The 286,231-nt window shown below is 53.3% G+C and overlaps 2 protein-coding genes, 2 long non-coding RNA genes and 1 pseudogene across 18 annotated transcripts; all 5 read right to left on the bottom strand.

The window, feature by feature from the left end:
• Positions 1-6,038: 6,038 nt before the first annotated feature.
• LOC129051461 (uncharacterized) lies at positions 6,039-9,819 on the bottom strand. Of its 3 annotated transcripts, none has more exons than XR_008515746.1 (4): positions 9,762-9,819; positions 8,268-8,866; positions 7,420-7,466; positions 6,039-6,700 (listed from the first exon to the last, which is right to left on the bottom strand). It is a non-coding gene; the product is annotated as an uncharacterized LOC129051461 (long non-coding RNA). The 3 variants fall into 3 exon arrangements; XR_008515745.1 differs by having other exon boundaries at positions 6,039-7,466; positions 8,268-8,472; positions 8,679-8,866; XR_008515744.1 differs by having other exon boundaries at positions 6,039-7,466.
• Positions 9,820-20,213: 10,394 nt separating this feature from the next.
• LOC100936856 (uncharacterized) lies at positions 20,214-29,822 on the bottom strand. Its single transcript, XR_002912069.1, has 3 exons — positions 29,663-29,822; positions 22,105-22,337; positions 20,214-20,572 (listed from the first exon to the last, which is right to left on the bottom strand). It is a non-coding gene; the product is annotated as an uncharacterized LOC100936856 (long non-coding RNA).
• Positions 29,823-57,347: 27,525 nt separating this feature from the next.
• Positions 57,348-59,033, bottom strand: LOC103889587 (basic salivary proline-rich protein 1-like; annotated as a pseudogene).
• Positions 57,348-275,076, bottom strand: SEPTIN9 (septin 9). Of its 13 annotated transcripts, XM_024235324.3 has the most exons (12): positions 274,967-275,068; positions 249,270-249,326; positions 155,447-156,094; positions 76,478-76,669; positions 70,242-70,370; positions 69,770-69,851; positions 69,229-69,366; positions 67,255-67,372; positions 65,372-65,467; positions 65,015-65,111; positions 60,596-60,647; positions 57,348-59,415 (listed from the first exon to the last, which is right to left on the bottom strand). In XM_024235324.3, exons 1-12 carry the CDS (start codon positions 274,983-274,985, stop codon positions 59,280-59,282), a joined length of 1,764 nt encoding a protein of 587 aa, XP_024091092.2. In that variant the 5' UTR covers positions 274,986-275,068; the 3' UTR covers positions 57,348-59,279. The 13 variants fall into 13 exon arrangements, with proteins under 13 accessions (XP_024091092.2, XP_024091095.2, XP_024091094.2 ...); XM_024235327.3 differs by lacking the exon at positions 249,270-249,326 and having other exon boundaries at positions 274,967-275,076; XM_024235326.3 differs by lacking the exons at positions 249,270-249,326; positions 274,967-275,068 and adding an exon at positions 236,121-237,041.
• Positions 109,396-135,673, bottom strand: LOC100441518 (uncharacterized). Its single transcript, XM_054535779.2, has one exon. It carries the CDS (start codon positions 113,168-113,170, stop codon positions 112,664-112,666), a length of 507 nt encoding a protein of 168 aa, XP_054391754.2. The 5' UTR covers positions 113,171-135,673; the 3' UTR covers positions 109,396-112,663.
• Positions 275,077-286,231: the final 11,155 nt, after the last annotated feature.

Below are 286,231 nucleotides of genomic sequence, written 5' to 3'. Positions count from 1 at the left end.
GAACCTGGTCCTGTTGACAGTGCTCAGCACATAGCAGCTGTTTAAAGGATTATGGAAGAAGGGATGGAAGTAAGGAAGGTCATGGTTAGCTGAAGGACACTGGGGAGCTGAGTCGGAGATGGAGATCCGTGTGCAGGAGTTTGGAGACATCCAGCTGCAATGCAGCTGCAACAAAGCCTCAGTCATCCTAACAGGCAGCTCTGGAGCTGGGGAGGAGGTGGGGAAAGTTGCTCCAGTTGACTCTTGGCATCCCAGCCTTTATCTCCTGCACCAGCCAGCATGGGTGGCAAGCTGCCTGGGGAGGGCAGCATGAATTTGGGAAGCCCACTGTCTCTGGCTGAAGGCAAGTCCAGGAGAAGGACTCAGCTGGAGCTGAGCAGGAAGAATCAGCTTCCCAGGACTGGAGCGGGTGCTGGTGGACATCCCCCAATCAGGGCGAGCACAGCCTTTTCCCAAGTGTTTCCTGCTACAACGTTTTCTACCTGGGGTGTGCAAAGCAGCAAGGGAAGGTGGGAAGGGAGGAGAGAGCCGGCTGAGAGGTGGGCAGGGACGCAGCAGCTGCAGAGGCCCTTCCTGCACAGCCCACCTCACCCCCAGGGACACGGATCTGGACCAAAGCCCCCTCCGAGGATGTTGGGAGGCTTCCAGAGCCCCACCCTCGTTTCATGAGCTGGCTGCTCTCCTCACACCCTCAGGAGCCATTTTCCCATCTAAGTGCCCATAAACATCCTGCTCAATCTGCTACCTCAGCAGACGCCGGCTCTTCTAGGAGACGCTTCATCTCCCTTCCCCAGAGGGGGGCACTTCCAACCATCCCCCTGTGGGGTCTCAGCCTGGGTTTAGGGATGCCTGGCAGGGGCACAGGCGCTCCAGGGGAAAGGGGTGGAGGGCAAATGAGATGACAGCTCCCGTAGCACTTGATTTTCTCATGGGGCACACGTGTGCATGAGAGAGTGTGTGTGTGTGTCCGTGGAATGCTGCCAAAGCAATTTGGTTTCCAAGGAAACGGTGTGAAGGTGCGCAGCGGCTGCCTGCACTCAGCAAGTGAGAAATGTGTGTCAACCCTAACCCAGGCTCCCGGCTGGAGCCCAGCCAATTACTGCCCACTTGGAGGAGCCAAAAAGGAGAGGCTGGCTCGGGACAGAGTGGAGGGGGCTCGAGGGCTACAGGAGACCCACACCATGCCCGGGAGAGGGCCTGGCTGGCCAGTCAGGCTAAGGGAGTGGCTGGGTGGCAGGGTGAGTATTAGTCGTAAGTCACCAACTCTCCCAGTGAAAACCACATCAAGCCCTGGCGCCCACCCACCCCTCCCTCTCGGCTGCAGGGGAGAGCCAGGCAGGCAGGCAGCAGGCCATCCCAGCCCCACTCCACTGCTAATTATTTTCCATGATGAACATGTTATTATGTCTTACACTCGAAATAATCAATTTGGAATCACCACTTTGATGAGTTAATGGGCACTTGGTGGGTGTCATTTGAGAATCTCTCTGCAAAGCACAGTTCTATTTTTAACAGCGGCTGCACTGGGTACGCAGAGGACATGCTAAGTGTGCATGCGCCCAGGCACGGGCACCCAGCGCCCAGGCACCCAGCTCCCGGGCGTGCTCACTCTCACTCTCTTTCTCTCTTCCCCTGCAGAGGATCTTGGGCACAAGGAGGGCTGAACATTCAGACTTGGGCAAGACTGGTGTGCTCGGACAAAACAGCCATCCCAGGCCTGGTTGAGGGGCCATGAAAGTGACACCTCTCCTGCCCTCTGGGCCATGGTCTGTGGACTGGAGGTCAGCCAGGGATCAGCTCCACCCCACGGGCCCAAATCGTGGGTCTCCACCTGACTGAGCCCTTGATGTGCCTTGGCCACGGAATCCTCCAAACATCCCTAGGTGGTAGATTTGATTGTTAGTTTCTTTTCACAGAGGAGAAAACAGAGGCCCTAGGATTTGAAACCAGAGAGTCTGACCCTGGCTCCCAGTGGCAGTCTGCACGATGTATTCCAGTAGATGACCTAATGTTGATGAAATAAGTAGAATAAAGAATTTCTTTTCTTTTTTTGAGAGGGAGTCTCGCTCTGTCACCCAGGCTGGAGTGCAATGGCTCAATCTTGGCTCACTGCAACCTCCACCTCCCGGGTTCCAGCAATTCTCCTACCTCAGCCTCCTGAGTAGCTGGGACTACAGGTGTGTGCCACCATGCCCAGCTAATTTTTGTATTTTTAGTACAGATGGGGTTTTGCCATGTTGGCCAGGCTGGTCTCGAACTCCTGACCTCAGGTGATCTGCCTGCCTCAGCCTCCCAAAGTGAAGAATTTCTAACAATAGATTTTTCTTAATTGCAAAGACAGACAATAAAACAATTAGATGGTAACAATTAGATGTCAAGCATTACAAAGGACCATGGTCAGAGTGGGCTAGAAACTCACGTCCACAGTCGGGTCAGCGATGCTATTTAAAGCTAAGCATTTGATTTAGAAATATAAGGGTAGACACTCAACAGCCGTGGTTTGCCATCATGGGCTCCCCTGTGCTGGAACTTGTTCCCACGTGCAAGAATTGCCTTGATTAAAAGCAACATTCTGCCATCCTGGCTGACACGGTGAAACCCCGTCTCTACTAAAAATACAAAAAAAAAATGGGCCGGGCGTGGTAGCAGGTGCCTGTAGTCCCAGCTACTTGGGAGGCTGAGGCAGGAGAATGGCATGAACCCGGGAGGTGGAGCTTGCAGTGAGCCGAGACTGCGCCACTGCACTCTAGCCTGGGTGACAGAGTGAGACATCGTCTCAAAAAAAAAAAAAAAAAGCAACACTCTGGGTGTAGAAGGATGGGATGGAGCTAGAAACAACATTGGTAAGGGGAAGAACTGTGGAGGGGGGCTCTTTATTGAAGAGGATCCAGGAAACTGAGAGAAAGGAAGCCTGTCTCCCACCAGGGCACCCTAGCTGAGCTCCCCAGAGACAAGGGCTGGCTTCCGTCTTTGTGTTCGCCCTCGGCCCCACCCACATGGTCACTGAGTCGAGGCCATCTTCCTGCTGGTGTTGAGTGTAAGAGGCACCAACAGTCCCTAGGCCAACACACCACCTCCCCTGCACACTGCACACTCCCCAGTGTGGGCACCACCCCTGCACACTACACACTCACTCCCCAGTGTGGGCCTCTACCTGCACACTGCACAATCCTCTTGTGAGCATCTACCTCAAAGGATGTGGCCACCTGCCCTTGACCTTCCCAACCTTCATGAGACAATACCTGTTGATCTCCTCTCTAGCATCCATGCCCTTTATGCCCTTTTCCCAACAGCCTGTTTCTCTTGTTTTTTTTTTTGAGACAGGGTCTCGCTCTGTTGCCCAGGCTGAAGTGCAGTGGCACAATATGACTCACTGCAGCCTTGACCTCCTGGGCTCAAGTCAACCTCCCACCTCAGCTTTCCAACTAGCTGGGACCACAGGTGTGCGCCACCATGCTTTGCTTTTTAACTTTTTGTACAGACAAGGGGCAGAGGTCTCACTACGTTGCCCAGGCTGGTCTTGAACTCCTGAGCTAAAGCAATCTGACTGCCTTGGCCTCCCAAAGTGCTGGGATTACAGGTATGAGCCACCAAGCCCAGCTTAGCCTCTATTTCTAAATTGGGATCTGTGTGGGTCTCAGAAGCCTGACTCCGTCCCTGGGTCCAGGGATACAGCACAAGACCCAGGCTAAGCCAGTCAGTGAATTTCCCATCCCTTTGCCACAGGGAATGGGGTTCAAAGGTAGGCACATCAACCAACCCACACTAATTAGTGTGAAGCTAGGAACCTTTGCCTGAAACGTTGGAAAAGAGAAGCTCTCTGTTACTAGACATGACCCAAAATAGCAGGGAGCCCCATGGAGCTGCCAGCAGCCACCTGAGACTTGCCATAGGCAGATTTTAGAGATGAGCGCACACACGCACGCACACACAGACACACACACACTAGCTGCCTTGGTTCTCATGCATCAGAAGGCCCTGGTTCCAGAACACACAGGCCCCTTTGAGGAAAGTGACCAGAAGGTAGCTCCACTCCATCCTGGTCTTCAAAAGGTAGGCAGCACCAAAATCTGCTTTTTCCACCTGAGAACAGCAGAAAACATCCAAACAGGCCAAAGCACAGAGGCTGCCTATTGTAACCAACTTCTTAAGAAGCCAGAGGCTCCACTCCCAGCATGGAGATGCCAAGGGCTGCCCCTCTCCAAAGCAAATCCCAGCTCCTCGATGGTTCCAAGGGTAGAGAACTGAGTTCTCTTTATTCGTTGATAGGTTTCTGTGTTCTCTGGCCACATCCCATCCAAGAGGAAGGAGGAGCATGGAAATGCTTTCCTAGTGCCTCTCTCCAGGACTTCTAAGCTGTTCATCTGGCAGAGCTCACAAAAGTCATGCTCATGGGCTTGCTGGGCACTGAGGAGCTCACAGGGTTTGCAGAACCCATCAAAGCTAAAGAACAGCAGAACCTCCAGGGCACCTTTTCAAAAACTGAGGTGCTCTTCAGGGGGGGAAAAAAGGACCCTGGGACCCACAGAAAATCAGGTTTGCACTCATCGATGTTACAAATTCTAGTGGCAGCAAAGGTGGGAGACCTTGAGTGCAATGGCGCAATCTTGGCTCCCTCCAACCTCCGCCTCCCAGGTTTAAGCGATTCTCCTGCCTCAGTCTCCCGACTATTTGGGATTACAGGCACGCGCCACCACGCCTGGCTAATTTTTGTATTTTTAGTAGAGACAGGGTTTCACCATGTTGGCCAGGCTGTTCTCGAACTCCCGACCTCAGGTAATCTGCCTTCCTTGGCCTCCCAAAGTGCTGGGATTACAGGCATAAGCCACCATGCCCTGCCTTAGAATTTTTTAAAAATCTGATACTATTAAGTATTGGCCAAGATATGGAATTCTCATTCATTGCTGCTGGGAATGCAAGATGGTACAGCCATTTCTTACAAAGTTAAGCATACATGTACTACACATCCCAAGAGTCCATAGTGGGCCCATATGTTCCCATGAAAGCCGGTATGTCAACAGTCACAGCAGCCTTATTCATTTTAAAAACCAGAAGCAGGTTGGGCACAGTGGTTCACGCCTGTAATCCTAGCACTTTGGGAGGCCAAGGCAAAAGAAACTTAATCCCAGGAATTCGAGCCCAGCCTGGGCAACAGAGTGAGACCCCGGCTCTACCCAAAATGTTAAAATTAGCCAAGCATGGTGGCACATGCCTGTAGTCCCAGCTACTTGGGAGGCTGAGGCAGGAGGATCACTTGAGCCCAGGAGTTTGAGGCTGCAGTGAGCTATGATCGCACCACCGCAATGCAGCCTGGGCAACAGAGCAAGATCCTGTCTCAAAAAAACAAAAAAAAAAGAAACGGAAACATTCTAAACATCATTCACTTGGTAAACAGATAGACTGTGTAATCCATACAATGGGATGCTACTCAGTAATAAAAACAAACAAACTACTGTTATACACACCAGCATGAATGAGTCTCAAATGCGTTATGCTAAGGAAAAAAACCCAGACTCAAAGGGCTACCTACCATATGATTCCATTTCTATGACATTCTGGAAAAGGCGAAACTAGAGGGAAAGATCACAGATGATTAGTTTCCAGGGACTATGGAGAGAGGGAGTTTTGACTACAAAGGAACATGTTTTGGGAGGAGCAAATGAACTGTTCACATCTTGATTAAAGTGCTGGTTGAACGACTGCCTGCATTTATCAAAACGCACAGAACTGTGTGCCAAAATGCATAAATTTTATTGTATGCAAATTATACCTCGATCACCCTGACTGACAAAAAAATGTATGGAAGTCGGTTCAGATTGAACTCATTAAAATATAGACTTGTCAGGGCAGGTGCAGCGGCTCACGCCTGTAATCCCAGCACTTTGGGAGGCCAACGTGGGAGGATTGCTTGAGTCCAGGAGTTCCAGACCAGCCTGGGAAACATAGTGAGACCCCATCTCTTTTAAAAATGTTTAAAAGAAAAAATATATACATTTGTCATAGCAGTATAACTTATTTATTATCAACAAACAGGACATGTGGATCAAGTGTGTTAATGTCAAGTAAAATAATTAACATTAAGTCATACGCAAGTTATTTTTTAAATGATTTATTCCGTAGATGTAGTGTTTAGACTTTCTATGCAGCCCCATTGCCCTTTCCCCTCCTAATGTAAAAAAATGTTGCTGAGCCGGATGCAGTGGCTCATGCCTGTAATCCCAGCACTTTGGGAGGCCGAGGCGGGTGGATCACCTGAGGTCAGGAGTTTGAGACCAGCCTGGCCAACATAGGGAAACCCCATCTCTACTAAAAATACAAAAATTAGCCAGGCGTGGTGGCGGTCTTCTGTAATCTCAGCTACTTGGGAGGCTGAGGCAGGAGAATCACTTGAACCCGGGAGGCTAAGGTTGCAGTGAGCCGAGATCACGCCATTGCACTCCAGCCTGGGCAATAAGAGTGAAACTCCATCTCAAAAGAAAAAAAAAAATGTTGCTGGCAGGTTGAAGCTCTGCATTTGGAGGCTGGGGTCCCTGTTCTTTCCTGCCTAGAGGTTTGGGGCCATCACTGAGACGGCAGGAACTGAGGTTGGAAGGAGATGCCATCTCCACATGCCCACAGCCTCTGGTCATTCATGAGGGCTGATAAATGCTCATGGTGGGGTGGGCGGGAATCGTGATTGACAACAGCTACGGTGGAAAGGCTGGGGGGGAAGAAAAAAGGAGTCAAGCCAAGGGAAAAAGGGGGAGAAACAGAGAAACAGTAAGCGGAGTGGTGTGCTGAGTGGAGGACAGTGTTGAGGCCACCTAAGTGGTGCCAGGTGCCACTTAGTGGCAGCCATCATGGGCCGTCTACTCTGTCTGGATTATGTGAACAGACAGGCAAAGGGCTCAGCCCTCCCCTCTGGGGCTCTTCCAGACTCATGAGAAAATAACCTAGCCATCCCTGCACTGCAAATTAAAAGGGGTCGCCAGCCCTTTGACATCTATACAGCTTGACCGAAGATAAATAAATTCTCCAGTTCGTTTAAGGAAAGGCCTGCAAAGCCCAGAGCCCTTGGAAGAGTGCTTCTTCCTTCCACTTAGAGAAATGGACTCTCCCTCTGTGCCCCTTGGTGCCTGGCCCGGGGGACAGGCTGAGGGCAATGCCCAGACTACTCCTGTCCATGTGCGGGACCCATACCCTCCTCGCCACTGTGCTGTCTGTGCTCCAAATATTAAGAGGATGCCCCATCACCTGGGAGGACATGCCTCTGCCCTCCAGCTCCGCGTGGCACCATTCTGCACAGAGCTCACGGCTCCTCAGTACAACAGACGCTTGCAGGGAAACCCCAGTCCCCGCACTGTACAGGAGGCCTCTGTGCACAGGTGAAGGACCAGGAGCCAGCAGAGGCCCTACCTTGGGAACTTGGAACAGACATACCTGGAGGTTGGTCTTTCCCTGGGTGCCCAGTCTATGAATTGATGGGCCTAGAAGGCAGAGGAAGGAGACACCTAGAGTCCAGCATCCAGTTGAACTCAAGGGTCCTGTGGCCCTAGGGAACCCCACATTTTTACAATCAACATTTTTTCTGCTTAATTAATTAAGCAACCTCAGACAGGCTCTGCTACGGAGGAACTCCTTCCGTTTCACTGGTAAGGACTCTGAGGCCCAGAAAGAGGAAGTCTTGGTCTAAAGTCACAGGGTCATTAAGGGAAGAGCCAAGGCTCAAACCCAGAGAGGTCTGAGTCTGAAACCCACGTTCCCAAAACAGCACTCCTGCCAGGCCAGGTTCCAGAGAAGGCTTCCCGTCTGTGAGCTGGGCTAACTCTTTCCAGAAGCCTTGCCTGGGGGTCTCGGCCCAGGCTGTCCATCAGAGTCAACTGCAGAGCTTTGGAAATTCAGATGCCCAGGCCCCATCCCTATGGAACTGCCCTCCCAGGGAGCAGGCGTAGCTCCCACACCTGATTCTTAGCCAAAGGGGGAGCCTCAGGCAGTCCAGCCCCAACAGGTCACCAGTGAGCAAGCTTAAGATCCAGCCCCCCTACCCACCCACTGTATGTTTTTGCAAAGGGTTACTCCACAGGTGCAACACCCCTGCAGGGCCCTCCCCTTTCCCCAGCACCAGCCAACTAGACACACCTGCTCGGCCCAGCCAAACTCCTCCACCTTGAAATTGGCTGACTGGCCTCCATCTCTTCAAGGACCCTAGAACCCAAAGCCCGGTGAGGAAAGGGACCAGGAGAGAGACCAGGCCGGCCAGGAGAGGAGGAGCTGGGCATTGCACATACCTGGGAGAGAAGAGGCTAATTCCAGGGTGGGCCGTCCGCTCAGGAAGGGAGACGCTGAGGCCGGAGGATGTCCATGCCGCATGCGCCAGAGCTGGTGGGCGGGGCCTGCCTTAGACCGCCCACCTGGGGAGGGGGTGGGGCACACGGTCAGGCTCACAGGTGTTGCTGGCAGCCGGGCAGCAGGTGCAGAGGCTGCAGGTGGATACTGCCAGGTAAGGCAGGGTCAGGAAGATCCGACTGCTTCCATCTGAACTCACACCCTGCCCCCCAATATCTGTCAGAGGTCCTTAGCCTTGCAGTCAGAGGCCTGGCGGTCACCAGGCCATCAGTTTCTTCTCTGGTGGCCAGCACAGGGCTAACATTCCTGCCCTGGAACAGGCATCACATAGGAAATAACCTCCAGGCACTCACCTGGGGCCGTGTCTTCTTTGAGCCAAGATGAGGTCAACAAGTCACCAGTAAGCAAGCTTAAGATCCAGCTTGGCCGGGTGCAGTGGCTCACGCCTGTTAATCCTAGCACTTTGGGAGGCCAAGGCGGGCAGATCACGAGGTCAGGAGATCCAGACCATCCCGGCTAAGACGGTGAAACCCCGTCTCTACTAAAAAAATACAAAAAAATTAGCCGGTCGTGGTGGCGGGCACCTGTAGTCCCAGCTACTCGGGAGACCCCATCTCTACCACACATTTTAAAATTAGCCGAGCATGGTGGCGCATGCCTATAGTCCCAGCTACTTGGGAGGCTGAGGCAAGAGGATCACTTGAGCTCAGGAGTTTGAGGCTGCCGTGAGCTATGATCGCACCACTGCAATGCAGCCTGGGCAACAGAGCAAGATCCTGTCCCAAAAAACAAAACGAGGCTGGGCATGGTAGCTCACGCCTGTAATCCCAGCACTTTGGGAGGCCGAGGAGGGTGGATCACGAGGTCAGGAGATCGAGACCATCCTGGCTAACACGGTGAAACCCCATCTCTACTAAAAAAAATACAAAAAAATTAGCCGGGCGTGGCGGCCGGCGCCTGTAGTCCCAGCTACTGGGGAGGCTGAGGCAGGAGAGTGGCATGAACCCGGGAGGCGGAGCTTGCAGTGAGCCCAGATTGCACCACTGCACTCCAGCCTGGGCGACAGACCAAGACTCCATCTCAAAAAAAAAAAAAAAAAAAAAGATCCAGCTCCCCCACCCGCTGTAGGATTTTGCAAAGGGTCACCGCACTGGCCCAACACCCCTACAAGGCCCTCCCCTGCCCCTAGCACCAGGAAACCACCCATGCTGGGGTGGCACAAACACTCCTGTACCTCAAAACTTGCTATAGGAAAACTTACAGAAGCAAAAATGGAAGCCTTGAGACAAGGAAAGAAATAAGAGGAACCATCTAGAAAGCCGGCAGGTTTCTTGGTGCCTTCATCAGCACAGCCACCCTGCCACTCATACCCAGAGAGCCCCTCCCCTCCAGCCGGCTCCACCGGCATTCTCAGCCGGAGCTGAAAGAGCTCCTACCTTTCTCATAGCAGAGACTCACTCTGCACACAAGGAGGGAAGCCCTCCAGAATCGTCCTCCCCCTCCCGCTGGGGAAGCCCCCACTCTCCAGCTGCCACCCCCCACCCCCAAGAACGCAGCTCGTTCCAGTCTCCAGGCCTTTGTTCTGCCCCGCTGTGGCCTCTGCTCAGCCCCTCCCAGTGCTGTTTCCAGCCCCACCCCACTGCACTGCACAAGCCCAAGGGAAACTCCCCCATCCTCATTAAATCCCAGCTCTCCCTGGAGGATTCCTGCGTTTAAGGCCCAGCCTCCTTCCTCCAGTGAAAGCTCCCAGTCACCCCTGGTGGGTGCATGCGCTGTTTGAAGTTGAACTCCTCAGCTTTGTCATTAAGTTTTCATGCCCTAGGCTGCACGCAGTGGTTCACGCCTGTAATCCCAGCACTTTGGGAGGCCGAGGCAGGAGGATCACTTGAGGTCAGGAGTTTGAGACCAGCCTGGTCAACATGGTGAAACCCCATCTCTACTAAAAATACAAAAATTAGCCGGGCACGGTGGTGGGCACTGTAGTCCCAGCTACTCGGGGAGGCTGAGGTGGGAGGATCGCTTGAACCTGGGGGCGGAGGTTGCAGTGAGCCTAGATGGTGCCCCTGCATTCCAGCCTGGAATGCAGGCTCTGGGTGACAGAGCGAGACTCTGTCTCAAAATAAATAAATAAGTTTTTGTGCCCTAGAAATTGTTAATATTTCTCTTCTATTTGTGTCTGTCTTGACTTCCCAAGTGAAATGCAAACTCTTCGGGGGCAGGATCCATGTCTTACACAGTTCGGTTTGGTCCACAGTGTGCAGTGCATTGACTGATGGTCAGTCAGTCGTTCTGAATTGCCTGTTTGGATTCCTGGTCAGTTTTTCTCACAACAATGCCAACATGTAAACAGGTGTGTGGATTCCTTTTCTACTGCTGCCGTAACAAATGGCCACAGATCCAGTGGCTTAAACTAAAACACATTTATTATCTTACAAATTCTTTTGGCCAGAAATCTGGCTTGGGGCTCACTGCACTCAAGTCAAGGCATCAGCAGAGCTGTGCTCCTTCTGGAGGGTCTAGGGGAGAATTCACTTCCTTGCTGTTTCCAGCTTCTAGAGGTCACTCACATTCCCTGGTTCACGGCCCCTTCCTCTGTCTTCAAAGCCAGCAACATTGCTTCTTTCTGACTCTTCTTTTGTGGTCACATCCCTAACCACAGACAGGAATTGTCTACTTTTAAGGATTCATGAGTAGGTTAGGTAGCAGGATAATCCAAAACCATCTCCTATCTCAAGATCCTTAACTTCGTCACATCTGCAAAGTCCCTCTTGCCATGTCAGGGGACACAGTCACAGGTTCTAGGCACTGGAATATGGACACCTTTGTGGAACCCTTACTCTGCCCACCACAGTGTTCTATGAACACACAAAAATGGGGTAGGTGGGCTCAGTGATCGTACAAATGTGAGAGTCACTCCATTAAGCAAATTTTAAACACAATTTCACATGGCAGGACTGCTCAGAGCCTGCATTATGCTAATAAGCATGGTGAATTTTCAAGACAGGCTTATAGTGAGCAGCCTTTTGCAAAAGTTTGGCTGCACACATGTGGCCCCAGAACCCCTTTTTGTTTAGATAACTATTGGCACCTCCATAAGAGAGCTTTGCAGGCCACCGGGTTAGGAAATATGGTGCTGGAGCTTCCCACCCGTTCTGTCTTCCCTATTCCCTCCCCATCCCAGCCTTCCCAGGCCCCATAAGATCTCCCCCAAGGCCATATCATGTCTGAGCTCTGGAACTCCTTGGACGGAACCATGGCTTGGGTGAAAATAGTCACTTGAACCTTTCATTCTAACTGCCAATCAAATTTCATTTGGAAGTTGTGAAAATGCCCTGTGTTGAAGGCTCTGGCTGACCCAGATATGATGGGCTCCCCATGACAAGCCAAGATCCCAGTGCCTCTCTGCGTTAGTGACTTTGACACAGGGACTGCTGGTCCCCGGGGATTAAGTTAAGCTGCTGTTAAGTCCCTGACCTTCCAGATAACATCATCCAAACCAAACTCACAGGACATCTGTGGTTCTCCTCTCAACACAAATGTGTCTCAGACCTGCCGAGATAGCCCTCAGAACAACTTCCTCATCTGCTTCCAGCCACCCTTCCTCTAAGGATCGGTGGGGGCCAGAGTTTGGGGACACCTTTATGCACACACACATGTGAAACACTAAAGCCAGGGCAGCTGCCTCTCTGAATCACCAGCCTTTTGTGCTAAACCAACCATCTCCAATCTGGAGGATAATAAAGGCTGTGTTTTGTAACCTCTCCATGGCCAGATTCTTGCCTCTATGGGGCACTAGAAGAGATCTTCTAGAGTGTTCCAGAAGCCATACATCTGCCTATATATGATGTCAGGATCAACTGGGACTGTGTCTACTGCAACTGACATCCCATCCTTTCGAGCTCTTGATTGGCTCAGGCAGTTGTCCATAACCAGCTCCAGGGGGCCAATAGAGTGATGTTCTGTGGCCCACGTGGGGCGGCTCTGGCTGATGGCTATTCAAGCAAGTGCCCAGGACTGTGCACAGGCATGGCGTCCACACACCTAGAGACACATCGGAGTTGCAGCATTTCCTGCTGGAAGGCAAGTGCATTGCCCCTGACCTTGTTCTTCTTTGCCAAGGAAGGGAGTGTGTGACTTGAATCCTGCAAGGTAATGATCGTTGCAAGGCTGTGGGATGCTTGGGGGTGTTGTTGCAGACCCCAGTCATTGGCCAGGGGTCTGGTTCACTGATTGACGAAGCCTCCCTCCTTGAAGGGGCACTGGGCAAGACGCGTCCTATTTGTCAGGAGTTTGCATTCACAAAGAAGGACTAAAGCAGCTTCTCTAGGGCAAGCTCCTTCCGGGGCTGAGGCCAGCCGAGACCATGTGGGGAAGACCCCAGACTGTCTGCATGGTGAAGAGAGACGTCTGCTCCGATTTGCACAGGGAGTTTTAGCATCGGGAACAAAAGCAGCGTTTCTATTCCCCAGTCTTCACAGCAGCAGCTTACCATTCCTGGCACATCTTCGTCCTCTGCTTCCTGCATTTTAAAACCTGGGCGAGGCAGTTAACAGAAACTCCACTGACCGGGGGTCAGGGCCACGCTCCACCCTGACTCTGTTCCAACAAGCCCTATGAACTTGGGCAAATCTGTACATCTTCCTGCGCCTCGTTTCCTCTTCTATAAAGTGAGCGGGATCGGGCTACAGATTTCCGCGGTCTCTCCCGGCTCCGAGGTCTGTGCTTTCATTGCTAATACCACCCTACCTATTCTCCCCGAGTCCAAATCCGGAAGAGAATAATATGCTGCTTATAAAAGTGCTGGTGTTTGCCAAAGGGACTCTCTCGTTCCCTGGCATCCTTTCATGGCGCTATTTTCTACCTGGGTCTCAAAGCGCCTGGGGAAAGAATTGTTTAATCTCATTGTATGGCATCGTGATTATTAGCTGCACTTTGGCCGTTGAAGAAATTCAAGCCATAAATAATAATGATGATTATAAAAATAATAATAGGCACAATCCCCTCCCCACGTCAAAGCGCTGGCTTTTTTTTTTTTTTTTTAAAGCCACTCTGTGCCAGAGGCCTTCAGAAAAAGAGTTAATTAATATCCCTTGCTGTGGACTAATTCTCATTTCAACATGTGGCTGTCATTTCCCTGTCATCATGGCTGATTTACAACAGGGTTTAATTAAATTCTCTGTACATTATTCAGCATTCTCCAAAGACAACACCAGAGAGGCCCGGGGTATTTAAAATGTCACCTGCTGAGACATATCACCTCTTCCTAAATAAATATGACAGTGATCAAACTTTGGCTAATTACAGTGACTTAGTTATTTGTTTGTATGTTTTAATATTTAATTGCTTTCATGTTCATCCAATTACTGAGCCACAGCAAATAGAAATTAACTTTTTATCAGCGTGACTCAGCCCAGCTCATAAGCACTCCAAAGCCTCAATACAATAGAAACGGCCCAAGCTGAGGATCACAGCCATGTTCTCAGCTCAGTGGACGGAGCCATTAAATTAAGGGAGAGCCCTCGCCGCTCTATCCTCGTTCCCAGCATGCATGGGGCTGCGGGCCCAGCTTCCAGGAGCATCTAACTCAAAGCCAAGCAGCTGATCGAAGGAACACAGGCAGGGCTTCTAATTCCACACTGACACCCGATGGCCACTCTGTGCAACTGCCCCGGGTCCTTCAGATACTTATGGGAGATGAAAAGGAGAACTCCTGGGTACACAGAAGCGAGAGTTTTTGAGTTCCCACATCAGTAACCTAAGTTCTCCTCATCAGGGAGGCTCTTTCTTGATGGTCCTCCAGCTTTGAGGGCCATCTGCTCCTTGTGAGACGTCCTGGCTCCTTCTGCCAAGCTTCCTGGGACAAAGGGGACACCTGAGAGCTGGTTGAGTGCCTGCTGTTTTTAGAAACGGGAGGCAGGATAGGAACACAGCCCATCACCACCCGTCTTCTGATCAAATGCATTAGCCAGTCCTCAAAATCGTCCACCAAGCCCTTGAAAGCCAATTCCTCTGATGTTATCTTAAAAGCTCCCCCTGGCTCTCTTTCCCACCCATCGTTCCAATACATCATTGACATTTTGACATCCACTCTTCTCCCAAGGCTAGCCTGGGCATGAAAGAATTTCTGCAGAATTTTAGAAATAAAAAAAGAGGAAGAAGTAAGCCTTTCTGGGAAGCTTCAGCAATTCCAAATGGGATAAGCAAGTTCTACCTCCGGCCTAATCCCACAGCCTCATGGGATGTTGGCTTAAAATGTTCAACTTTCCAAAAATAAAAAATAATCTTTCCACGCATTTACATCTTATCTCTCCTGCTCAGCTGTAAGCTCCTTAAGTGGGGGTGGGGAGGCTCAGAAACCAGAAGAGAGGCAGCTGGGGTAAGAGCTGGAGAAAATGCTGGCTGACCAGCTCTCTGCAGAAGGGGCCATGCCTGGCCTTTGTTGTTGTTGTTGTTGTTGTTGTTTTTAATAAGTACTTAAAACAAGTTAATAATATTTATATAAAGTAATATTTCTTCTATGATTCGCTTTCCATTTATTTTAGAAAAAAGTATATAAGTGTACCCAAAATTCCAAATCAATTTAAAGTAAGAACTCTCAGTTTTTGTCTAATACATCTCATTTTATTTTATTTTATTTTGAGACAGAGTCTTGCTCTGTCGCCCAGGCTGGAGTGCAGTGGCTCAATCTCGGCTCACTGCAACCTCCCCTTCCCGGGTTCAAGCGATTCTCCTTCTCAGCCTCCCAAGTAGTTGGGACTACAGGCACGAGCCACCATGCCCGGCTAATTTTTGTATTTTTAGTAGAGACAGGGTTTCACCATGTTGGCCAGGCTGGTCTCAAACTCCTGATCTCAAGTGATTCACCCGCCTCAGCCTCCCCAAGTGCTGGAATTACAGGCGTGAACCACCACACCCGACCTAATAAATACTTTAATGTCCAAAAAAAATTAAAAATGGTTGGAAGAGTGTTTCTTGATAAATATAAACATTTCTTCCACGTAGTTGCCTGGTCTTGTAAGGAGTGTGGCTCACTCGGGGCAGCCGGGCGTCCTACAAGGAAATGCATTCATTCATTGAGCAAACAACCTCTACCGTGCACTAGGTATGGATTTAGTGATAATAAAAACAACCACCACAGGAAGAGACAAGGTCCCTGTCCTTGTGGCGCTGGAGCTGGAAGGAAACTCACAGATAATTCCGAGAGGGTGAGCTGAGGAGTGGGGAAGAGACGCAGAGACCGCAGGGGTGACCTGCCTGGTCTGAGGAGCCTGTAAAATCTTGCCTGGGGAGGCCACATGTGAGCTGACAGCTGAAAACAGACAAAGAGCCTTTTTCAATTAACAAAGAAGAAGAGGCCTGGCGGAAGATTTTTCCTGGGGGCCCAGAGTTTATGCAAATTAACCCAGCTCAGAACGAGGAATTCTAATTGGCCCCAGCAGGTGGCTCCTCGGCAGGGTCGTCCTGCAGTTGGGCACCTGTGTGAACATCTCCATCAGGGTCCCCGAGGCCAGCACTGGCTGTCAGACCCAGTCTCCTCAGACCCGGAGATTTTTACCTGAAATTCACATTGAGTCTTCACTCCCCGTTCCCCTCGAACTAACTGCCCCTGACAGGCAAGTCCTTAGAGAAAGCAACAAAGCTTCCAGTCCTGTGGCTTGGCTGAGAACGACTGAGAAACCAGGACGGGAAGAGGCCGAAAAGGACACAGTGGACTGAGCTGGGCTGGGCGTCGGGGAAGGCTGGACCTCAGGGTCGTCAGGTCCCGGCAACGCGGGGCTGGCTCCGACGGTCCCTCTGGAAGGCGGAAGCACTGCTGCACTAGTGAATTCATCCAGTGCACCCTCACAGAGCCCACCAGAGCAAGGCGGTGGCAGGACTGGGGTCAGGGCTTCCCTTAGGTGTCACACGTTGTCACTGCCAGGATGAGGCATGGAAGCTCTGGCTGTGCCCACTTAAGCCCATCTGGAGGAGCAGGAAGTGCCACACCTAGAAGGTGGCAGGTGTGTTGAGGGTGTGAATAAAGGTCAGCAGAGTGCCACAGGGAAAGTCAGCCGCTGGCGGTGGGGACAGGGGTCCGGGTGGAAGGAGCCATTGGACATGGCTCATGGCAAAGCCAGCCTGGTGCTTCCGAGAAACTAGAGCGCAAAATACACAACAGGAAGGGGCAAGAGAGGAGCTGCCCTGGCCCTGCAGGTAAGGATGAGCCTTTAAGCCAGATTAAGGAGTCAGGCTGTATCCTGAGGGCAAAGGAGAGCCACCGCAGGCTTTCCATGGAGGAGTGAGGAAACTGAGCACAAAGTAGATGCTCTTTAAACACCTTTGAGGCTGGGTGTGGGGGCTCGTAATCCCAACACTTTGAGAGGCCAAGGCAGGAGGATCATTTGAGGCAGGAGTTCAAGACCAGCATGGGCAACATAGTCAGACCCCCGTCTCTACAAAAATATTTTTTTAAATTAGCCGGGCATGCTGGCATGCACCTGTGGTCCCAGCTACTCTGGAGGCTGAGGCGGGAGAATTGCTTGAGCCCAGGAGGTTGAGGCTGCAGTGAGTCAAGACTGTACCATGGCACTCCAGCTTGGTGGACAGGGCAAGACCCTGTCTTGCTACCTAGGACGGGCCCACCAAGATTCACCTCCTTAGCAGAAACACAGGTAAGGTTGAAAGGGGCTTATTAAGACTAACAAGACCCTCACCCCTATCACTCAGGAAACTCTAAAAGTTTTAGAAGCTCTTCTACCAGGAACAAAGTCCAAATATATATTGCTTATTATGTCACAGTATCACGTTATAATCCCTAAGTTAGCCACTATTCAAAATGCAAAAGTACAGCTAAAATGCCAATAAACTCATTAAAATGGGATACCAAAAAATATGATTAACCTAAAAGAAGTCAGGAAAAGAGAAACAGGGAAACAAAACAAAACAAAAAAACAGACGGGACAAAAAGAGAACAAATGTCATAATGGCAGATCTAAATACAGTTACATCTATAATCACGCTTAACAGAAATGCACTGAACATCCCACTTAAAAGGCAGAGACAATCTGGCTGAATAACACTGCAAGATCCAGCTATGTGTCATCTCCAAGAAACACATTTTATTTTTTGTTTTGTTTTGTTTTTTGAGACGGAGTCTCTCTGTCGCCCAGGCTGGAGCGCAGTGGCACAATCTCGGCTCACTGCAAGCTCCGCCTCTCCTGCCTCAGCCTCCCAAGCAGCTGGGAATACAGGCACCCACCACCACACCCGGCTAATTTTTTGTATTTTCAGTAGAGACAAGGTTTCACCGTGTTAGTCAGGATGGTCTCAATCTCCTGACCTCATGATCTGCCCACCTTGGCCTCCCAAAGTGCTGGGATTACAGGCATGAGCCACCGTGCCTGGCCGAGATATATTTTAAATATAAAGACACAGACAGACTAAAAATAAAAGGATTTAAAAAGGTATAACAGGCAAACAATGAGTGCAAAAAACAGGTATGGCTATGTTAATATAATAGGCTCAAGACAAAGAGTATTGCCAAAGAGATAGAGGGAGACTGCATAATGACGAAAGGATATGTTTATTGGGAAATCATAACAATCTTAAATGTATATGCACCTAATAACAGTTTCAAAATAAATAAAGCAAAACCTGTCAGAATTAAAAGGAGAAATAGACAAATCCAAAAATTATAGTTGGAGATTTTAATACCTTTCTTTCAGCAACTGACAGAGTCAGTAAACAAAAAAATAAAAAAATCAGTAAGGACACTGAACATTCTAACAACTATTGTGACCTAATTGATATTTAAGGTCCACTACACCCAGTGATTACAGAATACATGTTCTTTACAAAGGCACATGGAGCCCTCACCAAGACAGTCCATATGCTGAGACATAAAATAAGTCTGGACCAATTTTGAAGATCAAAATCTCACAGAGTATGACCTCAGACACAAAGGAATTATATAAAAGGAAGACATCTGTCTTAAGCCAAACCATCTGAAACATGCCCATCCAAATTTAGGGAAACTCATACAGCCAGATAAATAGACACAAATGTAATTTTATTAAGATCTTCCATTAATATTCGTTCAGATTAACGTACACTGCCTCTCCCCAGTTGCTCTGAATCTCCGCAGTTTTGCCAGCCCCACCAGCCAAGTCTGCACTGAACCTAAAGCTCATTATCATTGTGACAACCTCCCATCACCTGCTGCTAGCACGTCTCTTGTGACACTCATTATTCTTTCTCTTGTTTTGTGATGGGGCAAGACAGCATATTCCTGGTCCTTTCCCCCCGACTGTCAGCTCCTCAAGGGCAGCATCAGGACCTGAAACACAGTAGGCACTCAAAGGGCATGCTGTCGGCTGGGCGCAGTGACTCACACCTGTAATCCCAGCAATTTGGAAGGCTGAGGCGGGTGGATCACCTGAGGTCAGGAGTTTGAGACCAGCCTGGCCAACATGGTGAAACCCGTCTCTACTAAAAATGCAAAGATTAGCTGGGCGTGGTGGTGGACGCCTGTAGTCCCAGCTACTCAGGAAGCTGAGGCAGGAGACTCGCTTGAACCCAGTAGGCGGAGGTTGCAGTGAGCCGACATTGTGCCACTGCACTCCAGCCTGGGTGACAGAGAGAGACTTGTTCTCAAAAAAAAAAGGAGAAGAAGGAGGAGGAGGAGGAGGAGCGGAAGAAGAAGAAGAAGAGGAGGAAAAGGAGGAGGAGGAAGAAAGTGATTGTCGTCATCATCACTGCCACTGTCACCATCATCATAGGATGACACCAAAGATCCCATCTCACTTACTGCTCCAGTCACTCAACCAGGGCAATCCCCACCACTCCTGAAGCACACAGCTCCAGTGTTCCTAAGCTTTATTTCACATTCAGTAAGAAGCAACGCATCACCCCACCATAGACCCACACAACTGTCCTTCATCGTGGGAAGTCACTGGCACATGTTTGTGAGCACTTTGTTAGAGCTCAAGGTCAAATGAGGGCTCTAAGAACCTAGAAATTGGAGACTGGCCTCCAGACTCTGTATGACCCAGATTGCAACTTCCACTGACTCAGGGGTGCTTGACTTTTTGGAGGGCAATATAGGATCTGGGATGGGATCTGCTACCCAATGGCTGGGGCTCGAATCCTAGTTCTACCACTTCCTAGCTATGTGACCTTGGGCACTTACTTGAAATAAACCTCAATTTCCCCATCTGTAAAACAGGAATAATACTAGGACCTAACCTCATGGATTACCTCATTCAGTGCTCCTGCAACCCTATGAGGTTAGGTCCTAGAATTATTCCTGTAGTACTAACACTTTTAATCGTTCCCAATACCCTTGTATGGTGGCTATTATTCCTATTTTAAAGTGATGAGTCTGGGCGCAGTGGCTCATGCCTGTAATCCCAGCACTTTGGGAGGCTGAGGCAGGTGGATCACTTGTGGTCAGGAGTTTGAGACCAGCCTGGCCAACATGGTGAAACCCCGTCTCTACTAAAAATACAAAAAAAAATTAGCCAGGCATGGTGGTTCGTGCCTGTAGTCCCAGCTACTCAGGAGGCTGAGGGAGAAGAATTGCTTGAACCCAGAAGGCAGAGGTTGCAGTGAGCTGAGATTGCACCACTGCACTCCAGTCTGGGTGACAGAGCAAGACTCCATCCCAAGAAAAATAATAATAATAATAAAGTGATGGATCAGGGCACACCTTGTGCAGCTATGAGATGGGAGACTAGGATTTGAACACAAACACAACTTTCATACCAACCTCAGATGCTTTAGTCTACACCAGCAGATCTTAATCATGGCTCTGCCATGGACACCTCTGACATCTGCGGAAGCCCTTCTCAAAATAATATTTTTAAATGCCTAAAATGGAATACAGAGAGTTACAAAGGAAACCAATAAAGTTAAAATCCAGTTCTTAAAATATTTTTAATTGAGATATGATAGTATACACACTTCTTTCTTAATGCATTAAACAAAGAATAGTTGCTGGTTTAATTACCACCCAAATTTCTAAGTTATGATAAATGTAAATAATATTTTGAGATATCTGCAGCCACTTTGATGTTGTGGAGAAGTAACTGTGCATACTATTGGGTTGTACTGATTCCATTTATAATGAAAGAAAATACTAAACTTCAGTAAAACTTTCCTGAAAATAAAGATGCAAATTTATCCCATCCAAGCTCCCGGACCCCCTGAATTCTCTCCATAGACCCGTGAATGCCAGGTTATCATGATGTTCTGAAGAATACACAGTTTTCTGAAAGAAACAAACAACAACAGTGAGCAAAATTGACTATTCAAGAATGGAAAACCTCTTTCTTAGCCATCAAAATCAGCAGGCAGTCTCCACCCACCATATGCCATTGACAATTCTGATGACTTCATCGAATCCAGTTCCCGACAAGACCAGGGGGTGGGGCCCAGGGAGGGCTGGGGATAGGAGGGGAAGTATTACGGATGATGCTATTTGATTATACTAATTGCAAATAATGGCCCAAACCAAGAACCCAACCACAAGTCGATTCATTTCGAAAGCTATGTAATAATGTTTAGGATAAGGAATTAATTTTTATAGCCGCTGGAGCAGTTGGACTTCCACCATAATACAGATTTATTACAAATTAAAACTTCCCCTCAGGTGGTTAATGTAAAGATACCACAGACAACAGGAAGGACCCCTGAGTCACACACCCCCTTAGGTATGCAGGAAACCAAGGGTGGGTATTTGAGGAGCCACCACCCTCTGCCTGGACTGCACTCCCCATGCCACATGTGGCTGCGTCAGTCTCATTTCCTTCCCTCCCAGGAGGAGAGCAGTACCCCCATACAAGGACATTGCTTCCTTGTTTTCTACCAAAGAGACTAAGGGCACCTTGAAGGCCCAGCACTCCGAACGCCACTTTTCAGGGCTGTCTGGTTCAGACCCTGGAAGAGGAGCCATCGGGCAGGGAGGGGGATGACGTTAGCACCCACGGCTCCCAGCACAACGGCTTTCAGCCTGGCACTCTCAACCAGTTTTGTGTTCAGAGAATACATTTTGGTTTACTCTTTGCTGATAAAACTCTGTGCCTGGCTAGGTGCGGTGGCTCATGCCTGTAATCCCAGCACTTTGGGAGGCCGAGGTGGGCGGATCACGAGGTCAGGAGATCAAGACCATCCTGGCTAACACGGTGAAACCCCGTCTCTACTAAAAATACAAAAAATTAGCTGGACGTGGTGGTGGACGCTTGTAGTCCCAGCTACTTGGGAGGCTGAGGCAGGAGAATGGCGTGAACCATGGAGGCGGAGCTTGCAGTGAGCCAAGATCCCGCCACTGCACTCCAGCCTGGGTGACAGAGCAAGGCTCCATCTCAAAAAAAAAAAAAACCAAAAAAAAAACCAAAAAAAACAAAACTCTGTGCCTTTGTCCTATGAGAAAAGCATAGAAACTCCAGGGTTCCCAGGCAGGCCAGACCTCCCGACCCCTCCTTCCAAGACTGTCAAGCCAGAAAGGCACTTCGCCTCTCGGGTGGGTCTCAGGCAAGGCTTGGTGTCAGTATCTCCCCCTCCTGCCGTAACGTTCTGGCAATCAGCTGTGACTCTCACCCAAGCTGTGCATCAGAGACAAGAGGAAATTTTAGAAACAGCTTCCCAGGCCTCACCTTGGCAGTCCTACCCGGGAATCACCTTGGCAGAGCCCAGGAACCTGCATGTTAAAGCACCCTCTGGTTCTGATGATCAACCTGTTGGCATCTGCATGACACCCTTCTTTTTGAAAGGATCCGAGAGCGGCCCTTCATACATGCTGACCTGCTCCCTCTCCTAAGTGAGGAGGCAATCACCTGCCAAGCACCAGGCTGGGGGTGCTCAGCTGCAGGGACTCTTGGGCTTCTGAAACCACAGGGTGCCTTTCTTCCAAAAGCTGCAGGTTCTTAGGGGCAGAGCTACCTGACTACTGCCAACAGGGTGGTGGGCTCTTGTCCAGATCCAGACAGGGCAGGAGTGAGTCCATTTTCACACTGCTGATAAAGACATACCCGAGACTGGGAAGAAAAAGAGGTTTGATGGACCTATAGTTCCACATGGCTGGGGAGGCCTCACAGTCATGGTGGAAGGCAAGGAGGAGCAAGTCATGTCTTACATGGATGGCTCAGGCAACGAGAGAGCTTATGCAGGGAAACTCGCCCTTATAAGACCATCAGATCTCATGATACTTATTCACTATCATGAGAACAGCATGGGAAAGACCCACCCCCATGATTCAATTACCTCCCACCGGGTCCCTCCCACAACACATGGGAATTCAAGATGAGATTTGGGTGGGGACACAGCCAAACCATATCACACGTCTATGTCCAATGACGGAGGGCCAGCAAGTGCAGGGTATACACAGAGTGGATGGGTATGTTTCTTGGTACACAACTCTGACTCTTTATATATAGCATTTCCTGGACCCTTTTTGAGGACCTCAGATCATCCCTGGCATTTTGGGCCCATTGTCTGGCTTCATGTCTTTTTTTTTTTTTTTTTTTTTTGAGATGGAGTCTAACTCTTGTTGCCCAGGCTGCAGTCCAGTGGTGCAATCTCCACTCACCACAACCTCCGTCTCCCAGGTTCAAGCGATTCTTCTGCCTCAGCCTCCTGGGTAATCCCAGCACTTTGGGAGGCCAAGGCAGGTGGACCACCTGAGGTCGAGTTTGAGACCAACATGATGAAACCCTCATCTCTACTAAAAATACAAACATTAGCCGGGCATGGTGGCGGGCACCTGTAATCCTAGCTACTCAGGAGGCTGAGGCAGGAGAATTGCTTGAACCTGGGAGGCAAAAGTTTCAGTCAGCCAAGATCGTGCCACTGCACTCCAGCCTGGGCAACAGAGTGAGACTCCATCTCAAAACATAAATATAAATAAATAAATAAATAAATAAATAAATTTAAAAGTCTAATTAAGAAGTAAAACTTCTTTTACTTCTAAAATTTCTTTTCTGCCTGCTTTTGCTAGTAGGAAATTTTTTTCCATTTCCTCCGAGTTCAGGAGAGGAAACCCTGTTCTTCTCACAATTACTCTGCATGAGAAAACCCAGGTAAAAAGAACCTACAGCACCACCCCTGAGCCCCTCCCTTACCCACTCCCCCAGCTGAGCTTGCAAAGGAGGAAAGCATGTTGTGTGTGGCTGCAGCCATTTAAAATGCAGGTGGGGTTGAGTGCAGCAGCTCACACCTGTAATCACAGCACTTTGAGAGGCTGAGGTGGGCGGATCACCTTGAGTTCAAGACCAGCCTGGCCAATATGGTGAAATCCCATCTCCGCTAAAAATACAAAAATTAGCCGGATGTGGTGGTGCACGCCTGTAGTCCCAGCTACTCAGGAGGCTGAGGCCGGAGAATCACTTAAACCCGGGAGGTAGAGGTTGCAGTGAACTGAGATTGAGCCACTGCACCCCAGCCTGGGTGACAGAGCAGGACCCTGTCTCAAAAATCAATCAATCAATCAATAAAATGCAGGAGGGAGTCACTGTTTCAAGGTGTCCTGTGGATATCCTGGCCTACTTGAGAAGGAGAATTGGTCTGGACATTTTTCTGGAGCAAAACTTTTTGACACCTATAGCAATAGTGTCTCCCTAGACATATGACCCTATTGGTAAATGGCTTCATGTCCCAAAGTTTCCAACGTGGAATTTTTTCAGAAGGGCACCAGGCAATGTGTAAGACATAAAAATCACAAGCAAAAAAAATAAAAAATAAAAATCACAAGCATTCGACCTGAGCCACGTTGCTGAACTTCTCTGTGCCCATCTCCTCATCCATAAAATGGGACGGTAAGACCTGTTTGGCTTCTTTCCTTCCCTACGATAAGTGTTGATGGGGGGCGGCTATGCTGGGGATAGTCACACGCTCCCCAAAGCCCCTCTCCAGAGCTCTATCAGCAAGGGTGTGGAGGGAGGACCCCATGATAAACTCTAAGGGCAGAAGATTCCTGACTGCTTTGGCAATTTGAAGGAAGGCAAGGGCAGCCCTGGTTGTTGGCATCATCACAAAACCTTCTGTGAGTAAAGGAAGAGAGGACCCATTCAGGACCCATTAAGTCCTGACTCTGCCATGGAAGAGGCGTCTTCTGGGCAGACACTGATGCTCAGTGGCCTCCAGGGGACTTGGCGGGTCCCCTTGACACACTGGAGGCTCCCTGGTACAGTCCCCTCCCAGACACCCTCATTCCTGTATCTCCAGGACTGGAGAGGCCTACTGGCCGTCCAGGAGGATGTTTCTGTTGTCAGGCAGAGAGAAGTGAATTTTAGACCTTGCCTCCTGCCCACCTCCAGCCCACAGCTCAAGAATATGACAATTTCCAGGACCGTGAGGACCAACTGAGACCACGTGATTTTGCAAGACATGGACGCAGCTGTGAGGTCGAGTTACTATCCCAACTATCGTCACCACCATTGTCTCTGCCGTCACCCTGTGAATGTGCCAAGGTCACTACCAGCACCTGGGTCCCCTCCAAGCTCCTGCAGGGGCAGTTTCTGGTGATGAAGATGATGTGAACTCCACACCATCTCTGCTCTGACAACAGACAGTGTCTGTAAGCTTGCTGGCCACAATGGATCTGTGCTGCCCGACACGGCCATCCTTGGCACTAACACAGTGAGTTACTAAATGGACTCCTTGTTGAGATACCTACCAACCGTGGCAGGTGAAGCTTTCCCATCCCCTGCATGGGGCCAACCATCTGCCCGACAACAGAAACATCCTCCTGGATGGCCAGTAGGCCTCTCCAGTCCTGGAGACACAGGAATGAGGGTGTCTGGGAGGGGACTCTAGCCAGGGAGCCTCCAGTGTGTCAAGGGGACCCGCCAAGTCCCCTGGAGGCCACTGAGCATCAGTGTCCGCCCAGAAGACGTCTCTTCCATGGCAGAGTCAGGACTTAGTGACCACAACTGCCCAGGCCCCCAGGAGCAGTTAGGCTGGGGTGTGGCACACAGGCCTGTACCCTCCCTAGTGACCACAAGGATGGCAGGGGCCACATCCTTTGACCCCACACAGGGAGACCTTATCGGCAAGTGGGTTACAGTTGAAAAAAGCTGCCGTAGGCCAGGGCATCCACGGCTTCCAAATGCTCAAAACTGCTTCCGATGATCTTGGAAAATTGTCCAATTTTTGAACAATGGGGGTGGGGACAGGCAGGAAACAGGGTCTGAAATTTATTTCTCTGTCTTTTATTGGAATAACTTAATCCCTGCTAGTAGTTAAATATGAGAGTGATGTGACATTATCATAAAAGTAAACACACAATTACAGTAGGGGGTAGGCGTAAAACAAAACAACACCTGAGCTGATTATTTACCCAACCAACTGGAAACACATAAGCAAAACCATCCTGTCCTGACAGGTGAGCACATTCATAATTACTTTTAAACATGTACTTAAATGTTGATCTGTTGTGTAAATACCTTTTTAAATGAGTATGTTTTAAGAAAATGTAACTGTTATGGGGGCAGGGGGTATGGGGCAGGAGAATGACTAACAAGACCAACTTGAATTCCAACACTCACATCTGTCGTTCACGTCCCCTCGTATCAGAGCAGGTGTTTTCATAGACCTGGCAGCTATCTTTGGGCATACATTTTGGATTCATTTTGTTCAACAGACTCTGTATTCGTTGTTGAGGGCTGCCACGGCAAGGCACTGCGGTTGGAGTGCCTTCAACAGGAACGCATCACCACGCAGTTCTGGAGGCTGGAAGTCTGAGATCAAGGTGTCTCGGCAGGGTTGGTTTCTTCTGAGGCCTCTCTCCCGACCTTATAGAACAGGGGTCCTCAACCCCTGGGCCAAGGACCAGTACCGGTCTGTGGCCCTTTAGGAACCATTAGATTTGCACAAGAGCATGAACCCTGTTGTGAACTGCACACGTGAGGCATCTAGGTTTCGTGCTTCTTATGAGAATCCAAGGTCTGATGATCTGTCACTGTCTCCCATCACCCCCAGATGGGACCATCTAGTTGCAGGAAAACAAGCTCAGGGCTCCCTCTGATTCTACATTATGGTGAAATGTATAATTATTTCATTATATATTACAGTGTAATAACAATAGAAATAAAGTGCAATGTAACGCACTTTCATCATCTCGAAACCATCCCCCACCCCACCCGGGTCTGTGGAAAAATTGCCTTCCACGAAACCAGTCCCTGGTGCCAAAAAGGTTGGGGACTGCGGTTATAGAAGGTTATAGAAGGCTGTATCTCCAAATACGATCATATCCTGAGATACTGGGGCTTCGGGATTTATTTTATTTTTATTTTATTTATTTATTTTTTTGAGACAGAGTTCCGCTGTTGTCCCCCAAGTTGGAATGCAATGGCGTGATCTCAGCTCACCGCAACCTCTGCTTCCCCGGTTCAAGTGATTCTCCAGCCTCAGCTTCCGGAGTAGCTGGGATTACAGGCGGTCGCCACCACGCCTGGCTGATTTTTGTATTTTTAGTAGAGACGGGGTTTCACCATGTTGGCCAGGCTGGTCTCGAAATTCTGACCTCAGGTGATCGCCCCCAACTCGGCCTCCCAAAGTGCTGAGATTACAGGCGCTCGCCACCACACCCAGCCAGGGGCTTAGGGATTTAATATATGGATTTGAGGAGGACACAATTTAGACCATAACAGATTACTTCCGCAAAAGCCAAAACCCACGTTACACAGGGAAGGAAAGGGTTGCCTGAGAACCCAAGTCAGGCAGGGCCTAAAGCCTTGCAGGAAGGACACCTGGTTCTAGGTACTGGCTTTATCTTTAAGGATAAATACCCTAGAGGTGATTTTAAAGTAATAGATAAACACTTCCAAGGCAAAGAGAACATCCCAGAAAGTTCCAGACATGTAGGACTATCCTGATAAGAGAAGCAAGAAAGTGATTTCCAGGGTCAATGTTGGAGACACTAGGAGCGGGGCAGAAGGCGTTGGGGGAGGAGGCGGCCCCTCTGCAGGGCCTGTCAAGCAGGGGATATGCCCACTTCTCCTGCCTGTGCACCCGGCGGGCAGCCCCTCGGCGGGCTCATTAGCTGCCATCCTTAGCACTGAGGGACCCGTTCCCGGTCAGGCAGCAGAACCGGCTCTTCCCCAGGGAGATGCAGGCAGGAGGCCAGAGCTTACCTGACTGACAGGTGTCAGGTCAAATCACCAGGTCTCCTGAAAATATCAGCCTCGCCTCCTGCCGGGCCACGCCAGCCGGGGACAGAGAGACAGACAGCCCCCCTAATGATGCCAGACAGACCTCCTGACAGCTCTGCCCTCCCGGGCCCCCGGAACAGCCAGCGCGGAGTGCTCTGCTCCAGGAGGGGTGGGGACCCTGGCTTTCCCGCCCTGCCCAGCCCAGCCAAGCGGCAGAGAGAACAGGACGAAGGCTCCCATTTCCCAGGGACTGCAGCGCCTCCAAACCGCCCATCTGCGACGGCCCCGCGAGCGTGCGCAACCCAGCCCCTCCCGGACGTCCTTGCCCCTGCCTGGGCACATTGTGCTCCGCACCCAGGCAGAGAGGGGCACGCGGATCCCAGCCCCTGCGAGCCCCTCTGCCCGCCGCCGCTTCACACCCCGCATTGCCTCAGCTGCCGTTCCAGAAGATGCATCTTCTGGCGCGCAAAGCGGTGCTCGGTCCCCAGCCCGCGCGCAGCAGCCTGGAGGGGCGCCAGAGTCCCCGTCCCACTTCCTGGCGGCCCAGCCCCCGGGCAGCTCCCTCCTCCCCTCTCTCCCTCCATGCCCCCACCCCCTCTTGGGATGCTTCCAGGACCGAAGAGGCAGGAGGGGGATCGCGAGGGGAAGGCGCGGAGCTGGGGAAGGAGGAGCAGCGCCGGGCGCAGCAGCTCAGGGCGGTCCGGGAGGCTGCGCGGCGCTCACGGACCCACGCGCTGGGATGGAGGGCGCAGCCCCGAGCATCGCACGTGGTTTCCAGATTCCTCCCACCCCCACCCCGGCGAGCACGAGAGGGGGTCGGGGGCATCTCCTTCCCAGCCCCAGCTGGACAGAAAGCCTTGCAAAAGGGAAGAAATTAAAAAGCAGGGGGAGGGAAGGTGAGGAGGGGAGGGGTGGGGGGAGGAGGAAAAAGTCCCCTCCAGCCATAATGGGTCCCACAGAGGAACAGAAGGGTGAGCACAGGCAGGGTCCTCGGGTTCCCTCCCCACCTGCCTCCTCCCAGGGTATGTGCAGCGGCCTGGCCCATACGCCTCTGGGGCGACCACGGGACACACCGCATGGCCACTGTCACTGAGTCCCCACCTGCCACACACACATCCGCGACTTCTGGCTCTTTGATCTTCCTTTTACAAAATAGTCGTGCTTTGTTCACGACAGGGCGAGGGCCCCAGGGACGCGTTCTGCATGGAGGATGGCAAGGGGGAGGTTTGGTTGAATCAAGAACCCTTGATCGGCCCCTTGGGTTTCCAGTCCCCAAGAGGGCGCACACAGCCCATGTGTTATGTCCCAGCTCCGAGCAAAACAGCCTGCCAGTGTGGATGCCCCGTACTCAGACGCGGCCCCCTGGACACAGATGGGACTTTCTGTCCAGAAACAACCCAGCCCCCACAACAGCCTGGACATTACACTGAGTTCGTTTCGTTCCAATCAGAGAGCAAAATATATACCGTGAAGGGCCCACCTTTCCTTTTCTCCTTGTTCTATAGGGCGATTAGCATGGAGGAGCCCTCACACTGTAGTGGAGGGGAGAGGGTGGCTTAAAAATAAATGGGCTCTGGGAGGGAAGGAGTAACTTGCAATGCCACTCTTGGCATTCTGCAGCAAGCCCAACCCTCAGCTCCCACCCACACAGAACCCCAGCATCTGCTGGGCCTCTGCCACTGCTGAAAGTACCCCCGGGAAGTGCTCCGAGCCTCTGCCCTGCTGAATGCATCCCCGGGAAGGGCGCCGAGCCTCTGCCTTGCTGAGTGCACTCCTAGGAGGAGCTCCAGAGAGGCCCCCAGCCTGGCTACCCCGGCAGAAAAGCAGGCCGTGGTGTTTCTGAACACAGAGGTGGCTTACCACAGTAAACATGCCAGTGCCCTGAGGTGTGAGGACTGCGGGAAGCGATTCAATATTTTCATGGTAGCTCATTATATTTGCTCCCAGACCAGAAAAGCCGGAGCCTATTACTGCTCTCTTGGTAGGATTTTTTTTTTTTAATCCTTGTATATTACAAGAACATGAATTAAGCTCTGATGAACGCGATATTAATTAATTACATGAAGATCCACGAGGGAGACAGGAGGGGGTGGAGGGAGAGGTTGTGCTATGCAAATGACCGGGAGGAGAGATGCTGCCGGAAATGTGCTTCTCATTGTTTCTGGCTCCAGAACGTGGAGGCGTGCGCAGTGGGCTCAGCCAGGGAGGTTTACCTGCAGGCAGCAGATGTGGCTTCCGCAAGATTTAAAGCCTCTGGCACCATTACAGACGGGAAACGTGGTGATGGTGGGGCGGGGGGGGGGCCTGGGCATTGCAGCAGTGGAGAGGGAGGAGGGGAAGGAGGACTCCGGCTCAGGCCGCCATCTTCTCGAACTGCAAAGAGGGAATTTGAAATCCGTTTCACATGTTCCAAAATGGCTGCTGTCAGCCCGAGCCCAGGAAGGTTGCAAAGGGCCTTGTGCGGCTCAGAGAGCCTCCTGGACTCTTTCTGTCCATAAAACAGAGCCTGAGTGTTGCAAGAGTCCTTGACTACTAAAGGCAGATCATTCTCCTCCAAAATACTTTGCAGAAACCACTTAAAACTCCCTCTCCAGCTCTGAGCCCCAGGGGGAGGGGCTGCTGCCACTGAAAGCTGGCAAAACAAAAATGACAAGGAAAAATGGGAGACTGAACTTGAAAATCAAGAGAAGGGTCCTATAGCCTGAGCCCAGATTCAGTGGCCACTTCCCAGGTGGCTCTTGTATGCTGCTGAGAGGTGACAGCGTGCTGGCAGCCCTCACTCTCAGTGCCTCCTTGGCCTCGGTGCCCTCTGGCTGCACTTGAGGAGCCCTTCAGCCCGCCGCTGCACTGTGGGAGCCCCTCTCTGGGCTGGCCGAGGCTGGAGCCGGCTCCCTCTGCTTGCGGGGAGGTGTGGAGGGGGAGGTGTGGGCGGGAACTGGGGCTGCGCAGGGCACTCCCGGGCCAGCGTGATTTCCGGGTGGGTGTGGGCTTGGCGGGCCCCGCACTCGGATCGGCTGGCCAGCGCCGCCGGCCCCAGGTAGTGAGGAGTGAGGGTCTTAGCACCTGGACCAGTAGCTGCGGGGGTGGGGGGGCGCCGGGTCCCCCAGCACTGCCGGCCTGCCCAAGCCACGCTCGAATTGTCACTGGCCCCAGCTGCCTCCCCGTGGGGCAGGGCTCGGGACCTGCAGCCCGCCCTGCCTGAGCCACCCCTCCCCCGCAGTGGGCTTCCGCTTGGCCTGAGCCTCCTCAACGGGGCGCTGCCTCCTGCTCGGCAGCGCCCAGTCCCATGACCGCCCAAGGGTTGAGGAGTGCAGGTGCCTGACGCGGCCCTGGGGCAAAATCCACTAGGTGAAGCCAGCTAGGCTCCTGAGTCGGACGGAGACTTGGATAACTTTTATGTCTGGCTAAAGGATTATAAATACACCAATCAGCACTCCGTGTCTAGCCCAAGGTTTGTAAACATACCAATCAGCACCCTGTGTCTAGCTCAAGGTTTGTAAATGCACCAGTCAGTGCTCTGTGTCTAGCTAATCTAGTGGGGACTTGGAGAACTTTTGTGTCTAGCTAAAGGTTTGTGAATGTGCCAATCCACACCCTGTCAAAACGGACCAATCAGTTCTCTGTAAAACGGACCAATCAGCTTGCTGTAAAATGGACCAATCAGCAGGATGTGGGTGGGGCCAGATAAGGGAATAAAAGCAGGCTGCCCAAGCCCGCGGGGCAACTTGTTGGGGTTCTCGTCTGAGCTGTGGTGGGTTTGTTCTTTTGCTTTGCAATAAATGTTGTTCACTGTTTGGGACTGCACTGCTTTTATGAGCTGTAACACTTATCGTGAGGGTCTACGGCTGCACTCTGTAGCGAGACCACGAACCCACCAGGAGGAACAGAGCAAATAACTCCAGAGGCACTGCCTTAAAAGCTGTAACACTTACGGTGAAGGTCTGCAGTTTCACTCCTGAAGCCAGAGAGACCATGAACCCCCCAGAAGGAGGAAACTCTGAAAACGTCCAAATATCAGAAGGAACGAACTCCAGACACACCACCTTTAAGAACTGTAACACTCACTGCTAGGGTCCGTGGCTTCATTCTTTAAGTTAGTGAGACCAAGAACCCACCAATTCCGGAGACACTGCTACCGCCCCCCACCCACCCTCAGCGTGAAGCAGGATGAGCCCTAGATACATAGCACCTTTCTCTCCAGGACTGGAGACCGGTGTTCCCAGAGCACGGGGTCGATTTCCGGGTGCCACCAGGCGGGGTCTGGCTCAAATGAGAAGATGATTGGCAGGTACAGTGACATGAGCTAGGGGTCATCTGGAGATCCCTAAAGGCATGAGGTGTGGGTCTAGGCAGCAGAGAATTAGGTCCATGTGAAGGCAGGACCCAGCGTGGAAGGCCCGGAGCAAAAAGGCCAAAGACATGAGGTTTGGGAAGGAGCCAGAGCAACTAACTGGAGCTGGAAGCCAGCAGCAAGAGTGGCTTTTGATATGGCTGGATAGGCTCAGGGACTCCGGAACTTTGGCTCTAAAGCCACAACCATCAGTCAGTGAGACAGGTATGGGGCTGCAGATAGAAGAAGCCAGAGTCACCAGGCTGGGGGAGGGGAGTGAGAGGGAGGAGCAGAGGAAGGAGGCTCCCATCATGCCTCCTCCTGTTCGTGAAGTGTCCAAGTTCTTTTCTCCTCTTGATGTGAACGTTGGTCAGAATGCCAGAGTTGAACATCGTGCTTAGCTATAAGGTGTTGTTTATTAGGGATTCTGTCTGCCAGATCTAGAACATCTCAAAGCACCAGTCATAAAAGGCCAGACATTTCACAAATGCTGTGATGGTTAATTTTATGTGTCAACCGGATTGGGCCACGGGGTGTCCAGAAATTTCATCAAACATTAGAGTGTTTCTGTGAGGGTGTTTTGGAGGAGATTAACATTTATTTATGACAGAGTCTTGCTCTGTCACCCAGGCTGGAGTGCAGTGATGCAATCATGGTTCACTGCAGCCTCGACCTCCTGGGCTCAAGTGATCCTCCTGCATCAGCCTCCTGGGTAGCTGGGATTAGAGGTGTGTGGCACCACGCCCGGCTAATTTTTCTGTGTGTTTTAGTAGAGACAGGGTTTCACCATGTTGGTGAGGCTGGTTTGGAACTCCTGACCTCAGGTAATCTTCCCACCTAGGCCTCCCAAAGTGCTGGGATTACCGGCATGAGCCACCGAGGCAGGCTGAGGTTAACATTTAAATCAGTGGACAGAATAAAGCAGTTTGTCCTCCCTAGTATGGAGGGGGGTCCTCATCATCAGTTGAAGGCCTGCATAGAACAAAAGGCTGACCCTCCTCCAAGCAAGAATGGATTTCTCCTCCCTGACGGTCTTCAAGCTGGAACAACAGCTTTGTCCTGCCTTCGGACTTGACCTGACATTGGCTCTCCTGTGTCCCGAGACTGCCAGCTTTCAGACTAGAACGTACACCATGGGCTGTCCTGGTTCTCAGGCCTTTGGATTCAGACTGGAATTCCACTATCAGCTCTTCCTGGTCTCCAGCTTGCCCACTGCAGATCACGGGACTTTCCAATCTCCATAATCACGTGAGCCAATTCCTAATAATAGATCTCTTTATATAAACAGGACCAACAGGAGAGGCAGAGATATAGACAGAGGGGAGAACCCTGACTAATGCGAATATTCACCAGCGATTTCCCCTGCTTCATCTGGGCTGGGGACATAAATTCAAGATGGGTTTGGAGCTAAAGTAGATCCTGGCTGGGAGCAGTGGCTCAGGTCTGTAATCCCAGCACTTTGGAAGGCTGAGGCGGGTGGGTCACCTGAGGTTAGGAGTTCAAGACCAGCCTGGCCAACATGGCAAAACCCCTTTCTACTAAAAATACAAAAATTAGCCAGGTGCAGTGGCGTGCACCTGTAGTCCCAGCTACTTGGGAGGCTGAGACAGAAGAATTGCTTGAACCCAGGAGGTGGAGCTTGCAGTGAGCTGAGATCGCGCCACTGCACTCCAGCCTGGGTGACAAAGCGAGACTCCATCTCAAAAGAAAAAAACAAAAAAAATTTAAAAATAAAATAGATCCTGTTTTTATCTTGAAAGACCAGAAGAGAATTTTTCTACATGTCTGTGCTAGATACTCTCTATGGCAGTCAGCATCCAGTTCCACCACCTGGTAGCATGGGAGCTAGAAGGCTAAATGCTACATTTCCCAGACCACCTTGATTTTATAGGATACCAGCTATAAACCAAAAAGCATCTGAGACAAGTCTCAATTAATTTAGAAAGTTTGTTTTGCCAAGGTTGAGGATGTGCCTGTGACACAGCCTCAGGAGGTCCTGACGACATGTGCGCCAGGTGGTTGGGGCACAGCTTGGTTTTATACGTCTTAGGGAGACATGAGACATCAATCAATATATGTATGCTGGGTCGGGCACGGTGGCTCACACCTGTAATCCCAGCACTTTGGGAGTCCAAGGCAGGCAGATCACGAGGTCAGGAGATCGAGACCATCCTGGTTAACATGGTGAAACCCCATCTCTACTAAAAATACAAAAAAATTAGCTGGGCGTCGTGGCGGGCACCTATAGTCCCAGCTACTCAGGAGGCTGAGGCAGGAGAACGGCGTGAAACCGGGAGGCGGAGCTTGCAGTAAGCTGAGATCACGCCACTGCACTCCAGCCTGGGCGACAGAGCAAGACTCTGTCTCAAAAAAAAAAAAAAAAAAAAAAAAAAAAAAATATATATATATATATATATATATATATATATATATATATATATATATATATGTAAGCTGTACATTGGTTTGGTCCGGAAAGGTGGGACAGCTCGAAGTGGGGAGGGACCTTTCAGGTCATAGGTAGATAATGGTTGCATTCTTTTGAGTTTCTGATTAGCTTTCACTGAGTACACAATTGACAGGAATAGTCACTCATGCCTTGGTCTGGCTCAGTGAAACAGTAGGGCAGAGGAAGCCATCAGATCTGCACTGGTCTCGGGTGAGCAGAGGGATGACTTTGAGTTTTATCTGTCTTTTGTCCACAAGGAATTTCCTTGTGGGCAAATTGTGAGGGAGGTCTGTAGCTTTTTTTTTTTTTTTTTTTTTTTTTTTTTGAGACAGAGTCTCACTCTGTTGCCCAGGCTGGAGTGCAGTGGCCGGATCTCGGCTCACTGCAAGCTCTGCCTCCTGAGTTCATGCCATTCTCCTGCCTCAGCCTCCCAAGTAACTGGGACTACAGGCGCCCACCACCACGCCCGGCTCATTTTTTGTATTTTTTAGTAGAGACGGGGTTTCACCATGTTAGCCAGGATGGTCTCGATCTCCTGACCTCGTGATCCGCCTGCCTCGGCCTCCCAAAGTGCTGGGATTACAGGCATGAGCCATCGCACCCGGCCTGGCTTTTTTTACCTTTGTAACTGTCTTCTTAAGGAATAGAATGGGAGGCAGGTTTGCCAAGCTGCAGTTCCCAGCTTGACTTTCCCCTTTGGCTTGGTGATTTGGGGGTCCTGAGATTTATTTTCCATTCACACAGCTGTAATTTAGAGTCTGCCCATAGATACGTTTATGCAGTATTTAGAAGGTGAAGGGACACAGCAGTCCTAACTCTTTCCTGCAGCGGGGGTGGTTCCTGAGCGAGCCCCAGCATATCTAGCTCCTGATCCCCCCTCACGGTCTAGTCTCCAGCTTCACGGGGACAACAGCTTCATCCCACCTTCAGACCTGAACTGACATTGGCTCTCTTGTGTCTTGAGACTGCCAGTTTTCAGACTCAGACTTACACTGTGGGCTGTCCTGGTTCTGAGGCCTTTGGATTCAGGCTGGAATTCCATCATGGCTCTCCTTGATCACCAGCCTGCCCAGTGCAGATCCTGGGACCGGGAGGTGGGAAGCAGTGATGATACTAGTCAGGATTTTCTTCTCAGTCACTTTGGAAGCCAGGGACCTCTGGCTGGCGATGCTCCACCCTGGGCCGAGTCTGGCTTGTGCACTAGTTCCCGAGTTCTTGTCCCACGCTCAAAAAGAATGAGGATGCTCTGACAATCTCAGAGTGAGCAATGCAGGGAGTTTTAGTGAGTGATGAAACAGCTTTCCGCAGAGAGGGGACAGAGGGTGGTCCCCTTACTGGAAGGCGGGGATGTGGGAGTAATCCCCTTACCCAAAGGCGGGGACATGGGGTTGGTTCCCTTACCCGAAGGCAGGAAAGTTCCCCTAATATGGCTCAGTCCAGGGCTTGTTATGGGCTCAGAGGCTGGGAGGGCAGGCCGTAGGTAGTATTGAAAAAGGCAACATTTGATTGGTTGAAAGGCATTATTCAGAAAGAATCAATCGGGGAAGGGCGGGCAAACAGGAACAGAAGTTCTCACTCTGCGTCTCGGTTTCATCTGGCACCAGCGGTCCAGTCTTTCAGCCTTCAGGCTGTTTTTGGCTTGAAGGTGGGTTTCACCAGGCACCCATCTCTGTCTGCCTACGCAGGTGGCTGCCTCCTGTTGCGTCGCTAGCAGTCATTTTAGGAGCTCCCTCTCATAGCCACAGTGCCGTGACCCTGAAGCTAGTGATGGACCTTAATGTCTTCTGTGTTAGCTTTCCATTAACTCTGAAAGCACCTAATTTCTTACATTAAATCCCTTTTGAGGCCAGGCATGGTGACTCACGCCTGTAATCCCAACACTTTGGGAGGCCGAGGTAGGTGGATCACTTGAGGCCAGGAGTTCAAAACCAGCCTGGCCAACATGGCGAAACCGCGACTCTAGTAAAAAAATACAAAAATTAGTGAGGTGTGGTGGTGCGCACCTGTAATCCCAGCTACTTGGGAGGCTGAGGCACAAGAATCACTTGAATCCAGGAGGCAGAAGCAGCAATGAGCCAAGATCCCACCACTGCATTCCAGCCTGGGTGACAGAGTGAGACCCTGTCAAAAAAAAAAAAAAAAAAAGCCCTTGTGGCTTGGGACACCCAGAGTGTGCTTCCTGATCTTGTTTCTGACTTTAAAGAGACAATCTTTATCGTTTCATCACTAAGTACGATGGTTGCTATGAGTTTTTGGTAGACAACCATGATTACTAGATTAAGTTATTATTATTATTCACAAGTGACCATTCAATTTTATCCTGTACCTTTTCCATGTGTGTTGAGATTGTCCAGTCACCAGTCATCTGGTTTTTAACCTTAATCTTTTGGAGGTACTTCTGACTATGTTGGCATGAAAAGGTTGGTGAATTCTCTCCACAAAAAAAAACAAGTACAAAATGGACAAAATTAAAAATCAACCACCTTTGGGGGCCAGTCAACCAAAGACAGACAATGAGTTGAGAAGCTTCCATTATTGAGAAGCTGCAGAGCTTTTGGCAAGAGTAGTAAAGGTCTGTGGTCTTCTTGTTTAGGGATGCTCTATCCTCCCCAAGCTGATCAGCAAGAACAGTTATGGTAGCCAGAGGGGGGCTGACTTGGGACAAAGGAAAAAATCTGCAGTTTTCCCAACTAAAAGTGATGAATTCAGTAGAGTACAAATTGGAAAAACCCAGTTTCATAATCTCAAGCTTGGATTCCAAGTTGGGGTAAGCAGCAAACCAGTCAGGAATTTCATGGCTGGGCATGGTGGCTCACGCCTGTAATCCCAGCACTTTGGGAGGCCGAGGTGGGTGGATCACAAGGTCAGGAGTTTGAGACCAGCTTGGCCAACATGGTGAAAACCTGTCTCTACTAAAAACAAACAAAAATTAGCTGGGCATGGTGGCGTGCACCCATAATCCCAGCTACTCGGGAGGCTAAGGCAGGAGAATCACTTGAACCTGGGAGGCGGAGCTTGCGGTGAGCCGAGATCGGGCCACTGCACTCCAGCCTGGGCGACAGAGCAAGACTCCATCTCAAAGAAAAAAAAAAAAGAAATTTCACAGGGAGATCCTAGGAATAAGAGAGCACTGGAAAGGCTGAAACAAACTTTCCACAAACACTGGGCTGACTGGGAAACTATGAACCTGCTCGGGGCAGGCCTGTTTCCACAAACACTGGGCTGGCTGGGAAACTATGAACCTGCTCGGGGCAGGCCTGTTTCCACAAACACTGGGCTGGCTGGGAAACTATGAACCTGCTCGGGGCAGGCCTGAACCAGCCCGGCACAGAGTGGAAGCCAAGGGATTCTCGGCTTCAAATGCACTCCCAAATCCACGCACACCCAGAGCAGCGAGGAAACAAGGCTTAGGTAGGGCCTAGGCGTTTGGGCACAAACTTTGCCCGAATTATTGGCTGATCATTAGGCAATGCAGACTCAAGGATGATTCCTGGGAAGGCAGGCTGAAAGATAAAAAATCTGAGCAAAGCTATCAGCAGACACATACCACAAGGGAGACATCCCACAGTGTAAGTCCAGGCAAGGGAAAAAAAAAAAAAAAACTCAGAAAAATAAATGGAATCCAGGCCAGGCGCAGTGGCTCATGCCTATAATCCCAACACTTTGGGAGGCTGAGGTGTATGGATCACTTGAGGTCAGGAGATCAAGACCAGCCTGGCCAACATAGGGAAACTCCATCTCTACTAAAAATACAAAAAAAATGGCTGGGCGTGGTGGTGCACACCTGTAGTCCCAGTGGCTTGGGAGGCTGAGGCTAGAGACTTGCTTAAGCCCAGGAGGTGGAGGTTGCAGTGAGCTGAGATCATGCCATTGCACCCCAGCCTGGGCAAAAAAGTGAAAACCTGTCTCAAAAAAATAAATAAAAATACATGGAATCCAGAGCTACTGCATTATAATATTTAAAATGTCTAGTTTTTGACCAAAAAGTATGAGATATGAAAATAAACAGGGACATGTAACCCATATCTGGAAGAAAAAAAAAGCAGTCAATAGAAATGGACTCTCTGAGTGAGCCCTGATGTTGGATTTAGCAAAGATTTTAAAGTAGGTACTAGAAATATGTTCAAAGAACTAAAGAACTTAGATGCTGTTAAAATGACAAGTTGGGCCAGGCACGGTGGCTCACACCTGTAATCCCAGAACTTTGGGAGGCTGAGGTGGTCAGATCATTTGAGCCCAGGAGTCAAGACCCAGTCTCTAGCGACATGGCAAAACCTCGTGTCTACAAATACAAAAAATTTGGCCAGGTGTGGTGACCCATTCCTGTAGTCCCAGCTACTCAGGATGCAGAGGTGAAAGAATCACTTCAGCCCAAGAGGTCAAGGCTGCAGTGAGCCAAGATCACACCACTGTGCTCCAACCTAGGTAACAGGGTGAGACCTTGTCTCAAAAAAAAAAAAGAAAAAAAGAAAAAATATATATATATATATATTCCCCCCACATATACATATATAAAAATGAGTTATTTAAATTTTCTTATTAAAAATCAGATAGAAGCGTATGTTGTTTACAAGAGACACACCTGAAAGAAATTGAGTATTAAAGAGATACGCAAATGAGGCAATGATGGTTAAAGGGTACAAAATCTCAGTTAGACAGAAAGGATATGGGGGAGGGCTTTTTGAGATCTATTGCATAGCATGGTGAATATAGTTAATAATGGCATATTATACATTTCAACATTGCTAAGAGAGTAAATTTTAAATGTGCTCACCACAAAAAATATTAAGTATTTGAAGTGATTGGTATGTTAACTAACATGATTTAATTATTCCACATGGCATTCATGAATTATTTTGTATAGAAATCTTTACCCCATAATATACAAAATTATCAATTTATAATTTAAAAATATTAGAGTTTAAAAATTAAAACGCCAGCAAAAATTATTAGGTAAATGCAAGAAAACAGAAAACAGAGATAAAAATCTTATTAAGCATCACAGAATCAAAAGCAGAAGATATCAAAATGAATGGAGTTATTTTATATTAAGGGCAGAATCCACAATGAAAACGTAACATAAAATATAATTTGTCTCAAAAGATATTTTTAAATGGTCAAAATGCAAAGAAAATTAACAGCATTACATCTGCAGCACAACAGTAACAGTCACTCTCAGTCTTTGATAGTCAAGTGGACAAAAAATAGACAAATTATTTTAATAATATAATTCATAAGGTTGAACAACTTTCTACCTGTATCTATAAACAGATAAAAAGGTAGGTTGTGATAGCCGGCCTCCAGGATGATCCCCAGTGACCTTCACCTCTTAGTATTCACGCACCTGTGTAGTCTGCTCCCACGCTGTACTGGGGTTGGTCTGTGTAACCAATAGAATATGCAGGAATGATGGTATGTCACTTCCAAGGTTAGGTTATAAAAGACATTGCAGCTTCTCTTTCTTTCTTTCTCTTGGATCATTCATTCTTGAAGAAGCCAGTTATGATGTGAAGAGAGGCTCACATGGCAAGGACTGAAGCCTCCTGCCAACAGCCACACGTATGAACCACCTTGGAAGCAGGTCTTCCTGCAACAGTCAAACCTTCAAATGACTGCAGCCCAGATACACCTTGACCACCTCGTGAGAGATGCTGAGTCAGAACCATCCAGTTAAGCTGCTTCTGAGCTCCTGACCCACATCAACTGTGAGATTAGAAATGTCTGTTGTTAATCAAAACCACAATGAGATACCATCTTACACCAGTTAGAATGGCTATTACTAAAAAGTCGAAAAACAGCTGATGCTCGTGAGGTTGCAGAGAAAAGGGAACACTTAGACACTGTTGGTGGGAGTGTAAATTAATTCAACCATTGTAGAAAGCAGTGTGGTGATTCCTCAAAGGGCTAAAACAGAACTACCATTCAACCCAGCAATCCCATTACAAGGTATATACCCAAAGGAATATAAATCATTGTACCCTAAAGACACACGCATGCAAATGTTCATTACAGCACTATTCACAGTAGCAAAGACATGGAATCAAGCTAAATGTTCATCAATGACAGACTGGATGAAGAAAATGTGGTACATATACACCATGGAATACTATGCAGCCATAAAAAAGAATGCGATCGTGTCTTTTATGGGAGCATGAATGTAGCTGGAGGCCATTATCCTTAGCAAACTAATGTAGGAACAGAAAACCAAATATCTCTTGTTGTCACTTATAAGTGGGAGCTAAATGATGAGAACTCATGGACACAAAGAGGGGAATAACAGACACTGGAACCTACTTGAGGATGAAGGGTGGGAGGAGGGAGAGGAGCAGAAAAAAGTGACTATTGGGTAGTAGGCTTAGTACCTGGGTGATGAAATAATCTGTACAACAACCCCCCGTGACATGAGTTTACTTATATAACAAACCTGCACACATAACCCTGAACCTAAAATAAAAGTTAAGAAAAAACAAAGAAATGTTTGTTGTTTTGGCTGTTATGTGCTGAATGCAGCAATAGGTAACTAATATATAGATAGATGGATAGAAAGATTTTACACTTACATCTACAGCTATAATAGCTATAATATGCCATCTCTTCAAACATCAATGGAACAGTTACAAAACTGATTATGCATTGAATCACAGCTTCTTTCTTTGTTCCTTTCTTTCTTTCTTTCTTTCTGTCTTCTTTCTTTCTTTCTTTTTCTTTCTCTTTCTTCTTCTTCTTTTTTTTTAGAGGGAGTTTTGTTCTTGTTACCCAGGCTGGAGTGCAGTGGCACGATCTCAGCTCACTGCAACCTCCACGTCCCGAGTCAAGCAATTCTCCTGCCTCAGCCTCCCGAGTAGCTGGGATTACAGGCATGCACCACCACGCCAGGCTAATTTTGTATTTTTGGTAGAGATGGGGTTTCTCCATGTTGGTCAGGCTGGTCTCGAACTCCCGACCTCAGGTGATCCACCCACCTTGGCCTCCCAAAGTGCTGGGGTTACAGGCGTGAGCCACTGTGCCCAGCCAGCATTTTTATTTCTAACCACCTTCTTTTCTATCTGTACACAGGTAAAATTTGATAACTGTCTAGACCCAGGTCAAAAAATGAAAATTACTGGGCAGAACCTGAGATGTAGGCCTTAGGGTCTGTCTAAAAGTCAGAATCATAACATCTGGCTCTAATACCTGATAGTGGTTTTATGGATTTTTTTCCCTCATTAAATATATCTATTTTTATGCTTGACTTTGTATTACTGCTGACATGGCCTAAATACATTGAACACATAAAATCCTTTAACACTTTTCATTCTTGCTGCATTTGGGTTTCCCACACAAGAAACAAGGACACAAATAAGAGATCATTATATTTGCCTTAGTCTGACAGTGGCAAAGTAGAGTGGTAGGGGCTGTCTTTGCTTGCTGAAGCAAGGAATATGTATTTAAAGATACATGGGACCCAGGCACCAAGCTCTTTCCAGGAAGAGAGGCAAGTACGCCTCTCTTTTGTGTTCGTGCGGTCCAGGAACACAAAACAGAGTCAAGCTTTTGGTAGCAAAAGTTATTTGGCTGTATGAATGTTTGACAATTAAATACCCATTACACGCAAGTTGCTGGCCTTGTGATGTGGTTTGGCTGTGTCCCCACCCAAATCTCGTCTTGAATTGTAGCTCCCATAATCCCCATGTGTTGTAGGAGGGACCCGGTGGGAGGTAATTGAATCATGGGGGTGGGATTTTCCTGTGCTGGTCTCATGATAGTAAGTCTCATGATATCAGATATCATGATATCTGCACACACTGTCTTGCCTGCTGCCATGTATGATGTGCCTTTGCTCCTCCTTTGCCTTCTTCCATGATTGTGAGGCCTCCCCAGCCATGTGGAACTGTGAGTCCATTAAACCTCTTTGTCTTTCTAAATTACCCAGTTTTGGGTATTTCTTCATAGCAGTATGAAAATGGACTAATATACCTTCATATTAAAAGGCTTATATGTAATGATTTTTAAAAATCCTCTCACCAGCAGAGGACAGTTTGAGGCCATCTGAATAAACCAAAACAACACATCTGTTAATCCAAGAACAGTCTGTTTTCTGTCTTGTTCTATAAAGCAGTGAGAGCACAGTCTACATTTCCTAACCACAATTGTTTAAAATATGAAAAACAGAAATTAATGGTCAAGTTTTAACAAAGCCTAACAGAAACACTCAGTGGTTTGGAAATTTTAAAACCATCTTTTAATAATGATTAGGTCAACAAATAAATCAAAACCTATTGTAGATTATTTAGAAAATAATAAGATACAGTCACAGTTGAATTTAGACGTGAATTCAAAACTTTAAGTATTATTATTAAGGAAAATAAGAAATAACAAGAAAGTATGTTAAATATAGTTTTAAAAATAAAGCAAGTTAGCAGAAATAAGTCCTAACATCAATCTCAATACTCACAGATAATGTGAATGGATTAAAAGCCTCTGTAAAAAGATAGAGACATTCAGATTCTTTTTTCTTCTTTTACTCGTTAGTTTTTATCGAGGCAAAATTTACCTGCAGTGAAATACACAGATCTTAAGTGTAAAATTCAATGAGTTGGTAAATGTGTAAATACATGCTACCAGAAATCCAATAGCCTATTTACATCATCCCAAGCCGTTCACATTGAGTCTCCACCTCCCCATAGGCAACCAGAGTTCTGGTTTTTATCACTATGGATTAATTTTACCTCTTCTTTTTTTTATTTTTTATTTTATTTATTTATTTATTTATTTATTTATTTATTTACTTATTTTGAGACGGAGTCTTGCTCTGTTGCCCAGACCGGGGGAGTGCAATGGCACAGTTGCGGCTCACTGCAACCCCCATCTCCGGGGTTTGAGCAATTCTCCTGCCTCAGCCACCTGAGTAGCTGGGATTACAGGCACATGCCACCACACCTGGCTAATTTTTGTATTTTTAGTAGAGACGGGGTTTTACCATGTTGGCCAGGCTGGTCTTGAACTCCTGACCTCAAGTGATCCGCCCGCCTGGGCCTCTCAAAATGCTGGGATTACAGGCATGAGCCACTGCACCTGGCCAGTTTTGCCTCTTCTTGCATTTCATTCTCCGTGGAATTAAATACCATGTGCCCTTTGCAATAGGCTTTTCTGTTCAACATAACATTTTAAAGAATGAAGCATGTTGTTACATATACCAGCAGTTCATTTTTAATTGCTAAGTCAAATTCCATTGTATACATATATCAAAATTCTTCTATTGATGAACATCTGTGTGTTTTCCGGTTTGTCTCTATTTTAAATCCAGCTTTTATGAATAGAAGCATTCCAGCACAAGTCTCTGTGTGCTTTGTGGACTGTTCCTTCCCACGCTTTGCCTCTCTCACCTCTTTTTACCATCATAGCCTGGCTTCCAAATAGCTACTTCTCACAGCTCAGTCTGAGTTAGGTGCCACGCCCTGGCTTCCATCACCCTCTGTCATCACACCTAATATCCTAAGTGTAGTTATGATAGAGTCATCTGTCTTTCCACACTACAAACTCCTGGACAGAGGTGGTCCTGTCCTTTATGACTTAGATTCCTGGTAGTGAGCCTAAATCTAGCACATAGAGGTTCTCAAAAAAAGAAAAAAAAAGTCTTAAACAAACAAACAGGTAACTGCACAAATAAAGATAGATGAGCAAAATTAACACTAGCACATTCAGGAAGCAGTGAGGAGACTGGCCTAACAGTAGAATGTAGAAAGGTGGGTAGATTACACCTCTCAGCAGATTTTAATCCATACTGATGACCAACCTAGAAGAGGAATTCAGAGCTTTGAAGACATGCACGATTACAAGGAGCAAGTTCAGTTTCCTTTCGGAGATGCTGAGCATTAAATTAAACTTTCTAATCCCTGAAAAGCAGCCTCAACACGATCTGCACACTTCTTTGTGCTCTGCAGCTGACAGGGGATGGGGAGTGGCAAATATCGGCCTTTGGAACAGTAAAGAGGAAGCTATTAAGGCTGCATATTTTTTCAGAAAGAAAGAGTACAAAGAATTACAAGAAACCCCCTAAATTACAAGTGTGGGTTACAGTAATTGCTAAATTACAGAGCTCCAACTTTATTAGATACACACCCCCTCAGATTCTACAGTTTTCAAGGGCTGTCTTGAGCTGACAAAAGCTAGAAAGCTCTGTGGGAAGTGTGGTGGGGAGCTGAGCAGGTTAGCTAATGGGAGCCCCCTTTATGGGCGAGGCCAGGACACAGAAATCTGGACCAGGACCAATGATGTTTTTGTTTTCTGGTGTTAAATTACCCTGGGGGACAACAGAGCCTGTGCTGGGGTTAGGAAGTAGGACTGGGATGTTAGCATTTTTTTAATATGTGGAAGCAGCAGTGGCCTATGGCCAATTGCTCTGGAGTCCTGAGAATTCTTTCAGGGTCTTTGAAGTGATTGGGTTCAGGCAGAGAATGCCCTTAATCAGGATAGTATCTGTTATTATTTTTACCATTCCCAGCTGTAACATCTAAAGCTTCAAGAATAAGATCTTTCATCCTCCGAAAGTTACCAACCATCTCTGCATTGTTACAATATCCTGTTTAATAACACTCACCTTTATACACCATGTTTACATCCTCAAAGCCCTCTGACCTTTCTAATACAGGCACACATTACGTTTTTCATACTGTCTTCTTCTCTCTCAAACACTTACTTAAGGGAAAGACCTGATCCTACTTTCAAAACATTTGAAGTGAGTGGTGAAGTGACTTTAACTGAAGCTTCATTAAAGCCCAGATCCAAGTCAACTTCATATTAGATTGACTCATTCCCTCCCACTAATGGCCCAATAGAAGAAGGGGTACATTCTTTTTCTAGAAGATATATACTTACTATAGGCACTACTTTTTAAAAAATATACCACATTTCAGACTAAAAAAAATTGCAAGACATGCAAAGAAGCAGGGCAATGAGACTAATAATCAGGGGAAAAATTACCAATAGAAGTAGACCCACAGATGACTGAGTGTTGGAATTATTAGACAAGGACCTTAAATAAACTAAAATAAAGATGTTAAAAGATCTAGTGGGAAAGGTAGACAGTATGTGTGAACAGATGGGAAATTTCAGCACAGAAATGGAAACTATAAAATAACCAAATGGAAATTCTAGAGATGAAAACTGTAATATTAGATACAAAGAGTTTGTTTGATGGGTTTAACAGCAGATTGAACACAGTAGAAGAAAAGATCAATAAAACTGAAAGGATCTTAAAGACTAGTCAATAGAAATTATCCAAACTAAAATTCAAAGAGAAAAAGAATTAACAAAATAAAAATTTAAAAAAGAACAGAGTGTTGAAGAACTGTGGAAAAATATTAACATACATGAAATTGGAGCACCAGAAAGGAAGAAAAGGAGCATGAGGCAGAGTAAATATTTGAGGAATAGTTGTTGAGAATTTTCCAAAATCTAAAGAGATCAGCCAATAGATCCAAGAAACTCAATGAATGCATACTGTATTAATCCATTTTCACACTACTATAAAGAAGTATCTGAGGCCGGGCACGGTGGCTCACACCTGTAATCCCAGCACTTTGGGAGGCCGAGGTGGGTGGATCACGAGGTCAGGAGTTCAAGACCAGACCAACATGGTGAAACCCCATCTCTACTAAAAACTACAAAAATTAGCCAGGCGGGGTGGCATGTGCCTGTAATCCCAGCTACTCAGGAGGCCAAGGCAGGAGAATTGCTTGAACCCAGGAGGCGGAGGTTGCAGTGAGGTGAGATTGTGCCATTGCACTCCAGCCTGGACAACAGCGCGAGACTCTGTCTCAAAAAAAAAAAAAAAAAAAAATCTGAGATTGTGTAATTTATAAAGAATATAAAGGGCGTAACTGACCCTCAGCACTGGCCCTGCCAACAAGGGTAGGTGCCTCTCCTCTGGGAACCTTCCCCGGTGGCCCCCGTGTACCTCTGTCATGACACTGGCTTCATTGTGTTATGATGCTCTGTGTACGTGTCTGTCCTCCCCACCCAACTGGCCGCCCCCAGGTTCAGAGTCCTGACTTATTTGCCCGCTTTGTTCCTCCAGGGACCAGCATGGTGCTGCCTCCGTGAATAGGTGCTCCACATTTAAAAATAGATGCTGCGGTTCATGGCCCAGGAGAGAGGTCCCAGTACACAGAGCCAGCCTTGAGCACTTCTTCAGTCTGAGGCAACAGGGAGCCTGCCACCCCCACCCCTACCCCTACCGTGGGCAGTGAAGTGCAGTGGATGCCACTGGACCACAGATCAGACAGCGTTTTACATCCTGACTCAGTCCCTCACCAGCTGTGCACCCAGGCCAAGCTCCTTGACCTCTCTGTACCTCAACTTCACCATGATGGCACCTGCCCCGTGGGACTATTGTGAACATTCAGAGAGAAGCAGCGCAGGGAAGCCTCATACTGAGGACATGCTCAGAAAGCTGCTACATCCCAGGAGGAGGGGTGCCAGCCAGGCCTGGGCAGCAAACAGCCCAGCTTCTCCTTTGCTGTCAGCTCTGCTCTCCACTTGGCTGGTTTTTACTCCTTCTGATTCCAGAGCAGAGGAGCAAGATGAGGCCACAGCAGGGCCTTTTTCTTTATTTCAGTTTCAGGGTGTTGTTGATGGTGATGATGGAGAAAATGACGATGATATTGATGGTTGTGGTGATAATCGTGATGATGATGGTGATGGTGATGATAATAATTATGGTGACATTGATGGTGCTAGATAAGGCAGTAGGTACATTACATTGATGGTAAGGTAGTAGTAGTGATAATGATGGTAATGGTGGTGATGGTGATGTTCATGGAGATGATAGTGATGGTGGTGATGATGGTGATGATTGTGATGCTAATGATGGTGGTGATGATGGTGATAGTGGTGATGATGATGGTGATGAAGATGGTCGTGGTGATAATGATGGTGATAGAAATCATGATGGGATGATGGTGGTGATGGTGATGGTGATGATGATAATGATGGTGATGGTGATAATGATGGTGATGATGATAATGATGGTGATGATGATAATGATGGTGATGATGATAATGATGGTGATGGTGATAATGATGGGATGATGGTGATAATGATGGGATGATGGTGATAATGATGGTGATGATAATAATGATGGTGATGGTGATAATGATGGGATGGTGATAATGATGGGATGATGATGATAATGATGGTGATGATGATAATGATGGTGATGATGATAATGATGGTGATGGTGATAATGATGGGATGATGGTGACAATGATGGGATGATGGTGATAATGATGGTGATGGTGATAATGATGGTGATGGTGATAATGATGGTGATGGTGATAATGATGGGATGATGGTGACAATGATGGGATGATGGTGATAATGATGGTGATGGTGATAATGATGGTGATGATGATAATGATGGTGATGGTGATAATGATGGGATGATGGTGATAATGATGGGATGATGATGATAATGATGGTGATGATGATAATGATGGGATGATGGTGATAATGATGGTGATGATAATAATGATGGTGATGGTGATAATGATGGGATGGTGATAATGATGGGATGATGATGATAATGATGGTGATGATGATAATGATGGTGATGATGATAATGATGGTGATGGTGATAATGATGGTGATGATGATAATGATGGTGATGGTGATAATGATGGGATGATGGTGGTGATGATGATAATGATGGTGATGATGATAATGATGGTGATGGTGATAATGATGGGATGATGGTGATAATGATGGGATGATGGTGATAATGATGGTGATGATAATAATGATGGTGATGGTGATAATGATGGGATGGTGATAATGATGGGATGATGATGATAATGATGGTGATGATGATAATGATGGTGATGATGATAATGATGGTGATGGTGATAATGATGGTGATGATGATAATGATGGTGATGGTGATAATGATGGGATGATGGTGACAATGATGGGATGATGGTGATAATGATGGTGATGGTGATAATGATGGTGATGGTGATAATGATGGTGATGGTGATAATGATGGGATGATGGTGGTGGTGATGGTGATCATAGTAGTGATGATACTGACGATGTGATGATAATGATAATGATGATAATGATGGAGATGGTGATGATGGTAATGGTGATGAAGATGGTGATGGTGATGATGATGATAATGGTAATAATAGTGATGGTGATGGTAATGGTAATGATGATGATGGTGATGGTGATGATGATGGTGATGAGATGATAATGATGGTAGTGGTGATGATAGTGATAATGAAAATGATAATGATGGGATAATGGTGGTGGTGATGGTGATCACAGTAGTAATGATATTGATGATGGTGATGGTGATTATGATAATGATAGTGATGCTGATAATGATGGTGATGATGATGGGATGATGGTAGTAATGATGGTGATCATAGTAGTGATGATACTGATGATGTGATGATGATGATAATGATGGAGAAGGTGATGATGATGGTCATGGTGATGATGTACTGATGGTGACGATGGTAGTGATGGTGATGATGATAGTGATGATAGTGATAGTGAGGGTGATGATGGTAATGTTGATAGTGATTATAGTGATGATGATGATGGTGACGATGGTGGTGGTGGTGGTGATGTCAATGGTGATAATGATGGCTCACATCTATTGAACACTCATTGGCTAGACACTATTGTAAGTGCTTCACATGAACTAACTCATTTAATCATAACAATCCTATGAATTGGGTACTGTTGTTACCATTTTATAGATGGGGAAACTGAGGCATGGACCCAGGTTAAGTCACCCATCTGAAGTCACTCAGCTGGTAAGTAGAAGAACCAGGATTCAAAACCACCTCCAGAGAAAACTGCCCTTTGATGACCTTTGCAGATGAACATAGTCTAAGAGCTTACAAAGAAAATATGATGGAGAGAGGAGGATGTGCATTACCTAAAAGAAATCAGCCTTTAGGAAAGTACAGCGGAGATAAGAAAAACCCAGAGAGCCTGGAGCTGAAATTTTCTCCCCTGCCAATGCCACCTTGAAGGGTTGACTCACTGAGGGCTTAACTGCAGGCAGTTTGCAGATGGACAGCGCATTTGTTTTCCCCCTTTAACCATTTTGATGTGTGTAGAAGGATGTCCCTGGTTCCCATTCCTGAGTTTTGCAATGCCGATTTTGTAATTCTGCCTGTGTCAGCAGAGGGGTCATCTCACAGCTCGATGCCATGCAGTGGCAGTGGCAGCACCTCTCCATCCTCATCCAAGAGTGCAGCTAATCTCAACACCTCCCCACTCAGGGCTAAACCCACAAACACAAGGCACAGCCTGGTGGGCTGTTTTGGACCCTGTGTCTTTCCCCACATTTTGTGCTGTGAGGGTGTGTGCGTTTATCGGAATTCGCAGATGCGCACTCATAAACACACTCATGCACACACACACACACACACCTCACTCTAAGACCCTACATGTCCCAGCATGATGCATTGTGAGGTGGCCGTGCTTCAGCCCTGGCTGCCTTCCAGAGAAGGTGGAAGCACAGGAAGAGCTGTCCCCAGGCAGCACCCGAACATAAAGCTCCCGAAGGAGGAAGTCTGAAGACCAGGTCACCTCCACACTCTCCACTGCATGACTTTGAACCTTCTTGACCTCTCTTTCCTCACCTGCGAAGTGGAGCAGCAGCCCCTGATGGGCCCTCTTCAGAGGGAACACAAGGATGAGAATCTGTGCCAAGCAAATGTCAGGGTTCATTGTTACAGGACAGGGTCTTTCTGCCCCCTGACCCCACCCTGCCCCACTCCCAGGCTGCTGTGCAGGGGCTGATGGTCCAGGCAAGTCTCCAAGGAAGAGGAATAGGGAAGGGCATGGGTGGGGGCTGGATGAGGAGAGGGGCTTCCTGCAGGATTCCTCAACTCCCGTGCAGGGCAGAATATAACTATTATTATTATATTATTGAAATGTCCGTCTTTTGAGCAATTTTCCCATGTAGACTGGACAGGGTCAGCCTGTTGCCCAGGCTGGAGTGCAGTGGTGTGACCATAGCTCACTGCAGCCTCGAACTCCTGGGCTCAAGTGATCCTCCTGCCTCAGCCCTCTGAGTGGCTGGGCACAGTTGCGAGCCACCACGCCTGGTGATTCTTCTTGCAGAAGAATCAGAGCAGAGATCCAATTCCCTCCTTCCAGGGACATGGTGATGGGTGTATGCGGAGAGTGCCTTGGACCCTTAGGTAAAGAGTAAAGATCCTTAGGTCCTGCTGAGCCCCGGTAATGGGTCATCCGTTGGGTTGAATCTGGGGCTCCACTAACCTGCCTGAGACTGGGTCCACACCTCCCAGCTCATCTGCTGGGAGAGACTGCTGCTGGCTCCTCCGTGCGGCCGTTTCCTTCAGAGGACTTACATTTCCTTCTGGTCCCGGGCTTTGATGAAGTTATTAATCAGGGAGACGGAGGAGGCCGTGGCAGTGCTCTACGTGCCAGGACTGGCTGATCAGGCCGATGCCGCCACCCCTGGTGCCCGAAGAGGAGGCGGTGAGCGTCCTGAGGAGCGTGCACGGCTCCCGTGCAGCGACCAGTCTCCGAGTAATTAGTTTTTAAATCAGGCAGATGGTTCAAGAACCACTCACTCTGGGCCGCTTTAATTATTTATACGTCCTTTTTATTCTGATTATGCATAGCTGTCCTCTTTGAAAGGGAAGGAAGATGTTTTCTCCGATGGGCTCTCAGCATTGATTCAGCTGCAACTTCTCCGAATCCCAGTGGAATCTGAGGCTTGCCCGGAAGCAGCAGTGGGCGCCGCGGGGCAGGGCCCTGGACAAGACGCATGGATAGCTGGCTGGGGGTGTAGAGGACTTTCTGCATCACATGTCTGTGGGAGCCGCCTCACCCTGCTAAAACCGGACGATGCTGCAGCGCCCTGCTGGGAGCACAAGGCAGAGGGTGCAGCGAGGAGAGCCTAGGCTAAACACACACCCACACCCGGGCTCCAGGGCCGCTCAGTGGACCCGGAAAAGGAGCAGGCACGGCCCACCCTTCAGGGCTCTCGGGGGAGCTAATGTGATGACGGATATAGAACCTGGTGCAGGTGGGCGCTGGCCCCACGGTGGCTCTTGGCTTGGGTCAGAATTCATCCCGCCCAGGGCTCCTTCTTGCCTCTCTCCCCCACAGTGTTGAATGATGACTATATGGTGGTCCTCATCCCCATTTGTCAGACGAGCTCACTGAGGCTCCAACCATTAACCCCAGGCCCAAGCACACACAGCAAAGCAGGCCTCTAGCCCAGCCCCTGGGCCCCGATCCCACATTCTCTCCACCTGGCTGTGTCCCCAGGCCTGGGACTGACACCATCCCAGGGGCCCCTTGCATCTGCCTTCAGCCCCTCTCTCCCCTCACCTACCCACACTCTGACCTCTGGGGTGTTCCTCAATAAGCGATCTGTGAGGAATGACCTCCTGGACTCTTTCACATGGACCCAAATTCAAGAAATGCCAAGCTGAGCCAGGTGCAGTGGCTCACGCCTAGAGTCCCAGCACTTTGGAAGGCCGAGGTGGGAGGATCACTTGAGGCCAGGAGTTTGAGACCAGCCTGAGCAACACAGAGAGACCCTACCTCTACTTTTAAAATTTATTTATTTTTATTTTTTGAGACAGAGTTTTGCTCTTGTCGCCCAGGCTGGAGTGCAGTAGCGTGATCTTGGCTCACTAAAACCACTACCTTCTGGGTTCAAGTGATTCTCCTGTCTCAGCCTCCTGAGTAGCTGGGATTACCTGGGATTGCAGGCATACACCACCATGCCTAGCTAATTTTTTATTTTTTTTAGTAGAGACGGGGTTTCACCATGTTGGCCAGGCTGGTCTCGAACTCCTGACCTCAGGTGATCCATCTGCCTCCGCCTCCAAAGTGCTGGGATTACAGGCATGAGCCACTGTGCCCAGCCTACATTTTTTTTTTTTTTTTTTTAATTAGCCAGGCGTAGTGTCTTACACATGTGGTCCCAGCTACTCAGAGATGGAGGCAGGAGGATTGCTCGAGCCCAGGAGTTCGAGGCTGCAGTGAGCCATGATCGCACCACTGCACTCCACCCTAGGCAACAGAGGGAGACCCTGTTCAGTCTACACGGGAAAAGTGCTCAAAAAAATGGATATTTCAATAAATAGGGTCAAGGAGTGACTTTGTGCCTGACCTTCCGAGCTCCAGGAGACCTTCGTGTATGTGACTCTGAGGGTTGGCAGGCAAGCTCTCGAAAGATGCTTTGCCCATCCATGAGCCTGAAGGCAGAGACCAGAGACTCGATGGGAAAGAGGGGAGGGGTGGGGGCGAGAAGGAGAAGGGGAAACCAGTCCTCGACCTCCTCTTGTCTCTTCGTTTACAAGAGACTATTCCACCATGGGCTTCTGAGCCATCCCAGTTGCTTCTTGCTCCTTCTAAGTGAGTTTGCCAAGCACCAGGCACGTCTGTCATCTGGCAGGAGGGACAGGGAAGGCCCAGCCAGTCGCCGCATGGACCCCCACCAGGCCTCCAACTGCAGCCCAGGTGACAAGAGTAAGAATTTAGAAATCATCGTTTCATTTCATATGTTGATATGATGGAGTACTGTATAGCTATTAAAATTATGTTTTCAAAAAATAATTTCCATTATCAAGTGATATGCACAATTGGAGCTTAATTTTGGAAAAACAAAAAAAAAACAAATGTTTGCAGAAGCGTTTTGTTTTAACTCCCACGCACAGGCAGGCTGACCGGCAGGGGTGGAGTTCCGTGCCTGTTGTTGCTCTTACTCTTCTCTATTTTCCCAACATTCTACAATGGACACGCATTGCTTCTATTATCAGAGAAAAACCAGAGCATTTAACTTTTTGCACTTTACTGAAGACCAGGGCCTTCAGGAGGAGCAGGGAGCCTAGTGGTGCGGGGTTGGGTGGGCAGTTCCCAGAGGTCTGCAGCCCAGCCCCTCCTGGCCCAGCCTGGAATCAGCCCAAGGAACGCAGCTTACCTGGGACTCTCCAAGGAGGAGGACCCAAAGATTTAGGCTCCTTACAAGTCACATTTAACCAATGACTGTTCCATGTGCAGGCACCAGCCCAGCATCCCCTATGCAGCTGGTTCTGCTTCTCTGGCCCCTCCTGGCCATGCCTTGAGGCAGCTCCCACATCTATAAAGCATTCCTACTCCAGGGCAGGAAATGCACCTGGGCCCTGCACAGATTCCCACCACTCAGGACACCTGAGCTGGGCCCAACCTCGGTGGAAGCCTCTCCCCTCCTTGCTTCCAAAAGGGTGGGAGGGGAGGGGAGGAGAGGGGAGGAGAGGGAGTAGGAGGGCGATGGGAGGAAGCCGGGGCACTCTGCTGGGTTCTGCTCTTGAAGCCTGCTCCACCTACCTTTCCACCTACCTAGAGAACCTCACCTGGGCTCCCTGCTGGAGCAGAAAAACACCAGCCACTTTCTGGGAGCACAAAGGGGTGGGATCCTCACAGCACAGAGTGCTTTTGAAGTCCTCAGGGGCACACACCTTCCTCCCCTTCCAGTCACCTGGGCAGCAGCCCAGCACCCCCAAAACCAGATCCAGCGGGATTTAGAGCAATGCATGGGGACCGTTTCCTCCCAGTTACTGCAGTGGTAAAAGGATGCCACACCAGGAGGGAGACCCGAGGCCAACATCCCAGGACCAGGGCTGGGGGGCCATCACAGGGGCTTTTGAGTGTCTTTCTGGGGTATTTATTTCTGACATTTCCCATCGTACACGCCACTTTTGTAGCAGAAAGTAGTGTTTTAAAATGTGAGAGAGTTGGCCAGGCGCGGTGGCTTACGCCTGTAATCCCAGCACTTTGGGAGGCTGAGGTGGGCAGATCGCTTGAGACCAGGAGTTCAAGACCAGCCTGGCCAACATGGTGAAACCCTGTCTCTACTAAAAATACAAAAATTAGCTGGGTGTGGTGGTGGGTGCCTGTAATCCCAGCTACTTGGGAGGCTGAGGCAGGAGAATCACTTGAACCTGGGAGGCGGAGGTTGCAGTGAGCCGAGATTGCGCCACTGTACTCCAGCCTGGGCAACGGGGTGAGACTCTGCCTGAAAAAAATTAATAAAATAAAACAGGAGAAAGGACATGCACATCTAAGAGGAGGTGCCAAGCACAGCCCCTGCCCAGTGGGCTCACTGGGTTCCCATCCGGCTTTCTCCCAGGCGCATCCAGGTGGAGCTGAGTGGAGCCCACCTGCCAGCATCCTCACCGGGCCCTGAGCTCCAGGGGATGCAGGGACTCCTACAAGGCTGGGTCCGGAAAAGCCCAAAGCCTGCTTGTTGATTTTACTTTCTTTCCTGGCGTCAAACTTTGCGGCCTGGAGCGGGGGAGGAAGCAGGGACAGAAGGTCTCCGCAGCCCCCACGAGATTCCCCACTTCCCACGCAGGAGCTGAGAGCCAGTGTGAGAATGGGGCCTGTTCTTGGGGCCTTCCTGCTTTCCCTGGGTCCCTCCTTGGGGACAGCCTGGTCCGTGCAGCTCCTTCAGAACCTCTGGGGTTGAACAAGTGTAGAGGCCAGGGCTCCCAGAGGCAGGAGAAGGGGCGGGGTGGCACGGGGATCCCACCCAGGGTGGCCAACTTGTCCACTTTGCCCAGGACTTCCCTGATTTTAGCACTGAATGTCCTGTGTGCTTGGAAAGCCCTCATTTTCGGGCAAATTGGAACAGTGGTTATTCTGGTTCTACAGCAGGAGACTTGCTCGGTTGGGTGGCAGGAGGGCCTCCCTGACAGCATCGCTGGATGGGCAGCGCAGGGTGGCTGGGTACCGTGGATGGTCTGGTCAATGAGAGGACCATGGTGTAGGGGGCAGGGGGCTGGCTGGGTGGGCTTAGGGGCATGAGATGCCTGGGAGGATCATGCTGGCCAAGTGGGGAGGAGCTGGAGTTCTGAGGCCAGGACTTGGAGAGGATGGTCAGTCCCAAAGAGGGCAGCTGCTGGACAGGCTCCCTGTGTGCGAGGATGGACATTGGGGGTGAAAATGGAGACACTTCAGTCTGTAGGAAGAGGGCTTCAAGGCAGAGGGACTGCCAGAAACTTCAGATGGGGGATGGACAAAGCCATCACAGCTGGAAGGGCCTTAGTGATTATTTAGATCCTTACCTTAATGACATCTGCGAAGACCCTCCTTTGGAATCAGGCTGCAGGCTGGCAGCCATCCACAGGGGCTGACCTGACTCTCAACCTGCCTGTGCTCATAGCAGACACCGGCCCATGGCGCAGAGGCTCCACCGGGCCAACACCCATCAGTTCATTCAGAGAGGAACCTGTCTGCTTTCTCCAAAACATGCAGAAGTCAGGTGCCTGGCAGAAGAGCCAGGGGGTGCCCAGAGAGGCTGAGGCAACCCCAAGTTTTGGTGGCAGAGTCAGCCTGGAACCCAGAACTTCCGAGTCCCAAATTAGGGCTTTCCCACTCACCACTCTGCTGCCCGCGTTGTCCTGGAGGCCCTGAAACAGGGGGGCGGAAGGCGATGTAGGGGGCCCAACTGTGTCTCCCACCTCACCAAATTCACATCCATTCAGATCTCAGAATGTGACCTGATTTCAAAAGAGCGTCTTTGCAGGTGTCATGAAGGTGAGGATCTAAATGAGATCCAATTGAATCAAGGTGGGCCCTAAGTCCTGGAAGAGTGCCCTCTTGGCCCTCTTCACCCCTCTCCAGGACAAAGAGAGAGAAGGCTGTGTGAAGACACAGGCAGAGATGGGAGTGAAGCGGCCACCAGGAGCTGGGGGAGGAGAAAGGAACCTCCTCTAGAGCCTTTGGAGGGAGCGAGGCCCTGGGACACCTGGATCTCAGACCTCTGGCCTCTAGAACTGTGAGAATAAATTTCTGCTGTTTTCAGCCCCGCTGCATGGTCGTCTGTTAAGGCAGCTGCAGGGCACTAATACACGTGGGAGAAGGGATCCGGGTGAGGCCCCTTCTGCACACGCCAAGGGCATACGGACCAGAGCTCCCTGAACCTTACTTCCGAAGCTCACCTGCAAAGACAAGCTCACTCAGCCAAGGCTCTGAGTTCTAATCTATTTGGAGTCAAGTTCTCTTGGAATGAGTTAGGTTGGCATAAAACAACTGTCAAATAGTGACCAGTCTGGAGTTCAATCTAATATAAATTTCTAAAAGAAAAACTTATTGTCAGCCAGGCATAGTGGCTCACGCCTATAATCCCAGCACTTCGGGAGGCCAAGGCAGGAGGATCACCTGAGGCCAGGAATTTGAGATCAGCCTGGGCAACATAGTGAGATCCCATCTTTACAAAAAATGAAAAAGCCAGGTGTGGTGGTGCACACCTGTGGTCCCAGCTACTCAGGAGGATTACTTGAGCCTGGAAGGTAGAGGCTGCAGTGAGCTGTGATTGTGCCACCGCACTCCAGCCTGGGTTACAGAGCAAGACCCTGTCTCAAAAAATAAAACAGAAAAACTTATTTTCAAGGATACACTAACTAGAAGCAGCTCACAGCACGCCCTGTGGACGCCCCTCAGATCCCTCACTTTAATGAAAGCGTTCAGATCTGCCATTCACTTTTCAGTCATCTCCGCTGAGTGCTTCTCAAGCCCTGGGAACCTTTACCCCAAGTAGATTAATCAACCCCCCAGCAATCGCCTTTATGCTATTCTCACTCTTCACAGTGCTCTGGAATTATAAGTTCTCAGGGAGTTTGTTAGTTTTAAATCTTGGGAGTCTGAATTCAAGATCTAACCTGGCCTTACTTTTCTTTCCTTTTTTTTTTTTTTTTGTTTGAGACGGTGTCTTGCTCTGTTGCCCAGGCTGGAGTGCAGTGGCATGATCTTGGCTCACCGCAACCTCTACCTCCGGGGTTCAAGCCAATTCTTCTGCCTCAGCCTCCCGAATAGCTGGGAGTACAGGTGCACACCACCATGCCCAGCTAATTTTTGTATTTTTAGTAGAATGGGGTTTCACAATATTGGCCAGGTTGCTCTCAAACTCCTCACCTTGCGATCCACCTGCCTCAGTCTCCCAAAGTGCTGGGATTACAGGCGTGAGCCACCGCGCCCGGCCTACCTTTTCTTGTCCACGCTTCTCGCCCACCTGCTGCTGACCCCAGCCTGTCCCAAGGCCCAAAGAACTGCACTTCAGGGGCAGAAAAAACATTCTCACTCAGGAGCCTTCTGGGTTTCTGCATTTGAAACATTTATTTCAGGAAATACATTTTCAACACTTTGTCATTTATACAAAAAGAGACAAATTTCTCGGGAGGCACGTAGCAAAAGGCCATTGAGGAACAGAGCCTGATGAAACGAACAATTTTTCGAAGTCTGGTTACAGAGAAGGAAAGTGAAGCATCTCAAGGCTGGGATGCTGCTGCCCACCCCCCACCCCACCCCACCACCAAGTGACATTGAGGCTGGGCGGGCCACATGGCCTGGGCCCTGGAGCTGGCCACTCATTTCCTTCAAAATCTTGGTTTTGGCAAAAACATGGCAAGTTGGCAAAGTAAACTGTCTCGCCAGTGCAGGTGGTGAGGGGTCCTTCCTCTCTTGGGTGGGGAGGGAGTCAGACACCTAGTGCCCCAACTTCCATGCACACACACTCACACTCATACACTCCCTCTCGCTGACCTTCTCCTGGCTGCAAGCAGCCAGCCGGTGCCTGCAGATGCACCCGGTGATGTGTGCACCTGAGTGGAGTCTCATCCGGCCCCTCTTTCTCCCCCGGAGCAAGACAGGGAACAGGAAGCAGGAAGGGACTTTGGTCATCTGTGCCCTGCAAAGACAGCCCCCACGGGTCCCCTCATAGGGACAGAGGGTGAGGGGCTGGGCCGTGCTGCCATGAAACCTCGCTCTTCAGCTCACTGTGGACCGTGCACCCCAGACGCCTGGTCTCTCCTTTCTAGGGGTTCGTTACCATGGGCTCTGAGGGGAGGGGCCCAGGCACGGGTAGGACAACAGAGTCAGGCTCGCCTGGCCTCCCACCTCCCCAGGTCAGAAAGTAGCAAGGCCTAAGCCAGGAGGGGTGAGTGGCCGGGGAGGCTGGCTGGGCATTAATGTAACCACAGCCCAGTCTTGGGCCAAACCCAGACACTAGACAGACGGACACGCATACACATGGACACACACACACTTCCCTGGTCACTTGGGCGGGGCAGGCGCCGGGCAGCTCAGGCCACTCTGACCAGCCCAAGCCACAGCCCACATGTGCCCCTGCCAGCCTTCCTTCTGGCACCTTCCATGGCTCCCTCCCTCAGCTCCTCCACTAGACTCACTTGCTTGGACCTTTTCAAAACTGGGGGATGAGGGGGTAGGGGTCATCTCTCCTTCCTTTTTATCCTCAGTCAGATCCCAGCGCATCAGCAGCACCTGCAGCCCGTTGGGAGGGGGTGGTGTGAGGGGGGATGGCAGGGAGATGAAGACGCCTCCCTCATTCCAGCCTGTCCCCGCATCTGGCCGAGCAGCCTGCGGATGGCTGAGATAAAGGCACTTTCTGCTCCAGGAGGGGCGGCTGCCAGGGGGCTTGGAGTGGCTGGGCAGTCGGTGGCAGGGGACCCTGGAATTTTCTACCCTTAGGAGCAGGGCAGGGGTGGGGGCTGAGTGATGGCCACGCCATGTGGCGGGCAGGGGGTCCAGGTGCCCCTGGTGGGCTCCATTCTCCCCTGGGCTCTGACACACTCCAGGGAACAGGGCCGATGGGGATGGAGGGGAGCATGCAGCCCACTGGGCCCCTCTGCACGTGCGAGGCCTGGCCCCCACCCCGAGGCCTCCGGCACTGAGAACCCCACACGGACGGATGATCTGCACACCGAAGCTGCTCTTCTGAGCCCTCAGGGAGCCAGGCCTGGGGACGGAGGGTCACGTCAATTCAGTGGGTGCTCTCACCCCTGCTTCTGGCTCCAGCGCAGCCTCCCCACAACCTCGGGGAGGCTGCGGGCTCATCACTGACTCACTCGGAGGGAGGCCCCTTCCCTAGTTTCCTGGCAGCATGTCGAAGGGGTGGGGAACGATGACAAATGGAGAAAATCATATAAAATAAAACGGGGCAGTGGGAGGGCCTGGGGGGGACAGAAAAGACTTGGGGGCAGGATCCCGGGGGTGGGCAGGGCGGCGTCTACATCTCCGGAGCTTCTGGCTCCTTCTCCTCCACGCCGTTGGCCATGGCGCTGCTGCCCTCATTGAGGCGCTTCACACGGTAGGCCTCAAAGTGGATGCTGCTGGTGATGTCCTTGATGTTCTGCATGTGCGTCCTGTGGGGGTGGCGGGCGGGCGGGCGGGTGAGTGAGGTGGGGGCAGCGAGTTGGGGGCAGTGGGGGCAGTGGGGCCGGGGCAGCGGGGCAGGGGCCCTGCTCAGCCTGCCTGGGACTCAGGCCCACCTGCCCCCACCCCCATGCCCCATCCCGACTGCTTGGCTCCCCATGGGGTCCCCCAGGCCCTCCATGTTGGACCAGATCTGGTGCACGTTTTGGGGGAAGGGTCAGTCCCCCTGGTAAGCCCAGACTCGGTCAGAACACACGTATTCCAGTGCATGTGTCTCCCTCTGGGTCCACCCTATGGCTGGTCCAGAGCCCAGGGACAGTGCACAGACTCAGAGGAACAGGGCTGGAGCATTCTTGCTCCAGGCCAGTGTCCAGGGAGCTGGCAGAGAGGAGGCAGTGGGTGACCACCGGCCTCCAGGACTATGGCCTGTGGCAGGCAGGTGGCCTGGGGCAAAGGGCTGGGTTGCCATTGTCCCCAGGAAAAAAAAAGTCCTGGGCTCAGATTTTCATTCCTCTGCAGCTAAGAAGGAATAATCTGGAGGGAGGTTGGAAAGCCCAGTCTCCCCACGATGGCAGAACGGCTCCCGGAATCCCCCCACCCCTGCCCCCGCCAACCTGGAGGCCCCTCCTCTTGATAACATTCCCATCATCTGTGCCAGCTGCTTGCTGAGGAAGAACCTGCCCAGGCCAGGGCCCACACTCCAGGGACCACCCACGCAGTACCCTCTCCAACGGGGCTTCCCCTCCTTGCCTGGGCTCAAGGGAAACAAGGAGAAGTCTCAGTCAGGTGATAGAGGTAGGGGTCAGAGGCCACTGGGATCGGAGCTGGAGACACCCCATGCTGCCGGCAGGGCCTGCACATGAGGCTTCACTGAGCCCTTAGTGGCCTCCGGGCAGCTCTAACGAGCCAGGCCACAGTGGATCAAAGCTCAGCCTTCCCATCCAGCCAACTTCGCAGGGGTTAAAAAGGATCTTCACTGCTTGCTTCATTTCCCAGTGGGTTTTCTTTTTAGAAGGTGGACTTCCAAGATCTTCCCGAGGGCAGGGCAGGCAGGTGGCAGGGTGCGCCCACTCTGCCCAGGGCTTCAGCCCCACACCCACTGCCCCCACCTGCTGTAGGGCCCTATTAGGGGTGAAGCCATCAGCCCCACCCAAGCACCCTGTCTCTCACCTGATGAGAAGGTCCCGCAGGTAGGCAAACTCACAGTGTGTGGTGTTTTCAACTAGGAGAGGAGACAAGAGAGGCTTTAATGTCCCAGTAGAGAAGCTCTGCCCGGACCCCACCTCTCTCCCCCTGCCCAGCAATGCTGGTGCCAAAAGCAGAGTCTGAGGGCAGCCCCATGAGCAGGAGGGCAGGGGAACCACCTTCTCTGCAGCTGAGTATAGGACACCTGGCACTGCTCTCAGTCTGGGGGATACTGAGGTGACCAGTACCAGCTCCTGCTCCTGGACAGCTCAGCTCCTGCTCTCCAGAAAGTTCCTGGCTAATGGGAGATGGCACAGTGACCCGGCCAAATAGGAGCATGGAAGGAAGCCACAGTGGAGAAGCCAGGACAGTGGGCCCCTGCACCACTGGGGTGACCAGGGAGAGCAGGACGTCCCAGCAGAGGCCTGAAGACAGGCAGGGGGCTGGGCTGCTGGGAATGGGATGAAGCAGGAATCGGAGCTGGGATTTTAAAGAAAACCTGTGGCCCACAGGGTATTACCCCCACAGCCCCATCCACCTTGTGTGCGCTCAGAGCACACACACACAGGGACACACACAGGGGCTACGTACTGTGGATGACCATTCCCAAGCTCAAGAATCAGCAATGCTAAACACTGCTCAGGGACACGTGCACTTCATACAACACACACAAGCCCAAGCTCGGGACAGTGGTCACTTCTCAGGGGGACTGGGCAGGAGAACACGGGCACCCACAAGTGCCCTCGCGCTCGAGTTGGTGGCCATCTCAGAATGGTCATTTTATTGCTGTGCTTCATAACTCCTATATGAACACACGGCGCCTGGCATGTGTAACTGTTATATAAGAGAAGGCCTTTTAACGAGGAGGGCAGTGGACGGCATCACTGGAGGTGGGGAGCCGGGCAGAGAAGGCAAATAAGGACACCCGGTGCCCTCCCGTGTGATGAATTTCATCTTCACACACCTGCAAGTGTCTCTCGTGATTCTTTTATCCCCATTATCTTACGAAAATGGGGCATAGAGGCTGGGCGCCATGGCTCACGTCTGCAATCCCAGCACTTTGGGAGGCCGAGGTGGGTGGATCACGAGGTCAGGAGTTCGAGACCAGCCTGGCCAACATGATGAACCCTTGTCTCTGCTAAAAATACAAAAATTAGCCGGGCCTGGTAGCAGGCGCCTGTAATCCCAGCTACTCAGGAGGCTGAGGCAAGAGAATCACTGGAACCCAGGAGGTGGAGGCTGTGGTGAGCCAAGATCGCGCCACGGCACTCCAGCCTGGGCAAAACAGCGAAACTTCGTCTCAAAAAAAAAGAAAAAGAAAAAGAAAAGAAAAGAAAATGGGGCATAGAGAACGCAAGAACTGTGTCTGTCATTCCTCACAGCTCAGGAGGAATAATCTGGAGGGAGGCTGGAAAGCCCAGTCTCCCCATGATGGCAGAACGGCTCCTGGAATCCCCCCACCCCTGTCCCCTCCAACCTGGAGGCCCCTCCTGTTGATAACATTCCCATCATCCATGCCACCTGCTTGCTGAGGAAGAACCTAAGAGCCCCTGGCACCCCAGCAGGAGCCCCCCCACCCCGTTCACCTGCCCAGGCCAGGGCCCACACTCCAGGGACCACCCACCCAGCACCTTCTCCAACGGGGCTTCCCCTCCTTGCCTGGACTCAAGGGAAACAAGGAGAAGCCTCAGCCAGGTGAAAGGGATAGGGGTCAGAGGCTACTGGGACCATTCCCCACAGCTCATAAGGCTGGAGCAGGATTCAGAACCCATACACCTGGCTCCAGGCTGCCCCATCGCAGAGCCACATGGCTTTTCCCCAAGTTAAAAATGTCTGGTTTTTACTTGGTAGGCCAGCAGGCAGTGCCGGGGCCTCCCCCTTGCCTCCGCCTTGCCCAGCCCTCAAGTGCTCTCAGTGCTAGGCCGGTTGCCTTTGCCTAGGCCCTCCTGCCATGGCCCTGTGTAGGGAGGTGTCCACACTAGAACCTCCTGCAGACTGACCAGCAGCACTCTCATCTAACACTGACGGGCAGCGAGAGCCGGCAGGAAGAATGGGGCTCTCAGGCTGGAGTTGGAGTGTGTGATCGCTGCTCCCTGGCTCGGGCAAGTTACTCTCATTCCTTCGGTTTCCTCATCCATAAAGTGTGGATAATAACGTCACCCGCCTCTCAGGGACATGAGTTCATGGCGTGATCAATTACACCTCACATTTCTATTGACAATACTTGGGGTGTTTTCTAAGGATGGGAAAGATACCTCAAGATGCTGTTCACCAAGTGGGAAGCAAGAACGAGGCGGAGCCCTTACTAGCCTGGGTGTCAGGTCAGCTATGAACTCATGGGGCCCCTGATATAAAAACCCATCAGTGTTGAAGGCACATTTCCAGGGTCCTCATATAAGACTACTGGAATGTGGGCCTCACCACCTCACAACTGTCCTGACAGGTTCCAGACTCTTCCTCAGCTGGAGCCAGTGGTGCTCAACAATGCACAGGTCAGAGAGGTGCGGGGACCTCTCTTAGGCATTTCCTGACAGTTTCTGTCACCGGCCACCTGCAGTACTCAAGGTTGGCCACCAGGGTGCAGCAGAGGCACGCCCATAGCAAAGCTGCCGGCCCGTCCCAGGCCGATCCACTCCTAACTCTCCTAAACCTGCCTTTCATAAAAAGGTTCCTAAACAGTAAGAATTCTTTGGGCAGAGAGGAAAAGAGGAACTGCAGGCAGATGGGCCAAGGGGAGGCAAGCCAGCCTGACACCACAGGCGGATACTGGAAAACACCCAGGCTGCACCCAGCTGGGCAGCTCCCGCAGGGTGGGCCCGGCAGGGGCGGTGGTAGGGGAGGAGTGCAGACAGGGGAAAGGCCCGCGTGCCTCTCCACACCCTCCTCCAGGCATGAACTCCCATCTCAAGAGAGTCTGATGCAGGGCTGGAGCTGTAGATTCTAGAGCTGCCTCCCGTTCTGGGTCCCTTGGCAGGTTTTCTGCTCACAGCACCTCTTCAACTGCAAGGAGGGTGGGTGCGGGGAGCTTTGGACATGAAATGAGATAACCCATGTCAAGCCAGCGGCACAGGAGCGTTTGATGCCTCCCGGTAATTGTCATTATGACCATTTTCTTAGAGCAACAGCTTCCCAAAAAGCTCTCGTGGTCTTTGGGACAGTCTCTCAACTCACTAAAATCTTGGCACACTGCACCCACTTTGCGGATGATGAAAACTGAGGCCCTGGAAGATTAAGAGACTTGTGCTTCCTGCTCTACTAGGCCTTTCAGCCAAGAGTTCTCCCAGAACAAAGTGGCTTTTCCTGATCCACTTCCCTCTGCACCTTCCCCTCTTCCATTCTAATGAGAAAGGAAGGGACAGAGAAAGGAAGGGGAAGGAAACGTTCGGGCCCATCCCTCCCGGGCTGTCACCGCCAGGAGTGGGTTGAACTGTGGCCCCCCAGGGGCTCCCATCCATTCAAAGACATGGTCAAGGTCCGGCCTTGGTACCCATGACTCTGACCTTACTTGGAAAACGTCTTTCTTTAAAAGATTCATTAAGGACCTCCAGATGGGATCATCCACTTAGGGTAGGCCCTAAGTCCAAAGACAGGAGGCTGAGGCAGGGGAATTACTTCAACCCAGGAGGCAGAGGTTGCAATGAGCTGAGATCGCACCACTGCACTCTAGCCTGGGTGACAGAGCGAGACCTCGTCTCAAAAAAAAAAAAAAAAAGAGGAGAAGGAGGGACAGGACAGAGACACAGGCAAGAAGGCCCTGTGATAATGGGGCAGAGATGAGAGCGTGTGATGCCTTTACAAAACAACCAGGATTGCCAAGCACCACCAGAAGGAGGAAGGCATGGAAGAGGCTGGTCCTCAGGGCCTCAGAAGGAAACAGCCCCTGATTTCGGACCTCTGGCCTCTGGAACTGTGAAAATACATTTGTGTTGTTTTAAGCCCCCTTGTTTGTGCTAATTGGTTACAACAGCCACAAGAGACTAAGGTGTGAGAGTCCCAGGAACTTCAGCAGCGCGAGGATCTGAGGGTCCATCTGGCTCACAGAGCTACAGTCTACTCCTTTTCTAGGCCCAGAGAGGTTGGGCGATTTGTCCAGGGCCACACAGGTGCCTATGAAAGAGCCTGCACCAGGACCCAGAACTTGGCGGCCCCCATCCCAGCTCCTGTCTCCCTAAATCTTTCCCTGCCTGAGGGGAGGTCCGGGGTGGAGGCACCTGCACAGGCCACTTGCCCTCTCACTTTCCCACGGGTTGAGTGGGGACAAGGAGACCCCTCCTCCCTCTGGGTGGGGCAAGGCAGTGGATGAGGTTCCACGAGTCCCCGGCTCAGGCGTGGCCCACGGGCTCTGGGTCAGCAGAAGAGACTGTCCTCCCATCTGTCTGGAGCCCCGGCACCTGCGGCGAGTACCTTCGATGGTGCCCCACTTGGTCTTCCTCCCAAGGATCCTCTTGCCGTTGACCTGGTACTCGTGGTCACTGCCCACCACAGCAAATGGGATCATCTCCTGGGGAACGGGCAGACGGCATTGGTTACACATGTGCGGGAAGGCAATTCCCTCCCCTGGGCCCCTGGGAGGAGCTGCCCTGAGCCTGGGGTCCCCCAAAAACGAGAGCCTCAGCCTGACAGCACTGGGTACAGACACCTGGGCTCAGTGCCCTCTGGCCCCAAGAATATAATTTTATGGCTTAAGGTCTCCCAAACCCCCACCCCACCCTTCAGCAGGAACTGGGGGTCTGGGAACAACATCCTGGTGGATCCACTCACCCGGAACTTCTCGTTCACCAGCCGGTCCTCCGAGTCCTCATCAAATTCCTTCTGGGGGTACACGTCGATGCCGTTGGACAGCAGGTCTGCGGTGATCTGGGATAAGGAGGGAGAGAGATGGGCACATCCCTGTGGCAAGCTCTGCCCGCCCGCCGGTGTTTGCCACATGACCTCCACACTGTGAGCTGCCCCAGGCTTGGGTTCAAGGGCAGGCTCTGGGGGGCTGTGACCCCAATCACCTCCAACTCCTGTGCCTCCTGCAGGGAAGAGGGGCAGCTGCAGGTGCACCTGCTGTCCTGAGCGACGCTGCAGCTCCCCAGGGGCTTAAGGTCATCGTCCTGAGCACCTCCCACCTCTCTTCTCCTGCTCATCACACCCCCAAGAAAGTACTCAGGGTTACCGAGACCTCCCCTCCTGAAACCCTTCCTAAAAAACCCTCATCACAGCCCCCAATTCCAGCAGGGGCCCCTCCTGCAGCCCAGCCAGCCCCTACCTGCAGTAACCCCTCAGCTCCCTGCCAGCAGCCCGACACAGGTACGTGCAACAGAAACATCCCAGTGAACGGCCGCTCGCCTGCCCAAGCACAGACCACAGCCCATGTGTAGCCTCCGGCAGACACACCCACTTTGTGTGGACTGTCTTCCCCTGCACATGCTGGGAAGGTCCCTGACACCTGGCCCCAGGACGAAGTAGGTTACAGGCCCCACCCACACCCACTGAGGCAGATGCGGTGCCGGAGCCCAGGCACCTTGGTTTCATTTTGAAAGGCTCCCCATGTGGCTCTGATGTGCTGCCCTGTCAGGAGGAAGAGCCCAGGGCTGCCCTCTTGCTTGGATGCCCCTCCCCATCCCACAGCAGGGGCCTCGGACGGTGGCGGAGAACAAGGCAGCAGAGACCATCTCTCTTGCAACTTCTTCTTTTTTTTTGAGATGGAGTCTTGCTCTGTCACCCAGGCTGGAGTGCAGTGGCGCAATCTCAGCTCACTGAAGCCTCCGCCTCCCGGGTTCAACTGATTCTCCTGCCTCAGCCTCCCAAGTAGCTGGGATTATAGGCGTCCGCCACCATGCCCAGCTAATATTTTTGTATTTTTAGTAGAGATGGGGTTTCACCATGTTGGCCAGGCTGGTCTCAAACTCCTGACCTCAAGTGATCTGCCCGCCTCGGCCTCCCAAAGTGCTGGGATTACAGGCGTGAGCCACCGCGCCTGGCCCAACTTCTCTTCCATCTAATAAAAACCAGGCAGGGCCGGGTGAGGTGGCTCATGCCTGTAATCCCAGCACTTTGGGAGGCTGAGGCAGGAGGATCCCTTGAGCCCAAGGGTTAGAGACCAGCCTGGGCAACATGGCAAAACCTTGTCTCTACTAAAAATACAAAAATTAGCCAGACGTGGTGGTGTGCATCTGTAATTCCAGCTACTCGGGGACTGAGCCTGGGAGGTGGAGGCTGCAGTGAGCCATGATTGCGCCACTACGTTGCAACTGAGCCAGACCCCTTCTCAAATAAAAAAAAAAAAAAAAAAAAAAGGGCATAAAACAAGGTGGGCCATGTCTCACGGCCCCTCCTCGGCCTTACTCCCTGGAAGAGAGATTCACCATCCACCTGGTCCAGGTCTTCTCCAAAACCCCCCTCAGAGACTCTGCTGGAGAATTGGCCCTCCCACAGAGCTGCTTTTGAGCTATCGGGGAGCTGGAGAGGCCATCTCAGGGACGGCCCCCAGCACCCACCTGGGCCAAGGACCACCAGGCCAGCCACCCGCTGGGAAGAGTGACCAGCGGTTCAGTCTCCCTGACAGTGTGACTCCTTTAGACTGGGTGGCCCCTGCCAGGCCTGCAGCGTCTCCAGGTTGCCCAGAAGGGCTGGGGCAAGTAGAGATGGAACCCTACCCGCTGTTTGAAGTGGACCCTCTCCTCCAGGGTGAGTGTGTCAGCCTTGGCGATGACAGGGACGATGTTGACCACCTTGCTCAGGCGTTTCATAAACTCGATGTCCAGGGGCCTGAGGCTGAAGCAGAAGGATGTACGTGAGGCTCATCTGGGGGAGCGGGGCGGGGGTGGGGGCACCCACCTCCAAGCAGGTGTCGACACTCTCAGGTGCTGGCTTAGGGCTTACGGGGGTCCCTGCTGGCAAGGATGGAGCCCCGGGCCAAGTCAGCCACGCTGTGAGTGTGGGGCAGAGGAAGGATAAGGGTGTGTCCCAGACACAGGTGACACCACTGCACAGGCCAGGCGGGCCAGGGCCAGCTCCCAGCACCCTCGTGCATGAGTTCCGGGGTCCCGACCACACCCCTACATGTCCACACAGAAGTGCTGCCGTTGGCTCAGCAGCCGTCTTGCTGTGGGGCTTTGGCTGGGAGGGGAGAGGCAAGAGAAATAGAAGCTAGCACCAGCGTGCGGTGCCCCTGCCCCAGGCGGGCTGCTCCCCGTGCCTGCTTGGCCCCAGTGAGCCTGGGGTCTGATGCGGGGAAAGCGGTGGGTGGCAGGGGCTGGCAGGGCCCTGGGACTGGGGCACCATCTTCCTCAGTTCTGGAGCAGAGCTTTTCCCACAGTGAGAATAAGTCGGTCACACACATGGCTGGGGAGAATCCGGCTCCGGGCAGAAGTTTAAGCAGAGATGGCCAAGGCCCGCCCCTGCCCCATGGGACTGGGCGCCTTGGGCGGGACCAGGCAACATGCCCAGCTGGAGTCCCAGCCAAAGGGTCAGTGCTGGGGAGTGGCAGAAGTGCCAGAGACCTCCCGCCCGCCCTTGGCTTGCCCAGCTGGCATCAGGAGAGGCTTCTGCCTCCTGCCATCAGCCTCAGCTGAGGCAAAGCTTGGAGCAGCTGGAACAGCTGCCACAGGACCCCAGATGAGCCGTTCTGCCTGGGAGGGCAGATGTTCAGTTCAGGAGAGGCCCATGGACAGCGAGCTGGCCCCCTGCCCCTGACTCCTGCTGGCCCACAGAGGATGATGCCAGAGGGTGGACTCGAAAACTCCGGCTTGGGTTTTCCCACAGACTCTGGGTGAGGCTCGCTGCCCACCAGCCAGGCTCCTTCCTGCACCCGGTGCCCACAGAGTAGGGGTTTCCCCAAACCCCTGGACTTCCTCCGCCCAGGGAAGTGCATCTGGGCCAGCAGGTGCGAAGGACCTTCTCTACCCACCCATGTAGACAAGCCACCCATGGCTGCCTCCACCAGCCGCTCCTGCTGGCCTCGGGTCCACCTCCTCCCAGCCCTGGCTCAGGGTGAGCCACAGGTGTCTGGCAGGGGGTGCACAGGCAGCCGAGGACAGAGGGTCTGTGAGGCCACGAAGAGTCCACCTGCCAGGGTACATGCAGCCTCCTGCCCTTGCTGACCTCTAGGGGTGATGTCAGGTGCGGACAGAGCCGGCGGGAGGAAAGGGCTCTCACCAAGACCAACAGCAGCCCCGTCCAGCCCTGGAAGGGGCCGGCACTGATCTCTGTGCTTCCCGTCTAAGAATGCACCAAACCCTCTGAGGGGTCCCATGAGGCAGGGCCCGGACGAGAAGGTCAGTCACCGCTACGGGTGCTTGGCTGGGGGCTCCCACTCCACCTGCCAGAGCCTGGCCTGAGAAGGCAGGACACAGACCACCAGGCTCCAGAACAGCCCAGGGCCTGCCTGACCCTCAGCTCCCCAAGACACAGCTGAAGGATGGGGGCTGGGCAGGACACTGCATAGGTGTCAGTGTGAGGCTTTGGAGGTGCAGACATGGCACACCCCCAACTTCACAGCTGGCGGCCACGGCCCCTGACTCAGCCCCTCTGCGCCCAGCAGCAGGGCAGACAGCACTGTCCGGCAGTCTCAGGGGACAGAGGGAACCCAGGGCACCCGGCATGAGGACGCCGACACCGCAGGGACGTACGAGTGGCCGGTGGCGGGGATGAAGTAGAGGCAGCAGTGGACGCGGGTGTCTGGGATGCGCTTCTTGCGGTTGATGTTGACCTCTTCCTGCAGGTATTTCTCGTACTGGTCGTTGATGAACTTCATGATGGGCTGCCAGCTGTGTGGGGGATGGGGACGAGTCAGCGGGCACATGTGATGCCCTCCCCAAGCAGGTCACGCATTCCCAGGACTCAGAGCCCAACACCCCACCTTCCTGAAATGCACGCCCTGGGAGGTCTGGCTTGCTGAGCAGAGACGCCACAGCCTTACCCTCGGCCTCCCAAACCAGCCTCCCCGGGCTGGCCTCAGGCGGTGAGTTGGGGACAGCAAGATTTCCCAGGTAATTCTGCTTTGGTCCAGAATTTTCAGGCCCCTGAGACATGCGGCTTTAGCAGCACGTCAGGCCCCAGGAGGTGGGCCCTGCACCCCCGCGGGCCGGGAAGCCTCTAGGACTGACTCTGGGTGGGGTCCAGGGAGCCCTGAAGCCCCCACTAGTGCTCCTTCCCCCGGAGGGGCCTCACCAGTTCTCGTTGTTGATGTGGTCCCCGAACCCTGGTGTGTCAATCACTGTCAGCTTCATCCGGACGCCTTTCTCCTCAATATCTGCACAGAGCCACGCACGCAGAGTCAGAGGGGAGACGGAGGACCCTCACAGACACCCCACACCTGACTGAGCGGGGGCAACCCCAGGTAGGCAACGATGACAACCAAGGAGACACCGGGAAATTAATGGCCTTCCTCAGCCAACTCAGGCACAGGCCGGTGACGGTTCCCCTGGGAGCCCCTTGCCTGTGACTTTTGGTGGAAAATTCAGTTGTCTGCGGGGAGCTCAGTGTGACGGGGCCCACAGGGGTCCAGGACACTGACCCATCGCAGCCAGAGCCCCAACATGCTCAATATGCCGCTGACCGTGTGTGATGGATTTGACCCCCCACTCTGTGCTACAGGGAGGCAGAGGAGTCCTGCACCCCCAGCCCGCCCCCGGCCACTGACCGTGCGTGATGGACTTGATCTCGATGGTCTTGGGGATGCGCTCCTCCGAGGTGGGCTGCACCGACTTCCGGCTGATTTTGGATTTGAAGAGGGTGTTGATTAAGGTGGATTTACCCAAGCCGCTCTGCCCTGGGGAGAGGATGGGAGGCCAGTCAGGGGTCTCTCCGGAGAGGCCAGCAGGGTCTGCACGTGGGACCCCTCCCACCCAGGCACGAGGCTCTCCAGCTTGAGATTCAGCAGTGCCTGGGCTACCTCCCGGCAATACCCCTGCCAAACAGCACCCGAGGACTTCACCCTCGAGCTGGGTGTCCAGTGATTGTGTAAACCCACACAGCCGGGCTCTGGTGCCAGCACAACCCAGGCCACGGTCCTCTCCTGAGAGGTGAGCCGGGCCTGGGAGAGTCGGCATCTCTTGTGCCCCTTGCGCTTTCTGGACAGGAGGTCTCCTGGTGGCTCAGATTTTGGACAGGACAGAGGCCGGGCTGGCGGAGGAGCCCAGGGCTGCCCGGGGTGCAGCAGGTGGCCGGGATTCCTGCAGCTCACCAGGGTGGTTGGAACAATAACCCAGGTATTCAAACTGCTCCTCCCTGACTGGCTGCTCCCTGGACAAGTCACCTGACCTCACCGTGCCTCAGTTTCCTGATGTGCAAAATGGGATAAACAATCCTTTCCCCCATGGAGCTGGTGTGAGCATCAGGCAGGCTCACGCATGTCCCATGGGGTCCGTGGGGCCATGTGCTGGGGGGTGCTGGCCTGCAGCGTGGTGCCACTCGAGGGACAGTGCCCGTGTGTGCGGACAGCCAGTCCACAGGTGACTGAGACAAACAAGGATGAGGAAGTAGCATTCATATGCAACACAACACACACAACTCACATACCCCTCTCATACACACACACCTCACAACACACACACACCTCACAACACACACTTCACATGCACAACTCACAGCACACACACAACTCACCTCAAACATACCTCTCACACACACACACAACTCTCACAACACACACGAACAATTCACATATAACACACACACACACACACACACCCCTCCAGACTTGGAGCCCCATTGCTTTACCCTGCACAGGGCTGCCTTGGGCTACGCTAGCAGCACACCAAAAAAAATACCCTAGGCCAGGTGCGGTGGCTCACGCCTGTAGTCCCAGCACTTTGGGAGGCCGAGGCAGGAGGATTGCTTGAGCCCAAGAGTTCAAGACCAGCCTGGGCCACACAGCGAGACCCTGTCTCTACATCAAAATGTAAACATTGGCTAGGTGTAGTGGCGAGCGCCTATAGTCCCAGCTACACAGGAGGCTGAAGTAGGAGAATTGCTCAAGCCCAGGAGTGTGAGGCTGCAGTGAGCTAGGATCATTGCCACTCCAGAGTGACAGAGATCCTGTCTTTTAAAAAACAAAAATCGGCCGGGCGAGATGGCTCACACCTGTAATCCCAGCACTTTGGGAGGCCGAGGAGCGTGGATTACTTGAGGTCAGGAGTTTGAGACCAGCCTGGACAACATGGTGAAACCCTGTCTCTACCAAAAAACACAAAAATTAGCCAGGTGTGGTGGCGCATGCCTGAGGCGCGAGAATCACTTGAACCCGGGAGGTGGAGGCTGCAGTGAGCCAAGATCATGCCACTGCACTCCAGCCTGGGCAACAGTGAGACCCTGTCTCAAAAAAACACAACACAAAAAACACCTAAATTACACTGATGTTCTGACTTTGATAACACCTTTCTAGGAAAAGTGTGGGCTCCCAGGAGGACAGAGGCTGGTGCTGGGAATCCCTGGCCTGAACTGTTTAGTAGCCCAAGGACAGACACTCCTCGCCCACCTCTCTCAGTCCACCAGGTCTGTGTCCTGGCCAAGCTCAGGTCAGGAGTTATGTCAGTGTTCCAGCCATGACACCTTAGATCTAGGAGATGCCAACTGGGATACTGTAAGGTATATCCGTTTATTATTGCTACTTTTATTATTATCATCACCATCATCACCACCCTTATCATCACCACCATCCCCATCAGATCCATCATCACAATACCATCACTGCTACTACCATCATCCCATCACTCCTGTCATCATCACCACTTCCATCACCCTCATCACCACCACCACTGGCATCACAATCACCATCACCAGCACCACCATCAACCACATCACCACTACCATCCCACCACTATCACCATCAACACCACCATCATCCCCATCACTATCACCACCACTACTAACATCACCCCCATCAACACCACCATCACCCACATCACCACCATCACAATCACCATCACCACCACCACCATCACAATCATCACCATCACCACCACCACCATCACTATCACCCACATCACCATCACAATCATCACCATCACCACCACCACCATCACTATCACCCACATCACCATCACAATCATCACCATCACCACCACCACCATCACCCACATCACCATCACAATCATCACCATCACCACCACCACCATCACTATCACCCACATCACCATCACAATCATCACCATCACCACCACCACCATCACTATCACCCACATCACCATCACAATCATCACCATCACCACCACCACCATCACCCACATCACCATCACAATCATCACCATCACCACCACCACCATCACCCACATCACCATCACAATCATCACCATCACCACCATCACCCACATCACCACCATCACAATCACCATCACCCCCATCACCACCATCACAATCATCACCATCACCATCACCACCATCACCACCACCACAATCACCACCATCATCACCCCCATCACCACCACCACAATCACCACCATCACCCACATCACCACCATCACCCACATCACCACCATCACCCCCATCACCACCATCACCCACATCACCACCATCATAATCATCACCATCACCACCACTGCCACCCCCCACCCTCATCACCACCATCACAATCACCATCACCCACATCACCACCATCACCCACATCACCACCATCACCACAATCACCACCATCACAATCACCACCATCACAATCACCACCATCACCACAATCACAATCACCACCATCACCCCCATCACCACCATCATCACCCCCATCACCATTATCATCTCCACCATCACCACCACCACCACCATCACCCACATCACCACCATCATAATCATCACCATCACCACCACTGCCACCCCCCGCCCACATCACCACCATCACAATCACCATCACCCACATCACCACCATCATCACAATCACCACCATCACCCCCATCACCACCACCATCACCACCATCACCATTATCATCTCCACCATCACCACCACCATCACCCACATCACCACCATCACAATCACCACCATCACAATCACCACCATCATCACCACCATCACCCACATCACCATCACCACCATCACCCACATCACCACCATCACAATCATCACCATCAGCACCACCACCACCATCACCACCACCACAATCACCACCATCATCACCACCATCACCCACATCACCATCACCACCATCACCCACATCACCACCATCACAATCATCACCATCAGCACCACCACCACCATCACCACCATCACAATCATCACCATCACCACCATCACAATCACCACCATCATCACCACCACCACAATCACCACCATCATTACCACCATCACCACCACCACAATCACCATCACCCACATCACCATCATTACCACCATCACCACCACCAATCACCACCATCACCCACATCACCACCATCACCCACATCACCACCATCACCACCATCACCACAATCACCACCATCACCCACATCACCACCATCACCACCATCACAATCATCACCATCACCACCATCACAATCACCACCATCATCACCACCACCACAATCACCACCATCATTACCACCATCACCACCACCACAATCACCATCACCCACATCACCATCATTACCACCATCACCACCACCAATCACCACCATCACCCACATCACCACCATCACCCACATCACCACCATCACCACCATCACCACAATCACCACCATCACCCACATCACCACCATCACCCACATCACCACCATCACCATCACCACCATCACCACCATCACCACCACCACCCACATCACCACCATCATCCACATCACAATCACCCACATCACCACCATCACCACCATCACCACCATCACCCACATCACCACCATCACCACAATCACCACCATCACCCACATCACCACCATCACCACAATCACCACCATCACCCACATCACCACCATCACCATCACAATTACCATCATCACCACCACAATCACCACCATCACCACTACCATCCCACCACTATCACCATCACCACCATCATCATCCCTATCACCCTCATGGTCATTATCACCACCACTATCACCATCACCACCACCACCACCATCACAATCACCATCACCCACATCACCACTACCATCCACCATCACCATTGCTGCAACTTCTCGAACAACCACAACCTGTTGGGGACCCTGCCCAGGGCCTGCTTGCTTGATCTCACTTTACAGGATGATCCCATTTTATGGACGAGCAAGCTAAGGCTCACAGAGGAGGAGCCCAGGGGAAGACACACAAGCCTCACCCCGCTGAGTTAGGACAGAGCCGGGATTCTTCCCGGGGTCTGTGGATCTCCAAACAGGCGCCCCTCCACCTTGCCTGCACCTCTGCGGGTGGGCACGGCTGCCATGGGAGGGAGGGAGGAGGGAGGAGAGCAGAGCTGCCCCACGTCGTGCTCCTCACTCGGCATCCCTGGGAGGGAGTGACTTTGTGGGGAATCAGGACCACTGCTCTTCTCAGGGTTGAAAGGGCAGAGGCCCAGACAGGTGAAGTGGCCTCCTGTGCACTATTCCCAGAGGGCAAGGCTGTCACAGTGGCAGCCGCGGGAGGCAGCGAGGGCTGCTGGGCTGCCTCTCCCTCTCCTTGGGGCCAAAGCTCCAGAAGAAGGCCTGTGCCATGGCCGGGACCCAAAGGTTCCCAGGTCCTTCTCACCCTGTCCCTGGCTAGGGAGCAGGGCAGCCCCTCCCTAGCCCACAGAGGTGAGTCCCAGCCTGGCCACTGCCTTTGGGCCTCTCCCCTCTCTTTCTCTCCAGCCGTCTTCCCGGGAGGCAGCCCTGAATCCTCAGGGTACAAGCATGTCCCCCACAACAGGCAGAACAGGGTGGGTGGGCCATAGGAGGAGACCCCACACCTCCGCCCTCCCTTGCAGCAGGCTGCCAGCTTCCAGGCAGCTGGGAGCAAAGCGGGGCCATGAGCAGCCGGGTCCCATGAGGCCACAGGAAGCAGAGGGGAGCCAGGGCCCAGATCAGTGCAGAAGAGGAAAGAAAGGTGTCAGGCTGGCAGGTGTGGGTTTGCGTCCACAGAGCTGGGCAGGAAGGACGTGCATGGCTGGCAAAGGTAGGAGAAACAGGCCCGGCCTGAGAGGTGCCCAGACACCTTGCAGAAACCCCGCAAGCTCACCTTTGTTTAGGGTGTGACCTGGCGGGGGCACTTCCCCAGACCCCTCCCCCGACCCCGTGGAGTGGGCAGAACACAGTTCTGGAAGTCAAAACGGTGGCTGCGGTTCTCTGGCCTATGAGTTAAGGAACCTCAGCAGCCTTCCCTGCGCCTCGTTTCTGCCTGGAAAACGGGACGCCCCCTTCACACGGTCACTGTGAGGTTTGAATGGGACCTGGGGGGCTTTGGAAACAACAGGCAGCCCACTGTAGACTCCAGCCCGGCCCCCTCACCCTGCCCAGGTTGTACTGATCGACGACCTCCCGTGGTGACCTCCAGCTCCAGGGCCACCAGGGGGTGTGGAAGCCATGAGGCCCCAATTCCAGGGCAGAGCTGAAGCTGAGCTGCTGGGAAGCCTCTGGCCAGGCTGTGGTGGGGTGCGGTGGGGAGCCTGGGGGGCCAGGCTGGAGCAACAGTGAGTGGACAGCTGCCACAGAAACCCTCTGCACAAGCTGATGTCATTGCTCAGAGGCAGCGACCACTCATGATCACCTGCTCCAGGCCGGCCTGGGCTCCCCAAAGTCATCTCAGGGGCCCTGCATGTGCAGGACAGGCCCCTCTGAGGAACCGCTGGAGGCTGTGGGCTCCTCCCAGGCGCATGCATGCACACGCAATGTCACTGGCAATCCGTCCTTGAGGTCAGGGTTGCTGCCCCATTTTACAGAAGGGAAGACCAAGCCCAAAGGCTTGTGGACCCGCCCTGGGGGCTGAGGCTGGTTTCTGGTATGGGTGGAGTGGCAGGCAGTGTGAGGACTCACCGACCACCATGATGTTGAACTCGAAGCCCTGCTTCATGGCCTTCCGGCGCATCTGCTCCAGGATGGAGTCAATCCCCACGTAGCCGAAGTCCACCGGGGCCTTCTCATTCCGTGGTGCAGGCACCTGCTTGAGCCCAGCATCTCTGGGGGTGTCGGCCATGTCGCCAACGCAGCTGGGAGCCGCCTCAGTGGCTGGGGAAGGAACAGCAGAGGAGTTAGAGTGAGACAGGGGCTCACACACAGGCGCCTGCCAGGTGGATGTCTCACCCATCCTTGGATGGGGAAACTGAGGCACTGAGGCTCAGAAAGGCTAAGCGACTTGCCCAGGTGACCCCTGAGAATTCCCCCAGGTAGATGCCTCTGGCCGTGGTGTCCTCTAAAAAGCTGCCATCCTGCAGCCACACTGCCTCCCCAGCAAAGCTCCATCCCCAGACTCCCAAGGCCAGGCTTTTTCATCTCCTCTTCTAGGAGCTGTACCAACCTGGGGGCCCCTTCCGCTCCAAGGCAGGGCTGACCCTGAACTCCTGTCTCCGTATCCTGGAGGGCTGCTCAGACAAGGGTGGAGGGCGCTCTCCTCTCCCGGCCCTCCACACTGCCTCGGGCCACGCAGGTGGACCTGGCCCTCTCCTTCACCTCCACTCAGATAAGCTGCACCGCCTGCTGCCGCTCAAAGGCCTTAGAGGCCGACCCAGGAGCCAAGACACAGGATGGACGGTCTTGTAAGAAAGGGGGATAGAACCAGCGTGTGTCCCCGCCTCCCACATCCCCATGGACGGTCTTGTAAGAAAGGGGGATAGAACCAGCGTCAGTCCCCATGGAGTTGTGTGTTCAATCCCATACAAGGAGCCAGCAGTCCTGGGGAAAGGAAAAGTGCTGGGTGCAGGGTGGGTGCCTGGATGCAGAGCTGCCCCTGGGCGCATGGAGGGGAGGGGGCGCCCGCACCACATCTGCCTCCCCTTGGACTGACCCAGGCGGCTGTCTTGTCTGCCTGGCCAGCACCCGCGGGCTGCACACCCACAGGCCAGGACCAAGTTTTACTCTTGGGTATGTGGGGCACGTGGGGCTAAACTTCCCGAAATCACTCAAGCCTCTTCTGTCTGTAGGTCCCTTCGATGGCCCTGCTCCTGGCTGCTGTTAAGACACCACACATGGGTCAGAGGCCTGGGGCTGGGGGCGGACGCCCGGAAGACACCTGCTGAGGACCCAGGTGTTCCCACGCAGCGGAGTTCCAGGGGCACCCAGGATGGGGCTGGTTCCCATCAGGGCTGGCTGGCACACGGGTCACATCCCAGCACACCCTAGACTCGCCACACTCACTGGTGCACGCGCACGCGGGTGCAAACTCGCTGGTCACAGAGGCGGTGCCTCTGCTAGTCCCCACAGGCTGGAGCTGCCCTTGATGGCCCTCAGCTCCCAAGCAGGCTGGGCGGCTGCTGTTCTGGGCCCCCCTCCCTGCTTGGGCCCATCCAGGCCCTGCCCTGCCTGCGGGGAGACTTTTGCCCCATCCTGCCTCCCAGAGAGGATCTGGCCTCAGGCATCCTGTGCTAAGACAGGGACCACACAGCGTGTTCCCAGGCAGGGCCCCTCCCGCCAGCCCTCGGGGAGGGGACTGGCTTTTCCCTGGGATGGGTGGGCACCCAGCAGGGGCAGCCAGAGGAGTGGAGCCGGTGTGGGAAGCCAGAGCCACAGCACGGGAGGCTGCAGGGGGCACATCCCCCGTGACAGGCAGGTGAGCAGCCCTCCCAGACAGGAGGCAGCCCTCCCGGCCCATGTCCACTCCTCACTCTGCCCAGAAGGCGGGAGGCAGGCTTCCAGGCCAGGAGGGGCAGGGGGAGACTTCGGTTCAACTGCCCTGCCACTTGCTGGGCAAGAACCGAACTCAGGAAATGCCCACTGAGCCCCCCAGCTGCACCCCACGTCCCCAGTCGGCTCAAGCCATCCCTTTCGGCCAATTACACTGGAGCGGTCAGAGGGTGTCAAAGGGAGGCTCCCCAGGCCTGAGGCATCAGAGGTGAGAGAGGAAAAGACTCTGGAAGCCAGAAACTGGGGGCTGGTTTATCCTCACAGGCACCTCCCCATCTTCTCAGCCTCCACAGGGCACAGGAATTCCTATCTGATGGAATTGGGGGAACAAAGGAACAATATAATTCCTTGTTGGGAAAGGCCAAGGGGGGTCCACACATCTCCATCGCTGACAGCAATACCCACAGGCGGACCTGGAGGCCAGGGCTCCTCTCTCTGTGCCCCCACGTGGCCCCCACCCAGGCCACGCAGCCTGGAAGCCTTCAGGGCTTTGCTCCTTCTCCTGCTCCCCTTTCAGAAATACTCTCCCCTGGGCTTCCAGAACCTTTAAATAAACAAAGACACAGCGCTGCATCTGGCCGTGGACCACGTGGCTTTGGGGCCGCTTCCTGGAGCCAGACATGGGGCCTTGCCTTGCGGGGCAGCAGTTCAGCCCCGACCCACGTGACTGAAAATTGCTTCCATCTGCCTGTGGGTCTGAGAGCCATTTTGCCTGGGACTGGAACTGGGACCGGAACTGGGACCAGCCCCTACCCGCCCCCACCTCCACCCAGCATCCCTCAACCCTCCCCAGCAGGACCTGGGGGGAGGCGCTGCCCCCTGAACTCTCCTTTCTCGCCCCCAACGCCCCTGGAGCCCAGAGCGAGGGAGGGGCCGGCGTCGGCTGCAGCTGGGCCCCTCCACAGGCACCAGCACTCACTGCAGAAACTCAAGTCAAACCAAACATCCTGCCCATCAGGGGCCCCGCTTGAGAAATAATAATACAACACAGCCGAGCCCCATCTTTGCCATTGACGTAGGGCAGTGGCTGGCCTTCTGCACAGGTGAGAACCATTCCTGCAACCCCTCCCTCGAGAGGCGGCCTCGCAGGCACCGGCTGGCCCGCAGGCAGGCACGGAGAGAGCAATGCGAGAGCCCTCCTCCCTCTCCTACCTGGCCAGGTGAGCTCTGGGGTCTGCCTTCAGGACCCCCGAGTGGGAAAAGCAGAGACCCCACACCCAGAGACACTTTCGTCCTGGCCCCAGGACACCGTGGTGCTCAGGCAGCTGGAAACAATGGTAAAGATCACCCACTCCATTGTCTGTGACCATGACACTGTCCAAGGCCTGCGCTGCTCAGCGTGGTAGCCACTGGCCACGTGACTTTTCCTTTTAATTGTCATAATTAAAAGGAATTACCATGGTCACTATTTTGAAGTGTGGAGTCCAGTGGTGCTAAGTACATTCACATTGCTGTGTAACAAATCTCCAGAACTTTTTCATCTTGTAACACAAACTGTCCTCATTAAACAACTCCCCAGCCCCATCCCCCAAGCCTCTGGCAACCTCCATTCTGCTGTTTTTCTGAATCTGACTACTCTAGGGACCTGGTGTAAGTGGACTCCTACAGGATTGTCCTTTTGTGACCAAATTATTTCACTTAGCATAATATCCTAAAGGTTCACCCTTGCTGTTGCAGGTATCCTAACTTCCTCTTTATGGCTGAGTCAAATTCCTTGTATGTTCCACCCTTTTTGTGTGTGTGTGTGAGATGGAGTTTTGCTCTTGTTGCCCAGGCTGGAGTGCAATGGCGTGATCTCAGCTCACCGAAACCTCTGCCTCCCCAGGTTCAAGCAATTCTCCTGCCTCAGCCTCTTGAGTAGCTGGGATTACAGGCACCCGCCACCACGCCCGGCTAATTTTGTATTTTTAGTAGAGACGGGGTTTCTCCATGTTGGTCAGGCTAGTCTTGAACTTGTGACCTCAGATGATCCACCCGCCTCGGCCTCCCAAAGTGCTGGGATTACAGGCGTGCACCACCGTGCCTGGCCTGTCCCACCTTTGATTTCTCCACTCATTTGACCGCGGGCATTTGGGTTGTTTCTACCCACTGGCTACTGTGAACAGAGCCGCTACGAATATGGGTGTACAAATATCTCTAGCTCTTTAAGATGCTGTGCATTCTTTGGAATCCATACCCAGAAGTGGAATTATGGGATGCTACGGTGGTTCTAGTTTTCATTTTTTGAGGAATTGCCAGTGTGTTCACAAGTGACTTCTGAGCACCTGACACTGAGCTAGTCCATCTGAGGAACAGAATTTTTATTATTTTTATTTAAATTTAAATAGCCACATTTCATAAATGGCAACTATACTGGATGGTACAGAATTCTAGTCCAACCTACTCTTTACTAATGGGGAAACTGAGGTCCACACAGTGATTTTTTTCCTGAAATGCCACTGTAAGTGGCCAGGCCAGCACAAGACCTTCACTGAATTTGGCAACCCTGAAATTTCACATTCCTGCTTGTATGATATGCCGTTAACACCTGTGTCCCCCCGCAAAGACCGTGGGCTCCAGTAAGATGGCAGCTGCCCCGTTGGGATCCCCATCGCACCTCCAGGCCTCGCCCTGCTACAAACACGGATGTGCAAGGATCTGTCTGGGTCCCTGCTTTCCATTCTTTCGGGTATCCAGACTAATTATCAGCAGTACCCACGTCGACTCTCAGAAAGGTTCTGATTTGGACAGTAACTGACAAGTCACCCCACAGTCAAAGCAAAACGCAGAGCTTCCCTCCCGGCTCCGCAGCTGGGAGTCAGGGGCCTGGGGCTCTGGTTCTGGCTCTAAGTGACCTTTTGCAAGTCTCTCCAGCCTGGCAAACAGGCCACGCACCTCCTGACCTCCCTCCCAGCTCCTGCTCTGCGAGCTCCTGGGTGCCCGAGGCTGTGGCTTGCTCAGTGATATCCCCAGCTCCTAGCGCAGCCCGTGAGTGGCGCAACACACCCGCTCCAGAAATAACTAACACATCCGCCAACAGATGCGTGGAGAAACCCAACGTGGTGAGTCTACACAGTAGACTATTTCTCAGTCATAAAAAGGCACGAGCATGCGCCAACACAGATGAACTCTGAAAACATTCCAACGGCAAGAAACCAAGCATAAAAGGTCACATCTTTTATGGTTCTAGTCATATGTTCAGAATAAGTACATCTATAGGGACAAAGCGCAGATTGGTGATTTCCAGGGGCTGGGGGAGGGGGAGTGACTGTGTACCGAAGATGGCGTTTCCTTTTGGGGTGAGGAAAACGTTCTGGAATTAGTGAAAAAATACCACTCAACTGTGCTTTCTGAATCGGCGGATGGTGTCATATGGAAATTATATCCCCGTGAGGACGGGAGAGGAAGGGAAAGAAAGGAGGGAGGGAGGGGGAAGGAAACAGGGAAGGAAGGAAAAAAGGGACGGGAGGAGGGAGGGACGGAAGGAGGGAAAGAAGGCAGTCATTTCTAGTGGAGCTGGATTGAAGAGTCCAATGGGTGCAGCAAACCACTATGGCACATGTATTCCTACGTAACAAAACCTGCACGTTCTGCACATGTATCCCAGAACGTAAAGTAAAATATAATAGAGTCCAGTGTTTTCCACAAGTGCCCAGGAGCCAGCTTTACAGCTCAGAGGACAGCTGAGGCCCAGAGGCCAACACTTAGGCCTGAGGTTCTCAAGTTGGTGTCGCCAGACCGTGCCCCAGACAAACCCCTCCATCTTCTTGCAGCAAGGGTGTTTCCAGGGTGGCAGCCAGCCGGAGGTGTCAGGTGGCGGGAGACCTTGACAGTTTCTCTGCAGGTTCCCATTCTGAACCCAGGCCTTATGCCAGGGCCCCTCTGCCATTCACTGGCGCTGGTGGCAGTGGGTCACCGGTCCTGTGATGGGGACTGCCCCCAAATCTGCCCATCTTGGGGACCGGCTCCCTCCTCCCCGCAGGCATCCACTGGGCCATCTTTTCTCAGAGTTGCAGCTGGGTCTAAGGCAGGGATGAAAGGGCTGTAATCCACGCAGCCCTGAGCCAGCACCTTCGGGAACATCTGCACTTACTGACAAATTCTTACCGCCACCCCAGGGCCTGCCAAGGATGAGGGAATCGGGTTGCTGTCTGTGGCTGGGACAGGAGCTGTAGGATCTCTGGCTGGGAGACAGTGCCCAGAGAAGAGGCAGCTATTGGATGTATGTGACACACTTTAGGGACACTCACATTCGTCACAGCCCCAGGGCTGACCTTGACCCACCTGGCCTGGTGCCAAGGGAGAGGGCTTGACACAGCAGGCTTGCAAAGCCCGACTTGGAAACCAAGACCCAGGGGCTGCCCTCCTCTAACCACCCCTCCCTGTGTGTCATGCTGCCTGGTCTACGTCCCAGAAATGTCCACACAAGTCCCATCAGCCTTGCTGGCCAAATGCAGAGATGGTGCCGCTGGGGCAAGGGATCCTGAGCCACTGCCCAATGCCATCCCAACTCCAGGGGACAGCCACATGGTACCCATGTGACAGCCGGGCCTGCACCCCAGGACAAAGCAGTCACGGTCAAGTCAATGCCATTCCCCTGTCTTCCCCAAACCCAACCCACACCTGGCTCTCAGAGCACAGACTGAAATGGCCACATCCCCACACACCTTGTCCGTCACTGCCAATGGTGGCCAAGCAGAATGCAAGGTCATCCTCCTCCTGCCCACGGAGGCCTGTGAAGCCACTGACCAGGCCACGGCAGGGGAGCCAGTGGCACTCACCACACCCTGTCGGCCTTCCAGGCCCGTGTCCAGGAGAAAGCTGCCAGCATCTGCAGCTGGTGCCCTTGCCCTGGCAAAGACTTCCTTGCCTCCATCCACCCCGGCCCAGCGTGGGCCCAGCAGTCTCCTTACTTTGCCTCGTAACAATGCACACTGGAGCAGCCTCCAGCTGCCCTCCCTCTGCAGGCTCCCCTGAATCCAGACCCTGAGGCCAGCACCCCTGCGGCAGCCCTACCACCCCCTGCAGGCCTTCCCAGAAACTTGAGCCCATGGGGGCACTTCAGGTCCTATAAACTAACAGATGCTCCCTGTCCCACACAAAGGGGCTTCTTAAAGGTGAGCGAGTCCCTGATGCAGGCAATGCTAGGAGGACAGTGTCCAGCCAGGGCCGCTCCTTCCTCCTCTCCTATCTCCCTGGGTGCCTGCAAAGTCCTTCAGATCCCTGCTGAATCCTGGGGAAGCCCTGCCTCGCAACCGGGGCTTGCCCTCCCCGCTCCCACACAGAGCCTGCTCTCTGCGTCCAGGCAGTCTCCCCACGATGGTAACTGAATAATGATGTGGCGGTTTCCTCTCACCGCAACCCCCCCACATAGGGTTTGTGAAGCCAGACACCTCATCCATCACGCTCACCCCAGCCCGGCTTTCTTCAGAGCAGCATAGGACTCACGGCAAGCCCCGGCAAAAAGTCTGGTGAACGAATGAACAAATGAAGAAACAAAGCTCATCAGAGCAGCCGAGGTTTACTGGGGGCTCTCTGTGCCAGGCGTTACTCTAATTTTTTTTTAAGAGAGTGGGTCTCACTAATGTTGGTCAGGCTGGTTTCGAACTCCTGGCCTCAAGCGATCCTCCCACTTTGGCCTCCCAAAGTGCTGGGATTATAGACATAAGCCACTGCACCCAGCCCCACGTGTTACTCTAAATGCTGCTCAGGAGCTATTATAACTGATGGATCATCACACAATCCTATAAGGTAGCCACTGTTATTGTCCCATTTCACAGATAAGGAAACTGAGGCCAAGAGGGTTTTGTCAATTATGAGGGTCGCAAAGCGAGTAAGCGGTAGAGCCAGGATTTGAAGCCAGGTAGGTGAGCCCCAGGCTGCTGACCCCCTCCCCAGGCCAGGTCTTTGGGCACCATGAAAAGGCTGGAGAAGTATGGGGTTCCTGCAGCCAGGACCCAGAAGGTGCCCGCTGCGGTGCAGGCAGCTCAGCACTGAGGCCTTGGCCTCCAGCTCCTCCCTCAGTTGCTCTCCCCCAGGGAGTTGGAGGCACAGCCCTGAATTGCCAGGAGAAGATTCCACCTGCCAGCCAGGGAAAGTTGCCAGGGCTCTTCCCAGGGCTTAGAGCCACCCCAGGCCTATCAAAGCACATTAGCATCTTAGTTTCCATAATTTCCGTTGCAAGAAAGGTGATGGTACCAGCTACTGGGCCGGGCTGGGGGTCCCAGATTCCAGGGGCCCTCTCAGGCCTGCCTATGGCTCTCCCAGGACACAGATGCTTACTTGAGAAACCCTAGTGCACCAGGGGTCCCACAGCCAAAATGAAGAGGCAGAGCTGCCCTGGGGCCCCTGCCAAAGCTCCCAGGTGGATCTAACCAGCAGACACCAAAATGTCCATCCCTCATCTGAAAACTCCACCTCCAGGAGGCCGCCCCAGGTTGGGCTGACAAAATCCACAGAGACCTCAATGATGACTTCTCACTTCAGGTATGAGTGAGTGGGTGGAGGGAGAAGCTATTGTTAACTATTAATAGTTCAGGAAATGCAGGTAAAGGAAAGAGAATGGTAAGGCGACAGGGCTGGAAACTAGACACACATGCAGAGGTGGGCAGACCTCAGAGAAAGAACCGCTCTGGAACAAGATGGTAAAGAAACTATAGACAATAATGGTAGACGATGATCCCGGGGTCCTAGTGGACCAGGACCACAACATTGATTCATTTGACAAGTATTTATTGAGTGTCTACTTCACAGTAACAAAAAGATGACACTACAGGCTTGAGAGCAGTCAGAATGAAAACAGTGGTGGCACATGGGAATTTGAAGTTCATTTATTTAAATGTTTATTAGCCGAGACTTCTGGACAGATGTGAAGCAGTCTTCACCATGTAAGGAATTCATAATCTGATACAGTAGTACAGGACATGTGTGTGCCACAAACCTCTGGTGAAAAGTAAAGACTCTCCCTAGAAAAGTATACGCTGAAGACAGACAGACAGACACACACACATTTTGAAGGGTTCATCAAAGAATCCCTAGGCCAGCGGATCCCAATTAAAAAAATAACTTGGCACTCTGGGAGGCCGAGGCGGGAGGATCGTTTGAGCCCAGGAGTTCAAGACCAGCCTGGGCAACGTAGCGAGACCCCATCCCTATAAAATGAAATAAAATAAAATGAGAATCAAAAAAACAAACAAACTTGGTGTGATGAGAACTTACAGAATTTAATAGGGTTATCTCAGCATTACCTTCAGCACTCTCTAAACTTTTGACCACACACACAAAGTTCTGGGTTCTACAGCTAGAGAAGAAGGAGGGCAGGTTTAAAAAAATTATTCAAGGTGGAAGATGAGTCTGAGAAACAAAGAGGTAAGAGGAGAGGACTGAGGCCAGCTGGTCTCCATCCCTGAGCTCCGGCAGGAAGAGCCCTCAAATGAGAACACGTTGCTGTTCGCGGACAGTGGACTCCAGAGGGGGTGGACAGAGACCAGGAGGAATGTCATCCCTGGGGGACTCTGAAAACAGGATCTTTTCCCATCTCAACTCCGCTTTTCACTGTATTGTGTTCCTATTAACCTACCCAAGCTACTACAAACGCTCCATAAATGTCATTGGGGACTTCCTGTTCTCTTCTAAAGATGGAAACACTGAATATAAATGACCAAATTGTGCAAAAGTGCGTGGGTGGGGGGATCAAGGACTGAATTTTTAAAATGCACACAGCTCATCTAATTTGTTAACTAACTCCAAATCAAATTACACTTCACACTTTGTATGGGGCAGGAAGCGTCTCCTCAAAGCCTGGTTAGGACCTGGGATGCCGGAAATCTGAGACTCTGCCTTCCCCTCCTGAGACACTCTGAAACCCTGCTTAGAAATCGAGCACAAAGGCTCTGGCCTCCCAGAGAAAGACACGGATTTGCAAAGGCAAAGAGCTGCATTTTTCTCCGAGCTGGAGCACTTTCCGGTTTCCATGATGGGATTTAAACAAGACTGCAGCTTTACGGTTCCCCTGTCGGTGTTTTCTCCTTCTTGGGGACTGACAAGGTGGAAGAGCCAACAAGAACCCTGTGTGCTCCTTTGCAGGACCTGGAAGGGACAGGTGGTGTGAGTCTGTCTCCATCTAGCCTCCTCTTTCATTCATTCAGGGGCCCGAGGTGCCCCCAAGGCAGGGGGGTGGGGGTCCCCACTTTTACGGCCGGCCAAGGTTCCTTCAGCTTTTCCCTCGCCAAACCCTTTGAAGCAAACCTCTCCTCTATTGTGGAGGAAGGAATCTCAAGCAGTTTTGCCTTTCTGCCAGCACGGTTTCAATTGGCCCCAGTCGGTAAAGTCAAATTTGGACAAGGTCCAAGGGCTCCCCACACCACCCGCCTCTTTCTGGAAGAGGCCCTCCTCTGTTCTTTCATTTGCAACCCGCCACCTCCCTAGCCCGAGTTTTTTCACCCAGGCTCCGTGGCCTATTGAGACATCAATCTTGGGCCAGAGCAAGCTCTGACCTGCAAACCATCGCCATTCACTTCCTCAAGAGCCACTCTCAGAACTTAGGGGGCAGGGGGGGCAGGCCAAGGATGAATCCCCTGACTTCTGGTGTGGTGTGTGTTGGGGGGCTGTTTTATATTCTGTTTTCCGCTGCCCCCTTGCCTTGTCCCAGCCCCTGAAGTGGATCCACTGCAGAGGGAGGGTCAGGGAATGGCCCTGATGCCTCCCCCACCCCAAGGAACCTTCCACCAGGAGCGGCCCCTACCCCAAAGCAACCCCAAGATCCAGCCCGTGCCAGCCCTCCGGCCATGTCCACAGTGGCCAGCCAACCACAGAGATTCCTTTAGTTCTTGGCAAATCTGCAAACTTAAAAAGAGAAAGAAAAGTTCCCCCGTGGGTGGGTGGACACTGGCCATCTGTCACAGGCTGGAATTTCCTCTTATCAGGGATGTCCCCTAAGCAGGGGTTGGGGAGGGCAGGGCCCAGAGCCTCCCTCTCTCCAGCCCCTTCTGCTATCAGCAGGCCTGTCAGCAGATACACAGCAGAGCTCGGCAGTGAGGCAACAACAGGGGCTGGGGGGGCTGGGGCTCCACCTCCCCCAACTTATGAAATCATCTGAAATAACAAAACGTAGACAAGGGTCTCTGGGGTACAACAGGGTGGCCCCCTGCCAGGAGCTGGGTAGAAAAAAAGCTTTCCCCCAATTCCCTTCTGCTGTGCAGATCAGCTCGGGTCCTGGGGATGCTGCAGAGGCTGCCCCACGCCCAGGCCCTTCAGAGAGAGCAGGGGGCTGGAGGCAGGGCCTGCTTGGGGGTGGGGGACAGGCAGGGAGGGGCACATTCCTGGGCCATGAGTAGAAGCCTGACTAAATGACCCCTTCAGGAGGGAGAAAAGACATCGCACACAACTGTCTGATTACAGCCAGAGGGGCCAGGAAGGTGGGGGAAAGGGGTGAAGGGGCCAACTGCTCCAGGTGCCCCCAATCCATGCAGCACCCACCTGGGCTGATGAGAGTTGAGAGACTGGAGTTGTTTTCTCTTCCCATCTCCAGGCCCTGCCCCAGGAGTCCTCCTGCTCAGGAGCCTGGGAGTTGAGGAGGTCTGGAAGCAGTGGGCCCACAGTGCCATCGCCTTGGGAACCCACAGTGCCTTGGATGTGGCTCCCTCGGTCCTAGCTTTGTAGGCAGCCTACCTGGACTGCACCCACCTCCCAGAAGAGCTGCTCAGATCCTGCATGTCCAAAAGAAAAGACCAATCAAAGAAGTGAGGAAACCAAAGAGAGGCCTTATGAAAGCTTATGACGCATTTTCCAAGGGCACACTCCAGCAACTTCAAATGCTTTCTGAAGCAAGGATGGGGATGGATCGTTGGATTAATGGATGGGTGTATGGGTGTGTGAATGGGTGAGTGGGTGGGTGGATGGATAGACAGATGGATGAATGGATGGGTAGGTGGATGAACAAGCAGGTGAATGGATGGGTGCACAGATGAATGAGCAAATGGATGAATGACTGCATGGATGGGTGGATGAGTAGATTGGTGGATGAGTGGATGGATGGATGAGTGGATGAGTAGATGAGTGGATGGGTGGATGAGTGGATGGATGGATGGGTAGATGGATGGGTGAGGGGATGGGTGGATGAGTAGATGGGTGGGTGAGTGGATGGATGGATGAGTGGATGGACGGATGAGTGGATGGACGGATGAGTGGATGCATAGATGAGTGGATGGGTGGATGAGTGGATGGATAGATGAGAGGATGGGTAGATGGATGGGTGAGTGGATGGGTGGGTGAGTGGATGGGTGGGTGAGTTGATGGGTGGATGAGTGGATGGACAGATGAGTGGATGGACAGATGAGTAGATGGGTGGATGAGTGGATGGATACATGGGTGGATAGATGAGTGAGTGGATGGGTGGATGAGTAGATGAGTGAGTGGATGGATAAATGGGTGAATAAGTGGATAGGTAGACGAGTGGATGGGTGGATGAGTGGATGGACAGATGGGTGAATGAGTGGATGGGTGGATGAGTGAATGAGTGGATAGGTGGATGAGTGGATGGGTGGATGAGTGGATAGATGGGTGGATGGGTGCATGAGTGGATGGGTGAGTGAGTGGATGAGTGGATGGACAGATGGGTGAATGAGTGGATGGGTGGATGAGTGAATGAGTAGATAGGTGGATGAGTGGATGGGTGAATGAGTGGATAGATGGGTTGACAGGTGGATGAGTGAATGAATAGATAGGTGGATGAGTGGATGGGTGAATGAGTGGATAGATGGGTTGACAGGTAGATGAGTGGATGGGTGGATGGGTGGGTGAGTGGATGGGTGAGTGGGTGGAAAGATGGGTGGATAGGTACATGGAGCCTATCCAAGGAGTCTCAGAAACACACACATACCCTTTCATCCCAGACTCTCCCCAGGAAAAAGCAGTGTGCGTGGACCGCTACCTGGTCACACCTTGAGATAGCCATCCTCTCTGGAACACTGCCTTGGGGGATGCAGCACAGGGCATCCAAGCAACCCCTGAGCTCAGGGTAGAGACACCAGGAAGCAGCAGGCGGGCTGTGACCCCGCAGGCCTGTTCCATGGCTCCTGCTGCCTGCACCACGGCATGAAGCTCAGATGCACCTCTGGACTTGGGGTTCTGACCAGACGGAGCCACCAATCCTCTGAAGAATGAAACACACAGGGGTCACCCTTGCCTCCCAGCTGCAGGGAATGACGACCACCCAGCCCTTCCTTTCCCCAATCTTCTCCAGGCTTCTGTGCGTGGCTCTGCTGACCTTCCTCCTGTCTCTGGTTATTCTCTCAGCCTCTGCTGGCTCCTCCTCTGCCCTCACCCACGGAGTCAGTCCTGGTGCCTTGAGGGCCCCTCTCCCTAGCTGACTTCACCCAGCCCCCAAGCATTCAATGCCAACAATGCGAACTTCTTTGTCCAGATTCACACTCAAGTGCCAGCCTGACTCACAGACGTGTCCCTGGGCCCACTGTGCCAGGTCCTCTGCTGGGTCCTGGGTATCTGCAGCCACTGCCACTGTCAAGCTCTGACATCTGAAGGCATCTTGAACCCAACGACCGTGCCCCAGGCTGAACTCTGGAGCTCCCATCCCACCTGCCTCCCACCCCATCCCCCATCTAACTGAACGGCCTCTCCAGCCAACAGCTATTGCAGCTAGATCTCCAGGGGCCGGGCCTGGGCCCTCCATTTCCATTACTCCAAATCCACTCATCCATCCCAAACTTCCATCAGTGTTAACCCAACACATCTCACAGCCACTTGCAATCTAAGCCACCACCATTAGCTGCCCCTGTCCCAATCCCTCCTCCTCAAAGCACCAGGGGGCCTGTGTAAAACTTATTAATCTGATCATTTCCCTCTATGAAGCCGTGACTGGTTTCCATTGCACCTGGGATAAACCAGATTCCTGTGGCTCCAGAATCCTGTCCTACCACCGACGTGCTGTGTCACCCTGAGCAAGTAACTTAACCACTCTGCACCTCAATGTTCTTACATGCGAAATGGGATAATAACATCTGTCTCATAAGAATGCTAGGGATCAAATGAGATATTTATTTATGAAGCACATAGTGTTGTGCCCGGTCAGTAAATGCTTGAAGTCTTTGTTAACAAAACACACGCCCCTAACCTACTCTTCAGCTTCCATCCACGCACAGCCTCCCTGGCTGCCTTTCAGCTCTTCCAACGAGGCTACCCACAGAGGTCCTCCCTGCTGGGACCATCCTTTCCCCATGCTGCCCCTAGAACTCCCACTTGTTTTCCTGGGATAGCTCATCTACATTGGGTCCCTCAGTTTTGTTTTTTTTTTGAGACAGAGTCTCACTGTGTCGCCCAGGCTGGAGTGCAGTGGCACTATCTGGGCTCACTGCAAGCTCTGCCTCCCGGGTTCACGCCATTCTCCTGCCTCAGCCTCCCAAGTAGCTGGGACTACAGGCGCCCGCCACCAAGCCCAGCTAATTTTTTGTATTTTTAGTAGAGACGGGGTTTCACCGTGTTAGCCAGGATGGTCTCGATCTCCTGACCTCGTGATCCGCCCGCCTCCGCCTCCCAAAGTGCTGAGATTACAGGCGTGAGCCACCGCGCCCGGCCTAGGTCCCTCAGTTCTTACACACATGGCCCTCCGATTGCTGTCTGGGGTCTGTCGCATTCACTACCCACAAAACCTTACACGTCCGAAGCACCCAGTGAGGCGCTGTGAATGAGTGAATGAATGAATGAATGGCCAGCCTGCTGTCCTTTCGTCCAGCCCCTCGTCTCTCCCAGACCAGCAATGGGGGCAGCCACGGCTCCCGTCTACCCCGGTAACACCGCTCCCTCTGTGCCGGCCGCGCTGGCCGGAGTCCTTTCCCACGGCGTCCCCGCGGCTTTGGTGTGTGGCCGCCTGTGAATGAGAGACTCATGATTTCCGGCTTCCACTGTCCTTCTGGAGCCACAAAGCATTAAGGCGGAAGGATGGATGGGCTTCCTGGGACAGCCGGGGTGGGAGGCTGGTTCAGGAAATTTTGTTCAGGAAATGGTCAGTGTGGGATGAGGCGCCCGGTGGGGAGGGGAGTGGGGCGGAGACTTGGGGCCTGGCTGTTCTGCAGCCAGGGACCCTAATCCCCACCCCCTTCCCCGCCCACTCCCCAACCCCAGTGCTGGGCTCAGGGCCCCTGGGGTGTCTCCCAGGAACACAGAAGACACAGTAAGGACCAGGGACACAGGACAGGCAGAGCCCGTGGGCAGGAGGCCTCCAGCCAGAACACCTGAGCCTATGCCTGGCTCCAACCAGACACTGAGACCTTGGCCAGGCCACTCCCCACGCTGAAGCAGGGGGGCCCCTTAGAGGCCACTGGTCACCAAGCACTGCGTGGAAGACATGCCATGGAGAGCTAGCATCTTCTGAGACACCAGCAGAAGGTCAGACGTCTCGCGGCCCAAGGATGACTTGGTCCCAGCGTCTATCCATCTGCCGTCCTGCATGAAAAGCCAGACGTGACATGGCCGGCCCCAACGTTAGAGTGATTCGGGAACCGGCAGAGCGGATTTAGTAACTGGCAAACTGGATTTAGTAACTGAGACACTGCCAGGGGCTTGGTAGAAGTCCTCGAATGTACCAGACCCAGCCCTGACCCCCACAGAGCTCAGCCGAGCACTAAAAGGTACAGAGGCCGAGCTGAGCATCAGAGGAACACTGACCCCAGGGCTGACCGGTGCTCCCCACTCTACAGTTTACAAACGGCTCACATTTACTCGATCGCATCTGACCCTCTCCTGCGAGGCCTTCCTTAGATTCTCCGTTCCCTAAAGTAATCAGTTGTGCCTTTTGAAATCAGAGCAAAGTAATACAACTGCAGTAACAGCGTGTTCTTATGAACACTGTGATGTTAGCTGGTTAAATGAGGGAGCCCCCAGGGTCTCCCGCACTGCCCCGACCCTGTGTCCCTTCTAGTCCCGGCCCACCCTCCATACCTCCTGTTTCTCCTCTTTCTCCTCCTCCCGAGGACCCGGGGCCTGGGGTTGACCTACTGTGGGACTCCAACGGTGACCTCCAGGAAGAAATGCCTGCTTCTTCCTTCCAGCCGGTAGTGACCCCTGGCTCGCTCACGCTCACGCAGCTAACGCAGGCAGCAGCCGGAACCTGGTAGCTCCTGGGGTGGGAGCCTGTCCCCTCCCAGGCCCTTCCAGCCAGAACTCCGGGAAGGAGCTACATTCATATGGTAATTTCTCCCAAGGCTGGGAGGGGGAAGGGGCCTGGCTGGGCCCTGACCGCTTTCCTGAGGCTGCGCCCACTGGGCCTTCCAAGCCAGCTGGGCTCCTCGGCTGCATCCCTGAGGGATGGTAACAGACTGCAGCGCAAACTGCCCACCGGCTGGCTGGGGAGTGGGTGCCCAGATGCGGGCCAGGGCCAGGGCCTTCGCTTTACAGGCTGTATGGTGGTTTAAAGTGGGCACTTTAATGAGCACACATTTGTATCACAGTTTACTCGTGTGTGTGTGTGTGTGTGTGTGTGTGTGTGTGTGAGAGACTGTGTGTGTGTGTGTGTGTGTGTGTGTGTGTGAGAGAGAGAGAGAGAGACAGTCCAGAAACACGGTAACACATTGCTTCCCCAAGACGTTGGCCCTGGGAGACCTGCAGCCATCCTCACCTGGGGGCCCCAGCACTTCCAGCCTCCCCCAGGAAGGTCCTGTCTCCCCTGGTTTGAAGTTGGCCCCAGGGAAGAATCCTCTCAGAAAAATAAAAGTCACTTCCCCCAGCCTCAGCCCAGCCTCCTACCAGGGGTGAGTTACACCAAACTCACCCTCTCCCTCGCCTTCCACTTCCTCTCTCACTCTGCAACTAGCTGCAAGTGGCTCACCCACCCAGGCCTGCCAGTCTACCACAGAAAAGACACTCAAACTTTGCATTTCCCCTTTCTGACTTGTTCTGGGCTCCAACAGGCAAAGGAAACTGGAAGTCAGCAGCCAGGACCCAGCTGCAGGCCCCCGGGCCACTCTGCATCCCCATCCCAGCCCCACCGGTACCTGAGTTGATTCAATGTCCATTCATCCTCGTTCATGGATCGAGGCCTGGACTCAAGATGAAACAAAGGGGGCCTTGGCCTCCTGAGGCTCACAGTGCCCGGTGCCAGTGAGACAACCTCAGAGCACAGCACAGAGAAATGGCTGCGACACAGACTCGCAGCACCTGGCTGGCCAAGCACAGCAATGCACGCCCACCAGGCCTGGGTCCCTCAGCAGACACATGGCTTAAAGGCTGGTTGGCTAAACCACATGATCTTGCAATTACCCAAGAGAAATGAAAACATGTTTGCACAAAAAATCTGTAGAGCAACACTCACTGCAGAATTCTTCTCAACAGTCAAGAAGCAGAAACAACCCAAATGTCCATCAGCAGATGAAGAGATACACAGTGTGGTCTATCCACGATGGAATATTATTCGGCCATGAAAAAGAATGAAGCACCAGCACCTGCTATAATGTGGGTGAGCCTTGAAAATATTCTACCAAGTGAAAGGAGCCAGACACCAAAGCCACATATTGTACGATTCCATTTACACAAACTATATAGAACAGGTAAATTCATAGAGATGAAAGCAGATGAGCGGTGGCTACGGGCTGAGAGCCCAGAGTTGGGAATGGGGAATGGTTAATGGTGACAGGGTCTCTTTTGGGGATGATGAAATGTGCTGGGATTAATGGCGATGGCTGTGTAACTGTGATGGTTTTCTGTGTCAGCCGGGCGCAGTGGCTCACGCCTGTAATCCCAGCACTTTGGGAGGCCGAGGCGGGTGGATCACAAGGTCAGGAGATCGAGACCACGGTGAAACCCCGTCTCTACTAAAAATACAAAAAAAAAAAATTAGCCGGGCATGGTGGCGGGCGCCTGTAGTCCCAGCTACTCGGGAGGCTGAGGCAGGAGAATGGCGTGAACCTGGGAGGCGAAGCTTGCAGTGAGCCGAGATCGCGCCACTGCACTCCAGCCTGGGCAACAGAGCAAGACTCCGTCTCAAAAAACAAAAAAATTAAAAAGAAAAAAAATTTTTTAAATTGTTCCTGAAGTTATTTCTAAGCAAAACCACAGAATCATCTGAGTTATCTATTCTGGAAAAATAGGATTCATCAAATGAATATTTGGCCAACAACTGATAAAGAACAATGTTAACATCACTCATAGGAATGCTGTGTTCTCTAGGATTTGACATTTTCAGCGATCGAGAATTACTATTTTACTTTATTTTATTTTATTTATTTGTTTTTTTTTTTGAGACGGAATCTTGCTCTGTCGTCCAGGCTGGAATGCAATGGTATGATCTCGGCTCACTGCAACCTCTGCCTCCCGGGTTCAAGCAATTCTCCTGCCTCAGCCTCCCAAGTAGCTGGGATTACAGGTGCCCGCCACCACGCCCGGCTAATTTTTGTATTTTTAGTAGAGATGGGATTTCACCATGTTGGCCAGGCTGTTCTCCAACTCCTGGCCTCAGGTGATCCACCTGCCTCAGCCTTCCCAAGTGCCAGGATTACAGGCATGAACCACCACACCCAGCTGAGAATTACCATTTTTTTTTAAGGGAAATACCACTACTAAAAATGGAATGCTATAAACAGAATGATGTCTTTTGTTTCCGAAGTTGATATACTAGAGTGATGTGAAAATAATAATAAAAGCAAGATACTTCCCGGCAAAGTTATCTTGGGGTGAACGCTGCAGCCACAAGCACTGCTGGTGAGTATTCTTGGGGCAAATGGGAAAAGGGTGCAATCAGGAGCCTGGGTAAAGCAGATTGTGTGCTCTGATGGGGGTGGGCCTCAACCCGATCAGTTGAAGGCAACAGGGTTTGGAACCACACTCCAAGATAAAGCGCCTTGGCATAGTAAATATTTTCAGCTGAAGGAATTTAAGAAACGGCAGGTCCAAGAAGAACTCACTGATCTCCCCTTCTCTGAAACAGATCATAAGCCCCTCATGTAAGAGGTGCCCTCCCTACACCCAGCGGAAAGGAACAGCCTCATCTCCAGAGACAGAGGATCTGAGAGGGGCCCCAGTACACAGGCCTCGCCGAGACCCCCACGGGCTCACTGTTCAGCTCATATTTTGTTGCTCTGTCACAGTTTCCCACGACTTTCCACTCTTCTTCAAACCCAGCATAAAAATGTTCAGTCCTAGGCTAGGCACAGCGACTCACACCTATAATGCCAGCACTTTGGAAAGCCGAGGTGGCCAGATCACTTGAGGTCAGGAGTTGAAGAACAGCCTGGCCAACATGGTAAAACCCCATCCCTACTAAAAATACAAAAATTAGCCGGGTGTGGTGGCGCACGCCTGTACTCGCAGCTACTCAGGAGGCTGAGGCATGAGAATGGCTTGAGCCCAGGAGACAGAGGTTGCAGTGAGCAGAGATCATGCCACTGCACTCCAGCCTGAGCAAAAGACAAGCAAAAGAAATAAACAAAAAAAACCTCCTCAAAACAAGCAAAAAACAAATTTAAAAAACAAGCAAAACAAATAAAAACTGTTCAGGCCTAGGCCGGGCACGGTGGCTCGCGCCTGTAATCCCAGCACTTTGGGAGGCCAAGGCAGGAGGATTGCTCCAGCCCAGGAGTTTGAGACCAGCCCAGGCAACATAGTGGGACCCTATCTCTACAAAAAATAAAAAATTAGCCAGGCAGGGTGGCACATGCCTGTAGTCTCAGCTACTTCGGAGTCTGAGCTGGGACTTGGAGCTGCTCGAGCAGCTCCCGGGGCCAGCAGCTGGGCCCCAGCTTGAACCCAGGAAGTCAAGGCTGCAGTGAGCCGTGATCGGGCCACTGCACTCCAGCCTGGACGGGCGACAGAGTGAGAGCTTGTCCCAAAACAAAACAAAAACCGCTCAGGCTAACGGTTTCTCTGGGTCTTCATTTCCTTATGAAGGCTCGGCGTCAAGTAAAACTTACTTGAATTGTTACACTTGTTTCCTGTTAATCTCTCTGTCAGTCTAATTTCCAGGGTCCCAGCCAATGAATCCAAAACCGATAGAAGGAAAGGGTTTTTTCTCAGATTTTGTTCTGATCAGGCCTTTGTAATTTTGTGACAAAGGCCTGAAGGTCTGAATAGGACACAAGGCCTGAGTGAGAGAGAATTCTTCCTGCTTAACCGCCTTCAACCTGGAACATCAGATTCTTCCTGCTTCAGACTCAAACTGACACGCGGGCTTTTCCTGGGTCTCGGGACTGGAACGACACCATTGGCTCTCCTGGGTCTTGGGCCTTCAGGTGGACACCAGAGCCGAAACATGGGCTCTCCCATGTCTCCAGCCTGCTGATTTACTCTGCCAGTCTTGGCACTTGCCAACCTCCATAATGAGGTGAGCCAACTCCTCATAATAATAAATCTCTTTATCTATACACATGTACACACCTTCTATTGGTTCTGTTTCTCTGGATGACCCTAATACAATCACTTTGTGAATATAGCAAAACCATTGAACTGTAGACTTTAAAAAGGCCAAGGTCACGGTATGTGAATTCTATCTCCATAAAGCTATCACTTAAACAGCAACAAGAAGCCGGTGAGCCCTGTGCACTCCTCTGCAAACAAGAGCAGGCACAGCGTCGTCCTTGCCCTCGGATGTCCCCAGCCTCCAGCCCAAGTCTAGGAACATCTTTCATGTGCCCCCTCCTTCGATTCTGTAGCCCAAGGGTGGGGGCGGTCCTCAGCCTGGTACCTTCTCTGCACCTCCTCACCCTCTCCTCACATCAGCCAATGGACACAGAGGTCTCCCCATGGATTTTTATTTATTTATTTTTATTTTTTTGAGACAGAGTCTCACTCTGTTGCCCAGGCTGGAGTGCAATGGCGTGATCTCGGCTCACTGCAACCTCCACCTCCTGGATTCGAGTGATTCTCCTACCTCAGCCTCCCGAGTAACTGGGATTACAGGCACGTGCCACCAAACCCAGCTAATTTTTTGTATTTTTACTAGAGGTAGGGTTTCTCCATGTTGGCCAGTCTGGTCTCGAACGCCTGACTTCAGGTGATCCACCCGCCTCGGCCTCCCAAATTGCTGGGATTACAGGTGTGAGCCACCAAGCCCAGCCTCCCCACAGATTTTCAAAAGGGCCCTGTGTAACACAGACTGGGATCTGCTAAGTCACTAAATGACCCTTTTAAATAAAGAAGGAAGTCATAAACCTCCACTTAAAAGGAGTGGGGGATGGCAACAGAAACACAGCCAGTCAGAAACCGGAAGGATCTCACTCAACTCATCCCCAAGGTCTCTGGGCAGAAAGGACAAGGGAAAACCTGCCTCCCAAACACCCCACTCAGCACCCCACTCCCCGGATGCAAGATGCAGCTGTGCATAGCGGCAGCAGTGAGGACCCCGGCCTGGCAGGCCCCCACATCCCTGGCTGAGGGCTCCAGGGGCCAGAGCTGCTCAACAGGACCAAGAGGAAATGACTGCAGGAGCCCCCAGCTGCTGGGGGTGGGGGGGGGCCCGTGGTTTCCTGCGCCATCTCCCTCTCCGTATCCCAAACCCCAACCATGCCAGCCAGGAGCCTTGGTGGACAAGAAAAAATTCAATTAAGCCCCACTGTGCTGGGGGACATAGGCCCCAGAGGGAGAGGGGCCCCTGGATTGCTCAAGTTTAATGATAACTTCAGCAGTTCAGTCTCCAAGTTAATTAGCTCTTTCTTCCCCAGCAGTCCTCGGGGAGCCCCACGGTGAGCTGTGAGGAGCCAGCCCAGCGCGGCACAGAGCTGTGAGGAGCCAGCCCAGTGCGGCACGCACAACGTAGGGGCCTTCCCTCACTCCCACTCCACAAACACCAGGGCCCCTCAGGGGACCAGCCTCCCATCCCTGAGTCATTTCTCCTCCACTGCTCTCTCAACAAGGAACAGAGAAGGAGCTTCTAACTGCTTAACCAGATGTAGAAACTGAGGCACGCACGGAGAGATCATGTGTGATATGGTTTGGATGTTGTCCCCTCCAAATCTCATGCTGAAATGTGATCCCTGATGTTGGAGGTAAGGCCTGGGGGGGTGGGGGGTGGGTCAGGGGGGCGGATCCCTCATGGATGGCTTGGTGCCCTCCCCACGGTCATGAGGTCCGGGAGATCTGATTGCTATAAAGAGTCTGGGAGGGCTGGGTGCGGTGGCTCACGCCTGTAATCCCAGCACTTTGGGAGGCCAAGGCGGGTGGATCACAAGGTTAGGAGTTCAGGACCAGCCTGACCAACATGGCAAAACCCCGTCTCTAGTAAAAAAATACAAAAAAATTAGCCAGGCGCGGTGGCATGTGCCTGTAATCCCAGCCACTCAGGAGGCTGAGGTTGCAGTGAGACGAGGATTGTGCCACTGCACTCCAGCCTGGGTGACAGAGCGAGACTCCATCTCAAAAAAAAAAAAAAAAGAGTCTGGGAGTTCCCTCTCTCGCCATGTGACGTGCCAGCTCCCCCTTCACCTTCTACCATGAGGAAAAGCTTCCTGGGGCCTCCCCAGAAGCCAAGCAGATGCTGGCACCACTTGTACAGCCTGCAGAACCGTGAGCCAAATAACCCCCCAGCCTCGGCTATTCCTTTATAGCAACTCAAAATGGACAAACGCAATGTGTTATTTTCTCTTTCTGGACCCCACAATGTGCCCGGCTGGGGCTGTGCTCTGGGGAAATGGCAACTGTGAGGTCCTCACCGGGCCCGGGTCTTAACCACAGCCGCATCTCAGCGCCTTGATTATTACTGAGTGGATGCCGAAAAAGCACTGCCGGGTGAATGCGCGAGTGAATGATGAAGATGGAGGTGGCTGTTGGTGCCAGGGCAAGGCCCCAGGAATCTGGGGAGGTGGGACCAGGCAGTTCAGGTCAACGGCTAACCCTAGGCAAGGCTGGGAGGCAGCCAGGATAGGAAAGGACAGCTAAGGGACTTTAGGCGAGTGGCCTCACTCTTCCCAGGCGGGCAGGAAGCAGGAATCAGACCAAGGAGTGCCAGGTGGTAGTGGCACTCAGGTGGCCTGAGGAGCAGGTGCAGGCTCAGCAGGGCTGGTGGTGCCATGTGTGGGGCCGTCTGTGGCCCCGTTCACTGCCTCCACCTCCTGGACACATGGGCCCATGGCCCCCAAGGCCCTCCTCTGTCCCCACGCCCACCTCTCCAGGCTCCACTTCCAGACGCCAAGCCGTTTTCTCACTCCCATCTCTCCCGTTGCCCCTATATCTGAGCTGACCTCCTCCCTGAGCTCTGATGAAATTCTAGAGAGCCCAGAGGTGCAGCTCACACTCCTGGGCCACAAGGCCTTTGTAGTCTCCACCTTCCTGGGACACTCCATCTTAGAGCTGGGTGTGTACTTATCTCACTGTATCGGAAACTTCAGGAAGGCCCGTCTTGCAGGCTCCTGCTCCCCACTTCCCGCCCGCCACTCAGCCCGTGGCTGCCATGTGGTTGGGCCTTGGCAGCCACTGCAGCTGGTAACACACACTTAGCACCTCTGTGTCCAGGTTCCGTGCTGAGCCTCTTCGGTTTCATCTCCGTTTGTCCTCATAGTGGTCCCTGACATGGTAACCATCATTATCCATTTTTCAGACAAAAGACCATAGCTCTCAGAGAGGAGGAATGGCAGGTCTGAGGCCACGTGGTTCGTAACAGGCAAATGGACCCGGCAGTCACTCTACCCACGAGTGGGGCTCCTCCCTGTCTGCAGACCTCGCTGAGGTTTTAGAGCCTGGAGCCAGTGAGTCTCCACTGAGCACAAGGACACCAGCGGTGCCGGGGCTAGAACAAGGCAGGGGCCTCCCAAATCACAGTCCCGGCTGTGGACCCACCTCGGGACCCCGCCCTGGCTGGGAACCTTGCTCCAGCCCATCCGGGACCCCTTCCCACCCTGAGTCCTGCACTGGGCTGTGCACGGGGGTCTGCTGAATTAGTGAGGGCAGGAGGGATGGTGAGCAGGGTAGAAAGCGACTACGGCGGGTAGGCTTTTGCTGGAAGCTTGAAACATTCCTGGCGAGCAGGAAAATACCAGGGGAAGAGGTTACAGCCCTCAGAAGGGCTCGCTGGGGACTGTCCTGCAGCCCTCTCATCGGGACAGGCAGAAAATCCAGCCCCCCTTCAGGGTGAGTCCAGGAAGCCTGTGGGGGCACCAGCTCTAGCTAGGGTGGCACGTGGGTTTACCCAGGGCATGCTGCCGTGGCCCAGACTTAGCTTAAACCTCATGTATTCTGTAAATAATTATTTATAATCAACAAGCCTTATTCACCCTCTAAGAAGAGTAAAACATTACAGGAGGCACTTTCTCACCAACTAAACACGTCATAGTGACTTCACTGCGTCACTGAGGGAGGGCCCCAGGGTGCCCAGTCCAGAGTAAACTGTGGCCAGGGGGATGGGCACACTGCCAAATCAGCCGGACCTCCACCTCTGAAAATGCGGGCTAAATTCTCTTCAACAGGTTACAAGGAAATTCAGTGTGAAACCCATGTTTCCACCACTATTGGCTGTTCCAGAAGACTGGGAGGAGGGGTCTTGCCTTTTCCCCACTCTTGGTCACAGGGTTTGGGGCCACAACTTGGACTGGGACCCCAATCTCCTTCCTGGGGAAGAGGCTCAGTCAGGGTGTCTGCCAAGGCCCAGCGCACAAACACAGAACTCGTTTAACGTCTGCTCCGGCACCTCTGGGCCTCCCACACTGGGTTCCCCTATCTGACCCCTCAAGCAGTGAGAGTGATGGGGCATGGGGCGCCTCTAGGGGAGACTGGGGGGGCTGGAGCAAGGTTCCCAGTCCAGGGTGAGGTCCTGAGGCATGGTCCATGCAGTGATGCTTCTCACGGGAGGCCTGAGGCGTGACCAGGAGCTCGGAGACTCAGCAGAGGTCTGGGCATGGGACTCTCGGTACGCAGCCAGGGCGAGGGCCGAGGCTGTGTGGATGCGAGCAGGTGACCCTGTGCCACCGGGTGCTATCTGTGCCGGCCCTGTGCAGCCGTCCCTGTCTCAGTGAGCTTCAGGGAGGTGAGGCAACCATCCCAGGCACACAGCCCTGGGGGCAAAGGCTGGACCCAGGTGTGTCTGATTCCAGAATTCAAGAGGACAAGTGGAGGAGTCTGAGTCCCCTGAGACCGCAGTGATGGCTTAGTTCCTCAGGATGGCCAGGCTGGCTCCTGCAGCTTTACTCAACCGTGCCCTCCTTTAGTCATCCAGGGTCCCAGTGCTGGTCCCTGAGACCTGGTACTGGCCATAGGGGCCCATCTCTGGCTGTGGACATCTGGTGCAGGTCACTGAGATCTGGTATTGGCCGTGGGGACCTGTCCTTGGCTATGAGGACCCAGCGCTGGTCCCTGAGACCTGGTACTGGCCATGGGGGCCCTTCCCTGGCTGTGGGTACCTGGTGCTGGTCCCTGAGATCTGGTACTGGCTGTGGGGGCCCATCTCTGGCTGCAGGGACCCAGTATTGTCTATGGGGTCTGTCCCTGGCTTCAGGGAGCCAGTAGTGCCTGTGGGGCCCATCCCTGGTGGTGGGGCTTGGTGCTGGAGGATCCTGACAGCAAAACCACAGAAGCGACAGGTAACAGCAATCCATTAGCAGAGCCTGTGGCCTGCCCTGGCCGCAGCACCTTCCTCCACTCTGTGCCCTCTCACCACAAAGCCTAGTGCAGGTAACAAAGCCAAGAGGCAGAGAATCTGCAGGAGGACGCACACCACGCCTGCTCCTCGTGTGGCGTCTCTGCACCCTGGGTGGCTGAGACCACCTGCTCCTCCTCCAGGCCTCTCCGTGCCAGGTCTGCGCTGTTCTCCCCAGCCTCGGCTCCCACCTGGCCCCCCAGCTACAGACAGCAGCGATTCTCCCTCCCACTCAATGGGGCCACTGTCCAGCCCATCATTAGTCTTCAGGGCTGGCAGATGACACCGGCCACGGGCAGCGTTTCCTCCAGCCCCAGCACACAAGGCACAAAAGACACCATCCTGCCCCAAGACCCTCCTAGTCACGTGGCGCATGGGAAGCAGAGCCGGGAATCTTCCAGGGCAGTCCCCTGCCCCGGGGGACAGCGTGTTCAAATCCCCGAGGAAATGCTGCTCTTTGGCCCTTTTACTGAAAAACCCTCCAAGGAGACCTCGTACGGAGCGCGCAGGGAGAATGGAGATTCTTGTGAGACTGTCTCGGGCTAGCCTGACAGAAACCACAAACTATTTGGATAAAAGCTGAAAATCTGCAGTCACACAATGCTGACCATTCATTCAAACACTCATTGAGCAAGCACCTATGACGTCTGGGAACTCAGGACGTGGATCGATAAGACACAATCCTCATGTCCGTTCTAGTGACAGAGAGAGAGATGGCACCATCAACCCCGCCCGCTGGGGGCCCCCTTGGAGGGGGCGTGCAGGTTCAGGGCCGACTGCCCAGTGGATGTGCCACCCACGTCCGCATACCTCCTTGTCCTGTGGTGGCCCCTGGAACAAAGGCTGAGAGATAAGAGACAAGGATCTGGGGGAGGTAGGACGTCCATGCACATTCCAGTGGGGACACCAGCAAGGATGACTGTTCAGTGACCGTTCAGATGACCGAGTCACCTGGTGCTTGGAGCCTGGCACCCACAGAGCAGGGCGGGGGTGGCAGGCCCTGCCGGGGGCACAGGCCTGAGAAGGGAGTGCTGCCAGCCAGGCTCGATGGGACAGAGAGTGAAGGGCCCCCTTCCTGAAGGCCATGCAGAGGCCGGAGGTCGATGTCAACAATTCCATCAACGCCAGTCCCGAGGCCGACCCAGAGTTGGGGTTCCAAGAGCAGCCTTGGGCGCTCAGGAGCCAAGATCTCACAGAGGGTGTTCCCCACCCCTAGCTTAGGGATAGTGACAAATCTGGAGTGCTTCTGCCCATGGTCCAACTACTGAACCCAAATGAATGCATTAACAAATCGCATTTAGTGTTATTTATAGGGAAAAGGCAGGGAAAAAAAAAAAAAAGCCAGTCGCATTTAGGCTGGCTGGCCAGTGGGAGGGCAGATGGACCATCACCTCTGCCACTTTTCAGGCCCTTTGCACTGACCTCCCCACCCCCAGCAAAACCAAGGCCCAGCCCCTCCCCGCGAAACCAGCCCTGGAGTCAGCTGGGATGAAGCAACTCCTGCAGGCAGATCATAAACTCCGCTGTGATGGTTCCAGCAGGGAACCCAGATCAGGCCACGGCAGCTCAGGCGCCTGCAGAAGGCCCAGACCTCTGGGTGTTAAGCTCTCTCTTCCTGCACCCCCTGCGGGCCCGGTGGGCAGTGTGCGATTCCCAGGGTTGATGAAAGAGAGGAGGAAGAGGCTGAGCGGCGGCGAGTTTGAACAGCCAGCCCTGGGAGGGGCTGAGGTGGGGAAGGTTCCCACTGCTGCTCTACGGGCTCTGGAGCAAGGCTCCCATGATTCCACCGCCAGCTAGGCAGGCACAGGCCTGGGTGCTGAGTGTGCCAGGATCTCCGCCGCTTCCTGGGTGGGGGCAAGAGGGACCCTCATGAGCCTGCAATTAGATCCGCGCCTTCCCAGCCAATTCCTCATCAAACAAACTCACACGTACAGCGGACTGGGTATGGCTGCCACCCTCGGGAGCCCTCCTGGGAAAGCTTCCCAAGGCTCTGCTGAGCTCCGGGAACAGGTCCCTACCTGTCCGGGAACCGGGCTGGCACTCAATAAACAAATCAAAGCTCGGCGCTGGAAGGCAGAACTCTGGGACTAGAGTCCCAGCCAAGGGCCACAAGTCCCTCGGGAAGCCTCTTCCCCAAAGAGTGGCTGTGGGAAGCTGGGAGCCTCCAGGGTCGTCAGTCTTCAGGTCTTCCCAAAGCCCAGGTGATATCAATGCCCTGTGTTAAGGTGAGGGCTGCAGAGAGGGGCTGGCGGGGAGGAGCCCCCACAGCTTACCCTGGCCATTGACCCTACTCTCAAGCATTGAAATAAAGCCCTCTTCCCACACCCTCGGCCAGGGAGAGAGGGCGGAAGCCCTAAACATCCGGGGTGTATGGGAAAGGTTTACATGTACAGAGGAACCAGATAACGGAAGCTGCTGGTGGTGGTGACAGGCTTCTTAAAGGGGCCTTGAGACCTTTGACACCAGCAGGGAAGCCACACACTGCACCAGGCCTGGGGGCAGGGAGAACGGGCTCCTAAGGACGGGGTGGTCCCCTCCTGTGGAAGTGCCTCGCATTGTCTGATAAGAGCAGCTCGGACCAGCCGTGGCACAACAGGAAGTTGGGAGAATACGGTGGCCCAGGAGGCTGGCCAGGGCTGGGGAGTGGTCAACCCAGAGACTCTGGTTGCCCAAGTGGGTCTAGGGCTTCCGGGGTGAAAGTCCTTGTGGAGCACAGTGGACCCAGTGTTCAGAGGATAGATCCCAGGCCCACATAAGGCTTTTTTTTTTTTTTTTTGAGACAGAGTTTCACTCTTGTTGCCCAGGCTGGAGTGCAGTAGCACAATCTCAGCTCACCGCAACCTCTGCCTGCCAGGTTCAAGTGATTCTCCTGCCTCAGCCTCCCGAGTAGCTGCCATTACAGGCACGCGCCACCATGCCCGGATTAGCCAGTATTTTTAGTAGAGACAGGGTTTCACTATGTTGGCCAGGCTGGTCTCGAACTCTTGACCTCAGGTGATCTGCCTGCCTTGGCCTCCTGAAGTGTTGGGATTACAGGCATGAGCCACTGCGCCCGGCCGACAAGGCCATTTCTGACATGGAATGCTGGTCTGACCACAGTGCTTGATGGCTTCTGCCTGCAACTATGCCCCCACCTTCCATTAAAACAGGGCTCTCAGGGCAGAAGTCGCATCTTCTCATCCCAGAATGCGCACACCACCCCCCAGGCGCACACAGTGGGTCCTCCCCATCACCAGCTGAATTGGCCCCATCACCGTCACAATGACAGCCTACAGGGGCGGGGGCTGGTGGGAACACACACAAAGTGGCCGATGCAATAGTGTCTCAGACACCCCGACACAGAAATGACCAGGGGACAGGAGGGGCAAGCTGGGAGTCAGCGGCAACTCAGGTCTCCAGAGACGGGCATTAAAAAAGGCGAGCCACACCACAGGCCTTCCTTGACCACATCTCAGCCTAAAAGAGACCCAAGGAGAAACAAGAATCCCACCTTTCCAACGAGGACTCGTATGCTAGATGCTAAGCAAACACCTTCTTCCTTTTCCTGAAAAGGAGCTCCTGGGGCTGCCGGGGGAGTTGGCCAAAGAGAATGACATTCATGGAAACACACGCGGCCCCATTAAGTTTCAAGGCAAGGTGGCAATGAATGGAGGAGGAAAACCCACACCATTATTAGGGAATGGGGCCTTTTACTGCTTCCTCCTCTTCTAATGGGTTTTCTCATGTGGGATCCAAACCAAATTCCAACTCGGTCCTGATCCAGCAGGTGCTGTCCCCACAGCCCCGAACAGACCTGCCAGAAAACCACTGCTCAACCTGCTTCCGGGTGGCACATTTTTCTCCGGGAAAGGAATTACAAACTTATCTTAGATGAGCAGAGAGCTGTTCCCCAAACCTCTGACCAAAACACAGCAGATCTCACATCAAAAAGCAAAGAGAGAGGGGCCAGGGATGAAGTGCAGCAGGCTGGAGGCTGAGTCAGTCCCCAGAGTCACTGGGATGGCGTTTCAGGAGCAGATGGCATTGCCTACAAAGCTCCTAGCCCCTCCCTGCTTTGAGGCCGGGGACCACCCTCTGTTGGCTGCATGATTTAGTCTCTGAGGTTCGCCCAGCATGAAAAGCCCCTCTGAAAGCAGGTCCGTTAGGGAGATCCCTCAGCCCCTGCTCACTGACATGCCTCTGCATGGCGGACACGCAGCATGCCATTGTAGAGAAGCAAAGCACACGCAGACCAGCCCCGCCAGCAGCACCCTCCCTCCCCGCTCCTCCCAGGAACGCCCTGCACATCTCCAACACATCCAGGAATCCAGAGCTGGGCTGTAGCAGCAGCTCCCTGGATCCCAGTGCCGGCGCTGCGGGGAGCTTCGGTTACTGCATTTCGAGCGTTCAGACTATCTCCAGCCTCCAGCCAGCCGGTCTTCGAGAGCCCAAAGGGGTGATAACTTGAGCGGAGTGATTTTAGAGAAAGTGGCCAATTCGAATTTCTTCCTGGCCCTCCTGGAAGCCAGGGAAACCCCTTGCGAAAAGGAAACATGTTCCAAGAAGCTCCCGGCAGGAGGAGAACTTAGCCACTCAGCTTAGTTGGCCAAATATTTACAAAGAGATAGCTGTGACCACACAAAGCCCTGTTCTTCTATTTTGAAGCCGAAAATCTGGTCCCCGCGTGGAGACCGAGCTCCCTGCCACCCCTCTCCTGGGGACCCCGCTTGGTCCTGCCGGCCTCGGGCCGGGGCCCAGGTACAGCGTGGCTCCTGGCCCCACCACCATGGCCATCGGAGTCCGCCTCGCGGCCGCGCCACCTGAGAGCCCCCGAGCCAGTGGTGCAAGGCTGGGAAGAACAAAGGAGCAGGACTCACCCCAGCAGCGGAACGTCGGGCTGCGCTGGACGCGCCGAGAGCCGCGGCCCGCCCACCGGGTCACATGGCTCAGAGCCGAGCAGAGGATCAAAGGGGCTTTGTGGCCGCGGAACAAGGAGCCTCCCAGAGCGCGGGGCAGAGGTAGGGAGGGACCTCGACTGCCTGAGAAGGGAGGCTCGGTGGGGAATTGCTCCAAGGGGGCAGGGCGAGGGGAGCAGGAGGAGGGGGCAGGTAGAGATAGGGGCGCCCATAGGCAGGCCCGGTGCAGAACCAACCTGAAGGCACGGGAGGGACGCCAAGGAGCTGCCACCCGCTAAAGGAAAGTGACAGGGTCCCTGGGAAGAGTGAGGGGGAGCTGCTAGGAAGAAGAGAGGGGAAGAGGCTCCCAGGGACCTCTGGCCATGCCGTCCTTGCCCTTGTCCCTGTGCTTGCCAGAGGCGGTGTCCCTGAGGAGCCCCCTCCTCTCAGCCAGGTCATGAAACTGACCTGGACACCCTCTCTCCTTGTGCTCTGCCTGACGCCCCTGCTTCCTAGGTGCTCCCCCACCTACCTGCTCAGACATCGCCACAGCTGGGCTCTCAGGGAGCATGGCCAGCCACCCCAGAAAGCCATTCAGACCTGCAGCCAGGGCTGGAACACAGCCACCTGGGTTTGTCCCCTCTACCCCAGGTGCTTGCTGGCTGGGACCATGGAAGGGAGAAGGAGCAGGAGAGGAGAGGCAGGGGATGGGGGCGCAGCTCACCCTGAGCTCTTCTTCCGAGAGCCTCTGAATTCAGATCCGATCCAGCTCCTGCCTCTCCAGCCTCTCCAGCCCCTGGGGGACCTGGCCAGTGAGTCAGTCTCTTCCTCTCCCGCTCCCTGCAGGCCTGGGATGTGCTGGGACCCAGAGGGGCACAAGCAAGGGGGTCCCCAGAGGAGGGAGCTGACACTATAGGGGCTGGGCCTGGACGCTGGGATCTGCCAGACCCATCTCAGTGCCACGACCTCTGAACCCAAGTGAGTCACTCCCAGCAGGGGCGTGGCCACTCCCACACTAGGAGAGAGCGCCTGGGAGTGGGCTGGTTCCGAGGGCTTGCTGGGGGCTGGGAGGGATTCACTCAAGTGGAAAGAAGCCTCTGGTGACACCTTCATAGGGCCAGGGACTGAATTCTGGAAGCTACGCCCTCAGGAAGCCCCTACAGGACCTCGTGTTGTGTTGACTGGGCTCCACACGCTCTTACCTTTCCCATCCCACACCCCCACACGTGGCTGGGGGTGACTGAAGCCCCGGGGCACCCGCCACACTGGCCACACAGGCCAGCCACGTCCCGTGGCTCCCAAGCCAGCAGTCACTGGCATCTGACCCGTCGCTTCCCAGTCCTCATGGGCAACTTTCCCCCTAAGGTCTCCTGGTCCCACGGCCCTCCCCACCCTCACAGTGAACGGACGTGGGGAGCTGCTGCCACTGGTCTCCGGGCGCCAGGCCAGAGCCAGGGGAGTGTCTGGGAGACGACTGCATGCCCAGAGTCCCTGTTCCCATCTGAATGGGAGGGAGGCTGGTGGCAGATCAGAGACGTGGGTTCTGAGTCAAACACTGAAATCCAAGGCCCTGGGCCTGTCACTCAATATCTGTGGAATTTGACCTTCCCCATCCATAAAATGGGCACCACCAACACCAATCGCCAAAATTACAGCAAGACACACATGTCTAGGCCAGGAAGTGCAGCCACTCAGAAAATACGGCTCCCCCTTCCTCCAAGAAGCTAATTTCCCCAGCACTGGGAGTGAGAAGAGCCTGTCTTTGCCACTGCCTGCAGCCCAGCCCAGGGCACCCTCGTCACTGGCCCCTAAAGGGCAGCTCCAGAAACCACTGACAAAGGATGCCAGAAGGAATTCCTTTCTGGCCAGGTGTCAGGGTCAACAGAAAGCCTGGAGGATGCAGCTTCCACCACGCCCCTGCCCCGTCGGCCTCCTCCCTCCCCGTGGGCAGAACCCTTCCTCCTTGGCCCTCCTCTCCGAACCTCCTTCTCTTTGCCTCTGGCCTCAATCTGTCCCCCAGCTTTCTGGCCCCCCAGGCTTTTCCCAGGGCCCAAGACCCTGCTCTCCTCCAAGCCCAGCCTCCTCCCCTCCTCTGCCTCTGGATTCCTGAGCTGGGAGGCCAGCATCTGGGGTGCTTTGCTGAGGTGGCCGCCCCTCTTGCAGTGGTTCCTCTTGCTGTCACCAAATGAGGGTCTCCAGAGCACAGAGAAGGCATCTCCGGCCTGGGGCTGCATCCCCCACACAAAGCCTCTGTCCTTCAGCACTTCTCAAAGTTCTCTACCGCTCGGCACACACTCAGCATTCAGGTAGAGTAGCCCCAAAGCCTTCTCGGCTGGCCCTCGGTCCAACCCTCCAGCAGAAAAGGCACGTGGGCCACAGACGCAACCTTACATTTTCCAGCAGCTACAATAAAGAACGTAAGAACAAGCCAGGCACGGTGGCTCACGCCTGTAATGCCAGCACTTTGGGAGGCTGAGGCGGGCGGATCACCCGAGGTCAGGAGTTCAAAACCAGCCTGGCCAACATGGCAAAACCCTGTCTCTACTAAAAATACGAAAATTAGCCAGGCATGGTAGCGGCCACCTGTAATCCCAGCTACTTTGGAGGCTGCGGCAGGAGAATTGCTTGAACCCAGGAGGCGGAGGTTGCGGTGAGCCGAGATCACGCCACTGCACTCCAGCCCGGGCAAGAGTGTGAGACCCCATATTTAAAAAAAAAAAAAAAGAAAAGAAAAAAGAAATCATTAAAAAAAGTAAGAACAGGTGATATTAATTTTAATATCATTCACTTAACAGAGCCCAAAATATCAATTCAACATGTAATCAATGTAAAAATGACAGATATTTGACATTCTTTTCTTTCCCCCTTGCTAGGACTCTGAAACCCAGAGTGCACTTCACACACACGGCACCTCTCCATTTGGAGTCACCACATTTCAAGTGTTCAATGGCCCCGTGCAGCCAGCAGATATCATGCTGGACAGTGCAGCTTGGAGAGTCTCAATTTTTTTTTTTTTTTTTTTTTTTGCTTGCTGGGGAACAGAGTCGTGCTCTCTCGCCAAGGCTGGAGTGCAATGGCATGGTCTTGGCTCACTGCAACCTCCGTCTCCTGAGTTCAAGCAATTCTCCTGCCTCAGCCTCCCAAGTAGCTGGGACTACAGGCGCACGCCACCATATCCAGTGGCTACTTTTTGTATTTTTAGTAGAGATGGGGGTTCACCATGTTGGCCAGGTTGGTCTCGAACTGCAGACCTCAACTGATCTGCCCGCCTCAGCCTCCTGAAGTGCTGAGATTACACACGTGAGCCACCACGCCCATCCTCGGATAGTCTCAATTTGATCCTAGGATAATACCAGGTCATCAGAGACCTGTTGATTTGGACCATATTATGATTTGAGCCTCTCAGATCATTCTCAGCACCATGTCTACAAGCCACATTTAGAGGACAATAGGACACAGCTTGGTGAGACACACAGCGGCATCTCTCATAAGACACTGGTGAGGCCACAGATCCCACCATCAGTGTCACCCGCCTGGGGACATTTTGCCGTCAGAAAATGCAGAGCTTCTCCTAAGAAATGAATGTGGGCCAGGTATGTTGGCTCACACCTGGCATCCCAGCACTTTGGGAGGCCAAGGTGAGCAGATTGCCTGAGGTCAGGACTTCAAGACCAGCCTGACCAACATGGTGAAACCCCGTCACTACTAAAAATACAAAAATTAGCCAGGCGTTGTGGTGTGCGCCTGTAGTCCCAGCCACTCAGGAGGTTGAGGCAGGAGAATCGCTTGAACCCGGGAGGAGGAGGTTGCGGTGAGCTGAGATCACGCCACTGCACTCCAGCCTGGGCGACACAGAGCAAGACGTTGTCTCAAAAAACAAACAAAAAAAGAAATGAATGTTTTAGGCACACGCTAAGTATCTCTTAGACGATTCCAAAGATATCAATTACTGTGACTGCCGACGACTCTTCTGCTTCCCTGGGTGTGCCTGTCCTGCTTCCCTAGCTCACAGGTGCTCAGGCAGGGACGCACCCCTGACTCAAAGGCAGCCTGCCACAGGCCATGGGATCTGGCTGGCTCAAAAGGGAGAGTGAGGCCATTGGAATTTTCCCAGGAGTGAGTCTGAAGCTTGGAATGTTTTTTGGTGGAGGGTCCTGAAGCTAGGAGGCGATGCAGACGTGGGGGCAGAGACAGTATTTGGAGCCATTTGCAAAGAGGGATACTCAGGCAGTGACCCCAAGGAAGGAACAAGGGGAGGAGAGGGCGGCACATCCACGCCCCTTCAACTCCTGCCCTTCCGGAGGCCTAGGTACTCCACACGCCGGCCTCCCCGCATGGATATCCTTCCAATAAGCAACTCATCATGCATATGTTTATTTATTTTAAAGTCACACAGAATTGCACTTATTAAAAACTAATTTATGGAGACAGAAAGCATTCTGGTGGCTGCCAAGGGCTGGAGAGGGCGGATGGGGATTGAGTCCTTCATGGATACGGGGTTTCCCTTTGGGGTGATGAAAAAGTTCTGACACTTGACAGTGGTGGTGGTTGCACAACACTGTGAATGTACTCAATGATACTAATGGCAAATTTTATGTTCTGTGCATTTTAGCACAATAAAAACATATACATTTAAAACAACAGAATTCAACGTGTCCTTTTTTCCCCTTGAGCCAGTTTGTTTTCTTGCTTTGTATCTTAAAATCAAAAGGGCCCTGAGATACACCACAGGCCCCTAGGGTAGGCTGAATAACTCTCCCTCCCCAAACTGTGCTACCTCATGTGGCAACAGGGGCTCTGTAGATGTAACTGAAGATGTTGAGATGAAGAGATTACCCAGGTGGGTCCCAAATCACAAGCGTCCTTTAAGAGGGAGGCAGGCCAGGTGTGATGGCTCATGGCTGCAATCCCAGCACTTTGGGAGGCTGAGGCAGGCAGATCACCTGAGGTCAGGAGTTCGAGACCAGCCTGGCCAACATGGCAAAACCCTGTCTCTACTAAAAATACAAAAATTAGCCAGGTGTAATGGCACATGCCTGTAATCCCAGCTACTCGGGAAGCTGAGGCAGGAGAATCGCTTGAACGCGGGAGGCGGAGGCTGCAGTGAGCCAAGATTGTGCCACTGCACTCCAGCCTGGGTGACTCCGTCTCAAAAAAAAAAAAAAAAAAAAAAGAGGAAGGCAGAGGGAGATCTGACTGCAGAGAAGGAGGAGGCTGTATGAGGATGGAGGCAGAGGCTGGAGGGATGCAGCCGCAAGCCAAGGAACTCCAGCAGAGCCTCCCACCCAAAGCTGGAAGAGGCAGGAATGGATTCTGCTAGCACCTTGACTTTAGTCCGGTGAGACTGATCTCCGGCTTCTGACCCTTAGCACTGTAAAGGAAGAAGTCTCTGTTGCTTTAAGCCACTGAGTTTGTGATAAGCAGTTACAGCGGCAACAGGAAGCAAATGTAGCCCTCAGTCCATTCCTCCGCCCACAGCAACACAGGCACTTCCTTGTGCAGAACTCTGCCAGGCAGCCAGTGAGCAGGACAGGACCCCTTCCCGCCCCCACTCGGGGTTCTGTGTTGGATTTTCCAAGGCTGCTGCTCTCGAGATAGTGAGCTTCCCACATCCACAGAGACTCATCTCAAAGCTGAGAAAGTGCCCCCTTCAAGGGGTGTCAGAAAGAAGGCCCCAAGGTGTCCTTGCCACATGTCCACCTGTCTGTGGGCAACACCCACAGTCCTTCCTCATGACCCACCCAACAGAAGGTCACAGGGGAGAGAGCAGCATTGGCCAGCCTATCCCGCAGCAAGGTCCCACTCTGGAAGCCACAGGAGACAGTTGGGACTCCCACCTCCAACTCAGCCAACTGGGAGAAGAGCCCTGAACAGTCTTGGAGGCTGACACCTGCTAGGAAGTGCGGTTACACCCACGTGCTGCTGAAACATGCAGCAACACAGCAGCAGAGAGGAGGGGATGTGGTTTCACAGCTTCCTCCCTACCCCCCCCAGCACACACGTGTATGTGCGCGCACACACACACACACACACGTGCATGCACACATGCACCAGCCCCCAGTTCCCAGGTCCTGCACTCTGCTCCTGCCAAGCTCCTCGGCCACCACCAAGCCAGGCTGTGAGCACAGAGCTCAGCCTTCCTGCCAACTCTTTTCCAATCCATCCTGGGCAACACCCCAGTGGGATGCAGCAGATGCTTCCCATCAAATGCCAAGAGCAACATCCCTCCCTCTCTTCTGTGAGCCAGTGGCCGTGCTTCTGCATGGGGGTGCAGAGGAAAGGGCTGGGGAGCAGGAATGTGGTTCTGAGGGCTGGTATGCATTTGCAGCTGTGACGCCCCGAGGCAGCCCACATTTCTACCCACAGACCGACCTTGAGAAGGGGCTGGGAGCACCCACAGCTCCTGCCACCCTTGGGTGGGCAGGCTGGGGAAACCCTGAGTAGCCCGAGTGAAGGCCGTCCCCAGGCAGGCATGGTGGGACAGAGGGGCCTCTGCACATTTTCTCTGTGAGGCAGCGCAGCTGCTGGGCTGTTTCAGCACATTTGAGTGACATGTTCCTCTTCTGGTTTCTTCTCACTTGGCCTGGGAGAACGTTCAGGATGCCCCAGTCTCAAAAACAAGCAAACCCTCTTCCTTTGACCTACCTACCTCCTCAGACTGTGAACTTTCTCCCTGTCTGAACAGCCCAACCTCTCAAAGTGGGTCTACACCGCGGCTTCTAGCTTCTCACCGCCCACTCACTTCTTAGCCCGCGCCATCTGGCGTCCGCCCGTCTCAAAATCCTCATGGCTAATATACAGCCCCACCCCATCTGACCTCGAGGGCAGTGCCTGACACGCACCAGCCTGTTCTTCTCCCCTCCGTATTCCCTAGTACTGGGGTCTGGATAGCTCCCAGGGGTCCCCTCGCCCCCTGACTTAGTCTCCTGGGGTGACCACACCTCCGTTCCAGCTTCCCAGCTCAGCTGCCTCTCCACATCTTGCCTCAGGTCTCCCCCTTGGAACACTGCCTGTTTTCAGAGACTCAAGCTCCTACTCCCCGCACCCCCTCCCCGACCCCCAGCCCTCTCACCAAAGTCCTACTGGCTGTTTCTTCCTCGTGTCTCAAATCAGTCCCTTCCTGCCCAGACCCCACAAGGTTAGTTTCCACCCTATGACTGCTCCCCTGGACCACTGGGATCGTCCCTCACCAACACCCACCTCCCATCTCACTCCCTCCCGCCCATGCAGGGCTCTGCTGGAGGACCCCTCCGGCTTTATCACTCCTTTTCCCAAACAGCTTCCCAGGCTCCTCTGTTAAAGTTGAAATTCTTTGCTTGCATTCGAGGACCCCTGCAATCTGGCCAACTCATTTTCAAGCCTGAATTCCCACTCCTGTCTAAGGAGCCTACGCTCTTCAGCCAGGTCCTGCTGTCTCGCAAACCCCACCTAAAATCCCCCCTGGTGAATGTCAGCACCTCTAGGAAGCCCTTCTGACATCCTCCATCATATGTGACCCCCACCCCACAGTCAGACCCTGACTTGGAGACCTTGACTCTTATTCACCTTTGCCTCTTTTGAGTCTCCTAGGCTGCAGGCCTCAGTCTATGTTTGTGGGTCTTTGCAGCAGGAGGGCCCATTTCCTCCTTTCTAAGAAGTGCTCGCCCTACCTCCTGTCAAGCTGCAACTTTCCACAAGCAGGTACCTTCAACATGCCTTTTTACTTTTTTTCTTTTTTTTTTTTTTTTTGGGGGGGGACGGAGTCTGGCTCTGTTGCCCAGGCTGGAGTGTAGTGGCGCGATCTCAGCTCACTGCAACCTCCACCTCCCGGGTTTTAAGTGATTCTTCTGCCACAGCCTCCCCAGTAGCTGGGATTACAAGCATGCACCGCCACGCAAAGCTAATTTTTTTTTTTGTATTTTTAGCAGAGACAGGGTTTCACCATGCTGGCCAGGCTGGTCTCAAACTCCTGGCTTGAAGTGATCCGCTGACCTCAGCCTCTCAAAGTGCTGGGATTATAGGCGTGAGTCACCGCACCCGGCCCAACATGCCTTTTTATATCCTTCTGGAAAAGCTGTCATTATACCAACAGTGTGTCTTATAAATTGATAATAACTTAAAATGTGACTTATTATTAAAAGTGTGACCTTACTTTTAAATAATAGCGTTGGTTGTGGTCTGCAGCCAGCTCTATTATTCCCGTGTGACGACCACTTTGTAGAGCAGCAATGGCCCCAGGCCCACGTCCAATCCAACCACCCCGCCCCTCCAACCTTGTTTCCCCTTGAGCCAACATCAAGTATGTCCCAGAGCTGCAAACTCATGACTGATACAAAACCAGGATCCTCAACACCCAATACAAAGCAATCAGGCCCTGCACTGGTTTCAACAGCAACCATAAACCATGTCTGCCTCCTGCACTGGGCACATCGTGCCTAGCCCATAATATGTGCTTTTGCCCCTTCCTTTTCCCCTATTAAGATGGTATACGGGCTCAAATCTGCTCCCTGGGAGCAATTGACTCTTCCCTGGAAGATGTGAGTAGTTTCCACACCACACCTAAGCAAACATTGTCACAAGACTTCACATCTCCCATCTCAGCTCCTAAGGGCCTATTTATCTTTCCAAAAACTCATTTGTTTTGCCATAATATGTGCTTTTTTTTTTTTAATTTTTTTTTTTTTTTTGAGACACAGTCTCACTTTGTTGCCCAGACTGGAATGCAATGGTATGATCTCGGCTCACTGCAACCTCCGCCTCGTGGGTTCAAGCGATTCTCCTGCCTCAGCCTCCCAAGTAGCTGGGATTACAGGTGTGCACCACCATGCCCGGCTAATTTTCGTATTTTTAGTAGAGACGGGGTTTCACCATGTTGGCCAGGCTGGTCTTGAACTCCTGACCTCAGATGATCCACCTGCCTCGGCCTCCCAAAGTGCTGGGATTACAGGCGTGAGCCGTCGCACCCGGCACATAATATGCGCTTTCGCCCCTTCCTTTTCCCCTATTAAGACAGTGTACGGGCCCAAAGTTCTTTTTTTTTTTTTTTTTTTTTTTTTAAGACTAGTTGGCTGGGTGCAGTGGCTCATGCCTGTAATCCCACCACTTTGGGAGGCCGAGGTAGGCAGATCACGAGGTCAGGAGTTTGAGACCAGCCTGGCCAACATAGCGAAACCCTGTCTCTACTAAAAATACAAAAAATTAGCCAGGTGTGGTGGTGGGTGCCTGTAATCCTAGCTACTCGGGAGGCTAAGGCAGGGGAATCACTTGAACCCAGGAGGCGGAGGTTGCAGTGAGCCAAGATCGTGCCATTGCACTCCAGCCCAGGCAACAGTGCAAGACTCTGACTCAAAAAAAAAAAAAAAAAGACTATTCAAGTGCAGTAGTGGGAAGAGGGGAGAGAGTGGAACAAGGAGTCTAATCTGTAACTGACTGTGATCAGCTGAGATAACTCACTACCTTCGGACCATCCATGGGCCCCACCTTCTACCTGCTCTTTTGAGTCACATTTTTCAGTGAAATCCCATACGTATGTGATTAAATCTGTCTTTTCTCTTGTTAATTTATCTTCAGTGAGTTTAATTCGCAGGCCCCCAAACACTGAAGCTAAGAGGGTAGAGGAAATGTATTTCTTCCCAGCTACAAAAATACTCCACCTCTTCACTGCAGTGTCGCCTGTCCCACCCACAGCCGGCAATTTCGACCCCGTTTCTCAAAGTCTATGAAAGCAGGACAGCCTGCCTGCAGGATGTTCCCGTCACAAAAGGAGGGTCAGGTCTGGTGGGAGGAAAGAAACGGAAGTGGCAAACGTTCACCTCTTGGGCTAGACAGAGGCACCAGGTGTTCATTGCCCTGGGGAGTCAACATTTTTAAAAACGGAAAGAAAAATCTTCAGCTTCACTGGGGTATAAAAAGTCATGACCTTTTCTGTGGCTAAATGGCTGGGTGGCTCGGGAGACAAGTGGTAGCCACCCTGAAGCTCAGTTTACTTGCCTGTAAATTGGGGGCAATGAAACCACCTGCTGTATGAGTGCTTGACAGGCTGTTGCTCAAACTTCCTGCCCTCCCTTATGGGGTTTTGGGGAAGATCATATGAGCTAGCAACATAAAAGCACTCTGAAAACCACACGAAGTGTCTAAGCATGGGGGCGCTGGCCGACTCCAGGCCTGTTTTCACAACCTGGCAGAAAATCCCCTAGAGAGGGCCTTGTTTTTCCCTCCGGGGCAGGCGCCGCAGTGTCAGACCTGATGGCACTGGTGGCTGCTCAGGCTATCTGGCGTGAGACTGTTGTCAGCCCCAGACCCACTCCAAGTCTGGGAGGGAAGCAGGCCGGGGTGGGGCTTCTGAAACCCTTCATGTTTTTGGCGGAGGCACCAGGGCAGGCAAAAGTGTCACTCATGGCAAACTAAGAAGCTTGTTTGAATTGGGCCCAAATCAGCCCAGCTCCATTCTCTCCTCCCAGAACCAGGAGCCCAGGACACCAGAGGCTGAGAAGATGCTGGAATAACCCCTCCATCTGTTTGTTCAGAGACAGGGACCGTAAGCCACCTTCTCCCCCAGCTCACTCCACAAACCCTTTGTGCCAGACTCTCCCTGTCCAGGAGCTACAGGCCCTATTTGGGAGCCATCCAGGGTCTCAAGGTCTCCACCACCCAGCTGTCCATCTCATTGGGCCAGGCCTGCAGGTGTGGAGATAAGCAGGATGTGGTTCAAATCTGGCTGCACCCTGATCAGCTGAGTGACTCTGGGCCCATTTCTTAACCTCTGGGAGGCAATGCTCTCTCATCTGCATAAAGGGGAAAGGGCTCATCGAGGAGAGTGGCAAGTAAAGGAGATGGCACCTGTGCAGACGGCACTGTGCGGGCGCCCAGCGGATGATCACGCGTCGCCTTCCAGCCTCTTCTCCCTGCTTCTGCGGGAGCGTGGGCAGCAGGGAGCCGAGGGGAAGGGAGGAGCTGTCCACTTGGGACGCAGGCTGCTCTGAGTTGGAAGAGAAAAAGGAATAAGCAGCAGCTGCTCACTGACAAGCTTCATGTATCTGTGCCTTAAAACCCTAAAGGTGCATCTGAAAGATTTTCTGGGCAAATTCTCTTTTATAGGTATATGAAAGCCAGGTACAGTGGCTCACGCCTGTAATCCCAACACTTTGGGAGGCGAAGGCAGGCGGATCGCCTGAAGTCGGGAGTTCGAGACCAGCCTGGCCAACTTGGTGAAACCCCGTCTCTACTAAAAATACAAAAATTCGCCGGGCATGGTGGTGAGGGCCTATAATCCCAGCTACTTAGGAGGCTGAGGCAGGAGAATCGCTTGAACCCGAGAGGTGGAGGTTGCAGTGAGCCAAGATTGTGCTACTGCACTCCAGCCTAGGTGACAGAGCGAGACTCCATCTCAAATAAAAATAAATTCAAAAAAAAGGTATATGAAAAAGGTAAAACGCCATGAGCGTTTTGTCGCAATGTGCCAGTTACAAATGGGAACTGGAGGACTTCCCAAGTCATCTCTTCCTTCATTCCTTCCCTCCCTACATATGTACTAAGAGTCCCCTGGGTGCTGGCAGCATCAGGGGACCTGGGGTGCCTCACAGGCCCTGCCTGCTCAGATCTTAGACCCAAGGAGGAGACATAAAATAGGGTGGTAAGTGGAACAAATGGGGACCAGATGGGGCAATTTGGCAGCACTCGGCAAGGCCCTTCTTAATGAGTCCCCAAAGAGGCCCAGCTTCCAGGGGAAGGAGGCGCCCCAGGCAGCGGGAGCCTGCAGAGGCGATGCCCGAGAGGAGGGGGGCAACTCACGAGCCTGGTGACGGGGCCAGTCATAAAGTGCCATGAAGCACCATCCAGGCTGCCCACCAGCCTCCAGGACAGAAAGATCACAGCAGTTAAGGTGTGGGGATCTGCTCACCTGATCACCACTCAGCTCAGAAAATGACTGTTTCAGGGCCACAGGCAAAAGCCCAAGTCCCGCAAGCTGCTGGCCACAAGGTGCGGCTGCGGCAAGGTGGGGACGCCCACCGGCCAAGGTCTCTAGGAGCCCTGGGCTGCTGGAGATGCCTGCAGGACGCCACGGGGGCAGGCCAGACTAGGGGTACTTCCACCTCTTCTCTCAGGCCCCAGCCCTCAGGCCAGAGTGTCCTCTGGTCCCTGGGCCCCCCAGGGCTGCAGATAGACAAGCAGAGGCCTGTGCCATGGTGGGTCACCTGGTTCCTGCAGGAAGTGGCCAGACGCTCCAGCACCTGGGTACAGTAGCTACTCTTCCAACCCCTGCCAATGCTGCTGCTGCTCGGGGTCCACTCCCTCCAACCCTCCTCCCCAACCAGGGAGGAAAGCACTTTGGAGCAGGAGCTGGGCTATCTAGCTTGATATTCCAGCATGACTCTGCATGACCCTGGGCCAGTCACTTAACTTCCCTGGGCCTCCATTTCCTCACTTGCGAATCAGGCAGACAAACCCCCAAAGTCTCCTTCAGCTACAGAATTCTAAGTGTTAAAAAAAAAAAAAAAAAAAAATCCACAAAAAGGGAACATGTGTCCAGCCCACACCCTCGCCTTCATTTGTCAAAAGGGGAAATGGTTTTGCTACGGGGTTTTCTTCTCCCAAACAGACATGGGAGACCCTTTCTATGATTGCAGAGCTGGAGCAGTCCGGAGGAGCTCAGAATCTTCCAGAGCTTGAGATCCACAGGGGAATTTCTCCTAATTCTTCCGGGATAGGAGCACTGCTGCCTAATGGCATTCAATTCCCATCACTGCTGTAGCAAATGACCACACACTTGTGATGTCAAACAACACAGATTTGTCCCACCCTCCACCTCACTAGGCTACAGGGAAGGTGTCCACAGGGCTGCGCACCCTCCCGAGGCTGCAGGGGAGACTGTGTTTTCCTGCATTTTCTGCCTGCCCGCATTTCTTGGCTTGTGGCCTCCTTCCTCCTTCCAAGCCTCTCCCGCTGCACCCCTCAGATGGTCTATTGCACTTTTAAAAACTCTTGTGATGACAGCGGGCCCGTGTGGATTATCCAGGATCATCTCCCTATTTTAAGAGCAGCTGATTAGCGACCTTAGCTGGCTCTGCCATGTCACCTAACATAGTCCCAGGTGCTGGGGATTAGGATGTGCTCAACTCTGGGAGTCATTATCCTGCCAACCCCGAGACCTAGGTCCTGGAGGGAGATGAAGGGTAGGACTACAGGCCCAGGAGGCTGCCTGCGTGGGTTCGAATCCTGGCTCCACCACTAAGGAACTGGGGGAGCACATTATCTGTAAAATGGGGGTGGGGGGGAGCCAGCCCCTTGGCTGTCAGCACAGAGTGAGGCAGTGTGTGCGGCGCCTGGAGCAGCTCCGTGAGCATCTGTTCCCTCCTCGCCAAATCTAGAAGAACTGATCTCGGCCCAACAGCTTCTCCAAACCTTCAGCTCCTTTCGGTCACAAGACCAGGAGCAACCCCTGCAGGGCCATCCAAGCCCCCAGCCCCTCTGAAAGCCCCGGCCCACACGATGGTGGAAGCAGATGTGTCGTGGGCTGCTCACCCATGCACGGCCACCAGAGAGGCCCGGAGGATTCCGCCTTCAATGGGTGCACAGTGCAGGGCAGGGCCAGGCACCAACAACCAGCCACAGTCACCAGCTCAAGCAAGGGGCGTCCACTGTCACCTCTGGCCTGGGGCCAGGGAGAAGCTTCTGGAGGCACCTGACTTTCCTATAGGGAGTGGGGCTACAGGAGAATGCACCCCAAAGGGGTTGGGGGGCAGCAGAAAGTCCTCCCCAGAAACTCCATCCTTGGCTCTTGACAGATGATTCTCCCAGGCCACTACTGGGGTTCACTTGGGCTTTTGCAGCATGGAGTTTGGCCACCCCAGAAGGACGACTGGGCAGGCCAGGGCCACTGGCGATGGTGACGGCAGGCCCCTCTGTGGTCTCCCCACCAGAAGCATCAGGAGGCCAGAGCGGTCAACAAGCCCTCACCTGGTCCCTGAGGGGCAGAAGGTCTTGAACAGCCTCCTGACCTCCCGAGGTCCTCCCACCTCACTGAGGGACCCCCGAGAGTACTGAGAGCCGTCCCCTGGCTTCTCCGTGAGAGTTGGTTACATAAAGGCAGCCACACACCCAGCAAGATGAATTTACAATCTCTGAGCCCAGGTCCATTCCGGCTTCCCCATAGGGAGCTCCTGGGGGCGTGAGGTGGGGGCGTAGAAGGGAGGGGTCAGTGCTCCATCCCTGGGAACCAGGCCATGAGTCCTGGACTCAGGCCAAACCGCAGAGGCCTCACTTCTCTCCAGGCTTCTTGCTTTCCAACCACTTCTGCACAGGGCGTTCTTCTTTCCCTCGCGGGGCCCCACTGGGGTAGGGTGAGGAGTTACAGAATCACAGCAGCTGCCACACGGGGGTGTCAGGGCAGGGACGCTGATGCCAACCGAATAGGCACGGGGAGGCAGAGCAGGAGGTCTGCACCCTGGGCCTGGCTAGGCTGTGTGACCCTAGGGAACTCACTTCACCTCTCTCAGCCTCTAGTTTCCTCCTCTGTAAACTGAGGGAGTGAGGCCAGGTGATCTGCACAATCGCGTGAATCTGTGTCCTGCATCTTCCACTCACCACCCCAAACAATGCTTCTAAATCCCAGCTTCAATGCTTCAGCACCCTCCTGCCTAAGAAACACTTAGGGCTGTTCTTTATGCTGTGCCCCAAATAGAGGCACCCTGGCCCTCTCCTGGGTGTCCTTACAAGGGCCAGAATGGTCAGCTCACCCTGCAGGAACCCCCAAGGACTTTCCATCACTCCTAGGATGGGGGCTGGCTGCCCAGAAGCGGCTTTTGCCCACCTCTGCCGCAGCCCCTACCACGAGGCTAGTGCAGCAAAACAGGAGGTGTAGGTGGCAGGGGCCAGGGGCCAGGCCACTCCCTCCAGCGGGGCAGGAGAGGGGCAAGGAAAGCTGGACACGTGATCATTCCAGGCTGAGGTTCTGCGTGGAGGAGGGGGCCCATGGCAAAGGAAGTGGGAGGATGGGAAGGAGCTCTTGCTGGATACCCCCACCCCGCTGGCTCCAGCCCCACCCCCGTCCCATCTGCGGGGAGAAAGTGAGGCTCTTTGCTTTGCCAAATCCCAGTAATGAATCTCACATTCACTCCATCCTCTGCTTATTGGGAACCCTCTCTCCACCTTCTGGATCCGCTCTGAACAGCTGGGCTGCAGAAGTCGGAGGAATGAAACATGCAGGGTGGCTCAGAGGGGCCTGTGCCGAACAGCGCTGTGTCCCCGCCCACCCCTTCCTCTGAAGATAAGGCCTCTCTGTTCCTGCCCTTTCCCTGGGAAAGCTGGAGAGGGGGCTGAGGAAACGGGATCCATCATTAACTCTTTCGTGCACATCGGCTTCCAGCAGGCATCCTCACACTCCCCAACCAGGCCCGCAGGGTGGAAAGGCAGCCGCCGAGCTGAATTCAACTCCCACTCCCACCCAGCCGTGGAAGCCAGTGTGGACAGCAAAGTACCCACGCATGAACACACACACGAGGCTGAGGCCAAGAGAACACACGCTCAGTTCTCCCTCGGTCCTCCAGCAACGTCTCCATGCTTAGCCCTGCGTCAAGCCCTAAACAGTGTAAGGTTTTTCCAGGTGGATTAACGGAAGCCCCTAAGAGGTCCGTGCTTTAGGGATTACACAGAGGCAGGGCTCAGGGGCAAAGGCCTCCAGATCCCGCAGTGCAGTGCTGGCAAGCTTGTGCTGCTGCGTTCACACAGTCCCGGGATGAAGGCTACACGCTGACCTCCCTTGGGTGGCTGCAGGACAGCCAGGAGGGGGTGAGATGCCAACCAAAGGCAGCCAAAGACGACAGCACTACAGATTACCAGGAACGCCACCCTCGTGCCAAAGTGTCCACCTCCCCTAGCTGCCTCATTCTGTGTCAACATCCTTTGGGAGTGACATGTGTGAGACTGGGCTGTGTTGATGAGTGACCACTGGCACCTCCAGACCACCCCAAGGAGGGGCCACTCTGCTGCCAATCAGGTGTAGGGCAGATGGCACTGGGGCACAACGACCCACCCGGCATGGTTGTTCTACTTCTCCCTGCCTGAGCAGAGGCTGGCAGGTTCAGAGGAGAGGAGGAAACAGAGCCACAATGTGGGGTGTGTTTAGGGGTAAGCCACCTCAAGAGGCCACAGAATCAGGGCATGGGAGACACTGCTTAGCTCTGCCACTAACCTGCTGTGCGGAGCTGGCCAAGTCACTGCACTTCTCTGGGCCTCAGGTTTTGCAATCAGAGGGCTGGCCGAAGAGGTAAATGACAGTGGTTAGGGATGGGGGCACTGGAGCCAGACTTTCCGCATTCGGACCCTCCCTGTGCCATACTCAGAGGGAGGCTTGGGCAGGTTACTTAACATCTCTGGGCTGTGGGTTCCTCATCGGTGAAATGGGAATAACAACAGAATCAATTTGACAGTGTTGTTGGGAGGATTGAAGGGGATACTTACTCCAGGTAAAGAGCCCTTAAGACAGCTCGGGGATCCTCAGGAAGCCCTTGTTACCATCATCGGACATCACCACTCCTGCCACGGTTGCCAGGGCCCCGTCCAGCACCGGCAGCCTAATGCCGGCAGAGGGAGGGTGAGGTCTCTGCTCCCCTGCAGCCCCTCCTTTCCCCTCTTCCCTCCAGCTATGGCAACAACAGCTGAAGTTCACTCTTAGTTCCAGCAACTGGCTACCCTCCTGAATTAAGGACTGAAGGCCCCAGGCCTGCCACTCAAGGTCCAGGTGCAAGAGGGGTGAGCCACCGGTCCTTGTCTTCATCACACCCAGGCTTCCACACCCTCCTTCAAACAGGTCTTTGCTTCACGTGCAAGAGAAAATGCCAACCCTCATGTCTGGGGCAGGGCTGCCCACAAATGCCTTGGATGTGAGCTTTGACAGGGGTCATGGTGCAGGTCCCGCCAGCGCACCTGGAACCACAGGGGACTACCTGCAGCCCACAGAGGGTCCCCTGCAGGCCAATGGGACTCTGCCACCCTGCCTGCCACCCTGCTTAGCCACCTGGCAAAGAAAACAGGCTGCAGACTCAGAGCCAGTACGGGCTCATGTGCTAGCAAGACAACACACCAAGGGAACAATGTGCAGGACAAGGGAGCCATGGAGACCTCACCGCAGCCTCAGCAACCCACCAGCAGACCCTGGGCGGGTGCCGGGCAGGCCACCCTACCAACTCTCAGGATGCTCCTGCAGGCCCTGCGGGTGGACAGGGTGAACGGAGGCACAAGGAGAGTAAGTCTGACAGGGGCTGGCGCCGGGCCTGGAGCCAGAGCCCCAGCCAGTCCTGCCACCGTATCCTAGGGCACTTTCCACAGACAGCAGGCCAAAGCAAGGTTGCCCAGATTAAAGGGGAAGGGGCCCTGCCTCTCCCACCATGGGCCTCCTGGAGACCCCAACACAGATCCCCAGCCCACAAACACCAAACCCAGGGCCTTTGAGAAGTGAGAAATGTGAAAAACGTACAGAACAGCTGCAGCTTCGCGCTTCTAACATGCCAGACTCACACAGACACACACGGCGTCCCTGTGGAGGCCAGAAAACTCTGTGCTGGGAAGTCCCCCGATCGGGGGAGGCCCCACAGCAAGCTCCCCTCTCTGCCCATCCACCAACGGGCGGAAGGTCCTAATTAGGACCATATGGGAAGGGCCGGTGGGAGGGGCAGAGAGGGAAAACGAACAGGCAACATCAAGTGCCTGGGGTGGGGGCGGGGGCGGGGGATACCCAGGAGGGGAGGGCAGGGGTGCACTCCCCATCTAACTCACAGGGAACGGGGGTTTGGGAGGTGCAGGGGAAGATCCCGGCCTCCCCATCTCTCTTCCTCTGCAGACTCACTCCACAGCCTGTCCACGGGCAGCTAGATCCAGCCACAGGTCAGACGCCCGCTCTAGCCCCACCCCTCCGGCCTCTTGAAAACAAGCCAGGACAGTGAGGGGGATGATGCTGCTATTTCCGGCATGGCCATGCTGGGCCTCGGGGTGGGTGGGAACGCGGCTGGGGCGCCATCCCTTTTGGGGCGCCATCCCTTTTGGCCGTCACAGGCACAAAAGCCTCTCCGTGTCCCAGTGCCACATGTGGGTCCCTTCCCTGCTGCCCCAACAGGAGGGACACCTGAGCAGACCCTGTTGGGGGGGCCTCCTCGCACCCAGCCCCACCCTGACCTAGCAAACCCCCTTTCTGCTCCTTGGGGCAGGAGCCACCAGGTCAGGTTTCAGGCAATGGCCAGTGAAGGGGCTGCACGGAGGGGCTTCTAGGCTCACAGGAAGGGAGGCTCTCCTTCCCTACAACGTGGCTGCAGCATCCTGTGACTGAGAGGGACACCATGGCTGGAGATGGTTGGATGGAGGATCCGCCACAGCATCCTCGATGCTCAGAACATCTCATTTTGCACAAAAAAGCTCCAAATTCTCTTGAGAGCTGAAGCCATTCTGAGTTGGGATTTCTGTCTCTCAGGCCAAAAGCATCCCGTTGGAGCAGCTGAGAGCACAGCGGGAGGGGAGGGGCAGGAGGGAACAGCCCCCCACGGTGACAGGGGATTCTCTGACTCCAAGAATCAGCGCCTGCAGAGGGCCTGCGGACACCACTACCCACCCCCAGCCCTGAACTGTCCCCTGCCAAGGGGCCAGAAATTCCTGGGAGGGGAACTGCAGGGGGCCTCCCTCGTGAGAACAGTGACTATGGTCAGGCCGCAGCTCACAAGTCAGCAACTCTGCTCAGCCGCCGCGGTGGTCCCCTCTTGATGGCTTCCAGAAAAAGCGTTCCACCTTCTGTCATCAGTGTCCTGAAATCCAGGAATATTCTCCAAACAGCGACTGCAACAAAAGCTAATGCTGAGTGAGTGCTGCAGTCACCATTTCCAGGGCCTCACACACCCCCCGCTCAGTTCTCACAAAAACCCCACTCCATCCTTCCTCCCGCTCTCCTCCTCTAACAGCTCAGAAAATGGGCACGGAAGGGTTAAGCTGGCCTTAGGAGGGGCTGGTGGAACAGCCTGAGGGTCCAGTCTCCAAGAACTTCACATTGCAAAGGGAACCCTTGGGTCAGGGAGCGGGGCACAGCCCCCATCTCTCTACCCCCGTTCTCAGCACCAGGCCTGGCACAGACGGGGCCTCGGCCATGAATAAATGAACAAGTGAATGAGAGCCTGCTGAGGGAAGAAGGCGACAGGGACAAGGGAGAAACAAAGCAGCCAACGCCGCCGTGATGACGGTGCCATCGGCAGCACTGACACGTGGGCTCCTGTCGTGCCAGGACCGTTCTAAGCACTTTGCTCTATGAACACATTTGTTTCTCATCACGTCTCTTGAGTGGACATTTCTATTAGCCCATTTTACAGAGGGGAACATAGCTGAGCGTATTGGCCAAGGTTGGGCTGCCAGGAAAGGTCAGAGAGTCCAGGTAGCATGTGGCTTCCCAGCCGGGCTCTGGTTCACACGGGTTCACACGGTCTCACAGGCAGCCCCATGAAACACGCAGAGAGAGCATGTGAGGGGTCCACCCTCTGCTGAAACCTCTCCAACCTGTTTCCAAGTCCCGCCAGCCACAAGACATTTTTTTGAACATCCAGTGCCACCCTCTCATGACTGTTTGGCCTCAACCTTTTATAGGGCAAGTCTTGGGCGAAAAGTGGAAAGGATGAAAATCCCTGAGAGAGGTGGCAAGGTGGAATCTTTTTTTTTTTTTTTTGGAGACAGCATTTCACTCCCATCGCCTAGGCTGGAGTGCGGTGGCGCGGTCTTGGCTCACTGCAACCTCCACCTCCTGGGCTCAAGCTATTCTCCTGCCTCAGCCTCCAGAGGAGCTGGGACCACAGGCACGTGCCACTGCACCCGGTTAATTTTTGTATTTTTTGTAGAGATGGAGTTTCGCCATGTTGCCCAGGCTGGTCTCAAACTCCTGGGCTCAAGCAATCTGCCTCCCTCAGCTTTCTGGGATTATAGACGTGAACCACCGTGCCTGGCTGAGGTGGTTCTCATACAAAGAAGAGAAAACCATCTTTAGTTCAAAACAAATTAATAAGTATTGAGTGTCTATGTAGAAAAAGACTGGAAGGAAACGCGAACATGTTAACAGTGTTTGTCTGGAGGATGCAATTATTATTGATCATTTCCTTCACATTTTCTAATTTAATTATTTTGTCACAAGTAGGTGTGATTTTTAAAATCACAAAAGATAAACGTTGGTTTTTTGTTTGTGTTTTGTTTTTTGAGACAGGGTCTCATCCTGTCACCCAGGAGCTGGAGTACAGTAGTGTGGTCATAGCTCACTGCAGCCTCGAACTCCTAACTCAAGCAATCCTCCCACCTGAGCCTCCTGAGGAGCTGGGACTACAGGCAAGCGCCACTACACCTGGCACCTCTGTTGCCCAGACTGGTCTCGAACGCCTGGCCTCAAGCGACTCTCCCACCTCAGCCTCCCAAAGCTGGGATTTACAGGCGTGAGCCACCGCGCCCAGCAAAGATTGCTTTTCAATCAGGAAGACAGATGCTTCTCAGCACTTCTTCTTCTTCTTTTTTTTTTTGATACGGAGTATTGCTCTGTTGCCCAGGCTGGAGTGCAGTAGCACAGTCTCAGCTCACTGCAACCTCTGCCTCCCGGGTTCAAGAGTTTCTCCTGCCTCAGCCTCCAGAGTAGCTGGGATTACAAGCGTGCACCACCACACCTGGCTAATTTTTGTATTTTTAGTAGAGGTGGGGTTTCGCTATGTTGACCAGCCTGGTCTTGAACTCCTGACCTTAAGGGATCCACCTGCCTCGGCCTCCCGAAGTGTTGGGATTACAGGCGTGAGCCACCACCCTCAGCCTGCTTCTTAGCACTTCTAACCTCTGCCCCTTGGCATCGTCTGGCCAAGCAGATGAAAGGTTCTAGTGAGCTGTCAGCCAGCACCGGGCTGGGGTCTTCCCTGCACAGCTCCAAGTGGCTGGGATCTGGCTCCTTTTCCAGAGCTGGGTCCAGAAACCAAGATCGGGAATGCGTGATGGCTGCTCTGCGGGCCCTTGCTATGAGGTCACTGCCCTGGTTCCAGTGATCAGCCGCTGGCTGTATGGAGCATGTGGGTTCAGCCAGGGTTTGTGTCAACACGGCTCTGCTCTATCCACGGCCTAGTGGGTTCCTCCACCCCCCGCTGCATGACAACCCCAGGAAAAATGTTAGGAGGGAGGGAGCTGCTGGGGGTGTGACAGGAGAGACTTTCCAGGGACAGATTTGTAAAAACTGCTTCAAAGTCCTCTCCAAGGACTTTCAAGGCCTCCACTGCCCCCTACTGACGGGTCACAGCTCAGGCAGAGAAAGCTGGGGGTGGAGCTGGCGGGGGGAGGGTGGCCAGCACCCCCAAGGCAAGGAGATGAGCTGGGAGAACAGGGGGCTGGGAGGGCAGCCCCCGGCCAGCTCCTGTCTCCAGAACCACTGTCTCCCTCCTCTGGCCACAAAATGAGGCTGGCCAGACACGGGCCTACTCCACAGGCTGGGAGGCTGGGCGTGAAAGCACTGTGCTTGCATGGGGTACCCCATGGTGAATACCATCAGAGCCAACCCCCAGGGTCTGCTGTTCTACAGGGAAGACAGTGTAAGGCACCCATGGAACCCAGAAACATCTAAAGGATTTGACAGCCATGAGCTGGGAGGATCCAGTTCTGTAGCAGGAGAAAGAGGGGTACAGAGACAGGTTTCGCCATATCTGCCCCATCCGCTGTGTTGCCCTGAGCACAGCCCACCCCTCTGTGGTGCCGGGTCTCAGCTCCAAGGTCTCTAAGACTCCCTGGGTCCCCACAGCTCAGGATGCTCACTTGAAAACCAGTCCCAGCCAGCAGGGCCTCCCTCGTCAGCCCATTACTGGCCAGCTCCTGCCCAGCACCCTCCAGCTCATTATCCCCATCTGCGCAAACTCCACACCAGCACCCTAAGCCCTTCCTCCTCCAGGAAGGAGACTGTCCCCAAATGTGTCCCTGTTCCCTTTCGATCAAAGCCCAGAAAACAGGAACCAGCCTCCCGCCTCCTCTCCCCGCCGAACTGTTGGCCTTTTTGGATGCCCCCTCTGATTCTCTGCCAACATCCCCACAACACAATCAGCCCTCAGTCCCTCCCCAAATGCAATCGGCGAGCACGCTGTAGCCCAGGTGCCCGGTGATGTCCCCATTTCGCAGCCTGCGGGAGCCAGCACACCTCTCAGCCAGGTGGGCTGCAGGAGCCAGTCGTGGCGAGGGCAGGAGGCCTGGGTGCTGACGGCATCGGAACCATCAAAATCATGGTCAGATCAAGGTCAAGGTCAACGAGCTTCTCCACCTGCAATCTCCTCCTCACCAAGGTGGCCTCAGCCTCAGCCTCGGCCTTGGCCTTGGTCTTGGCCTCAGGAGCTGCAGACACACCCCCAAGTCCCCGCCCCAGGAGCTTGGCCTCACACACACTGGAGGACACGGAGCTTGGGCACAAATAGCCAAGAACAGGTACATTTGCAACCAGGAGCAGGGGGCGGAGGGCTGCTGAGATGCTCCCATTCCCACCGGCTGCCTCCTCCGAGGACTTACCACTTATTATACACTGACTATACCCAGGGCTGTGACATGTCTGCTTCTTACATTATATCATTAAATCCCCAAATTTGTCCCCAATGTACATACGATGAGGCAAATTCAGAGTCAATAACCTGCTTATCAGCTTCTGAACCCAGGGGTGGCTCTAACCTCCCTCCTTCCAGCTCCTTTGGGCCCACACGAGTACTGAGGCACAAGGGAACCCCACCAGCTGGGAAGTGTGCCCTCCCTCTGCTGACCCCACAGCCCTCCCAGCCTGTGCCTGAAGCTGCCAACACCCTCCCATCCCATCCAGCACTGCTCTCTGTAGCCTGAGCTGTCACTGTGTGACCCAGGGTTAGTGCCCTAACCTCTCTGGACTACATCTGCAAGATGAGGATGCCGCCGCACAGCCTACTTCAAATGGTCACTAAGTTGCCTGCACAGCTAACATCTGCCGAGCCTGTGACACGGACCAGCTTTGCTTCAATTTCGAATGTGGTACTCCCACCCAGTTTGGGGGTGGAATTGTTAGTTCCTCTTTTTCTGGATAAGGAAGTTGAAAGGCTCCAGAAGGCACCAAGGTCAGCTGATCTGCCAGTGGGTACAGTGTCCACCCGTCACTCACAGCCCACCCTTGACCGCTTCACCTGTCTCCCCAGTTGAGATTCTGTGTGTACTTGAACACTTTGCCAATGGTTGAACCTGCACAAGGGTCACTGTGTCAGCTGGGCCTGCCAGACCACCGTCCCCGAGCTCTGTCCAAGGCAGGGCCGGTCAGTGTTCATACCTTGCTTCCTTGCCGGTGTCTCACCCAAGGCCCTGGAAAGGCCCCAGAGTCAGAGATCTGGCTAAATCCTGGCAATGCCCCATACCTGCTGTGTGACTATGGGCCAGCGACTCAGCCTCTCTGTGCCTCCCGGGTTGCTGTGAGGGTTACAGGAGATGCACGGAGGGCCCTGAGCTTGGTGACTGGCATGCTGGAAAGGCTAGTTACGTGGTGCAAGGATGGCAGTGATGACAATGAATGAATCGAACGAAAACAAGGCAAACTGGGCCTGGGGAGGGGCGCTGGTTAAACAGACCTGAGTGGATCAGGACCTTGCACATGATGAGCAGGCAGGAACAGCTCCAAATAGCAAGTCGGGCAAGCCCAGGATGACTCAGCCCTGGGTGCTGTCCAGGGCCCCCTCTCAGCTCCCCTGCCGGCCTGGTCTCCTCCTGTTCCAGCCTGACTGCCCCTATGGGCTCCAACAAGTTCCCGACCAGGACAGAGGCAGAACAGGCAGGGCTCAAGGCCCTGCAGGCAGGCACAGAGTGTGGACGGCAAACAGGAGATGCTCCAGGCACCCTGCCATCCTTCCGTCCCCAAAGCCTGACAATGTCAACCTACAGAAGAAGCTGTTCTTCCCGGCCTCAGATCCCATCTCAACACAGTGCACGAAGCAGCTGTGCCCAAGGGGTGTGACTACCCCTGCAGATGGAACCCATTCACTGTACCCAGCCCATAGCCAGAACCCGGAGGATGGGGGAAGTGAAGTGGGGCATCTCCTACAGTGAAGGGAAAACCCAGTCTAGCTATTTTTTCTTGGATTGTTTCTGGAACTCACCCTGTCATGGCTCTACCCTAACTCAGCTTCCCAAAGCCTCAGGGAGCTTTGTCCTTTCCCCTGCATCCCATCTCGTCCACTTGTGCTGGGTTAGTCCCCCAGAAACCCCGTCTCCTGTCACTCCCAGGGCACCAAGGCTGGTTGGTGGGTTTAGGGATTCCCATCTTCTGATCCAGCCCAGTGGCTCACCCCACACTCACCGGCACTCACAGGTGTGTCTCCCACCTCCGGCCTCTGCACAGGCGGCCCCACATTCTGGGAGCTCAGCCTCCCCCAAGGACTCACTCCAGAGCACAGGGACCTCTGTCTCTGACTCCTTCTTAGCTCCAACCACAAGCAGTCCATGTCATAGCAATGCCTTAGCTGCTTGTAGCTGTCTGCTAAGTTATGATAATGCCCCTTTGCCCTCTAACCTAGTGTCTGCATACAGACAAATCTCCACATTTTAAGCAGACCAGATACTACTTCCTCCAGGAAGTCTTCCCTGACTGCTCCAGTTGGACAGAGGCTTCCCTCCTTTGTGCTCCCCTAATGCTTAACAGGCATTCACTGAGCACCCGTGACATGCAAGGCACCTGCAACACAAGTCAGTGTCCCCTGCCCTCCCAGAGGGCATATGAACAAATAAACGGCAAGACTCTCCAATACTCATCCATGCCCCACAGAAAGCCACCCACGGGCACGGGAGGGCTGCTTTAACTGCGGGTGACAGGGAGGCCTCTCCAAGATGGCAGCGCTTCAGCAAGACCTGAATGAGGTGGCCAGGAGGTCTGGGGAGGGACTTTCCAGGAGGGAACAAGTGAATATTCTTCCGTGAGGATGAGCCCTCATGTTCCAGGAGCAGCCAGGCCAGGGGGCCGGTGCAGTAAACAGGGGCTGAGGGGAGTGGCCAGGTGACATAGGGTCTCACAGACCGCCCCACGATGAGTCAGCACCCCAAGTACAGCAGACACCCAGGGAAGGTTTAGGCTGGGGAGTGACCTGAACAGATTCTCCATCCAGGAGCTCACCGGGGCTCCTGGGCTCACGCTGTTGAGCCACTGCACGCCTCCAGGGGGTCGGGGGGGCACCCTTTACACCATCATCACAGGCAGCGCTCCTGGGGGAGGTGTGCTGTGCAGGGTACTCGCTGGCCACCCTGTGGGGCAAACCACAGGGGACTGTGTAGGACAGGCAGTCAGTTCAGGAGGGACAACTACCCAAGCAGGGTTCAGAGGGCACTCAGATTCAGGAAGAATGCTCAACTTCTCAGGCCCAGGCAGCCAGAGGTGGGGGGCGGGGTGCTGCTTCCTGAGATGGGAGGCCTGGGGGCCTGGCTGCATTCCCTGGTGTGGGGGTGCTGGGAGGTGCGGAGGCCTCCTCCTGAGGCTGGGACCCTCTGGCCGTCCTGACCCACTGTTCCGATCCTATCCACCTGTCTGAGGGCATGGCCTGAACTCACAGCTGTACACATTCCCCTCTGCACAGGACCCTGCGGGGCCAGCACAGCAGCCTCTCCTCTACAGATCAGGACTCTCAGCTCCAGGAAGGCTGGGACTGTCCGAGACCGCACAGCCAGGGTCAGACACAGCTGGGCCAACCTTGTGACTTCTGGCTCCACACACAGATTCTAAGCACACAGGTAAAACTCTGCTGGCTGGGAGGGTCGAGGGGTAGATGAGTGGGTGAGAAGCTTCCTCTTAGCCTCCCAACATGCCGCGTCGCTGGGGGGAGGGGGCACAAAGACCCTACCTTTCCCAAGAGACAGAGAAAGAGGCAGTGGAGGGTCCCTCTCTGGCTGAGGCTCCAGGTCCTGAGTGGTGAATGCAGCCCCACTTGGAGGCTGGAAGTCAGGCGGCCTTGGGGGTGTGTGAGGCCCGCCAGCTCAGCTGCAGCTCCTTCCATGTAAGGGAACCCCCCCCACCCCCAGGCAGCGTCCCCATGACCAGAGAGGGGGCCAGAAAGAGGTGAGGGCTGTAGCCAGAGTGACACTCGGGTGGGCTTCACCCTGGGGACACGGTCACATCCCCCTCCCAGACCTCTGAAGCCCTCAAGTACAGGTCAAGGGCTCTCAGCTGCAGGCAGGAGAGGGCCCCACAGCCACAGATCCGGGGAGTCCAGCTTGCAAAGCCCAGAGGCTTCCGGAGGCCGCTGGCCCGGCTTCCTGTGCAGCTGGGTTTTCCTGGGAGGCCCTCCTCCGGCACTCTCAGTCCCCAGCCCGCACGACCTCCCACAGCTGGGCCCATCTTCCCAGGCCCGGGTCACATGGTGCAGGTCAGTGGGGCTCTGGGGGAGGGCAGGGCGCCAGGAACAGCCCTGGGGGTGGGGGGACTGGAGCAGAGCTCACTTTGGCTGCCTGCCCACTTTGCACGAGGGACGCTAGACTTCCACATGTGGCCACTCAACTTCGCCCAACTATGCGTAAGTCCTGGTTACCCTCACCCTACTGACAGGAATTAAACTGGCCAAGGAGCAGCTCAGAATCTGAACAGAGCAGTGGTCCGAGCATCCCAGGAGTTCTAGGCACCCCCAGCCCCTCTTTCCGAGTACTGAGTCCACACACTCAGTGCCTGGATGCCCATTCACTTGGGGGTCCGGCAACCGCTAGTCAGCATGGCTTACAAAGGGCTTCTGTGCAGCAGGTCTCATTTGATCCTCCCAAAAACCCTCTGAGGCAGGACAATGTTATTCAACCCATTTTACAGACAAAGCAACTGAGTCATAAAATGGCTTGCCAAAAGATACAGAGGCAGAAAGATCAACAGCAAAGAACTTCTCTGTGATCCTGACCAGCAAGGCCCCCAGAAAAAAGCAAGGGACCCCAAGGCCCTCACAGGAACAGAGTCCTGGAGAAGAACAAGAGCTTAGCCTCATGCCACCCACAAGGGGTACCTTGAAGGTCAAGGTATTGGGTCCAAGCAGGCTGGACTATGTTCCCTGTACCCCTCCCACCTCCTGAAGCCCCTTTCCTCCCACCCAGGCGGGCCGTGGAGGTGTCCACAACACATAATGGAACAGCTGGTGGGTCATGGGCCCCCCCACCGAGCCAACGGGCTCGACCAGAGGCTCAAACAGTGGCACAGAAACCATGAGCCTCGCTGCAAACCAGCTCGGGCTTTGGAGTCAAGCAGCCCTGTGTTCAAAGCCAGGGTCAGCCGCTTCTAGCTCTATGGCCTGGGGCCGGTTCCTCAACCTCTCTGTGCCTTGGTGCCTTGTCTACAGTAGTAACAGGAACCGTTTTCTACGGCAATAGTGCGGATACATCCCATGAAGCACATAAAGCTTCGAGCCCAGCGCCTGGAGTACGTCAGGACGCAGTAAGTGGTCACTTATGATTCATGAAATATTAATAAGGCTAGGGGTGGAATGACAGCCTCCTTGTGTTGTCCCTAAAATGGAAACAAATCTGCTCAGCACTCAAAGCAGCAGAAAGAGAGCCAAGGACAGGCTCCCAGCGACCATGCCCTGGCAGAGTGTTCCCTGCTGGCCCCAGGCAGGGCTCAGGGCGGGCGGCCACCCTCCAGATGAGCTCATCGCTGGCACCTGCTTCCAGAGCACATGCCTGGACTTTCCAGATCTTTCCTCCCCTCTCTCTGACCTTCCCCTACTCTGCAACCCCCACCTCCTGCCACTTTCTTACTCACTCTCTCCTTTCATTCCTGTTCAAAAACAAATAATGGAGGCCAAATGTGTCAGCTGGCTCCCTGGAAAGGCTTCCCTGCAGCAGGAACGCGACGGGGGCGGTGGAGGATTACTCAGCGCAAGCCACGTGACCTCCGCGCGGAGCCGGGGAAGGGGAGGTACTGAGATCGAGGGTGCTAGGATCGAGGCACCGAGATGGGGTCACTGGACAATGGCCAGGGCCAGCTCCCGTTCCCACCCCAACAGGGGCCCCCACATTTAGGGGCCACATCTCTAAAGTCTCTTGGGCAAGAGGGACAAATCCCATCACAGGGTCAGAAACACTGCCTCTAGGCCGCCATCTGGGTGGGGGTGGGAGATCCCTCGCCAGTTCCTAAACATTCACTCTGTGGACAAAACTATCAAGGGAATCTCAATGTTTCCACAACAGCTCGGTCAAGATACAGGTATCAGGCCAGACACGGTGGCTCACGCCTGTAGTCCCAGCACTTTGGGAGGCTGAGGCGGGTGGATCGCTTGAGGCCAGGAGTTCAAGACCAGCCTGGCCAACATGGCGAAACCCCATCTCTACTAAAAATACAAAAATTAGCCAGGTGTGGTGGTGCGAGCCTGTAGTCCCAGCTACTCGGGAGGCTGAGACAGGAGAATTGCTTGAACCCTGGAGGTGGAGGTTGCCGTGAGTGGATATCGCACCATTGCATTCTAGCCTGGATGACAGAGCGAGACAGTCTCAAAAAAAAAAAAAAAAAAAAAAAAAGATGCAGGTATTGTCTCAGGGTTCACAAGTCTAACCTGATCCCTGATGTTGGCATTTAATCCTGATGCAGATCCTAGCAGGAAAAGGGAGACGAGCCAGAAGGCTGTGGGGACGAGGGGTTTACAGCAGTGCTTATTAGACTTGCTCTGGCAGGCACAAGTGTCCCCTGCAGGCTGCTAGACAAGCAGAGGGCCCACCCCAGAAACTCTGGTTCTGGAGGGCTGGGTTAGGGCCCAGGAAGCTGCATTTCAGCAGGGAATTCAGAGCTATCCTGAGCCCTACTTTGGAAGCAAGAGCCAGGAGGGCAGAACAGAACCGGAACCAAAAGCTTCTGTGGGGCCGGTTTCATGGTGATGGGCCCGGTTTCACGGGGATGGACCCCTGCATCATCCGAGGTGACCATTAGCCCGGCTCCCTGGGACCAGCTCTGAGCGCTCACTGGGGAAAGCGGGACCTGCAGAGGACGGTTTTCCAGGATCCACCTGACCACCCACCCCCAGCCCACTCTCACCCCAGCTTCCCCAACCTCCATCCTCCACCTAGAACTCTGGAGACCTGGCCCTGGAGGCCCAGAGACCAGAAATGAGGGGAGACAAGGGGAGAAGCTCCCCTCCCCATTCCCCGGCCACACCAATGGGCTGACCTCCCAGGAAGCCACACCGGCCACTGCTACTGTCCTGGCTGCCCCGCCTGGCCCCGAGGCTGGGTGATGACAAGCATTCCGTTCTGCCTGCTTCTTCACCTGAGACTCCTGCTGTCAAGAGAGGCCTGACCACACGCCCAGGAGGTACAGGACAGAGCCCAGAGCTGTTCAAGAACACATAAGGCTGAGGCCCGAGTCCTGCACCTGGGAAGGGCCAGGAAGGGTTAAAGGAAAACCCCAGCTGAGCACAATGGCTCATGCCTGGAATCCCAGCACTTTGGCAGGCCAAGGCAGGAGGATCATTTAAGCCCAGGAGTTGGAGGTCAGCCTAGAAAATACAGTGAGACCCCATTTCTACAAAAAAAAAATTAAAATTAAAAAATTAACCAGGCATGGTGGCACACGCCTGTAGTCCCAGCTACTTGGTAGAGGCTGAGGTGGGAGGATTGCTGAGCCCAGGAGGTCGAGATCACAGTGAGCGGGAGATTGGACCATTGAACTCCAGCCTGGGCGACAGAGAGAGACCATCTCAAAAAAAAATCCCTACACTCCATGGAGCTTAGCGGAAACTTCAGCCAGGGTGTCTCGATTGTGAAATGAGCGTGGCAGCTGCCAATCCCCGAGGGTGAAGACCCATCCACTAGCAACCTGCACCCTGGCGCGGTGAGAGGAAGCACCTGGGGAAAGACGTCGGCTGAGGCACGGAGCTCAGCCCAATCCACCGTGGAGGAGCCACTCCAGTTCCAAAGAGAAAGATCAATAAACCTCAGGTGAATGGCCCAAAAGCCATCCCTGTACACCCAGAGGGTGCATTTTGGGACATGTGGATACCTTCTCCCAGGACAGGAAGCAAAACCAGCAGGCAGAGATGTGAGCCTCCCTGCTCTTGCCGGAGCCAACCTGGAGCCCTCATCTCGGTCCCCAGGGAAGCACAGACCCCCACCTCCACCGCAGCCAAAAGACTTCCTGTTGACTTTCCCAGCAGCATCCAGCCCAGTCTTGTGGGGAGAGGCGGCAGTGGGAGGAGAAAGACAGAGAAAGATGAGCTCCTGGCAACTGTGACTGGCGGGAGAGAAATGCGGTTCTAATCTGTTCCTGCTCACCCCACAGACGGGCGGTGTCTTATTTCAAAATCCAGGGCAGCTGAGGGACTGAAGGAAGAGGGGGACACCTTCTAACTGGGGTTTTCTTTCATTTCACCCCATGGCGCCTTACATAGGAAAGAGCCGGAAGGTCTCGGGCTCCTGGCATCCAGCCAGTCTCAGGCAGGGGCCCAGACACTGGGCTGTGTTATCACTCCGGGTAGCCCGGGAGTCAGTGACGGCAGAGCTCCACCCCCACCCCCACCACTGCACAGTACCCCATCTCCAGGACAGCTCAGCAGCCAGGCTGCTCCAGGGTTCAAATCCAGACACTTAACTGTGGGGCCTCAGGCAAGTGGCTGAAGCTCTCTGAGCCTTGATTTCCTGATCTGGAAAATGGGATAATAAAAGTAACTGTTGGGCAGGGCAAGGGGTAAGTGAAAGCCAGCATTTGAGAGTGATGTGGTTAGGACCGTCGTTGTGACCAAATACTGAGCATTCTCCTCCCACCTGAGACAAGGGTTTCACTGACTGTTTCCAGAGAGATCTGGACCCAGAAGGACCAGGGAAGTCGTCTCATTCGCAATCCCAGAGGAAAGGGGAGGTCCCCGTGCCAGCTGGCTGCTGCAGGCGAGACGGTGGGAGACAGTTGGGGGACAGAGGAGCAGGGGCAGCAGGAGGAACGGCCAGCAGGGAAGTCCCCCTGAGATCTAAAGGACTGTCCACCAGGAGGACAGCTCGGGCTCCCCCCACTGAGAAAGACTCCTCTGGACAGTTGGGCTGAGGATTCCCAGGTCCTCTGGGTGGAGCAGAACCAGCCATCACTGAAGCCACATGTCCCACAAACTGGCAAGCACAAGTGGAGGATTGCCCAGGTAGTATCTCTGTTTCATAGGGGCCAGGCACCAAGGTGGCCAGGATGGCCAGAGGACATCACGCAGCCCAGTAGGGGCCTCGCAGAACCACCAGCCAAGAACACACATGCAGAAGCACACAAGTGTTCCGAGGAGGCAAACTTTCTGCTGGACTGAACATGGGGAGCTGAGCTTCCAATCACTGAGCCAGGCTGTCCGGCCCACTTCTCTCTTCCTAAACAGAAGGTCCCCAGACAGAGCAGCCAGGCAACGGCATGGCCAAGCGGGGGTCTGCATTCCAGGCCTGCCCTGCAGCCTGACCAGACTGTCGCCCTCCCAGGAGACACAGGACTGGCCAGGGCTCCCCAAGGCTGCCACAGGAATAAGGCAGGGCTGTGACCTCCTTCATAGCCCAGGCGCCTTGGGGAGGGACCATGAGCTCCAGCTCAGCGGACAGACAGGAAACGGAGAGTCCACCCTCCCCCCAACCACAGAGCTGGCTTCTTCTCCACTGCATCCTCCCCAGCCACGCCCCCCACCAGAAGACCACTGCACCCAGTGGCTGGTTTTGCAGCGACACCCAGCCCAGTGAAGTTACCTGGTGGGGGCCTTGGGGGATGCAGCCTCCTGAAATACACACGGGCAGTGGGCGAGTCGGAGGCTGCGTGGGGCCTTGCTTCCTGGGGATGGCCGGGAGGTGCCTCAACCCGAGCCCGCTGTAACCCGAGCCCGCTGTGACCGGGACTTGCTGCTTCCCCATCCCAGCCCTCTCCTAGGGACTAATGCTGCTAAGCATTAGTCAGCAGGTGCCGGCAGGGAGCCACGGCCTAAGGCAGGCCTGCAGTTAGACCAGCACTGGGGGAGGGACAGGGAGAGAGACCTCTAGAGTGGAAGCCACAGTCCCTCTTCCTCCTAGGCTGGGCAACAGACCACCATTCCCAGCCAGCCCTGGGGAAGCGGGAGGGGTCAGCTGGGTCGCAGGTACAGCGCTGGGGTCCCCTGAGGTGGCTGCTGCTGACTACAGCCCCTCTTCCTCCTGGGCTGGGCAACAGACCACCATCCCCAGCCCACCCTAGGGAAGTGGGAGTGGTCAGCTGGGGCACAGGTACAGCGCTGGGGTCCCCGTGGCGGCTGCTGCTGACCACAGGCCTGTTAATCCTCCTCCAGCTGGGTTGCCACTCTGGTCCTGAAAGCACCTCCCTCAGCTCCCATCTCGTGCCCAGGAGGCAGCCAACACCCCAAGCGCTGCCAGAGCAGGAGGCTGAGCCTGCAAGTGTGACCCGCCTTGGGAGGGACAGAGGGAAAGACCACCTCCGTTCAAACAGCAGCCTTCTCCCTCCCCTCGGGGGTTCCCACGGGGTCTCCAGTCTCTCTCTGGCCAACAGGTACGGAGAGGCAGGCAAGTTTCAGGAACAGCAGAGAAGAGACAGGGCAGGCTAGAGGAAGCGGGTTGTAGGATGCCTAAGGCTTCGGGCTGGGCTTTGGGAGGCCAGGGTATGGGCAACTGGGAGGCTCAGGCAGGGAAATCTGCTCCGCAGGGACCCTGGGAGACAGGGGAGAGGGGACATGACAGCCGTCCCTCACTGCCTCCCGGCTGTGGCTTCCGGGGGCCTCGGATCAGACCAGACGCACCCCATGCACCGGGTCTCGGTCCAGCTGGGAAGCAGGGCCCACGGACCTACATGACTGCCTAGGCAGTGATCCCCAAAGGGTCCCTCGTCACCAGCTGGGGAGCTCCCGAGGGGAGGGTGGCTTTGCAGAGCATCTGGAGACATCAACGGGCCGTGAGGAAAGGAGGAGGCGTGAGAGAAAATCAAGGCAGAGCTGGAGGCCGGGCGCAGTGGCTCACACCTGTAATCCCAGCACTTTGGAAGGCTGAGGCGGGCAGATCACTTGAGGTCAGGAGTTCAAGACCAGCCTGGCCAACATGGTGAAAACCAGTCCCTGCTAAAAATACAAAAACTAGCCAGCCATGGTGGCACATGCCTGTAGTCCCAGCTACTCAGGAGGCTGAGGCAGGAGAATTGCTTGAACCCAGGAGGCGGAGATTGCAGTGAGCCAAGATGGCACCACTGCACTCCAGCCTGGGCAACAGAGTGAGACTCCATCTTTAAAAAAAAAAAAGAGCAGAGCTGGAGGCCGGGCGGCTCTCAGAGCCTGACAATGAGGCTGTGGGGCTGGGCTGCCTTTCCGGCTGTCCAAGGGGCAGGGACTGGCCCAGCATGAGCTTCAGACCCACAAGAGGCTGAACCTGAGTGGGACTCCAAGACTAGGCAGGGCTATCCTGTTCACACCTGTGTCCAGGCCTCAAGGGCCACCCTCTCCAGGAACTCAGTTTGATGGTCTCTCAGGCTGAGAGGCTGTCAAGGGGCTGTAAGGTGCCCCAACGTGTGAGTCGGTGGGTTCTGATGTGTGACAGCTCTGGGCACTCCCCCCACCGCCCGGGAACAGGAATGAGGAGCCCCCACTTCCGGTGTCTGGCAGGCGGGAGGCCGCCACTGGACTGTGTGCCCAGGTGCCACCAGACCCCGAGGGCCCACGGATACGGCACATGACCACTTTAGTTTTAATGACCAACGCCTGTGCAGCAGGTGCTGAGGGGCCCCAGCCCCGAGCAAGGCTGGGTTCCTGGAACCCCCTGGTAGGAGGATTTGCAGCTGAGGAGCTCTTAAGATATTTTTTGGTAGCAAACAAAGCATGGGGCTGGACGGTGGACCTATGAGTGCCCTCACATGAACGCAGATATAGACAGAAAAGACGGCAAACATTTGTGAACAAAAGGAATGGCTCCTGCGTATTGAACTTCCACTTTCTGGCCCTTGTCTGGTATAAAGTCCTCAGGAACTCTCCAACAGCTTCAGTTAGAAACGTGCTTTTGTTTGGCTACGTGGAAAATTCTATACACACTAAGATATATGATGTTTCTGGTCCTCCCTAGGAATGTTCTATGCTTTCTGGGTTTATGATTTGGAATTTGCAGACCTCTGCCGCCTCTGTTCCAGAGTCACAAGGATCTTGGATGCAGGAAACTTTTTCTATGTGCAAGGACCCCCTTCCCCTCTGCCAGGGTCCATCGGCCTCTCTCTGTCCACAGGTGTCACCCAAACCCTCGCACCTGCCACCTCCTCTTTCTAATTACCTCCTGCAACTCGTCAAGAGCTTCCCCACCTCGAGAGCTCGGCTGCTGGAGACACATAAGGCACACAGAAGTCCGTGAAATGACACTGAGCATCTATTAGGCACTTATTGTGTGCCTGGTTTGGTAATAATAAGTAAAATCACAATGCTCTGGGCACATCAGTACACTTCCTTATGTTCATCCTCCCAGCAACTCAATGAGATGGCTCTATAAATGGGGAAACTGAGGACAGGGAGGCGAGGCTGGCCCAAAGCCACAGGTTAGGAGGCGTACGGCCAAAATTCAAATCCAGGTAGTCTGGTACCAAATCTCCGCTTTTCACATGAAAGGCATCTTGTAACTCCTCGAGAAGGCTGGGACTATTATTTTCATTGTATAGATGAGGAAACCAAGAAGCCAAATGGCCAAGCAGCCCTGGAGCCAGGAGGTAGGCCCAGTGGCTTACAGGAGCACATGGAATGGAGCCCATGGGAGGCTCAAAGCTGGGGTCCCGCATCTTATCCTGGTCTAAGGGATGAGGTGACTGGGAGTGTCAGAGACACTCTGGGACTGGCCATCCAGGTGCTCTGCATCCAGTTCCAGCGTGGAGTGGGCGAGGGTAGACAACCTGCCACCCAGCAGGGCTGCTGTCCGTATCCCGTTGGCTCTTCAAAGCCTGGCTAAGCAAAGCAAGACTGTCCTCGGACCAGAGTGACCCCCAAGCCACACAAGCACTCAGTTATGCTTCGGAGGATGCAGGACTGGAAAGGTCTTCCTCCCATCACATCCTCACCCAGCTCCTCCATGCGGCAGCTGGCTCCAGGCACAGACCCAGACGTCCCTCTCCCTGCCTGCTGCCGGCATGTCCCTGGCTTCACTGCTGCTTCAGGGAGGGGCCCAAGAGCTCCCCGGCCCCGTTTTTCATCACACTCCGTTCAGAGGGCCAGGGGCTCAGCACCAACGCCAAGCATCCAGCAGCAAAACCATAGGTTGGAAAGGGCCACAGTGCTGCTCTGATCTGGCCCCGTCCCATGCCAGGTGCCATTCTCACCAGCTCCTTCCTGTTCCTGGCCCCACCTCTCAGGCACCACGAGCTCTGCAGGTCCAAAGCCAAATTCACCAGCCCTTGACCCTCTCCAGCTGGGATTAGGGTGAGGCCTTCGTCCAGATGCAAAAGTTAAGGGAGTGCCAAAAAAATCCAGGAATCAAACAATATTTTAAAGCAACATTTTAAACAAATCAAATTACACGCTGAACAAACTCTGACAGGGCTGTGCATGTGCAGGGCTGGGCCTGTCTTAATTTAAAATTCCAACATTTGTTCATCATGGAGGTTACTTTGCATCATTTCAATATTTAAAAATACTGCATTAAATACTATCTGTGTTGATTCCTGAGCTCTTTGGTGTCCCCTTACATTTTGCTCCTGACAAGCGCCTGACACACCTTGCCCCAGCCGGCCCTGCTGTCCAGGTGCCCTCCTGGGTCTGTCCTGCCCACGCTCCTCGCAGCCACCAGGAGCCACTGAGCCACTGCATCTGCCTTATTTTGCTCCTTACGCCTCCGCACCGTCCACCTCGCCATGCTTCCCTCGTGTGCCTTTGTCGCACGTCAGCTCCAGACAGAAGCCCGGTGGGCTAGGAGCACATACTAATGCTGCATTCCCTCGGCCTCGGTGCCAGGCACAGGGCAGCACAGGAGATTTCTTTTTTTTGAGACATAGTCTCACTCTGTCACCCAGGCTGGAGTGCAGTGGTGCAATTTTGGCTCACTGCAACCTTCACCTCCTAGGTTCAAGCTCTGCCTCCTGGAATCAAGCAGATTCTCCTGCCTCAGCCTCCCCAGTAGCTGGGACTACAGGTGCACGCCACCACACCCAGCTAATTTTTGTATTTTTAGTAGAGACAGGGTTTTGCCATGTTGGCCAGGCTGGTCTCGAACTCCTGACCTCAGGTGATCTGCCTGCCTCGACCTCCCAAAGTGCTGGGATTACAGGTGTGAGGCACCACGCCTGGCCGAGACTTCTTGAATAAACAAACATTACCAGCATGGAGATCCGCCCAGGGAACCTGCTCAGACTCTGCCTCCGTACCTCTGCCTGCTGCGCCCAGAAGCAACCCAGGGCCGCTCCAGCCGCCTCCACCTGGCCACCTCCTGGCCCTCACCCAGGTCGGCTTGTCCCACCCTGTGGGCCAAGAAAACTATCTAGTGGGTGGTGACCAGCATTTTTTTTTTTTTAATTTGAAAAGAATACACTCACCAGCAGTGGCAACAACCCAATGTCCCTCAGCTGATGAAGGCAACATGTCTGTCCACAACGGAATGGTCCATGCCATGGTGGAATATTACTCAGGGAAGCACTGGCACCTGCCACAGTGTGGATGGACCTTAGAAACATGACACCAAGTGGAGAAGCCAGACACAAAGGCCAAACGTGCAATTCTCTGTACAAGAAATGCCTAGAATCGGCCAGGCACAGTAGCTCACGCCTGTAATTCCAGAACTTTGGGAGGCCAAGGCAGGAGATCACTTGAGCCCAGGAGTTCGAGACCAGCCTGGGCAACATGGTGAAACTCCATCTCTACAAAAAATACAAAAATTAGCCGGGCATGGTGGCACAGGCCTGTAGTCTCAGCTACTCGGGAGGCTGTGGTGGGAGGATGGCTTGAGCCTGGGAGGCGGAGGTTGCAGTGAGCAGAGATTGAGCCATTGCACTCCAGCCTGGGTGACAGAATGCCCTATCTCAAAAAAAAAAAGAATCTACACAGATAGAAAGGAAATATGGAGGAGGAGGGCAGGATTGATAGCTAAAAGCTACGGGGTTTCTTCTTAAGAAAAAAATGTTCTAAGTTTCTCAAATTTTCAATTTTCTAAAATTGGTTGTGGTGACGATGGTTGCACTACTCTCTGAATAGACTGAAAACCATAGAATTACGCACTTTAAATGGGTGGATTGGGCCGCGCGGTGACTCACGCCTGTAATCCCAGCACTTTGGGAGGCTGAGGCAGGTGGATCACCTGAAGTCAGGAGTTCGAGACCAGCCTCAACATGGAGAAACCCTGTCTCTACTAAAAATACAAAATTAGCCAGGCGTAGTGGTGCATATCTGTAAGCTCAGCTACTCAGGAGGCTGAGGCAGGAGAATTGCTTGAACCCGGGAGGCGGAGGTTGCGGTGAGCCGAGATCGCGCCGTTGCACTCCAGCCTGGGCAACAAGAGCGAAACTCCGTCTCAAAAATAAAATAAAATAAATAAATAAATGGGTGGATTGTATAGTAGCTTACTTGAATCTCAATAAAGCTGTTTTAAAAAAATGGAAAAAAGTCTCCCCTCTCTCCAAAACAAACAAACAAACAAACAAACAAAAGAGAGAGAGAGAGGGAAAAAAAAAAAAAAAAAGAAAATACCAAAGTGTAGCACAGGCATGGTAAAGGTAAGAATTCCATCATGGAAATTTGGTTTCATTTATACACCCCCCCCCACCCCCACCCCATATATAGGTGTGTCCTGGTTCGTGGTGTCAATCGCATGTCTTTCTGGAGGCTGCAGTCCAGACTGATTTTGAAAGCCGCTCTCTGGGCAACTCCAAACTTCTTATAATTCCTGAAGCCCTTGGCCTGCTGGGACCACTCAGCGCCCCCAGACCCAGTCCCCTGTCACTACCTACTCAAGTCTGCAGCCCTGGGGAGGGGGGCTCTCTCCTAAGGGTGCAAGGGTCCTGTGGCTTCATCCCCTCTCAGAATACACATCACCCTGCACTGCACGCATGTGCCTCAACACAGAGCATCCCAGGGCGCCGGCCACAGCCACTCATGTTTGCACACCGACTGATCGATCGTGCTCTGCTGATCCATCATGTCAGTCACCGCACTGCACACTGGCCTCACTAAGCGAGCTAAAGCAACCCCCTCGGAATAAGCCGAGGGATTTTAAATAAGCTAAAAGACGCTTTTCTAGGAAAAAAAAATAATGAATTTTAAGAAGAAAGAAAAACTCCCAAACTTATAGACCCATGGAAAAAATTTAAGTTTTTAAAGTGCTAGACACCCCCAAAAGTATCAGGCTCAGATGGTTTCACGAGTGAATTCTTGAAAAGTTTTAACAAAGAGATTATTATGTTGCCGCTTAAAATGTTCCAGAACACAGAGGGGAAAAGAAATGCATCCAAACTGTTTTTGCTAAGCCAGCACAATACAGACACCAAAACTGATAAAAATAGCACACACACACACACACACACACCCCCCACCCGCTCCAGACCAAGCTCGCTGCTGTGTATCTAGGCAATACCATCTACCCCTACCTCGCTGCTGAAACCAAAATACATTCCAATGGATTCATGATTTCAACATGTAAAAATGAAACCACAGAAGAAGCACTAGAAGAAAACGTGGGTGAAATTCTTTCCTATAATTTCAGAACGCAGGAGACCTCTAAACAGGACGTGAATTCCAAAAGCTAAAAGGGAAAGCAGAGACTTGACAACATCAGGATTAAAATCTTCTGTGTGGAAGAACATCCCAGAAATAAGATCAAAAGTAGGCAGCTGGGGACAAGACACTCGTACCTGCTGTGATAAAGATATACAAATAACTCTTTTTTTTTTTTTTTTTAAGACAGGATCTCACTCTGTCACCCAGGCTGGAGTGCAGTGGTACGATCACATCTCACAGCAGCCTCAAACTCCCAGACTCAAATGATACTCCCACGTCAGCCTCCCGAGTAGCTGGGACTATAGGCGCACCACCTCACCCAGCTAATTTTTACAGAGATAAGGTTTTGCCATGTTGCCTAGGCTGGTCTTGAACTCCTAAGCTCAAGCAATCCACCCACTTCAGCCTCCCAAAGTGCTGGGATTACAGGTGCGAGCCACCACGCCTGGCCTACAAAGAACTCTTTTTAAAAATTTTCAACAAGAAAAGGATAAACCATCCAAATGAAAACAGAACACAGGGCCCTGGCCTGTAACATACAAAAAGATAATCCCTCTCGCTTGACCGAGATGCACAAAATAAAACACCAATTGGAGAGCATTTGGCCCTCAGCCAGGGGTGAAGGGCATAGGATCTCCCTGCTGGACCATCACTGCACAGGGCCCGGCAGACAGCTGAGCAGGTCGGCGAGGGGAGGGGTCCTAAAAATTCTAGTAACCACTTTAGAGACCAATTCAGGAATAAGGATCAATTTTTTTTTTTTTTTTTATATGGAGTCTTGCTCAGTCACCCAGGCTGGAGTGTAGTGGCACGATCTTGGCTCACTGCAACCTCTGCCTCCTGGGTTCAAGCAAGTCTCCTGCCTTAGCCTCCCGAGTAGCTGGGACTATAGGCACAAGCCACCATGCCCAGCTAATTTTTGTATTTTTAGTAGAGATGCGGTTTCACCATGTTGGCCAGGCTGGTCTTGAACTCCTGACCTCAAGTGATCAGCCTGCCTCGGCCTCCCAAAGTGCTGGGATTACAGGCGTGAGTCACTGTGCCCGGCAGATCAAAACTTAAATGCACACATCCTTGACACGGAAATTCACTAACGGTGCATCCTGCAGTCATGTGTGCACATGTACAAGTGCCAGAACATCTGTTGCAGCCTCTCAATCACAGTGGGAAGCTGGACAAGCCTGGCAGGGCCATGGGACAGCTGATGACAACCATTAAAAGGAACGTGCTACTTTGGGAGGCTGAGGTGGGCGGATCTCAAGGTCAGGAGTTCAAGACCAGCCTGGCCAACATGGTGAAACCCTGTCTCTACTAAAAATGCAAAAATTAGCCAGGTGTGGTGGCAAGCACTTGTAATTTCAGCTACTCGGGAGGCTGAGGCAGGAGAATCACTTGAAACTGGAAGGCGGAAGGTGGAGGTTACGGTGAGCCGAGATCGAGATCGCAAAAAAAAGGAACGTGCTACATCTACAAGTGGCAACAGTGTTGTTAAAAGGAAAAAATAAAAGCTGGTAGCAGAAGTCTGATTTCCTTTGTGTTCTTGAAAAGTCTATATTTACACATTGACTTTTTTTACACAAGCCCTGAATGACTCTGCAGGAATAAAATTCAGGAGAATGCCACACCCAGCTGTCAACATGGCCACCCCTTGGGAGAGAGTTGGGGAATGGGAGAGAAAAACTTCCTTTCCAAATTTCACGTGATCTTCATTTTCTATCTAAGAATGACTGGGCATCGCATTTTTTTTTTTTTTTTTTCCAGATGGAGTCTTGTTCTGTCGCCCAGGCTGGATTGCACTGGCGCAATCTCAGCTCACTGCAACCTCCACCTCCTGGGTTCAAGTGATTCTCCTGCCTCAGCCTCCCAAGCAGCTGGGACTACAGGCGCCCGCCACCACACCCAGTCGTGCATTGCTTTTTAGGATGAAGAAAGGGAAAGATCCCAGGGAGAATGGGAGCCAGAACACAGAGCAGGGCTTCTAAACATCAGCTTGCGGGCGAGAGAGACATGGGGCGACACCACCGGCCTGGAACCTAGGGATGGCATGAGGTGCTGCTCGGGGGCTTCAGACAAGGCCTGCCTGCTGATTAAATAAGGGTTGTGTTGGCTTTCGTTTATGTGCTTGTTTAACACGAATCCCCCAGGCGCTCTAGCCCTGCTTCACGAATCATCACTGTTCACTCTAACCACGCCGCACAGGAAGAATTGTGCCCACTTCCACAATGAGAAAACGGACCAGAGAGGAAAGCCACTAGGCAGGGCAGGGGCAGCAGCCCAGGCAGAGGGCAAAGCCGGCGCTCCTCTGCCATTTCCCCACACACGAGTGGGCAAGGCATTACAGGCATCTACATCGTAACCTCTGCGGGCCATTTTGGAAGGCAGCAGATGGAATCAGTGATTTCCAGGGCCATTTCCAGTTCCAGGTTTCAGACCGGGGCCGTGAAGTGGAATCGAGCTTGACCCGGGTGTGGTGACAGTGGCCACGTAACTGTGGACAAATCACTTTCCCCCTCACCCGCACTGGATGAGACCAGGAATCTCCACTCTGGGTTCCTTAAGAGTCCTGGGGCTCCACAGAGTACACCCAGTAGCAGCAGTGGGATGGGGGGACAGGGTCCGGGGAGCTCCATGCCTCCCCCAACTTTAATCAGGGCATCTCCACTTTAACCCCTTCCTGGGCTCAGTGTTTGGAGAGAACAGGAAGGAAGCTCAGCCCTGGCCATGGGCTACTCTAGCCTGTCAGTTACAGCCCAGACCCCAGGAGCCCCCTTGGACTGAAGGAGACAGAGTCACTTACAACACCCACAGAAAACCCCGGAGAGGAAGTGGAGTCCAACTGAGGAAGCGCCTCCCTGCAGCTCTCAGACATGAGGTCCCAGGTGACACAGTGTGTCAGGGTGGACCACATGGCATCCTCCCAGGCTGTCTGCTGGAATGCAGGATCTGGTTAGGGGCTGCCCACACTTTGGGCCCCCAGGCTGGGAGTCTGAGTGTGCTCCTCCAGGGTTGAATGTGCCCTGTGTCCACACCGCACAGAGCATGGCTGTCTGGCCGGGGCGTGCCCCTCCGGACAGGCTCGCCATTGTGCAGACCCTCAGTCCCAGCAGCTGTCCCGGGCCTGGGAGGCTGCGGGTGCAGACACAGCTCCTCTCTCTTCTGGCAGCTGCTCTGGCTTCCTGGGACAAGTGCTGAGAGGAGGCCTCACCCAGTGCCATGTGTCTGGGGGCCGGGGCTCCATCCTGGGGCCAGGCTGGGTGGTCAGGGCCACAGAGCTGCAGGGGGCGGAGCAGAGAAACCGCCCCCCAGCGCCTGCCTCCCAGCCCCACCCTTCCCCGCAGCTGCGCGCTCTATTTAAGGTATTCCACAGCTGCTCGGCACCCGCTGCATTCCCGGACCAGCCCTCCTTTCCTCTTATCACTGCACGGTGCTTGGCAGGCAGCTGAGCAGGCCGGCGAGGGGAGGGGTTTTCTTCCTGGGCGCTGGAGCCAGGCTCTGTTCTCTGGCCCCACCCCATCCCACCACAAAGGAGACACACCAGCCTGGCCGATCCTCCCCCATTGATCCTCCTGTTCCCCCAGCACGTGCGGGACTTCCCGCTCTAGACCTAGGTCTGAGAGGCTCCAGGGACAGCTCGGAGAAGGAGGGTACTTGTTCTTAGAAGGAGAAAGAGAAAGAGACCCAATCCCAAAGTAAAAGGGGGCCTGGGTGCCCTCTGGAAGCAGCTCAGGAAAATGGGAGGAGGTGGGAGCAGCAGGACCTTCCGAGTAAGGCATCCTGGCAGGAACGTCAGTGTCTTCTGGATACCTCCGGAAGCAGAAGCACGCAGCCCCACACAGAAAAATCCTTCAGGCTCAGGACCCGAGCACGACACGATCCAAACTCACCGCTTCATCAGACACCAGTGAGTCCCTCGACGCTTACCAAGGCCCCCTGCCTTACACCTGGTACTGGACGAACCTGCAGACCCTGCCTCAGGGAGTCCACAGTCCAGGGATAGGCTCAGCCTATGTGGGGTGTCCTGTCAACATGGGGCCCTTCCTCCCTAAGTCACGGTGGTCACCCTCTCCCCAACTTCACAGTCCCTGATCCCCACCAGGAACTTCTGGGGCCCAGTAGGTGTCCCTCCCTTGTAGGCTGATACCCACCCTCCCCAACCCCCACTCAGGCTCAGCTGTGACCCCACTTTCCCCAAAGCCACCTCTTCACTGCTCTGTGTTGGGTGGTTCCAGGGAGCCCGTGCTTTGATTAACCCTATACTCAACGCTGTACTGGCAGCCCTGCTGTCTGAGCTGAGATTCCTCCCTGTTCTGTCCCTGGAACACAGGGTCCGCTGGGGACCAAGTATGCAAAGAGCCACGCCCACCATCATCAGCTCGGGGGCCTGACCCCCTGCTCCCTCAAGGCTCCACCCACACAACAAAGATTTCCAGACCCTCTGGGTCACAGGAAAACTACTGAGACATGCTGCCACGTCTACCCCACCCCAATTTCACACCCATGGTCACAAGTGGCCCCAGCACCACTATGGACTCCCTTCTTGGTTCTTGGGACGGGTGGATACACCAGAGCTCAGCCCCCAGCCACCTCTGCAGATGCCTCTTTGACAGATCAAGAAATTGAGGCTGGGAGGGTTGGAATGATGGTTCAGAACCAGTTGGCTCATGGGGCAGAGCCGGGACATGCCCAGAACTGAGCTGGGCACTGGGCCTGGCCTCCCTCTTGCCCCCAGTGAGCATCCCAAGAAGGCAGAGAACCAGACCCATGAACGAGCGCTGAGCACCCACCTTATAAGGCAGCTCTGGAGAAACTTGGCTGGTGTGGCTGAGGAGCCGGAGTTGGGTAACTCTGGTGGGGGGGCTCTGAGCCAGCGGCCAGCCCTTGGCAGGCTCAGTCCTGGGTGCTGCCGCCCAGCCCCACCCCACCCAGAGGCACCCATGTTGGGGGGGCAGGGAAAGAGCAGGGATCCGGGAACGGAGGCAAGGCCGTCCCCACCCAGAGCCTGAGAGGACCAGGGATGACCCCGAAGGATGAGGACCTTTCTGTGGGAGGACAGCAAAGAGGGTTCCAAGTCCAGGGGCAGGGCCAGAGCCTCGGAAACCGAGAATCCACTGCACCAGCATAAAGCTCAGACCTCACCAGGCCCTGGGGTGGAGGAGCAGGCAGGGATGCCTCTGCCCTCCGCAGCCCCTCTCTTCCTTTCCCTCCCCTTCAACCATCTAGGTGCCCACACTCCCTCCTGAAATGCTGAATCCTTCCAGAACACCCACACTGAAGCCAACACCCACCCACTGAGCCCTCCAGCACAGCCTCCAGAGGAGAGACCAGGTGTTGTCCTGGGGGTAAAGTTGACCAGGACAGTTTCTGCTTGGTCTCTAGGGACGACCCATGGGGGTCACTACATCTGCCTACAAGAACCACAAAAAAGCCATCCCCATCTCACCACCAGTGGCTCACTCCTTCAGCGTAATTTCATGGCACACCTATTATGTCCAAGTCACTTACTTGGTATCTTATGGGATTTTCTTTTTTTTTTTTTGAGACAGGGTCTCACTCTGTCTTCTAGGCTGGAGTGCAGTGGCACAATCTCAGCTTACTGCAGCCTCAACCTCCCATGCTTAGGTGATCCTCCCACCTCAGCCTCCCGGGTAGCTGGGACTACAAGCGCATGCTACCATACCTGGCTAATTTTTTGTATTTTTTGTAAAGACGGGGTTTCTCTATGTTGCCCAGGCTAGTCCCAAACTCCCGGGCTCAAGCAATCTGCCTGCTTCAGTCTCCCAAAGTGCTGGATTTACAGGCATGAGCCACTGCACCCGGCCTCTTATGGGATTCTTTATAAAAACCAAGACAGGCTGGGCACAGTGGCGTGATCCCAGCACTTTGGGAGGTCAGGGAAACTGAGGCGGGTGGGTCACAAGGTCAGGAGTTCGAGACCAGCCTGACCAATATGGTGAAACCCCGTCTCTACTAAAAATACAAAAGTTAGCTGGGCGTGGTAGCCCACACCTATAGTCGCAGCTACTCGGGAGGCTGAGGCAGAAGAATCGCTTGAAGCTGGGAGGCAGAGGTTGCAGTAAGCTGAGATCATGCCACTGCACTCCAGCCTGGGCGACAGAGTGAGACTCTGTCTCAAAAAACAAAAAACAAAAACAAAAACAAAAAAACAAGACAACAGCCCTACCCTCAGAATCTAGTGGGGGCATGAAAGAAATTTTGAAGACTATACAGCAAAACCTCAAGCATGGATATTGCCGGCTTACAGGTGAATTTTAGGTTCTTTCTCATTTCTGTACTTCCTGCATTTTAAAGAAAGGGTACTCGATTACTTTTTGTGATCTGAAAAACTATTTTTACATTGAAAAAAAAAAAGGCTAGCAGAGGAAAGAAAGTTTATACACAAATCATTTATATCCCAAGCCAAACGCAAGGTATTTGGACTGGGTTTTGAGGGATGCATAGGAGTTCAACAAGGCAGTGATGTAAAGAGAAGCAGAGGTCTGGGTTCAAGAGGTCAGGGCAAAGGGGTTGTGAGCAAAGGTGTGGGAGACCAAGGGAATATCAAAGCAGGAGAAGCTGGGAAGCAGAGAGGTGTGAGCTGAGCAGGAGAGTGAATCAACTGTGGAGGGGCCTACGGTGAGTGAGCAGAGAAGGCTCAGGACGGGAAGAGATCTCAGCAGTGCTGTGCTTTGGGGAAGTCAGTCTGGGAGCAATTCAGCTGGGGCCCCAGGAGACCATGCCCTGCACCCACAGCTCTGGGGTGGAGACAAACCACAGCATAGACGCCCTCCCGCAGGCAGAAGCCAAGGGGCTGGGCATCTGCTCAGAGGGCACAGAACTCCCTCCCTGATTCCTTTCCCCATGGTGCCAGCTGGATCCCTGGTGCTCGGGGGACAGAGGGGCCACAGAGATTGGTCAGAGCTGTGCATGTGGGGGCTCAGGGAACTCCCAGCCCAGCCCCACATGGAGGGGCAGAAGGGGATGGCCTGCTGGGCCCGCGGGAAAGATGGGCAGGAAGCTGAGTTGGACAGAACTGGATCCATGTCCAGAACGGTCGTGACACAGAGAGGGAGGATGGAGAAGCAAGCAGGTGGTGCCTCGGAGGAAGAACTAGTGGGGCTCAGGCCTGGGCCCCCCGAGAAGCCACTCCCATCGGATTTCAAGAACACTCCTCCATCGGGAAGGCCCTGCCCTCGTCTGTCCCTGCCTTTCCTCCACCCGGACTTGCTTAGGCCCTCAGGACCATCAGCCCAGCCCACGGACCTCTCCACGTGAGCTGGACTCCCACCTGCACAGGTCCCTGTCCGGGGACGGCCGGGTCTGGGATGCTGATGGTTTTCTCCCATGCCCCGGCTCCAAGGTGTACATCCTATTCCATGGAGAAAGCCACCGTCCCCCCAGAGCACCAGGCTCCTGCCAGCTCTGAACACTGCTGCCTCCACGTGGCCTGCCTTTCTCTCCCCTTCCTGGCCTGATGAAATTGCACCTTCCGCTGCTGGGGAAGCTCCCTGGGCACGCCTTGTGTCCCAGCCATCCTGCTCACGGCTCAGTGAGCTCCAGAAAGCAGAGCCCGCAGGTGGTGTCCCTGGCCCTGGCTCCCGGCACAGTCTCTGGCACAATTTAGGGGCTGAACTGTGTCTGCCCCTGGAGGAGGATGTTCTTGTACATCCCCATGGACATCCCCCTACCTGTCCCCCAGAGCCAGGACCATGTCCCTGTGCATCCAGCACCAGCCATCACCGAGATTTAGATGGCTCGGTGACAACCGCCTCCCCAGCCACATCCTGTTTGACTCAGCTGAGTGTGAACACATTAACCCAGGATGGGGGTGTATCCGGCACGTCAAACAAAGGTCCTGCACCAACAGAAGGCAGGGGAGGAAACAGCCTCCTGCCACTCTGCAAACTGCCCATGCCTTTGGCCTGACACCATGCCACCAGCAGCCACTGTCACTGAGTCTGGGTGGCTGGGGCAGGGTGGCTTTTCAGAGTCAAGCTTAGAGAGATGGGAGAGGGAACACGGACTCACACACTGAGGGCTGGAAAGGACTTTCCAAGGCCCACTAGCCTCTGGCTACTCAGTGTGTTCCGATGCCTCCTCTGTAGGAAATGCAGAGTCCCAGGCCTCAGACCTGCCGAGACAAATGTGTGCTCCACATGCCCGTGAAAGCATGAGGAGCACTAGTCTCCCCACAAACCCACACCCTCTCCAGGCCCCACGTCCTCCCAGCCCCCACGTCCTCCCAGCCCCCAAGCCCACTGACCACTGGAGAATTCTCATTCAGAAAGAAAAACCAAAAAGGGGTTGGGTGGCTCATGCCTATAATCCCAACCCTTTGGGAGGCCGAGGCAGGAGACTCATTTGAACCCAGGAGTTTGAGACCAGCCTGGGCAACCTAGTGAGAACCTGTCTCTACAAAAAAATTTTAAAAATTAGCCAGGCATGGTGGCGCGCAACCTGTGGTCCTAGGTACTTGGGAGGCTGAGGTTGGGGGATCACTTGAGCCCAGGGGGCAGAGGTTGCAGTAAGCAGTGATCACACCACTGCACTCCAGCCTGGAAGACAGAGCGAGACCCTGTCTCAAAAAAGTCAAAGAAAAGTCAAAGAAAATGGAAAGCGGGACTTAGAGAGATGTGGAAGCAACACAAGGGTCCACCGATGGAGGAACAGCTACACAACACAGGTGCATCGCACAACAGAATATTATTCAGCCTTTGAAAGGAAGGAAATTCTACCCCATGCTACAGCACGACGGATGAACCTTTAGGACGTCATGCTGAGTGAAATGAGCCAGACACAAAATGGGCAATTATTGTATTTTTCCACTCACACAAGGTTCCTAGAGTGGTCAAATAAATTCATAATAAAGACAGAAAATAGAATGGTGGCTACCAGCAGCTGGGGGAGGGGCATGGGGAGCTTGGTCTAATGGGGACGGAGCTCAGTTTGGGAGGATGAAAAGGGTACCGGAGATGGACAGCGGTGGCAGCTGCGCAACACCGTGAATGTACTGGATGCCGCTGAAACGTACACTGCAAAGTGGCTAAAATTGCACATTGTATGTTGTGTATTTCACCACAGTTAGAAATAAGAAGAAAAAGCTAAATCAAAAACCCAGACTGTGCTGTTCGTCCAACCCAAAGAAGGCTTACTGAGCATTACTGAGTTCTGATCCTGTGCCCAGAATCAGACCCGGCTCTCGAGGGGCTTCTAACCCAGCTGGCACCTTAACATAGCCCCATGGAGCCACGATCCCTGCTGGGGCCAGGGGGCACACTTCTGAGAAGGGACCCAACCATGTCCCACAGCCTGGCATTTCTGAACAGGCCCTGTGTCCCACAGGACTGGCACCAATCCCCTGCCTGTAACCTCCACGTCAGCATGGCTGTGGGCTTGAGCCCTCCCAGGACACTGCTGGAGCCCCATGGCCTCTCCCCTCTCGCCAGAAGGGCACCCCCAAATAAAACTGTGTGCAGCTATCACAGAGCCCCCTGGTCCAGGCACTCCTTCCCAGTGCCCTGAGAATTTTGTCCTGCAGGCTAAGGTGCTCCTCATGTTCCCCTCCCTCTGCCACAACCATTCCTCCTGGGGAAGGAGGACCAGACCATGGGCTCCAATGCAAGCCTCAGGAGGCATAAGTCCCTCCTCCCTTCCCCGAGCCCTCGGCCTCTGCTGGGCATATCCAGGCAGCCTGCAATTCCTCAAGCAGGAGCCACCAGAATGTGACAGCCCTTCTAGGGGTCTCAACTCCACCCTGTCCCACACCCCTGCACGAGCCTGCTCTGGTTCCTGCGTGGCTCCTCATTCTCCAAACCTCCCAGGCCCTCCAGGGACACACAGCAGACAGAGGTCCTAGCAAGGCCCACGGTGACCCAAAAAGGAGGCTCCTTGAAACCCAGAGAATCTTTCCAAACTCTCATTCAAGTCCCGCTTGGGGCATCTTGGCATGTTCCCATCAGGCAGAGAGAGCCACCTCTCCTGAGCCTGCAGACCCCCATCCCCATGCATTCCGGTCTTTCTGGGTCTCCAGGGTAGCACCCCCCCACCCATATCCAGCTTCTTCCTCCAAGATTCTGTGGCAAAGACAGCAACCAGGCCCCCCATTACCACAGCATCCAAGACCTAGCGCTCTGCGACTCACCCTCCTGGCTCCGGGGTGTAGCCTCAGCCACAGGGGGCTGGGGCTTGGGCTCCAGCCTGCTCTGCAGCTGAGACACGGGGGCGGGCTCTGAATTCTCCAGGGTTGGCTGGGCTGGGCTGGGGGTGGCGGGCGCCTCAGCAGGCTTGGGCATCTGGATCTCCACCCTCTTGGGGGCTGCGTCGGTGGCAGGGGCAGTGGGCACCTCGGGGACCTTGGAGGCAGGGGGCTCCATCCTCCGGTGGGCTGACTCCTGGGGTTTGACGATGGTGATCTCCGTCCTCCGAGGGGCCGGTTCTGGCGTCTTGTGGCCCAACACCTCAGCCCTCTTGAGCCCGAACCGGGACGGCCCGATGGCCCCGGCGTTCTCCACCTGCTTGGACGAGATGTCAATGGACAGCTCAGTGCGCCGGGACACCGGCTCAGCCGCCTTGGGGCCCGAGAGCTCCACCCTCCGCAGGGACGCCTTGGGGGAGCGCTGGCTTAGGGAGTCCACGTGGCGGGCCGACGGCTCTGAGTTCTTCACGCCCAGGTCCTGGAATTTCTGGGTGGAGCTGGCCACAGTGGCTCGGAGTAGGGGAGTCTGGACCCTCCGGGGTGGGGTGGAGTTGGGTGTCTCGACCTCCTCGACCTCAAAAGATCTTTTCAAGGCTGAAAAATAAAAAGAGGGAGTGCAATTGGTAAGTGGACGGCTCGGGAACACCCCGGCATGTTTCCTGCTAAGGAGCAGCAGAGGAAGGCAGGCGATGCTGCGGAGAGGGCCCGGGGGCTCTTCCCATCCTTCATGTCTCAGCAAGCGGAAGGGACAGCCCCATCCTAGGAGACCTGTCATGAGTTCTGGGGCAGAGATTCAGGCTGAGTGGGAAGACGCTGCCCATCGTGTCTTGCCATGGCCACGGCGCAAACCACACAGCCTCCCCCTCCAGCTACGTCTACATAGGAACGTTCTAGTTCCAGAGAAGACTTTTATTTCCTTCTTTTTTTTTTTTTTTTTTTTTTTGAGATGGAGTCTTTCTCTGTTGCCCTGGCTGGAGTGCAGTGGCACCTCCCGGGTTCAAGCGATTCTCCTACCTCAGCCTCCCCAGTAGCTGGGATTAGCACGGGCCACCATGCCTGGCTAACTTTTGTATTTTTAGTAGAGACGGGGTTTCACCATGTTGGTCAGTCTGGTCTCGGACTTCTGACCTCAAGTGATCCACCCACCTCGACCTCCCAAATTGCTGGGATTACAGGCGTGAGCCACCACACCCGGCCTTGATTTCCTTCTTGTCGCGGCTGTTTTTATCCCTCCTCACCTCCAGCCAAGGCACACACTGGGACACCACCAGCAAACACACCTCTACCATCAGCTGCAGCGGGGGACACGCCTCCAATAATAAGTGACCACAACTGTAACCAATCAGAATCGCAGTGGGAACAAAACCCCATCAATGACACCAAGAGCGGACACTGGAGCTTTTTTTTTTTTTTTTTTTTGAGATGGAGTCTCGCTCTGTCACCCAGGCTGGAGTGCAGTGGCGCAATTTCGGCTCACTGCAACCTCCGCCTCCCGGGTTCACGCCATTCTCCTGCCTCAGCCTCCCAAGTAGCTGAGACTACAGGTGCCCGCCACCACGCCCAGCTAATTTTTGGTATTTTTACAGGGTTTCACCGTGTCAGCCAGGATGGTCTCGATCTCCTGACCTCATGATCCGCCCGCCTCGGCCTCCCAAAGTGCTGGGATTACAGGCCTGAGCCACCGCGCCCGGCCAGACACTGGAGCTTTTAGTGCCAGCGAGGTGCTGGGCTTACCGAGCTCATCACATCTACAGCCGCTTAACTCTGGGACGTAAAGAATACCAATACCCTCAGTACAGATGGGGAAAGTGGGGCACGGGGTAGACACAGAGCCAGACTGTACATCAGGCTGATACCAGAGCCCAAGGTTCTAACCACTTGGTTGTCCAGCTCCCCCAGCTTAGTCCACAGGAACCAACTTTCTCAGTCATCAGCCTCTCCTGCACCTTCCCAACTAATACTACAAGCCCGTGCAGTGATGCCAACCACGCAGCTCCCGCCCTACAGCCATCCTGCCTCTCCACCAGGGTCTGCTCCCTCGGAGGCAGTGGGGATGGTACCTGGGAAGCTGCCACCTCCACAGTCCCCACAACCGCACTCCAAATGAGAGCCAGCAGCTCCTGGTTATCAGGGCCAGAGCAGGAAGGGACCCACATGGCAGGCACATTCATCAGCTCCTTCCCCAGGCCAGGCCCACAGCACACCCCCCTGGAGACCCACAGTGTCTCCCAGCTGCTCCCTGCCTCACCAGGCCACAGAGTCCGGGTCTCATGGGATCCCACCACTGCCTCCCCTACCCACAGGAAAAGGGATGACAGCTGGTCCCCAGTCCCCAACAATAGCTCTCCAGGACCATTTCAGTGCCTTCCCCTCACCCGTCTCTCTTCCTCCAAATGCACTCAGGCACTGGGGAGGGGAAGAGGAAGCCCAACCCCCTAATCCTGGCCGCCTCAACTGCCAGCTTCCTGGGCAAGGCACTCCTGTGGGCACCCTCTCTAAGCCACGGGCACCTCTCCTTCTTGGTGGACACAGACAAAATCCTGGGTCACTAAGCTCAACCTCCACCCGAAGCTGGGCAAGGAGCCACGTGGACTCCAGAGAACTCGCAGTTGTCACAGGCCCTGTCTCAGCTCCATCACTGCCCTAGAGGATATGGGCCCCGCATGGCCAGAGCTGTTCACTTCTCAAGAGAGTAGAAATCTGGATCTTTATATGATATCTCCTGATCTTTAAATGCTGGCACAGAGCAAAACAAGCCCTTTTTAAAACACCGAGCAGCCTGGCTGACATGGTGAAACCCCATTTTTACTAAAAATAAAAAATTAGCTGGGCATGGTGACGCTCGCCTATAGTCCCAGCTACTCGGGAGACTGAGGCAGGAGAATCGCTTGAACCTGGGAGGCAGAGGTTGCAGAGCTGAGATCGTGTCACTGCACTCAGCCTGACTGACAGAGCGAGACTGTCTCCAAACACTAAAACTAAAAATAAAATAAAACACTGCAGGGCCAAACAAAATCAAATCCACAGGCTGTATTCACCTGTGGGTCCAGCCATGACCTCTGGCTGATCATGTGGCCGCAGGGCAGCAGGATCCTGAGCCCCAGAGTCAGGGGTGTGCCAGGTGTGGGCTCCCGACATGGTGTCACTCCATCCCTCTGTGCCCTGCATGCAAACTGCTCGCTGTGTTCTGATTCTGCAGAAGCCCTAGGGCCCCAAGGAAAGGCTGAAGGTCCACTTCTACCAGCCAGAAAGTCCAGGGTTCAATGCCCAGAAATGAATGTAATGAGATGGGTTTACCAAGCTCATCACATCTACACCCGCTTAAACCTGGGCTATAAAGAATATTATTAACCCCCATACAGACAGGGAAAGTGAGGCACGGGGTAGACACAGAGCCAAACTATACATCGGGCTGATGCCAGAAAGTGCAGAGCTGAATGCCTGTGTCCTCGTGTGGTTCCCAGGGCCTCCCGCAGTCCTCTGATCTGACCCCTGCCTCCTGAGTACTGTCCAAACTGTCCCCACATGGTGTGCCTCTGTCCTATGGGTGCTGTAGAGCAGGGGCCAGTTTCCAGGTGTCCTCAGCATCCTTCCATGTGGACAAGTTGGAGAACAGAAACTAGACAGGAGAAGGCCTTGTCCCAGGTCCAACCCAAGAAAACAAACGACCTTCCCTGGGAGATCCGGTGAACCCCCTCCTTGGGGAGTCCCCTTGGAGTCACCCCTACCATGGCCAACTCATGATTTAAGACCCTGCACCACAGCAGAGCCTGCCCTGGTGTGAGCTTACGATTGAGTCTACGGTGCAGATGCAGTGATTTATTCCAGCCAGGCCCACATGCACAAGTGGATCATTCTAGAACCGGAGCTGGTCCCTCCCCCAGGGCACTCCTCCTTCCTCCAGTTGTCTGCGTGGCTGGCGCCTCACCACCTTGGCCATCTGCGCAAAATGCACATGCGTGCCGGTCCCCAACCATCCTCTCCTCTCTTTCAGTGCTTGGTGTCTTTTCATGGATGGGTCCCTCCCTCCCCACTAGCTGGCCTCTGTGCTTACTGTAAGGCTCTATGATCCCTCTGGGTGTTTCGGTCCAGCACCACTCCCATGCCCCCTAGCTTTCAGTAAGCTCTGAGACAGCAGGGGCTGTTCCACCCGCAAGGGCCACCCCACCATCAGGACGGCGCTGCTCATAGGCGGGTTTGTTCTAGATAACAGCCAGGAGATCTCACAGCCTCCAGAACTGCGAGAGAATACAACTGTGTGCTAGGAGAACAGTGAGAACCGGAGACGCCCCATTCTGGAGGTGTCCATCTTCACCAGGAGACGCCCCATTCCGGGGGTGTCCATCTTCCCCAAGGAAACCATGTCCCAGCTGGAATGTCAAGAAGGTGACACCTAAATGAAGAGGTGCCCACCCTGGCTCATGCCATCCCCCCAAACGAGCATGCCACCGCCTCCTCCTCCTCCTCTTCTTGTGAATCCTCATCAAAGCCAAGCCCACTCCAGCCCACTTCCCAGGGGGGCTGGCCTCCCACACAGTCCACACCACCCCCTCCCCACGTCATCCTGGCCACGTCATGACTGTTGAGATTGGCTGCAGGGGGTGTGTTCGGGCTCCCCGGGAACAGAGTTGAATGTTCTCTACTCCATGAAACCATGCCTTCACCAGGCCTCAGGCGCTTCTAGAAAACCTACTAAGCCAGGCGTGATGGCTCACGCCTGTAACCCCAACACTTTGAGAAGCCAAGGTGCGCAGATCGCTTAAGCCCAGGAGTTCAAGACCAACCTGGGCAACATGGCAAAACCCCAACTCCACTAAACAATACAAAAATTGGCCAGGGGTGGTGGCATATGCCTGTAATCCCAGCTACTCGAGACACTGAGGTGAGAGGATCACTTGAGGCCAGGAGGTCAAGGCTGCGGTGAGTCATGATCACACCACTACACTCCAGCCTGGATGACAGAGTGAGACCCAGTCTCAAAAAAAAAAAAAAAAAAAAAAGACGACCAAAACCTACTAAAGGCCGGGCGCAGTGGCTCACACCTGTAATCCCAGCACTTTGGGAGGCCAAGGCAGGCGGATCACCTGAGGTCAGGAGTTCGAGACCAGCCTGGCCAACATGGTAAAACCCTGTCTCTACTAAAAACACAAAAAATTAGCCAGGCATGGGGGTGGGCACCTGTAATCCCAGCTACTTGGAAGGCTGAGGCAGAGGCAGAGGCAGATTCAGGAGGCAGAGGTTGCAGTGAGCCCAGATCGCACCACAGTACTCCAGCCTGGGCAACAAAGCAAGACTTCATCTCAAAAAAAAGTCTGGATCACAGGCTCACAGGATAGGCACAAGCCCTGAGGGAGCTCCCAAGGAGGAGGGACGCACTAGACCTTCACCCCCATTTCAGCCTGTGAAGATTCACTTTCGTCTGAGGTTCTGTAGAGGGTTGACTAGTGACCCCCAAAAAGACATGTCTAACACCTAACCCCAAGAACCCAAGAATGTGATCTTATTTGGAAAAAGGGTCTTTGCAGATGTGATTAGGGATCCTGGGATGAGACTATCCTGGATTTGGGATGGGCTCTAAATCCAGTGCCCGGTGTCCTTATTGGAGAAAGGCAGAGGGGGACTCAAGACACAAAGAGACACGGTGGAGAGGGCTACGTGATGACAGAGCAGAGACTGCAGAGATGCTGCCGGAGCCAAGGAGCGCCTGGGCCAACGGAAGCTGCATGAGGCAAGGAAGGGTCCTCCCCTCGAGCTGTCAGAGGGAGTGTGGTCCTGCCAATATCTTGATTTCAAACTTCTGGCCTCCAGAACCATGAACGAATCGATCTTGGTTGGGCCACTTGGTTTCCACTAATTTGTTCTGGCAGCCCCAGGACACTCACAACGAGACCCCTGGGAAGATGAAACCCCCGGCTGCACAGTGGCCCAGGGTCAGTCTCGCTGGTGTGGTCACCCACTCTCCAGCCCAGCCCCAATCCCACCACAATCACACTCGACAAAGGGCCCACTGCAGGCCAACGGACACGTGGCCACTCCAGAGCTGCCACATCAGGAGCCCAGAGGAGCGAGAGCTGCCTTCTTCCCCCTTCTTGGAGTCGCACAAAAACCCCAGATGGTTGGAGAAGTCATCGGAGGAATCACATCACTCTAGATTCTTGTTTCATTGCTGGGATATTTGGCAATGAAACAAGATCATCCCCGCCAGGGATGCCTCATGGGCAATTGCCTCCCCACGGAGGACATTGTGAGTTGTACCCAGCCGGGAAACATTAGGAGATGCCTGTCACCAGGCTGGCAGAACAGGGTTCCCCAGCATCTCCTCCCCCATCAGAGTCCTAAAACTATGCCCTGGGTCCTGCAGTCACACACAGTCGCCCCTCTCTTCCCAATGTGCAGACCTCCTGGGAAGCCCCCTGCCACCACCCTCACAGTGGAACCGGCATAACCTGCCCAGGGGCAGGTCCTTGTCACTTTACGCGTCTCCATCTTCCCTATGGAGGGAGAGGCAGCCAAGGGGTATCCACATTCACCCACAGAAGCGAGAGTGTTCGTGAGCTTGTCGTTTTGCAGATTTTAGACCCCCCGCCACGTGACTACACAGATCCACAGGCCCGACTGGGCAGATTCAAAGGACCCACGCAGCAGGGAGGAGCACCGCACAGCTTCCTCCTCTGTCTGCAAGGAGTTAATGCAACTGAAGGACACAAAAGAGGCTCCCAGCTGAACATCACAACTGTGGACCATGCAGTGTCAGAAAGATGCGGAGCCAGGTCATGTTGGGAAGATCCCCATGCTGTCACTGGAAGGTAAAGCAGTGTCACCCCCTCCCCCCCCCACCCATAGAGCAGGAGGTTCCCACCTTTGCTAGCCCTCTCCTTCATCTGTGAATTCAAGTCCCCTAAAGCCAGACTCCAACCTCGCAAGCTCCCAAAAGCCCCCCTGGGTGCCTTCTCCACTCCCCACCGATCTCAACTTGCTCCAAAAGCCTGAAGACCGTTCATGTGCTTTGGCCCACTTCTGGGAATTTATCCCAAGGAAATAATCAGAAGTACAGAAAGATTTATGTACGAGGACATTTGCATCAGCATTAAACTGACAAACCCTGGAAACAATCCGGGTTTCCGCAGATTTTCTAAACCCATATGTCAAAGGCCTGCACCATCATTAGAATCACATTTTTGAAGATGAGAAATGTTGAGAATATTAAGTAAAAATAGCAGGATACAAGATGTATACAAAGATCCTAATTCCATTTCACACACACGTGCAGTTTGCACGCACACACACGCTCGCACCCGGGCAGAAAATAACGATCTCTGGATAGAATGAATGGCGGTGGGTGTTGTTCATTACAATTTCCTGCCTTCTGAGATGCTTATACTACATGGGGATCACTTAGCATGTTCAGGGAATAAAACCATCGATATTGTTCTTTTTTTTTTTTTTTTTTTTTTTGAGACAGTCTCGCTCTGTCACCCAGGCTGGAGTGCAGTGGCGCAATCTCGGCTCACCGCAAGCTCCGCCTCCCAGGTTCACGCCATTCTCCTGCCTCAGCCTCCCAAGTAGCTGGGACTACAGGTGCCCGGCCACCACGTCCAGCTAATTTTTTTGTATTTTTAGTAGAGACGGGGTTTCACCGTGTTAGCCAGGATGGTCTTGATCTCCTGACCTCGTGATCCGCCCACCTCAGCCTCCCAAAGTGCTGGGATTACAGGCGTGAGCCATCGCACCCGGCCGATATTGCTCTTAAAAAACACACCTTGGTACTGGCTGGGCGTGGTGGCTGACACCTGTAATCCCAGCACTTTGGGAACCCGAGGCAAGAGGATCGCTTGAGCCAGGAGTTCGAGACCAGCCCGGGCAAATGGCAAGGCTCCATGTTGGAAAAACAAAATTAAAAAAAAAAAAACCACACACACACAGACCTTGATGCCAACAAGCTGGAGGGTGTGGATAACTGCACACCGGCCCATCCCCATCCCCACCTCTGGAAAAACATCTCACAGCCCAGGATGGGCACAGGGCTTCTCCTATCCTCAAGCGCCTACAGTCTCAGCTGCGACACAAAAAGAGGCCACAGTGGGCCACCCTCCAGATGCAAACTTTCCCCTCCAGGCCCATGGGGGGTTCGAAGCAGGAGCAGCCTGGATCTGGGCCTGTTTAGAGAGGAATGTGCCGCACAAGGGACCATTGTTAAGGCCCCTGCTCTGACCGCAGGCTGCCTGGCAAACCGCTCCCAGCTCCTGAAACCAGATCAAGCACTTCCCGGTGCACATATCAGGCCTCGGTCTGAGGAGGGCATACCAAGCGAGCCACAGAGCCCTGCTCCAGCCTGGGACAAATGTCATGCAAAGAAATGCTAGAGCCCAAGGTCAGAACAAACTCATGTGCAGCTCAGCTCTCGTAGGAGGGAGCAACGTGGCCTCTGCCCAGGGCAGGGTGGAATTCCAGGCTCAAGTTCCAGGAACGCTAGCCCTGGTCAAACTGGGTCTCCTCTGAGCAGCAGCAAAGCAGGTTCTGTCCCTGAAGAAACACTGGCTACCTGGGAGCCAGGGTCAGGGCCCAGGGAACCCGGACAGATGGTGCTAGGGAGTAGGGAGGCACCTCCCTGTACGCTACCCTGAGCCTGCAGGAAAAAGCCACGGGAAAACCTCACATGGCAGATAACTCCCCATAACCCTTAGGATCTACAAAGCGAGTCCAGCAGCATGTACGCCATGGGCACCTCCTTGTCTTCACTCTCCTGTGACTCTGGACCTTGGCACAGGTCCCTGATCTGTGTAGGGTGGGGTGGGGAGTCAGGCAGAGCCTTGGCGCTGGCCGAGCGGGGTCCAGTTGCGAAGGCTCCTTCACCTCCTATTTATCCAGGACTTGGGGGACGAGGGCCAAAGGCCTGGTGTGCCTTCGAGGAGCTTAAGGACTGCTCCAGAGCTGGAGACGGGCGTATGGGCCTGCACAGGGACTGTGCTCTTTATTTCAGGGCTGAGAGCAGGAGAACCAAACAGGAGAGTGACATAACCACAGTCTACCCTGAGCCTCAGTGTCCTCAGTGTTACCTGCTGTAGGAGGTGACGGGGTAATAAGGTGCCCCTGAGGCCGGGCGCAGTGGCTCATGCCTGTAATCCTAACACTTTGGGAGGCCGAGGTGGGCGGATCACCTGAGGTCAGGAGTTCGAGACCAGCCTGACCAAAATGGAGAAACCCCATCTCTACAAAAAATACAAAAATAGTCAGGTGTGGTGGTGCATGCCTGTAATCCCAGCTACTCGGGAGGCTGAGGCAGGAGAATTGCTTGAACCCAGGAGGCGGAGGTTGTGGTGAGCCGAGATCGTGCCATTGCACTCTATCCTGGGCAACAAGAGTGAAACTCCATCTCAAATAAAAATAAATAAATAAAAAATAAGATTCCCTGGGTGCAGGCACGGCACGCGGCAGGGATGACTGTTGCTGGTGTAATTACCATCTCCTGGGTGTGCGTCTGTGGGGGCTGTGCATGCTGACATGTGTGGTCACCCTGCTGGTGGCCACCAATCACACCCACTGACTTCACATGGCCTATTTCTGTGTCTCCACCCAGAGCCTTTCCTAGTGCCCAAACCCTCGGAAGGCTGGAAAGAGTGAACAGTGCAGTCCTTGGCCAAGAAGTGAAATATAAAAACCCCAGCTCCCTTCCCCAACCCCAGGTGGGACAAGGCTGGGGGCATGGTCTGCAGTCTCCCCATGCTGCCTGGTATGGGGGCTGGGCAGCCACCTGTGGTCACAATGAGCTGACGAGGTACCCTTTATTGGCTGGATTCCCTGCCTTGCCCATTCCCACACTCAGGCATCTCCTGGTGTCCCCTCCCACTGAAATCCCTGTCTCAGGACCTGCTTCTGGAGGGACACAAATTAGCCCCACCCCTGGCCTGGGCTGCTTGGTGGAGAAGGGAGGTGGCTCCTGGGGCAGGTGGAGCAGGCTCCGGATAGGGAGGAGGACACAGTTGGGGTGATGGGGAGGGGCGTGTTCTCAGGAAGCAAAACTGTCCAAAAGGAAGGGCTTAAAAATAGGTGCAGTGAAGCTGAGCGGAGCCTACAAAGGGAAGCCAGGAAACAGCAGTGTCAGTGGAGGCCGGCCCCCAGGCTCCCCACAGACAGCCACATTTGTTTAGGGACAGGGACAACGTGAACAGAAGGCAAAGTCCACATCAAGGCGGAGGAGGCGCTCCCTCCTTAGAGAGCCGCAGCCAGATAGTTCAAACCTGCCAAAGGTCTGGGAGGGAAGAACCAGGGTGCCACCGCCCCCCGCAGCTCAATCCCTTTCCCAGTCCCTTCCCCCTCTGCCTTTCCAAGGCCAGGCCTGGCTGGGCCACGGTGCTAGCAGCTAAGACCCGCCTCCAGTGCCGGCCCAGTCTGCAGGAGGCCAGCTTGGTGGCCAAGGGTTACTGACTGCCCAGGCTTATCTGCAAACGTGGCCCAGTGACTGAGGTCTGGGACTTGGGGTCATCATGCACAGTGCCTCTGGACAAGCAGGAAAAGAACCATTTCCACTAACCCCTGGATGGAGGTGCAGGGAGCGTCAACAGTATCCCTGAAAACTTCAAATGCATCAGGGGGGTCGGCACCCAGGGAAGAGCCACAGGAGGCCACTCAGGGTGACCGTGAGGTCACCCTGCCCCATCTGATGGATTCTGATGACTATCTTTGCTCAAGTTTTAGGAGGAGGCTTCTTTCTGCCTCTGGCAACCCTGGGCCCGAGAAGTCCCAGGCACTCCGGGGGTCCTTCCTGCTCATCACAGCCCCATCCAGGAGGCCTGGCTCACTCTACAATGATGATGTGAGAATGAGCAGGTCTGCCTAGTGCCAGAGCCTGTGGTTGGATTTTCGGCTGAGGCCAAGAGAAATAAACAAGCCTCCTCCTTCCCTCTGCACGCTACAGGAAGAGCAGCTCGGTGGCTGCAAGGGGACCCTCCACCCTGCCTATGGGGCACAGCATTCCTTCCAGAAACGGAGCACTGACAGGCCTGGGTCCCCGTAAGATGGAACACAAAGGGGTGGGCAGCTGACCTCAACAGCCAGCCCTTGGGATTCCAAACCTTCTCTTATCCCCCAACTTTGTGATGTTAATTTCTCCCTGGATAAAGCTCTCTAACAAGCTGGCAAGCCAGCACCAGCTGAACCAGCCCCAGCTTGAACCAGCAGCTTTCCCCAGCCCAGCTACAGTCTCATCCCTCCAGAAGGGAAAAGAAGTCCTACGGATTCCTTTACAAGGAACCTCCAGAATCTGCTATGGTGTCCGCAGGGGACACTGGCACCAACTCTGGGTTTATTAAATGTAGTGGGTTCAACAGTGTCCCCCAAAACGATATGTCTTAAGTCCTAACTCCTGCGAACATGATCACATTTGGAAAACAGATCTTTGCAGATGTAATTAAAGTAAGGATCTCAAGGTGAGATCATTCTGAATTTAGTGGGCCCTAAATCCAATGGTGAGCATCTTTATAAAAGACAGAAAAGGAGAAAGACACACAGACAGGGGGAGAAAGCCACGTGGAGACAGGGGCCAGAGATCAGAGATGGTGGTGATGTGTCTGCAGGCCAAGGAACGCCAGGAATCTCCAGGAGCCGCCGGAAGCTATGTTTGTAAGCCCCCAGGTTGTGGCACTCTGTTACAGCAACCCCAGGATATAGACCCCAGGAACAGAACACAGAAAAGAAAGGGGAGGAGGCCTTGAGCCTGCTGTGGCCACTCTGGCCATTCCGTTCAACTCCCTCAGTGTCCCGTCAATTCTGAAGCCCCTTCTAGCCACTGAGTCACTGGTTCTGAAAAGGAGATATGGGTGTCCTGGAGCTGGTCTAGCCTGGCAGGAGGCAGCCTCACCCCACTGCCCTCTCATCAGCCATCAGCTCACACAGGCCCTTCACAGTGGGCAAGTGCGTTGCCCCAGCCTCCACCGGCCCTTCTGCTCAGTCCCATCAGCTGTAGAGCTTTCTGCTGTGTCTCCTCTGGCTCAAGAGGCCCATACATCCAGCCTTCCTGGGACAATCTCAGCTCACATCTGTTGTCCCACCGTAGTCATTCAAGGATCCCTTTCACTAACAAGTGTCCCCCAAGGGACAGTGAGTTATACGGTCACCCTACCTGGGGCCAGAATCGTGCCCCACCAGAGAAGGGTCTTGGAGTAACCACACCCAGGGTCAGGGAGCCACCTGTTTAAGAATGGAAACGTGCGGCCGGGCGCGGTGGCTCACGCCTGTAATCCCAGCACTTTGGGAGGCCAAGGCGGGCGGATCACGAGGTCAGGAGATCGAGACCATCCTGGCTAACACAGTGAAACCCCGTCTCTACTAAAAATACAAAAAATTAGCCGGGCGTGGTGGCGGGTGCCTGTAGTCCCAGCTACTCGGGAGGCTGAGGCAGGAGAATGGCGTGAACCTGGGAGGTGGAGCTTGCAGTGAGCCGAGATTGCGCCACTGCCCTCCAGCCTGAGCAACAGAGCGAGACTCCGTCTCAAAAAAAAAAAAAAAAAAGAATGGAAATGTGCAATTTTTTTTTACCTCTGAAACATAAAGGGGAGGTGGCTACAGGCCTTCTGGGAAATATTTCTCTACTCTTTTTTTTTTTTTTTTTTTTCTTTTTTGAGACAGTCTTGCTCTGTTGCCCAGGCTGCGGTGCAGTGGTGCGATCTCGGCTCACTGCAAGCTTCGCCTCCCAGGTTCATGCCATTCTCCTGCCTCAGCCTCCTGAGTAGCTGGGACTACGGGCGCCCTCCTGGGACAGCCACGTAACAGCTTCTGCTTCAAGCCATCTCTACGCAGAGCAGAACCAGGACCACAGTAAAGGCTCCAGAGGAGGCCACCGCTCACAGGGCCTTGGGTCCTCTTCTTGAAAGACAGCCCAGCCTCCAAGAGGACAACAGCGACTGATCCGGGACGAAGGCCTCTCTGTGCCTGCTCCCACCATCTACCGCGTGCCCCTGGTTCCGGCAGCCACAGGGTCATTCCAGGCAGACTTTAAAGCCGCGCTAAGTTGCTAGACTTCCTTTTTTCTTTACTAAATCAGTTATGGGAATGGGAGCACATCTGGCACACACTCAGATGTGATGCACTGGTCTAGCGCTCCCCCCACCCCCCAACCCCCGGGTTTTAAACCAGCTGCTGGCTGCTGCACTAGGAGCAGATTGAGGGGAAATGGGCGGAAGCTGCAGGGGAAGAGATGTGAGGCAGATAAAGAGGAAGAATTTCCTGGCTGGGGTGGGGCCGCCAGGGCCTGGGTGAGAGGGCCACCCACCCTCCCTCCCTTGTGGAAGGCAGCAGAAGTGTGAGGACGGATCTGTGTGGGAGGGTCTAGGTGTGGCCTGCCTGGGGGTAGGAGAAGGACCAGATGACCTTTCAGGTCTCCTTGGGTCAAAGACTCCCTGATAAATGGCTGTCGCCGAAGGCAGGAGGGAGGCCCTAGGAGGTGATTGACTTCGAAAAACCACAGGCTGCAGCTCTGAGGGCCTCAAAGGTTAAGTACGGAGTCCCCCAAAATGAGGCTTTCCTCAGCTTTAATCCACCCACGTCCTTTAGGTGGCCCCAGACACCCCGCCAGGGCCTCTCTGGCAGCTCTCCGTCCTCGATTCTGGAGACAGAGAAACGTGATGCTGGCTCCAGGTCTGCTCATAGCCCCTCGTCCCCACCAAAGGGTCGCCAGCCACCTCCTCAGCCCACCGTGTGCCCCTTCTTCCCCTCTACTCCCCACCCTCCAACAACAGCAGACTCTTCCCCAAACACTCCTTCGCCCGGACTCCGGGCTTCACGCATGCTGCTCTTAGAAATGCATCCCAGCTCCCCGCGAGGAGCCAGCAAGGCTGCCCTGTGCTCCTTCCCATGGATGGGAAGCTCTGCCGGGGACCAGGACCCGGACCTGGAGACCCTGAGGAGCGTGTTGGTCAGTGTCTGTTCTGAGGCCCGGGACGGAGCTGCCAGGCACAGGCAGCATCGGTGTGAGGGTCCAGCCTCCCGGACAAGCTCTCCCTTGTCTGTTCCCAGACCTGTCACTGCACACACAGGCAGTGACCATTCCTGATCTGCCTGGGCAGAGAAGCCACCCCTCCCTCCCTTCTCGTCTCATTGTCGATTAGGGAAAATGTTACAAGCACTTAAAAAATGCAAAAAAAAAAAAAAAAAAAAAAGCGCCTAACACCAGGGGCCACTTGGCCCAGGTGGAGCCTCCATTAATCACGGCGCTCTCTGTGTTGTGGCCCCAAGGCGGGCAGCAGATGGCCTCTGCCCGAGCCAATATGAGCTGCAGCCTAATTACAGGGGACAGTGACCCCAGGGAGCAGAGTTCAGGCTCCGGTCATAGCTGCACCCAGAAGCCAGCTGCTTCCCAGGCCTGCAGAGCCAGGGGAGAGGTTTGGGGGACCGGCACTGAATGACATGATCCAAAGAGTGCCGAGCTGGGCTGGAGGTGACGGCAGAGCCCCCACATGAACCTACACGGATGTGCCTGGTTTAGGTTCTGCTGAACTCCAGGGTGAGGGGGACCTGGTCTCCATTCTCAAAGACACGAGAAGGTTGACAAAGAAGAGTCACAGATAAAAGGGGGTGGTGGGTGTGCTGTGTAGGAGAGGCCGCAACTGGACGCAGAAGATTCTAGAAGGGGTAACCAGAGAGAGGTAGCGCCTCCAGAAGACGGGCTGCCTGGCTGCTCCAATCAGCACAGGGTGTGACTGAGGGGACTCTCGGACTCGGCCGGGGCCCCTCCTGCTCTGAGACAATGCATTGGGAAACTCCATCAAGCCCAACTAAGAACTTGAAAAGCTCCCTGGAAACCTAGCGGGCAGGGCGGGCCCCTGGGAGGACCCCTGGTATACATACCCCGAGAGCCAGACACAGCCAGGGGGCCCCACACTTCTGCCCAGAAGCCTCGCGGTGGAGGGGGCAGGAGCCCAGAGAGGAGTGGGCGCTGAGACCAGAGGGGCCTAAAGGAGAGGGGTCTGGGGTAGGGGGTAGCTGCTGAGAAGTCCAGGAAACGGCGCCTGGCTTTGGGGAAGTGAAGCTCTGGGAACAGGGTTGGTGAAGGGGGGCGGGAATGGGGAGGCGGGGGGTGGGGGGTCAGGCTAGATCAGGCACCTTCCCCAGCAGCAGATTCATGAGCCTCTGGAATCTGTCCACAGAAATGACCAAGTGTCCCGCTCCCAGCCCTGTTCACACACTCACCCATCAAGTGTGGCAGTGACAGCCGCCTCTTACCATCCACCTTGGGACCTGGACCTAAGCGGAGGTTTCTGGAGGGGCAGGTCCAGGGGAAAGGGTCTCCTCAGAGGCAGCCGCCATTCAGAGGACCCGAGATGAGAACTTCATCACGCCCTCATCAGACAGAGGAGATCCGCAGTCTCTCCGAGCCTGGTCTCCCGCTCCCCACCCAGCGCTCCCTCCGCTTACCCCAAGCCTAGAACATTCTGCTTCCCCTAAGATCAGCTGCTGCAGTGGACTGAATAGTCCCCAAGAGACATGCCAGAGCCCTAGCCCTCGGACCTGTGAATGTGACAGGAGTCGGAATAGGGTGTCTGCAGATGCAATAAAGGATCTCAACAGGAGAGCATCCTGGATTTAGGGTGGGCTCTAAATGCAATGACAGGCGTCCTTACAAGACAAAGACACAGAGAAAAGGCCACGTGAAGACAGAGCAGGGAGTGGCATGATACATCTACATGCCCAGGAGCACCTGGGAGCCCAGAAGCTGGGAGAGAGGCCTGGGCCGGAGCCTCCCACAGAGCCCCCAAAGGATCAGCCTGGTTGACACCTTGATTTTGGACTTCTGGCCTCTAGAACCATTTTAAGGCCCCAAAGTTCATGGGGCTTTGTTGCAGCGGCCCCAGCAAACTGTCATGGGGGCCTTCCTCCCCTGCTAAGACTGGTACCCAAAGCTCCCCAGCTATCTGGGGCTAACCACACCGACCCTGGGACTTTCAGGTCACCCGTGTGTCCCACTCTTCTGTTTAACCTTCAGTGCCCGTGGGGTCACAGCTTCCGGGCGGTGGGAAATTTATTCTCTCTCGTGATATGAGTCCTCTGGGCCTCTGAGTGCTCATCTGCCCTGCACTGAAGGCTGAAGTTAAATCCTGGAGAGAACTGACCCCTCTTGTGGGCATGGTGGGCACTGTGCCCCCAGCACAGCCAGAGGTTACTGGCTGAAATGTGTCCCCCCTTTGCCCATACTTTCAAGTGGGGAACCCAGAGAGGCCTCCCCGATCTTCCCCCAGCCCCCCGGGGCAGGAAGCCTGTGGTCACCTATCCACAAGGATCAGGTGGACAGACAACTACCCCCTCCCAGGCCACACCTCATCAACAGAGGGCCCCCTCAATTCTGCTAGTGGCCTATGAGAGAAGGAAAAACTGAAGGAGTTGTTTACAGTAAACTTCAAACCCTGGTGCCAGAGAGGCCCACGGCTGAGCAAGGTACCCCCACCCCCACTGCCCTGAGCTGCCAACTCAGCCCAGCTCAGCACTGTGACCTCTGACCTGCCTGTGGGCCACGGGAGCCAGACCTGCCAATCAGCATCTCCCGGATACCCATCTTGTGAAGTCCCCAGTGGCTGAGCGCTTCCCCGCCCTTCCCGGACAGCGTGGGCTACAGGGCACACTGGGCAGGAAGACAGCCAAGCCTCCACTGCCCAGAAACTGCCCGGGCCCATTGCAGCAACAGGGACCCACCCACCAGCATGAGGCCCCTCTGCAGGAGGGGTGGGGGCAAGAGGGAGCCTATGGAGCACAGGGCTGCAGAAGTCATTTTTCTCTTAATTAAATCACAAATTTCAGCCAAGTTATCCCCAGCATGGCTGCTTGCGTGGGAAGCCCACAGCTGAGGGACTGTCTGGACGTGGCATGCAGGAGTCACAAGCACCATCTACACCCCACCCCGGGCCAGGCAGATGACCTCTCTGGTCTCAGTTTCCTGGTGAGGAACAGGAAGGGCTGGACTGAAAGATCCCTTCCAGCCCGGACATGGAATGACCCCACGAGGGCCACGGTGAGGTCTGTCCCAGCTCCGCACACTAGCTCGGGCCAGCAATTTCCAAAGGCACAGCCACAGGGGCCTCGGAGCAGGGACAAGGAGGACCAGCCCGCTTCACCCTCCTGGGCAGAGGTCAAGGACCCTGCCTTTGGCCCACATTCCTTGTGGCCAAAAATGCAGAAGCAGGCAGTGCTGGCAGAGGCACCAAGACCTTTGGGCAAAGCAGGGGCTCCACCTGACACCCCAGGCCTGGAGCACGAGAGAACCAGCCCGGGCCTTGGGTCCCCTGACTGCCAGCGACCAGGGAATGTGACCCTTTCTGGCCTCTGCTTCCTCATCTCTCAATCCCAGGGGGAGATTAGGTTGGGTGATGTGTTTTTCTTTTTGACAGTAAACTTTTATTTATTTTTATTTTTATTCTTGTTTTAAGTGGGGGTCTCCCGTGGCCAGGCGCAGTACTCATGCCTGTAATCCTGGCACCTTGGGAGGCCAAGATGGGTGGATCACTTGAGGCCTGGAGTTTGAGACCAGCCTGGTCAACATGGTGAAACCCTGTCTCTACTAAAAAATATGTGAGCTGGCAACTCCAAGTCTCCAGCAGCCTCCGAATGGAGGCTTTCCTCTTATAGGATTCTCAAATCCTACAAATACGGGTGTCTGTAATCCAGCTACTCAGGAAGCTGAGGCACGAGAATCACTTGAACCTGGGAGGCAGAGGCTGCAGTGAACCAAGAACATGCCACTGCACTTCAGCCTGGGACACAGTGAAACTCTGTCCAAAAAAAAAAAAAAAAAAAAAATGGTGGGGGAGTCTCCCTATGTTGCCCAGGCTGGTCTCAAACTCCTGGGCTTAAGGAATCCTCCTGCCTCAGCCTCCCAGAGTGTTGGGATTACGGGCACGAGCCCATGAACTTTTAAAAATAACATCTATTGCTTTTTTCCTGACTGTAAAAGGAATTTAGGCACAAGGCCGAAAATTTGCAAAATACAGAAAAACAAAGGGAAAAAAATCTATAAACCCACAACCCATGTAACCTCCATCAATATTCTGACAAATGTCTTTCCACTCTTTACTGGGGAGTGTGTGTGTGTGTGTGTGTGTGTGTGTGTGTGTGTGTGTGTGTGTGTGTGTGTGTGTGTGTGTGTGTGTGTGTGTGTGTGTGTGTGTGTGTGTGTGTGTGTGTGTGTGTTTAAACAGTTCATACAGTGATGATGTTGGGTGCGTTTCTCCATGTGGTGCCATGTGGCTGAGGTCCCTACATATTTTGGGCCCGTTCTCTCGATTCCTCTGTAGTTCTGATGTTCTGATTCCAGATATGTCATTCTTGGCTCGGACTGTTCAGGAGAATCATTTCTGGATCTTGCTAAAAAATGGACTGCTGGTCCCCAACTCCTGGTGGTTCTGGCTCAGGAGGGCTGGGTAAGCCTGGGCACCCCGGAGTGTTTCTGGGGCGCTGCAGGTGTGAACCTCTGCCCTCCTGAAGACTCACAAGCCTCATCTCCCCCATCCCGTCCTTCCTCCCCGAGAATCCTACAAGAGGAAAGCCTCCATTCGGAGGCTGCTGGGGACTCAGAGTTGCCAGCTCACAGCCCCACCCTGTCCCCACCTCCCCGGGAGTTATCCAAGGACAATGTCCAGCCTCAGCCGCCAAGTCTCAGCTCCAAGGTCAGTCACACACTGAAGGACATGGAGAAGTCGCCGTGTGCTGGGCACTGCTGAGGACAAAGGCCTGAATGACAAGCAGGAACAAGGTCACAAGGTCCCAAAACCTGCCTGAGGTCCCACAGCCAGGGCCTCGGAAATCCATGATAAAAGCCAGTTTAATACCATGCCACAGAACACAGGCAGGAGAGGGAGCAGCCCCCAGCCAGCCCCCAGCCAGCCTCCCGCCAGCCTCCCACCAGCTTCTTTGCGAATCACCCCACTCCGGATCACAGCCAGGGCAGCCGGCGCCTTCCTCCCTGCTCGACAGCCCTTGAGGGCAGAAGCCAGCTTGCCCATCATTGTCCCCTCTCCACTAGGGCCTGGCACCCTGCCTGGCATGTAGTAGAAGCCTAAGAAGGGCTCACTGTGTTCATTCTGCAATAGTCAATGTGTATGAGTGCTTACCATACCTGAAGACAATGATTTACTCTTGTCCCCATTGCACAGATGGAAAACCAAGGCATTGAGAGGCTGATGACTCCCCCACATTGCCGTGTGGGCAAGGGCAAGGCCAGATGTGAGCCGGCACGCTGGGCCATCGCGCCTTCTGCCTCCACACTCCACCCTGGGCCTGGGAAAGCTACCCTCAGAGATCCCCACGAGGCTGACACCTCGCTCAGCCCCTCCATGCACCCTCTCCCACACCTCCCAGCCACCCAAAGTACCAGCCAGGTAGCACCGTTATTCCAGTTTTGCAAACTCAGTCATTGAGTGGAAGAGCAGCCAGGCTGAAGTGGGGCAGAGGCAGCCCCCGTCAGACCCCAGGGTCGGGACCCCCAGCCATCCCCACTCTCCAAGGACTAGTAGACAGATTTCCATCGTGTTCTGCCAGGGGCCAGGGAACAGGTCTCCACAGTGGAGAGTGATGGACGGATGCAGGTGTGGACTGGGAGGACCTGGGCCGGCCTTCCAGCGCTGGAGCCTCGGCAGCCCAATCTACCTTGTTGGGCTCTCGGGGGGATTAAAAGAGGTCTTGTACATAAAGTACCAGCCCAGGGCCTGGCACCTAGGAGGTGCTCAATTAAAGGAAATGGTTATGAAAAATAACAAGGAGAAGCTCAGTCAGAGGAGGTGCCTGTGGGTAAGGAAGGAACAGCTGGAAGGGCCTGGACTTGGGTCAGAGACAAAGAATGCAAGAGGGAGGGAAGGAGGGAGGGAGAGAAGGAGGGAGGGAGAGAAAGAGGGAGGGAGAGAGGGAGGGTAGGGCAGGCGACAGCTGGCTCCAGGGCAGCTGTGTGCAGGAGTCTGCTTCATCATTTATATATTACGAGAGATGTAAATATTTGAGTGAGGTCCTCCCAGCCTGGCCTTGCTGTGGCCACAGCCAGGGCTGGAGGAAGAGTTCCTCCCTCACCAGGGTCCCCGTTCTGTGCCCCCTACCCCAGCTGTCCCAAGATTCCATGTTTCTGGGCCAGGAGTACGGGTCTGAGAGCAGCAACCAGGCAGGGCAGGGGGGCTAGGGAGGGACCCCGCCTTTGCTTCCACCCTCCTCCCTCGCCTTTGCCTCCACCCTCCTCCCTCTGCACAGTACTGGGCCTGCAAAGGTGCGAATGAAGGATCTCCTCCCCTACCCGACCCCAAGGGGCCCAGGCGGCCAAGGGTTTCTTTTGTAGTTTAGAAAAAAAGCAAAGCAGCCCTTTCTGAGGTTTTCTGGTGGAGGCCCAGGGTTTAAAGCTCGCTGCTACAAACCTGCAGCCCCCTCTGCCTTTCCAACAGTGCCTCTCTCCCACCTGGGTTATTTCACCACCCCGGTCCCTCCCAGCCCTCCAGGCCTCCTGGGGAGGAGGACAGATGCAGAGCCTGGATCTCGTGCGCAGCAGGGCCCCTCCAATGCTGCAGTGCACCCCGCTTGGCTGCAGGAGCCTGTCTCATGCCATGACCTGTGCTGGCACCAACAGCCCTCTGCCCCACCTCCCACCTGAGGGCTGAGGGCAGCTGTGCCAGGCACAGACATACAGTCTTCCACACACACTATGAGTCTGCAGAAATGGCAAGAGAAGGCCGAGCGCAGTGGCTCACACCTGTAATCCCAGCACTTCGGGAAGCCAAGGTGGGCAGATCACCTGAGGTAGGAAGTTCGAGACCAGCCTGGCCAACAGGATGAAACCCAGTCTCTACTAAAAATACAAAAAATTAGCTGGGCGTGGTGGTGCGTGCCTGGAGTCTCAGCTACTCAGGAGGCTGAGGCAGGAGAATCGCTTGAACCCAGGAGGTGGAGGATGCAGTGAGCCGAGATCGCGCGACTGCACTGCAGCCTGGGCAACAAGAGCGAAACTCTGTCTCGAAAAAAAAAAAAAAAAAAAAGAAAGAAAGAAAGAAGAAGGAAAAAAGAAAAGAAAAATGGCAAGAGAAGCTGGCCAGCATCAACTGCCTGGAAACCTGCCTGGCAAACTCCTACTCCAGTCTCTGGTTAGGAAGCCTTCCTCCAGGAAGCCCTCCTGTTCTACCCCTTCTCCTGAGCCCATGCCTAGACCCCCAGTGGCTAGAACAGAGCTGGCCCTTGGGGTACCCATGGATGGCTGTTGGATAAACAAATAAGCCAACTGCCTCTCCCACCCCCAGCGACGCTCCTGGTCTGGCAGGGCATTCAGCAGTAACGCTCCTCAAGTGGATCCCAAGGAGCACGCCTCACCGTGCAGCCTGCACCAGGGATTCCAGCCCTTCATTTTAAACCAAAGGAAAAAACCCAACCCCAGCAAACATACAGAGCACTCCATTCCCTGACCTTTAATGGGGGGCAAGAGGCAGAGGACACAGGAGAAGACCACCCCTCCAGGCCTGGTTTGGAGCCAGAAAGACTTGTATGCTCTTACTGTAGATAACATCGGTCTCTGGGGGACATAGGGCAGTGGCCTGGCCTGCCCCTCGCAGGGAAACTGCCCACCCACGTGGAAAGCAGAGCCAAGGGTCCCTGCTTGGAACCAGCTTCCTGCACATGGGGTGGGGGGTGGGGACAGAAGGAGATCCTGCCTGGACTGCATGGAAATCCACCAGACTGCTGGCTGTTGACCTGGCAGGAGCAGAACCATCTCCATCTTTCAGGGCCCTGCCTGGGGGAGGGGAGAGGCTAGGTGGCTCTGTCCAGGCCACATTCCCCATGCCCGGGACTGCTCTCTTCCCACCAAAAAGAAAGATGAGACAGGTCCATCCTGAACCTCCTGGAGACAGGAAGGGGGTCTGTCTGTGGCCCAGGTGGTTCCCTCCCTCATACCCAAGGGGTCCCACAAGGAGGTGCCAGGACCCCCAGGCCCTGCGCCAGGGAACTGCTGCCTGCAAAGGCGACAGGTAGAGACAGCCAGGAATGCTCTTCATGCCACTGGCTATGGGTTGGAGGCTGCGAAACCAGGCACAGAATCAGAAAAGACCTGCCACAGGCTGCAAAGGGCTCCAGAGAGCTCCAGCCCCTCAGAGGGGCAGTGCTGTGGAAGGGGTGAGAAAGAAAAACCAGCTCCCGGGAACTGCCCATTCAGAGTCTACATAACACCCAGGTGGCACGAGACAACGCCCTACTCCCCACCCCACCCTTCCGCCGTCCCCCAAGACCTGAGTACCTGGGGGCGCCCCTATAAGACAGGGGGATGTGGGGTAACTGCCCCCCTCCAACTGTACACCGGAAGCAACCTACACTCAGATGACTCCTCCGAGGCTGTGGCCAGAGCTTGGGGCAGGGGAGGGGAAGCGGGTGGATGGGAAGGCGAGGGAGACTCTCCCAGGAAAGCTGCTCCAAGGGTCTGCAAGGCTTCATCGCCCACATCGAGGGCACAGGCTCCTGGCTTGGAGGACACAGGAAATTCGATGCCATGTGGGGAGGAGGACTCTGCAATGTATTTAAGGCCAGGCCGCTTGATTTTCTGGATCTTGGACAAATGATGGCTTCCCCAGTTGGCCCAGAGATGCCAGGGGACACAGAATGCCAAAGGCTGTAGGGGGAGATTCAGAAGTTTCCGAGAAAGAAGGTGGACAAGGAAAAACAAAAAAATACAAGAAGCCCAGTGAGTCTGAGCCCCGCATTCCCAGCCTCCCCCATGGCCACGGGCCATCCCCTGGAGACCCAGCTACAGGAGCAGTGGAGGCAGGCATGGGGCGGGGGCGGGCATAGTGGGGAGGCAGGCATGGGGGCGGCGGGCCTCGCTGTTTATGGTCCCGGCTGACATCGAGGTCATCTTCTTGTCCCTCTGTCTAAGTTTCTGGGCATTGGCAGGACTTTTAAAAACGACAACAAACTTGAAGTCTCTAGAACTGCCTGCTGGCCCAGTCTAAACGGAGCCCCGGGGCTCTGCAGACCAAATTAAACAGCCTGAGCCCAGAAATGCCCCCAGGCGCCTGGGGGTGTCTAGGGGCCAACTGGTGGGTCTGTTTGGCTGGAGAGATGACAAATCCTCCCACTTCTGGGACTGTGTTCCAGAGAGTTCCAGACCCTTTGGTCTCATAAGCAACTCAGAGCCTCCAAATTTGGGAAAAACCAAGAGGGCTTTGGAAAGAAAGCCAGTGTTTGACCATTTTTCCTCAGTGGCTTTGTCAAGGGAGAGCACAGGAACTTGGTTTTTGGCTGGGTTTCTGGGATGAATCAAAATAATAAAAAAAAAAGTTGGGGGAGGGGATGGCAGAATTGTCTGGGGCTCCAGCCCAGGCTATACACCAAGGAGACTTCAGAGGAACAGGCCAGCCCCATCCCCAGCACGGTGAGGGAGGCGCATTTGGCTGGCTGGCAAAGGGAAGAGATGGCAATAGTGAGGCCCTGAACCCGGTGGCCAAGCCTCATCCCTGAGTGTGACCTCCCCTGATGGCTGGGCATACAAGAAATGGGAGGTGGAGAAAGGAGGAGGAGACCCTAGTTCTGCTCTCCTGGCACCAGGATATCAGGGAACAGCACCTCTCTCCCAACGGGCAGGCAGAGGCCACAAGTTGCCAGGCTGAGAAGTCCCTGGCTCCTACAGACAAATGCACAGTCTGCATAGCTGCATTACTGTGGGTGACGCCCATCACGTATGGCCACCATGCACGCTCTCCACCACCGAGACAGCCAACGAGACCAGGTGGCCACCGTGTACCGGGCACTGTGGTGACTGCCTGATACTGACCCCTGGGGGCTCAGGCTCTCGGTGGGTTTGTTTTTCCAGGCATCCAGTCCCCCTCCACCTCCTGACACCCCGGACCCAGTGTAGGGGTGTGGGGGTGCTCAGTGGATGGGTCCACGGGCTGGGCGAGCAGCACGCAGCCTTGGCCCATCAGCCGTTGGTCTCACCACTGGACAAGATGAGACTGTTCCAGCTGCCAGCCCAGCTCTGCACCACACTTGACTGAGGCCTGCTGGACGAGAATGTTCAGGGCAGCGGGCACCACTCCCCGCGACATACACCCTGCCACAACCGCTTTTCAGGGAAAGGCCAGCCTGCAGAGCCAAACGCAGGCTGCCAGCGCCCCCGCTGTCCTCATAGTCCGGTCATCCAGCAAGTGCTCACCTCATTGTCAGCGCTTGGCCCTGCAGATGGGCATATGGTCCACCCATCTGTGACACTCCAGGGTGGGGGTGGGGGTAGAGGGTGGCAGGGAAGACCAGGACAACCTCCCAGTAAGAGGAACCTGCAGCCAACATGACGCCAGCCTCCAGAATGTCAGCCAGGCAGGAAAAGGGGGGTCCTGTGGCTGCACTGGGAGCCTGGGTATCTGTCGGGCTCAGAGGGACCCCCAGGCGGGCCCTATGGGCACTGGTGTCTGCCGTGCTTTCCACAATTAGTGGTGACTGCGCTGTCTGGCCTCATTCACACAGTGGCATCACACAGGCCCTTGCCTGAGACCTCCATCCCCAGACCTGCATGTTTAAGCATCCAAACCTACCTGTCCTTTGCAAATGCCCTCTTTTCCCACCCAGATGCCACACCAGCCGCGACACCCACCACACCTGTAGGAGGCAGGACCCGTGCTCAGCGCCATGGGCTGCATCTCAAAGTCCCCCCAGCAACCCTCAAAGAGAGCTGTTTCTAACCCCACTTTGCAGGCAGGGAAACAGGTGAAGAAACTGAAGAAACCGAAGCCGCCCAGCTTTCCAATGGCAGAGTGAGGGCGGCCTGGGCATCCCTACGCTGCCCTACCCCTCACTCCTCCAAAGCACTGCCCCTCTGGATGCAAACTCTGTCCACTAGCCCCATTCAAAACCTTCCTGGACAGCCACAGCCCGCAGAAAGCATTTCCAGCCTGCGGTCACCCAGTCACTGCAGGGGTGTCCTGGCATTTACCTCCACCTGCCTCTTCCCAGACATCCAGCCCAGAGAACCCACAGCCCAGCTGCAAGGCTGATCACAGCGCATCTGCTGCCTGGGTGCTGTGTCTGCCCCCCTCTAAACGAATCAGCTTGTAGTCGGGACAATGGGTCTGTCTGGCCCTGGGCTCCAAACTCAAAGAGCATCAAGTCAGTGCTGCCAGTGGCTGTGGGACCCGTGTAAGAGGCCTGCCCCCACTCCCCATGGCTCCTGCCTCCCACCACAAAAGCTCAAACTGCAGGGAGGCAGTATTCACAGGACGTCTTGAGTCTTGGCTGAAAGGCAGGATTCATCACGCAAGAGGCCTACTGGCATTAATTAGGGACAGGTCTGCACCTATTACCAAGCAACGGGGCCTTTTTCTCTAGGGAGGAAAGAGACACCTGAATCCTGCCAGTGCCAGCTTCCACGTCCCAGAGGTGTTGGGACTCTCAGACAAGAAGGCATATCCACATGGTCCTTCCCACCCAGAAGCACGTCCCACAGCCTGCTCTGCCTCCAGGACACAGCTCTGGGGGTCCTCCTCGGGCGACAGTGGGGGCTTGGGAGAAGCTCAGATGCCACACAGCTCTGGGATCTGAGCACTTGGGTCCTGGGCCAGATTGTTTCAACAAACATCAAGGACTTTTGGATTCTTTCTCGGTGTGCAAATCTAGTTACAGCAAACACCGCTGAGCAAAGCAGGCCAACAGCTGGCACATGGAAAGGCTTTTGTTACACAAAGACCCGAGTTGTAATCGTGTTTGCGATAACAGATTTGGCCTGAATTCAAGAAAGTACATGCCGTCCGCCAGCCCCATGCCTCCACCAACCAGAAGGGAGAAAGAGGAAAGGGTCATCCCTCTTGTCACCCTATTACGGGCAGTGGCGGGTGCTGCAGTCGCCTGGAGGCCCATTTGTACAGTGAAAAAGTGGAAAATGAGACTCTAAAAATCTCATCAGCCAAATACAAAACATTCTCCTTGCCGCTACGTGGCGGCCTCCACAGAGCCCTAAGACCTTGAAGCCCGGAGACGTGTCTTGAAGGGGGAGCAAAGGCGGGATGCGGGAAGTTTGAGTCCGTGGAAGACACTGATGCCCTCTCCATTCCTGGGAACCCTGTGCCTGAAGGACCCGGCCAGAACAGCAGAAGGACTGAATCCCCGGGGCAACTCATCGGTGATGGAACATAAAGCCATGGTGCCCTCGGTCCCCAAGACGGGAGGGATGGGGAAGGCCCTGGGTGAAGGGGACAGGCAAGGAAGGAAAAGGTGAAGAGAAAGGTGCTCCCCAGGGAGGGGGTAGATGTGCCCAGGACATGGGACATTGGCAGAATTTTAACTCCGAGCACACACACAGGCCCACGGACAGCTTCCCGTCTACCTTTTCCTTGTAGGTGTGCTGTGCCGGCCTGGGCACCTGCCCCTTTCCCCATGCCAGGTCACTTGCCGTCTACCCTGTATACTGCCACTAGTTCTAAACCTCCCATAACACCCTAATCAGGGCCCTGTGGCCTCTGTTACAGGATTCCAGGCCTAGATGTCTGCTCAATTGGAAAACTGCCCCCAGAGATGCCGTGGCTCAGAGCTCATCCTGCTTTGCGGGTGGCCCCTGGAGTCTCCGCCCCTCAGCAACCCACATGGTGACAGGCACCCACATCCGCTGGCCTCAGGAACCCTGTGGCCACCATCCCAGCGCTGTGAGGAGCTGGCAGTTTCCTCCCCACCCTTTCGGCCTACCTTGCAGGAACTAAGACACCAGGTGAGCCGCCCCGGGAAAGAGACCTGTGCTCCCGCGGCACTGCTCCTGCACCCATTCCCAGCCACTCCAGATGCTTCCCGTGGACCAGCTGCACTGCCGGCGGGCATGCCTGGCCCTCCGCAGCCGGGCCCATCTGATCTTCACAGGCAGGCCCCTCCTTATGCCCCAGCCCCCTCTCCAGCCAGCTCATTCCGGCCTCCCCCACTGCTGCTGGCTGCCGCTGGCCAGAAGGCTCTCCTTCCTCTTGCAATCCAATTCCTACTCTCCCTCAAGGTCCGCCTCCTCCATACTGACTTCTCCCCTGCTAGCTAGTGGTGACCTTTCTCTACCCTGATTCGGAAGCTGACTGTCCACATCACCCCTGGCTGGGCAGAATCACTCTCTCCTCCACCTCCTCCAATCATCCCTTCCCCACGTCTGTCTGTCTACCCAAGGTTGTCCATCTCCCATATACACACCCCCACACCCCCCAACTATACTCCAGGCTCCTTGGGCACCAGGGAGGGCCACCCTTCCATACCCCAGGTCAGCCCCCATGCACACGCACACTCATGCACACACACACTCTCTCACACCTATCCACTCGGGCCGCCTGATGGTTCTAAGACCAGAATTCCCAGCAAAACCATTCAGGGCACACAAGGGGGAGACTGATAAACACAGGGAACCAGCAGATTGAGGCCCCACTCCCCGAGACTGAGAAACCTTCCCCCAGAGCCAAAGGATTGCCAACTGTTGCACCAGGATGGTCTCAATGAGCCCATTGTTTTGGACTAAATTACAGGGTCACGAAACTGGCTTCGGAGGCAGCCACAGAAGCAGCTCCAGATGGAGGCACATGGGGGCAAGGGTGGAGTTACACCCAGAGACCCAAGGCAGGAGCACTAACAACTTTCATAGTGCAAATGGTGACAGCTGTACAACCAACACAACCCCAAACCCTGGCCTCCCCTCCCGCCACAGGGATCCCGTTGAGACACCAGAGTTCTTCCTCAGAAATCCCACCAGGGACCCAACACTTTCGGTTAGGAACTGAGAGCAGAGACCTCGATTCCGCAGGCAGGAGGAGAGCTCCGCACAACACAGGGCCTCTCTCCATAAGGGCTTACTGGAAAGCGGTCAGACCGGCTAAGTCGTGCCACTTGGACATTTGGGACAAGGAAGGCCCCTGGAGGAGTGGTCGCAGGGAAGAGTTGCAAAGAGGCAGGGGCAGGGAGGCCACATTCACTCGGGGACTGCAGGAGGCTCAACGGAACACAGTGGACCTAGGGAGACCCCAGTATGAGCACGTGCCCAAAGATGTCCAGATGAGGAGGTGTTGTGGGGGAGGGGGGGGCGGGAACAGCAAGCCCTCCCAGCTCTGCAGACCCAGACCTCCCCTCCCTCTGGGAAGCAGGGATGCAAAGGGATAGAGCCTGAAAAAGTGCTTTTACCACTAAGCTGACAAAGTAACTATGATGTTTCCAGCTCACACTCTGCACAGCGCCAGTGGCCACTGGATCACAACCCCCTCCCGTCCCTTCGCCGCCCCACACCCTCCTCAGGCCCAGCCCTGAAGAACAGCCACTGGCACTCTGCTTGGCGTCCAGCCAAAGTTCTGGTCCCCTAGGAGGCCCCGCCTCCCCCACCCAGATAGGGCTGACCCCAGGTGGGCCGTGTGGGCAGCTGGGGTCAGGACACCCAGATGCCAGCCCTGGCTCTGGCCATGGAGCGGGGAGGACCTCAGGCTGGTCGCCTCCCAGCTTGGCCTGACAACTGGACAGTTTGCTCATTTCAACACAACCTTTCCCCCTCCCGGCCCACCAGAGGGCTCTGCCCAAGTCAGCCTAGGAGCCTCTCCGAGGGGCGGGGGCTCCAGGTCCCGGCAGAGGCAGGCCCGCCCCTCAGAAGCCCTGCCCCAGAGCGCTGGAGACCATTGTGTGAGCTTCCCCTTCGCCTGCTGTATTTACTCCCGCGGACGCAGGACGCAGAGCCCCAGCACCGGCAGTCACGAGGACGCAGGAAAGCGCACGCACTCACAGGCTCAGAGACGCGGACGCCAGACCCAGGCTTGGACAGAGCAGCCCCGCAAGTCCCAACACACTTTGTAAACCCCAAAGACAGGAGAGAGCCAAAATGCTCTCCCTGCCCGCACGCAGGCCCCTTCTGTCCCCCACGGCCCGATTCTGGGAGGCGGATGAGGATGTCCCCAGGCCTGGATGGGGGCCATGGGACATCTCACTCTGGACCCTGCCACGACCTGGGCTGTGTCCGTTCGGTGCAGCCCACGGGCTACACAACTTGGCGGCCCCGAAACTGGCGTGGGGGAGGGGAGGGCTGTCCACCCGAGCAGGACGCGGCTGTCCACTCGGTCGGAGATGAGGAACGACCTCCCTACCCCGTTGCCGGGTGCAAGCGGGGCCCAAGAGCCGCCGGGGAGAGCCAAAGGGAGGACCGATGGATTTCCCAGAGTGAAACTGTGCATCCTGGAGAGTTCCGAGGCAGCCCCGCGAGCCCTCGAGGAGGTCGCTGTCGCTCGGCAAACAAAAACAACAATAAAAGGAAGGAAACCCAGGCGGCAGTGCGCAGAACGAGCGCAGGGTCCTGTGAGGGCGCCTAGGGTCCACGCGGGTCCCCCTAACAGGGTCCCCCACGTAGGCGGCACGGGCACGGGGCCGGGGGCGCGCGGCGCTCTCGGAGGGAGGGCGCCTGGATTAGGTGTCCCGTCTCCCCTCAGCGCAACCCCGTCCCGCGCCAGGCCCACCCGCAGGGTCCTCTCCAGCACGCCCGCGGCCGTAGCAGCCAGCCCAGCACCCACCTTCGAAGTCCGAAATGATCCCGTCCAGCTGCGCGTTGACCGCGGGGTCCGACATGGTGGCTGGTGGGCAGCGGGTCGCGCGGAGGGCAGCGGCGAGGAAGCGCCCCCGGCGGGGCCCGGGCCCTGCGCGCTGGCTGGGGCGCCGCGCCCGCGCTCCTGCAGTGCAGAGCTAGCTGCCGGAGGAGCCCCTAGGCCCCCTGGCTCAGCTGAATGAATGGGGGAGGAAGGCGGGCGCCGGCCCCTCCCCGCGCGCTGCGCCCCCGCCCCGCCCCCGCCTCCCGGGCGGATCAGGTTCCCGCACCCGCACCGGCCTCCCTGTCTCGCACTGGCTGCTCCGCCCGCCTGTCAAGGCTGGGCCTGGGGGGCTGGGGCCCGAGCGGCCGCTGGGGGACAGTCCTGGGCACACGACCGGAGCGCCCCCCTTCTCCCCGCCTGGCCCGCGCCCAGGGGACGGCGAGAGACGCGGCCTCAGCCCCTCCCCCCGGGCGCCCCGCTGCGGCCAGATGTGGGCGGATGTGGAGGCCGGGCCATGGCGAGGAGGGCGGGCGCCCAGAGGGGAAGAGATTCCTCCCCTTCCCCGGGCGCAGGGTCCTTCTGCAGGAGGCTGTATTTGGGCAGCCAAACAAAGTTCTCTGTCACCGCCGCCGTGCGCTCTGCGCCTGCAAGGGTTAAGCGGCGGCGCACGCGGCTGGCAGGCAGGATCCCGGCCTGTGGGCTCAAAAGCCGAGGGGCGCGGGGCGAACATGCGAGTCCCATGGCACCAGCGAGAGGCCACCAACTCCCACCCACCGAGGGCACCCCTGCAGCTAACACCCCCACCACGACCACCACCCCGGGGGCCACACTGCTGCACCCTCCTGGGTGGGCCCTGGAGAAGGCACTGTCCGGGAGAAGGGGCACAGGGCGGGGATGGAACACGGCTGTCAGAAAAGGCAGGGACGGGCGACGCCTCCCTCCCTCCACAATAAGGGCCTCCTGAGAGCAGGAAGTAGACCTTGTCAGGAGCAGACGTTTCCAAAGGAAGGTGTGAAGGAAGGAGCTAGGCAGTGAGTGAGCAGAAAGGGAGCTGCCCCAAGGGCTTCTCCCTCCCTTCTGGGCCCTAACCTGAGGCCTAGCCTTCCCTCCAGGCCAGCGGTCTCTACCCTTAAACTCTATTACCCACAAGGCAGGCAGGGCCGAGGGGCTGGGGTAGACCTGGGGACCTGGGTTAGACACAGAACTTGAGAAGCAACAGGCTCTCATCCTCAAGAAGGGCCCTCCAGATCTGACACCTACAACAGAGAGAGGCGCTTCTTCCACTCGCCCTAGAAAGCCAGAAACCCACTCCTGCATGCTCTCCCTGTCACCCCCTACCTTAGACCCTCGGCCTCTGCTCAGAGTCAGGGGTCATGTGAGAATTCACAGCACTGAACAACACCCCCACCCCCGCAGCAGCAGGCCGCAACGCTACAACTGCACTTCGGTCCCTTAAATGTGTGGCCGGGGAGTGCCTGAGAGCTCATCCCGGGTCTGAGGTCGCTCGCTGCCCACTTGCCCCTCCCCACCCCCTCTGAAATATCCCAAATGTGCAGGAGTGCTGAGACTCTCCAGCCATTCTGGAGAGGCGGGGGGCAGGGGGTCTCTTGCGGAAAATGTTCTAGGTTTGGGTGGCTTTTTAAGTAGATGAAATCAAGTCCTTCCTTTTTAAGAAAAGCAGGCACTCCCTCCCTCATGCTTTGGATATTTTGAACTATTTTCAACCAAGTGAGTTTGTGGACATGGGAACTGCAAAACCACAGACATTTCAGATGCGTGCACACCCTTGTCCGCCTGGGAGCCCGGGTTTCAGAAATGGAGCCATTGCTGCCATTAATAGCACCCCATATCTTCCACGCCAGGCCAGGGTATGTCTTGTCTGAACTCCAGCACCTGGGCCTATGGGATAGTCCAGCCCCTACTGGGCCACCTGTCCACACCGTATTTGGGGATTTGGGGGTCCAGTACCTAAGAAACTCAGCCCAACAACACAGCCCCCTGGGAAGATGCCGGGTCTGGCACAACAGCCATCCTAAGCCACAGCATTATTCTCAAGTGTTTTTCTAAAAAGCACCTGGTGAGTGTGGACACACCCATGCAATTGTTCTTTCCCAGGGCTGGCATGGAGTTCCACCAGATTAGCACAGGGTCAGCCAATTGTACATTCTCCGTCTCCATGCACAGTGCAGCAAACATAGTTAGTTCCCTGGGGAGCCCCGCCAGGGTACACGCCTCACCAAAATGGGAACCCAAGGGACAATGGCAGGAGAGCAGCCAGAAAGTGCCCATGCCTGCGTGACTGTGCTCAGAGCCCACCGGCTCCAGCCCCAGCCGCTGCCCCTTCAATGTAATCACTCAGAGCCACATGATCAGGCCTAGAAACCTCCAGGTAAGGAGGTTCCCCGAGCTCTTTCAGGAAACCCAAATCAGGGCTTGGCCATACTCCCAGCCAGGAAGTTCACCCTCGTATCTAACCAACTGCTCTAATTGTACATCATTTATTTCCTTTTTTTTCCTGTCCTCAGAGGAGATGGGAAACAGCTGGGCACCACCCTTCAAGTCATAATTACCTTTTCCAAATTCAAGGACAATCCAGTTGCTCCTTGGCTTTCTGTTTCTCAGCCTAAATCATCTTTCCCTAGCCCTTTAATCATATCCCGGGCTGTCCTTTGATCATAGCTAAGGGCTGGGTCCAGTCTGGGGCTCCAGGATTTTAATAAGGCCTGATTGCTACAGGGTAGTGAGGAGGCCTCCCACCCCCCTTTCCTAGGGCGTCAGGGCCTGGACACACAGTCCCAGAAGGGGCACTGGGCACAGAAGATGCACATCGGCAGCAGAGAGGAAACTGAGCTGAAATTTGGCAAGAACAAAAGAACTGTAAAGGCCTGTGCATCCAGCAAGGTGCACTCTTCCAAGGCCACAAAAGGAGGCAAGACCGACTGCAGGCCTGGCCAAAGGGACTGCCTGTGTCTTCAGTGCACAACAAGACCTATAGTGGGCTGGTGATCCCCCCTAAAACAAAGATATGCCCACTTGGAACCTCAAATGTGACCTGATTCTGTTTAAGGGTCTCTGCAGAAAGAATTTAGGCAAGGATCTCAAGATAAGGTGGGCCCTAAATTCAATGCTGTGTCCTTCTAAGAGACAGACAAGAAAGTACAGAGACACAGAAAAAGGCCTTGTGAAGACAGAGGCAGAGACTGGAGTGATGCAGCCACAGGCCAAAGGAACACCTGGGGCCACCAGAAGCTGGAAGAGGCAAAGAAAGGTTTTCCCCTGGAGTCTTCAGAGGAAGCTGGCCCTGCTGGCACCTTGATTTCAGACTTCTGGACTCCACAACTGTGAGAGGACACATTCCCGTTGCTAGAAGCCACCCAGTTTTGACAGTTGTTACAGCAGCCAGGAGAAACTTGTGCCTTATTCCCATCTGCATCATGCCTTGAGGTCAAAGCTTCATACAGCAAAGATGTCTAAGCAATCACAAACCTCCTGAGGGTAGCCCACCCGTCCAGCAGATCACTGTCCCAAGGGAAGGGGGATGGGGACAGGGAAGACAGCCATAGGAAGCCCCTGCACGCCTTTCTGGAAATGGGAAGGAGCAGGTCTGGAGAGAAACCCCACAGGTCAGGCCCCGGGGAAATGAAGCTTACAAAGCGTGGGAACGGAGTGGGGAGGAAATCCACGAGGAAGCAGCGTTTGGCGCACACATCCATATCCATGACCCCCTCCAGGCACAGCCTCCATGGAGAAGCTCAGCTGGCAGGGAAGCAAAAGGGGCTCAGGGAGCGAAGGAAGGTGGGGGGCTCTCTCCCAGCAACACTGAGACTCCAGACGGGACCCCCCATTAGGTGGCGGGCTGTGTCCTCATACATGGAGACTTCCCAAGGGCAGGGCCCAGATGGTCTCATCTCTGTGTGGCCTGACACAAAGTAGGCCTCCCCGAGCTGCCGAGTCCTGGGTCCATCAGTGGCACAGCCTTCCATAGCCCCTCAAGTTCCCACAGCCCCTCATCTTAGGAAACGGCACTACCATCCACCTAGTTGCTCAAGCCAAGTCTCCAGGCACCACTGTTGACTCCTCTCTTTCCCTCACCCTCAGCATCCAAACCATGGTGCATTTCCACCTCCAGTCTCTCTGCGAATCAGTCTAAACCTCCCTCCTCCAGTGGTGTGCCAGCTAACGGTCAACAACCGGCCACCTGGGGCCAGCAAAAGCAACAACACTCGATTTCCTGATTTGTAGCACTTGCCTATTCCTGTGTGTCAATATTACTGCCTTGGCCAATTTCTTTCTTTTCTTTCCCTTTTTTTTTTTTTGACAGAGTCTTGCTCTGTCGCCCGTTCTGGAGTGCAGTGGGGCAATCTCGGCTCACTGCAAACTCCACTTCCCAGGTTCATGCGATTCTCCTGCCTCAGCCTCCCAAGTAGCTGGGATTATAGGCACCTACCAGCACTCCCGGCTAATTTTTGTATTTTTACTAGAGACGAGGATTCACCATGTTGGCCAGGCTGGTTTTGAACTCCTGACCTCAGATGATCTGCCTGCCTTGGCCTCCCAAAGTGCTGGGATTACAGGCATGAGCCATCATGCCCAGCCGGCCAATTTCAAGTTATCTGTATGACATCATTGGAGGTGAGACTGAGAAGAGATGTTTGGTCACCACCAATATAGTGTTTCTATCATACAAATACAACCTCAAGAACATAACCGCAACAGGACAGACAATACTTAAATGTTGCAAAAAACCTAAGAGGTGATGAAAGGTGTGTATTTATTATCTTTTGTTTTAAATATAATTAGTTATAAGTAATTTTTTAATTTTTTGCTTAATTTTTCGTTCATAGCTTGTAATTTAATTCATATTGTGTAAGTCTATCATTTTTCTAATAAAACAATATATTTTTCTAATACAGCAATGCATTTTTACTGTGATAAAATATATGTAATATAAAATTTACCATTTTAGGCCAGCCACCATGGCTCACGCCTGTAATCCCAGCACTTTGGAAGGCCAAGGTAGGAGGATCACCTGAGGTCAGGAGTTCGAGACCAACCTGGCCAACATGGTAAAACCCTGTCTCTACTAAAAATACAAAAATCAGCTGGGCGTGGTGGCAAACGCCTATAATCCCAGCTCTCTGGGAGGCTGAGGCACGAGAATCACTTGAACCTGGGAGGCGGAGGTTACAGTGAGCCAAGATCATGCCAGTGCACTCCAGCCTGGGTGACAGAGCGAGACTCCGTCTCAAAAAAAAAACAAACAAACAAAAAAAAAAACAAAAACAAATTTACCATTTTAACCATGTTTAAGTTTACATGTTCAGTGACAGTAAGTACATTCACATTGTACACCCATCAACACCATCCACCTCCAAAGCTTTTTCCAACTTCCCAAACTGAAACTCTGTCCTCATTAAACAATAACTCCCCATCCTTCCTTCCCCTAGCTGCTGGCAACCGTCATTCCAATTTCTCTATGAATTTGACTTCACATAAGTGAAATCATCAATATTTGTCCTTGTGAGACAGGCTGACTTAGCATGAGGTCTTCAAGGTTCATTATTCAAGGTTCACATGTAGTGACAGAATTCCATTCCTTTTGAAGGCTGAATGATATTCCACTGTGTGTACACACACTTTGTATATCCATTGCTTCCACATTTGAGCAATTGAGAGTAAAGCTGCTACAAACATGGGTGTGCAAATATTTGTTCAAGTCCTTGCTTTTATTATATTATTATTATTTTATTTATTATTAGCGTTATTATTATTTTAGACAGTCTCACTCTGTCTCCCAGGCTGTAGTGTAGTGGCGTGATCTCGGCTCACTGCAACCTCCACCTCCCAGATTGGAGCAATTCTCCTGCCTCAGCCTCCCGAGTAGCTGGGATTACAGGCACCCACTACCATGCCCGGCTAATTTTTGTTTTTTTAGTAGAGATGGGGTTTCACCGTGTTGGCCAGGGTAGTCTCGAACTCCTGGCCTCAAGTGATCCATCCTCCTCGGCCTCCCAAAGTGCTGGGATTACAGACGTGAGCCACCGTGCCCAGCCATTACTTTAAACATCACAGCAACTCTCCCATTGTCCCATGAGACCCCTTGAGACAGTGGCTTTAGGGACTCCACACACACCTGTTCAATCCTGTGTAATGACAAAGCGCAGTTTCCTTTGCAGAATGGCAGAGTCGGGAGACTCCTCATGGGGCATGAGCCCAAAGGGGCAGAGGGGACGTTCAGAACACACATGGACTCTTCATGTGTGTTCTGCCAGTCACCAGGCAGACCTGCCCCAGCCTTGACATGCCCAGGATCACGGACAGTGCATGGTTTCCACCTGGGCCAAGCCCCCAGAACCCCTTCTCCCTTTACATCACCTGTACTGGGAGCAGCCACCAGGCTGTGGACCACTAAGCCTCTTTCAGGCCACCGGAGTTCGCATTTCCCCATTCAGCCTGACTGACCCGGTATGCGGCTACCACACCCCATCACACCCTCTGCCTGGCCGCTTCAATGCAACCATAAGGTTTCACTCAAAGAAGCACATGACCAATCTGTTCCCCAGACTTCCCAGTGATCCCCCCAGCCTGCTCTGTGCAGAACATTTACAGCAAAACCTGACCACAGCGGCCTGAGCTCTTATCTCCAAGGCAGGGGACTTTTAAAACAAAGTATTAGTGTTCTAAAGTCATGCTCTCCCAAGAAGGCTCCTGGCCTTCGGCACAGCAAATGCTCTGCTCCATGGCTCCCCGGTTCCCCACCCCCACCTCATCCGAGCTCCCCACTCCAGCACTTGGGACTGAATCAGCTTGGAGTTCCCCAGCCCTGCTGCCTGCTGGCTCTGATGATACCACCAGGGACTGCAGCATGCCTGGACCTTCTGTTGCTACATTTTACTGCAATAATATCCAACCTGATGGAAGCCTGGGAGCAAGTGGCGGGGGCAGGGGTGGTGGTGGTCAGGGGCTGCACACACAGAGGACAGAAGGACTGAAGGACTGGGTGTAAAGTATGACCCCTCCAAGATGATCCCTCACCAGCAGAACCCTGGCTGTGCCTCTTGAACAGCGTTTGTTTATTTGCACACCCGGTGAGCTTTTTGATTAGCAAATTCAGATGCCTGGGAGGCCACCCAGACATGATGGCTCATGTTTTCTTCCTGATCCTTCTCTCTTCACACAGTCCCATGACCAGAGGGTTCCTCCTACTCCTGTTCCTACTCCAGCTCCGCAAGACACAGTCTTGAAATGGCTAAAGTCTCCAACTTCCTAGCACCCGTCTGAGACTGGAGTACAAAAACGAGAGGGGGACACAGTATCCCATGGACACCAGTGATGGAAAAAAACCCTCTGACCCTTCCAGGAGCTCTGCAAAGTCACACTAGGGGACAAGAAGGAGTGGCCAGCCTGGCACTGACCCAGCCTCAAAGCAGCCAGTGACTAAAGCACACAGCTGGTACCTCCTCACCCCCAGGGTGCCAGGAGGCTTCGCTAGAACACGTGCCAGCCAGGAGAAACAGGCTGTCCCTGGGGCCCTTGGTGTCCTGGCCTCCCTACTGTTTTTCTCAAGGAGGCACCCTGCTCTGTGGGGTCTGAGGCTGGAGGCAACTTGCCACCGATGCAGTGCAGGGATGAGGGCTGAGTCACCAGCCTGCCCTAGTTCCACGTCAGCAGGAACAACAGGGACTCAAGCAGAGAAGAAAGCATTTATTTTGAAAGTCACCACAGTGACTGAGGCGACGTGGTCCCCAGGGAGCTCTCCTCCCTGCTGGCCCTCTGTGGACCGCGGCTCCATGTTCTAACAATGCCTCTGCCCATCCCGTAAGGCCCAGCAGGTGGAAGGAAAGAGGGTGGAGGTTGGGAGTGGCAGCCAGGCAACCCGGGAAGGGCAGGGAGCAGGAACATGCCCTCCCTCTTCTGCACCCGCTCAGATAGCTCCACAGGGCCTGTCCTGCCATCCACAATCCCAGGGAGATCCTCCCTCAATACCTGCCCTATAAATGCCCATCCACCCTACACTTGAACACCTCCAGTTACAGGGAGCTCAGTAACTACCCATGCCATTCATTCTATCTTTGGCTGTTCAAAAAGGAGGAAAGAGAGAGAAAAGAAAAGATAGGAAAGACAGAGAAGGGGAGAGAGAGAGGAAAGAATAAGAAAGGAAGGAAAGAAAAAGGAAGGGAAGGGAAGGAAGGGAGGGAAGAAACGGAGGGAAGAAAGAGAAAGAGAGAGGTACAAACAAGATGGGCTTCATGGAGCAGAGACTCAATAAGGGAGCAAAATACATCTGCAGTCAGGCTGTAAATGGATTTCTACAGGAGCGCATATCCACTCTACTCTTTCTGGAACAGAAAACTTGAAAGAAGACATAGCGGTGTGGGTGGGTGGCAGCTCTTTCTGGGGGCCTGGAATTTGGGGTATCAGCCCCCTTGGTTTTGAGAAGGAGACTAAGATCACCAACATCCACAGTGGAGACCGAACCACATAAGGGCTGGGGACATCATCTCTTCTGCGTCTCTAACAAAGACCCAGTGCTCTGACTATGGGAACCTGTGGAAGAAGAAACAAAACTGGCTCTGGGGCCCTTTAGAGAACTGATTTTCCAACCAGTGGTGGTTGTGAAGAAATTTCTGGAGACAGCCTCAGCGGCCTGGGCCTGCACAGCTGAGACTGTCCCTGGAAGCTGAGTGGAAGTGGGGAGCCTCCAGGCACAGCTGGGCTTTGCTCCCCACCTCAGCCAGCAGCCCCAGGACTTCTGGGTGCTCCAGAGCTTTCTCCAGAGGGCAAATCCAGAGTATGAGGGAGCGGAGAGATGCCCAGGGTTGGGGGGCCCCTGCTCGTCTCTGTCCCGGCCTCGCTGACCTGAACAGGGAGGCCATGGGTGTTCAGGGGTAGAACTGTGGGCTGGCAAGCCCCCAGCCCTGGTCTCTTCCTACCCCGTCTCTCCTCACTGCCACTGACCATCTCTGGCTACATGTTGACACCTCCACGGGATGATGGAGAAGAGAGAAGAGGAACCTCTCCGCTCTGCCCAGCGCACTCCAAAGAGGCTCCAGTGCAAAGGCACCGACGTTCACAGCCAAATGTGTGTGGGGGTTCCCCAGGGGTGGGACGCTTCCACTCCGTTCCAGTCTGCCATGAATCGACGAAGGTTTTGTGTCACCAAATGTACCCCATTAACAAATTACCCTAACACTCAGTAAAAAAATAAAAATGCATGCACCCCGTGCCCTGCAGTGCCCCCATGCCGCACCCCTCTTTGCACCTGAGCCTCGGCTCGCACTCTTGGCCTGCCACCTTGGGAACAGAACGCTCTGCGTGGGAGGCAGACAGGAAGCGCGGGGTGCGCTGGCTGGGCCCCTCCAGACAATCTGGTATTGCTTTCCCCAGATAATGAAATCTTCCCCACCCTGAGTGTCGCTGGAAGCCAGCCGGCAGCCAGATCAACCTAAATGAACCATTTGTCCCTCCTGTGAAGTGACCTCAGGGACATAATGGGTTTGCTATTAACACAGTCCCCCTCGCACTCTGTTCCCCCCCTTCACTTTTCTCCCCCTGCATGAGTCACTGGCCACGATGACTCGATGACTCGGCCCAGCCGAGGGACCTGGCCAGCTCTGGCCAGGCTATGTGAGGGACAGCACAAAGGACCAAGGCTGCCGGACCCAGGCCAGAGGCTGGGGGCCACACGGACCTCCTGGAGTGTCTGTAACTGGGGACTCCTAAGGCTGCTCCTTGGTTCTGGGGACCTGTCCACTTGGGGACAGTCTTAAGGGAGACTCTTAAAAGCAGGGAGGCAAAAGGGTGAACTAATACAGAAACACTGAGGGCCAGGGAGAACTTGAAGACGGGCTCGGCCAGGCACAGTGGCTCATGCCTGTAATCCCAGCACTTTGGGAGGCCAAGGTGGGCAGATCACCTGAGGTCAGGAATTAGAGACTAGCCTGGCCAACATGGTGAAACACCATCTCTACTAAAAATACAAAAATTAGCTGGGCGTGGTGGCAGGTGCCTGTAATCCCAGCTACTCAGGAGGCTGAGGCAGGAGGATTGCTTGAACACAGGAGGCGGAGGTGGTAGTGAGCCAAGATTACACCACTGTACTCCAGCCTGGGCAACAGAGTGAGACTCCATCTCACAAAAAAAAAAAAAAAAAAAAAGACAGGCCCAAGGCCTGGAGAGCCAGAAGTCACCTTCCCACCTCTGGGTGGCCCACTTTGAGACTGTATCACATCAGAGAAAGTTGCGGGAGTATCTGTTTGTAATTCATAAGCAACACTGTTTCCTTCTCCCAGTAGCTCCTGGCTCTAGCAGGCCCCTGACTCGTGCCTTCCCCAGGGTCTTGGGTCCCCCCAAGCTGGACTCCCGGCTGTTGGTGGGATGTGACCATGTGACCTGTCACTTCCCTACCCACCATCCTGGGCAGCTTCTGTCACCTGGTGCATACAGAGTGAGAGCTTAGCAAGGCCGGGGCCGCCGATCTCCTGCCGGCCACATCTGCCTCCTCTCACGCCACTTCTCCCCGCCTTGGTCATGCCCAGGGGCTCACAGTTCCCCACAAGCCAGATGCCAGACCTCTGTGCCTGCCCTATCCTGTTCCCTCTGCCTGGCGGGCCCTTCCCACCCTCCCTGGCCTGACTCAGGCCTGATCTGTCTTCAGGTCTCAGCTCAGAGGCTGCTGCTTCTAGGAAGCCTTCCTGGGATCGTCAGATGAAGGGATTCTCCTCTGGACCCTTCTTCTATTTTCACAGCCTCAGGAGCAGCCTCTAACTCAGGCCTTACTGAGTTAGTGTGGCATCCAGGAGAGCCACAAGTGTGTGATGAATGTGTTGGAGGGAAGCCTTTTTAAAAGCTGAAGGAGCCCTGTGAACACACAGCAGCATCAGCTCAGACTGCAAAGGCACAGGGGAGTCAGCCTCCTTCAGCCTCGTCTGCCCCTGGCCTTCCTCTTGAGGAGGTGGGAGCCAGTCAGCTGGGATCAGGAGGTGGGCTTCATGGAGCAGAGACTCAATAAGGGGGCAAAATAAATTAGAGAATTCTTTTGCTGTAAGAAACCTAGACAAGGAGCACCCAGCCAGAGGAGGAAGGAAGAGACCGGCAAAAGACCTCCCTTGCGCCAGCAGTCCTGCAAGCCAGATGGGCCAACTTCTCAGCACAGCTGTTCTCCAGCACAGAGAAATTTCTCACCTTCAGCAACAGGGTGGGAACATTCCCAGACAGGGCCACGGCTACTCGGGTCACAGGGACCACGGAGTCTGAGTCTCTGTGGCTTGTCCCATCCATGCGGCCACAGACTGAGCACACATCTGGAGTTACAGAGCCCAAAGGGCAGGGCAGGGCAGGGAATCTGCCTGATTGGTGAAAGCCACCCCACCATCTGGCGTACAGGCCTCTGCCCCCCAAATCCACGTGGAGCCTCCGATACGGGGCATCGATTTCAAGGAGGTGAATGTGGACATTCAAGGCCAGTGAATGGCCAGGTGTCAACACATAGACAGGCCCTTGGCCCCTCCCCCAACACTGGGGGTAGGAAACCAGCAGGGTCTACATGGTGTGTATGGTCTCCAGAGCCAGCAAGGGGTGCAAGGCCCGGCAGCTGAGAAAACTGACCACTCAGCCGGGCGCGGTGGCTCACGCCTGTAATCCCAGCACTTTGGGAGGCCGAGGCGGGCGGATCACGAGGTCAGGAGATCGAGACCATCCTGGCTAACACGGTGAAACCCCGTCTCTACTAAAAATACAAAAAAATTAGCCAGGCGTGGTGGCGGGCGCCTGTAGTCCCAGCTACTCGGGAGGCTGAGGCTGGAGAATGGCATGAACCCAGGAGGCGGAGCTTGCAGTGAGCCGAGATAGCGCCACTGTACTCCGGCCTGGGCGAAAGAGCGAGACTTCGTCTCAAAAAAAAAAAAAAAAAGAAGAAAAGAAAACTGACCACTCAATTATGAATAAGCTAGAACATTTATCCAGAAAAAAAAAAACAAAAAACAGCTTTGTCCAATGGGAGACCTAAAATCTCAGGACCTATGTCCCCTTCCTGTAGAACCACATCACTTTCCTAATGCCCACCCTGGATCCCACCTGCCTGCCAAGCTTCAGGTATCCAGAACACAGTATGACAGCAAGCACTGTGACTCCCACAGGTTTTCCCAACCTACCCCAGGCATCGCTACATCTTTAGTTCTGAGCAGCAGGGAGTGACATACGGAATGGTCACCCAGACACAGCAAGACCTTCAAAAGGAGGGCAGGCTCCGTCCCACAGGTGGTACCTATTGACACAGACATCAGTAGGCATATCAGGAAGATTTTCATTAAGAAAGAATGAAAGAGGCCAAGTGCGGTGGCTCACACCTGTAATCCCAGCACTTTGGGAGGCCAAGGCGGGTGGATCACCTTAGGTAAGGAGTTCGAGACCAGCCTGGCCAATGTGGTGAAACCCCGTCTCTACTAAAAATACAAAACTTAGCCGGACGTGGTGGTGGGCGCCTATAATCCCAGCTACTTGGGAGGCTGAGGCAGGAGAATCACTTGATCCCAGGAGGCAGAGGTTGCAGTGAGCCAGGATCACACCACTGCACTCCAGCCTGGGCAACAGAGAGAGACTCCGTCTCAAAAAAAAAAAAAGGATGAAAGACAAACAAGGCTGAAACAGTGGCAGGCTGGTACATTTCTAACAACCTACCCTAGGCCAGGTGCAGTGGCTCACTCCTGTAATGCCAGCACTTTGGGAGGCCGAGGAAGGTGGATCATGAGTTCAGGAGATTGAGACCATTCTGGCTAACACGGTGAAACCCCATCTCTACTAAAAATACAAAAAAATTAACTGGGTGTGGTGGCAGGTGCCTGTAGTCCCAGCTACTCTGGAGGCTGAGGCAGGATAATGGTGTGAACCGGGGAGGCGGAGCTTGCAGTGAGCCGAGATCGCATCACTCCACTCCAGCCTAGGTGACAGAGTGAGACTCCGTCTCAAAAACAAACAAACAAACAAACAAAAAAACAAAGAACAAAAACAAAAAACAACCTACCCTAGTAGGGAGCAGGAGGTAAGGCCTGATATGTAGTGTTTGCCAATTCCTGTGGTGTAAATACACTCACTGTAGCAAATTTAAAGCTACCAACAGGACATCACCAACGGGACATCCCATCCCAGAGTTGGGAAAAGACGTGCACACCACTGGATAAAACGCTCAGGCAGCTACGGCTTATTCTTCCCTGGGAAGCGGGGTATGTCTAGAATGCCCCTTGCTATGGAGAATGGCTGTGGCAAATAGGGTTCAACTGGCAGGCTGACCCAATCAACTGCCCACTGATGTGATGTGGGGCAGGTTTCTGAGACTGCCTCCATGCTCAGGGAGGAAGGTGGCCATGTGGCTACAGACCTGGCCCTGGGTTTGCTTTCTTTTTTTTTTTTTTTTTTTTTTTGAGATGGAGTTTCGCTTTTTTTCTCCAGGCTGGAGTGCAATGGTGTGATCTTGGCTCACTGCAACCTCCGCCTCCTGGGTTCAAGCGATTCTCCTGCCTCAGCCTCCCGAGTAGCTGGGATCACAGGTGCACACCACCATGCCCAGCTAATTTTGTATTTTTAGTACAGATGGGGTTTCACCATGTTGGCCAGGCTGGTCTCAAACTCCTGACCTCAGGTGATCCACCCACCTTGGTCTCCCAAAGTGCCAGGATTACAGGCATGAGCCACTGCGCCCACCCGGGTTTGCTATCTTGAGGATACATCTGGAGTTATGTGCTCCTGGTTTTCTCTTCCATTTTAAAACTTTGATTTTATTTTATTGTTTTTAGAGACAGGGTCCTGCTCTGTCACCCAGGCTGGAGTGCAGTGGTGCAATCATAGCTCACTGCAGCCTCGAACTCCTGGGCTCAAGCGATCCTCGCATCTCAGCCTCTTGAGTAGCTGGGGCTGGGTTTACAGGTGCCACCACACTCAGCTACATTTTGTATTTTTTGTAGAGACAGGGTCTTGCAATTTGCCCAAACTGGTCTCAAACTCCTGGCCCCAAGCAATCTTCCCACCTCAGCCTCACAAAGTACTGGGATTATAGATGTTAGCCAGTGCACCCAGCAGCCATCATGATTGACTGGTGACGTCTGTTCCAGCTCCAGGATGAAAGAGCAGTAGCCCTTCAGCCAAGCATTTGTGGTTCCTGATTGGAAGACGTTTTTCTTGCCCCTTAAGCACAGTGCAAATGCCACCTCCTTGGTAAGCTCTTTTCTAATCTTACTTTCTCCCTGGCATAGGACCTGCCACAGCTCTGTTCATACAAAGGGAGCTATTGGTGCAGGTGGTACAGATGCTAGTTGTTTCCCCAATATCTGAGCTCCCTCTTTTCTATAGTAACTGAAGTTTTGGTTGTGCACATAGAAGCCCAGCTGAAGAATACATTGCTCAGCCTCCCTGATGACAGGAGCAGCCATACAACTGGGTTCTGGCCAGTGGGAAGGGAGCTGAAGTGTTTAACTTTCAGGTCATGCCCTTAAAAATAAAGAGGGACACTTGCCCTTTCCCCTCTCCTTTCTTCCCTTCCCTCTGGCTGGAGTGCAGACATGACGGCAGGAGCTGGAACCGTCTCAGCTCAAGAGATGGAAGCTGCATGTTGAGGATGCACCAAAGGAATGAACTAGGTCCCGGCTGTCCTGGGCCCCCATAACGACTGACACTTGGACTGGGACATGGGTCTGAGTGCTGCTCAGCCTGATGTTTTAGCTTTTGTTACACAGCCAGATGGTGCCTTGACTAACTCAGGGTATGGCCATCATCCCACCTGTCTGGCAGGGCAGGGGTCTCGTCTTTATACGCTGAGCCCCTGGCAGAATCTGGTACAATATATGTAGTTAAAGCAAAATGAACAGGCTAGTTTAACCAAGGTTTATTTTGTAAGTTGGTTTTGGTATTTGGTTTTAATTTTTATTTTATTCTATTTATTATTTTTGAGACAGAGTCTCACTCTTGTTGCCTAGTCTAGAGTGCAGTGGTGCGATCTCGGCTCACTGCAACCTCCACCTCCCAGGTTTAAGTGATTCTTAAACCTCAGTAGCTGGGTAGCTGGGTTCTCCTTGAGTAGCTGGGACTACAGATGCACGCCACCATGTCTGGCTAATTTTTGTATTTTTTGTAGAGATGGGGTTTCACCATGTTGGCCAGGCTGGTCTTGAACTCCTGACTTCAAGTGATCCACCCGCCTTGGTCTCCCAAAGTGCTGGGATTACAGGCATGAGCCACTGTGCCTGGCCAGTTTTGATATTTGGAACTGGAAAATAACAGTCTGAGCTTCAGAGGGGACAAACGCAAACATGAGGCAGAAGGAACAGCAAGTAAACACGTGCCCAGAGTAGGCTGGGCTGCTCACGTCCCCGGAACATCGCCAGGTGCTGAGGCCTGGGCTCTGTGTCAGACTCCTGGGTGCAGACCCCATGGGGACATTCACTGGGTAGTGGGACTTTTGGCAAGTTACACCACCTCTCTGAGCTTCCGTTGACTAAGCTGTCCATTGAGAACAATACCTAGATTGAAAGGACTCATAATAACATGTGGAAAGTGCCTGGCCTAAAATAGGAGCTTGGTAACTGGTAGCCCTCATTATTTATAACACACAGTTTAACCCCCTTGTTTCGTAGGAATGAAAACGGGACCTAGACAGGCAAAATGATTTGCTGAGGGTCACATAGTGTTAATGACAGAGCCAGGATTAGGGCTTGGGGTCCTGACCCCTCCTGCAGCACCCCGGCTTTGTGAGAAGTGGTCCTGGGTGAATACTAGGAGTGAGGAGTTGGTGAGAAATTTTGAAAATGAAGCTGGGTGTGGTGGTGGATGCCTACAGTCCCAGCTACTTGGGAGGCTGAGGCAGGAGGATTGCTTGAGCTCGGGAGTTGGAGGCTGCAGTGTGCTATGACTGCACCACTGCACTTCGGCCTGGCTGACCTAGCAAGATCCCATCTCAAAAAAGGAAAGGAAAGGAAAGGAAAGCAGAGGGGAGGGGACGGGAGGGAATTTCTGACAGTGATTCCAGAGATAAGCAGGGTAACCCGAAATTACTTTGAAATGCATCAAAAAATAAAAATAAGATGGATTCATGGCCAGGCGAAGGAGGGATAGATGGATGGTGAGGTGATAAAGCAGGTGTAGCTTGGTGTTAGTGGTACAATCTAGGTGATGGCTGAATGTGTTCCCTGTAAAATGCTTTCAACTTGACCCTCTGTTTGAACATTTTCACAATAGAATGGAGGGAAGAGAAAGGTAAGAGGGAGCCACTGTAGCTGTTGCAGCAGGAGCGGACCCCAAAACAGCATGTATCAGAGTTTCAGCCCTGCCCCTGTAGATGTGTCCTTGTTCTTCTTCTTGGGATTTAAGGACATTTAATGAGCACATGTGTCTTCAAGCCCCTGTGCTTCCCCATCTGCCCCTCTGCCCACCTGCCCCCACACCTGGAAGATTCCACAGGTGGCGTGGGCCAGCTCTCCGTCCTGCCCTTTGTGCCCTCAGTGTGTGATAGACACTGAGTGAGTGTCAGCCCCTTCCCCCGACACCTTGTCTGCCTGTCCAGAGAGGTCCCCCCACAGCCCAGCCACCAGGTTGATGCTTCTGGACGTCTGGCCGACAGCCTCCTTAGCTGCATTCTAGTGACCTGGCAGGTGTCTTGAGTCATAAATAAGGCCACTAGTGGATGTTTCCAAAGTTTCCCCTACCACGGCGCCTTCCCCTCTCCCACCAATAGTCCGTCATGACAGCCGGGCTGCATGAGCCTCTTCCTAGGGTTGTGTCTCCTGAGGCTGCTCAGCGCCTGGCCTGCCGGAGCCCACCAGGTAGGGTGCCCACCCTTTCCAGGCCTGTGTTCCCACTTAGAGAACCACTTATAGAAGGACAATGGAGAAAGGCATTTGGGGCACCAAACGGAGTGTGCCTGCATGTGGGGGGGGGAGAGGGGGAGGGGAGGGGAGCAGGGGAGGGGAGGGGAGAGGGGGAGGGGAGAGGGGGAGGGGAGGGGGGAGGGGAGGGGGGAGGGGAGGGGGGAGGGGAGGGGGAGGGAGAGGGGGAGGGGAGAGGGGGAGGGGAGAGGGGGAGGGGAGAGGGGGAGGGGAGAGGGGGAGGGGAGAGGGGGAGGGGAGAGGGGGAGGGGAGAGGGGGAGGGGAGGGGGAGGGGAGAGGGGGAGGGGAGGGGGAGGGGAGAGGGGGAGGGGAGGGGGAGGGGAGAGGGGGAGGGGAGGGGGAGGGGAGAGGGGGAGGGGAGAAGGAGAGGGGAGAGGGGCAGGGGAGGGGAGGGAAAAACAGGAAGAGAAGATACAAGAGGAGAAATAGGAACAAGAGGAAACAGAAGAAGGAGAAGCAGCCCCCTTCATGGGGGTGGACTCTGTGTCCAGTTCTCTACCAAGGACACTACATTTATCACCTCGCTTGGTTCCCACGAATACCTTGGAAGTCGCTCCTCCCTGGCCCCATTTTTCCATCAGGAAGCGGAGGCGCAGAGTGGGAAAGAGCTGCCCAAGGACCACAGGCAGTACACGGAGCTGCTGGGAGTTACATTCAACCCGTCCAACCCCACGTCCCAGTCCTCAGCCACCACGATAAACCACCAAGGTTCCACAGCCACAGGAGCTGGGCCCGGAGTCCCCACCAGGTCTCCCAAGGCAGGGAGATGGGGCTGGAAGCCATGCCAGGTGCACGGTGCCCGGAGCTGCTTAGGAAGCCTCGCGGTGTGGGCTGGACACCAGGCAGTGTCTGTAGAATGGAGAAATGAATGAGGCTGAGAAACAGCATCGCCTCCTCCAAACGTGACTTTCTCTGAGTCTCTGTGATTGGTCACCCGAGAGGGCAGTCCTGGTCTCCTGGCGTTTACATCCAGGTCTAGGGATGCCCTCCCCAGCCAGATTTTCTTCTGAGGATGGAAACTCAGAACCTCACCACAGGACGAAGAGCTGGGAGCACTTCATTTCTTTTTTTTGAGATGGAGTCTCGCTCTGTCACCCAGGCTGGAGTGCAGTGGCGCAATCTCGGCTCACTGCAAGCTCCGCCTCCCAGGTTCACGCCATTCTCCTGCCTCAGCCTCCCAAGTAGCTGGGACTACAGGCACCCGCCACCACGCCTGGCTAATTTTTTGTATTTTTAGTAGAGACAGGGTTTCACCATGTTAGCCAGGATGGTCTCGATCTCCTGACCTCATGATCCGCCCACCTCGGCCTCCCAAAGTGCTGGGATTACAGGCGTAAGCCACCGCTCCCGGCCAGGGAGCACTTCTAAGACCTCCTCGGAGGGTTGCTCAGGTCCAAGTCCTTCACCATGGAAGGCCTTTCAGATGTGGCAGCCACGGTGTGTGGGTCTAGGGTCTCCACCCACCAAGAAGCAGGAGCATCTGATGCACATTCAGCCCACGATCGCCATCCACTTGGGGGCTGTGCATGCAGCCATGTGACACAAGGGAACAGCCACAGCAGTGGGGCCCCAAGGAGAGTGTGGGCTAACGTGCAGGGGCGGAATCTTGACAGCCTCCCGCGGGCTGGCAGCAGGGAGGGGCACGTTTGCACAAATCCTACACGCACAGCCCTTCACACACATGTGGCTGACAATCACCCACATATCTGAGACGGGATCTGGCGCACAGCCCACCAGCAACAGGCGCTGGCAGTCCCCAGCTGCTCCCCTGCTGCGGCGCAGACACCATTCAAGGTGGGATGGAGAGAGTCACTGCTTCCAAGGTCACACACGCCAAACAGAGACGCTGGGCCACGGAATGAAAACGGGTGGATCAGCCAGAGCCATTGGCTCTGAGTCACACAATGGGACATATAGGCCCATTCATTCCACATTTTTATTGAGCAACTACAATGAGCTAAGCTGCACAGATCATCCAAATAATCGGCGCGTAGAAAAGCATTCTAGTCCTTTCCTGGCCCTGACGTGATGGGAAGAACTTGGACTTCTGGAGTCACAGAGCTGGATGGAAATCCTGGCTCAGCCAATTATTGGCTGGGGGAGCCCGGGCAAGTGACTCAAGGCCTCTGGGCCTGTTTCCTTGTAAAAGAGCAGTGCTCGGGCCTGCCGCGCCAGGTCAGGGCAAGATGGCTGAAGAGCAAGCGCCCAGCACCAGCCAGGGGTCAACGTCCTCAAGGACGCAAAGTGCAACAAGCAGACGTCACCATTGCACCGCCCTCTGCTGTCTGTGGCAAACACACAAGCAAAGATGGCTTCACGCCTGTGCTGGGGGAGGCAGGGAATTGGCCTCAGGAGGACGCTGGCCCCCTCAGCTGCTTCTCCCTAAGCTTCTCGGGAGGAGAAATGATCCACCCCAGCTGCTGGGAGCCTCAACCCACAAGCAGGCCTGTCCACCCGGCAGTGGCCGCATGCAGGCAGGAGGGGCTCCGGCAGCCTCCAGGAGTGAGGGGTCGTTCAGCCCTCCCCCAGCTGGAAAGGAGGCTCCAGGCTGGGCAGGAGCATTTGGGGAAATCCAGTCCCTGGAGCTAGGCCATACCAGAGAGATGAGGCTGCTAGAAGCTTCCTTGGTGCCCACAGCAAAACACAACCAAAGTGGGACCCAGACCCCGAGCAGCTCAAGGCCTGACTCACATCAGAGGGAAACCAGCACCCGCCGCGTGAGTGAGCGTTCATGTGCGTGTAAGGTAGAGACAGACCCTGGGCAAGTCCCTTTATCCCTCTAGGTCTGTTTCCTCATCTATAAAATGGGGTAACACACTACCTACTTCACAGGGTTGTCATGAAACAAACATGCATCAATATTTGTAAAGTGCTGAGAACAGCATCTGGCACAAAACAAGAGCGACAGATTTGCTAAATAAGTAAAAAATAAGACACAAGCTTAAAGCAGAGCTTGGTACACCGTGAGCATCAAGAGCTGTGCTTCTTGACCCTTCTTCTCTGTGGAGATCCTCCCATCAGAAGTGGGAGGGACCGCTGAGGCTGGGGCCTTGTTCTAGGGACCCTTGTGGGGAGTCTTTCAGCCTAGAGGGATCTGTCTCACGGACTGTACCTGCCTTAGGTCTTCGTGTTCTTGTGCATGTGTGCATACATGTGTGCATTCTCATGTACTTGTGACAATCTGCACACACATGCCCAGAACCCGTCTGACCCAGTGTTTAATTAAGATGTTGGAGCTCTGAGGAATGGATTGCGGGGCTGAGACACTGTTTCCACAGGAAGCTGCCGCAGCAGTAAGCCTCCCGGGTCCTCACAGACAACCAAAAAGAATGGAGCCTGCTCTCATTCCCTGCCCTAAAAATGATGCATAGTGTGTGGGGCCTGATGCTGGAGGCCCCTCTAGTAGACATATCCCCAATAACATCACATTCTGAAATTCAAGTTGTTGTAAAATAAGACAAGCAAAGATGGTATTGGCAGGGACCTCTGAGGTCCCTTCTATGCACTCCTGAACAACTCCCACATGGCCCCTGCTTGAATGCTTCCAGGCATGGGGAACTCACTACTTTGTGAAATAGCCTGTTCCACCATCCTAAAGGGAACACTGTGAGAAAAACAGCTCTCTCTGTAAAGAGTCAAGCTCTACTCTCTAGTACCTTCCAGGTACCTGGTACCAGCTTCATATCTTGGGGGAACTTAAAATAAATGCTCCCCTTCTACCAGACAACCCACCAACTACTCGGAGACAGTGGCTGTAGCCCCTTGCTCCATGCAGCCACCCCATCCAGTCTCCTCTGGAATCCCTGACATGAACCCAAGCCCTCTTCCCATGCAGGTCCCTCTCCTGGGCCGCTCACCCGCCTGTGCACACCCTGGAGAGGCCGTTCTGTGGGTGAGACCTGTTGCGGGTTGAATTGTGTTCCCCCAAAAGACATATGCAAGTCCTGACCCCCCAGTACCTGTGAATGTGACCTTATTTGGACATAGGGTCTTTGAAGATGTAATTGGGTTATTTCAGGGCATATTGAATCAGAGTGGGCCCTAAATTCAATGACTGGTGTCTTTATAAGACAGAGGTAGGCTGGGCACAGCAGCTCATGTCTCTAATCCCAGTATTTTGGGAGGCAAAGTCTCATTGCCTGAGCGCAGGAGTTTGAGACCAGCCTGGGCCCTCGTCTCTACAAAAAAATAAAAAAATTAGCCAGGCATGGTGGCGTGCACCTGTGTCCCAGCTACTTGGGAGGCTGAGGTGGGAGGATTGCTTGAGCCTGGGAGGTTGAGGCTGCAGTGAGCCATGATCACGCCACTGCACTCCAGCCTGGAGGACAGAGTGAGAACCTGTCCCTAAAAATAAATTAAAAAGACAACAGAGAGGGCAGTTTGGACAGAGACACAAGAAGAGACACAGGGTGAAGGCCAGGTGGGGGGGAGGCCGAGCTGCAAGCCGAGGAACACCAGGGATTGCTGGACACTGCAGAGCTCGGAGAAAAGCATGGGACAGAATCTCCCTCAGAACCTCCAGGAGGAATGAACCTTCAGACACTTCGGTCTGGGATTTCTGGCTCCAGAACCTCGAGGGAAGACATTTCGAATGGTTTTTTGTTTGTTTGTTTTTTGTTTTGTTTTGTTTTGAGACGGAGTCTTGCTCTGTCACCCAGGCTGGAGTGCAGTGGCGCGATCTCGGCTCACTGCAACCTCCACCTCCCGGGTTCATGCCATTCTCCTGCCTCAGCCTCCTGAGCAGCTGGGACTATAGGCACCCACCACCACGCCCAGCTAATTTTTTTTTTTTTTTTTTTTTTTTTGTATTTTTAGTAGAGACGGGGTTTCACCGTGTTAGCCAGGATGGTCTCGATCTCCTGACCTCGTGATCCACCTGCCTCAGCCTCCCAAAGTGCTGGGATTACAGGCGTTAGCCACCGCACCCGGCCGATTTCGGATGTTTTGAGTCACCTCATTTGTGGTCCTTTGTTATGACAGCCGCAGGACGGTAACACAGGGCCTCAGCAGGGTGGCCCGGCAGGGGCCCCTCCCCCATGGCAGCCTTTATTTTGTCTCATCTGCAGGGTCACCCAGATGCTCACCCCGGCTCTGGTCAGCAAGTGTCAGTGGATTTTCCCACGTCCAGCAGTAAGAGCAGCACCACTGCTGACCAAGCACCTGCCATGTCGGGGCCCCTGTGTGGTCCTGGGGCTCCTCTCCCCTGTTCACACTTGGCAGCTCAGTTCCCTTCTCTGCACCTCATCTGATGCTGGGGCTCTGGGCAAGCCTGGGGGACCTGTGCTTTATTTCACAGATTTCCCAGCTGACTTCATCAGCCCCTGCACAGGGCCCGCCTGAAGGGCCACTAGGCTGGGCGCCAGCCAGAGTCCTCAGCAGCAGCCTTCTCGGTTCTCTGACCTTGGCCCAGGTCTCAGGGGCAGGGCCTCCAAGGACCCTGGGGCCGCCTCTGAGGTCAGCCTTCCTGCTGACCGCAACTCACACAGAGGAGGGTCTAACCTTGAGTGTGGCCACCCGTGACCTTGAGAGATGCCCAGAGCTGCAGACGTGTCTCCCAAGCCCTCCAGAGCCCGGGACAGGAGCCACTCAACATCCCCAATGCCATAGGCAAAATTTGCTCTTCTCAACATAAACTGTCCCCAGCCCCACTTAATGTTCCCTTGAACGAACAGCAACAAAAACATGGTTTTCTGCCAAAGGTGGGGCCTACAGTTTCCCAGAACCCGGTTTCCTGCCAGGCCTAGGTACAATCCACAGGAGTGCTTGCCCCTGACTCGTGTGTGTGTGTGTGTGTGTGTGTGTGCACGTGCACGCACACATGTGCCTGTGCAAGTCCCTCCATGTGCAGCCTTGGGAAGGGTGGAGAGGCTCACGGAAATTCTTTCTGGCAGTAAGAGAGAAAAAAGGAAAATGAGATCTGTGTACATGTGTGCAAGTGCATACACAGCACACAGGCACACACATATACACACTCAGCACACACCACACAGGGCCACACGTGCACACATGTGCAGGCACACACCACACAGGTCCACACGTGCACACACATGGGGGCACACAGCACACAGGCACACACACGCACACATACCCCCCTGCAGGAAAGCCCTTCCTTGTCTTTCACTCTGCAGGGTCCTCAGGCTTCATGAAATAAGATTGAATTTTGGAAGTTTGATGAAAGATATGTCTGGAGCATTCTGGTCATCTCCACCAGCCCTTCTAGGTGTGGAAGGCATGTCTCGTGGTATCTACCCACCTCCTGTTCCCACCCTCACCCCCACCCCCGCTTCCTCCTCTTTGCTCCTTTAGCCCACATGCTGCCTGCTCCAATCCCAACCTTTGCACTTGGACAGGAATTATTTCCTCTGTAGAAGGGTGTAATGCATGTGGGGACACACACACACACACACACACACACACTGCGCTGGAGGAGAGAAGAGAGGCAGAGCTTCTTCCAGATCTAGAGCTCTAGCGAGTGACGGGATTTCTCTTAGAGAACACGTGCAGAAGTCTGCGTTACTGGAAGAAGACACTACCCTGACGCACACTCTCTCTCCTCTCTCTCTTCTCTCTCACAGAGAAGGAAAAGCCCCAGCAAACACTGGTCATGTGGGCCTCCTGCATGCCACTGGTAGCCCCCCAGCTAGGACCACCTCTCCTTTATCCCTGGAAGCACAAGAACAGAGAGAAGGGTGAGTTTCTGCCTTTGGGGGCTCCTTTCTGCACCCCTCTGGAGCTAACCCCAGGGCCCTGGGCTGCACAGGAAGGAGGGCTCAACAGGCTTCCCATCCAACCCTGCCCCTCTAGTGAAGAGCCGACCCGCCCTGTCTGCAAAAGATGCTGGTTGGGACCTGATGCTGGGCAACTTGAGGAGAAGAGAAGGGGGACAGGGGCTGAGGCCAGGCCCCTGGCCCTGAAACAGCCATAACTCCTGGGGTAGAGTCCAAGGGTGCTAGGCTGGAGACCCCACATCCGGCCAGCTGGCAGTCACCACTCTGGTCTAGCCAGTGACCTAGGGCACCATAGCCACCCAGACCAGGAATTCCACTTTTCTGGACTGTACTAATGCGGAAGGTTGAGCCTGTAGGTTTTACGTACTCATGGCAACTTCAAGGCAGAGAAGCCACTGCCAACTGAGGGCTACGGGCAGGAGCTTTGTGAGCCCATCAGCAAGTCTGGAAGATCAAGGCTCCTGGTCACAGAGAGTAGCTGCTATCTGGTCAGTTCTGCAGAAAACATTATAGCTCTGGACAAAATATTTAAAAGAACAAAACAACAACAGCCTGGAGTCCGTATAGAATATCTCAAGTAGGTAGAAGCTGGAGTAGAGTCTACACCTGACAGAGGGGAATAAAACTAGATGGGTTTCTGGTTTCTGGAGGCTTTTTTGCCCGAAGGTAGGTACTGAGCAATTAAACTTGGATAAAAATTCTTAAAAGCAGCCAGGGAAAAACAACATGTGGTCGAATAGCTAGATGAACGCTGATTCCTTGACAGAAACAATGGAGGCCAAAGATACTGCAACCCTATATTTTAAAGTCCTGAAAGAAAAAAACTGACAACTCAGAATTCTATAACCAGTGAAATTATGGTTCAAGAATGACAGCAGGCTGGGCACAGTGGCTCACACCTATAATCCCAGCATTTTAGGAGGCCAAGGCAGGCAGATCACTTGAGGTCAGGAGTTCGAGACCAGCCTGGCCATCATGGTGAAATCCCATCTCTACTAAAAATACAAAAATTAGCCAGCTGTGATGGCATACGCCTGTAGTCCCAGCTACTTGGGAGGCTGAGGCAGGAGAATCATTTGAGCCCGGGAGGTGGAGGTTGGTGAATTGAGATCGAGCAGGAGTTTTGAAATCGTGCCATTACACTCTAGCCTGTGGGGAGCAGAGTGAGACTCTGTCTCAAAAAAAATAAAAATAAAAAAAGAAAGAATGACAGCAAAATAAAGATTTGCAGATAAGTGAAAATGAAAGGGAATTAGCTGTCTGCAAACCTGCACTACAAAAACTGTGAAGCAAGTTCTCCAAGATCATGGGAAATGAGACCAGATGGGAACTCAGCTCTTCAGGAAGGAATGAAGAGCACAGGATATAGCAAATACAAGGGCAAATAGAAAAGATTCTGTTTTACTTTTAATTTCTTTAAAATGCATGGGGCTGTTTAAAGCAAAAATTTCATTATTGTATTGTCTAGTTTTCAATGTATATGGATGTAGTAAATATCTAACAACCATCACATACAGGATGGAAAGTGGTAAATGAACCCATAGGATTGTCTAGTTCTTACTTTGTTTTTCCATGAAGAAAAACAATGTTAATGCTAAGTAGACTGTGAAAAGCTAAGAATGTGCAATAGAATCTGTAAAGTAACTACTAAAATAGCAATACAAAGAGATACAATTAAAAAGTCAAAACAGGCTGGGCTCGGTGGCTCATGCCTGTAATCCCAGCACTTTGGGAGGCCAGGGTGGGCAGATCGCCTGAGGTCAGGAGTTCGAGACCAGCCTGGCCAGCATGGTGAAACCCCGTCTTTACTAAAAATACAAAAATTAGCTGGCCGTGGTGGCAGGCATCTGTAATCCCAGTTACTAGGGAAGCTGAGGCAGGAGAATCGCTTGAACCCGGGAGGCAGAGGTTACAGTGAGCCGAGATCACGCTATTGCACTCCAGCCTGGGCAACAGAGTGAGACTCTGTCTCAAAAAAAAAAAAAAAAAAAAAAAAAGCCAAAACATAAATTAAAATAGAATTCTAAAAAATATTTAATTAACCTAAAAGAAGCCAAGAAAGCAAGATGAAAGAAATAAATATCAAAGAGCAAGGTGGTAGCTCTAAACCCAGTCATATCTATAACTACGTTAAACAGAAATAGCCTGAATACTCCAATTAAAAGGCGGAGGCTGTCAGAATGAATAAAAAAGCAAGACTCAACTATATACTATCTACAAAAGATGCTGTTTCAGTATAAACACAGGTTGAAATTTTCTGTTTGGAAAAAGACATACCGATGCTGCTTGAATGATGATGGAGTTATGTCTTGACAAATCCATCATAAGTGGAAAATAAATATCATCTCAAAAATGCACTTAATACATCTAACTTACTGAACATTCTAGCTTAGCCTAGCCTACCTTAACATGATTAGAACGCTTACTTCAGCCTACAGTTGAGCAAAATCAACAAACACAAAGCCTATTTTATAATAAAGTGTTGACTATCTCATGTAAGTTATTGAATACTGTACTGAAAGTGAGAAACAGAATGGTTTCACACATACTTAAAGTACAGTTTCTACTATATACATACCACTTTCGCACCATGGTAAAGTTGAAAAACTGTAAGTCAAACCATCATAAGTTTCTCCATAAGCCTCTCCAGCCTTCTTATGCATCCCAAACAGCATGCTTAAGAAGGCTGGAGAGGCTACATAAATATCAATAAAGTTGAGTCCAAGATAAAATTATTACGAGATAAAGGAATACATTCATCATAGTTAAATGATCAGTTCATCAAGACACCATTATAATCATAAATGTGTATGCACCTAGCCAAAGGAGCTTCAAAATACATGATGTAAAACCTGAAAGAATTAAAGGGAGAAATGGGCAATTCCACAATGATAGATGGAGACTTTTTTTTCTTTTTTTTTTTGAGATGGAGTTTCACTCTTGTTGCCCGGGCTGGAGTACAATGGTGCGATCTCGGCTCACTGCAACCTCCACCTCCCGGGTTCAAGCGATTCTCCTGCCTCAGCCTCCCGAGTAGCTGGGATTACAGGCGACCGCCACCACGCCCAGCTAATTTTTGTATTTTCAGTAGAGACAAGGTTTCACCATGTTGTCCAGGCTGGTCTCAAATTCCTGACCTCAGGTGATCCACCTGCCTTGGCCTCCTGAAGTGCTGGGATTACAGGTGTGAGCCACTGCGCCTGGATGCATAGTTGGAGATTTTAACACCACCTCAGTTCATTCAGGATGTTAAAACAAAATGCCTTAGGCTGGTAATTTGTAAACAGAATGTAGTGCTCACAGTTCTAGAGGCTGGGAAGTCCAAAATCAGGGTGCTCAGTGTCTGGTGAGAGCTAGCTCCCTGCTTCAGAGATGGCCTTTTCCTGCTGTGTCCCCACATGGCAGAAGGGACTAATCCCATTCACAATGGCTCTGCCTTCATGAGCCAATACTTCCCTGATGCCCCCATTCCCAACACAACTGCACCAGAGATTAAGCTCTCAACATATGAATTTTGGGGGACACAAACAGGTAGGCCATAGCAAACACCATTCTCTCAACATCTGAGAAACAAGCATCAGATAATCTGAAGAACACTGGTAACTAGCAATTGACCTAATCGGCAGTTATAAAGCTCTATACTCAGGAAGTCTAGAATATATATACGTATTTTTTTCTCAAGTGAAAACAGTGCATTCACCAAGATACACATTCTGGGCCATAAGTCTCAAATTTTAAAGGCATGCAAAATATGCTTGTCTGGCCAAAATAAGATTAAATTAGAAATCAATAGCTCTAAGACACTCAGAGGAGCCTTGACTATTTGCAAATTAAACAACATACTTCTAAATAACCCGTGAGTCAAAGAGGAAATCACAAGAAAAATTTTACAATATTTCAAATGAAATGATAATGAAAACACAGCATACTAAAATACGTAGGCTGAAGCTAGTGCTTAGAGGGAAACTGTAAGTGCTTATATTAGAAAAGAAGTAAAAAAAAAAAAGACCTAAGGATCTGCTTTAAGAATCTGGAAAAATGGGCCAGGCACAGTGTAGCTCACGCCTGTAATCTCAGCACTTTGGGAGGCCAAGGCAGGCGGATCACCTGAGATCAGGAGTTCGAGACCAGCCTGGCCAACATGGTGAAACTCTGTCTCTACTAAAAATACAAAAATTAGCTGGGCATGGTAGGCATCTCCAGCTACTTAGGAGGCTGAGGCAGGAGAATGGCTTGAACCCGGGAGGTGGAGGTTGCAGTGAGCCTAGATCATGCCACTGCACTCCAGCCTGGGCAACAGAGCAGGATGCTGTCTCCAAAAAAAAAAAAAAAAAAGAATCTAGAAAAATATGCCAGTTACCCATGTATTGCCTCTTAACTCTGAATACATCCTGCCACACCCCACTCCGTGATACTGGACCGAGGCCTTACGAGTCTTTCTCCTTGGCCGAATACAGTCATGTCAGGCTCTATCCACAGGGGACAACACTGTGGGGAGCTGCCAGGCCTTGCTGAGGTAGCAGCTTCTCTTCCTGGTTCCAGGGTCTCTTTTTCCTCTGAAGGCACAGCTGCCAGTGGCGTGAGCCCCGTGGGGCCTGCTCTGTACTGAGTTTCTCCAGCACCCCAGCTCTAGCCCAATGGGACCTCAGCAAACTCCTCAGACACCCAGCTCCAGCCCACCCATACCCTCAGTAGGTTTCTCGGCTACCCAGTAAGCTGATCCTGCAGATCCACTCTTTCTACACCTTCTGGCAAGATCCTTTTTGCTACCAGTAGGCTGCAGGTTTCTGTGGCAGTCACACACTCTCCAACAAGGCCTGAACGTAAGACATGGCAAGGTGTGGAGGACGCCCTGAGTTCTTGGTTTCTTTTCCATCAACCCCAGTGGTAGTAACTGCTTCTGTGCGTACGCATACATGCCTTAAAGTATCCATCACAGAAAATTTACCATTTTAACCATTTTCAGGTGTGCAGTTTGGTAGCATGAAGCACATTCACACTGTTGTGTAACCATCACCACCATCCATCTCATCTTCCCAAACTGCAATTCTATCCCCATTAAACACCAACTTCCCATTCATTCTCCCTTCCCCCAGCCTCTGGCAACCTCCATCCCACTTTCTGTCTCTCTGAATTTGACTACTCTAGGGACCTCATATAAGTGAAATCATACAGTATTTGTCTTTTCATGTTTGGCTTCTTTCACTTAGCATGTCTTCAAGGCTCATCTATGCTATAGTATGTGTCAGAATCTCCTTTTTTTTTTTTTTGAGGCAGTCTTGCTCTGTCGCCTGGGCTGGAGTGCAGTGGCACAGTCTCGGCTCACCGCAACCTCTGCCTCCCTAGTTCAAGCGATTCTCCTGCCTCAGCCTCCCTAGTAGCTGGGATTACAGGCACATGCCACCATGCCTGGCTAATTTTTGTATTTTTAGTAGAGACAGGGTTTCGCCATGCTGGCCAGGCTACTCTCAAACTCCTGACCTCAAGTGATCTGCCCATCTCGGCCTTCCAAAGCGCTGGGATTACAGGTGTGAGCCACCACGCCTGGCCTCTCCTTCCTTTTTAAGGCAGAATAATATTCCACTGTACAGATGGACCACATTTTGTCTGTTCATTCATCTGCTGATGGACACCTGGGTTGCCTGCATCTTTTGGTTATGGGAAAAGTGCTGCTACAAACAAGGATGTAACACACCTGTTCAAGTCCCTGCTGTCAGTTCTTTGGGGTATACATCTAGAAGTGGAATCACTGGATGTTATGGTAATTCTGAGTTTAATTTTTTGAGCAATTGTTATATCTTTTCCACAGCAGCTGCACCATTTTACATTCCCACCAGCAATGCACGGGGCTCCAATTTCTCCACATCCTTGTCAACTTTTGCTGTTATCCATGTTTTGGCTAACAGCCACCTTAAAGGGTATGAAATCATATGTTATTGTGGCTTTGATTTTCATTTCCCTGATGATTAGTGACACTGAGCATCTCTTCCTGTGCTTCTTGGCCATTGGTATGTCTTCTGTGGAAAAATGTCTGTTCATTGGGTTGTTTGTTTTCTTGTGGCTTAGTTGTAGGAGTTCTTTATATATTCTGGATACTAGTCCCTTATCGAATATACGATTTTCAAATACTTTCTTCCATTCTGTGGATTTCCTTTTCACGCCATTGGTAGTATTCCTTGATGCACAAAAGTTTTAAGTTTTGATGAAGTCCAATTTATCATTTATTTCTTTTGTTGTATTTTCAGTGTCATATCCAAGAAAGTATTGCCAATTCCAATGTCACGAAGCTTTCCTCCTATGTTTTCTTCTAAAGTAGCTGCTTCTCCTATTTGCTCTTTCTATACTCCTTAGAGTCCTCTTGCATAAGGCAAAACAAACTCTATCTCTCTACTCTCATTCACAACACTCAGTGCTTCAGCTCTGACACCAGATGTGTGGTTTCCTCCCGCCGACCCCCAAGCAATTCTCCAATACTCAGCAGTCCCCAACTGGGTGTCCTGCAATTCAGTTCAATTCTGACACCAACCAGAGTTAGTGCAGATCCCATAGGTTAAGGACTCCATCTCACAAGACTGCCCTCAACTGCAGAGATCAGTCATAAGTGGTGAGACACCAGGTTACCCACAACTTCTGTCTGACTTGGCTACAAATTTGAGGTCTTCACAACTCCCTTCTCAGGTTCAATAATTTGCTTGAGTGACTCACAGAACCCAGGAAATCAGTTTACTTACAATTGCTGATTTATTACAAATGATATTTCAAAGGATACAAATGAACAGCCAACTGGAAGACATGCATAAGAAAGGTATGGGGGAAGGGGCATGGAGCTTCCACGGGAGGGTGCACCGCCCTCCCGGCACCTGCAGGTATGCAACGACCTGAAACTCTACAAACTTCATCCTTTTGGGTTTTCAGGGAGGCTTCACTACATAAGCATGACATGAAATCTTTGGCCATTGATGATCAACTCAACCTTCATCCCCTCTTGCCTCCCAGGAGGTGGATGGGAAAGGCTGCAAGTTCTAGCCTTCTAATCCCAAGGCTGGGTCCCCTGGCAACCAGCCCTTATCCCCAGGCTGTCCAGGAGCCTCCAGCCACCAGTCGCCTCCTTAGCAAACAAAAAGACACCCACCACTTTGGAGATTTCAAGAGTTTTAGGAGCTACATGCCAAACAAAGTTGGGGGACAGAGACTAGATAGATAGATAGATAGACAGACAGATAGATAGATAGATAGATAGATAGATAGATAGATTGATTGATTTTTGAGACAGTCTCCCTCTGTCATCCAGGCTGGAGTGCAGTGGTGCAATCTCGGCTCACCACAATGTCTGCCTTCCCGGGCTCAAACGATCCTCCCACCTCAACCTCCCAAGTAGCTGGAACTGCAGGCACACACCACCATGCCAGGATAATTTTTTGTATTTTTGGTAGACATGAGGTTTCACCATGTTGCCCAGGCTGGTCTCAAACTCCTGAGCTCAAGGGATCCGCCTGCCTCAGCCTCCCAAAGTGCTGGGATTACAAACATGAGCCACCGCACCGAGCCCAGCCCAAATACATCTTTCTTATATCACAATATCACCCCTTTGTGATCCCTTTAATAGTTAACTACCTTTTACAGTTAAGAACACTTTATATTACAAGTTGCTATTCAAATTGCTGGTGTGGTTTTTGTTTCCTGACTGGGCCCTGACTAATGTGCTGAAGCAAGTACAAGGAAGGAAGTAATGAAGATAACAGAGAAACTCAAGGAAATGGACACCAGAAAAGGGGAGTCCAATGCTGGTTCTTTAAAAAGATCTAGATTGATAACCTCCTAGCCAGGCTGCTGATGAGAGGGAGATGGCGAACATAAACTCACAATAAGAGGAATGAAGTGTTTTCCTTACGGATCCTACCGACGTTACAACGATAAGGAACACAGGCACACCTTATTTCATTGTGCTTCACAGATACTGCACTTTTTACAAATTGAAGGTTCGTGGCAGCCCTGCATCAAGTAAGTCTACTGGCACCATTTTTCCAACAACATGTTAACACTGTGTGTCTCTGTGCAGGAGTTTGATGATTCGTGAAATAGTTCAAACTTTTTCATTATTATTATATCTGCTATGGTGATCTGTGATCTCTTTTTTCTTTTTTCTTTTTTTTTTTTTTTTGAGACAGAGTCTTGCTCTGTCGCCCAGGTTGGAGTGCAGTGGCGCGATCTTGGCTCACTGCAAGCTCCGCCTCCCGGGTTCACACCATTCTCCTGCCTCAGCCTCCCAAGTAGCTGGGACTACAGGGGCCCGCCACCATGCCCGGCTATTTTTTTGTATCTTTAGTAGAGACGGGGTTTCATCGTGTTAGCCAGGATGGTCTCAATCTCCTAACCTCGTGATCTGCCCACCTCGGCCTCCCAAAGTGCTGGGATTACAGGCGTGAGCCACTGCGCCCGGCTTTTTTTTTTTTTTTTTTTTTGAGATGGAGTCTCGCTCTGTTGCCCAGGCTGGAGTGCAGTGGAGTGCAGTGGTGCGATCTCGGCTCACTGCAACCTCCACCTCCCAGGTTCAAGCGACTCTCCTGCCCCAGCTTCCCCAGTAGCTGGGACTACAGGCACCCACCACCACACCTGGCTAATTTTGGTATTTTTAGTAGAGACGGGGTTTCACCATGTTGGCCAGGCTGGTCTCAAATTCCTGACCTCAGGTGATCCACCTGCCTTGGCCTCCCAAAGTGCTGGGATGACAGGCGTGGGCCACCACGCCCAGTGATCAGTGGTCTTCAATGCCATTATTGCAGTTGTTTTTGGGGCATGACAAGCCACATCCAGATAAGACAGTGAACTTATTCAATAAACGTTGTGTGTTCTGACTGCTCCACTGACTGGCTGTTCCCTGCTCTCTCTCCCTCTGCTCAGGCCTCCCTATTCCCTGAGACTCAACAATATTGAAATTAGGCCAATTAATAACCCTGCAATGGCCTCTAAGTGTTCAAGTGAAAGGAAGAGTCACCCTTCTCTCACTTTAAATCAAAAGCTAGAAATGATTAAGCTGAGTGAGGAAGGCGTGTCGAAAGCCAAGACAGGCAAAAGTGAGGTCTCTTATGCCAAATAGCTAGCCAAGTTGTGAATGCCAAGAAAAAGTTATTGAAAGAAATTAAAAGTGCGATTCCAGTGAACACATGAATAAGAAGAAAGCAAAACAGCCTTAATGCTGATATGGAGAAAGTTTGAGTGGTCTGGATAGAAGATCAAATCAGCCACAACATTCCCTTAAACAAAAGCCTAATCCAGGGCAAAGCCCTAACTCTCTTCAATGGTATGAAGGCTGAGAGAAGTGAGGAAGCTGGAGAAGGAAAAGTTTGAGGCTAGCAGAGGTCAGGTCATGAAGTTTAAGGAAAGAAGCCGTCTCTATAACGTAAAAGTGCAAGGTGAAGCAGCAGGTGCTGATGGAGAAGCTGCAGCAAGTTACCCAGAAGATCTAGCTCAGAGCACCAATGAAGGTGGCTACACTAAGCAACAGAATTTCAGCATAGACGTCCCGCCTTCTACAGGAAGAAGATGTCATCTAGGATTTTCATAGCTAGAGGGGAGAAGTCAATGCCTGTCTTTAAAGCTTCAAAGGACAGGCTGACTCTCATGAGAGGCTAACGCAGCTGTTGACTGTAAGTTAAAGCCAATACTCATTGACCATTCCAAAAATCCTAGGGCCCTTAAGAATTAGCCGGGTGCGGTGGCAGGCACCTGTAGTCCCAGCTACTCGGGAGGCTGAGGCAGAAGAATTGCTTGAACCCGGGAGGCAGAGGTTGCAGTGAGCTGAAATCATGCCACTGCACTCCAGCCTGGGCAATACAGCAAGACTCTGTCTCAAAAAAAAGAAAAAAAAAAGAAACAAAGAAACTGTTGCCACAGCTACCTTCAACTTTCAGCAACCACCACCTGGTCAGCAGCCATCAACATTGAGGCAGACCCTCTACCAACAAAAAGATTATGGCTTGCTGAAGGCTCAGATGATTATTAACATTTTTTAGCAAAAAGACATAATGATCTTATACACTTTAACAGACTATAGTATAGTGTAAACATAACTTTTTTTTTTTTTTTTTTTTGAGATGGCGTCTCGCCCTGTCACCCAGTCTGGAGTACAGTGGTGTGATCTCAGCTTACCGCAACCTCCACATCCCAGGTTCAAGCAATTCTCCTGCCTCAGCCTCCCGAGCAGCTGGGACTACAGGTGTGTGCCACCACATCCAGATAATTTATGTATTTTTAATAGAGATGAGGTTTCACCATGTTGGCCAGGCTGTTCTGAAACTCCTAACCTCAAATGATCCGCCCACCTTGGCCTCCCAAAGGGCTAGGATTACAGGCATGAGCCACCATGCCTGACCTAAACATAACTTTTATATGTACTGGGAAACCAAAAAGTTTGTGTGACTTGCTTTATTGCAATATTTGCTTTATTGCCGAGGTCTGGAAGCAAACCCTAGGTATGCTTGTATTACAAACAACTTTAAATGAGTAAATTCAACAACTTACCTGAAAGGGACAAATCCCTTCAAAGTACAGCTTACCAAAAGTAAGACAAGGGGAAGTAAAAAAAAAACCTGAATAACTCTTTCTATATATTAAATTGAATTTGTGATTAAAAACAAACAATCACCTTTCCAAGTAGAAAATTCTAGGTCCAGACGGTTTTCTTGGTGGATTCTATCAAACATTTAAGGAAGAAACAACATCAACCTTATGAAAACACAGAAAACAAAGAGAAGGGAACATTTCCAAACTAATTTTATGAGGCCAAAATGAGGCTGACAAAGACATTACCAAAACAAACTAACAAACAAAGAAAATACCACACCAATATCCCTCATGAATCAACACACAAAAATCCTTTAAAACTGGGCAAATCAAATTTAGCAACATATAAAAATGATTATATCTCATAAGCAAGTTGGACTTCTTCCAGAAATGCAAGGTTGGTTTAATATTAAAAAATCAGGCCTGCACAGCGGCTCACACCTATAATCTCAGCACTTTGGGAGGCAGAGGTGGGAGTATTGCTTAAGCCCAAGAATTGCAGACCAGCCTGAGCAACACAATGAGATCCCATCTGTGCAAAAAATTTTAAAAATTAAAAATTAGCTTGGCGTGGTGGCATGTGCCTATAGTCCCTGCTACTTAGGAGGCTGAGGTGAGAGGATTGCTTAAGTCCAGGAGTTCAGGCTGCAGTGAGCTATGATGGCACCACTGTGCTATAGCCTGGGCAACAGAGTGAGACTCTGTTTCTTTAAAAAAAAAAAAAAGGGGGGGTGGCAAAAATCAATCATTGTAATTTACCCTATTAAAAGAATAAAAGACAAAACAATGATCATTTCCACAGATGCAGAAAAAGCATTTACTAAAATCATACCCATTCATGTTTAAAATTTTCAGCAAATTAAGAATAGAAGGGAATTTCCTCAATCTGACAAAGGTCATATATGACAAATCTAAAGTTAACATTATAAGTTTGGCACAGGCAAGGATGTCCACTAATCACTACTATTCAATACTGAACTGGCAGCTCTAACCAGTGCAATAAAGCAAGAAAAAAAAATAAGGCATCAAGATCAGAAAGAAGTAAAACTATGTATTTAAATCCTAAAAGACCTACAAAACCATTACCGGAGTAATAAATGACTTGGAAAAGATCATAGGATATAAGATTTACATACAAAAATCTATTGTATTTTTACATACTAGCAGCAAATAATTAAAAATGAAATTTAAAATCTATTTCAGCTTAAAATAGTGCCAAAAGTAAAACTCTTAGGAATAAATTTAACAAATGGCATGCAAGATCTTTTTCTTGAAAACTACAAAACAATGTAATTCTGTGGAGTTTTTTTTTTTTAAATAGAGAAATAAAATACAAAAGGACCTTTAAAACGGAGATATACCATCTATACAAAAGACTCAATATTGTTAAAATGCCAATTCTCCCTTAATTGATCTACAGATTCAACACAATCTCAACCAAAATTCACACTGCATTTTTGTAGACATCAACAAGCTACTTCTTAAATTTATAAGGAAATTCAAAGTAACATTTTAGATATTTGAGAGACTTTATATTAAGACTTACTGTAAAGCCATATTAATCAAGATGTGGCATCAGCAAAGGAATGGACAAAATATCAAGAAAACACAATAATGTCTCAACACAGGGCCTACATGTATACATGTACATATACTAATATAGGACCACATATACAGTCAACATAGAGCCTACATGTATATATGTACATAGACTAATATAGGACCACATAAACAGTCAACATAGGGCCTACATGTATATATGTACATATACTAATATAGGACCACATATACAATCAACATAGGGCCTACATGTATATATGTACATATACTAATACAGGATCACATGTACAGTCAACACAGGGCCTATATGTATATATGTACATATACTAATACAGGACCACATATACAGTCAACATAGGGCCTACATGTATATATGTACATATACTAATATAGGACCACATATACAGTCAACATAGGGCCTATATGTATATACGTACATATACTAATATAGGACTACATATACAGTCAACATAGGGCCCATATGTATATATGTACATATACTAATATAGGACCACATATACAGTCAACATAGGGCCTACATGTATATATGTACATATACTAACACAGGACCACATATACAGTCAACATAGGGCCTACATGTATATATGTACATATACTAATATAGGACCACATATACAGTCAACATAGGGCCTATATGTATATACATACATACACTAATATAGGACCACATACACGGTCAATGATTTTTAGCAAAGGTGTCAGGTAATTCAATAGAGTAAGGTATGTCTTTTCAACAAATGGTGCTAGAACTGGATATGAGTATAGAAAAACGAGAGTTAATCCTCACCTCAAACAAATACAAAAACTGATTTAAAATGGATCATAGAACATCCTGACAGCTATAATAGATTAAAAAATTTAAAAATTAAAAAAATTAAAAAATAAAAGGAATCATAGAATATACAACTATAAAATTTCTAGAAAATAGGAGAACTTCTTTTGACTTTAGTGTAGGCAAAGATTTCCTCCAAAGGTCACAAAAATCATAAATCAAAACTGGAAAAAGTTGATAAATTGGACTTTATGAAAACAAAATACTCTTGCTCATTAAATAACATCATTAAGAAAACCAAAAGGAAAGGAGCAATATGGAAAAAAACACTTATGATATATATATCTGATAAAGGACTTATATCCAGAATATATAAAAAACATATGAAACAACATAATTTTTTTTTTTTTTTGAGACAGAGTCTTGCTCTGTCACCCAGGCTGGAGTGCAGTGGCGCAATCTCAGCTCACTGCAAGCTCCGCCTCCCGGGTTCACACCATTCTCCTGCCTCAGCCTCCCGAGTAGCTGGGACTACAGGCACCCGCCACCACGCCCGGCTAATTTTTTGTATTTTTAGTAGAGACGGGGTTTCGCTGTGTTAGCCAGGATGGTCTCGATCTCCTGACCTCGTGATCCGCCCACCTCGGCCTCTCAAAGTGCTGGGATTACAGGTGTGAGCCACCGCGCCCAGCCAATTTTTTTTTTTAAATAAGACCCATGGGGAAACAGACAAATGAAGAAACAACAAAGCAGCAACAAAACAAAACCCAAGTCTTACCCCACTGTGCAGCTGGAGGACAAAGAGCAGAAGCCTGTAGCTGGGGAACAAGGTGTTCATTCTTTCAAGCATTATAAAATGAAGCCTTCAGAAATCACTCAATCTTGAAACAACACAATTTTTAAAAAGAGGTAAGATGTGGACAGATAATTTTACAAAGGAAAATACGTAAATGACCAACAAGCATCTTGGAAAATTGTGCAACCTCATAAGTCACCAAGTAAAAATACAAAATAAAAGCTTTAAAAAAAAATGAAGTTTGGAACAACTGAACAAACACATAAAACGACAACAAAATGAACCCTGACCCTCTACCTCACACCATACGCAAAAGTTAATTCATAAAAGCTATATAACTCTAAGCCTTCTAGAGGAAAACATAAATATCTTTGCAATTTGGCAGGGTAGGCAAAGGTTTCTTACAAAGAACACAGAGCGATAACCACAAAGAAAGGAGTTTGTTAAACTAGACTTCATAAAAATTAAAGTGACACACTTCTGGTTATTGGAAAATACCACTAAGAAAATGAACAGGCCGGGCATGATGGCTCATGCCTGTAAAACCGGCTCTTAGGGAGGCAGAGGCAGGAGGACAGCTTGAGCCCAGGAGTTTCAGACCTGCTTGGGCAATACAGCGAGACCTTGCTCTTGAAAAAGAAAAGAAAATGAACAGGCAAGCCACAGACTGGAATAAAATATTTGTAAAACACGTATCTGACAAAAGATCAGTATCCGGAAGAAAAAGTCAAGCAACTCAATTTTAAAATGAGCAACAGATTTGCAAAGACATTTCACAAAGGAAAAAATATATGAAGAGCCAATCATGAAAATGTGCTCAACTGCATTAGTCATCAGGCCAATGCAAATTAAAGCCATAATGAGATACCACTACACGCCCACCAGAATGACTAAGATTTCACAGTGACAGCACCAAATGTTGGCCAGGATGTGGAGCAACTGGAACTCATATCCATTGCTGGTGGGAGTGTGAAATGGAAGGGCCACTTTGGGAAAAGATCTGGCAGTTTCTTATAAAACTAAACACATACCTACCCTATACCTACTCTAGGTGTTTCTACAGAATAAATGAATGCCTATATGCACAGAAAAACTTGTACAAGAAGAACCAGGGTAACAGGTTTACTCATAAGAGCCTCCAGATGGAAACAGCCAGGGGTCTTTCAACAAGAGAATGACTAAAAACCCACAGAATGTTCACACAGTGGACATTACTCAGCAATAAAACAGAACAAATCGCTGGCACCTGCAGCAACATGGGTAGCTCTAAGAAACACTCAAACTGGAAAAATTATTTCATGGTGGAAAAAAAGCACAATTGTGGTTGCCCCGGGGAAGGTGGGGGCTGTGATGCACCTGGAGGGGCATGAGGAACTTACTGGGGTGATAGTGATGTTCTATGTTCTGGTCAGGCTGGGATACACATGGATACATTTGTTAAAATTCAAAGAACGGAACATTTCACACCTGTGCATCTCAGGGTATATACATTTTACTTCAAAGAAAAACAAAAATAATCACAGACAAATGCCAGACTCTAGTTAATGAAATGCAAACTGAGGTGTTGACAGGATGTTGTGTGCTGATTTCTGCAGCTTATTTTAAGTGCATCAAAACCAGCGTGGATGCTGGTGGCCAGAGGGATTTGTGGTGAAGCAAACAGCAAAATGGTTACTGTGGAATCTAGGTGGTAGGTGCATGGGTGTTTACTTTAGAATCTTTCATGGTTTCTTTTTTGTGGTTTTGTTTTGTTTTGTTTTTGAGACAGGGTTTTGTTCTGTCGCCCAGGCTGGAGTGCAGTGGCACAATCCCAGCTCACTGCAGCCTCAACCTCCCAGGTTCAAGCAATCCTCTCACCTCAACCTTCCGAGTAGCTGGGACTACAAGCCTGCACCACCATGCCTGACTAATTTTTTGTTTCCTTTATAGAGATGGGATCTCACTATGTTGCCCAGGCTGGTCTTGAACTCCCGGGCTCAAGTGATCCTCCTACCTCAACCTCCCAAAGTGCTGGGATTACAGCCATGAGCCACCACGCCCAGCCCTCTTTCATCTTTTCTATGTTTGAAAAGTTTTACGGCAAAAAGTTGGAAAAATGTAAAAAAGATTCAAACCTATCAACCAAAAATAGGAAAAATAAAATAAAAGAGATGGCAGGAGACCGCCCCCTTTCCCCCTAACTGAGCTTCCAACCCTCCCTTTCCCCGCCCAGTTAGGACAGGAACCCCAAAGGCTCGGGGCCCGTGCCTGTGCGGGGAAGGAGGCACCCCCGTGCCTGTGCGGGGGCTGGTCCTCTGCCTCCAGTGCCTCTCATTCTCTGCACTCCACTTCCCCTCGCCCGCAGTGAGCAGCCACAGTTGGCGGAAACTACACCCAGGCAGCTTCTTCCCACAAATTCAGTGAAAATGCAAACCCCGCAGGAGCTGGACTCTCGAGAGCTTGCGGCGCCACCTGCTGGACGAAAGGTTTTCTGCACCCGAGTTCCTCTCCCCTTCCTCGCAGCCACCCGCCTCCCTGCCCAGGCTGGGCGGGTCCCCTCTTTGCAATCTCGGGGCACTGGTGCACGAGAAATGCCCAGTGCTTCATAACCTCCCCCCACCCACATCTCAACATCCAGTCCTCAGTGGACAGCGCCCCCCACCCCCGACAAACACATCACAGAGGCACAGTCCAAAACCACACATTCCAGGTGGAGCATAAGCCCCATTGCCCATTACCGCAGTCTCTTCCTCTCTCCCTCGGACGCAGTGACATCGGCCCAGGACACTGAAGACCCTTGACTTTATAAACATGCTGAAGTCAATCATTCTGAAGCTGTAGTTCTTTTTATTATTATTTTATTTTTTATTTTTTGTAAAGACAAAGCTTCGCTATGTTGCCCAGCCTCGTCTGGAACTCCTGGGTTCAATTGATTCTCCTGCCTCAGCCTCCCGAAGTTCTGGGATTGCAGGCGTGAGCCACTGTACCCAGCCTGAAGCTGCAGTTCTTTAATTATTGTCAACAGCAATACCCATCCCTCTGTGAGCAGCAGGGCCCGCCGGCATGGCTGACAGCCCTGCATCACCGCATCGAATCTGCTGCCTGGGACTCCAGGTGAGCTCCGATTCCTGGCTGCAGGGACAAGCTGTGTGGGGCTGGGCAGGGTGGATTGCGGGAGACCAAGCCCAGACTGAGGGCCACAAGCCACGTGAGCACTGGGGCGGCGGGGACAGCGAGGGAGACAGTGCAACCCTGAGGAAAGACAAGACCACAGAACGGACAGGCCCAGGCCCGGGGTTCCCTTCTGCTGCCGGACAGGCATGCCTGTGCCTCTCCCCGAGTCCCCGTGATGGTCAAGCCACGCGCTCTCTGAGAGGCGAGTGAGGCTCCTGACAGCAGGCTTTAGGCTTTAACCAAATTGTCTGTTCTGCAGGGTGAGCTGCACAGGTGCCCCCACTCCTGACTTCTTTGAATCCCTGTTGTCTCCAAGTCCTACCCATCCTCTCCAGGTGAACAGAAACACTGCCCGGGTGAGAACGGAGGAAGAATCCAGGAAAGGCTGCCCGAGAGCCTGGCTGAGCCCACACCATCGCCAAGAGCAGTGCCAAAACTCAGGAGCTGGTGAGATGATGGCTCAGGGCCCACATCAACAGGAGGGGATGTCAGTCCCTGATCAATGAGTCTCTGTCTCACCACCTCCTGCCATCCACACCTTGAGGGCCACAGCCAGCACGTGAATCGGGGCCGGCTCCAGGCACCTTCCTTCCTGTACCAGCTCCACAATGTGAGGTGGGGGCCCACCCCCAGAGGCACCTGGAGCAGCAGGTGCTCCAAGAGGAGGAAGCCCCCTGGAAACCCCCTCTCACCCACAACACAAGACGCAGAGGGGACAGAGCATCAGGAACACCCAGCGATCACAGAGGTCTGTCCCAAAGGGGAGGAGGCAGGAGGCATGGAGAGTGGCTGAGAGGCTAGTCTTGGAGTGTCCGCCCCCCATCCCGAGGGAGAGGAGGGAAGCAGAAGGTGAGCACAGGGAGCCCCAGCAGGCCCCGGAGCTGGGGATGGAGCGGGAGGGCAGGGGCTGCAGCTCGACTGTGTTGCCTGGAGCGGGGGCATAGACTGCAGCCTACACCCACCTGCCGGGCCAGTCCGAAGCCACCCCAAGTCTGGAGACCTCACTTGTCCTGCTCACCCCTCCCAGGGACGGTGTCCAAACCCCCCAGCCTTAGCTGGTGCTGTAAATATGGGAGGGAGGTTCTGCCTCACCTGCAGCTCCAAGAGCCAGCCAAGAATGTTCTGGATATCTGTACCTTGCCCCGAGTCAGAGGCTGGGAAGAAACCTGGAGGATGGTGGGATGGTGGACAGCAGTCCTCAGGCACCAGGCACCAGGGTTCCCGCTTGGGGATGGGGGCACCAGCAGGTGTTAAGTGTATCACACCAGGGCTCACCATGACCCTGCCCAGAGACTCAGTATCCCAAGAAACAGGAAGGAACAAGGGACGAGCGTGCTTCCTCCTCCAACACCCCAGCCCCTGTCTTGAGGCTGCCAGGCACCCAACCTTCCCAGGATCCAAACCATCTTGGCCTCACCCACAGCCAAGTGTACCAAACCACAGCCAGGGCCACTGGGCTCAGACACCAAAAGCGCTCCTCCTAAATAAAGTCAGCAGCCACCAGGGCAACACAGGGCAGTGCAAGGCTGGGCAGGGCTGGCCACCTGTCAGCATCCAGTGGCCTCTGCTGGATGCTGACGGGGCAGCCAGGCAGGTGGGTCCATCCAGCAATCAAAGAGATCCTCCCTCTCCAACTTCCTCTCCAAAGAGATCCTGATCCTCCCTCTCCAACTGCAGGGCCTGCAGCAGCCTCCTCCTAGCAGGCCTCCCTGCCTGCCCCTGGCCATTCTCAGCAGCCACAGGGCACTGAGGTCCCACCATAGTGAGAATAAAATCAAGCCCTCACCAGGGCCTCCAAGGCCCCGCACGACCTGGCCCTGCCTGTCTCACTGGTGTCACCGCCGCCGCCGCCCGTCTCTGACAACACACTCCAGCCACTCCCACCTTCCCCAGGCTCCGGCCTCGGGCCTTCACATCTGCTGTTCCCTTTGCCGGGTTGCTCTTCCCTTGGATTTTGGCCTGGCCGGGTCCTTCTGGTCATCAGAGCTTCAGCTCAGTGTCACCACTCAGAAAGGGCTTCCATTAATCCCCCCACCACACACACAAATACGCACCCCCTAGCAACCTGTTCTTAGCTTCTTCACAGCCCTCATCTAAAACCACCTATGGATTTGCTCATTTGTGGGCTGCCTGACTCTCAGTTCCGACTGTAAGTAACAAGCGATCAGCGACTGTGTCTTTGCTACTCCTCATTACAGGCCAAGCACCTAAGAGAGGGGCTGCACATAGTAGGTCTCAATAAACATTCACCAGACCGGCTCACACCTATAATCCCAGCACTTTGGGAGGCCGAGCTGGGTGGATCACTTGAGGTCAGGAGATCGGGACCAGCCTGACCAACCTGGTGAAACCCCGTCTCTACTAAAAATACAAAAATTAACCAGGCATGGTGGCGAGCGCCTGTCATCCCAGCTACTAGGGAGGCTGAGGCAGGAGAATCGCTTGAACCTGGGAGGCGGAGGTTGCAGTGAGCCGAGATCACACCACTGCACTCCAGCCTGGGTGACAGAGTGAGACTCCATATCAAACAAAAACAACAACAACAACAACAAAACATCTGCCAGAAGAACTAAAGCAGCCTGACTGTGTCTAAACAGGAACTTAAGAGCACAAGATGAACTCAACGAAAGGACACACACAGCAGGCATTTCACAGCTGACACCTGTTGATGGAGGGAGATTAGGAAAGTGGGGAGAGGCAGTGCCTGGGCACGGGGACACCCTGGGCATGGGGACGCCCTGGATACGGGGACGCCCTGGATACACGGACACACTGCGCACAGGGACACCCTGGGCACGGGATGCCCTGGATACAGGGACACACTGGGCACGGGGACGCCCTGGGCATGGGATGCCCTGGATACAGGGACACACTGGGCACGGGGACACTCTGGATACAGGCACACACTGGGCACGGGGACACCCTGGGCATGGGGATGCCCTGGATACAGGGACACACTGGGCACGGGGACACGCTGGGCATGGGGATGCCCTGGATACAGGGACACAGTGGGCACGGGGAAACCCTGAGCATCGGGATGCCCTGGGCACGGGGATGCCTCTTGCCACCCAAAGCCCCGCAGCCCCGTCACACCCATCTGTTCCAGCAAATCGGTCCAAAGAGCATTTTCATGTTTTCATGGCAAAGTTTCAGAGCCAGTGCCTCTTCGCTGATTTCGAGGGTGTGTTGTTTATTCAGTGTTCAAGTCAGAGTTTCCCCATTTAGAAAAAAAAAGAGGAGGGTGGCTCCATGGATGGAGGTATGAGGGCGTCCACAGGCAGAGGGAGCCTCCGGGCTGAGATCTGCGCCACTCTCTGTCCCAATTTCAAGGCGTAGCCTGGAGCCCAAATCAGTCTCCAAACATGGGCCGCTGGTTAAGAGGAATCTCCCCACCCACGATCCCCTCCCATGCCCAGCCCCCCTACCCACAGCATGCCAGCCTTGCCTGCCCTGGCCTTCAGGACCCCCTCAGGGACCCTCAGGCCCCCAGTCAGGGTGGGCTTGAACCAAGGCAGCCCCAGAATGTATGCCAATGCCCTTGCCAGTGGGAGACCTGGGGGAGCACCGTGCGGGATGCGTGGGGCCAGGCAGGGGCACTCAGTGAGCGGCTTCAGAAGCTCTGGCCACTCGGTGTGGAGGGGGGCCCAGAGCAAGAGACGGGCCAGGAAGCTGGAGTGAGCAGGGAGGCTTCAGCCCCTGGTGGGAGCAGTCCAGGTAAAAATAAACTAACCCGAGGGCAGCAGCCAGCAAGACCACTACAGGAGGGGTGGTGGGGCCGGAGGGCTCCCAGGGGCCCAGGAGAGGGAGGCATTGCCAGAGGTAAGATCGGCAGATGAGGCCCAGTGCTGGTAGGATTAATTTGCTGGAGCAGCTATGATTTATTCTTTTTTTTTCCTTTTACACATGTTCCTGGAGCTCATGGAATTTACTAGTTTATTATAAAGGATATTACAAAGGATACAGGTGAAGAGATGTATAGGGCAAGGTATGGGGGAGGGACGCAGAGCTTCCATGCACTCCCCAGGCGCTCCACCCTCCAGGAGCCTCCACGTGCTCAACTATCCAGAAGCTCCCCGAACCCCATCCTTCTGAGTGTTTACGGAGGCTCCATTACGAAGGCATGATTGATTCAATCACTGGCCGCTGATGATCAGCTTAACCTTCAGCCCCTCTCCCCTACCTGGAGGCTGGGGGGTGGTGCTGAAAGTCTCAACCTTGTAATTCTACCTGGTCTTCCCTGGGAACCATCCTGAAGCCGGTTAGGGGCTGCCAGCTGGTCTGTCAATCATGAGCATCCAAAAAGATATCACTTTGGAGATTCCAAGGATTTTAGGAGTTGTATGCCAGGAAATGGAGATGAAAACCAAGTGTATATTCACAACATGACAATCAGTCTCTTTCAACCACAGCCTTACTTCCTGCCGTGCTGCCGGCCTCAGCCCCGCCGTGCCCCAGGGCCTTTGAATGCATTGCCCATTGCCTGCAGCGATCGTCTCTGCCTGCTGGGTTTCAGCCTGGTTTACTCCTCATCCTTCTGCGCTCAGCCCGAAGGTGTTCCCCCGAGGCAGCCCTCCTGACCTGGTCCTACGAACCCCAGGTCCTGTCCTCCCACTGGTCCCCTTTGTCACACCTGTCACTTCCCATGTTTCACATTTACTGATGTGGTCTTGCACTTGTGCAGTCCCATGAGGGCAAGGACTGTGTCTGGCTTTGTCCTCCACTGGACCCCAGCGCCAAGTCCACAGGGAGCACCCAATGCTGAATGAACAAATGAGTGACCGGCAAGGGAGGTTTATTTTGTCTTGTTGTGGGTCAAAGGTTGCTGGGCGGACCATGTGGGTGAGGTTGGGTGGGGAGGGAAGCAGAGATGACCCCTTGGAAGAAGGGGTAGGAGGCAGGGAGGAGAGCGTGGGGTGCTGTGTAAGGATGGCAAGTGCTTCCAGGGGTGACAAGCCAACCCCTAGAGCACCAGGCAGCAGAAAAAGGCTGACACCCTCACGCCTCACTTCCACTTAGGCAGTGAGGCCAGGCATCCGGGAAGGCCAGCTCCCCGTTGCTAGGAGAGCCCCAAGGAAAGCTTCATCAGCTGCTGAGTTGGTCACAGTAGAACCCCATGTGGTGGGTGGGAAGGGTTTGAGGCACAGGGGTTTGGTTGGTGGCTTCAGGATGGAGACTCGTGTCCAGATCATGAGGGGTGGCCCCGGGGATGATCACCTCCAAACAGGAAGCAGACAAAGGCACAGATGGCAGAAACAGAGGCAGAGAATGGGCTGCAGGGACTTCCCCAAAGGGAGAGCCGAGCAAGGGGACAGGCTGGAAACACTCAGCCTCCGTGCCCTGAAGCACAGACAGCTGGTCTCACACGCAGGCCGGGCAGCCACATCACCTAGAACAAGGGGCATGTCCGCAGGGCAGACCTCAGGATGCCCCGGGCTGGCCCTGCCATCAGCCTAGAAAGACGGCCCAGGCTTTCCCGGTAGGGAGCATGTCCAGCCAGGTCCTGGGCAGGAGCTGAGACTCCCTGGCTGGCCTGAGAGGGATAATCGAGTACAGGCCCAGCCCGGGACTTCCCCACTCCTCCCCGCCACCCAGCAGAACCAGCTGGGCGTGAGAAAAGAAGAGAAGTGAATCAAGAGCCCAGAGCATGAGGCTGGACCAGCCCTTACACCGCATGCAAAAATCAACTCAACTTGCATCAAAGACCTAAACTCAAGAGCTAAAACCACAAAACTCTTCGAAGAAAACACAGGGGAAAAGCTTCATGACGTTGCATTTGGCAATGATTTCTTGGATATGGCGCCAAAAGCACAGGCAACAGAAGAACAAATAGATAAAGTGGAACGTCATCGAAGTTTAAAACATTTGCATATCAGGCTGGGCGCGGTGACTCATGCCTGTAACTCCAGCACTTTGGGAGGCCGAGGCGGGTGGATCACTTGAGGTCAGGAGTTCGAGACCAACTTAGTCAACATGGTGAAACCCCGTTTCTACTAAAAATACAAAAATTAGCTGGGTGTGGTGGCGGGCGCCTGTAATCCCAACTACTCAGGAGGCTGAGGCAGGAGAATCACTGGAACTGGGGAGGCGGAGGTTGCAGTGAGCCAAGATCATGCCACTGCACTCCAGCCTGGGCAACAGAGTGAGACTCCATCTCAAAAAAAAAAAAAAAAAAAAATTGCATATCAAAAGGCACTAACAAATGTGGTGGGAAGGCAATCCACAGAATGGCAGCAAATCATAGATCGGATATGGGATTAGTATCCGGGTATTAATCTACAGATCTCCTAACACTCAGCAACAACAAAAACAATCATCCAAATCAAACACAGGTAAAGGACTTGAACAGACATTTCTGCAAAAATTTGTGCAAATGAGCAATAAACACGAAAAGATGCTCAACATCACTAAGCATTGGGGAATTGCAAATCAAAACCACAGGGAGAGACCCCTCACAACCATGAGCTCCAGGCAGGTAGGAAGACGCCTGATGGGGAGTTGCTGGCTCCGTGCTGTCCCCAGAATTCCCGCAGGGGCTAAGCCCGACCCCGACACCTCACCAGGAGCACAGGAACGAGTGGAAAAGGCCGACAGCGGACACCCCAAAGGGCCAGAGGGGGCCAGCGAGGGGTCCGGGACATGGGACCATTCTGTGCATCCAGACACACGGGGACAACAGGGGGATGAAAGGTGGCCCCTAAAATTTACATCCACCCAGAGCCTATGAACATGGCCTATTTGGAAAAAGGGTCTTTGCAGACGTTATGAAGTTAAGGATCTTGAGATGGGACCATTTTGGGTTACCCAGTGAGCCCTAAATCCGAGAAAGACTATCTGTATGAGACAGACAGAGAGAGATTTAGGGCACAGAAGGAGGCCCCGTGACAACAGAGGCAGAGGTCGAGTGGTGTGGCCATGAGCCAAGGAACGCCAAGGGTTATGGGAGCCGCCAGAAGCTGCCAGAGGCGAGAAGCAGGCTCCCCTTCGGAGCCTCCGGAAAGAACCAGGCCTGCTGATGCCGTGATTTCGGACTTCTGGCCTCCAGAACGGCGAGAGAAGAAATGTCTGGTGTTTTGAGCCACCCAGTTTGTGGCACTTGGTGATGGCAGCCCCAGGAAACCGCTACAGGGACCAGAGTTCCCACGGGGCCGGGCAGGAAGCGGGTGCGGAGTGCGTCAGGCCAGGCCTCTCACCTCGGAGATGGAAAAGCAGAGCTGGGGAGGTTGAGACCAGACAGGCACCGCGCATCCAGGGGTAAGAACTCCCAGGGGACGGCAGAGGCCATCAGGGACAGCAGAGCGAGGGACAGGAGGGAGGGGTGAGGGCTGAGGCACTGCCCTCCAGGAGGCCTCGGTTCCCTGCCCACTGATGACCCAGGAACCCTCTAAGAGGAACTGGGCTTTACCCTGTGCCGTACTGCATCGGGTGGACCCTGGTGTGGACAGACGTCCAGCGACAGCGTGGCCAAGCCCCCTCCGGGGCCCCGGGGCTGCATTCATGACCATGCACAGACGGCTACTCCCCATGCCTGCAGCCCTCCCTCGTGGCCTGTTCCTAGCCTCCCAGCCCAACGGAGCTCCCCAGTGGAAAGTTCCCTTCTTGGAGACTCTCTCCCTGCTGAAATACAAGCTCTTGGAACAAGATAAAACTGCTTAATTTGTAAAAGCCACAAAGCCGGTCCAGAACAAAAAAAAAAAGCTCCGACCTTTGGCTAGAAGGAGTGGCCTTCCATGCCTCCGCGGCCAGTCACCGCTCCATGACTCATGCCAGCCCTGCTGACAAACCCTCCAGCACCTTCCCAGGGGAAGAACACAGCCCCCAGGGAGGGCGGGAGAGTACCCAGGCCCCCGTTCACGAACCAGACCGGAGACAGGCACTGCCGAGGGAGGGACAAGAGGGCAGGTCTTGGGGCTCCTAAGCCTCCCTGGGGCCGGCAGACTACCATGGACTCACCAGGGTAGGACCACCCCTCCCACAAACCCTTCCTGGGCAGCTGTAGGGCAGCCTGAGCTGGACACGCCTCACACGGCAGCGCAGTGGGGCCTGAGGCACCCACAGCCACGTCTGGAAGTCAGCGGGCCGGCGTCTGCCGGGCAGGCCTCTGTCACACAGGCACGGCGTCCCCCCCATGGCTCCTCCTCAGGGGATCAGAACAGCTCTCGCAGTGGCTTGCGGCCTGACAAAGCGGCGTGAGCCACGCCCTGCAAAGAAGAAGAGCCCCTCAGTGAGGGAAGAAGCACCCACAAACCTCAAGACATGTGCAGAAGCCCGCAGGAGGTGGGGGCGCTGCCTGGGGGCCGTGCCGCTCCCACCCCTCACCTTGCAGATTACAGAACTGCGGCCCAGAGCTGCCAAGTGGCTTGCTCAAGGCCACCCAGCAGGGACAGGAAGGAACTCACTTCCCCAGGGACTGTTTGGGAGTTCAGTGACAATTAAAGACCAGCACTAAAGTTTGCCCAGGACGAGAACCTCGTTAAGGGAAACAGCTCCGGGACTGTCGTGTTCATTCGGAAGGCAGCCAGTTTACAACTGAGTTTCTAAAAATGTACGTTTTCTTACATGAAAACACATCCGAATGGGATTTTGTAGAAAGCATCTTTCATCAAGGCACAGCCCGAGGGGAGGTCCCCACTTCATCCCTGGCTGTGCTGTCCTCGGCCAAGGGCAGCAGGGATCAGAGTGGTCTCTGGGGCACAGCACTGGCTGCTTTCAAAGAGTGTTTTGTTCAGTTCATGAAAAGCCCATGTTTTGTGAGCCTGGGAGGGTGCCATCACTTCCAGCTCCCCAGGGAGCACCACCCCCCAAAACCCACGCCTCTCTGCCCAGCTCTCAGATCCCCTGCTGGTCACCCATCTCGGCCTCGGCTGGATCATCTATAAAATGAAGGCCGAACCTGAGGCTCCCCGAGGCCCCTGCCAGCCAGGCAGGTGGAGTGACATCCTCCCGGGGCTGGTGGCCGAGGAGGCAGGGGACCCACTGTGGTCTGCCCAGGCTGCCTGGTGGGGTGGTCACTCCGAGGATAGCTTGACTGTGCAAGCCTGATGAAGGTCCTTCTCAGCGCTCCCTGCCCTGCGGCTCCTGAGCAGGACACTGGGCTCCACACCCACCCATCCCAGCGGGCCTGCAGGCCCCCAAGCTCAAACAGATAAGATGCGGTTTCACTGCCGCCTGAGCCTTCTGCCCGTCTCCCCTGGCCCCCTCCTGAGGTCCACCTGCAGTGCCCGACTGGGTGTGCTCAGCGGCACAACACACACCCGCTCCACCAGTCCCAACGTGACATCAAGATGTGGCCCTGAGGCCGGGCGCAGTGGCTCATGCCTGTAATCCCAGCACTTTGGGAGGCCGAGGCGGGTGGATCACAAGGTCAGGTGATTGAGACCATCCTGGCTGACACGGTGAAACCCTGTCTCTACTAAAAATACAAAAAAATATGGCAGGCTCCTGTAGTCCCAGCTACTCGGGAGGCTGAGGCAGGAGGATGGCATGAACCAAGGAGGCGGAGCTTACAGTGAGCTGAGATCGCGCCACTGCACTCCAGCCTGGGTGACAGAGCCAGACTCCATCTAAGAAAAAAAAAATGTGGCCCTGGGAGCAGCGGTGGAGGGGACCACACGTCCTAGAGAGGAGCCACCAAGATGGGCCTCCCTCTCTCAGGTCTCTCAGGGACCCCCCAACACACACATAGTGGCAACCAACAGACCAGGGCCCAAAGCACATAGGGGTTGACACTCTTAGCGACCCCCAGCTCCATGGCCCGTAGGTCACTTCAGAATACCCAAAGCCTGGAGCTTGGCTCAGCCACCCCATATCTCCCAGCCCTGGGCTCAGAGGGCGGCATGAGTGGCAGAAACTGTCATCACTGCTAATTACCGATGACGGCGCTGGCCACGTGAGATGGCAGCCACGGCACCGCATGTGAGTGAAGGGACCAAGGAGGCTGGGCCTGGGAGGGAGGGCCCGGAAACCTGGGGTGAACTAAAGGCAGGGGAGCCCCCTTTCTCTTCATTTGCCGGTTCACGCCCTGATGGGTCTGTGCCTGCTGCAGGGGGGCTGCCAGCGTGAATGGACACACGCACACACATGCACACACACGCACACACACATGCACACACGCACACGTGCACACACGCACACACAAGCCGGGCTCCTCTGAGCGCCGGGAGCTTCCCCCTCTATAATCAACTGCCGGGAAGGCACAGAAATGCTATTTTAGGTAGGAGACCCAGGCAGCCTTGAAGACAGACTTTGGCTGGAAGCAAAAAACAAACCACACAGTGGACAAACCAACCACCAGCCAGGTCCAAGCGCCACCGCCCCAGACCCCAGCCAGGGGGGCAGGTCCCCCGCACCCTCCCAAGGTTTCGGCGCCAACAGCCTCAGCATTGAGAGTGACCATGACATGCAAGAGTGGCACACTGGAAAATGAAAGGGAAGTAGCGAGGAGAGAGGAGAGCTGAGTTTAAATAAAAGCCAGACTCAGGAGAGCTTAGCTTCTGAGACGGCGTTCGTCCCACGAGCTTGGAACCGTCAAAAAGAAAAGAAATATTTCTGTGAAAAATGAGCAAAAGCGCCCTTTGCATGCTTATTCCCCCAAGCATAAATAAAGCCCCGAGTCCAGGGCAGTGGGGGGCGGCCGATGGGGAGGGGGCTGTCTGCGTACCTGAGATCCGGTCCCTCTCCATTCCTACGGATATATTTAGCAGCGGCGGGAGTCCCGGCGTCCCGCTCAGAGGCGGCCTCCCCTTTCTCACCCCCGTCGCCCTCCCTCTCTCAGCCGCCTCCTCCTCCTCCTCCTCCTCCTCCTCCTCCTCTAAAAACACTCTTTGTCTGGTCTAATTTCTTCAATCTGTTGCAATCACGAATGCATCCGAATTACCACATTTCCATGTGCTGATCATATGTTTGTGCTCCAAACTGAAGTAGCATTGTCTCTTCAAAACGGGAGGAAAAAGGGAGCAAAGGAGAGAAATCCAAAAATAGGAGGCAGGAGAGAGGGCCCGAGGTGGGCCCCGAGGAGTCCGGCAGCCCCCAGGGTCTGCCTGCGAGAGTCCCAGAGTCCCGGCCGCCCGGTCTGGTCGGTGGCTGCAGAGGTCCCGAGTGCGGCTTCCGGCAGCCTCCTCTCTCCACCTCCTCCAGCCCCCGCCGCCCCGAGGCTTGCTGCTCCTTTTTAATATCCACTTGGAGATGCTTAACTTAGACTCTTGGAAACCAACTCACAGAGTCAAATTCCTGACAACTTCCAAAGTCTTTCATTTTCCCTGTCCCGCGATGCTACGATTTCCTTGGGTTCAAGTGTTTAAAAAGCCCAGTTCCTGCGTGCCTGCCTCACCTTCCTCTGTCCTGGGCTGGCCCAATCCTTCTTCACCCTGTACCCCAACGTGGCTGGGCAGGAGGAACAGCCGTGCCCCAGGCCAGCGTGCTGAGAAAAGGTTCCGGAGCACCTGCCCAGGAGGAACCCTGAGAAGTCACCCCCCTCCGTCCCGTTAGCCTGCGGTGACAGAGGCAGTTGCCGTCCCCGCCCAGGCAGAGAGGGCGAACGGGACAGGGACTTCCTGGAAGATTCCTACCACACACGCATGAGTCAGTGAGTCTCTAGCCGTCCCCTGGGAGGGAGCGAGTCTTCCTCTCTGGGAACTCGGGGCCCCACTGGGGGATCAGTGCTGTTCCCCACTGTGCATCCGGGGTCCTCAGAGGCTGCTTACCTGGGGGGTCCCCACCAGCACATGGTCAGGGTCCATGCTGAGGCCAAGGGCTCAGCAGAGCAGGTGGGGGTCTACAATGTGGGTCCCTGGGGTGGGGATGGGGGGCATCCTCTCTGTCTTTAAGCTTCACCTCAAGAGTTCATTCAAACCCGAGACACGGAGGCTGGTTCTGTTGGCCCAAGCCTGTTTAAAGAGAATGTGTGTTCGTGCCAAGGCTGAGAGCTCAGGCAATCTCTCCGAAAACTCCTGATTGGCAGCTTCTGTTGAGAAAGGGAGGACGCGTGGCCGCACCACAGAAGCCTTCCTGCCTGGCCGCACAGGGCTGGTGTAAGACTGCTCTGCCCTTCAGACAAAACACTTTTCAGTTTGCGCTGCTCCCCAAGGCCCCCACACAAATTTACAATATTTGCACCCCTCTACCTCAACACACCCCGCAGGCCTCTGAGTTTACGATCCCTGCCCCACAGAGCCAGGTGAGTTACCTGTGACCAGGTGAGGCCCATGCACAGCCCTCAGCTAGATGACAGAGCCAAAGGCCCTGAAGTGCCACTTCAGGCCACAGTTCCGTCTGCTCTCTGCCTGGGATAGGACCCCAAATGCAGTCTCCTTGGCAGAAAGGACATCTTCCTGGGGGGTGGGAAGGACCATTTCCAGCCTTCTGGGAGACATCAAGCAACCACCTCCTCCTAAAGAGCCTGGAGGACAGCCCCACAGGCAGCCGGGCAGTGAGGGAGGTGGGGACAGCATCTCAGCCGAGGTGGGAGGCTGGGGAGGGAGGGAGGGATCATAGGCACTAGAGAAGGCTGAATAATGGCCCCAGGGATAGCACGTCCTAATCCCTGACCTGCAAATGGGACCTTGTTTGGAACAAGAGTTTTTGCATCTGTGATTCAGTTGCGGATCTTGCTGTGGTGAGAGCACCCTGGATGGTCCAGGTGGTCCCTAAAGGCAGTCTCGGTGCTCATACAAGACGGGGGAAGAGGGAGATTCGACACAGACAGGGATGGCCAAGCGGAGATGGGGCCCGGAGAGATCTGAAGACGCTGGTGTTGAAGGTAAGGGCCATGCAGCCACAAGCCAAGGGACACCCACAGCCACCAGAGGCTCGAAGGGGCAGGCGATGAAGGCAGTGGTCCCCAACCTTTTTGGCACCTGGGATTGGTTTCAGGGAAGACAATTTTTCCACGGACCAGGGAGTGGGGAGATGGTTTTGAGATGATTCAAGTGCATTATATTTATTATTTTATTTTATTTTATTGAGACAGAGTCTCGCTCTGTCACCCAGGCTGGAGTACGGTGGCGTGATCTCAGTTCACTGCAACCTCCACCACCTGGGTTCAAGCAATTCTTCTGCCTCAGCCTCCCAAGAAGCTGGGACTACAGACGCCTGCCACCGTGTCTGGCTAATTTTTGTATTTTTAGTAGAAACGAGGTTTCACCATATTGGCCAGGCTGGTCTTGAACTCCTGACCTCGTGATCCGCCAGCCTTGGCCTCCCAAAGTGCTGGGATTACAGACGTAAGCCACTGTGCCTGGCCTTTATTTTTTATTTTTTGAGACAGAGTTTCACTCTGGGATTACAAGTGTGAGCCACTGCACCCGGCCACAAGCACGTTGTATTTATTGTGCACTTTATTTCTATTATTATTATGTTATAATATATAATGAAATAATTATACAACTCACCATAATGTAGAATCAGTTGGAGCCCTGAGCTTGTTTTCCAGCAACTAGACGGTCCCATCTGGTGGTGATGGGAGACAGTGACAGATCATCAGGCGTTAGATTCTCATAAGAAGCACGCAACCTAGATCCCTCACACGTGCAGTTCACAATACGGTTCACTCTCCTATAAGAATCTAATGCCATGGCTAATCAGACAGGAGGCAGAGCTTGGGCAGTAATGCGAGCAATGGGGAGTGACTGTAAATACGGATGAAGCTTCGCTTGCTTGCCAGCCACTCACCTCCTGCTGTGCAGGCCAGTTCCTAATAGGACACACACTGGGGTGGGAACCCCTGCCCTAGAGCCTCCAGAGGGCTGTGCCCAGTGGACACCCTGATTTCAGTCTGGTGACCCTGATCTCGGACGTGTGGCCTGCAGAGCTGTGAGAGGATGGCTGGGCGTTGTTGTGACCCAGCTAGCTTGTGGCCACTCGTTACAGCAGCTGCAAGAAACTGATGCAGCGCCACAGACGGAGCCAGGGCTCAGCTCACTGGAGTTGCTTTCTATTATTCTGTTTCTTCCTAAAACATTGTGTTAAGCCAACCACTAACAACCACTGACTCCGATCGGCAGGAATCGCAGAGGTTTCTTGGTTTGTTTCTTTAATCCCTTTTCCAATTTTGAAATAATATTCCTTGTTGGTTTTTCTGATTATAAATGTAATATCTTTCTTTGTATTGAGTTTAGAAACAAGAGAAAAAGTACAAAGCAGAAACCCCAGCTGGGCAAGGTGGCACGTGCCTGTAATCTCAGCACTTTGGGAGGCTGAGGCGGAAGGATTGTTTGAAGCCAGGAGTTCGAGGCTGCAGTGAGCTATAATCGCGTTACTGCACCCCGGCTGGGTGAAAAGAGTGAGACCCTGTCTCAAAAAAAAAAAAAAAAGAAGAAGAAGAAGAGGAAGAAAACCCATTAACCTCACTCAAAACTCTCCATACGAGCTCCTGTTGTGGGGCAGGGAAGCCCAGGAAGGCCCCACGAGGCTCTGACCCAGCCTGGCTGGCGGTGGGAACTTGGGAACAGCCCCGAGTGAGGGGCCGGGCTATGACTGAATTCATTCACCCAGCCACCTCCCGCACACTGTGCACACTATGGGTTTGACGGCCAGGGCTGGAGCACTTGCTGAGCACAGCCTTGACCCTCAGTTTTACCCAGCATGGTTTGGCCTGAGGTCCATCTCCCCTCCATGCCTGAAAATCCAAACATTTTGGCCCAGGCCGGGGATCACTTGAAATGGAAAACCTGGCAGCACCGATTGGCTCTGAAGAGGCAGGAGTTAGTCATGAGCCGGCTGGGAGGCGAGTGCAGAGGTGGTGGGGTAAGGCCAGCTGAGGGTGGGGGAGGCGAGGGGCCAACCTCTCACCGCGCACGGTGTCTCAGCCTCCGTGTAAGCACTAAGGGGGCACCTCACCAGGCCAGCGCAGACCCAAGCCCCTGTGGTGGATCCCCCGCGGTCTCTCCCTCCAGAGGAACACTGAAGAGGTTTCTGTGGTCCTGTCTTAGATTCAGAGGCACATTTGCATACTAAATGCACTGAGTAATCCTACAGTGAGGGAACCGGGCTTGGTTTAACCCACCTTTTCCCAAATTGGACCAAAGGTTGCTGTCCCAGGAAGGCAGGGCCCTCAGGCCCACGGCTTTGGGAAACTCTGGTTGTGCCAGCCTATGAGCCCAGCTCCCAGCCAGCCCACACCCTGGAGTGGGCACTGTTACCCAAAAGCCCCTTCCAGACAGTTCTCAGGGCGGCATCCCTGTCCTTCACCCCCCATAGACCCCTGGCCACTTTTTTGCGACATCAGCATCACTGGTTCACAGCTCCGCTTAATTGCAAAGTGGGGCTCGGCGGCACAGGCCGGGCCTGGCAGGGTGGGAAGGAAGAGCGAAGGCCACTTTGTCTCCAATAGCACTGGCTGGGCTCTGGAAAGGCCGGAACCCACAGACAGGAAGGAAGTGTCACACTCAACCTGCTTTGCCTCAGCCCGGGGACATCTTGTAGAAAGAAGTTAGGTGGTCGTGGCCGGGTATGGTGGCTCACACCTGTAATCCCAGCACTTTGGGAGGCCGAGGCAGGTGGATCACGAGGTCAGGGGTTCGAGACCAGCCTGACCAACATGGTGAAACCCCGTCTCTACTAAAAATACAAAAATTAGCTGGGCGTGGTGGCACATGCCTGTAATCCCAGCTATTCAGAAGGCTGAGGAAGGAGAATTGCTTGAACCTGGGAGGCAGAGGTTGCAGTGAGCCGAGATCGCACCACTGCACTCCAGCCTGGGCGACAGAGCGAGATTCTGTCTCAAAAAAAAAAAAAAAGTTAGGTGGTCATTCTTCAGTCTCTGGCTTGGCCTAGGAACTGCTTCTTTTTCAAGATGCTATCAAATGCCTCCTCCATTAGGAAGCCTTCCCTGCTTGCTCCCTCCACTCCTGTCCTTGCCTCAGAACATGGCCCGGCCCCCAAGGACAATCCTGACATCAGAGCCTTCTTGGTAGAGATTTTCCTCCTCCATGGAAATTCATACTCCAAACTGAATATGTGTGCAGACTGAGTCCCTGTTCCCATGTGAAACAAAAGCGAAAGGTGCAGGTCACCTGTCTTTCCCCACCCCTTCTCACAACAATCTGGGCTCCACAGGGGCCCAGTAGGGGCCAGGTCCAGTTCAGCCGCCCCAGGCGCACCATCCTGGGCACCAGCGCCTCTGTCCCCTTCCACGAAGCCCAGCTTCATCCCCCGGTACCCAGGGGGGAGGGGACACATACCAGGCATTCCCCAGGGTGGCCTGTGCTCCCCACACCAGGCCAGGAGGCCCTGGGGCTGGTCCAGCCATCCAGAAAAGGGAGCAGGCACTCCAGGTGACGCTGGGCAGCAGGGGCCTTTGGGAAAGGGCCTTCGTAGGATCGGCCCCACCTTGCTCCAGGCGTACACACTGGGGAAGGGTCCTGCGCGGAGGTGGAGAGAAGGCATTTTTGGCTGAAAGGATGCTTTCTGATGCTCTGGGCTCGGATTTGCTGCCATCTTCCATCTCCCTTCACCTAATACAGGTTCCAGTAAATCCTCCATGCTGAGCACCAAGCTATAGAGGATGCACAACCTCTCACTTTAAAAAGTGACTTTTCCTGCTGGGTGTGGTGGCTCACACCTGTAATTCCGGCACTTTGGGAGGCCAAAGTGGGAGGATCACTTGAGGCCAAGAGTTCAAGACCAGCCTGGGCAACATAGAGAAATCCCATCTCTACAAAAAAAAAAAGTCCAGGCACAGTGGCTCATGCCTGTAATCCCAGCTACTTGGGAGGCTGAGGCGGGAGAATCACTTGAACCTGGGAGGCAGAGGTTGCAGTGAGCCGAGATCATGCCACTGCACTCCAGCCTGGGCAACAGAGCAAGACTCCATCTCAAAAAAAAAAAAAAAAAATTTTTTTTTTTTTGAGACAGGGTCTTACTCCCTTTGCCCAGGCTGGAGGACAGTGATGTGATCACAACTCACTGCAGCCTCAGCTTCCAGGGTAGCTGGAACTACAGGGGTGTACCACCATGCCCAGCTAACTTGTATTTTTAGTCAAGACGGGGTCTCGCCATGTTGCCCAGGCTGGTCTGGAGCACCTGAGCTCAAGTGATCCTCCCACCTCGGCTCCAAAACTACTGGGATTACAGGCGTGGGTCACCATGCCTAGCCTGAAAACATTTCTTTTAAGAATTAGCCAGGCATGGTGGCGCACAACTGTAGTCCCAGCTACTTGGGAGGCTAAGGCGGGAGGATCCCTTGAGCCCGGCAGGTTGAGGCTGCAGTGAGCTACGATTGTGCCACTGCACTCCAGCCTGGGGGACAGAGAAAGACCCTGCCTAGAAAGAAAAAAGAAAAAAAGAGACTTTTCCATTCATTTCCTGCTCATCCTCAGACTCAACCACTTAAGTTTGCTTCCCTGAATTAAAAATGAAGGAGCTCCGTCCTGGACTCTCTCCTGCTGACCCTGCTACTGTACCTGCCAGCAGAGCCGGCCAAGACCCTCCAGGCTGGCCCCAGCCTGGCCCGCCTACAGCCTCCCAAGCAAGACGGATTCCCAGGCTGAGGCCAGCTGCATTCCTCTCCGGAATCTTTCTCCACTTTTTATTGTGCCTCAAGCTTTGGCTGTTCCTAAATAAATACAATCCAGCTATCTCTGCCCTTGGGGCCGCTGCAGGGTTTACTGGTGCAAACCGCCTGGGCAGGCCTGTTGCTTTAGGAGTCCTTCCAGGTTAGCGTGGAAGGAAACCAAGACAACGGAGAGAAGCAGAAGCAGCCTGGCTGGGCCCAATTCCACTCTCACAGCCTCGTGCTCAGCCATCCATTCGGGCTGTAGCCTGACAGGAGCTGGAGCTGGCGCTCCATTCCTAGAGGGGGCCCCTGACTGCCTCTGCAGAGCGAGGGAGGTCTGGGGGTGCAGAGGCCAAGGGCCTTGCAGAGTTTGTCCCAGGCCCCCTGAGTTTAAGCTTCTCTGCAGCCAACAGAAGACTCCCCTGAAAGCGGGTGTCTTTCATCCTGCTTGCTCAGTAGGTGCCCAACAACCGTTCACTGGATAAACAATGAATTTGTGGATCCAACGTGAAGATGATCTAAACCAGCGCCCCCCCATAGAACTTTCCACAATGATGTCAATGTTCTGTATCTGCCGTGGTCAATATGGCAGCCACATGTGGCAGTGAACGCTTGCAATGTGGAAGGGCTACCAAGGCAAAGTTTCGCATTTATGTTAAATAATTTAAACTTAAATAGTCGCAAATGCCTAGTGCCTGCCCTGTTATACAGACTCTTTTGGTCACCTTCTTCTCCTCCATAGAGACATTGCATTCGCCATCAATGTCTTACCTAGGAGGCAAACGGAGAAAAGCTACTCTTTAGCCAACGCAAAAGAAGGCCAATATTTGCATTTTAAGCTAGTTTTTTGGCCAGTTCTCCCAAGCATCTCCTATCAAGGTCAGTCCAGCAATATCTCCTGACTGCCTGCCACGCACCAGGAAAGCATCCCGCCGCGGCTCTGGTCCGAGGCTGTGGAGGACACAGAAATAACCAAGGCCAAGCTGATAGAAGGGATGTGACAAGATGGCCCAAAGTCACCCTGAGCCAGCTGGGTCCAGGAGCATGGAAGCCCTGCTCTCCAGAGGACAAGTGGCAACCCATCCAGGAAGGCCCAAGCACTCAGAGCTAGGAGTGCAGAAGCAGGGGCTCCAGGCTGGAAAGCGGTATCAGGGCCAGGCTGGGCGGCAGCACGAATCCACACTCGAGGCTTGGGGGCGGAAACTAAGGGCTCTGTGAGTAAGAAGACCGGGTCCAGGTCTAATGTAAATGATCGGGTGGAGGGATCCTATCACCCGGTCCCCAGCACAGAGGAGGGAAGCGGTAATCGTCCTCTAAATGTTGGCCGTGGACAGGAAAAAGCCACAGCAGGACACGGATGGGGAGGACAGCACCCGCTGGTCCAAGGAGGGATGATGGAGGCCCAACCAAGACATGACCATGACCGGGGCAGCCTGTCCAAGGGCCAGTATGCGGATGGCGAGTTGATGAGATCTTGGCAGCCTGTTGACCTGGGGGTGCTGGGGAGGCAGAGGTCAAGGCCAACTCTGAGATTTCCTGCTTGCGAACCTGGGTGGGTGGCAAGGCTGACATCAGAGAAATAGAGGAAGAGCAGGTAGCTATAGGTGAGAGAGGAAGTAATGAACTAGGGGTGCCTGCAAGAGCCCAGGGGCAAGGTCCTCAGGCAGCCAAGATGCTGGTGGTCTCTTCCACGACCAGCTCCCTCCACGTGGCACACTTTTGTCTGCATGGCTGGGCATGGGACGCCTGTTCGTCTGACACACTTTGAGCAGCTACTCTGTGCACTGAGGCAATGTGGCACGGTGCCCTGGGGAAATAGCGAGGAGGCACTGCACAGGCCCCACCCTTCTGGCATTTTCTGTCTCCTGGGGATGGTGGCAGTTAAATAAGTGACAGCCAATTGTCAGGAGAGTTGTGCTCTGATTCACCAGGTGGAGACAGGCACTCCTGCCGCAAGAGGCATGGGAACTGGCATAGGATGAAGGGAGGGAGCGAGCACCAGCCCAGGCCCTGCCCGCACAGGGCCCTATTTTCACATCTTCTTGTGCAGGCGTCCCCCGTGAGGGCAGAGACACCTGCAGTGCTTGAGGGAGACTTCCTGCAGGCGGGGGTCGTCCATCTACAGCGGCCAGGTGGGGAGGTGCATCAGTGTCCTGTGGCTGCCATGATGGACCACAGCTGTGGGGCTTGAAAAAAATGGAAGTGGGTTCTCTCCCAGTGCAGAGGCCAGAGGTCCAAAATCAAGGTGTCAGCAAGGCCACACTCCCTAGGAAGGCTCTGGGGTGGGGTGGGGGGGGTCCTTCCTTGCCTCTTCCCAGGCGCTCCCTGGCCTGGGGCTGCGTCACTCCATCATCTGCTGCTGCCTTCGCGTGGCTCTTCCCAGTGTGTCTGCGGCCTCTCTGCTTCTTTTAAGGACACCAGTTGTTGGATTTAGGGCCCACTCTAATCCAGAATGACCTCATCTCAAGATCCTTAACTACTTACATCTGGAAAGACTCCATTTCCAACTCCCAGGTCACATTCTGAGGTTTTTGGTGGACATGAGTTTGTGGGGGACACGGTTCAACCCAGGAGAGAAGGGATGATGGGGGCACTGGGGAAGAGGCCACACACCCCAGAGGTATTGGAAGATGGAAGAGCAGGACCCAGTGACACAGGATGTCAGGCAGAGGAGTTGGCTCCAAGGATCCCAGCCGGGGTCTGAGGGCCAGAGGGAGGGAAGCTCAGGCACCATTGAGATTAAATGCTCCGTGCACCGTGGGAACCAGGGCAAAAGTCAGCTGGACGCTCAGTCAGGGAGGTAGCTGCCTGAGGCACAGAAAATGAGCGAATATGGTAGAGGCTACCAGAAGGCCACTCGGAAGGGCGCAGTGGTAACATCTAGAAGGGCTGAGAAGCGCGTCTCCACAGCCCAGCCAATCCACCTGGGGAAACACACGTTCCCGGCAGTGCTAGTAACAGAGAAGACCTTTGGCGATGTCACCAGTGGGCCACGGGACAGGCAAACTCTGCCTCCCCACACAGAGGAACACTCACTAGCTGCCAAAATAAATGAACCAAGGCTACGTAGATCTACACGGATAAGTCTCCAAGCTATCACGTTGTGGGCACAAGCAGGGCAGCCACTGACTCCAGTGAGGCACCAACGATACAATGCTGACAATGGCATTCAAGAGGAGACAGACCTAGGCTGTTCCGACACACGATGCTGATGACCGTATTCAAGAGGAGACCAGGCCGGATGTGGTGACTCACACCTATAATCCCAGCACTTTGGGAAGCCGAGGCAGGTGGATCACCTGAGGTCAGGAGTTCGAGACCAGCCTGACCAACATGGTGAAACCCTGTGTCTACTAAAAATACAAAAAAATTAGCCGGACATGGTGGCGGGTGCTGTAATCCCGGCTACTAGGGAGGCTGAGGCAGAAGAATTGCTTGAACCCAGGAGGCGGAGGTTGCAGTGAGCCAAGATGGTGCCACTGCACTCCAGCCTGGGCGACAGAGCGAGACTCTATCTCAAAAAAAAAAAAAAAAGAGGAGACCTAGGCTCCTCAAACACACCACTGCCCAGCACAGACATGCCTGCCCGGGGCCAGATCCCAATCCAGAGGGATGGGCACCACAGCAGGAGCGGGGCTGGGATGGAGAGGGTCACCCAGGGCTGTGGCTACGCCTGCAATGTGTCACTTCTTAAGCAGGATGGTGAGTACACAGGTGTTTTGTTACCTTATTCATTATATTTTTTTTTTTGTAGCTCTAACAATTCCATTTTTTTAAAAAAAAAAGGAGAGAAAGTGTGTGAGCTGACCAAAGGGTTGATCGTGGTGTCATTTAAGCTCTTGCCAGAAATGTCATCCCTGGCCCAGTCCCAAACACAGCCTCAAGAAGAGCCTTCGTCCTTCTGGGGAGGGCAAGAGTCCCAGACACAGGAGATTGGCCAGATGTGGATCTACAGAGAAGTTGGGCTGGGAGGATGGGATAACAGACAGTCATCTGGGGAGTGTCAAATGCGGAGGCCGGAGATGCTGGGGCGTCTAGGAATGAACTCCTGCCTGGACCAGGGTCTTAGCAGCAGGGAGGCAGGGAGAAAGGCAGAAGCCAAGAAGATGAGGAAAGGGTGTCTCGGGCTGGAGCCCACAGAGGCCCACAGAGGGAGGACCCCGTGTGTCAGCAGGCAGTCCCACGCAAACCCAGATCACCAGCTTGCAGCTTTGGGCTTCAGCAAATTATGCCTTAGTCTTCCAAGCTGAGCTGTGATCGTGGCTGCCAAGTGCTGACAGCACAGAACCAGCCAGTCTGAGCAGAGGGAAGCAACCGCCGGGGGAGGCTGTGTCCACGCAGCCCAGGGTGCCAGGCTCCCAAGATGCAACCCCCACAAGAACTGGGGGACCCTCCCCACCCATTCCACCAGAAGCTGGCCAATGAGAGGGAAGGAGATGGAGAGGCAGATGAGATGCGGAGCCAGAGAAAAGCTCCCCAGAAGCACAGCAGCGGCTGGGCTGTCCAGTGGTTAGTGCCCAACATGACTGCGATGGGCGGAGCCCCTCTTAACCACAGCGCTGAATCATGCAGCTGCCCAGGGGCCTCCAGCCAGAGCATCACCCCCTTCTTCCCACATACAGTCCCATCCTGTACTGCAAGGGGCCTCACATGCACTCACACGGACACGGCATCCCCTCCACTCCCACTCCCTGTAAAAAAGCCACCCTCTCCACCGTCCAGGCCTGGGGGTGCACAGTCCACAGGCACTGCAGCCACCTCTGGAGGGCAGACTTAGGAGGCGTCTGTGCTGTCCCCACAGAAGCAAGCTCAGGATCAGAAGCAGGCTTTGGGTCTAGAATTCTGAGGTCTCAGGTGCCAGTGTGGTCTGGAACTGTTCAGTTTCATAGCCACTAGCCACACGTAGATATAAGTGGAAATCCGTTTAAAATAAATAAATAATTCTATGCAAGTAAATGAGTGAATAAAATAAATGTAAACATTTATACTTCGAGTGTGCAATAGACCCAGGTTGCTAAGTGGCTACCATACAGGAAGGCGGAGTGCGGATATATAGAACAGACCCACCATCACAGAAGGTTCTATTAGACGGAGCTGGTCTAGAGCATGGAGGTGGCGGTTCCAGATGGGCACATGCCCTTGCCCCCGTAGGTGCCTTGTCCTGGCAAGACAGCTGTCTCACCTTGTTCTGAAGGAAGCCCTGGTCCACAGGCGCTCTATTTGTGTGGATTTGCCTCCAGGTCCGTGTCCTTTGGTACCTTTGTCTCCTCTAGAATGGCTAATTCACGAAGGCACAGTCCCTGCCTGTCTGCCACCATAATGGCAGCCAGGGGTCTGGCACCCAGTTGGCCCCCAGCACATATGCACAGGTGACCACGCCATCTCTGCTCTTCTCAGAGCTCCTCGTCTCCTAGGGGAGGTAAGTCCATTCATTGCTGTGACCCATCATCCTCCCCAAATAGAAAAGCCACTAGATGGGCACCTGTCCCAGCCTGGCCGCTGGAAGTGACAGCCAAGAACCACGTAGGCTCCCAGAAACAGAGGCACTGTCATGGCCACACTGGGGTCAGGCAGGGGAGATCGGGGACACCCAGTGGGGAGAAGATGACGTGCAGACTCAGCCCTGGGGGGCAAGGGCTGGAGGCAGAGCCCTGACCTCTCTGTCCCACTCCCCTGCCCAGGCTGCACCTGGTGGTTGGTAGAGTCCCTCCAAGCCTATGAGCTGTAACTCCTGTCCTGGACGGCCAGCCCCAGAGCTCTGATGGGTGCATCTGTTTCCTTTCCCTACTGATTAGTGTGGAAAATTTCCAAACACAAGGAAAAAGCAGAAAGAATAGCACAGTGACCATTGCCAGAGGCCCACTTACTTCCTTCTAGATAACACCGGACATATCTGCTCTATCCTGGAGCATCTTCCATCCTGCAAGGTTGCAGGGAGCCCACAGATACTAAACCAGCACCGAGAGGCTCACGGCCAAAGCCACCTGTCCATGGCACGTCCATCCCCCTCAGCACCTCAAACTAAATCATCCAGCCCTATCTATCTCCTGTTCTCTCCTCTGTCCCACACTCCCTGAGCCTGGGGGTGGCTGCCCCTGCCCCCACAAGGATCATCTCCAGCAGGGCAGCGTCGACAGGCCTGGAAGCCACCTGAGTCCAAAGCCGTCAAAGACAGCAGCTCCCCGGGAAACAAGCAAGTGGCCCCACTCATCCAGGGAGGCCAGGTGGGGAGGCAGGTCCCAGACCAGAAGAACGAAGGGGCCCCAGCACAAACACACCCATGAGCTGGGTGGGGCCAGGGCGGAGCGAGCCACCTACCTGGGCCACTGGAGTCACCAAGCCTCCGGAGCCGGCCACTGGAGGTCCGCGTGCCTCCTAAAGACAGAGACAAAGGGCAAAGGTCACACAAGGCCACTGGTGCTCTCCCTCCAGGTGGATGGTTAACACCAGGAGTGTCCTTGTCTCTGCTCCTGCTGTGAGTTCCAGAGCCAGAAAGAGGGCCCATCTGGGGACAGAGGCCCTACTCCCCCAGGTAACCCTGGACCCTGGAGGGATGACAGTCACTGCTGTCTGGCTGCTGGCGGGGCCCTGGGCCAAACCTTCACACACATCCTCCCCCAAGCCCTACTGCCCCTGTTTTGCAGAAAAGGAATCTGAGTCTCCACAGAGTGTCACTTCCCTGTGGCCACACAGTGAATGAGAGTTGCACACAGGTGAGCCCACGTCCATCAGACTCCAAACTGGGCTGTGCCCAAGCGTGTCTCTGCTGGACGGAGTCTCCTCCTTCCTCCATGTCCATCCGTCTTACGAACCAGGGTTTCCCTACACCAGGGTCTACAACTCACGGGCAGTCCTGACCCAGCCGCCTTCACTCCCAGGGCTGGGTGCAGCCGGGCTGGATTTGGGGATGGAGTGGGACAGGCTATTTTTACCTTTTGCCCCAGGAGGGAACAAAAACAGAACCTCATATTAATGCAGCCTCCCGCGGCACGTGCTCTCTCTGCACACACACAGGCCTTTGCCTGGGGCTGCTCGTTGGAGAGGCTCATGGCAGGCAAGTCCTAACTCGAGATTTGCCGAGGTGCTAAGCCGAGCAAACCTGAAAGGCTGCCAGGAGGAGCGGCCCTGGGAGCACAGGCGGCCACCCTATTGCTGCAGAGCACGGCGCTCTGGGGATGTCCCCTGGGCAATGCCATACAGCCACCCTTCAGAGAGCTTCAGGGACACATAACCAGCCCAGCCCCACCAACAGTGAGAAAAGGGATCAGATAGACCCAGACACCTCCCTGCATCTGATCACCATGCTGGTTGCTGGTCAAAGATGCCAGTTCCTCCCTGGAACCCTCCAGAGAGGCTCTTGCAGCATCTACCCATCCATCCACCCACCCATTTACCCCATTCACCCATCCATCCATCCATTCACCCACCCATTTACCCCATTCACCCATCCATCCATCCATTCACCCACCCATTTACCCCATTCACCCATCCACCCATCCATCCACCCATCCATTTACCCCATCCACCCAACCCACCTATCCAGCCCTTCACCGGCCCACCAATCCACCTATCCATTCACCCATCCACCTAATCCACCCATCCATCAACCCATCCACCCATCATCCATCCATCCACCCACCCAATTACCCCATTCACCCATCCATCCATCCATTCACCCACCCATTTACCCCATTCACCCATCCACCCATCCATCCACCCACCCATTTACCCCATTCACCCATCAATCCATCCATCCACCCACCCAATTACCCCATTCACCCATCAATCCATCCATCCACCCACCCATTTACCCCATTCACCCATCAATCCATCCATTCACCCATCCATCCATCCATTCATCCATGGACCCCATCCACCCCACCACCCCTCCACGCATCCCACCCATCCACCCAACCCACCTATCCAGCCCTTCACCCACCCACCCACCCACCAATCCACCTATCCATTCACCCATTCACCCATCCACCTAATCCACCCATCCATCAACCCATCCACCCATCATCTATCCATCCATCCACCCACCCACCCACTCATCCTTCCTTTTATCCATTCCACAACCCCACTCCTAAACTGTGACCAGATGGAAATGGGTGCAGCCAGCTTGTTTCTAAAGGCTCAGAGCGGAGGTGGAGTGAACTGCCCACCTGGCCTTCGTGTCCAGCTGCCCAGGCCTGTACCCATGTTCCATAACTACAGGACACCAGACTCAGCAACTGGCAGCAGAATGGGCACAGTGTGTCCTTCGTGGAACTGGTGTCAACAGGGTACCCGTCTCTACTAAGCCTGAGCCTCTCTGGTGCTGGGGGAAACCCTAAGATGGGCCCCAATTTTAGTTGAACCCATCCTCCAAAACGCATGTGACACAAGGCTCCAAAGAGGGTGTGGGGTCGTGACTCCTGGAGTAACCAGGGAGGCCTCATGGAGGAGATGAGGACAAAGCTGAGCCTTGAAGGAGGGGCCAGAGGATGCTGAGCAGGGACACCCACTTCTGCTTGCGAGGGTCTGACGGCAAGCTGTGAGCTGTACCTTAGCTCCGATTCACCCAACCCACAACCCCAGCAGGCAGGTGCTCCCGCCCCATTTCACAGAGGAGGAAGTGAGGCCCAGGGCTGGGCAAACTGCCCAAGGTGGCACAGCTGCGGAATTCACCTCCAGCACCCCCAGCCTGCCCCAGCTATGTCCGTGACCTCACCCAGCATCCTCCTCTTGGTGCCCACTCACTCTGCTCACTGCTAAGCAACAAAAACCCCACCAGGAAAACCCAGGGGTTCCCGGCCAGTCCCTCCAGACAGAAAGGCAGACCTCGGCGCAGATCTCCAGGAAGCGGGGATGGAGGGGCCAGCATCTGCCTCCCAGAAATGACAGCCCCCTTAAGACCAAGAGAGACGGCCCGGAGTGCAGCTCCGGTGGGCTGCCCGGGACCAGGAGGGGAGAGGAGCGGGGAGGAGGATGAACCCTGCTCCCAAGGCTGCTGAGCGGCATACAGTGAGCCTGGACCCTCCAGCCCCAGCTGAGCTCACTTCCACGATGGCCGTGAGCACCCCCTTCACACACCTGACTGGAAGCCGCACTGCATATAACGCACACGGGGTCACTATCCCCTGTTCCACACATCTCCACGCACATACCATCAGTGCACTACTGGGACATTCTGCTGTCCGAGGCTGAGTGAACCAGAGCTCTGCCCATAAATCTAGCACACCCCACTATGGAAACAACGGGGGGTAAGGAGGGGCCGCCCAGCAAAGAATGGGACACACGTTCCTGAGGACAGAGTCACTTCTGGCTGAGACATCTCTGCAGGGGATGCCGGCAACAAAGGCTGCCCTGTCCTCCTCCCTGGGCCAGATGGACACCACCCCTGCCTTCTGCCCCCTGGCACCGGGCAAAAGTAAAATAGAAGAGGTTCCATCCAGGTTAAACACCCCAGGGCCTCTTATCCGTAGGAAACATGCTGTCCCACTCTCTCCAAACCCAGCATGGGGGTGGAGAAATGGTGGGGAAAACAGCATCTGTCTCAGATTTCTTGGGTGGAGTTTTTGTTTTATTTACACTGTTTATTTTTCTGATTTCCTAAAACGGGCGTCTGGTGCCTGGCAGCCGTTGGCACAGAGAAGACGCAAAGCAAACTTCGTTCATAAGAAGGGGGCGAGCGCAGCCTGAGCGTCCCCTGCTCTTGAACAAATTGCCAGGCTCAGCGCAGCCGCTGCTGCCACCGCCGTTCCCAGGAAGAGACCTCTGGCCATGAGCAGCTCCAGTTCAGCTCCTTGGACCTAATTATTCAGGCCTGTGACTGAGTCCAGCAAAGAGGTAGCTGGAAAAGTCTCCAAGACATCTAACGATTCCGTGGCTCCAGTTGAGAACTGAGTTATCTTTATGTGATTTTAAAACAAAACATACTCAGAAGAGAAGACAATTGAAATCTAGCTGTCTGGAGTCATCCCAGATGAAAGTATTTGAGTTTTGGGAGGCAAAGGAGGCAGGAAAGCCTGGAGTCAGATGATCAAAATTTGAACGCAGACCTCACCAGGCCCTTGCTGTGGGCCCTGGGAGATGACTTCCGTTTCCTGAGTCTCAGCTTCCTTGGGGACAGAGATGGTGCTTACTCATAGGTTATTCCGAGTAAATGAGGTCACATAGCCCAAGTACTAGCACAATGCCTGGCACAAAATTAAAACTCAATAAGTGATATTATTATTATTATTACTACTTTTGAGATGGAGTCTTGCTCTGTCACCCAGGTTGAACTGCAGTGGCACGATCTCAGTTCACCGCAACCTCCGCCTCCCAGGTTCAAGGGATTCTCCTGCCTCAGCCTCCCAAGTAGCGAGATTACAGGCATCCACCAACAAGCTCCGGCTAATTTTTGTATATTCAGTAGAGACAGGGTTTCACCATGTTGGCCAGGCTGGTCTCAAACTGACCTCAGGTGATCTCCTGCCTCAGCCTCCCAAAGTGTTGGGATTACAGGCATGAGCCACTACACCTGGCTGTGATATTATTATTATATCAATATTATAATAGTTGGCCAGGCATGGTGACTCACGCCTGTAATCCTAGCAATTTGGGAGGCTGACATGGGCCAATCACCTGAGGTCAGGAGTTCGAGACCAGCCTGACCAACATAGGGAAACCCCATCTCCACTAAAAATACAAAAATTAGCCAGGCGTGGTGGCATTCGCCTGTAATCCCAGCTACTCGGGAGGCTGAGGCAGGAGAATCGCTTGAACCCAGGAGACGGAGGTTGCAGTGAGCCGAGATCACACCATTGTACTCCACCCTGAGCGACACAGCGAGACTCTGTCTCAAAAAATAATAATAAATAAATAAATAAAAACACACTTTGACGAGATATGGCAAAAGACAGCAGAAGGCAGGAGTCCGGGGACCCACCATGGGCCGGCGCTCCAAGCAGAAAGAAATGCAGCACTCACAAGCCAGAGAGCAGGTGCTGAAGACAGGAGACGAGTGGGGCTCCCTAGTCCTGGAGAGGACAGGGTAAGCCTAGGCAGGAAGAGCAAACTTAGGGCGCCCCATGCAGTGTCTTCTTGTGGAACCAGCTCAGGGCACCGACAGCACAGCCCCTTTCCAGTAGTGGAGACCAGGTCAACTGCCCGGTGCCCTCCCTACTCTTTTGCCCCAATTCCACCAAGTACAGCCCCCTTTGGGCACAGCAGTTTTGCAGGGGTGGACACTGACCCATATATCTAGGAGCCCAGAGGCTTCTTTCCCTTTATTTATTTATTTAGAGATGGAGTCTTGTTCTGTCGCCCAGGCTGGAGTGCAATGGCACCAGCTTGGCTCACTGCAACCTCTGCCTCCCAGGTTCAAGTGATTCTCCTGCCTCAGCCTCCTGAGTAGCTGGGATTACAAGCATGCACCACTACGCCCAGCTAATTTTTGTATTTTTAGTAGAGATGGGGTTTCACCATGTTGGCCAGGCTGGTCTCGAACTGCTGACCTTGCGATCCTCCCACCTTGGCCTCCCAAAGTGCTGGGATTACAGACGTGAGCCACCACACCCGGCCAGGGGCTTCTCTTAATGGACTTTCCCCAATGCATATAATTTGAGGAACCTAGATATAAGAAAGACATAGAGCATGAAGATCTTTTGTTTGTTTGTTTATTTTCAGAGGTGGGGTCTTAGGTGGCCCAGGCTGGTCTCAAACTCCTGGTCTCAAGCAATCCTCCTGCCTTGGCCTCACGCTGGGATTACAGGCACGAGCCACCACGCCCAGCTATTTTTTCTTTTACCTGGGTTTTTATGCTAGAATCTGGTAAGTCACAAGGTGGAAATGTTTAAACAGGCACTCAGAATCTGAGCAGACCCTATTTGATGTATCATTGTTGTTACTTTAATGATTGAAATGCACCCAACACACCCGCCTTCTCAAAGGTCATTTCAGATCCTTACAGACCCCACCTGTGAGGTAAGACAGCTACTCCAAACCCCTCTGGGGGCTCAAATAGACCAGACTTCTGAACCCCTGGGCAGAGCAGGGATGGGGCTGTCTCAGAGGAGGGTGACACCACCACACCCCTGCTCTGCCTTTGTGCTGACAATGAATGAGGCCCGGACAGTCTCTCCTCTATCAAAAGTCACATTTTCTCAAAAAGGAGCTTTTTAGAATGAGGCGTTATGACAATTCAATTGTGCATAAACATCCATTTTCAATAACGACAGAAGTCATCTACAGAAAAGAATCTATTCCTGGCCGAGCACAGTGGCTCAGGCCTGTAATCCCAGCACTTTGAGAGGCCGAGGCAGGCAAATCATCTGAGGTCTGGAGTTCGAGACCAGCCTGACCAACATGGTGAAACCCAGTCTCTAATGAAAATACAAAATCAGCCTGCATGTTTGTAATCCCAGCTACTCAGGAAGCTGAGGCAGAAGAAGCACTTGAGCCCAGGAGGCGGAGATTGCAGTGAGCCGAGATCGTGCCATTGCACTCCAGCCTGAGCGACAGAGCGAAACTCTTTCTCAAAAACACACACACACACACACACACACACACACACACACACACACACACACACACAAAACAAACAAATCTATTCCCATTTTTTTTTCTTGAAACTCCTGAAAGGCCAGGTGCAGTGGCTCACGCCTGTAACCTCAGCACTTTGGGAGGCTGAGGTGGGAGGATGGCTTGAGGCTAGGAGTTGGAGATCAGCCTGACCAACACAGCGAGACCCCATCTCTATTAAAAAATAATAAAAGTTTAAAAAGCTCTTGAGATAGCCCCTGGGGAAAGGTGAGTCGTGGAGACCCTCATCCGGGTCATCCCTGCCTCCCCCGTTTGTTTCCCTGTGGCTCCTTCCCACTTTGAGCCTGGGGTGGGGGCGGTTTGAGCCTGGGGTAGGGGAGGTTTGAGCCTGGGATGGGGGCGCATAGAGCCTGGGATGGGGGTACTTTGATCCTGGGGTGGGGGTGGTTTGAGCCTGGGGTGGGAGCGTCCAGGATGCACAGGCTTCACCCCCTTTTTCTGAGGCTCAGTTTGCTCACAGGAGCTGTGAAGGGCTGGATCAAAGTCAAAGGTTTAAATTCCAGACTTATCTCCAGACTTAGAGGACAACTAAAATACTCAAGCTTATCTCCAAAGGAAGCTGAGATAAGGAGATAATGGCCACCTCCCTCTTCTCCTCCCCTCTATCCTTGGCCTCTGCTACCTGGAATTGTGTCCTGAAGAGGTACACTGGGCACCAGGCCCTCCTGGCCTTGCCCCCATCCCCTCCCTGGACATAGAACAACCTTTCCCCACCCTCAAGGCTGACATCTGGGGCTGTGGATCAAAGTCAATTTATTCATCCATGAGGGGAGCAACCTCCTTGCCTTGGGAACTTGCTCCTACAGGAGAATAAACACTGTAGAAGGCATTGTTCTCAGTGGTGGTGCACGCCTGTAATCTCAGCTACTCAGGAGGCTGAGGCAGAAGAATTGCTAGAACCCAGGAGGTAGAGGCTGCAGTGAGCCCAGATCATGCCACTGCACTCCAACCTGGGTGAAAAGAGCAAGACTCTGTCTCAAAAAAAAAAAAAAAAAAAAAAAGAACAGCACCCTGTGTCAAGGTCAGGGGTCTCAGCCATCCTCCCTGTGAAGTGGAAGGGGCACCCACCAGCTCCTGTGAGAAGGAAACAGTCTACCCAACTACAAAATGCCAACCAAAGGAGGCAGCACGCTGGTTCTGGTGCGGTGCCCTTGGCTTCGTTTGGGGTAGGAGGAGGGTTAGGGAGAGAGCCAAAAGCCAAAGAAGGCCCATGGAGGCGGCCCCTCTCTTGGTGACCAGCCCCTCTCTTGACGGCAAGCTGCCAATAGTATCTGGCTTCCAGGTTGGGGAAGGTGAGATCAGCTCATACCGGCCCAGGGCCTTGCTCTGCCTGCACAGGCAGCAGGCGTCCACCTCACCAGACGGCCCTGCTCATCACAGGGCATCAGTGCCAGCCAAGGACCCACAGAGCCTCCCTGCAAAGGCTTACCCATGGGCATTGGGACTCTGGGTCTCACCCATATAGGGTTCTCATATAAAATACAGGATGCTCAGTTAAACCTGGATTTCAGATAAACAGTCAACAATTTTTTTTTAAGAGATAAAGGATCTTGCTGTTTCACCCAAGCTGGAGCTCAGTGGCATGATCATGGCTCACTGTAACCTTGAACTCCTGGACTCAAGCAATTGTCCAACTGTAGCCTTCCAAAGCACTGGGATTGTAGGCATGAGCTACTAAGGCCAGCAAACAACGAATCATTTTCAGGCATAAGTATATCCCAAATGTGTTGTGGGATATGCTTATACTAAAAATTAATCCTTGTTTATCTGAAATTCAAACTGAATTCATTGTTGGGGGAGATAATGGAGTGATGGATTGACAGAGGAGCACAGAGACAGCTTTTTTACATTCTTAGCTGACCAAAGCCTGGCCTTTAGCTCCCTTGGGCCTCCAGAGATGCACTAAGGGTGGAAGCGACCAGGAGGGAGATAAAAACACTGAGGTCTGAGTGTTAGCACTGAGCCGTGTGGCCTTGGACAGGACTGCCCTTCTCTTGAGCCTCAGCTTCACATGCCACAACTGGCCAACAATAGCTACAAAGTGTCAGAAGCCAATGGCTGGGAGCCTGCTCCAGGAGGTAGGTATCATCAGGATGCAGAGAGAGTGAGGAGCTTTTAAAGCCAGCCTAGGCCAGGCACAGCAGCTCATGCCTGTAATCCCAGCACTTTGAGAGGCTGAGGCAAGAGGATCACTTGAGCCCAGAAGTTCAAGGCTGCAGTGAGTTGCAATTGCACCACTGCACTCCAGGCTGAGTGACAGAGACTTTGTCTCCAAAATAAAATAAAATAAAACAAAATAAAATAATAAAGTCAGCCTGTGTATTGGATTGCATGTTGTTCCAAAGCACCCAAAGTGAAAGAGGCTGGGAAGCAACGAGATGCAGAAAGGCAGGGGGAGGAGGTTCAGAGGCATTAGAGAAGACAGCTGACCCCCATCTCCACATACCCTTGGGGCATCCTGAGCCCCATTCACACACCCAGGTGAGAATCTCTGCACTTGTGAAAGCAGCCTGAGGCTGAGAGAACCAACAGGAAACCGTCCCATCTCCCATGTAGGGTTTTCCCATAAACAAGGCTGAGCCACAGCTCATCACTGCAGCTGAGGTCTCTGCAGCAGCTGTGGTGGGGAAGGCTCCCCAGGAGGTCTGAGTAAGCCAGAAACATCCACAGCACACTCCCCAGTCCCCTTAGAAGTTTCTGCTGAGATGAAAGTGTCCTGGCCCGTGGCTAAAGAGTCCAGTATACTGGGCAGCTGTAGCTCTCACTACATTGACCTGTTTGTCAGGCTCTTATGAACTTAGTGAGGGGAGGTGGGTTCCCTGGGGAAGCTTGCTGACACCCTCACGTTGCTGTAAATGCAAAGCCTGGTGACTCCATTATTCCCAGTAATTATAATGTAGTAATAACAAGAGCAGCCATGCTCCCTGCCTACTGAAGGCATATCATGAGCCAGACACTGTGCTGGCATGTGTGACTTTTGGAAGTAACACATTCTCCTTTAAGGAGGAAATGACTGAGCTTTGGAGGGAGGGTCCTCCATCTTGCCCCAGGCTCCTCTTTGACCTGCGTCTCCCTCCTCCTCCTCCCCTGCTCCACTGCAGCCCCTCTGGCCTCCTTGCTGTTCCTGGAATACACCAAGCTTGCTCCCAGCCTAGTCCTTGCATTGCTGGCTCCTTCCTGTCTTCCCAATCTCAACTCAGCTGTCATCACCTCTGTGACCCGTCACCACTCATTCCAAAGCAGCCATCAGTCACTTTCTATGCAATCACCTTATCTTAATTCTCGCCATAGCTCTTAGTCCTATTTTGATAGTTTTCTGGAACTGATGAATTCATTGATTCTGTTTCCTTCTACTGCATGTAAACTCCAAGAAACAGGAGTCCTTGTTTGCTCACTACTGTACCCCAGTGCTTGTCACAGCACCTGGCATACAGCAGGTGCTCAATGAATACATTTTTAAAAGAATGTATGGAAGGAGCCTGAACGATGGCTTGTGCCAACAGTTCATCTTCAACTTCTCTAGACGGGATGGAGACCATCACCATGCAACCACCATTCTGCTGAGCCTGTGTGGTGGCCGACGGCAGGTGTCAGTTTGACTGGATTAAGGAATGGCCGGTAACGCATTGCTTCTGGGTGTGTCTGTGAGGGTGTTTCTGGAGGAGATGGGCATGTGAGTTGGTGGGCTGAGTGGTAAAGATCCTCCCTCAATATGGATGACACCATTCCATTGCCAGACAACAAAAAGGCAGAGAAAAGGTGAATTCCCTCTTTTTCTCCTGGAGCTGGGATGCCTTCCTCTCCTGCCCTTAGACTTAGAACTCCCAGTTCTCCAGCAGTCCCCCAGGCTCTAAAACCTTTGGCCTTGAACTAAGAGTTACACCAACAGCTTCCCAGTCCTAAGAACTGCAGACTTGGACTGAGCCACGATACTTGCTTTCCTGGGTCTCCAGCTTGCGGAAGGCCTTCTGTGGTACATCTTGGCCTCCACAATGGTATGAGCCAATTCCCCTAATAAATTCCTTCCTATCTATCTATCTATCTTTCTATCTACCCACCCATCCATCATCTATCCTCCATCTATCCATCTATCATCTATCTAATCAATGTATCTATCTGTCTGCCTGTCCATCTGTCATTTATATCTATTTATCAATTATCTATCTACCTATCATCCGTCTGTCATCTATCTAGCTATCTATCCATTCATCTATCTATCTTTTTTTTCTTTTTGAGATAGAGTCTCACTTTGTCGCCTAGGCTGGAGTGCAGTGGCGTGATCTCAGCTCACTGCAACCTCCACCTCCCAGCTTCAAGTGATTCTCGTGCCTCAGCCTCCCAAGTAGCTGGGATTACAGACATGCACCACCACGCCCAGCTAATTTTTGTATTTTTAGTAGAGATGGGGTTTCACCATGTTAGCCAGGCTGGTCTCAAACTCCTGGTCTCAAGTGATCCACCGGCCTCAGCCTCCCAATGTGCTGGGATTACAGGTAAGAGTCACTGCACCCCGCCTATCATCTGTCTGTCTGTCTGTCTGTCTGTCTGCCTGTCTATGTCTATCTATCTGCCTTCCTGGCTATCTATCATCTATCCATCCATTTGTCTATCTGTCTGTTTGCCTGTATGTGTCTGTCTGTCTCTATCTCTCTTTCTGCTTGTCTATCTAGCCATTTGTCTGCCTATCTGTCTGTCTGCCTGTCTGTGTCTGTCTGTCTCTATCTCTCTGTCTGTCTCCTTGTCTATCTAGCCATCCTTCCATCCATCCATCTCCTATTGGCTGTCTCCCTGGAGAGCCCTGGCTGATGCAGATGGTGCCTTGGTCAGCTCGGGCTGCCATCCAGATTACCATGGAGGGAGTGACTTAAACAACAGAAATGTATTTCTCAGTTTGAGAGGCCCAAAGTCCCAGCTCAAGGTGCCGTCAGGGTTGGTTCCCAGTGAGGCCTCTCTTCCTGGCTTGTAGCCACCTCCCTGCTGTGTCCTCTGGTCATTTTTCCTCTGTTTACAAGTCGGGGGGAAGAGAGATCTCTGGTGTCTCTCCCTCTTCTTATAAGGACACCAATCCTATTAGATTAGGGTCCTGCCCTATGACTTCATTTAACCTTAATTACCTCCCTAAAAGCCCTGTCTTCAATTACAGCTGTATTGGGAGTTAGGGCTTCAATGCAGGAATTCAAGGGGGAGGGCTCAGTTCAGTCCATAACAAATAGGAAACCATGTTCATGACCAAACTCCCCAGAAGATGTGGTCCATCAGCATCGCCAGTGATTGCAAGCAAAGGCTAGAGAGGAAAGGGGCGTCCGTGGGGTGGGGGTGGTGGGGGCAGCTGGTGCCGGGAACAAGGTTCCTCTTCCTGTCTAACAGCAGGGAAGTGAGGCCGGCTGCAGATGCCATTTGGGGTGGGAAGAGAGGGGAGCTCCTGTTTGCACATCCTGTGTGGGGCCTGGCCTGATCCCCCTCCGTGCCTCCCACTTCTCGTGCCCTCCTTTGTGTGGGAGAAAGGACCTCTGCTGGCTCAGGTGTCCAGGTCCCCAGGCCTGCTGGCTTTGGGCTGGGTTCAACCAACGAGAGGCTTGGGAGGGCGCGGGAGGTGGGAGCAGGGGAGGGCGCGGGAGCTCTCCACCTCCTCTGCCTCAGACGGCTTCTCCAGCAGGAGAGTTGGTCCTTTGTGTAGTTCCAGCTCCTGCCAGAGTCCCACCTTTGTTTGGGCTCCCAGCAGGTGACTCTGGCCCCTGGACTCTGGTCACAGGACTTCCTCCCTCTCGTCCCAACCTAGGGGTGGTGGTGGCACCCTGCTGCCAATCTCCAGGTCACCCCCACAATGCTAAGAACCCTCCCTCTACCTGCATGGATCCCTCTCAAGGCACTGAGAAGGGCCCTAACCACATGTCCACAGGGTCAAACATTTTTTGTAAAATTTACAAAATGGAAAATATTTTCCCTACAATCAATTAACATCCCCGTTCATTTCCAGTCTTGAGTTCCTGCCGGTCACATTTTCTCTTGTGTGAGGTGGAAACGGAGGCTTGCTGCCACGTGGGGGCTCCTGCTAAGGAGAAGTTGAACTGGAAAGATATTTAGTTTGGCTTTGGTCGGGTTATATTTATGTAGTTCCCATTTATTTCCACGTATAGTTCAGTTACTGCTCACTACCCCGGTGCGGAAATGGATTCCAGGAATACTCGCTCCGCTCACCGTTCCAATTCCACCTACCGCGCAGAATCAAAAATCACAAGACACGAACACATCCTGTGGTGCCTGGCGCCGGAAAAATGTGCGCAGTGGAGAGAAGCAAGATTTGAAATGCACGGGTCCAGAAGCAAATCTGGGGAAAATTACTCCCATCACCAGAGGTGAAGTTGTAAGCAAAGGATTCAGTTCCTTCAATGTGGAGTCAAAACAGAAAAGTCTCTCTGGTCAGAAATACATGCACAAATGCCTCATATGCAGTTAGAAATATCCCCCACTTTCCTACTTCTTTCTGGATGGGAATCACATTTAAAAAAAAACAAAAAAACAAAAAACAGGATTTACCAGAATTCCTGTGTTTCTCGAACAAAACAATTGTAGCAGCACCACCAACTCCATGTTGACCACCACTTTTGTATACATCCCAACTACCAAAAATAAAAACAAAATTTGATCAACTAAGGAGATTCATTCGCTTTATTTATTTATTTATTTTTGAGATGGAGTTTCACTCTGTTGCCCAGGCTGGAGTGCAGCGGCACGATCTTGGCCCACTGCAACCTCTGTCTCCCGGGTTCAAGCCGTTCTCCTGCCTCAGCCTCCCAAGTAGCTGGGATTACAGGCATGCGCCATCACACCTGGCTAATTTTTTATATTTTTGGTAGAGATGGGGTTTCACCATGTTGACCAGGCTGGTCTCAAACTCCTGACCTCAAGTGATCCGCCCATCTCAACCTCCCACAGTGCTGGAATTACAGGCATGAGCCACCACGCCCAGCCAATTTTTTTTTTTGAGACAGGGTCTCACTCTTTCGCCCAGGCTGGAGTGCAGTGGCATGATCACGGCTCACTGCAGCCTCGACCTCCTGGGCTCAAGCAATCCTCCCACCTCAGCCCCCTAAGTAACTGGGACTACAGGTGTATGCCACCATGCCCTGGTAATTTTTGTATTTTTAGTAGAGACGGGGTTTCACCATGCTGCCCGGACCGGTCTTGAACTCCTGGCCTCAAGTGATCCACCTGCCTTGGCCTCCCAAAGTGCTGCGATTACAGGCACAAGCCACTGTGTCCAGCCTGATCAGTTTTCTATTCTCGAAATAGAAAACGATATTACAAAGTCATCATATTGAAGAAGTAATGCCAAAAATATGGGAGAAATAGAACTTTGGAGATATGACTGGTAGTTGACTGGTACTCTTCTGCATGTAGTGATGTTTGTGATATTTAACGGCTGCTTATAATTTATAATTTTTTGTTATCTATTTCCTCATTCTAAATAAATCATTGCATCCATACCTTTAGAGGGCTGTATTAGCCCACACGACTTAGATTTCCTGCTGATTGCCTCTCTGTTCCCTGTCTGGCCTTCACCTCTCCGATCATCTGTGTAACAAGTTCCCCACCTTTAAGTCCTTCTGTTCTAAATGCTCAAGTGGACCAGGCACTGTGGCTCCCGCCTGTAATCCCAGCACTTTGGGAGGCCCAGGCAGGAGGATCACACAAACCCACAAGTACAAGACCAACCTGGGCAACATAGTAAGACCATGTCTTTACAAAAAAAAAAAAAAATACAAAAATTAGCAAGGCGTGATGGCACATGCCTATAGCTCCAGTACTTTGGGAGGCCGAGGCAGGAGGATCGCTTGAGGTTGGGAGTTCAGGACCAGCCTGGGCAACAAAGCAAGACCCTGTCTCTACAAAAATAAAAAAATTAGGCAGGCATATAGTGTGCACCTATAGTCCGAGCTACTTGGGAGGCTGAGAAGGGAGGATCGCTTGAGCCCAGGAGTTCAAGGCTGCAGTGAGCCGTGATCACACCACTGCACTTCAGTCTGCGTGACAGAGTGAGACCTTGTCTTGGGAAAAATAAATAAATAAATAAATGCTCAAGCGGTTTCCATTTCCTGGTTAGACCCCATTACATACCCCATGAACAAACCATATGCATGAGAAAGGTGAGCAGATGAACAGGGCAGGGCCAGGGTGCCAAGGGGAAGATAGATCACCGATCACGTGGAGAGAGACTAGTGGTCAAAAACTGCCAACTACGGCTGGGCCTGGTGGCTTATGCCAGTAATCTCAACGGCCGGGCCTGGTGGCTCATGGCTGTAATCTCAGCACTTTGGGAGGCCGACGCAAGCCTATCACCTGAGGTCAAGAGTTTGAGACCAGCCCAGCTAACATAGGGAAACCCCGTCTCTACTAAAAATACAAAAATTGGCCGGGCGTGGTGGTGGGCGCCTGTAGTCCCAGCTACTCGGGAGGCTGAAGCAGGAGAATTGGTTGAACCCGGGAGGCGGAGGTTGCAGTGAGCCAGGATCGCACCACTGCACTCCAGCCTGGGCGACACAGCGAAACTCCATCTCAAAAAATAAAAAATAAAAACAATAAAAACTGCAGAGTCCAACAAGGAAGAGCCACAGGACGATACCCCAGGATGCGGGAAAAGGCTATGCCAGCCTTGGATCCCTTCTGATTAATGGGCACCCCAGTCACCAAAGGGTAGACGCGTTTCACTCAATCTTTATCCAGCCATCAGTGTATAACACAGGGATGTGCCATAGACAGAGATGGGGAACAACAGGTAGAGGGGTGATGGGGAGGAAGACTGAGGCAAGAGGAACAAAACGGGGATTGCAGAGGGTAGGTGGCAGGAGCCTGAGGGTTCCAGAAGAAACTGCTGCACAAGTAACGAGCCAGCAGGGTGAGTGACGGCCAGGAGAGGTGGCCCAAGAAAACAAAGAGACATTTCCGGGGGTACAGATGCGTCTTGAGGGCCCGAGGAAGAGAAGGGAAAAGGGGTGGCCCTGTGGAGCCCCCGGCATGACTGCCAGTGGTGAAAAGGAATCAAAGACCTCAACAAGGGGATGACTTTTCAAACAAAGAAGCCCTGGGCCTTCGCAGGTGGACCAGCAGACTGAGGGCAAACGGCATTCTGTTCATTAAACTCTTAGTAAAATGTTGAGGTAGGAACACTTGTCTGGTTTTGGGGGCAATCCCAGAAATACCAGAAAAGGGACTCTTCATGCGCAATCTTTTCTTAATTACCTGGAGAAATGTATGGTTACCTAAGACAAAGAAAGGTAGCCAAAGCAAGTGGAGGCCAGGCACAGTGACTCACGCCTGTACTCCCAGCGCTTTGGGAGGCTGAGGCAGGAGGATTGCTTGAGGCTGGAAATTCAGTACCAGCCTAGGCAACAACAAAGCAAGACCCTGTCGCTTCAAAAACAAAAAAAAAAATTTTTGAGACAGAGTTTCACTCTCGTTGCCCAGGCTGGAGTACAATGGCACAATCTCAGCTCACTGCAACCCCCACCTCCTAGATTCAAGCAATTCTCCTGCTTCAGCCTCCTGAGTAGCTGGGATTACAGGCATGTGCCACCACGCCCGGCTAATTTTGTAGTTTTAGTAGAGACAGGGCTTCTCCATGTTGGTCAGGCTGGTCTTGAACTCCCGACCTCCTTAGCCTCCCAAAGTGTTAGGATTACAGGCATGAGCCACCGCGCCCGGCTGCTACAAAAATTTTTTAAAAATTAGCCAGGCATGGCCGGGTGTGGTGGCTCACGCCTGTAATCCCAGCACTTTGGGAGGCCGAGGCAGGTGGATCACGAGGTCAGGAGTTTGAGACCAGCCTGACCAACATGGTGAAACCTCGTCCCTACTAAAAATACAAAAATTAGCCAGGCATGGTGGCACATGCCTGTAATTCCAGCTACTCAGGAGGCTGAGGCAGGAGAATTGCTTGAATCCAGGAGGTGGAGGTTGCAGTGAGCTGAGACTGCACCACAGCACTCCAGCCTGGGCAACAGAGCGAGACTCTGTCTCAAAAAAAAAAAAAAATTAGCCAGGCATGCAGTGCACACCTGTAGACCCAGCTACTCAGGAGGCTGAGAAGGGAAGATCAATTGAAACTGAGAGGTCGAGACTGGGAGGTCATGATCACGCCACTGCACTCCAATCTGGGCAACACAGCAAGACCCTGTTTAATAATAATAATAATAAATAATGCAAGTGGGTATAAGAATTTATTTATTTATTTATTTATTTTTGAGACAGAGTCTCGCTCTGTTGCCCAGGCTACAGTGCAGTGGCGCGATCTCGGCTCACTGCAAGCTACGCCTCCCAGGTTCACACCATTCTCCTGCCTCAGCCTCCCGAGTAGCTGGGACTACAGGCGCCCGCCACTGCACCTAGCTAATTTTGTGTGTTTTTAGTAGAGACGGGGTTTCACCGTGGTCTCGATCTTCTGACCTCGTGATCCGCCCACCTCAGCCTCCCAAAGTGCTGGGATTACAGGCGTAAGCCACCACGCCCGGCCCTAAGATTTTATTTTATCCCAGCACTTTGGGAGGCCGAGGCAGGTGGATCACAAGGTCAGAAGATTGAGACCATCCTGGCTAACACGGTGAAACCCCGTCTCTACTAAAAAAATACAAAAAATTAGCCGGGCATGGTGGCGGGTGCCTGTAGTCCCAGCTACGAGGGATGCTGAGGCAGGAAAATGGTGTGAACCCGGGAGGCGGAGCTTGCAGTGAGTGGAGATCGTGCCACTGCACTCCAGCTGGGCGACAGAGCAAGACTCCATCTCAAAAAAAAAAAAAAAAAAAAAAAGAATTTATTTTAAGACAGCAAGCTCTAGGGTTGAAGCCAGTCTCCATGTAGCCCCGGGCCCAAAGCTATAAGCATGGCTACTATAACATCTTTACTCAGGACACCACCCTTCAGGGGCCCAGACCCACACCATCAAGGAAAGCATCCACACCAGCAGTTGGGGAGAGGGTGGTTCCCTACATGATGCAATGTCCACTCTGAAGAGCCGTTATAGTGATAATCATGAAATCCATGCCTGAGATCTAATTTCAAGTGAAAAGAACAGAATTCAACATTCATTCTATAGGGAGTATAAAACTCTGAAAATATACGCCTTTCATAATTAAATCAAATCCTATGTCATGTTCCTGTGGAGACAAGCACTGAATGGAACACAGAAGAAATGCTACAGCCAAGGATTTTTGAAGTTTTCCTTTCAATTTCCTGTTCACATCATTTGGCAATAAGTAATACAGAAAACTGACAACAAAAAGCAAAAGAGAAAGAAGAGATACAGAGTATAGTTTAGATTGCTTTCCTTAAAAAATTAAATAATAATAATAAAAAGCATAGGCCAGGTGCGGTGGCTCACGCCTGTAATTCCAGCACTTTGGGAGGCCAAGGCGGGCAGATCACCTGAGGTCGGGACACCTGAGGTCAGGACTTCGAGACCAGCCTGACCAACATGGGGACGCCCCATCTGTACTAAAAATACAACATTAGCCGGGCATGGTGATGCAGGCCTGTAATCCCAGCTACTTGGGAGGCTGAGGCAAGAGAATCGCTTGAACCCGGGAGGTGGAGGTTGCAGTGAGCTGAGATCACACCTTTGCACTCCAGCCTGGAGCGAAACTCCATCTCAAAAAAAAAAAAAAGCATAAATGCAAGCTGGGCACAGTGGCTCATGCCTGTAATCCCAGCACTTTGGGAGGCCGGGGCGGGTGGATCACCTGAGGTCATGAGTTTGAAACCAGCCTGGCCAACATGGTGAAACCCCATCTCTACTAAAAATACAAAAATTAGCCGAGCATGGTGGCGCGTGCCTGTAATCCCAGCTATTCAGGAGGCTGAGGCAGGAGAATTGCTTGAACCCAGGAGGCACAGGTTGCAGTGAGCCAAGATTGAGCCACTGCACTCCAGCCTGGGTGACAGAGTGAGACTCCGTCTCAAAAACCAAACCAAACCAAACCAAACAAAACAAAACAAAGAAGCAGCATAATACAAAGGCCTGGCAGTTAAAGCGTTAACCCCCAGCTACCAGGAAGGCTCTGCTATCCAATGACTCATCGCCCCAGCCGAGGTCAGCCACACCTTGGGTCTCTGATGCTGGAGGCAACGTGATGCCAACATTGGCGAGAAACCCACCACCTCCTCCTCCCCACCCCTCGATGCCGGCCTCTGTGTGCACTTGCAGCTCTTCCGCTACCGGTGCCTCCATGGTGTCTACGCCACCGGCTCACCTCCCAGCAATAACCCGACAGCCCAACACCTCTGTAGATCCTGTGGCTACAGAGCTAAAGTTCCCTGTTATTAGTGGGTTTTGCAGACAACCCTCCAAATCCCTCTGGGTTGAGTTAGTCAAGTCCTTAACAAGCTGGAAGATGACAGGGGTTGGATGTAACCCACTTCCAAGTGGCTTTGGTTACATGGACATTATTCCTCTCCTGGGATCTGATTTGGGATGGAAACAGGAGCCATAGTTCACGGGAAGGCTGTGAAAGGAAGCCCCGGCCCCAGGGTGCGGATCAGGTTGATCTGCGGCACAAGGCCCCAGGGGCGGCCCACCCGCCTGCTCTGCCCAGCCCTTCCTGGTAACCACACTCACCCGGGGCCCATCTCAAACCTGGCAGGCAATGCTGCTGCTCCCATCTCAGCCACTGCCCCAACACGCCTGGCCTGGCCAGGACAGGTGCCCAGGCATGGCATTCAGGGACGTCCTCGGCTTCCGGGGCCCAACCCCTGGTTCCCAGGTGCAGCGCTGGGAAAAGCAGAGGGCCCTGGCCATGGCGCAGGCCTCATTATGGGTCCTTTAAGCAGCCTGGGAAGAGCCAGAAAGAGAGCAATGCACCCACCTGGACAGAGACTGAAGCCACACCACATCCCCATTGAGAAAAGATGACACTCCTACCTGGACCCCTTCTCTGAAACCCCAGGCCAGGGTGGGGTAGGAGTCAGCGAGAGAGTCCAGTGCTTCAAAGGGGACTTTCTGGCCCTCTGTGCCCCCTAACCCAGCACTTCTGGGGACCCACACACTCAGGGCAGAGTGGCCATCCAGGGTTCCTCTCACCCAGACACAAAGGCCACTGAAGGCCCTGGGCCAACACTGCTCTGAGGATGACCAGCGACTTGGGTTCCTGCCAGAGACAGCAGGCAGCCTGGGTCTAAGGGCCGCCCAGTGACTTGAAGCTGGGATCATCTTACATTCCCTACGCCACTCCTGTTTCCTGTCCTGGAGGTTTTCAGGCTGCCAACAGTCACGCTTTGGAGAACCAGGTCAGATTAGGCTGGGAACAAAGCTCAGCTGTCACAGAGCTGCCGAGAGGCCATTGGCAAGCAGTGCCCAGGAGCCGCCCCTCCTCTGCCAGCAACAGCTCAATGTCTCCCTTCACAGGGGCTGCAGATGGACCCGCGCCCAGGGTGGGGTCAGGGAGATAAGGCAGAGAGAAACTGGGCTGGGAGCAGAGAGTGCCGTGCTCTACCCTGGAGACCCAAGGCCAGGCCACCCTGCGGAGCTGGTGCCCAGAGCCTCCAGGGTGCAGCAGAGGAGGCAAACAGAGCCTGGAACTCAGCAGCGCCCGGCAGACACTTCTGGAATGAATGACCAAATCCACATAGAGAGTTGAAATGGGCTAGGAACCTCAGGGAGACCGGCAGCTCACAGCTCAGCAGGGCCACTCCAGTAGAGCAGGCCAATGCCAGGCCTCCTGGCAAAGTTCCTGGGGCCCGGGCACAACTGTCACATCAGGAAAGGGGCAGGGGTGACCAGCCCATCGGCCACGGGGGCACTTCACTGCTCCCACAGAAGCTCGGCACCCACAGGCCTGGGTGACACACGATCCCCATGCCTGGCATCACAATGGCTCCCCGCCAAGTCCCTCCACCCACCAGGACTGACTCCCTTTGGTCAGCGATTCCAGATCACCATGACCTGGCAGTTGCTGTCAGGCCTGCCTGCCTAAGGACTCTCCTGGAGACTGAGCCACTTCACACAGCAAAGTGAGCCACGGGGCCACAGCGCTGTGTGCTCTGTACAAGCCCCAAGGGCTTCACCCAGGGATTGGCACCCACTGATCCCCATAAATCCCTGGCAACCGCCTAGAGCTGGGACGTTTCCAAGGTAATAGCTCCAACAAACAGAGGCGCAGGAACCCAGCGCGTCACCTCCCGCCTCACCCCAAAGGTTCACACCCCTAGGGACCTGGAGCCTCTCTCTGGAGCCCCTCCTACCCTAAAGCCAGCTGGATCTGCCCAGGAACTGCCATCATCACCCCCAGGCCAGGCCTGCACTGATGTGTACTGAACTCCCCTTATCAAGTCCATCTTAGGCAAACTTCGGAGCCCACGCAACACTGCCTGTGGACAAACACTGGGGCGGAAACAGGGGCCACCTCTAGGTCCCAGTCACATGGGGCTGTCAGGGCTGCCTGGGATGGGCAGGAGAGTGTCAGAGGAGGGCAGCCCAAGGACCGGGTAGGGGGTGGGAAGTGTCCCCTTCCATGGGTCCTCAAGTGAGATGTCCTCTGCAAACACCCACCTGGGACCTCCAAGCAGAGGGTTGGCTCCCATGTCACCTGAACCTGGATTCCAGACTACTGCCCCTAAGTGGCAATCCTAGGTCCCCCGTACCTGTCCTGGCTTGAGCTGGTCACACTTGTGGGGGGTGGTCCCAGGAAGAAGGTGGACTGTCGCAAACGCAATGCTCCGCTGCCAGGTGCATTGCCCTCGGCTATCAGAACCCCTCTGGGCAGGCCGGGGAGATCTGACGGGCAAGTGCCTGCGGTCTGGCGTGAGCGGGCAGGGCAGGTGGCCCCTGCCTGGGCATGCCTTCCTACCTTTGCAACAGACTAAGGAGAGGGCTGGCCCCAGGACTTAGGCTCAGCCAGCTGTCTCACAACTGAGGGGCCTCGGCGGGGGACACAAGTCGGACACAGCCACAGACTAACTGTACGAGGTGGCTTTTTCTCTCCAGCCCAGGTCCCCTGAATGTGCCAGAGTAGACAAGCTTGGACGTGAGGAGGCAAGAGGCAGCGAGAACAGGCGCGGAGACGGGGTTGGGGGAGAAGAGGAAGAAACCCTGTGCTTGTGCCCTTCCCACGCTCGCCTGTCACCGGGTTAGCTGACTGGGGAAGTGTTCTCTGAGGGTGCAATTCCTTGCCCTTCCCGTAAGTCAGCTCCCGGGGCGCTGGGTGGGGGTGCAGCCCTGTCCACCATGGCGAGCCAGCACACTGAATCACGGCAGAAGCTGCTTCATGTGTGGGTGCAGCCTCCCTCCCTGCCCAGGACCCAGAAGTCACGACAGCATAGAGCTTTTTAATCGTGGCTGGTGCCCCTTCAGGAATCTCCTGAAAGCCACGGAGAAACTCCAGAGTGGCTAGGCACGGTGGCTCATGCCTGTAATCCCAGCACTTTGGGAGGCTGAGGCAGGTGGATCACCTGACGTCTGGAGTTCGAGACCAGCCTGGCCAGTAAGGTGAAACCCTGTCTCTACTAAAAAATACAAAAATTAGCTGGGCACGGTGGCACACGCCTGTAATCCCAGCTACTCAGGAGGCTGAGGCATGAGAATTGCTTGAACCCGGGAGGCAGAGGTTGCAGTGAACCGAGATCGTGCCACTGCACTCCAGCCTGGGCGACAGAGCGAGACTCCATCTCAAAAAAGAAAAAAGAAAAAAAGAATCTCCAGAGTAATTCCCAGGTGCCAGTGGGGGTGTGACGCAACCTCAGTCCTGCTTTTGTGGCTCATTGGCCTCGGGTAAGTCCTCCTGCCACTGCCACACACAGAGAGTCCCCAGGGGAGCCTGGGAATAATGGCAAGTTCCACGTGACCTAGTATGCAAAGGGAGTCCCAAAACTCAGAACCCAGAGAACCGGGGGGTACAGTGCAGCTGGCTCCAGTGCTGAGGGGCTAGGGGAGAGACCCTGCACCATGTTTCACCACAGTAAGGGAAGATCATGGAGGCTCCTGGAACGTCCTAGCAATGGCGTAACCCCAGCCTTCTCTATCCTCCTGCTGTCAATGAAAATCATGATCACGACAGCAGCTAACAGGTTACAGAGCAGGCATTTCTCAGCTTTTTCAAATATGAACTCGTTTAACCTTTACAACAACATAGCACTGTCCCATTTAACAAATGAGGCAGGCTGGGCATGGTGGCTCACGCCTGTAATCATGCCAGGCAGATCACGAGGTCAGGAGTTCGAGATCAGCCTGACCAACATGGTGAAACCCCATCTCTAGTAAAAATATAAAAATTAGCTGGGAGTGGTGGCACGCTCTATAATCCCAGCCACTCAGGAGGCTGAGGCAGGAGAATCACTTGAACCTGGGAGGCGGAGGTTGCAGTAAGCTGAGATCATGCCATTGCACTCCAGCCTGGGAGACAGAGTGAGACTCCGTCTCAAAAATAAATAAATGAATAAAATTAAAAAACACCACACACACACACAAAAAAAAATGAGGCAAATGAGATGCATGAGGTAAGAACTTTGTGCTACAGGGAGAGGCGCAGCCTGGTGAGATTTAATCCCAAGGGGCTGGCGGCTCTGAGCCTCCAAGTGTAACCACTGGACCACACTGCCTGTAGACTACCACTACCTCCACCCCATTGGAAGGCCGAGTGAGGCAATCGGGAAAGCCTGGAGCAGCAGTGGAGCTGCCAGAGAGAACCTGTCCCCAGTGTCCCCCTGGATCCTGCAGCTGCCCCATGTGGGCCCTTGCTGCCTTCCCCATTGGAAAAGACCTTCTTACAGATGCGGTCTCATGACGCCACCCAGGCTGGAGTGCAGTGTCTGTTTCCAGGCGCTGTCATAGTGCTGCAGCCTTGAACTCCTGGGCTCAAGCGATCCTCCTGTCTCAGCCTCCTGAGTAGCTGGGACTACAAGGGCACCTGGCCAAGTCTCTTTTTATTCTCCACTACTCAAGATTTCTCCTTCCTCCAGGCCCAGCTCAATCTCACCTCCCCCTAAAAGCTCAATCTCACCTCCCCCTAAAAGCTCAATCTCACCTCCCCCTAAAAACTCCAGGGCATTCCTGTAGTATTTGGAGGCTGAACTGCTCAGGAGGGAAGGGTGTTAATGAGCTGGTGTCTTGCCCTCATCCTGACTCCTGGTGAGAATGTAAGTTCTCTGCAAGCAAGGACTACATCTCATTATCATTTCTGTACCCACTCAGACTTGGCCATGTGTGCCCAGCACATAAAATGTCTTCGACGACTGTCTACAGACCCACGGTACTTGAGATTGCCCCAACACATCCTTCTAAAATCTTCCTCCTTTTCAGAGGCTCACGAATGTTCAAACCAGGTCTACAGGGAACAACATTATGGTCATTCTGTTTATTCTGAAGCCCATATACAGGTCTAGAAGCAATAATCCCGCTCAGTCTAGATGCAAAAATAAAAACCTTCCTGTTGTCCTTGGATTGTCAGAGCCTAGGGGGATTTTTAACATCTTTTGCTGCTTTCCTTAATGTCATGGTGTCCACGGCTGCTGAGGGGTCAGCCTGACTCCTGCAAGTGCCCGTACCTGGAAAAGGGCTGGTGCCAAGAGAGCTCCAGGACACTCAGAATGAGGGCAAGAGGCCACCCCCACCATCAGCCCCCCTCCAGTCCCACCCCATACAACTGCAACACAGTGACCCAGCACACCTTGGGCCACTGCCAAGCAGGGAGCAAACCAGAAATGGTCTGAGCCCTCCCTTCCCCCATCCTCAGAGGGCCCCGCCCCTTTAGGTAAACACAAGGAGCCACCCACCGAGGCTGCTTTACAAGAGTTGGTTCCTGCTCACCTCACAAACTCTACTTCCACCTACTGCAAAAGGTTCTGTCCTTTTTTAAAAAAAAAAAAAAAAAAAAAAAGAAACCCAGTGAGGGATGGGGTAGGTGTGGAAGAGAGGAGAAACGGACAAGTGATTGTCTCCCCACCTCCCAATAAGCAGGCGCAGAGACTCCAAGCCTGCTTCAGGGCCCTTCCGGCATCTGTGCAGGAGGGTCTCCGCAGAAAAAACCCAGGACCCACAACCTGGGAGGACCCCGGTCACCCCCACTGTCTGGACCCACCAGTGGGAGGTAAAGTGTAAGAAACCAAGGGCAAAGGGCCCTCCCTGGGCGGGCTAGAGATTCCCGGGAAAGGGCCGTGCACCGCGCGATCCCCACAACCATCTCAAGTATTTGGAGCATGTTGGGGAGGAAGCCCCGGTGCCAAAACCAAGCATGTGCCACCTGGAAGCCCGCTCCCGCCCACCAGCACACCAACCCACCCACGCTCCTGACAGGGCTGTGCTCGGGGTGTGTAGAGGGCCATGTTGTTTGCAACAACAGGGTGAAAGTTGAAATTCTAAGCTACTGACCCAGAAGGGTATTTCTGGGGAAGTTCTGAGTAATCCTCTTAGAGACAAGGTATTCTTTATCACTCATTTTGGTTCCTAAATATGGAAAGCCAGAGGAAACCGACAATGGCCCAAAGGCAGGGGGATGGCCCCGGTGGCTCCTTCACCTCCAACTAAGGCCCGTGATTCTGTTCTCCTATCAATAAAAATTAATTCATGGATCCTTGGCAGGTACCTTTCTATCCGAATGAATTAAAGGAGGGACATTAAACTGATGGTTTCTAGATTTAGAAGAGGAGACGCTGTTTATAATTTGAGGACTGAGGAGGACAAAGGATCCTGCCTGCCTGGATCCTTTGGAGAAAACCACAAAGGAAAAAAAAAAAGGAAAGGAAAAGACAAAGAATGAAGATCTGGATTTCTCTTAACCTGCCCTTGCGGCCTCGGTGTGCCCATCTGTGAAATGGAACTTCAGAGTGCCAGAGCGGGAGCCTCTTATGAAGGCTCCTGAACCGGCTCATGGTGAGGCCCAAGTCAGGCCCCCTCCGCCTGCTTAAGGCGGGCCCTGCTAGGGTGGAGTGAGGATGTCAGCCGCGGGCGGCGTCCTGAGCGCAAAACATGAACCCGAGTCGCCAAGTTTGGGCGCTGCTGGACGGTCCCATCTGGAGGCCGTCCCGTGCCCCACTAAGTAGAGGAGAAACCGAAGAAAGGATGCTGCGGCCTGGATCACCAGCCCTAGAGGCTGAACCCAAGGACACCCCTCCACCCAGCCCCGACACCATTCACCCACACAGACGCACAGGGACCCAAAGCACCCGGCCGACCTGGAAAGTCAGCGATTCCTGCGAGGGTGCAAGGTGCGAAGAGGAAGGAGCGTCCCCCAGGGCAGCCCCTCCGACACTCGAGCAAGGGCTGAAGACAGCGCAGGGGACGGTCTGCTAAGGTCGAAAGCGGCCCGACAGCGGCCCTGTCCTGGGAGGAACTCGACCTGCAGTGTGCCCGCCGCGGGGACTCGCTGAGCTCCAGGGGCGCCTCGCCACTCCCGGCCGCAGGCGCTCAGGTGAGCAGCGCTGGTCCCGGGACACCGACCCCTCCCCACCCCGGGCGCGAAACCCACCTGAGTAAGACTTCTTCATGGTGCCGCCGTGGCCGCCGCTCCCAGGAAACTGTGGCGGCGAAGCAGCGGGGCGCGCGCTCCCAGGGCGCTAATCCTGGGCCGGGAGTAGGAAGGCGGGAGGAGGAGGCGGCCCGCCGTCTGGAGTGCACCGACCCGGCTCCGCCCCTGTCCCGCCCCTGCCCCGCCCCAGCCCCGCCCCTCCCCGAAGATGCGCACAGAACCCTGGCCCAGCCGGCTGTGTTCCCGCCCCCTCCCCGCCCCCTCCCCGCCCTATGAACGTGCGCGCCGAGCCCCGGCCCCCGCCCACCCCTGCGCGGCGCTGCGCTGCACCTGGCGGAGCGGGGCTGGCGGGCGCCGGGCCTGGGAGGGGGCGCCCCCGCGCGGCAGCGCAGACCAGGCCAGGCCGGGGGTGGGGGCCGCCCGCGTGACCCCCCGTGCCCGCAGCTCTGCACCCCCAGCTCCCCGCGCTGGCGCCAATGGCTGGTTCCGGGAGCCGCCGCACTTCCCAGTCCCGAGTCCGGGCGGGGCGGGCCCGGCCAGGTGGAAGCGGGCGGAGGTGCAGGCGCTCCGGGCGGCCCCGCCGGGCGAGGCGGCGGCGCCGGGCACAGCCGGGGGTCGGAGCCGGGGTACCGGCTTAGTGGGCCGGGGTAGGGCGGGACAGGACACCTGTCCTGCTACTTTTCTGGTAATCAAAAGGGCAGAGTGCGTCGATTGAGTTGGAGCCTTAGTTTCCTCACCTGTAAATGGGCGCGTTGGACAGATGATCATTTGTTCTCCCTGCGCTGGGCACCGTGCGCAGCTCGGTGTATCGGTGCAGCGGGGCAGACACAGGGAGCCGCCCTTTACAACTCGGGTAACGCACGCGGTGGTGAGAGGATGCAAAACTTGCACGGAAGAATTCTCTCTACTTGGATATCCTTAAAGTCTCCACGATAAAGCGGTGTTTCCAACGTACAGAGGAAGAAGTGACTAATTATGACTGGAGGGTGGTGTCAGAGTTTTATTGAGGCGAAATCAAAACAGGGTTTTAAGGAATGAGCAGGAATTAGCCAGGCAGCCAAGGTGATGGAAGGCAGCTGTTCCCGAAAGAGGGAAGGGCGTGGCGGAGCCTGGAGGCCTGAGGTATCAGCGAGTGTGGAGAGACAGAGGCAGGGCAGGGCCCTTGCACAGCTGCCAATGGAGGCCGTAGAGGACGAGAGGAAGGCGGGAGGCCAATTGGGAAGCACTCGCTAGTTCTGGGTAGGGGCGCAGCACTGCCTTCTCCTGCAGCCCTGCCAGAAATGCACAGGAGGCTGAAAGTGTCATTAACAGCCCCGAAAAATCCTCCTCCTCTTCCCCTCTCCTTTACTCTCCTTGGGGGTCCAAGAAGCATTTTCATTTCCTGCCTGAGTGTAGGAAACTTATATGCATGAGAACAGAGGCCTATGTGGCACCGTGGGTTCGTTCCGGCCCACCTGCTTCCTTTCTTGAGTAATCTGTCCAGCCACAGCTCTGCAGAGGGAGCAGCCCGGCCAGAGGAGCTTCCCCTCACCCCAGGTAGAGCTGACTGGACCGGAGTGGACACTGGACTCCAACTGAGTCCACCCCTTTCCTTATCTGGGGGTTAGAGACTCAGGAGGCCTCGGGAGGGAGGTGCTATAAGGGAGGGGAGCAGGGAGTGTGGACGAATTGTGAACAGCGTCCTGGATTCTGGGATGTCCACACCCTAACCGCAACCCCCACCCACACGCCCACTCACCGCTTGTACCAGCACCAGCAGATTCTGGCTTAGGCTGTGTCCTGACTTGGCCAGCAAGCGCCATGATGACACTGCCCCGAGCCTAATGCCTGGGATTCCCAAAGTCCAGCGGTGTCTCAGGAATCTGGGTTATGGGTGCATTGCTGGCTTTGTCCATTTTACTCAGCACAAGTCAGAGGTGCCCTGGAGCACAGTCACCCTGAGGATGCCAGCCCTGGCTGTTCCCTGGCTTTGGGTGGGTGGGTTCCTCTGCAGATGCTCACGCTTCTGCCTGGGGTCACAATTCACAGGAACCTGGGCACCCAGGACCCAAGGACACCTGCATGGAGTGATGTTGGACACATCACATGGGTGCCTCCTGTGTGATGGTTCCTGAATATCCGAATCTTCCTTCTGATTCCAAGAAATCAGAAAGAAGGACAAGAGAGAGGGAGGGAAGGCTGGGAATGAGGGTTCTACACATTTTTGAGATGCATGAAGCTTAATCTGTCATGAAATTAGAGTTTAAAAAAAGAAAAATTAAAGAGATGCACGAAGCTTAATTGTTTAAGCCTCAAATTTTGTTTTTATTTATTTTTTCTTTATTTTTATTTTTGATTTTTTGAGAGGGAGTTTTGCCCTCGTCGCTCAGGCTGGAGTGCAATGGTGCGATCTCAGCTCACTGCAACCTCTGCCTCCTGGGTTCAAGCGATTCTCCAGCCTCAGCCTCCTGAGTAGCTGAGATTACAGGTGCCCACCACACCTGGCTAATTTTTTTTTTTTTTTGTATTTTTTTCTTTTTTAGTAGAGACAGGGTCTCACCATGTTAGCCAGGCTGGTCTCAAACTCCTAACCTCAGGTGATTCCCCCCTGCCTCAGCCTCCCAAAGTGCTGAGATTACAGGTGTGAGCCACTGCACCTGGTTTATTTATTTATTTATGAGACAGAGTCTCCCCTGTCACCCAGGCTAGAGGGCAGTGGCATGATCTCAGCTCACTGCAACCTCCACCTCCCAGATTCAAGCAATTCTCCTGCCTCAGCCTCCGAAGTAGCTGGGATTACAGGCACACGCCATCACGACCGGTTAATTTTTGCATTTTTAGTAGAGATGGGGTTTTGCCATGTTGGCCAGCCTGGTCTCCAACTCCTGACTTCAAGGTGATCCACCTGCCTAGGCCTCCCAAAGTGCTGGGATTACAGGTGTGAGCCTTTTTTTTTTTAATTTTTTATTTTTTTTATTTTTTGAGATGGAGTTTTGCTCTTGTCACCCGGGTTGGAGTTTAATGGCATGATCTTGGCTCACTGCAACCTCTGCCTCCCGCATTCAAGTGATTCTCCTGCCTCAGCCTCCCAAGTAACTGGGATTACAGATGCCTGCCACCAGGCCCGATTAATTTTTGTATTTTTAGTAGAGATGGGGTTTCACCACGTTAGCCAGGCTGGTCTCCAACTCCTGACCTCAAGTGATCCGCCTGCCTTGGCCTCCCAAAGTGCTGGGATTACAGGCATGAGCCACCACACCCGGTCTAAGCATCAAGTTTTAATTGTTTTACACAGACAACTCTCTAAAACATATGACACAATCCCCTGCCTTGGTGAGAAGAGCATAGCAAACATATGACTCTTTCCCTCCTGGCTCAGGACCGTCATGATGGCACCTGGAACGGTTATCAACGCAAATACTGCCATCTTACTCCTTCGCTAAATGTCCCCAGGCTACTGTGCTATCCAATTTTTAAAAATTGTCTTTCAAACACTCTGTTCCTCCTCCTCCTCCTCCTAATTGAGTGCTTATGACCAGTTGTGTAATTTCCCCAATTCTCAGTGTCCACTCCTGTGAAAGGGGAGGGCAGTACCCACCCCCACAACTCGCACAGCTGGTGTGGTGATTAGAAAGCTAATGGGTCTGAAGTGCCTCACTGTGCTCTGGTCACTAAAATATGAAACACGTGGCATTGGCTTTAGGAGCAGGCAGTGGGCAGAAGCCTGGAGGAAGTTGGCGAGGGCTTGCAGGAAAGTTAAGATGATCCTGGCCCAACAGTGCATGTCCCCGCTACTCAGGAAGTTGAGGCAGGAGGATCACTTGAGCCCAGGAGGTCAAGATCACCCTGGGCAACATAGTGAGATCATATCTTTTTTTTTTTTTTTTTTTTGAGACAAAGTCTTGCTCAGTCACCCAGGCTGGAGTGCAGTAGCCGATCTCAGCTCACTGCAAGCTCCGCCTCCCGGGTTCACGCCATTCTCCTGCCTCAGCCTCCCGAGTAGCTGGGACTACAGGCGCCCAGCACCACGCCCGGCTAATTTTTTTTTTTTTTTTTTTTAGTAGAGACGGGGTTTCACCATGTTAGCCAGGATGGTCTCGATCACCTGACCTCGTGATCCACCCGCCTCAGCCTCCCAAAGTGCTGGGATTACAGGCGTGAGCCACCACGCCCGACGATCACATCTCTTAAAAAAAAAGAAAAGAAAAAAGAAAGAGGCCGGGTGCGGTGGCTCAGGCCTGTAATCCCGGCATTTTGGGAGGCCGAGGCGGGTAGATCACCCGAGGTCAGGAGTTTAAGACCAGTCTGGCCAACATGGTGAAACCCCATCTCTACTAAAAATACAGAAATTAGCCGGGCGTGGTGGGGTATGTCTGTAGTCCCAAGCTACTCAGGAGGCTGAGGCAGGAGAATTGCTTGAACCCGGGAGGCAGAGGTTGCAGTGAGCCGAGATTGAGCCACTGCACTCCAGCCTGGGTGACAGAGCGAGACTCCGTCAAAAAAAAAAAAAAGGAAAGAGAGAAAGAAAGAGAAGGAAGGAGAGAAGAGAAGGAGAGAGAGAAAAAAGAAAAAGAAAGGAAGGAAGAAGGAAGGAAGGAAAGAAGGAAGGAAATAAAAAAAAAGAAAAATGCAAGCTGGGCGCGGTAGCTCAAGCCTGTAATCCTAGCACTTTGGGAGGCTGAGGCGGGTGGATTGCTTGAGCTCAGGAGTTCGAGACCAGCCTGGCCAACATGATGAAACCCTGTCTCTACTAAAAATTAAAACATTAGCTAGATGTGGTGGCTGGCACCTGTAATCCCAGCTACTCAGGAGGCTGAGGCAGAGAATTGCTTCAACCTGCGAGATGGAGGCTGCAATGAGCCAAGATCATGCCACTGCACTCCAGCCTGGGCGACAGAGCGAGACTGCATCTCAAAAAAAAAAAGAAAAAAGAAAATGCTACCGGCTATTGGAGGAAAGGAACCCTTTCTCATGTGGTTGCAGAAGGTTTAATAAAACTGTTGCCTGCCATAGCATAGAAAGTAGACACCGAGTATACCTAGCTGACTTGTTGCTGTAGCTGATGAGTTTTCCAGGCAGGTCGTTGAAGGTGCTCCTGGCTCCTTCTGCCTATAATAAAATGGAAAAGGAGAGAAGGGAACTAGGAGCAAACGATTTCATTTTCCAGTGAAGCTGGGAGGAAATGTAAAGGCCGGAACAGGCTTTTCAGCCAACAAATGATTCTCAGAGTAAGAAAGGGCCTCAGGACAAAGAAGTCCAGAGGGGACCCTAAGATCCTTTATTAAGACCTCAGGGAAAAAAAGGAAAAGTGCCTCATAAACCCTTTCGGACAGACAAAGGCATTCCGAGGACCTTAGCGGCATTCCTTGTGGAGTTTCTCTGTTGAAGAGCAGGTCTTCTCAAATCACAAGGGTCTTTTCTCACTTGAAGCTGGGCGCGGTGGCTCACGCCTGTAATCTCCGCACTTTGGGAGGCGGGGTGGAGAAGAGCTTAGCTCAGAAAGTGTTGTGGTGCTAAGGGAAAGAAGCCAACGTGATAAAGGCTGCATACTGTATCATTCCAACCAGACCATATTCTGGAAACGGCAAAGCTATGAAAACAGTAATCAGGGGCTGGTGTGAGGGAAGGAGGAAGGAATGGATGGTGTGCAAGGGATTTGTGGGGCAGTGAAACTATTCTATATGATGCTGTAATGGTGGATGCCTGACATTATTCATTGGGCAAGACCCATGTCGTGTAGAACGCAGAGTAAAGCCGACTGTAAACAGTGGATCTTAGCTAATAATGTATTCATGTTGGCTCATCGATTGTAACAAATGTACCACATTAATGCAAGATGTTAATGTTAACGTACAGTTGCTCCAAAAGAAAACATCTATTCTTTTTTTTAAGTTTTGTGAGGGAGGTTTTTTGTCTAATGGAATGAATTTTATTTTTATTTATTTTGTTTTTTGAGACGGAGTTTCACTCTTGTTGCCCAGGCTGGAGTGCAATGGCGCAATCTTGGCTCACCGCAACCTCTGCCTCCCAGGTTCAACCGATTCTCCTGCCTTAGCCTCCCGAGTAGCTGGGATTACAGGCATGCGCCACCACACCCGGCTAATTTTGTATTTTTAGTAGAGACGGGGTTTCTCCATGTTGGTCAGGCTGGTCTCGAACTCCTGACCTCAGGTGATCCGCCCGTCTAGGCCTCCCAAAGGGCTGGGATTACAGGCGTCAGCCACTGCGCCTGGCTGGAATGAATTTTAGATTAGTACCTAGGAAGCTCCCAAATTGGGTTTTTTGTGTTGTTTTGTTTTTGAGACAGATCCTCACTCTGTCACCCAGGCTGGAGTTCAGCCGCATGATCTCAGCTCACTGTGACCTCCGCCTCCCAGGTTCGAGCGATTCTCCTGCCTCAGCCTCCCGAGTAGCTGGGACTACAGGCGCCTGCCACCAGACCTGGCTAATTTTTGCATTTTTAGTAGATATGGGGTTTCACCATGTTGGCCAGCGTGCTCTCAAATTCCTGAACTCAGCTGATCCACCTGCCTCGGCCTCCCAAAGTGCTGGGTTTACAGGCATGAGGCACCATGCCTGGTGCAGAATTTCATTTCTTTAAGTCTTGAAGGGCCAGGTACAGTGGCTCACACCTGTAATCCCAGCATTTTGGGAGGCTGAGGCAGGAGGATAGCCTGAGCTCAGAAGTTTGACACTAGCCTGGGCAACATAGTGAGACACTGTCTCTACACAAAATTTAAAGTTAGCCAGGCACAGTGATGTATGCCTGTAGTCCCAGCTGCCCAGGAGGCGGAGGTGGGAAGGAGGTTGAGGCTGCAGTGAGCTGTGATTGTACCACTGCACTTCAGCCTGAGTGACAGAGCAAGACCTTATCTCAAAAATAAAAAAATAAAAGTAAATAAAAATAAAAAGGCAGCTCAAAGACAGAGCACCTGAGTTCTTAGCCAGCTAGAACTGGGCTCCTCCTGTGTAGGCCTTCCCAACATAGCCACTCGGCCTATCAAAGCCAACAAGGAAGGGAGTCTGCTGCCAAGAGGAAAATGAGAATCTCTTGCAACCTGCTTGTGGCACAGAGGTATATTCTGTTGCTTAGAAAGGAGCTACAGAGGCCATGAGTACCAGGAGACAAGGATGACTGCAGTCATCTTAGAATCAACCCACCATGGGGAAGCCCCAAGTAGGTGCCCTGGTCAGCAGTCCTGATCTTCGAATCTTCCCAGCCCCAGTGCCAGAAGTGTGAGCTGATGAGCCCCAGATGGTCCCCAGAGCAGACCTTCTCACATTGGCAGCAGATCTGAGACCTCCTGAGCCCGCCACTGCCTCTGACACCTGCCTCTGTCTCTGAGCTCTGCTACCTCTGCCTGCCTTTTCTTCTCTCTCTTCTGTCAATTTTTTTTTTGAGACAGAGTCTCACTCTGTCACCCAGGCTGGAGTGCAGTGGCATGATCTCAACTCACTGCAACCTCCGCCTCCCAGGTTCAACCAAGTCTTCTGCCTCAGCCTCCCAAGTAGCTGGGACTACAGGCGCGTGCCGCCACGCCCAGCTAATTTTTGTATTTTTTTTTAGTAGACACGGGGTTTCACGATATTGGCCAGGCTGGTCTTGAACTCCTGACCTTGTGATCTGCTCGCCTCAGCCTCCCAAAATGCTGGGATTACAGGTGTGAGCCACTGTGCTCAGCCTCTTCCATCAACTTCTTTCCAGTCCTTTCCTCTGCCGCTTCCCCAGACTTCCAGGCCTAAATGATTAGACGTGGCTTTAACAGGCAACCAGGGAGATGGTTCCTGTCTTCTGGCTCCAGAGGGGCCCAGACACGCCAGGTCTGCGGCCACCTTTTCATCTTTGACTCAGTCAGCTGCTCTCTGCCTGCTTGGCTCAGCGTCTGCTGCTGACTGTACTCTCACTTTATGGCTGGCCCGGGGGCTTGCACTTGTTAGATGACTGAAGCTTTGCTGCATGTGTGAAATTTACGGTAAAGGCGTGGCTACGCAGAGACTCCCATATGCCTGGTGCGAGTGTTCCGTGCTACCACCCTTCCGGAAAGCACTCTGGAAATATCCTCCAGAGCTTTCCAAATGCCCAGGTGCTTTGTCCTGGTAATTACATTGCTTTTTCATTTGCTGATTCAACATATATTTTTCTATTCTTTTTTTTTTTTTGAGACAAGAGTCTCACTCTATCACCCAGGCTGGAGTGTAGTGCTGCCATCTTGGCTCGCTGCAACCTCCCCCTCCCAGGTTCAAGCAGTTCTCATGTCTCAGCCTCCCTAGTACCTGGGACTACAAGTGTGCACCACCACACCCGGCTCATTTTTTTGTATTTTTAATAGAGACGGGGTTTCACCATGTTGGCCAGGCTGGTCTTGAACTCCTGACCTCAAGTGATCCACCCACCTCGACCTCCCAAAGTGTTGGGATTACAGCCATGAGCCACCACGCCCAGCCTCAAGAGATATTTCTTGATTACTCATTATGGGCCCCAGGATGGGGTGCTTATACTTTGGTAGAGAAAACAGATGTTGATCAAGTGATCATAGAATAAATCCAAATAAAATGACAAGAGCTGAGATCAGGAATTCAAGACTAGCCTGGCCAACATGGTGAAACCCCATCTCTACTAAAAAATACAAAAATTAGCTAGGCATGGTGTCGGGGGCCTGTAATCCCAGCTACTTGGGAGGTGGAGACAGGAGAATCCCTTGAACCCAGGAGGCGGAGGTTGCAGGAAGCGGAGAACATGCCACTGCACTCCATCCTGGACGACAGAGGGAGACTCCGTCTCAATAAATAAATAACGAGCGGTATGCAGTGCTTATATGTTGGTAGGGAGAACAGATGTTGATCAAATCATATAATCCAAATAAAATGACGGTAGCAGTAAAGGGTAAGTAGGTGCAAGGAGACAGCAGGGACTCTCCCCTGGTGGAGGGCATGGAAGACCAGGTTGAGATGGGATGATGAGCAAGGATTAACCAGGAAAAACAGAGGGCTGAGGTTGCTGGCGGAGAACGGCCTGTGCAAAGGTCCTGTGGCTGCAAGGAATATGGTCCACACAAGGAATGGGAAGAGGGCCCTGGAGGTCAGAGCCCAGAGAGGCTGGAGACATAGTGGAAGAACCAGGCCTTGTAGACACATTAAGGAATTGGATTTTTATATTAAGAGGAGTAGGAAGTCAGAGAAAGGTCTGAGAGGGAAGCAGGGCTAGGCGATCTAATCTGCATTTTGCAATCTTGGTTCTCAGTGAGATGTGGAGTGACCAGACGGACCAGAGTCCAGTTAGGAGTCTAGGTTGTGCTTCAGGCAAGAGGAAATGCTGGCTTGGACCTAGGTTGGGGAAAGGGAGAGATGGGAATGTATTTGAGCAAAATTCCAAAGATAAAATCACCCAGACCTGGGGTTGGGCTGCATCTGGAGGCTGAGCTGGTGCACAAGTTGTCAGGGATGAATCAGGATTCCGGCGGGAGCAGCAGCAGGATGGCAGGTGGTACCTTGCAGAGAGAGGAAAGAGCGAGAGAGGACGGGTTGGCTCTGGGCGTGTCGTGTCTTGTGTTCAATGCATCCAAGGGGAACTATCAGGTGGGCGCTGGGATATATGGGTGGGTGTGCAGAGGCAGAGTCTCTGCTGGAAATATAACTCTGTGAGTCATCCAGGTAGAGGTGGGAACTGAGCTGTGGGACGAGATTGCCCAGGGCCCTGCCGTCAGGAAATAGACAGTCCGACCAAAGGTATGCACAAGGATGTCTGTAGGAGCCCTATTTACAAGACCAAGAAATTTAAAACAAGCAAGTCTTCAATACTAGGTTGAGAGTTAAATAAATAAAAGTTCTCTGATTGGGTGGGAGAGTGTGCTCAACTGTAATAAGCGTAAATGAAGGCTACAGGAACCATCTCGGAACAGGCAGAGGTGGTGGTTGCACAACATTGTGAATGAACTAAAGGCTCCTGAGTTGTTCATTTTCAAATGGTTCATTTTGTGTTATGTGAATTTCACTTTAATAAATTACTTTTTAAGGCTGGGCGCGGTGGCTCACATCTATAATCCCAGCACTTTGGGAGGCTGCGGCAGGCAGATTGCCTGAGGTCAGGAGTTCAAGACCACCCTGGCCAACATGGTAAAACCACGTCTCTACAAAAATATACAAAAATTAGTCAGGCGTGGTGGCACGGACCTGTAATCCCAGCTTCTCCGGAGGCTGAGGCTAAAGGATTGCGTGAATCCGGGAGGCAGAGTTTGCAGTGAGCTGAGATCGTACCACTGCACTCCAGCCCAGGCAACAGAGCAAGACTCCGTCTCTAATAAAATAAAATAAAATATTTTTTAAATGAAGGCTACAGGTACTATATGTAAATAAATATTTTACTTTTTTATTTTTTATTTTTTTTTGAGACACAGTTTCACTCTGTCTCCCAGGTTGGAGTGCAGTGGCATGATTTCAACTCACTGCAAACTCTGCCTCTCGGGTTCGAGAGATTCTCCTGCCTCAGCCTCCCGAGTAGCTGGAATTACAGGCACGTGCCACCAGGCCCGGCTAATTTTTGTATTTTTAGTAGAGGCAGGGTTTCACCATGTTGGCCAGGCTGGTCTCAAACTCCTGACTTCAAGTGATCTACCCACCTTGGCCTCCCAAAGTGCTGGGATTACAGGTGTGAGCCACTGTGCCTGGCCAGATTTTGTTCTTGTAGAAAACAGAAACACAAAACATAATAAATGTAAAACATAAAAATACAAGAAGGCAATACACCAAATGTGACTTATTTTCTTCATTGTATTTTTCTCTGTTTTCCATATTTTCTATAATAAACTTATTTTACTTTCACATTTTGGAAAAAAAAAAGATATACATGATATACACTGATATGTTCAGGAACATATCCATGTGTGATGAATATATTATATCCATTATATTTTTATCCATAGACACTTTTTTTGAAATCAATGTTAGTATATTATTTTATTTATTTATTTTTTTAAACAGGGTCTTGCTCTGTCTCCTAGGCTGGAGTGCAGTAGTATGATTATAGCTCACTGCAGCCTCGACCTCCTGGGCTTAAGTGATCCTCCACCCTCAGCCTCGTGAGTAGCTGGGACTATAGGTGCCCGCCACCACATCTGGGTAATTTGCAAATTTTCTGTAGACACGGGGTCTCACTTTATTGCCCAGGCTGGTCTCAAACTCCTGGGCTCAAGCCATCCTCCCACTCTGGCCTCCCAAAGTGCTGGGATTACAGTCATGAGCCACTGTGCCTATCTCAGTGTTATAATACATATAAACTATATATATCGG

Source organism: Pongo abelii, chromosome 19 (assembly GCF_028885655.2).
Source record: "Pongo abelii isolate AG06213 chromosome 19, NHGRI_mPonAbe1-v2.0_pri, whole genome shotgun sequence".
NCBI classification, from domain to species: domain Eukaryota; kingdom Metazoa; phylum Chordata; class Mammalia; order Primates; family Hominidae; genus Pongo; species Pongo abelii.
The sequence above is the reverse complement of the archived record's forward strand: the minus strand, read 5'-3'. Positions and strand labels throughout refer to the sequence as shown.

Bases quoted from the DNA above. Each gene is read 5' to 3' on its own strand.
- LOC100441518 (XM_054535779.2), bottom strand. From the start codon at position 113,170: ATGCCTGCCTGGGGACGGCCTTCACTCGGGCTACTCAGGGTTTCCCCA.
- SEPTIN9 (XM_054535775.2), bottom strand. The intron at 156,095-249,269 runs GTAGGTGGCTCG...TTTATTTTTCAG, and splicing joins TGGTGACTCCAGTGGCCCAG to CCTTGAAAAGATCTTTTGAG. The intron at 76,670-155,446 runs GTGAGTCGCAGA...TTCCTTCCCCAG, and splicing joins TACACCCCGGAGCCAGGAGG to CCACTGAGGCGGCTCCCAGC.